Source organism: Pavona decussata, unplaced genomic scaffold (assembly GCF_977016875.1).
Source record: "Pavona decussata unplaced genomic scaffold, jaPavDecu1.1 SCAFFOLD_155, whole genome shotgun sequence".
NCBI lineage: Eukaryota > Metazoa > Cnidaria > Anthozoa > Scleractinia > Agariciidae > Pavona > Pavona decussata.
The window spans coordinates 1484407-1772764 of NW_028145567.1; the positions used below are offsets into that span (position 1 = coordinate 1484407).

General features: G+C 38.8%; 13 protein-coding genes, 1 long non-coding RNA gene and 2 pseudogenes across 18 annotated transcripts in view; 6 read left to right on the top strand and 10 right to left on the bottom strand.

The window, feature by feature from the left end:
• Positions 1-816: 816 nt before the first annotated feature.
• LOC146465781 (uncharacterized) lies at positions 817-1596 on the bottom strand (annotated as a pseudogene).
• A 14559-nt stretch (positions 1597-16155) lies between these two features.
• LOC146465782 (fibroblast growth factor 2-like) lies at positions 16156-42775 on the top strand. 2 transcript variants are annotated; one of them, XM_085128118.1, is made up of 4 exons: positions 16156-16985; positions 36845-37076; positions 38837-38952; positions 39913-42775. In XM_085128118.1, the coding sequence occupies exons 1-4, from the start codon at positions 16941-16943 to the stop codon at positions 40108-40110; spliced, it is 591 nt and encodes a 196-aa protein (XP_084984244.1). In that variant the 5' UTR covers positions 16156-16940; the 3' UTR covers positions 40111-42775. The 2 variants fall into 2 exon arrangements, with proteins under 2 accessions (XP_084984244.1, XP_084984243.1); XM_085128117.1 differs by lacking the exon at positions 16156-16985 and adding an exon at positions 32054-32339.
• A 1496-nt stretch (positions 42776-44271) lies between these two features.
• Positions 44272-53658, bottom strand: LOC146465783 (ciliary microtubule inner protein 2B-like). The gene is made up of 7 exons (XM_085128073.1): positions 53320-53658; positions 52534-52609; positions 51931-52054; positions 48616-48837; positions 47684-47861; positions 46929-47023; positions 44272-45823 (listed from the first exon to the last, which is right to left on the bottom strand). The coding sequence occupies exons 1-7, from the start codon at positions 53367-53369 to the stop codon at positions 45711-45713; spliced, it is 858 nt and encodes a 285-aa protein (XP_084984199.1). The 5' UTR covers positions 53370-53658; the 3' UTR covers positions 44272-45710.
• Positions 53659-56428: 2770 nt separating this feature from the next.
• Positions 56429-63291, top strand: LOC146465784 (4-hydroxy-2-oxoglutarate aldolase, mitochondrial-like). Its single transcript, XM_085128116.1, has 7 exons — positions 56429-56749; positions 58159-58287; positions 58962-59089; positions 60017-60151; positions 61602-61698; positions 62719-62852; positions 62987-63291. Exons 1-7 carry the CDS (start codon positions 56446-56448, stop codon positions 63140-63142), a joined length of 1083 nt encoding a protein of 360 aa, XP_084984242.1. The 5' UTR covers positions 56429-56445; the 3' UTR covers positions 63143-63291.
• A 4613-nt stretch (positions 63292-67904) lies between these two features.
• Positions 67905-69143, bottom strand: LOC146465785 (uncharacterized). Its single transcript, XM_085128071.1, has one exon. It carries the CDS (start codon positions 68721-68723, stop codon positions 68205-68207), a length of 519 nt encoding a protein of 172 aa, XP_084984197.1. The 5' UTR covers positions 68724-69143; the 3' UTR covers positions 67905-68204.
• A 974-nt stretch (positions 69144-70117) lies between these two features.
• LOC146465786 (casein kinase I-like) lies at positions 70118-84415 on the bottom strand. The gene is made up of 10 exons (XM_085128234.1): positions 84259-84415; positions 83433-83570; positions 79273-79379; positions 78278-78404; positions 77221-77319; positions 76419-76558; positions 76115-76193; positions 75769-75843; positions 74521-74785; positions 70118-73154 (listed from the first exon to the last, which is right to left on the bottom strand). Exons 2-10 carry the CDS (start codon positions 83559-83561, stop codon positions 73144-73146), a joined length of 1032 nt encoding a protein of 343 aa, XP_084984360.1. The 5' UTR covers positions 83562-83570; positions 84259-84415; the 3' UTR covers positions 70118-73143.
• A 50-nt stretch (positions 84416-84465) lies between these two features.
• LOC146465787 (nicotinamide/nicotinic acid mononucleotide adenylyltransferase 1-like) lies at positions 84466-95643 on the top strand. The gene is made up of 8 exons (XM_085128251.1): positions 84466-84605; positions 84739-84827; positions 86882-86949; positions 88832-88923; positions 89494-89573; positions 90550-90651; positions 92516-92574; positions 93811-95643. Exons 1-8 carry the CDS (start codon positions 84506-84508, stop codon positions 93908-93910), a joined length of 690 nt encoding a protein of 229 aa, XP_084984377.1. The 5' UTR covers positions 84466-84505; the 3' UTR covers positions 93911-95643.
• Positions 95644-95755: 112 nt separating this feature from the next.
• LOC146465788 (sorting nexin-10B-like) lies at positions 95756-101411 on the bottom strand. Of its 2 annotated transcripts, none has more exons than XM_085128245.1 (5): positions 101230-101411; positions 100080-100160; positions 99867-99976; positions 98622-98723; positions 95756-97142 (listed from the first exon to the last, which is right to left on the bottom strand). In XM_085128245.1, the coding sequence occupies exons 1-5, from the start codon at positions 101335-101337 to the stop codon at positions 96752-96754; spliced, it is 792 nt and encodes a 263-aa protein (XP_084984371.1). In that variant the 5' UTR covers positions 101338-101411; the 3' UTR covers positions 95756-96751. The 2 variants fall into 2 exon arrangements, with proteins under 2 accessions (XP_084984371.1, XP_084984372.1); XM_085128246.1 differs by lacking the exon at positions 101230-101411 and adding an exon at positions 100448-100627.
• Positions 101412-106126: 4715 nt separating this feature from the next.
• Positions 106127-135835, bottom strand: LOC146465789 (nucleolar protein 14-like). 2 transcript variants are annotated; one of them, XM_085128174.1, is made up of 30 exons: positions 135530-135835; positions 134171-134212; positions 133497-133589; positions 132577-132718; positions 131152-131228; positions 130030-130095; positions 128889-128981; positions 128267-128353; positions 127377-127445; positions 126960-127042; positions 126317-126384; positions 125101-125331; positions 124586-124659; positions 123569-123623; positions 123352-123394; positions 122733-122820; positions 122400-122485; positions 121680-121786; positions 117046-117077; positions 115841-115942; positions 114315-114377; positions 113234-113324; positions 112829-112898; positions 112036-112116; positions 111274-111384; positions 111022-111055; positions 110186-110313; positions 108776-108863; positions 107294-107364; positions 106127-106912 (listed from the first exon to the last, which is right to left on the bottom strand). In XM_085128174.1, exons 1-30 carry the CDS (start codon positions 135710-135712, stop codon positions 106807-106809), a joined length of 2664 nt encoding a protein of 887 aa, XP_084984300.1. In that variant the 5' UTR covers positions 135713-135835; the 3' UTR covers positions 106127-106806. The 2 variants fall into 2 exon arrangements, with proteins under 2 accessions (XP_084984300.1, XP_084984299.1); XM_085128173.1 differs by having other exon boundaries at positions 111274-111390.
• A 195-nt stretch (positions 135836-136030) lies between these two features.
• LOC146465790 (serine/threonine-protein kinase 32B-like) lies at positions 136031-143880 on the top strand (annotated as a pseudogene). The gene is made up of 11 exons (XR_014868195.1): positions 136031-136363; positions 136441-136496; positions 136625-136950; positions 137091-137128; positions 137470-137559; positions 139765-139868; positions 140132-140248; positions 141495-141620; positions 141989-142096; positions 142758-142837; positions 143516-143880. The product of XR_014868195.1 is annotated as a serine/threonine-protein kinase 32B-like (transcript).
• A 3612-nt stretch (positions 143881-147492) lies between these two features.
• On the bottom strand, positions 147493-159951 carry LOC146465791 (protein regulator of cytokinesis 1-like). The gene is made up of 16 exons (XM_085128193.1): positions 159821-159951; positions 159014-159323; positions 157570-157638; positions 157198-157362; positions 156909-157082; positions 156374-156523; positions 155517-155587; positions 155325-155401; positions 154878-155014; positions 154585-154680; positions 153877-154023; positions 153600-153673; positions 153110-153149; positions 152514-152669; positions 151714-151902; positions 147493-149471 (listed from the first exon to the last, which is right to left on the bottom strand). Exons 1-16 carry the CDS (start codon positions 159832-159834, stop codon positions 149394-149396), a joined length of 1947 nt encoding a protein of 648 aa, XP_084984319.1. The 5' UTR covers positions 159835-159951; the 3' UTR covers positions 147493-149393.
• LOC146465792 (uncharacterized) lies at positions 149832-151707 on the bottom strand. Its single transcript, XR_014868209.1, has 2 exons — positions 151362-151707; positions 149832-151312 (listed from the first exon to the last, which is right to left on the bottom strand). It is a non-coding gene; the product is annotated as an uncharacterized LOC146465792 (long non-coding RNA).
• Positions 159952-161918: 1967 nt separating the features above from the next.
• Positions 161919-222432, bottom strand: LOC146465793 (uncharacterized). Its single transcript, XM_085128015.1, has 27 exons — positions 222351-222432; positions 211964-215403; positions 210845-210965; positions 209678-209749; positions 207469-207530; positions 192189-192347; positions 191086-191187; positions 186940-187038; positions 179581-184668; positions 178843-178957; positions 173494-173635; positions 172319-172598; positions 171768-171827; positions 170973-171063; positions 170577-170668; positions 170256-170314; positions 169316-169489; positions 168720-168830; positions 167678-167831; positions 166972-167113; positions 166847-166881; positions 166593-166751; positions 165330-165620; positions 164978-165100; positions 163625-163684; positions 163307-163464; positions 161919-163012 (listed from the first exon to the last, which is right to left on the bottom strand). The coding sequence occupies exons 2-27, from the start codon at positions 215342-215344 to the stop codon at positions 162775-162777; spliced, it is 11568 nt and encodes a 3855-aa protein (XP_084984141.1). The 5' UTR covers positions 215345-215403; positions 222351-222432; the 3' UTR covers positions 161919-162774.
• A 6749-nt stretch (positions 222433-229181) lies between these two features.
• Positions 229182-248919, top strand: LOC146465794 (synaptic vesicular amine transporter-like). Its single transcript, XM_085128012.1, has 19 exons — positions 229182-229520; positions 230958-231121; positions 233136-233173; positions 233294-233352; positions 234687-234770; positions 235705-235797; positions 236235-236324; positions 237121-237161; positions 237944-238001; positions 240966-241061; positions 241698-241776; positions 241877-241928; positions 242905-242968; positions 245852-245903; positions 246700-246767; positions 247248-247293; positions 247410-247516; positions 248438-248523; positions 248640-248919. The coding sequence occupies exons 1-18, from the start codon at positions 229352-229354 to the stop codon at positions 248476-248478; spliced, it is 1401 nt and encodes a 466-aa protein (XP_084984138.1). The 5' UTR covers positions 229182-229351; the 3' UTR covers positions 248479-248523; positions 248640-248919.
• Positions 248920-260716: 11797 nt separating this feature from the next.
• LOC146465795 (nanos homolog 1-like) lies at positions 260717-262690 on the bottom strand. Its single transcript, XM_085128072.1, has one exon. The coding sequence runs from the start codon at positions 262458-262460 to the stop codon at positions 261762-261764; it is 699 nt and encodes a 232-aa protein (XP_084984198.1). The 5' UTR covers positions 262461-262690; the 3' UTR covers positions 260717-261761.
• Positions 262691-274679: 11989 nt separating this feature from the next.
• Positions 274680-288358, top strand: part of LOC146465796 (uncharacterized) — a 21098-nt gene continuing 7419 nt past the window's right edge. The window contains exons 1-13 of the mRNA XM_085128038.1: positions 274680-274953; positions 275074-275126; positions 275288-275348; positions 279422-279516; positions 280469-280546; positions 281121-281196; positions 282320-282396; positions 283271-283352; positions 284827-284921; positions 285413-285559; positions 286698-286752; positions 287787-287885; positions 288003-288132. Of these exons, the coding sequence (XP_084984164.1) occupies positions 274845-274953; positions 275074-275126; positions 275288-275348; positions 279422-279516; positions 280469-280546; positions 281121-281196; positions 282320-282396; positions 283271-283352; positions 284827-284921; positions 285413-285559; positions 286698-286752; positions 287787-287885; positions 288003-288132 (1157 nt within the window). The 5' untranslated portion in view covers positions 274680-274844. The remainder of the gene's footprint in view (positions 274954-275073; positions 275127-275287; positions 275349-279421; positions 279517-280468; positions 280547-281120; positions 281197-282319; positions 282397-283270; positions 283353-284826; positions 284922-285412; positions 285560-286697; positions 286753-287786; positions 287886-288002; positions 288133-288358) is intronic.

The following is a 288358-nucleotide window of genomic DNA, read 5'->3' on the forward strand; positions in this document are numbered from 1 at the left end:
TTATTTCAAGACGTGTTTGCCTACTCGTCAAAATGGCGTCGAAAACCGTGATAAAGCCTATTCTTGGTTTTTGGATGCGGGCAAGTTCTCACTGTAGCTCCAGCGATTCGTAAACGAGCACAGTCTCTCGTACTGATGTTTTAGGCCTTTAATGGTTTGATTTGTCTCTCAAAACCGTCGGAACTAAAGATTAAAAGGTTTACAAATTTCTCAAGTGTTACGAGATTACGCTAATGAAAAATAATTGCTACGCTAAACGACCCTAAAAAAGGTATATGCAAATGGCTAAAACAACTAAATGAAAAACGCTAAGTACAGTCACATTGAGTGCGTTAATATGAATGAAAGTTCAAAACGATACAAAGCAACAAACTTAAGTTAAAAGCGTGGCTAAGAACGCTATTCAGTTAAAATTCGAATTGCTGGAACGATTGTTTCTGACTTTTCTTGGTGAACTTTCTTGCACTTTAAACTTAAACTTGACCTGAACTTAACTTCTTGTGATCTTGCTTGCGACTTGTGACAAAAAAACTAAAAACAGTTTGACTTTGCTTGATTTGCTCTGTTGCGTGCGCTGTCGTGATCGCCAAGAGCGCGCGATTCGTAAAATAAATTACCGGCTTTTCTTAAACAAATAACAACTGGATAAAACAAAGCATTGCAAACAAATGTCATGACTCTCGCGGTTTCGTGCGGTATCTACACGAAAAGCACAACATCACTAAGTTTTAATGTATGCCTTCACAAGCTTCAAGTTTAACAGTGTAATATCAAAGGAGCTACATCACTAATACAGAAAAAAACGTATAAGCAAAATCAGTACCCAAAGAAGTAACAAAATATGCCCAGAAGAACGAACAAAAAAGCAAGGATGGCAATAACTTTGAACATTAATTCCTGCCGCATTTTTGCTAGCCTTTCCAACGAATCAGTCAATCCTGAATTTTGCCAGGGAAACTCTTGATCCGGAATTTCACACCCAAGGAAATCGCATAAAGGTTTCCAGCCTTCTTTTACGTTAAACACCAATAGCTTCTTCCTTGGAATCATGGCTTGAACCCGTTCGTTGTGCTCTCGATATTTCTTCTTGAATAAAACGCTCGATTCTGGACTCAAGCTGCCGAATGCAGCACCATCCAAGGCATCTATCAATGTGTAAAATTTACGGCGCAAACCCCCACCTGATGAGCATCTTAGCCATAAATCCGCTGCCGTTGAGATTCTGGTCCAAGTCGAGATGCCTCACAAAACTCTTTAGCCAGACATCCTCGTTGTCTCGAACGGTTAAAATAACCCTTGCATCAGGGAAAGCCTCAGAGATTTCTTGATACCAAAATGCTGGTGGAAGGTCGGTGACTGCATCAACATCGCCGTACATTGAAGCGAAGTCAGGCAACTTGCCTCTTAAGTAAATATCCAGCCATTCATCGCCATGAATCGTACTGTGCTCTGGCCAGTCATACACAGTAAATCCAAGCACTCGCAAAGCTCTGGCCATGGACGTCGTTCCTGTTTTGCTCAGTCCTGCACAGATAATTTTCATGTTCTTTTCCTTTGCAGTCCCAATAAAACAAAAATCTCCCAACAAGGCTACGCACTAACTCCCTCAGAGAGTTTTACTTGAGGGTAATTACAATTGCAGATAAGATGGTCTCCAAGGGGGTTCTCAGTAATCTAATCTGCTATCCGGCGACAAAATGTTTTACCTCTGATCCCTTAATCCCGAGGGCTTTCATCAGCTACTACTGGGAAACACTGACCTAAGTATTTAGCAGCTAATCTAAGCGGTGAAACGAATTGTGATGCTCCTACACACAAAGGAAAATTAATTATTTAGTCATACACAGTAAATCCAAGTTCTCGCAAAGCTCTGGCCATGGACGTGGTTCCAGTTTTGCTCAGTCCTGCACAGATAATTTTCATGTTCTTTTCCTTTGCAGTTCCAACAAAACAAAAATCTCCCAACAAGGCTACGCCACTAACTCACTCAGAGAGTTTTACTTGAGGGTAATTACAATTCCTGATAAGATGGTCTCCAAGGGGGTTCTCAGTAATCTAATCTGCTATCCGGCGACAAAATGTTTTACTTAATTCCTTAATCCCGAAGGCTTTCATCAGCTACTACTGGGAAACACTGACCTAAGTATTTAGCAGCTAATCTAAGCGAAATGAATTGTGATGCTCCTACACACAAAGGAAAATTAATTATTTTCAAAGGATTAATCCAATCCTTTTTCTGGCTACTGTACGACCATCCCGGGGGGGGGGGGGGGTACTCCCCTATATAAGGTATATAGGTATGTGCCGCCCCAAAGGGTATGGTGTTTGAGCCGTTTTGGTCTTAAAACGGGTATAGATTTTGACAATGACGGTCTGAAATCGGGTCGGGTTTTTGGGGCCGGGAACATTTACGAAAGCTTACCAACATATTTTTCTTCTAAGTACGTAACTGGAACGACTAACGGATAGCGCGAAAAAGAAATAGATAAACTATGTCATTCCAGCTTACTTTTACTCCTTGCGTCAACTTCCGTTCGGCACTGATGCATAATTATCAGGTCTGAAAACGGGTATGAATTTTAGAGGTCAGGTCTGAAAACGGGTGTGGAGAATGGCATGTTTAGGTCTGAAATAGGGTCGGGATTTGAAGACCCGGGCGGCACACTCCTACCAAGAATTCCGAGGAGTACCCCCCCCCCCCCCCACCCCCGGGACGACCATCAGTAATTAGCGGCGGAAAACAGTCCTTCAAACAAAGCAGCTCGTACGCCCCGGTAAGAAGTTCAGTTTTAATTCAAACGGTAAGTGTCAGTTGACCGCTGCCGTATAGGTTCTTCTCGGTTTTGTTGCTTGGTTTCTTGCATAAAAGGCAATGGTCATGAAGCATAACAAACTTCTTTGTTATATATTTTTGTTAGCATTTTTGACCTTGACCGTGCACAAACCACAATAGAATTTGAAATGTGTTCGAACTGACCAATAGAAGCGTTCCTGTTAAGATATTAAACTGTAGTGTGGACATTAAAACAAAGGATTGTGCAAGGTCGCGGTTCTTCCAACATAAATTGCAGCACCATTGTTTCATGGCAAGGTTTCATAACCAGTCCCTCAAATAATTAACTATGGTTTCTGGTTGCTTATCTTTCCTTCAGTATATATCCCTAACAATTTTGTCAAAAAGAATTCAATTTACGATTATGGCGGGATAATATATGCCGAATGTTTTTCCAGCCGGTGGTTACCTTTTTCTTTCTTACTACACCATAACATACCATACCATACCATAACTTTTATTTATACACGATGAGTTTCAAAGCGATAGCTTGTGGCATGTGTGGGGTCGTGTTACAACTTAAGGACGGCGCCTATTAATACCGAAGTATTTTTGTGCGGTTTATTACAATGCGGGAAAAGCAGATCTTAGCAAGGCCTATTGGAATCCAAAAAGAATATTGGGGGTAACCACGCATTTTTCAGAGATAATTAAACATTAGTATCTCTAGAAAACGCCAAAATACAAAGCAATGTATGGGATTTTTTCCTAAATTGAAGCGTAATTATCTCTGAAAAATGCATGGTTATCCCCAAATTTCTTTTGAGATACCAAAAGCATTTGCTAAGTTCTGCTTCCTCCGTATAGTTTTAAACCGCGCAAAAATATTCCTGTGTTAGTAGGCACTACCTATTGGAAACCCGAGTATCTCACGATGCGCAGAACGTGTGCACAGTAACAATAGTAGGCACCGTCCTTAAAAACTGCGATTCTAATACTAAAGTAATTTGTTTTCTCTTACTGCTCAAAGGAAATAGAAGACGTCTGTGGGAAGGCTACCTGTGATATGCTGAAATATTTAGCCTCCAAACAAGCCCTTAACGGCCAAACCCAAGCACTGGTCTTGAAGTCTGTAACATAGATCATTTCGGAGTTTGTATCATTGATTTTTTTTTCTGTAGCTTGTTCTCTCCCTCCCACCACGTGACCACTCACCTGAGTGAGCACGATATTCGGGGGACGAGTCGCTCGTGCGCACTTAACGCCCCTAGAATATCGTCCTCGCTCAGTTGTTTGCGTTATTCCCCTTTCCGGATTCTCGGGCAAAAGAGAGATTGCTTGCAGTCAAAAGAAGTGCTAGATAGGCTTCATTGGCGCCCTCTCATTCATTGTTTTTCAGCGGTGTTATCGATCATTCTGAAAAGCGAAATGCAGTATTACCGTTGCTAATTAATGCTTCTTTAACTGGTGCTATTCTGGCTGAAATCGATTTTTCAGATGTGTTTAGTTGATGGCTCAAGCCATCTAGGAGATTTTTGGTTTCAATAAATCAGCTTTAATCAAAACCCAATTCTGTTATAGAAGCGAATACTGAGTTCTCCCGAATCGGGAAGACGCTTTGAAGGTCAGCTGTATAGAGTCCCAAGCATATCTACCGTGGGAATCATTTTTTAAAGTGTGAAATATTTATTCAAATAATCGACACATTCTAGGATTTGTAAAATACGTATGTGGTCTAGCTTAAACTTTAAATGAACCGTAACTTACAAGACCTGCAGTATGACGATCACAACAAACAATATATTAAGTAACGCAACTAAAAATTTCCCAATCGGCTAGAACCACAAAACAAACACTACTCAACTTCATAAACTGTTTGCTAAAAAATGCGTTAAGGCGTTCTAGTGATATAGTACTGTTATGACTAGTAATAGGGAAAAGAATCACCTGGAAAGTGACCAAACGTAAGTATGGAAGCTGTCTCAAGTTTATATCTTTACTTACAGGAGAAAGAAATCACTTCGATTCCTTAAAAAAATTGACCAGCTCGGATCTCATGAAGCTGGTTAAGTACTGCCTGCACCAGTATCCTACAGGGTGAACCCAGTTCAAACATGAATTTTTTTCAGGCTTTCTTTTCACAACCCTTTAAGACAGTCTTAAGTTGCTTACATGGCTAAAAGTGTAGTTAAGTAATGTGCTTAATTTTCTCGAGTTCTAATTTTCGAAAAGAAAAGATTGCGCTAAATTTATTACCATATCATATAACAGAACAATAAGAATTTTCAGTTTAAAATGTTCTGAGTTAACTGGGCCTTGTGGTGAACTGTTCAGAATTAACACCCTGTAATTATAACCCCGTCTGTCCTTGAAAAAATCTTTCCGGTGTAGCACTCTTCCTCTGATTCACCATGATTTTCTATAATAATAAATACCTTTATTTATTACCTTTGGCGATAAGAATTACGGTAATATTACAGTAAAAAAGAAATTCATAACACGACATTTACAATATATACAGTCAAAATATGTCAAGTTAATTAAGTTAAGTTAGCTTCAGCTTGTAATAAAACCTCTTTAGCACAGTCAGATCAAAGTTTCCATTTGTAGGCTCCTTGTAGTTCAAATTGAACTAGACCTTTGTATCTTTCCAGTATTTCCTAGACTGTTCACAGTCCCCTATTTTTCCGTTGGATTTTCGAGACTCGTACGCTTCGATCAAACTTCCGCCATGTTGGTTTAATGGCGAAAGCAACCTGGAGAGAGTGTCGACTAAACTACCGAAGGGAGCGAGAGTGGGGAGGCGACGGAAAAATAGGGATTTTTCTCTATTTTTCTCGCTCCTCCTCCCCCACTCAAAGTACCCTAACAAGGGCCCCCCTTGGTAGTTCAGACACTCTCCCCAGGTTGCGCTCGTCTTTACAAACTGATGGCGGGAGTTTGATCGAAGCGTACGAGTCTCGAAAATCCCACGGAAAAATAGGGAACTGTGAACAGTCTAAGTATTTCCTTATTCTTTGTGACAAATGCCCCCTACTCAGCGTTTATGAAAACAAAACACTAAAAAGATGGTGATCGAAGTTGTCGTGTTAACGAGGTGGTCGTAACGCGGGGTTCCATTGTATTCACTATCATCTTATCACCTCCACGGGTATGTTACGAATTCACAAAATGACCAGCTCCCAGTTGGCTTGATAGCTAAGTTGGTATAGCATCGCACCCAGTATATCGCCCAGGTCATGGGATCGAATACTGTTCAAGTCTGAATTTTTTTCAGGCTTACTTTTCGCAGATTCTTTAACTAGCTGGGTACATATATAACTGCAAAAGTCCCTGACCGAAAAAGGGAAGAGGAAAAATTGTTAAGGAAGCTCATTTGTTGAGGCAGCCCCGAAAATCAAATAATTAGCCGTATAGAAATGTGAGAACTTAATTGTCTGGTCATTTTAACTCCTTATTCCACTCTGGTAAAAATTACTTCAACGCGTTGCGCAACTTACGATCCTGCAAAGAAAGCCCCGTGTGTTTTTGTGGTTTCTACAGCGAGACAATTAAGCATTTTCTTCTTGAATGTCCACTTTATTCTGCCCCTAGAATTAATCTGCTCTCCTCTGCTGCTCGCATATTTGCTGACAGGTGGTTTTCCATGTCTAAAGCACAAAAAGTGTCAGTTTTTCTGTTTGGATCACAGTTACTTTCTCCTAAGCAAAACAATGATCTATTTTTTCATGTCCAGTCTTTTATATCTGAATCAAAGAGATTTTATTGAACGGTACCTAGATGTGTATTTTCCACCTGTTAGCATTGCTTAATGCTGCTTTTTGTTAATTTTGCTGTGCTTTGACTAATTATTATTTAATGTTAATTTTTCAATTCAATGTTATTTCGAAGTGAGCCCTCTCGATGAGTTTTTTTTTTCACTTAGGGCAAACTTCGACAATAAAATATGTTTAAAAAAAAAAAATTACGATCCTCAGTAGAGATCATTCTCTCTTCAGTTCGCTCAATAGCTCATTCGTATCTCTTCGCATCGCTTTTCTCTTCCTACGTCCTTTCCATCCGTGCTTTCAATTCTAGGGCCAGGGAATTGCGGCATCTGCCTCAGTCGTCCAATAATGTGAAATCGTTTAGCAGCTGATATTTTTATGAAGCTTATGTAATTAAATATATATTTTCGACTGTCATTTTAGGATTCAGTTGTTATTTCCTTTCGGTAGTTTTGACAGATATTTTCCAGATCATTTGACATTTTACAGTTCCATGATCTTCATTGAAAAGAAACAAAGAATGAATATAACATTGTTATAATGAAACGTGATTGAATTAGAAATTAAAGAGGAAGTGTCACAGGATTTTTTTACTTCTTTTGTTTAAAATGATGAAATAAGACCTCGCTACAAAACAATTATCGCAATGAAAGAAAAGAAATAAACTCAATTCTTGAAAGAAACAACTCGTGTCCTGGAGTAGCGCATTTTGGAAACAAAAATGCGAGAATTTGAAAAACGTTAGCCTCGAATTTTTCAAGTTTCAATCCATTCTACCTACTCCGTCTTTGGCCAGAGGCATTAATCGACAGCGGTTTTATTACACTGGGGTGAAAATTTATAACAAAACTAGACAACCATTTTTTTTGTTCTGTTGACAGACAAACATTTTTGGGTTTTGAAATGACAGCAAATTCGCGTGATACTTTCCCTTTAACTTTAATCGATTTCATTTTCTCTCTCAACAAAGAAAGATTTTCGCTTTTTTACGAAAAAAGATAAAGGAGAGAGCTTGCCGGGACGATTACCATCTCGTACTTCTTTTAAAATTATGAAACTGGTCCGAGAGTCACCGCTAAAACTTTTTTGATTTCTTGGTAAAAAGGCATGGATCGTTAAATGCACGTATGTTGACTGATTTCAATTTGATTCCTTAGCTAAAATAGCAGTTCATTGATCTGATGAGACATGGGAAGGATCCTGAATAAATTGGTTTGACTTAAACTTTCTCCAAGCGCGCGTGAGAGGTTACATATAGTCTATATACAGTCAACTGTCGCCTTGCGGACACCTCGCTATTATGGACGCCCCGATGATACGGACAGCAACTAAATCCCCGGCAAAAACAAATTAAAGACGTTTGACTGAAATAAATTCCTGCTATTACGGACTCTCGCTATCAAGGACACCGGCTAACTCGCGGTCCCGAGGGTGGCCGCAATAAAGGGATCAAGTTGACTGTATTCAGTTTGCTGTTTGATCTCTTCTATGATTATTGTCTCTGATGAGATCTTAGGGTGGTGGGCTGGATTCGGTAGTGACAGTTCCTGAAAGATTTGACAGGTACCCCCTAAGGTGTCCGTGGATCTGTTCGCGACTTTGATTTCTACTGATGCCAAGTGATTGAAAAAGACTGAGAAGACACCATGAATATGAGCAAAATTTTAAGTATATTAAAATTTATTTGAATCCTTCTTTAATGATTCAGTTAGATTGGCTTTATAGAACATCAAGCCAGAAGAATGAATCGACAAGCTACCTAATTAGAGTCTAATTAAATTCTGAATTTCTCTAATTCTCCGTTTAAACGACAAAAGTTTTTAATAATATAATAAACCTTTGTTCAAATATCCCACGCATGACATATTGTAAAGGGACGACCATGAGGTTAACCCTATGTAATGGTCCCTAACTAAATTTATAAACCAAAAAATCTACAATATAGACGCAATTATCGTTTTGTACTATGTTACAACAAGAGAGGATTCATCCTCCCTTGGTTACAATTAAAATTTCCAACTTCTCCAGAAGCAGCTGCAATAGATCCTGGAAAGAAGAGCAAAAATTCTCAGGTCAATTTTTGTCACAAATTTAGTACAGGAGTTAGTTAAACCGTGTTACATTACAGTAACTCAGGAACCTTCGCCAGTTTCATAGCTTATCAAATTTTCTGTTTCTCCCTTATGGGACTATTTTGAGACTTAAAGCATTAAGTTGCTAGAAGTTAAGTATTTATCTCACAGTATTTAGCTGGTCCAATCAAGCAAGCACGCCGAGATTACCTAAAATGCGTTGACCCTTGTCTATAAATGCATTCACGGAACAGAGCCAACATACCTGCTGACAGAATTTTAGTACGCTCACCAAATTCACGCCACTGAATTACGCCAGGCATCAAACGCTAATATTCCACTAGTTACAGTGTCCCTAGTATCCCATTAATCATAGTGTCTCTATGTTTTTTTATCGGTGTGTTATTTTGTAATGATTTTCTGTTTATTTTTTCTGTTATTTATTATTCAACCAGGACTCCCTTCAAACTAGCTACTCTGAACCAGATGTTCCTGTATAAATAAATAAATAAATAAATAAATAAATAAATAAATGAAATAAATAAAAAATATTTTACCGTCTGATCTAGTCCAGATATTTTCATCTAAAGCCCCTTTTTTCTAAAGTCTCTAAAGATTTATTCTAACCATTTCGCTCTCCTACTCAAAATGCCACTTGGTTGCGGAACCATTCGATTCTGGCACGGCATGCAGATTTTTCGTACTGCTGCTCCGATCGATGACTCTCGTATGTGCGTTCTAGTATCATGTGTTGCGTGCTTTTATCAATGTACCATTTCGATAAGTGGATACAGTTGATTGACATGTTTTATTGGCATATTATATTCAGTTCACGGTATGTTTTCAAACTGTTGAATCGTTGCTGTAAGTGATATTTATGTGTAAACACGATCTGAGTATTTCATAGAGAAGGCATTATGTAAAACTACTTCGTCTCCTGTTACGATACATGCACATTTCTTTAAAATAGTTTTCGTATTTCAAGAATCATTTCGGGCACGTTGAATATGCACTTTTAAAACAACGACAGACAATATCGGTATCGGAAGGGCGTGTGCGAGCAAATAACTTCGCATGTCACTTATCAGATCTGGCACGCGAGGAAGGAGCAAAGTCTGCCATCACTCAGAAGGAACTCTGAGATTGTTTTGTTCGTAGGTCTATGGCGACAAAGAGGGTTTCTAGTTCTACAATTTTTCAACCAAATGAAGAAAACTCTAAACGGGTTTTCAGAATGTCTAATGCAGTGAAAAGCCTCGCTACAAGTGACCTCAGCTCAAAGACACGGATGGACCAGAGGGAGTAGCTGCGACTGCGATTCATCTCATGGTTCCTAAATATCACGTAGTCAGCTGTTTGAACCAAGTAGCGGTGGTGAAGACGATAATCCTGATGAAAACATTGCCGGAAGCGTGAATTCTAACGGATTTTTTAAAAAAAACTGGAGTAGAGTGGAGGTGTCAGCCCAGCTTTTTAGGTGAAGCTACAATTACAATGCAACAAGCGCGGTGCAACGAAGCTCTTGGGTGCTTCTGACGAGAGATCTTCCCATCCCACTTCTCCTGGTAAGTCAAAATAAGCATCGTATAAACCAGCTTGACACAGAATCTGCTTGCACCATGGAAATGTTGAGAGTTTCCCTTTTTTAAATCGTTTTAATGGATTATGTGGTTCAATACTATAGATCATGGGCAGAAATGCGTATCTTACCTCTACCCACATTACTCTGAAACCTTTGTATTGTCCTTGAACTTATATAAAAAATCAATTTTTCTAACGAATCATGTATCCGGCATTAGTTTGCCGAGTAATATTCAATGAATCGCACATTTGTAGTTAAGAGTCGCTTCGGTGAACAGTTTAGAAACCAGTTGAATAAGCACCGTCTAGTTTGCCTACGGTCCAAATTTGTGACCAGGCTACAACTTCGGACGTTTTATTGGGCGCTACCTCAACTAAATTGAAAATAACTAAGTTATTGCTTCGGAAAATGTTTAACGGTTTTCCGTTAGTCAGAAAGGTTCGTGGAGGAATGACTGATGGAAGCCTTGCCTTCTAACAATGGTACAGTCTGGACTGATACCGTTTCATAGGGCTGTATTCAATAACAAGCTCAGCAATAAGACCAACAACTATCTATCTAAAGGAAGCATACAAGAAAATTAGAAAAATTAAGTACAAAAATACTGGATTTTGCGCACTAAGTAGCCTAGAGAAACTGATAAAACGTTTAAAGCAAGTTGCTCAGTGACAGCAACTGAAATTGAAAAATGTAAACAACGCTAATAACCAACTAGGGTGGTTATATTCACAAGGTCAAACTTAGGCTATGGCATAAGTAACATGCTGAAGACACTCATGTTTGTTCGTAAAGCTGTCCATTAAAGGTGGAGACAAGTACAACAAAGAGACAAAGAAGAAGCTTGTACCTTCTCGGTATTGCTTGCAGTAAACTTTTTTTTGTAGACTTTTTAGCTATTCAGAGTGTACAGAATGAAATCGACTTAATTCCGTGATTTTTGTTGTTGTTTTTGTTAGTCTTTTCTTCTTTTTTGTCTTTCCTTTTTCCATTTTTTTTCCAATGGTAAGTTGTCTCAGCAGTAACTATTCCATCAGCCCAAAAACAAACTAATAACTGAGACCGGAGACAAATGTGATATATTTTAAGACCACATGTTATGTGTCTAAAACGGGACGATTACAACTGTTACAGTAATTTTCATGTTGTTCAGTTTTGCCAAGTCTTCGAAGGCTTGCCGAGCCTATCTAGCGAAAACTACAAAACGTTATTGTAGTAGATTTTTCTTGAATCCTGTGTCAGCATAAGCCGATAGTTTAACGATACCAGCCCATACCGCAGTGCATTTTATAGTTTGTTTGTTTTCTCGTTAAAAATGAACCTGGGTTTGAAAATACAGTAAAATTGATCTGTTATTCTTTTGACATAATTATGATTTTATGATTTTCTACGCGCCGGCCAAAAGTCTTACCTCACCGTAAGTTTCTTAGAGTCAGAATTGAACTGCTTCTTCAAAACGGTGTCTTGAACAAAAGAGGAAGAGATGTACATGGAAATTCACAATCGATTAAAACGTACATGGAGATTTCCATGTATCCTGCGCAATCTTTTGCTAAAAGTACACAGAAATTTCCATGTACCTTACACAATCCTTTGCTAAAGGAGCATGGACATTTCCTTACACAAACCTTTGCTAAATGTACATCAGTGGAAATTTTCATGTACTTTCAACAATCCTTTGCTAAAGGTGCATGGAAATTTCCATGTAATGGTAATGTTAAGGCTAAAATGAATTGAATCGAGAACGTATAAGTGAACTTTGAAACACGATATTTGCCACTGAAGTTATGTGATCAGTTATTAGTCAAAAATGTCGTCAATGTTCAATATAAGGCTAACAGGCACTCGAAGTCGTTAAAGTTAATGAGAATGAAAAGAAATTTCCACGAAAAGTTTGTTAACGTGAAAAAAAGGGTGCTCCGAATGTGCCAGAGAAGTTGTCAAAAGGTTTGCGAGCAATTTGTGGACACGCGTCGCTCTATTGTCTCCTTCCCGTTAATCCCTGCGCGCCTGTTTTCCTCAACAGCACGTGGAGGCGAGGCAGGAATCACGTTTAAGATCATTTCCTGATTGAAGGGTAGTTTCTTTCCCAGGGTCGCATCAGCGGTCCAATTTTTTTATAGCTACCTAAACTATATTTCCGCGTTGTCAGAGAAAAACAATTCGAAGTTAAACGCTAAGAAATGCAAGGTAAAGGATAGGCTTCTTAAAGGATAGGCCACGACTACCTGCCATTACCATCAACGGCTGAGTTGTCAGACAAGTTGAAACTTTCCGACAAGTTACTTGGAACAGTCATTAGTAACTCTCTAAAATGGTCCGCTCATGCGCAGTGGTTTCCATTATGAGTAAGGCCTCCAAACGCCTATCCCTTCTATACGAATCCTGAGGAAATCTGGAATTCTTCCAAAAGATCTCGTGCGCGTTCACTTTGCCTTAGTGAGAGCCGTGCTTGAGTAGTGTTGCCGCATATGGCACTCAGCACTCCCTCAATGTGTCTCTGATCGCCTTGAGAGCATTCAACGCCGCCCAATACTTCAGTCGTATGCCGATGCTCTCTCAATTGCTAACTGTCCTTGTCTCGACTCCAGGCGAGATAGCTTAAGCGAGAGGACTTTTGGAAAGATCTGCCGACCATCATCGCGTTTACAGCACCCCCTTCCTCCTAGGAGTGCCAGAAGAATGGATGAAACAACTACGCGAGCGTTGCGGGATTCGAACGAGCTCAGAACAGTTTCTTGCCGGCCATGTTATTTAGAAATTACAACTACTAGATTTAATATTTACAGTATTTATGCCCAGTTGTAAATACACTACTGTAACCTAGTCCCTAATTAACGATATGTACTTTTGAACACTTGCAAATTTAGCGCAATTTACGTTTTTTGGTACAATGGTATTTTTCATTAATAAAACATTATTATGATCCAATTGCTGCAATTGCTGCCTACTTTAAATTGTTAGTTTTATTCCTTTTGTTAGGTTTTGTTACCCATATATCTTGTGTGTTGTGTTGTTTGCGTATAATGCGTGTTTCTAACCTTGCAATGCAAATTATTTCCATGCAAATCTGGCTTTTTAGTTCTATTACTTATTTTAGGAAGCCTGCACCTTCCATTTGTTTAAATACTATTTTATGTCGTTGCATTCTTTTTAAACAATAGTAACTGACAAATTGCTGTCATGAAATTACGAAATGTAAGGAGCGAATTAAGTACTCTTTAGCGCCCTGCTTTAGACTTGCGGCAAGTCGACTTTCTATGGCGCCGAAAGTGTGCGACCGAAGACGGAGTCTCGAGACAAGCGACGAAGTCGTCGCTTCGCGAGAAGTCACGAAAACGGACTTGAGAAGGTATACTCTGCGGCGTCTGCGCTAGGCGTGAAATCACGAGAAAGTCTAGGTATAGCCTGCGGTGTCGAAATTGACAAACGAAGAAGTCTTCAGACGAGCAACGAAGTCGGCGCTTGGCGAGAACTCACGAAAACGGACTTTTAGAGAATCTAGGTATACTCTGCAGCTGCATATTTATCTTTGAAGGTTTAGGGTCTTGTTTGTGTTAACACGCGGTCCATAGCTAAGCCCAAACCAAACTCACTTAGAGCAAAATGAACGAATACAGTTTACTTAGAAAAGGAAAAGTTGCTTTGGGAATTGGTGGTATGTCGTTATTCGGAAACTTCATATAATTCGTGTACTCTGTTGTTCTTAAACCGAAACAAGAGTAGTCACTTAATAAGTGGAAAAAAATATATTTGTCACGTTTTACTCAGCTCTAAAAACAACACTTGTGTTTACTCTTTCAGCTTAAAGTTTCCGCTCATAATAGCTTGACCATTGAATCTTCTAACCCAAACATAAATTGCAATTAACTTTCAATGGTCGATTCATTTACAAAAAAAGTGGTTCCCTTTGTTAGGTCGGTACAGCTTTTTATTCATTGGTCATCTCTGTTCCACAAACGCAGAGTTTTCTTTGTGGTTCAGTGTCTAGGCGGCAGAGTATAAAACTAGCCATCATTAGAGCTTTCATCAACCTCTAATTCCGGAAACGTTTGGGGAAATGCAAAATAAAAAAAGACGGGTCATGCTTGTGTTATCATTTACGAGTTCAAAATGCTGTTCTGGAACTGCTTTGACTAGTGAGCTTCAGAATATTTCTAGTTATAGCGATCTTGCAACCCTTTCTAGTAGAGGTTTTCATAACCGTGCTTTTTAACGTGCTTAGTAATTTACAACTTAATCACCAATAAAAATTGTGAAATCAATCAGTAAATATTTTGTTTTACTTTGTTACCTTTTACTAGGGGTAAACAAATTAAGCCACGCCCACGACTGCAAAGTGAAACGCTTTGCCGACCTTTTAGAAGTGCTTTCCGAACTGTTCGACGAGCGCTTTTACATCCGAAATCACACTGAACGTCACATAAGCAAAGAGAATCGATGTGGTGCACATTTTCCCAAGATTACACCAATGGATGTGCATAAGAATGACGGTAAAAGCGTAAAAGTTTCAGACCGACAATCAAATATCTCGTTGATCAATGTTACGTCTTCATTTATTATATGGCTTGGTAAGAATTATATTTACGGTTATACCACTAGACGTTTCTCTCTATAATGGAGCCAAACAGTCATTAGAAGGGCTGGTATTCTTGTTTCATTAGTTCGTGGAGATCATTAAAACTCCCCTTTTAGATGCAGCGGCATGATAGTGCAATCTTAACTTAAGATCCTAATAATTTTTTTTTATCCGCGAGTAAACAAACAAAGCCCCATTTATGCCAAATTTTCAAAGTCTTCTTTAAAGTGGAAACAGAAAGTAAACAAAGAACTTCCTGATGCTCTTAGAGATATTGTAAACTTCCTGTAAGAAAAACTTAGCCTTTCAGTCCAAAAAATATCCAAGCTCAACTTGAACAAAAAGAACCTTTTAGCTTCAAATTATTTGTACAAAAAATTACAATGCAAACAACGCCGCATGAAAGAAACACTAGTAAGCCTTCATTTGATACTTCAGAAGCCAGGATTTCAACTGTACACATAAAATTAAGAACCACTTTGTACACCAGCTGCAACAAACAATGCCATGATGTATGAGTTCTAATCAACAGCCTTCAGCCGAATAAAACTTGCAGCGAATCAGTCCGTAGTTTGGTTATAAAAGTTTAAGCCTTAAGGATTTCAATTTTACTGATATCGAAAATACTATCGATTATTGTTCTGTTTCTTTACAACGATTATTTCAACAAGTCTGACAAGTCCCTTCGCTTCCAGAGTTTGATCAAGTTTTACTATTCAAATCACAGTTTTTCAATGTCTTCTTCCTTTTCAGTCCGTTGTTGTTTAAAACAGCGTGGTTTGTTTTTGAGACTGCGTGAGTCCAGGACCCCTTTTTTCCTCTGATACAAACTCGCATCGTGAAACACGAAACGTGACGTGTATGCAGTCGTGAAGGGCAACCTAATTAAGTATTCTGCACCGGACATTACATTGAATTTTCTTAATGCGTCAACGTTATCTTTTTTCAAATAATCAGTTGGTGATTACTTAAACTAAATTTGATGCAAATCCGCTTAATTTAAGCGGTTAAAACTCTTAAGTGGCTGTTTCCTGTTAAAACTTTATAAACCTCTTATGGCGCTAGTAAGACCCAAGTCGAGCTCCTCCAAACCCATACTCTGCAGAATTGGTTAAACGACGAGGACGTTTTGCGTGAGAGTTAATCGCAGTTGTAAAAAAAAGTACAAACACCCAAAGGTCTAAAGAAAATTAAAACACAGTTGAGACACAATCTGTCGAAGTTTCTTTCTTGTTTTTATTATGCCTAAGTGGGACAGCCTAATAAAGATCACATATGAAGACTCTTGAAACTTTAGTTAAATGGAACGTTCTTAGTTTCTGTACGCGTAAATATCTTATCTTATCAAGCGCTGATGTAAAGATTTAAAGTTGTAACAAGAGGTGTTGCCAGGTTACATTTCACCACGACAGCGATAAACTTTCATCCCGGCTTATTCACTGTGAATCCATCGCGTGGGGTGCTTATGAAGTGAACATTTCCGTCCGCCACACAAACATTATTTTTATTGACTACAATATTACAAAGTACGCCGACATGCGAAGTAATGTGTCTGACACTGTTATTCACAAAGGAAAACTGAAAAGGTTAGAAAAAGATACGTTATATACTTGGCGGATTATTTTTGTCAAGCAGGAGAAGGTTTCAGCCCTGCGTGAGTCTATAATTCTTACTGTGCTTCCGCCTCTGAGAGGGTTTCTCAAAGGCGAACCTGCTGGACAGAAGGATTATTTAAACACGTGGCGACTTGTCCGCCCGCCTTTGTGAACTTGAGCCTAAACAAGGACAGACACGGTTGGATGAGATCTGAAGAGGCGAGAAATTAGCTTTTTAGCTGCCAAGAGTTTAATTCTGGTCTAATGAATTTCCAATCGACACAAAGGCGTTAAAATAGCGGTGTTCCTTTGTGCCTGCGTAAAGATAACACACACCAACTGATCTGTCTGTGGTGATCCCGGGCGAGTGTCTATGTTATAGTCTAAATATCCTAGTTAAGGAGGTACTTGGACTGTTTCGGGATTAGAAGCCCTAGCCAAGCAGTCAGTGCTGTGTTTGTGATTGTTGAGAGTCGCTGGAATATCGGGTCAGTCGAGTTTGTTGTTGTGGCCTTGCAAGCATTTGTTCCTTTCTTCAAACGATGTAGGAACTGTCGGGGAATGCACTTGACGACATGACGCCAAAAGAGTTTTCAGTGAGTGAAAAGCTTTTGTTGAAGGTAAGTTCAGGTCGAAACGTGTGCGAATTTTATACTAAGAACATTCCGCTGTGAAAGTAATCGTGGAATGCTCTTTCTAAAACCGATACTGCATTAAGGCTCTTTCGCCAAAAAGCCTAATTTTTTCTGTGTAAATGGTCGGTAAGGGGTAGAAGCTCTCTTATCTGTAAGTTAAAAGAAAAAAATGGTCAAGAAATTCAATTATCTGTGCAGAAACCGAAACTTCAGTGCATTTTGTAAACGCAGTGCGCGACGGAATTCACAAAAACTCAGTGTACACATGTTGGCTGACTCGACTAACTACTGACTGACTCTTCGATGTATTACGACAATTAACAGCAGTAGAACTTGCCAGCCGAAATGTCTCTACTACCAGGGGAATTGCAATTACGATGAATTTCTGACCATAAGCGTCAAGCTTCTTGTCTTAAACATAACTTTGTATCGGACTTCTCTACAAAATGGCTGCTTGGTGGCGAAGTGAAGTGCGAAGACAAATGACTGTAGCAATTAGGACCAATTAAGCACACAATGCTATCAAACACTTTCACATTAAATCTTGGACAATTAACTAGCACTTTTAAACGCCTCTTGGTTCCCTATACCGTAAGAGCAGATTCTACTCCGCTCCATTAACTTTTACGTTAATTTGGGAGAAAACATGAGTGGAATACTGCATTATATTAAAGGTAGCGTGGGAAACAGGCCTCCATGGACTTGTGCTCGGCTTATTTGTCGTGTTAGACTTAACAGATGAGAACTTTAACTTGAACTTGCCTTAGTTTTGACGCGAAAGGACGCTTCGAATACACTGCTGAACCAAACGTAGCCAAATCTGTTGGGGAAATAGTTATGTCATTTCGTGTAGCCATCTACGAAACGAAAGAAGACTATACGCAATAGGCTTGCAGAAAGATCCGGGTATAGTGATATACAGATATCAATATGTACAGCTAAAACTACTGACATCCACTCTCTCAGTCTTAGTGGGTTCCGTTCTGATGTTATTTTGACTTCGAGATGCCTTAAGAGTCCACTGAAAGCGTTGAAAAATTAAAGGTGCCAAAAATGGCCAGTATCGATCAACAGTTTGAGAAACCTTTGCGTGCCAGTAGCCTAAATGTGATTTACGTAGGCAAAAGGGTGTTAAAGTAAACGCCTTTGGTTAAATCTTATGACCTCCAAGTTTTTTCGATTCAAATCTAATCCCACAAATGCTAATTTAGTTTTTTAAGGCCGTTGATTAATACCTGCTTCCACGTACAATGGCTGTCAACTATATTGTGTTCTGTGAAAGCGGACATTCAAACCACCACCCGTTTTAAGTGTTCTGCTTCTATAGCAACTGCTTTCAAACCTGTGCTCTTTAATGTACACTCACCCCACTCACCAGCACAATGAATTTATTCAACCACAATCACTTTATAGGAACACATCTCGCCACATCATCGGCTGAACCCAGGCGACTGACCAGCATCGATCGATGCCGAATGCCATTTCGACTAGAAACAACTCTGACCGCAGCACTGGCAGTAACACAAGCCAACTATTCACCTTCTCCGTATTCTCTTTTCGGAATTTTGGTCGTATTTATCCAACAGGTTTTGTCTCTCGTTTAATAGAACATGCCTGCTGTCTATATTTTCTCAAACAGCAAGAAGATCACGATACTTTTAACATTTGGCCGGCCTCGTTTTAATTCAGTATGTTTTCAAGTTTCAAACGGGGCTGTTTACACAGCTGATTGTTGACGCACATTTATTGACGATATTTGCTGCGATAGGGGAACACCTGTCACAGTTTTTCCTATTAACAATAGTCGAGAAACGTTTATATCCTTCATTCACAAGAATGAGCTAACTTCCACTTTATTTTGTAAAATGAAGTTCCAAGTGAACGTAAAACAGTATTACAGCTAAGAAAATTGTTTATATGGTCACGACTAGACTTCATCAACAAACTTAACGATTATAACCCCCTTTTTATATTTTTAACGCAATAAACAGAATCACAGGAATGTATTACTCAATAGTTTTCATTTGACAGGACAGACTGGCGCATTTATACATTCAACTTTAGCTAGACTCTGGGTGTAAGAAGATAAGCATGTGGCAGCACATATGCTGCTTTTACTGAGTCAATCATTTGTTAGTAAGAAAGTTCATCGTCACTCGGTCAGTCAGTCGGTTGGCCCTTAATCAGTCAGTCTGTCAGTCCAATGATTTTTTTCTAGCAATATTACCTGGTGAGAGAGGAAAGAACAAACGGTTATGCCTAAGGTGTTTTTTTGGTTGGTTGGTTGGTTGGTTGGTTGGTTGGTTGGTTGGTTGGTTGGTTGCTTGGCTTTTTGTCTGCTTGCTTGCTTGCTTGGCTGGTTGAGTGGTTGGATAGTTCATAGCTGGATTGGTGGTTGGCTGGCTGAGTGGTTAATTGGGCGGTTGGTTGGTAGGTTGATTGATTGGTAGTTTGGTTGGGTGGTTAGTTGGTTGTTTAGTAGGGTGGTTGGTTGTTTGATAGGTTGGTTGGTTGGTTGATTGCTTATTTAGTATAGGCTGGTTGGTTGTTTGATAGACTGGTTGGTTGGTTGGTTGGTTGGTTGGTTGGTTAGTTGCTTGTTCAGTAGGGTGGTTGGTTGATTGGCTGGTAGTTTGGTTGGGTAGTTAGTTGGTTGTTTAGTAGGGTGGTTGGTTGTTTGATAGGTTGATTGGTTAATTGCTTATTTAGTATAGGCTGGTTGGTTGGTTGGTTGGTTGGTTGGTTGGTTGGTTGGTTGGTTGGTTGGTTGGTTGATTGGGTTGCTGATTGGTTGTTTTGTAGGCTAATTGGTTGGTTGGTTGCTTGCTTGCTTGTTTAGTAGGCTAGTTGCTAGTAGGCTAGTTGGTTGCTAGTTTAGTAGGTTGGTTGTTTGGCTGGTTGGTTGGTTGGCTGGCTGGCTGGTTGGTTGGTTGATTGGTTGGCTGGCTGGCTGGTTGGTTGTTTGGTTGATTGTTTAGTTAAGCTGGTTAATTGGTTGGTTGGTTGGTTGATTGTTTAGCAGGCTGGTTGGTTGTTTGGTAGGCTGGTTGTTTAATAGACTTGTTGGTTGTTTGGTAGGCTGGTTGTTTGGTAGGATGCATGGTTGGTTGGTTGGTTGGTTGGTCTGTCGGTTGGTTGGTTGGTTCGTTCGTTGCTTGGTTAATTGGTTGGTTCCTTGGTTGTCGGGCTGACTGGCTCTTTAATAGGATGATTGCCTCGTCATAAGTGATACCACTATCTTATTTAAAACCTCGACACAGTTTGGAAGCAGCCCTTCAACCGCTGGGTTTTCAACGTAATGAGCTAAGCTCCGCCACCGTTTTTTTTTACAATTTTCTGATTAAGTCGACGAACGAGACTCTATTCAGACATAGTTCAGATTGTCTAGGTATGGTTTTGATTCTGTGTGAATATTCCTGGGCTGAAGGTTATTGACAGACTAGATCCTAGATTCCTCTGGTGGGTCAAGGTTACTTCATTCAACTATTCAGTAGCCAGTCTCCCGTGGTGCTGTTTGTTGTGCTAAGCGAGGTGATGCCAACCTCTGAGTTTGAGGATGAAAATCGTCGAGTGTGATCATTTAAATGAATGGCTGTGGTGTTGTTTATTGTGATATACAAGGTGGTTCTAGCTTTTATGCATGAAGAGTGACACTGAATTCAAGTGAATGTCTGTTAGCAGTAGTATCCTTTGCTACTCTTGATTTTTTCAAGTCAGTATAATTGCTTTCTCTCTGTTTTTAAATTTAAATTCTTGAAAGTAAAATGATATTTTACACGATAAGGACAGGTTGTTTCTTCCCATTTCTTTAAAACACGAATTTCAACCATTTAAAACGAAATTAAACGAAACGAGTGCTATTAATAACAGACAAAACGACAGTGTGTGTTCACATACAATAATTACCGGAGGTTTCTTAAAATTCTCAAGCACTTGACCATAACGCTAAATTTCAGCTGGGCGAGAAAAATGATCAAATATGGTACTTCGATTGCATCAGTCTACAATGGAAATTTATGCAATTCTGTTAAATGTTAATACCTGTCAATACGTGAAGAGACCGGCAATACATCACAGCAAAAGCATAGAGATTTTGATGTATTTTGATCAAAACCGTGCTAAGTATGAAAGATGGTTTGGCATACACGACTGGGATGTTCTAGAATGGAGAGCAAACCATGTTACTGAAAACGCAAAGGCCACTTGACGACCATGTGCTATAAGTATTCCGTCCTTCCGTTTTATCCCTTTAGAAGTTTTACCTGAAAGGAAATCGAGATCTGGTGCTGTGCAAAAGTGTCTAGGACTCTGCGAAGACCATGTACGCGACAGGGCTTCGTCCGCAGTGTCATATGTATGATTTTTTTCCCTGGAAAACGTAGCAAATGGTATTTCTAGCGTTTTTTAGGGCTCACGAACAACACCAAAATACTGAGCTAGGAATGCGGCTAGAGTACAATTTGAAAAGATGGGCTAGAAATCAGAAAAGTGTCTCTAAAAGGTGATAAATGGTGTATGTAAATTTTACATATTGAATTTCTAGATATTTAGAATGTTACTACACAACAAAGAGAACAGAATACTATACTGATACAAATTTATTTAACAAATCACCAACCTTGGTGGATTTTTGTCTTTTTGTCCTTGTACATGTAGAGTTTCTGTCAGATTCTTAGCGAACATCCAGTTCTTTCAAGGTCTGTTACAAGGCCGACGTATTTAGGAGTTGTTACTGTGTAGCTGATTCAGAAAGGATTTCATCTTTCAGGAAGCCGGCACATACACGTGGCGGCTCTGAGATATTCGATTGTATCACCAAATAGGAAACATTTATTAGATAATCATGACCGCGGTTTTAAGTGGACGATATGCGTAATCTGATCGATCTTATCAGGCCTCGACCTTGACTATTATACTGTATTCCGCCGGATGCCACGGAAACCCCATTTTATAATTGTCCACCAAGTGAACCCGTATTTAATTAGAATACAGTGATACTGGAGGGTTCCAGGCGCGTTTAAGCTCTTTATACACACCCACATCATCCGATGATATTTGAGGCAGAAATGTTTGACGCTACTATTCCAAGACTCGGTGGAACTTTAAAAGACATACCCGCTCATGAATTCAGTCGTGAAACTGATTTTTTTTTTTTTTAACCGATGTTTCTGATATTTCTACAAGAAACTAAAAATCATAGTACAGTTAGGGCGCGTTTTTTGGACAAATTTCAGATATAACAAAATCAGAATACCTCGAAAAATTAAAGAGATTCTTCTTCTAAGCATTAATAAGAATCCTCGATTCTTTTACTGTGGCCATTTGAGTTTTTTCCCCTAACCGGGCGAAAAATACAAAACGGATTTTTCAGTGTATTCCTATTTCAGAATAAACAGAATATGTCCCAAAAAAATGCACCCTTAATATTGACCATGAACGTCAGAAATTTGCTGTTAATCAACCTTCTTGTTTGCGTAAGAACGTCATGTGTGTGCTTTCGGGAAGGCGCTACTTAAATACTCCTCGAGCTAGGTGATTTTAAGAAAATACAGACGAGTTTGAACTGATTGCCAAATTTACAGAGCGTCTACATTCTTTCATTTGATATATCCCTGTCTGGACTGAAAGAGACTAGTTCGGTGCTAAATAAAATATCGGGCAATAAATCTCACATTTTTTCTTAGTGCAGTCGGCCGCCTTTGCTTTAATATTTACACTTCTAGCCTTCGTTGGGTGCACTTGCATGGTTAGGTTTACTCACGAATATCCTATTAATAGTCTATTACGTAAATCAGAGTCGTTACGGACACAACTCTCGCATGCGGCTACTCCTAACCCGTGCGTCCGCCTAATAAGCCGAACGATCTGGCGAAAGATCAGATCTTTGTTTGTTAGTTGTGTGCGGTGGTCGTCTCCACGTTCGAAAGCTTTGAGTCATTTTGGTGTGTAGGCGTATTAAAACGGAAAAGACAAGATACGTAATAGATAGATACTGTTGCCCGTAATGAGTGTCCACAAGCTTACAGCTTTGAAAACCATCGTGTTTAAATAAAGGATTATGTAAGTGTCTTTCACATTCATGTGTGGGTGGGTGGGTGGGTGAGATCAAAATATGACTGATAGCGGCTGCCAGTGGTACTTTCATTACTTGCTGACGTCCGATTTCACCCCACAGAAGAACAGTGTAAACCACCATAAGTGATATGTGCGGTATATAAATACATAACCATTCCATTACCAATGATCACTAACGAGGCTATGGCATAACTACTAATCGTATAATCCTAAAAGACCAATTTTTCACTGAGCAGGAAACGACTGGAAGCTGTGGCGAAAACGGCATGTTTAATAACCAGCGGAATAGGGTGAAAACTTCGTTATACCTAAATTAAGACCCGTGAGATACCGCCAAGTATGAAAAAAAAATTCTAGTGTTCCGATTGGCTGCATCCGACAAAACTGTTATCGCTTTGCCGTTAACATTTTGATCCCCAGTATCAGCAAACATATTCTTCTCACAGCACTCCACAAATTCGTAATGATACTATTTGGGAGAATTTGTTTCAAAACTAAGAAGTTTTGTGTCTTATGATCACTTTCTTTCATTATATGAACTAAATGTCTGATCAAATACTGAAGGGAAATTTAGATCAAGGTCGCTATTGCGGTTAGGTTTAATGTGCTTGCAACTTTGAACTTCCTCGAGGATTTAAAACACATAATCAACGCGTAAGTGCGGTCGTGATTTTAGGGAACCGGGAAATTAAATCCCTAGGATGGCATATCTTTCTCGAATCATGTTTTGCGCGCTCACACAAATTTTCGAACACGTCGCTTGCGGGGGAGGTGAAGGCATTACTTGACGTAACAAGGTGTTACAATGTCTAACATGCGTAAATCCTGACCCATCTTGAGGCAAAATAAAAAAAAACTTCGATGTTCCTGTCACGTTATTTTTTTAGTATTACTGTACGTGTCCAAACCGAAACGCTAAAATAATTTTGTAGTAGGAGTAGTTTTTGTTAAAGTTACTCTAGCAGCACACAGAAATTAGTATTAGCAATCTGACTGTAAATGGGCAGAATAAAAATGGATTGCAACCTGACAACCTTGGCCAATTTCATCCCATTTGTGCTGAATATAACAACTGATTCGGGTTTGCTCTTTATTCGAGAAATCACTCAGTGTTTTCTCTGTCTTAGTGTTCTTATCAAGAGCAATTTCATATTCAAGTAAACAAAGTGCCAGTGATTCCAGTGACAATCTCACCTTTTAAAGACAGCTGGTTGTCTCATTTTAAGACAGTTAAGAGACGAACGAAAAGTGGTAGTTTCAGTTGCCCCAACTCACTATAACATCGTCGGTTTTACGGTTTAATCGGTTTACAATTGCTATGTTACGCGCCAGGTCGATGTCGAAGATGACGGCAGATTGTGTTTAAAATCAGATAAACGTCTGGCTTGGACACGTTTGAGGACGGTTCTTGAAACGCTCTGGGTTTTTCGACACTCGGCGCTTTCTGGCTTCATCTTCGTTTATTTTAAAGCCTTAATTTTTTCGGGGTGTCGTGTTTCGCTGAGTTTGGTTGAACCCACGTTCCCTGAGTAATCGCCCTTAATTCGAAAAACCACTAATGTTCAATATTTGTTTTGTTTTTAAAGCGAAAATCTTTCCCGGCTGTTATTTATATTTGAGGACAAGCGGTTTTAAATTTCCACCATTAAGTCAGAACGGAACTCTTTTGTGGTTAGACGCAGATACAAACGTTTTGTTGTTGTCTTTGCAAGTTCTGAGAACATTTTATACATTTTTGAATGCAAGATGAAGGGCTCTAAGCCATAAATAACCTTAGCTCATTCAAATCCAATCAAGTCATCAACTGAATGAATATTAATTCAAATTCATATTTTTAGTGACCGATTATCAAATTCCCCCTTTTTTTTTTTTTCCTTTTTTTTTTTCACGGCACTGCAAGGGAGCATCCGCCCGACCATACAGTGATCATATTAAAGTCATAAACAATCTACCCTCAAGTGCAAGCCGCCTTAGGGTGCGTTCGATTGACCCTATTCCGGGATAGGAATACATACAATGATTACTAGAAATCCCTCAAGAGAGGTTTTAGGAATTGCTGGAATACAAAATGGCTCTTAAACTACCATGTGTCAGCGAACTCATTTGTAGAGATGTCTTCCCAAATTTACTTAACAGCTATTCCGGAATACGGTCAATCGAACGCAACCTTAATTCTTGCCCACCCCATGTGGTTGAAAGAAAACGAGTGGGCTTTCTAGAACTGAATGACCTTAAATTTCTTAATCCGTGAACTTATTTCTCACGCTGTTTGTTTTTATTCTGTTTGTTCTAGCTATTTTTTATTTTATAATTATTTATTTTACCTTTTACTCGTTTAAATTTGCCGAGACATTGAAACAATTTGTTGTGTTCAGGAAGCCAGATGATGAGATGCTTTTCAATGGAATTGTTCTAGATTGGTCATGTACGTGTTTAAAAAGAGGAGATAATTATCCCAAAAGCAAACATGCCAAGGTCACAAACGGAACTTATCAGTTACGTAAGCTTGCATGTGCAGGAAGATTCAGTCAGTCTCTTGTGCTCATTTTATTCCCTGACACACGTTTGGGTTAAGAGTTAACAGCGTAAAATCCGGTCCTTTTATAGATAGAGAGATAGTTTAATGATCAATACATGGCTGCCCGGAGGCTGAATTGCGTATTTCCGCGATAGAGCACATCCGTTTAGTGAGCTGAAACTTTGATCAGTAAATTGAAATCATTGTTTGAAGTATTACGAAAAAATGCAAAATAGAAGAGCATTTGATCCGAACAAATATAAAACTGAGTCCCAAACTTACCTTATCGCAGAAATTGTTGTCAGTCAATATTTAATCTATAGTACAGGTATTCAGTAAGGATGCAGCTTCAAACCCCTCGTGCCTCTCACACATAATATCGCCTCCAGAGAGAAAAAAGACATTAAATAAAATAACAATTTGTAACACGTGGAGGACTAAATCGAACTGCAAAGCCTGGCAACCACTGCATTTAAGTTTCCGAAACCGCCGGCAACTGTGAAATCAAACCGTGACTGTGTTTAATACACAGTCGGTCACAATAGAAACATTCTGTCTAAATGGGGTAAGGAATTTTTTTTTTTTTGCCAGTTATCTTTCTTGAAATGTCGATTCAAGTGGTACACTCCATGATTCTCGTGGAAAACCCGGCATCAGCCATAATTCTGTCTGTAAACCACTTAGTGTAATCATCTGGATAAAAATAGTTTCAAATCATCTTTTTAGTCGGTCCTCGACACATTCCCCCCTGCAGTCATCATACGGATTACCTTTCTTTAATCGTGCTCACGATATTATTCTAAAGCGTGTCCATTTAAATGAAATCCGGCAATTTCTTTTCCTTTGGTACTGTCAATTAAGTGTGCAATGTAAGGTGATTCTAATATTTTAGTTTGCTTGTGAAATATCAAGAGTGTGACCACTCCTCAGTTGAGCACCACATTCGATCCTGTGGCGGTTGTGTATTGTACTGGATGGTCCCCAACTGTTACAGAGCGTTTTAACGCGATGAAGTCCAAAAGTATGATCCGGATTTATGATACTCCGAACGAAGGCAATTGAACCATACTTTCCTGTGTTACCGTTTCTTATACTGGGCAAAGTGGTTCAGTGCATTTTGAGTCTGAAGATGAAAGTAGTTCCACTGGGGTAGCATTTTTACCATTGATTATTAAAGGTGACTCTAGCTTTTATTACAATCATGAACTTCTACGATGTGATAAAGTCACTGCACAGCACTTTGTTTTGCGCTGTTAACCTTTTATAGTTACTTTACCCAAATGAAAATTTCAAAAATTTGTGACATTTGAACTTCGGTGCGTCCTTGGGAGGTTAACACAGTTCATTCTTCGATCCTATCAGCCTTAAAAGAACGTGTTGGCAAGGTAAATATGGGTATCTCGTAAGATTAGCATGGTTTTACTTCACATAATACTCCCAGATTGTTATAAAGCCTATAATTCAGTTGTCACTTCAGTTAGAAGTTAAAACTCTCCTTAAGATAAAAATAAAAAAATAAATTACTTTATTTAAGTGTCAATGTATTTAGCACAGAGCACTAATAGGGGATATAACTAGCTTTTTCTATTACATAAAGGAAGTGAATTCCCTTATGTCATCTATGTGACTATGATATTGTTCAAAACGTCGGTTCTGAAATTTTCAGACTGCATGTGCATGGATGAAATCCTGAACTTGCTAGAGTGACCAGTCAAAGTGAAAAATGGGACTGGGTTAGAAGTTTTAAACCCAGCCTTGCACAACCGAGCTCAAAGCTCTTTTTCAAAGAGCCGACCATTGGAATGAAAATTAGTATTGCTCAGCACCTATGTTTGTGCTGTTAAAGCTTTGCGGCAATCTTACCGAAACTGAAATTTCCAAAAACATTGTCAAATTTAAACTTTGTCGAGTTATTATGAGGTTAAGGTCTTAAATACACCCATTCCTTGATTCTATGAGCCTTAAGAGAACGTGATGACAAGCTAGAGATGGGTATCACGCAAGATATTTCACTAATGACACTTCAAATGATTCCCCTACAAAGTTTTTAAGCCTATAATTCAGTTGTTACTTCATAGTAGGTTTTATTAAGTCTCATTAAGATGTTTATCCAGATGAAGCATTTCTTAAATTATATGAAGGAACCGAATTCCTTCTATATAGACCATGACGCTGAGTAGAGCTTTTGAATCGTTTTTGTCTGAAAAAAAAAAGGTGATTGTGTATTTTTAATTATTTTTATCAGTTTGCTTTCACAACAATGATATGAAATGATTAAAATAGGGTTTCGACTTCACTCTGCACTTCGTGACAGCCCCACACCCGCGGCCGTTTGGAACCGGAAGTCTCTATCGGCTTGCTCCATGCCGAGGTCAAGTGGAATCGTTATATAGGGTCGTGAGCATTGACCATCATTTTTTGCCTCTTGACTTGATTTCCATTTTCAGTTAAAAAACGCTGGTAGATTTTCGGTGGAACACTGTGATAAAATTGTCTTAACTATTTATTCACGTTTGGTGGTTGTCAGACTTGTAAGGACAAATTCTGTCAATTGTGTATTTTCACTAACAGAATGATATCCATTTATCTCCTGGGCCGGGTTGTTCGAAAGCCGATTAACGTTAATCCACGATTAAAAGTTAACCGAGGTTTTCAGCTTGTTCGTTAAAATTGTTTTTAAACTCAAATGTTAAGCTAGTGGTAAAGAAAAGTCAACGTCAAAACTAAGGGACAAAATCTCTTTGAAAAATTTTTAAAGTTGTGTAATTAAACTCGAACCAAAGTTCTTGTTAACCCAGGATTAGCTTAATCGGGCTTTGAACAACTGGGCCCAGGACTCAGTCGTGATCAGCATTTGCGTGACGCTATTAAAATATTTTAAATCGTTCGTGCGCTAAAAAAATGACTTCATTTAAGTGTCGAAGTATTTAGCACTGTAGTGTTAACTGGAGGCACTATAAACCAGTGAAATAAATATAAAAACTCAACATAACATTTGCTAAAAATACCAACTGGTGGGAGGCAAACCAGTTGGCTATTTACAAAGCGTGGCCTTGGATTTGAAAACTGGGCGACCGTGAAACAAATCCAAGTGGTCAGAGCGGGACTTGAACCCGGGCTCTCCGGATTACATTTCCGGCGTCCAGCCGCCTCCACAAATGCTAAGTGGCTGTATTTCGCGCGATGCAGATTGATGATACAAGAGTCACATTGACTTCTCACTGTATTCAGCGATGAAAATAACTTCAAGGGCGTTCAGTTCGCGAGAGAGCTAATACTCTGTGGTATAAATTTATTTATTCTCCTCTTCTAGAGCTGTTTTCATGTTTTTTTTTTTCTATATCGTTTAGTACAGTAGTTAAGCACGTATTAACTGATCGAGGAGAAAACCACAGCAGCCGATATTCAAACATTCCATAACTAACCCACGCAGTAAGAGGTTATCCGATTAACCAGTATTGTCAACCGACAAACAAAAATTTTGTGGTTTCCAAAGGGGTGGTCTTCTATTAACTGACTTAGTTTGTTTGAGGACGTCCGTTGCGGTCCAGTCGTATTACTTAGCTGACACCAAAAAGGGAAGATAAAATAATGCCGTACCGATAAGGTCCTAGAATGTACTCAAAGGCTTGATCATTGGAGAGATTTAGCGCAACTTAGAAACGGAAAAAGGAGACCGGCAAACGTAAGATAATCATGGACAAGTGATCATTTTGCCGTTTGTTGTAAACGTGGTCCTGATTCTCTCTATTTGTGAAATGAATAAGATCGTGACAAAATTCGGATCTAGTCTGGCAACGTTACAAAAGGGGAACAATAAGGAACTGAGAATACTTACTTGCTTACGTATCCCCTCCAAGGCAGATAAGGCCGTCACGCTATTCCGTCAATCCACACAGTCCTACACTACTGAAAGGGGTTCATTTTCAGCTCACAACTAAAGTTAACTCAGTACTTTCAAGGCTTGTATTTGAACCTGTTAAAGAGTTGTAGAGGCATTTTAAGTCAGTGCGTTGCTATTTTTTAAACTAGTAACTTCTATATTTCTACAGGAAAAAAAAATAAATTCCCACGCCTCGGATACTCTTTTTAAGAACAATTCTATTTTAATTCAAGTGCCACTCGCAAGCTAGCTAGCCAGGAGACATTCCTGTCGATTTTACGTGCCCCCGTCATCAGGCAATTTAAAATAAACACTTACTAACACAGGAAACTTCGATTCATCGCTTGGGAGAATCTGCGCAGCTGGAAAATAAGAAGATATTTGTCATTAACACCAACTGGGAAGGAATTTTAACAGTCACGCAAACCTAATTTAGGTAAAAGAGTTCTTATATTAAATTAAATTCGATTCCAAAAACGTGTTGTAGTCTTGTTACAGTCGAGCTGACTTGGCTTGCCAATAGCGACGATGTATAAGGTAGGTAGGATAAGACCAATATTGACTCTGACATAAAAAAAAAACATTACCAATCCTATCACTTGCGCACCTCTCTAGCTCTAGAGTTCAAATCTAATTTCTTGTTAAGTGGAAATTTCTTGAATGTGGATGTAATCCTACAATGTGATCCCCAGAAGGGGTGATTCTCAAAATTTTTCCTTGATGTAATGCAACCCTGATCTTAAAACTCTTACCATTTTCAAACCAAAATGTAATTTCAATACTTTTTTCCTCTTCTGAGCCAAAATGGGTACCCTCTTTTCAGACACGATCCCTACATTGATGCGGTAATGCCCATTTCCAGACATGAAACTTGATTTGATACCCATTTTCAATCCTAAGTGGCTAAAACTGATCACATCTTTTAAAGCTCCGTAGTTTCTAAAGAAACTGTGGTGCTGCTTCGGTAAGGAGTGGAAACGAATGTTTGGTTTTATCGATAGAGTTGGTAATGTAATTTAGCCACCATAAAGAGATTCGAGTGCTGACGTTTCGAGCGTTAGCCCTTGGTCAGAGCGAATCCAAACCAGAGTCCTCGGACCATTCCGAGATGCACAGAATGTATGCCCAGTACAAAAAGGAGGCACCTTTCTTGATAAGGCAAGGCTCCCAAAAGGGTGTGGTGTCTTAGCTGTTTTTACGGTGTTGGTTTAAAGTGAAGATCTCTATCATGATTTAACGGTGAACAATCGTGAAAAAGCAAATAGACAACGAGAAATGAGCCCGGCCAAACAATGATATCCTAGAGGCTATTATACTGACACCCTTGAAATACTACGCAGCGCAGATTAGTCTTAGGTTACCGATAGGTCTAGAAGAAGGTACGGATTTTTGGTCTTGTTACCGTATAAATGAAAACACTCCAGGCTACCTGAGGCTGGCTATCTCCTCCGCCTTCACATGCAGTGAGTGGTCAGTATAGCAGGTGTGTTATGTGCAATGCACTAAATCTCACCTACCTAATGGTAGTGCGCTTTGGGATACTTGAATACGCAAACATGGTTGACAAACAAATACCTTCGTTGCCTGAGTGGAAAAAATCGGTGTTCGAATCCACACAACACCAGAGGAAAACTCTCTGTCCAATGGCTTTTACTGAATGGTCACACCGCAGGATTTCGTGCACAGTTTCAAAGTTTGATACCCCACAGTGCTGAACACAAACCGAAGAGTATAGTTAAGCAAACGACTTAGAACGTTGACCTTTAAAGCCTATGTTTCTCGACGATATAAATTTAAGCTGTGACATTTCCACACGGAAAACTGTACTTAGACTTTTCAGACGAATACCCAAGACATGTCCAATTAAAGTCTTCGTAGAAGATATATATTTCCAACGAAATAATCCGCTACGTACTCTTGGACAAAGAGTTCAGCCTGCAACAGCTTACTGGTGGTTAAATTTTAGTCTTTTTTTAGCCATTATTTTCATATCGATTTTATTCGAATATAAATTTAAGACAGAATCTTCTGGAGTAGCATTATCTTGGCGTCCGACTAAATATTGTTCTTAAAAGCTTTAAGGTTAGAAAACATAAAAGACAATAAACGCGCTTAAAAAGGATAAGATAGGATAACTTTATTTTATCGGATTCAGGATATCTCTAATAACAAACAATCGCAAAATTATTTACAAGTGGTAAAAATATAAAAGCTTTGTTGTAAAAAACTAAAATACATCAAAACAATAAAAGCTAATGGTTACTTTTATCACTTAATACTTGTTGACTGTCGCACGTGCAATGGTAACTCGTTATTTTGTAACTGTTGTTATGGAAAAAAGAATTACATAAACTGTTTATCCATTTGAACAAACAACGATCACTGAACCATTTCATGTACTTCAGTCCAGACTAGACTCCTTGAGAATTTTCAAGGACCCAGAAACCAAAAATATGTTAACAATGAGGTTAAAAAACAAAAAAATCCCATTGCGGCAATCGAGATTAACACCTTCCGAAAGGAAGCGTGCATGAATTAGAGCAAGCTTGGTTTTCATCGACAAGGATAAACTAAAGCCCGTGAAACCTCCGGATTCCGCCCGTGTCGTTACTTCACGGATGAAATATTCAAAGTGAGCGAGGCTCTAATCAAGATAATCCGGTTACGACGTGCTAGGTGTCAGGAAGCCGTGCTGTAAACGATGTATAAAAGGAGTTTCAGGGAGACTGGATCGTTAAGAAAACGGAGACGAACCCATTACGAAGGGGGGAAAGTGCAGCCGAGTCGGTCTAACAACGCAACTATAATTCGCTCTTCGCCGGGTGATCACACGATGGCATTAAGGTGTTTTGGAGTTTTATCGGTAGGTTATGACAATTTGTTCTTATTGCTTTTTGATCAATGGAAGTAATTAAGCTGCAATTCTAATGGAATAAGTCCGATTAACGCCCGGGATTTGTTGGTAACTTTTTGCTTCTCTTTTAGTCTCTGCAATTTAAAATTAAGTAAGTGGTACATCGATAACATATCCCCTGTTTAGCCGTAAACCCTTCTTTCCTTATCAGTTGTCTGCTGGAGTATGCAATCTCCTGGTGGCATTGCAACGACCTGTCCTCGTAAATTACACCAGTGAGTTAGCTAATTCATCGGGGACAATTAGCAAGCAAGCATTGATTTTAGAAATGGACAAAATTAACTGACAAAGATAAATGAACAAAATTTCAGTGAAAATGTTTTCCTTCTAACTTCTTCCAGGTATGATTGCACATATATTCAGACACAATCTTAATGGAAAATTTTGTTATGTAAAATAAAATTGTACTATCTGATCTATTTAAAAATCGTCTTCCCGCGTAAAGGTCATTGCTTTAATTGCTTCTTTTTTTTTTTTTTCGCCCACGCAGTTTTTTTTTCCAGTTTTCATTATCTTTTTTGGCTTTTAATAACATTTAATCAGCGGGCTTATCTATAAAGTTTTCTAAGGGTCGTTATTAACCTTAAGAACTTCTCAGTTTAAGACAGCCGCTTATAAGATTTCTGCCTTTCATAATTTTCGTGCCGTCGGCCGCAAAAGACAAAGTCAAGCATTTCCAGTTTCACTTAGTCTCACTTAAAAAATATTGTGGCTGCAATCATGCATAACAAGGAGACATGACGTACTTGTATAAGTACTTTCCACTGTCTCTTACATAAATTCACCGCAATTTTGTTATCAGAGTTACGTAAAGTCCGGCTAAATACGACAAATTTCTGAAATTATGTAATGAGGTCATATTTAGTTCCTTGTAGGAACGAGAAATGCCATTCAACCTAACACGACGCAGCAAGTAGATCATTCTTTTTCATTTATAAATATGTATGTCTTATCATGTCTTGAACGTAAAATCAGACGTAAACTTAATTTCTTTGTCGAAATCTCAGCTATCGGTTCATCAGCTCAGGTTGGAGCCGGTTGTCTATTGATGGGTGGGCCGCTAAGTTAACAAGATCAATTATCGGCTTATATTGTTCAGTTTTGTGGATATCGATTTGCTCTTATATTGCCTTACTTACAAACGATTTGCTTATAAACAAACATAAAATTATTGATATTTGTCAAATACTCTCAGTTAAGCCGGCCGACATGGGATCTTAAGTATTATGTCTCCCAAAGTAGCCCTAAATCGGTTTAATCACCTTTCGGACACCGCCTTTTAAGTCGTCCAAATTTTGGAGCACTAACAGGATTTTTACTCTAATACAGCGAAAGCGCTTTGCCGTTCAGAATTGACGAGCCAAAAGCCTAAAGCCCAAGATTATTTCAAACCTCCGGACCACACAAATGATCATTTTTATTTTTATACTTCCCTTCAGATTTCAACTAGAACATTTCACAGCTTTTTCTCAGGCCACTCTGGCGAAAACGTAACATCTGTACTCGGTTTCAGGCTAATTAGGTTTAAAATTATCCATATTCAGCCGAATGGGTTAGAATAAAATACACGCTCTTGGACAAAACTTGCACTGAATGAAGGCAGTAAAAACCGTGAACAATGATCCATTTGGATTGTACGTCGGCCGAAAAGATCGATCTAATCAGCTTAGATAATAAATACATGTACTGACTGCATAGTACTAAATCAACTTTGAATTCTTGACTGATTTCATGGTCGTATGGCCTCGTGCCAAACGACCTTGTTAGTAATAATAAATTTTTGATATCGCATAAAAAGGAGAATGTCGCAATATACAAGAATGATGAAAGAGGAGAGGAAGGAAATGACGTAGATGGCAGAAAAATATACAGAAACAAAAATAGAAAAGCACGTCGGCTCCTGAATTTTTTCACGATTGTTCAAGGCACGTTGTCTAAGGGATTCCCGCCTTTTCTATGAGACGTCAGGGTTTTTTTTTTTTTTTTTTTTTTTTTGGATTTAAGTATTGAATCACGTAAGGAGTTAATTACTTCTGTTTCATTGCTGATGGTTGTTGCTAGTGTTAAAATGATTTTAGTGAATCAAAATTGGTAAAAAGGGGCTTAAAACTGATCTAAAAAACTTAAAAAGTTTCCCAAATTTTCGAACCGTATCTCTGGTTCTTCTTCGGGGTTCCGGGGTGATGGTATATCTCCAGCCTGGAAATATACCATCACATTTCTCTCATATACCACACGTTCGACATTCAAATCCCAGCAGCATGCAGGATGTTTGTCCTATGAACCTAGTTTAATGGCCTTAGCTCCCACGAGTCTCCTGTAGCTCAGTGGTAGAGCATCCGAACTAGTAATCGGAAGGTCTTATGTTCGACTCCTGATAGGAACACTCGGATTTCTTTTTTCCGAGTATGCCTGCGTCACTTTCTTGAATAATCATCATTCTCAAAAACAAAGCTTTTTATTCTCCTGGGACTCAACATGGCCACCGTGTGATAAAGGTCTATCACTCCTATTCCGGAATAGCCTCAAAAGGAACGTTCCCTAAATGAATAATGGAACAGGTTCAGTTCGCGAGTTAGTGATGTACTGAGAACGAGTGGCATTCTTGTCGTTTTGGCTTAACGGCTACAACTGAGGGGATCAAAAATGACATTGTTTCGTCGTCAGGGAATAGGATTTGATTTCCCAGCTATAGACCGCACGAACCTACGCACATTCCCAAGGGTCACTCGCCAGATTTTTGTAATCAATGTGCCGATATAGTTATCTGGAGATTGGCAATGTGTGGCAAAGTTTAAAAAGACGAAACTATTCAGAAAAACATAAACCGAGGGGCTAGTGTCTTGTTCAAAAACCGATTAACTTTAATCCCGGTTTAGAATTTTTAAAATTGACTTTTGAAGGCGATGTACACGCCAAGTTTACGTTCCACCCGGGTTTTTGATTAGCCAGTTCAAAGCTGACAGGAAAAAAATGCTTTACAGAAATCTGCGTTGGGAAACCAATAAATTGACGGTAACCGTGGATTACTAAGAGGGTAATTTTGCTCTGAACAGCTTGGCCCAGGAGCGAACTTGTAAAGGTACAGCCTGACACGTTAAAAACACCAACCTTCACTCGTACACTCCCAAAGACCACCCTTGAGTTGTACATGTGTAATTGTGATTCTTTAAAAATTGCCTAACGCGTGGCGGTTCAAATAGCTTACATATCAATACAATAAACTGAATTTATTTGCATGTCAAGAGTTAGAAAGAGAAGACAAGTTTACAAGCTTATTTCAAGCTCTCACGCAAATTTAAGATTTGACCTTAACAGAACAATAATACATTTATTAAAAATACAAGTGTAGAGTTTGGGGCACGCAAATAGCATGAAACTAATCCAGTGGGGAGACCCTAAATGACTAAAATTGAAGAAAACAGCGAACAATTAAAAATTAAGATAAAAAGTATTCCTCATGGACTAATTGCACAAGATCAAACATTAAGTAGAGGTGGTATTGTAACAGTCAATCATTAGACACATGACAGTTTCACGAAATTAAAAAAAAGGTGATCCATTTGAAATCGATATATAAAGAACTCCAATGTGTCCTTAGCCTGTCCACGGTTGCAGCCCTGTTTTGTCGGTTTCTGTCGGTTTGTTGTCTCGCAAAGTCAACTTTTCCACGTAGTATCAGCCTTGCAGTTTGTGTCCCAGATTAAACCTTGAAATCGCACAGCATCCAGAAAGATGTGACACGAATAGTATGCGTTCTCCAAACGTCGAACTCAATTAATGATATAATACTTATAGAACGCCAGTATCCGTACAGTTCAAAGGCGCTATTCAAGAATTTTAAACAATTTTTAATCTGATGAAAAGTTAGGTAAAAAGATTAGTAAATATTAAAAAAGTTCAGTAAAAATAACAACATTTATAAGCAGTATATAAGGCACAATAAAGGAAGTTATAGAAGCGCTTGTTTAAAAAGGAACGTCTTTAGTTTGTTTTTAAAAACAGACACGAAGAGGCTGTTTTATGTTTCTTAGGATAGTTCATTAAAGGGTGGAATGAAAGAAGATTTTTGAGAATGAGCGTAGCAAGTGAGACGGAGCCGGTATGAAACCTGGGGCCCGTTTCTCGAAAGTCCCGGTAACTTACCGGGCCCGATAAGTGTGTTTGGTGATAAATGTTTCTTAGCAGAAGTCAATTTTTGTTAGCTTTGAATACTAAACTTTAAAATCTTATAATAATATGAAAACATTGGCCAAGTACCATGTATGTAATCACTATGTAATCGGCGAAAAAAACATTTAAAAATATACTTATCGGGCCCGGTAAGTTACCGGGACTTTCGAGAAACGGGCCCCAGAATATCATATATGTATGGGGGGCGGGGGGGGGGGGGGGGGGGGCTAGACTGTTATAAGTGACTAATAAATTATTTGCTCTTTTTTTTTCTCTTACAGTTCGCTTGTTTCTGCCTAATTCTTCATTGTTCGTCACCAGCCCTGGTGCAAGGGATGACTATGAAAACAAAATCAAGATATCCAAGAGACAAACCGTTAAAAGTTCTAAACATAGTCTATAACTATCCCACGGTGAGACTCAAGGGGCGTCTGCTTTCTAGGACTGGGTATTTTTTGGAAATTTTAAAGAATGGAACTATTCAAGCAACGCTGAACAATTCATCTAGATACAGTAAGTAAATGGTTTAAAACTGGTTTCTTCTTATTAACCCATTAATTACACCTGCAAGTATATAGATTTTTGTTTTTATTTACAGTTTATTTATTTATTTATTTATTTATTTATTTATTCATTTATTTTGTTCTTCTTGAACCGCAAGGGAAAGGTGAGGTGAATTCCCCCTCCCTTCCCTACTGAAGATGTGTAGTATGACAGTGATGACATGTAAGGACATTGAATCTACGTCGTGTTTCCAAGTGTTTACTCTTCTGGGACGAGTTGCATAAAACTTCACGTCGGGCGTAAATGCTATCGTCAGACGTTAAAATACTGAATGTGACTGGGATGATGGTCTGGCGTTAGCAGTTACGCGTGACGTTAAATTTTATGCAACTCATCCCTGGATCCGTCATCGTTATTCTCTTGAACTTTCGTGACATAGCCGAAATGACTCTTAAGAAATCAAAAACCGAGACAGGAGCGCTGAATTAATAAACAAATATAATTTGATAGTTAATACAGCATAATATGTAAAAGAGAAAATCGCGATTTTTTTAACATGCCTGTTACAACATGGTAGCTATGGAAACATGACGTTGAATCGTTGCATAACGTCAAAACGAGATAAGTACATTAGGTGAACCCGCAAAATTTTCAAAACAACGCACGGCACTGCTTAACTTTAAACTTGCACTAACATGACCAAGTAGAAAACATTTTTCGTAGATCCAGAGAGCAATAGAAACACAGGAAAATTAAATTCAAATCTTCAAGCCACTGTGTAATTTCCTTTTTATTATATAGACCAATCTATCACGCATTATTTTTCACGGACTGTTTGCACAAACAACCGTGAAAAAGCGGTTAATGACGTCATCAATATCTTCACTAGTGAGGACATGGAAAATACGCCACTCGGGTCCCGGATATAGTTTCGTATGAATTTTACGAGTGGTGTATTTTCAAGTAAAATACTCCAGTTCAGTTTTTATTTTTCTTTGCCATGAACTTAAAATTAGCTTTCTACCTTATTGTAGGAAATTAACAATGCACTTTATTAACGCGATTTTACAAAATTCGCGTTAATTTAATGTATCTTAATTAAATGTAAATTTAATGCACGCTATTTTACAGCACTGTTATTTTAAAGCACCTTTATTTCATTGCAAAACCTTATTAGTTCATGACTCCTCTATTGGCTCTTCAGAGTCACTATCTTTTGAATTGATAGGGTCTAGTTAGGCTTCAAAACCAAATTTTCGGCTTTGAAAAAAATTAGAAACATCCGTGCACTTGTCTTGGAAGGTTTTATTGACGGAAGCTAAAACGCAGTTTGGCATTCAGAAATGTTAAGTGCGAGTTTGCAGAATTATGAAAATCGCAGTAAATAAAGCAAGATGCCTATCGAAAAATTCGCGTTAATTTAATGCATGTAAACCTAACTTTTGAAAAATTCGTGTTAATTTAGTGTAACGTGAATTTTCTTTGCGTTGTCAACGTGCATTTTTAATTTTCTATAATAAGGTCATACATTTTTAACAAGCGAAATGAAAACCTCGGTTAACTTTTAATCGGGGATTAGCGTCAATCGGCTTTCGAACAACCCGGCCCAGGTGCATAACCAGGACAATGACATAATTAAAAGTTGGATTTGTTTCCCTTAATCAACAAGCAATCGTTGAGTTGTTTTCACTGTTTATGTTAATGTTGTCTTTGTTATTTTCTCCTTCTATTTAAAATAGTTTTAATTCAATTTTTACTTCTCGTTTTAGCTATTTTGGAACTGCAAACCTACAACAAAACACTAAAGAGGTTTTTCGGACTCCACGGTAAACGTTACCTAGCGTACGAAATTCTCAGCAGAAAGAAAGGAAAATTTGTTGGAGTAGTAAGTATTTTCCGTGATTTAGTCCAGTTACTCTTTAGTTACTAGCTAAACCTTTCCAGAATTTTAGGGTCAGTTATTAAAAGACAGCTTAGACGGTGTTAAACAAAACCACGTTCTAAGCCGTTTTCAATTTCGCCAACAATCATATCTAAACATTGTCTACTGCCGACGGTAACAAGAAGGCTTGCATCTCAGACTAGAAAACTAACTTATCTACTTAAAATAAACCACTTATAAACAGATTTGGAGGCCCACTGATTGCCTTAAGCTGCGGCCTAAACTAGACTCTGGCCCTTAGTGTTTAATTTGTGGAGGTGTCGGTACAGTTGAACCAAATGTAAACAGCTGATTGACCTCATCTGTACCAAGGGTCTGTATCACATTGGCAGATTCTGTAGGAGCATAGGTCTCTTACAGCCTCGTTGCAGGCCTAACCGCGCTAATCGAGTCAAGCTGCCTGTCTGAGGTTTGGGGGTGGCTTCACGGTCAATTTAACAGCTGACGTCACAATCGACCACGCGCCAAGGGAGACTGGGGACGAACCTTGGTCTATCAGTGACCAAATGAATTGTCTGTACTCTATAAGGGATGCACTGGAGTGTTTTGAATATACCACAGTCAAATTTCTCTTTATTAGGACCTCCAAAATATACAGTTAAGAATAGTTTGCACCTGAGAGGAACCAGCATTATTGTATAAATCTTTATTCAGTAATACAGACAGCTCGCAAAGATCGGTGGTTCTTATATAAAGAGTACATTTAGTTCAATGTAACGACATCTATATCAGACAATTTTTTTACTGGATGTTCACTGGTTCCCATAAAGACTAACAATTCATGCAAACTCTAAGTTCAGAGTGAATTGTTTAGAGTGAATTGCTTGCTTGCTGGTTAACATCGCTTGATCTTTTTACGTGAATGTGGCTTCTTTAACTTGATTTTATTTTCTGTTATTTCAGACAGAATTTTCCAATAACTCGTTGTTCGTGGAACACATGGAACATAATCACTATTTAACTTACAGACCGCTGAATTATCCAGCAAGTTTTAACAGCACGGGTTATCTCGCAATCAAAGACAATGGCAAATTTAGAAGAGTAGAACGATCAAAGCCTGGAATGCATGCTTCGCAATTCACCTTTCTCCGACATAACTAAATCATCTTCGGACACTCAGGGACAGATAGTTGGGCCAGGAAGAGGCGAAAACTGGTACGTTTACAAGAAAGAAGGGAGCGAGCCTCTGGGATGCTACTTTTGACCGACAAGTTCCAAAAAATTCTCGATGAAAGCTCTCCTGAACGAGCGGACAAGTAATGGCGGACAGGCGATCAACAGAGTTTTTGTATAAGAAGTCACGAAAGTAGCGCGACGGAGGCTGGACTCTGATTGGCCACAAAAATATTTTTGTAGCCAATCACAGACAAGGAATTCAATGGGTTTTGGAACCGGTCAAAACTTACACGTTTTGACTTCCTCTTAACCCAACTATCTGTCGCTGGGTCTCCGAGAATGCCAATAAATGAGCAGCTGGCCGGCTGGCAGCTTATTCGTAGCACAGAACAATGACAAATTAGCTATTCGTGAACGACCATGATGAGAACAAATACGTGGAGACATCAGAAACATTTTTCACTTGAAAGAAGGCCAATACTGCATGAAGACGCCGTAGATCCTTATCAAAAGGACGTTAAGCAAGCTGACGACGCGAACAACATTCATATCAAGCAAGGTACCAGGTAAACCCCTTGGAGACTGAGTGAGATAGATCTAGAAATGCGTCAGGAACGGACGCGTCTGACTTAAAGAACTATAACATTTCGAGTGTTCACTAGGCTCGTAGCAGGGAAATTGAGATTGGATCACAGGATGACGTGATTCGCTCTCCCTCTGAGGTCAGAACGAAAAGCGTCATAAATTTAAGAGCTGCTTAGCGGTAATAGTACTAAGTTATTAAAAAAGAATCAAAGAAATTATAGACCTTTTTCATAAATTTCGGCCGATAAATTATTCTTTTGTTTTCATGAAAATTAGCCTTACTAGCCTCGTCAGCAAGTGCAAAATTCAAAAGAATTTTTACCCTGAAATGAGGTTAGTAGGCTAATTAAAGAATAATAAAATCGGCCGCCATTTATGAAAAAGGTCTATAGAATGTGGTGAGTAGCCGGAGCACACTTCAGGAAGTAATTCGGTGAACAAACCAACGATTTTAAATTCCGGCCATTATTCCTCCCTGAATTGTGCGACACAAAATCTTATTACAAATCGCTGAAATCTATCAATAACAAAATTCAAGATCACTTAGTCAAAGACTTGATTTGCTCCTGGGATCCACTTTGAAAAAAATGTAACTGTGTTGTCGTAATTGGACACCCACGTTGCCACTCTCCGATCCAGTTGCGTCACAGATTGTGTGCAGAGAACCAATGAGAATTGAGAATTTTGTTATAGATACGATTTCATTGAGATTACCTCACGAGTTCGTGAAGATATGTGAGCTGCGCTCGCTCGTAAAATATCCGGCAATTCCTATAGACTTCATGATTTCTTTCATAATTATACAAATTTATTTTTCTATTATACAAAAACGCTAATTCAGCCGCTTTTAAAAGACATTTGGGAAATTTTCAATCATCTTTCAACGATTTTCAAGGTTTAGGTGTTCATTTTTTTTTTATTTCAAGGTTTATTTTTCAAAAAATATACGTAAGATAAGATATACCTAAGATTTCTTAAGATTAACAAAGGTGAAAGATGTGTTGACAATTTTTCTCCGTGGGAGTCAACAGACAAAATTGATTTTATTATTTAACGTATAATTTATATTTGTGAAAAAAAAAACTTTTCTTCCCAGTCATCATCTTACCCAAGGACTCAACATGGTATTAGTTGTTCCAGCCAAAATTATATTTGCTTTCGTTAGCACGTGATAAGTTTACGCATAATTTATATGTCCATGGAGGTCTTTAACCATGTAAACCCAAGACAAATAGTTGTTTGCAACTCAGTGGAGTTACTTAAACTTTTTTTACGACGATGTGTTCTCCGCGAGCGGAGCTTTCATTAATTCTGTTTTAAAGTGATGGAAGAGGCTATACTGTGACCTAAGGTTGTTAAGCCTGCAGTCTCGGTTCCTCATGCGATCGAGGCTGACGTTCAAGGCAAGTGCACAAGACGAGCAGAGTAAACTTCGTTTAACTTACAAATGTAAAGAAAACAAGAATCACCTCTTCCTTCGCTTTTTATCACAGAAAAACTGAAGGGAGTCTATTCGCGAGACCTCATGAAGTTTATTTAATATTAATCCCATTCACTTTGACGGAAAATGTCATGAGAATACATGCGCAATTTTTTTTCTTTCGAAATTTTAACGGTTGTCGTGAATATTTATGGAACTGTCATCTTCACTCTAAGGCAACTGATCATAGCCAAGTGACTTTCATTTGAATGGTGACATAGCGGAAGTTTGATCCACCTTGTACAGTATTACAAACAGCACCTCAGAAAAGCGCTGCTCAAAAGCTTTGATTTGAATGGTCACACTTTAGGTTTTCTGACACGGTGTCATAAGCGAGAACCATTTGACATGCGTTCATATTTGACAGTTGGAGAGAAAAAAAAAATTTTTCACCAAAAAGAAAAGAAAAACGTATTCATTCATGGCTTTTTCTCTTGGTAGAGAAGTGAAGAAAAAAAGCTAGAAAATTAAGATTACCAATGATTTATCGTTGATTTTTTATCTAATCTGGCACAAAGTGCATTTATTTATTTATTTTTACACGTAGCTGTTGGTTATTTAAATCATGTAAAGACGAAAATGAAAGATGGCATTAATGCTTATAAATAAACAAATAAGAAGCATCTCAGTTTCTTGAAACTCTGACTTCACTTCAAAAGTCTCCTTCGCACCTTTCAACCTTCTCAAGCCATTTCCAGATCAATCAATTCAATGACCGGGAGGCTGTTCTCACATGTCTGCCACGTGCACAAGCAGGACGCCTAGCCAACTTGGCCAACTTACCATACGTACTTTTTCAATCTGTGACACAGACATACCTGGGGAAAAAAATCCGAGTTCTTCCAACAGGATTCGAACTTATGACCTTCCGTCATATGAAACTAGTTTAATGTCCCACGAGTCTCCTGTAGCTCAGCAATCTCGTTCCCAGAGCCCGCGTTACCCTTATGATTGGTAGCTCAGCGGTAGAGCACACATCTCTTTTGCATATTTAATACCATGTATTAATCTTGAAATTCGAAAAAAAAATTCAATGAAGACAAATCCACGTGCAGCATGAAACTTTGTAGGGGTTTAGTGAAATGGGAGGAATTTGGGGCTTAGTTGGATCTACTTATGTCGCTCCGTTGGCTCGAATTTGTGATTATCCCTTGAGAGCAGACAAAGTTAATCCAGAGCAGAACAAGATAACATAAAGCCAAAGATTTGTAACAACTATGGCATAAGAAAGTGGTGGCCTGCAGAGCGTTAATTTCAAACAAACATGAATAGACTCTTTGGTGAAAACCCCGTCGTTGTATGTGTTGGGTTATAATTTCAAGCCTTCGACTTTAAATTAACTCTTTCTCTCCTTAGCATGTCCCCATCCCGCCAACTCCAATTCAACCAACCCAGTTCACCTAACAAAAAGTAAACAGTCCGTAAATTCACGAGAAAAACCCCTCACTGCAATTCAATCTAGTAGATTCCTCAGGCCAACCGCTGATCAAAGACCCTGAGTAGTCTGAGGACAAAGGTTGTTCCTAGAATGGATACTCCAAAACAAGGTTGGACACCGTATGATATTCACACAACAGAAATCTTACTTCACTCACGCCTCGAACCCGGATCATGTGCTTCATATCCCTTATCCATATCCACTAGACCAAAGAGGGCTAGCTGACGAAAATGAAAGTTAGCCATGACAACGAATGACAGCTAAATGGTTTTTAGAGGAGTGTTTTGCCTAAGGCCTAGATAGTGTAGATAAGCGCCAAACCAAAAAACGCATGTTCTCTGCCTAAATGGAGTTCTTTTCTCTCAGTTCTCTGCCTAACAAATGCGCTTCTGTTCTCGTCTATTTCAGGGCTATCATGATTAAGAATACTTCATTGTGTAAACACCATAAGGTGTCCAGCCTTGTTTTGGGAGTAACCAGGTTCCTCAATGAAAACGAATGTCACGTGATCAGAGAAAGAGAGAGAGAGAGAGAGAGAGAGAGAGAGAGAGAGAGAGAGAGAGAGGGAGAGATACTGTTGGTCAAGAAATTTCCTCCCACATTATCAAATGTTCACTTCGTAAGCACCAAAAAGTGATTGATTTTATTGCAAAATGTGTTTATACAAAATGTACCTTATGCGTTTCTTAATTGACATGTGCATTCAGTGCAACACTCTTCGTTAAATTAATTAATTTCACTCTGTGCTAAGGTAAAATAAAAAAAATTGAATTGGTTTTGCATTTACCTTAAGTTACTATTTTTAGCGATAAATTGATTTGCGACTTTTGCGATTTCTTGATAATTTGACAGCTTAAGTATTTGCTAAATTAAGTTTGAGCTTGTTTAATAGCGGTGAAAATTGAATACATAAAAACCAATAAGAAAGAAGAAATATTACCCTAAAGGTACTACTAAAGCTAAATGTGGAAAAATGTTTCAAAGGGCGCTTCTTAAAATAATTTGAAAAAAAAAAAACTCGTTGTTAATTCACAAATCGAGTAAAAAGGGACACAACTATCATTCAGGATCAACCGGTCAAAACAGGTTTGAAACGACTGCGGAAAAACATTGGTTCGGCTACTTCGATCTTTGATCTGTGAGGTGTAGTACATAACTGACGACTTTTTTGCTTGCAAAATAATTCAAACACGACTGCAGCCACTCTGTATTAAGCTATAACAATATTTTAAATAATGAACCGCCCTGTTGTTTACAACTACTTTTATCTTTGGGTTTGATATACTAAGACAAACGCTAGCAGAACAAAAAGACCCACACCAAAAAATGTAAAATATTAAAGAACTGAAATAGAATTAAAAACGGTGCGTTTATGCTACGTAGTGGTTAAAAAATAAAATCTTAATATTAATCTACGTCTTAATTTTTAAATATAAATTGTTCATATATTATAAAAATGGAATGATTATTTTACAAATAGAAAATATGTTTAAAAATGAAAGGTGCGTCCAATTTTTAGCTTCATTAAAACTTAGCTTTTAAAGAAATAATTGATATTTGAAAAAAAAATACTGCTCTTAGTATGCAATCGACAGCCAAAAAGGGATGAAACAAAGAGAAGCAGATTTTTTTTCAACTGAAGTCATTTGTAACTGGATCACAACAATAACGGCAAAAAACTGATTTGGACCATCGCGAATTTTAAAATACCTCATTTTCAAAACGAAGAACAATTATTTTTTTCTTGACGAGTGAAGATACCTTAGTGTTTTTTTTTAAATATATGAAAGAATGGCCGCGTAAGTCCATATTTAAAAGAAAAGCAGTGGTAGCAAATATATTTCAAATCTGCTGAAGAAAGCTTTCAAGGAGAGGGAGAGAGGGGAGAGGGGGCAGGGGAGGGGAGGGGAGGGGAGGGGAGAGAGAAAAGCTGACTTCATCCTGGATCAAGCGACGAATGACGCATGAAATTGGACTAAGCTCGAGCTCTGTTTTCAAGATGGCCGTTCTTTTGAAAAACCACCATCTTGAATGGGAAAAAGCCTGGAAACGAGGTTATAAGTGATGTCTTGATGCGTCTGATCACATGACAGGTGTGGTGATGTAACTTCCATGGGAGTATCCTGGGGTGTCGAAACAGACTGGTAAGGAACGAGTCGTGTCACCGTATGTGTTGCCAAACCTGAAACGACGTTCTGTAAAAAAAATAAAACAAACAGAACTTTATATATTATTCGACTATATTCGACTTGAGTTCATTGAAAAATACAGCTACATGCAGTTTTTATTTTTATTATAAGAATCGTTTTCAAAAGAACATCGAGGTTGAGCTGATAAACCAAAATTTTAAGAACGTATGAGGATGATGCTGTGAGGCTGCGATTTTGTCCGCAAGGTGACTGCTCAGTTTGAGTTAATGTACAGTACAACAGCCTAAAATCGCTAGAATACAAATCGGTAAGATACCAGTGTTGTTTTCTGACAGCAACGTATATCATACCATACCATGTCATACCATACTATACTATACTATACTATACTATACTATACTATACTATACTATACTATACTATACTATACTATACTATACTATACTATACTATTTAACAATTATTCCACGAGCGCGCGTTTGGATATGAGATGATAGATAGCCAACGAGGCGCGTAGCGCCGAGTTGGCTATAATCATCTCATATCCAACAAGCGCAAGTGGAATAATTGTTTTATTAAAAACAACCGAGAAATATTGCTAGATCTTACTGATTTCGCTGTGCAAGAACGACCAGAAGGCAATTTAATGGTCGCCATTTCTCGGCCATGGTATAATTGCTCATATACCATGGTCGCTAAGCCAATCAAATCCCTCGAATTGCATTATACAATGATGCAGTTTTTAATAAACTATACTATACTATACTATACTATACTATACTATACTATACTATACTATACTATACTATACTATACTATACTATACTATACTATACTATACTATACTATACTATACTATACCATATATGTAGGGCACGCTTTTCCTTTTGTTGTTGTTGTTGTTGTTGTATTTGTATTGTTTTGTTTTGGCTTGGTTTTGTTTTGTTTTGTTTTCCATTACTTTGAACACTCTAAGGAAACAGAGTGGCAGTTTGACATTTCGCTCAAATTTTAACACAAATAAAAACCCAGAACGGCCGTTATTTTATTCAGTCACTCAACTGTCCTCCATCCGGACCATGATGAAGTTCTCCTTAATTTTGCAACCTATATGAGTAGGCAAGGGACAATGCAATGCCTAATAACTTACGCGGGATGTATCCTGTGTATTTTGGCTTCATTCCTATTTGCCTGTACAGTGTTCCGTGTTCTGCAATCAATGTTTTAACAGTCGACACAGGCAGCCTGGATAGAAAACAACATGTTGATGAGTTTATTTTTACAATCCCTTTCACTCTCGACTTCGACAGTGGCTAAGCTAAAACAAGTTAAAAAACGGAATTTTACTTAAAACTAAAATATTTAAAAACAAGCTGAGGCAGTGAAAGAATTGCTCTGTAGCTTTCATTTGAATGGTCACACTTGAGCATTTCGTCCACATACTCAAACGTTAGAGCCATCTTCTACAACGCGATAGACAGTACGACAGAAACGGCTGCTCAAAAACTTCCATTTGAATGTTCACACTTTAGATTTTATACACCGAGGCAAAACTGTTACTTTGTATAGCATCATAAACCGCACCAAATTGAGAAAGGTACTTTTGCACAGCTTTCATTAAATGATCGGAAATTTAAGATTCCTTCCTCATACTGCAAAATTAGCGCCACCTTTTACAGCATAACAAACAACGCCACAGGAAAGTACTGCTCATTTGCTTCCATTGGAATGGTCACACTTTAAAGATGTCGTTCAAAGTGTCATTAACCCGTTTAGTTTGTGTGACCACACCATCCACGGAATGAAGCAAACATTAGATTCAAATTTACGACCTGACTTTGAGTTAATCTTTATTCATCAACAACATTTAGTTGACATTCTTTTCAGCTAGGATGATTATCCTACCTGGTAACGTCAATGACCTGAGTAGACAGGCCTTCCTGTTTATTGCGCATCTCAAGCGAGTCGGTAAAGCCATCTCGGGTCCATGTCGCGTATCTAGTGCCCAGGTCATGTTCTCGCCGCCGCGGTACATAACCTGTGTAGCCTGGTAACGGTGGTTCGCAGAATTCACGGTGTTCACCTGTCGAGTAAAAAGTACTTATTTCAGACTTTCCAAAATGTGTTCTTAATTAAATGACATCAGGAGAAAATGACTTGCGTCTTCTCATATTCTTGTTTGGAGACATTCCTCCTTGGACGTTCTTCTACTTCCATTTAGCTTTCTCCTGATTCCATCCACAGCTGCCTCCCTTGTTTCGTCGCATGGTCCGGTACCTTCCGGCCCTTTCTCTACCATTACTTGCACCCTTCCTTCCCCCTTATCAAGCCAGAATGAAGTCGAACCTGTATTAAGCGATACCTTGTTAAGCGGTCACCCTCTGTTAAGCGGTCAGTTGTCAAAGTACCGAAAATTACGTCCCTTAATTACTGTAATTTTGACCTCTAGTAAACGGTCACTTCTATTAAGCTGTCGCGGTCACCCTTTACTAGGTTCCAATGAGTTGCTTCTATTGTCTTGACCTGTTTTAAACAGTCACTCTGTAATAGACAACCACTTAAATAGAGTAACTAATAGCGTGCAAGGCAAATAAATTTCTAACGATCTTAACTGACTGTAGCATATACCATGTTCTCCTTTGTCATACCATTTTATCTCCGCTGCAGTTTCTTTAATTTACCAACTAAGTGATTTTCTCTTCATTTCTCTTTCCCCATCACTCCATTGTGCAATTCACAGTTGTTGTTGTTGTTGTTTTTTGTTTAACAAAGCATACAGATATTTATTACGTTCAGTGGGTCCGGACAAGATAGAACAATAGAACACATCTACTCACTGGGAAAATATCCTTTGGCGTACTTTGGTCTTACATCAGGGTACGAGGTGGGTTCTTTGTAACTCGCTACAGGTATAAGCTTTTTATGACTGTAGACTGTTTTCTTTAAATCATCTTGTTCTGCTCTGTGTGTCTTGTCTTTCTTCATGAAGTTGCTGACTGCTTGTTCTGTGGCTTCTCTGTAGCGTGATCCGTACAAAAACCGCATGGTGGGAACATAACCTACGACGAACGATAGTCAGTTGAGGAACTGGTCATAATAACTTTGTTCGAAGAGGACCCATCTTGTCTCGGTTAGGGAGGTTATCGAAAACACCACCTATCTCGTGAACACTGCCGACAGCGTTTCATTGGCCGTAAAATTTCAGTTGACACAGAAATATTCAGCTAGCATAAGGGTCAGTATTGCTAGATAAACAAGAAAAGTGAAGAAGGACTCTGATTGCCATTTTTACTGCTGGCTAGAGGGGTGGCTTTGCAATAAAGACACCATCTTTTGAGGTTGAGGAGATAGAGTGCAGGCAGAGACTACAGCTCTATTTTTTGGTTTGGTGGGCCCCGTTCAAGTATGGTAGTTTTGATAACTTCTGTGGATGGACAAAAAGCTTTCATTCAAGACTCTAAAGTCCGGAATTGGAAACGGTGATTCTTCGATTTTTGAATTAAATTGTAAACAAAACCGGACCACGTACAGGAAAGAACTACTCGGGTAAATTTTATCTTCACGATCACACTTAAGGAATACATTCACAGAGTCCAAAGGACAACATTGATAAACAAGTGTTATTTCAAAGGTCACACTTTAGCCGGAATATTATCCACAGACTCAAAAATAAGAACTTCATTTGATGAAGTTAGATTGCACAGGAACTAAAAAGAAAGAACGATAATGATCATCACAGCTGCAAATTACTGGTCAGTATCTTTTAGTTTACCTGATCATGACTTCATTAACAGATTTAAACTTTAGAACCACTTTGTGTACGGATAAACAGCAGCTCAGAAATGTCTTAATTAAAGTTTTACTTTGAATGGTCACACTACTAAAGGATTTCATTCAAAGACTGACTGGTGCATATTGTACTAGTAAAAGTTAGAGCAGTTACGTGGATCTGTTGATTATGCTGTTTCTGCTTGGTTGAAGCACTGCCGATTCTCTCGGACGGTCAAATTTTCATTTATTGTTGGCGTGTGAGGCACCAAAACTGTAAAACTTGAATGAATTCTGCGTTCTGCGCTATAAATTTCGAAAAATACTGGCATTAGTGGTTATTGAAGCCTTATGTGCTGCTAGGCGTAAAGAAGATAGATAACAGAAACTGAAAAGTTAAATTAGTGAATATCTCGGGCGGTTAGGTCAGGTTGCCAAGCGACTCCGCTTTCAAAACGTGCGGGCTCTGAAAAGATACCGACATTTTTTTTGCGACCTTTAAATTGATTAAAACTAGTTTTCAAATCCTTTTAACCACATGTGCAAGCCCCATGGATTAGAAATGTTAAACTAATTGTGAGCAAAAGGATCAACTGCGGTTATTAAGGATTAAAACTTAAACTAAAAAGAGTTTATTCAAGACTTATATCAACGTAGGAGGACTTGATTGCATGATTATTGGGTTCTAGACATATTTGTATTTCACGGAAACAAATACTTCAGTCTTAATGAGAAGGACTCAATATATTGACGATCGCATTAACGCGAAGATATTTTTTTTGAAAACGGAAGATGAAAAGGTCTTTAAAAAACATGACTTATTAGATGAACTGCGTAAATGTGCAAAAACACCCAACAGAGGAATAAGGGCGTCACGATATGCCGAAAAAAAATAGTGATCAAACAGGAGAACGTAACGAAGAAAATCCTGGTACAAACTTAAAAAAATACTAGGTTTCGAATGTTCCAATTGTATAATTGACTTTGTCACAACATTATATTCGCTTAGTTTATTTTGCATAAGAAGTAGGTGAAAATTGAACCAGAGAAAAAGAAATTTCGGACATATTAATCATTTGCTCGCTATCTTGCTAATATAGAGTGGTTATGTACCGCTTCCTAGCCAACTAACATTTGCTTTTGTATAAGAATTGACAATAGTTATTCAAGACTTATGTCTACGTAGGAGGACTTGATTGCATGATTATTGGGTTCTAGACATATTTGTATTTCACGGAAACAAATACTTCAGTCTTAATGAGAAGGACTCAATATATTGACGACCGCATTAACGAAGATATTTCTTTGAAAACGGAAAATAGAAAGGTCTAAAAAACATGACTTATTAGATGAACTGTGTAAATGTGCAAAAATACCTAACAGAGGAATAAGGGCGTCACGATATGCCGAAAAAAAAAAACTATCAAACGGGAGAACGCAACTTGAAGAAAAATCAAAATCCTTGTACAAACTTGAAAAAAGCTGGGTTTCGAATGTTCCAATTCTATAATTGACTTTGTCACAACATTATATTCGCTTAGTTTATTTTGCATAAGAAGAAGGTGAAAATTGAACCAGAGAAAAAGAAATTTTGGACAAATTAATCATTTGCTTGCTATCTTGCAAAATAGAGTGGTTATGTAGTTACCTCTTACTAGTTAACTGATATTTGCTTTGTATAAGAATTGACAATAGTTTTCACTCGTTGTTACGTCCATTTCTTTCTGCCTGAACCTCACAAACTTTTATTGTGAATTTCCCATTAAAAAAGAAACAACCTTATGCGGACAATTTTTTTTTTTTTTTTTTTTTTTTTGTAGTCGCATCAATCCTGAAAACTCTTGACTGTGACTTCACGGATCTCATTTCTCGAAGAATTTACCCTGAAAATTTTCAACCCTATTTGAACAACGCCGAAACAGTTATAAGAATTGCGTAATTGAAAACATTTCGGCAAAGTTTGTTTGAAAAGGTAATGTTACAGGGCACAATCGAAACGCAAACCGTTTGCACTGACAAAAAGGTGTGTGCAACACACACAAAAAAGATAAGGTTTCTGGTCGGTTACATTAGCGGCCCCCGCCAAGTTGTTTGATTGAGACGTGAAGACTGGTCAACTCAAGGTCAAACGTGAAAACGACTGCTTCACTTAGAGGTAATTCTCTTTTCTAATCTCAAATAATAACCAAACGTTAACCAATATATAATAAAGAAGGCTTGTCAAATGGCTCTTGAAACTCCAGTTTCCCATCACAATAGGTGAACAATAACGGAACGCGAACGCATGCACTCAACTAAAAAGGAAACCGCTTTGCGATGAAGTCAATGACATTTTAAGTACCTACTTAAATGAACTAATATTGCCCTTTGTATCATGTACTTACCAGTGTAGTATGGCACCATTTCTGCGGTAAGCTTGTTGTCTCCATTTGGTTTCGGTAGATAAGGTTCTCTCTGTTTTGGGTCTGGTAAAGTCGTTGGAACAAGTTTCTCATTTCGCATGTGTCTCTGTAGCGAAATAAACAGAAGATTGGTTTCTAAATAAACGAGGTTTGCTTATTCAGTAAGGACAATTAACGCTTAGGACAATGCGGTAAACGCTGAATGAATTAATTTCACATGTGCTAATGAATGCGCTTGTGATTACTCCTTTTACTTTTAGAAATGATTTCAGCATTTTTAAAGAATGTCGTAACAATTTAATTAAGCCACAGAAACCTGTTGAAGAAAGCCTTAGTCTACCTTTTCTTTTAATTAACTGAAGACATTTTCATTTTCATTTTCTGCGTCCTGTATGAACAAAATATTCCACGACGCCAAAAAAATTCCGCTAATATGAATGCTCTGCGTGTTGGTACTTTACATTTCCTTTAGAAAACACTTATGAGGAAAACATAAACATGTCGGTACAAAAGTTCAAGCTGTTTCTATTGTTTGGTAAAGTTAAGTCAACTTTGTTAAAAGCCAATACTTCGTTATTTGCTTACCGAAGTGAGTTTATCTGTAGCGATTCCATATGTGTGACCACATTCATATTTCAGCTGAGGACAATAGCCTCTGTACCTGTTAGTGAATAGAATAAACAGTGTAAAATTATCATATCCTTTAAAGTTTTTGAAAGATTGTGGTGTGCGTGAACAAAACGTTAGACTCTTTACCAGCAAAGCGTAAGTTGTTACTGAATGTGAATAAATTCGCATCAGCGCGATTTGAAAGCAGTCCTTTATATAAGCAGAGAGTACCAAATTTAAAGGCAAAAATGCCATTAGTCATAACTTTACTGTGTAAAATGTTGACGCCAGTTTCTACTAAGTGACTAAATGCTTATTCTTACCGGATAACGCCCTCTTGGCTTGGAATGAAAATTTTCAACTCGATCTCCTTTGCCAAAATTGCTACGTTTTTAGTATTCACTGTTTTCTCTTTATCGTAAAATAATTCTTACTTTCTGTTAATGTTTAGCTCAAGATCCGACCACATGTGGCCAAAGAAGAAGAGGCCTACAGTATTACAATCAATAATTCATCATTGTTGGAGCCTAACTCTTTTTAGTTGCGCCTACGACTTGCAATTTGCACCGTGAATATCTACTCTTTGTCCGCTGATTGAATAACTTTTGACATCACTGTTTAAAATGTTTAACAGTTCTGTTCGACTTTTTATACTATCACAACTGACTACCATTCAAAAGTGTCATCGATCTGAATGAGCCACTTGTGTTAACCGCTTGTCCCAAACTAAGATAACATAGGCAATTAACGAGTCGCACTAACCCAGGCAAGTTGCTGGCTTTGTGTGGGTTCGTCAGCTCCGTGAAGCCCATTTTCAAACGCGTACACTCTTCGTCTGTCGGCTGTAGTTTCTGCTGAATTGCTGAATACGCCAGACTTTCTTAGCTTTGCTTGGTTGTCAAGGTACACAACTTCCCGTTGAGATGGAGATAATAAACAGCACTTTACCGCTGAATAGCTAATGTACTTACCAAGCACTGTACAAAGAGAGACGCGCTCTGGACCAATAGGATCGATGGACGCGTTGTTGATTAGTAAACTGAAGACAAAGGGTGTCATTTACTGTCAAAAGTTTATTGCTTTTGTGTCACATGTGACAGGTGAAGGGCTTAACTATTAAAGTGGCTCTTTATGTAAATTTGAACACGTACCTTTACAATTACATCAAGACGGGGGTTGTTGGCAAAAGTATCGCCTATTTTCCCCCGTCATTTCAAGCCTAGTCAATGAAAAACTGTTGATTCTTTCTCAAGTTGCTAATTTAATTTGTTTATGTTCTGTGAGGTTTTGGGACTATGAAAAGCCTATGAATGGAATTATAAGGAAAAGATAACGAGAAATGTCACGAAATTGATGCGGTTGTTCAAGACGGGATTCCCAAAACTTTTCTGTTTTATATAAACCTTTGTAGGTTCTACAGAGCAATCGTTTCATTTAAAGCGCTTGAACGTCTTGAAAACGTTAGATTGGAAGCTATTGGAGAAGAACACGAGTGTTATTCTTAACAATTAGAATACAATACGGCTTTTAACGGACCAAAACACCTTAAAGGCCCCTGGTCAGCCTTCGCCATTTTCGATGCCATCGAAATGATTGATATTGCAAGGTGAAGCGAAATCTTATTGCTTAACTGTAAGTTGTGTTCCTGAAAGTATGTTTCATTATCTTTAGTAGTTTCACAGTGATTTCGTTCATTTCGACACGCTCCGAATAAAACACATAAAATATAATAGCCAAACTCTCGCATATAAACAAAAACAAAGGTGTGGCTGACTAGGGCCCTTTAAGGAAAAATGTGATAGTTTAACAACAAACCTGAAGAAATTGCAAGTCAGTTTTTAACACAATTTTGATACCCGCACATGTCGCACGCAAAGAATACAATATAGAACACCGGAGAATCGAATTTAAGATCTAAGGTCGATTACTTGAAATTCCGTTTAGAGGTGCTTCGAGCGAACTCGTCAGTTATAAACTGAGTTTATAACTGGCGAGTACTGGCAATCCAAGTCTTCTAAATCGAGCTTTCTTCAATGAAGTAAACAAATTTGAGCAAAGGCAAAACTGATAGATACAGTAAAGCATTCTGATCCTTTAAAATCGTCGAGTATTCTTCGCAATACTGTTCAGTGTCATTCGCAGATTCTCGCAGAGCCTCCGAAGTGTTTCGCTTAGCTGACTGAGTTTCTGTAGTAGAAATAATTGTCAGCTGAGATCTCTTTTGCTCCGCTCGAACACAACGGAAGCGCAAAGCAGCATACGGGTGAAAGATGTGGGAATATAAGTGACCATAAGTGGTGAGCGAATTTGACTTTCTAAAGTCCGTTTTCGTGATTCCAGTCAGGCTCCGACGCTTCATGTTTCATGTAGAAAGAGTAAGGCTACATGCTCCGTTCTTTTGGGGATAAACAGCAAGGGTATGAACTTGTACGACGCTGACGACATTAGAACTTGGAGAACTGATCTGTCCTAGGTGAACATAGCCTCCCACGCAGTTGTCTTTAGGGGACTCGTATTACCTCCTCCCCTGGGGAGGAGGTAATCCGATTCCCCTAGAAACGACTGCGTGGGAGGCTAAGGTGAACACAGCGAGGTCTCTATTCCCGCCAACGTGCTGCTTCTAGCAATTTGGTCTCCCGCCTTGTCTCCTCTAGTTTTATGCTTACATATTAGTAGTTTTAGTTATTAAGCATTTTTTTATATAAATAATTAACGAGGGATCCGCTGTAATTGGCTACGCTGTAGTGGTCTCCCTGCCTAATTATTATATCTTTGGTATTTTTTTTTTTTTTTTGTTTCTATTGTTTGTTTCCATTCTGTTTGTATTTTAGTTAGGCGAGGCTAATTAAATAAAAAAAAAAAATCCGATCGTTTCGCTACAACGTCGCTTCGCTACACCGTTACTGAGTATATAAACAAGAGATCGGATGAAACATTATCTTAGTTAATTCTGCGTTTCACACTGTTTGCACGAGGAGTTCAAATATGAGAGATCTTTTGAACAAGGCAATCACATTTTCCACTTCTCATCAGAAACGCCCAAAACAATTTGATGACTGTTTGATCGGTTTTTTAAAAGCCTCAAGCTTCAGGATTGGGTATTGTCTTAGAAGAATCACCAGTAGTCTTATGATTTGTTGTAGACGTTTCGCGCGAACCGGCCATAGTTTTTTCACCTCGGTAGAGAAACTACTGTTCGCAGGGTACACGAACCAACAGCAATGGCGTCTTACTGTAATTGCGCGCGCGATTTGCATTTGCCTGTAATTGAACAGTTCACTGTAACCATTTTTGTGCATCCTGGTATAGTGGAAAACCAGTTGTTTCTTGTAGGCTTTAGTCCATGTTTAAATTTCTTTCAAACGGAGAAAAACTGAAAACTTAGAGACCTACGCGAAGGAGAGTGCGAGGGGACGAAAACGAGGGGGGAATGGGGGAGAGAAAAAGAGGGAAAGATTCCCTCTTTTTCTCCCCTGCTCTCTCCCATTCCCCCCTCGTTTTCGTCCCCTCGCACTCTCCTTCGCGCATCTCTCTAGGAGCCTGGAACAGGCTAGAAAATTTTCTTGTTACACTATTCTACGAGCTCAGGCCAATTTTTATTACACTCTTTTTTATAAGAACTTTTTTTATAAGAACGTTGAGGCTGAGATTAACTAAAATTTAAGAATACTAAGAACATTACCCTGGCTGATTGTTTTTAAAATGAACAGTATAAACACGGATAATTCAGTCTATATTGTCCAATTAACCCAAATAATAGGCGTCTTGGTCACACCCGCATAGATTTATTGAAATACTATAAAAAATAACGAAGAACATCTTGATGCCAAAAACCTCCCTTCTGACCTACTCAATATTTGCTGGTCAGCGATCTACCTCATTTGCATAATGGCGGCAGTTCTTGTCCTGAGAACGAATTGCCGAAATTTTTCTTGTTTTACCGCGTTGATTTCAAGAAACTTGTGTTATTCTACCCAAAACGTCAAGAACAACAATAAGTTTCAATTGAGGACCGATTCATTTGGCCGATTTCACAAAATGTCGGCCTTTTCCACTTCAGCAAAGAAGAGTTCGTCGTTGGACGTGAGCGGTATTTTCCCCCCGATTGTGACCCCCTTTGAAGACAACGAAGAAGTAAGCTACGGTAAACTCAAGGAGAACTTCAGCAAGTGGAACGAGATTCCGTTCAAGGGTAAGATTATATTGAGTCCAATAGTTGGATAGTTTCACAAAGTCTAGTCTCAAATTTAATATATTTTCCGTTCACCAGCGGATAATGTCACCCCTCCAGTTGCTTATAATTACCTGCTCAGCTGCAGAAGAAGTGATGGAAAGGGACGAAAAAGCCTCTTATTCTTTCTTTACCATCACTCAATGTTTGTGGAGTTACATTGGTGTAGTGATTAGCTTTAAGTCAATCAAGTGGACTTAGGATTGTAAGATGAAAGAATCAGTGGTTTCAAGCTGACTGTAGGATTGGCCTTTTCAGGGTCATGTTGTTTCCTTTTGTAGAGCAGGATTTTTACTTTACACCGATTTGGCCCTCTTTACCAAGATGTATAAATGGCTGTCATCAAAAAATGATGGGGTTGGGCACCCTGTGATGAACTTGCCTCCCATCTATGGTAGAGGGGGGAGGGGGTCAGTGTAGTAACACTACTACAGTCGAGCATCCCATAAACGGACACCCTTGGGGCCAGAAAAAGTGTCCGTTTAAGAGAGGTGTCCACTTATAGGAGGTTAAAAATGTAGTGTTTGGATGTAGCAGAGAACATGACCAAGTGTCTGCGTACGAAGGGTGTCCACATACGGGAGGTGTCCATTAGCAAAGGTTCAACTGTAGTTGGTCTGTCTGTTTGGGTGTCCTGTGGTACATATTTGACTTTCCTGGCAGTCTGTTCCTTTGTACACTTTACAACCACTACTTTCTAACTTCCTGTTTGTTTCCCCCACTTTCCCCTTTCTGGAAGTTAAAAAGAATGTGGCAGAACACAGAACTGTAGAATCTTATATCCCACCAAACTATCGTAGGGTTGAAAAAGTCACATAAGAGCATATCCCCTAATCAGGCCCCAGGATACAAAAGAAGGCCCAGGCAACAATACCGTAACAATAAAACCAGGCTTGAATGGAGATCTGGAACCGCTGCACCCTACTGCTGTATCTGCCAGTGTGGTTGAATGTTGGGTGGTGACATTAAGTTGTTGGCTTTGTACCACACGTTCTCATATTATCTAATGGTAATAGAAAATATAGAATGCACATCACTGGCCAAAAACAATAAATTAGGGACATTGACAGCCCCTGGTGTTATGGTTTGGCTTGTTAACATCGTAATCAAGGCTTGGGTTGGCAGAGTGGGATCATTTGCACATTAAATGTTGGGAATTCACACTATGTAATACCATTATTTTGCCATTGCCATTCCACACTGCTAAGGAAGAAAATCAGCCATAGCTACATGGTAGATGATTAAAATGGTCCCGGAATTCCATATTTTGCCCATGATTCTTTGTTTTCAATGGGAATGCATAAATAGAACCACTGTGTCCCAGTGATCCAACACTGTGAATCACAGCAGTGATTGTCGTTGTGATGCAGGTTATGTTGTTCAGGGCTCAAATGGGGAATACGCATACATGAGAGCTGAAGAGAAGATTGATCTTGTACGAAAGGTGAGAGAGCTTGCTCCGAAAGAGAAACTCATTCTGGCAGGATCAGGATGTGAAGGTAAGAAGATCACTTATAAGTAATAAACTAACTAAGGTTGGGAAGTATGACCTTTCATCATTTTATGATCTGATGTGTGGTGCAAGCCAAATAATGAAGATTTAATCAAATCTCTGAACATGGAGGTACCTTCTGATGGACAGGCACCCTATCCAAAGGGAAGACAATGTTCCTGATAGCTTCATTATACAGGAACAAGAATTAAGTACCTTTCTTACTAAGCTGCTGGGTGGGTCAATCCTTGGGCTTGAACAAAGACTTTGAATAGTGCATGCTGAGACTTGTATCCTTACTACCTCATTGAAAATAATTTAATTTTTTTTTTATTTTTTTCTGTGCAATTTGATGCCCTTTATAGTTAATCTAAATAAGTTGTTGTCATACACTGTAGGTCAGTTTTTAAACTCTTTTACCCATAATATCAAAGAACAAATTCTCCTATCGTGTCCCCATACTTTTCTTATAAAAGTACTGTGGAGAAGGCACCTTGGGTGATCATATCCCTAATTCTCATGACTTCAGGTGTTGAATAAGCATTGATATTGCAAGGAAAAATTTGATGCTGATCACTGTTAAGGCTTAAAGGGTTTAGTTAGTAGTAACACTACCAGTTGTTCTTTTATATAGATTTGTTTTTATATCATGCACCTGCATTGTATTTCTTTACTTCAAAGCTACAAAGGACACCATTGAAATGACAACTAAAATGGCTGAGGCTGGTGCTGATGCAGCTCTTGTTGTAACGCCATGTTTTTACAAGAATGGAATGACATCGGAAGCTCTTGAGAAACATTTTACCAAGGTGAATGGCGAACGAAATTGTTGGTTCAGTCAACCCATTTTTGTGTGATAATTAATACTAAACTTGCAGTGCTTCATGCAATTCCAATATGGCAACATCTGCAACAGGAGTTTTATTAAGGACAGCACCTACTTTTGTTACTGCACATAAAAACTGCGCATCTTGTGATACTCGGGTTTCCTATGGGTGGTGCCTAGTAATACAGGGATATTTTTGCGCGGTTTAAAACTATTCGGGGAAAGCAGAACTCAACAAGTGGTTTGGTATCCAAAAAGAAAATTGGGAGTAGCCATGCACTTTTCAGAGATAATAAAGCTTCAATTTGGAAAAGAAATGCCATGCATTGCTTCGTATTTTACTGCTTTTTAGAATAATAATTATTGTTGCTTAATTATCTCTAAAAATTGTACGGTTACCCCCAATATTCTTTTTGGATTTACATAGCCCTTGCGAAGATCTGCTTTTCCGGCATATTCATAAACTGCGCAAAAATACTCGGTATCAGTAGGCACCATCCTTAAGGGCCAGACACTGGTCGGAGTAATTGATTGTCTGTGAACAGAAGTTCACCCAGCTGCTGTTAACATCTTGATTGAAATGAACGTGATGTGACCTTTTTCTTTGATTACATCATGTTCGTTTCTTTAATCACTTCAATAATATCCATTTCCTTGTTAATGTACAATAATTGTACATTAAGGTTAATTATTAACCTTGATAAATAAGCTACATCCATTTGTTCAACTTAATTACGCGACTATGACTCTGTAATGGAGCCGAAATATTGTGATTTTTTTTTCTCATTTAATAAACTAAAGCTTGGTTTTAAACCAAGGAGAACCATCCTCTGTCTACAAATTTAAATATCATTTGGGGATGAAAGGGTTAATTATATTTCTGATGATTTGGTTTACATTCTTTTGGCAGGTTGCTGACAGTTCTCCAATTCCTGTAATTTTGTACAGTGTACCAGCAAATACTGGAATTGATCTGCCTGCAGAGTGTGTAATAAAATTATCTTCCCATCCTAACATCATTGGGCTCAAAGACAGTGGTGGTGATGTATGTAAAACACTTTACATTTAAGTTATCAGTAATAAAGTAAGATGGTGATGGGTTGCCCAAACAGTTGCCGTGGTTGCTTGTGCTAAAACACACAATATGAGCCAGGCGCTGCCTAATAGGCGAATCTCTGCTGACGTCATTGTTTACATTTTTCCTCATTAGCATACGACTTAACTCATAGAAGCTGTGGCCGTATATATGAACTAAATGCAAAAGTTGAAAGAGCTGATTAAGTTGAGCAATTTGTGCAATTTTCAGCTCTTTACGAGCAATATTGAAGGAAATACCAGCCATCAAAAACTGCAAAATTGCTGGGTGGCAAAAAAGTTAATGAGCCATGCATTCTCTGTAAAATTTCGAGTTTTTAGTCTAAGAGAATTTCTCTGAAACCATTCGATGTATTGGGCACAAATTTTCAGAGAAAACTGAAAGTGTTATGCCCTTTCAATATTCGGAGGTTTTTTTTATCAGGGTCATCAGATAGTGATAAGCATATGTTAATGAGGCAAAAATTGTAAACAAAGATTCGCCTATAGGAGCTCACCAAGACGGAAATTTTCGGCATATATATGGAATGATTTAGCTTGCCTTAACAGAAGATGGATAACATGTTCTTACATCATAGCCAGTCTTATATTAACGTCTTATTAATGCTGACAGTTTCAATGACTGTCAGCCATCTTTAGCAAAACTTGAAAAACATGAAAAGTGTCAGAAGCCTTAAATAGGCTTCTGAAGGTGTTAATTATTGCTATAAATGCGCAAAGTCACTCTTTAGACGCCCCCTCCCCCCTGGTTTGGGGATGGAGATTACCTTCAGAAGCCTATTTAAGGCTTCTGACACTTTTCATGTTTTTCAAGCTTTGATAAAGATGGCTGACAGTCATCGAAACTGTCAGCATTAATAAGACGTTAATATAAGACTGGCTATGATGTAAGAACATTTAAAAACTGTTTATCTTCTACTAGCCTGATGAATTTCTTCAGAAAAAAGATGGATAACATGCAAATGTAAATCCCAAAAGAAGTAATAAAAATGCATCACTTTGACCAGAAGCCCCTAATTTCAGAAGTACTCCAAATGGAATGATGTGTACCATTTGATTTTCCAACTGGAATGTCCGGGTTTTCCATTTTTACAGTAAATGGTAAGCACCCCTGGTCTCAATTTTTCCTCTGTTTAATAGTAAGATGCTGAAGAACCCCATAGGCTTGATTACCAGCCGCTGTTCAAGAAATGAGCCCACGCTCACCCCCGAAGAGGTCTCTTCTCGGGGAGGAAAGCCGGACCCGGGGAGGGGCGGAAATCGAGCCTTACAACCCTACCCCTCCCGGGAAAGCAGTAAAAGCTGCAGAAACTAGGACATAACGGTTTCACGCTGTTTTGCTTGATGTCAATTTGTTCCTATTTTGTATGAGTATTCGAGCGTGATTCTCTTCCTTTCAGATCACTAAGATTGGCTACATACTTCACAGGACTGCTACAAGTGATTTTCAGGTTTTAGCTGGCTCAGCAAGCTTTCTTTTCGCTTCTTACTGCCTTGGTGAGTTTGAGAACATGAGTACAGCCAGGAAGTGTTGTTAGATTGTAGGGGGGAAAGTCAGCAAAGTGCTTGTATAAGCTGGTGATATCCTAAACCAAAAGAGACGAATAAAAGAGTAAAAGGAAAAAGGAAAAGAAACGAACGATCCACGCGCGCGAAGTGCGTGGCAAGCGCCAGGAAGGGGAAGGGAAGCAGGAAATCGGACGCGCGCGCGAAGTGGGTGGGGAAAGCGCCTTTCTCGCTTCGCGCGCGCGTCTGATTCTCCTCTCCTCTCCCCATTTCTAGCGCTTGCCTTGTAGGCTATGCAAAGAAAAGAACGACGTCAAAATAATTGAATATCGGTTACCGAATGAAAATTAAAAGGATAACTTTGACTTTTCGCTTGGCAATTTGTTGTTGCCTTAGGGTCCGTTCGATTGACCCTATTCCGGAATAGGAATACATACAATGATTACAAGAAATCGGCCATCATAAGAGGTTTTTGGAGTTAGTGGAGTACAAAGTGGCTCTTAAATTATCATGTATCAGCGAAAGTTTGCAGAAATGGAGTCCTAAATTCACTTAAAAAGAGAAATCTAACAGCTATTCCGCTTATTCTTATTCCGGAATACGGTCACTCGAACACAACCTTAGTCAAACCATTGCATTTCGATTGGTCGCATGAACCACAGGATCAGTAAATTTATAAAGAAAATGTCACTTTGGAGACTCTAAACATGATCGTTGTCATATTATTAAGCGGCAGGATTAACTTAACAGGATTAATTTATAAAGAAAGTGACACTTTAAGACTCCAAAAGGTGGTCATTGGTGGCATTAGCGAGGTGCCCAGATATGACAGGGTTTGGTTTTCAGAAAAGAAAATGACAGAGCTTTTGACTGGGCCGCGAAAACTGAAAAGGTCTTATGCGTCTGTTTCTGTAGCTCATAGTGCTGTCATTCTGCTAAATTAGGTACAAAGAGCATGTTGTTGTTGCTCAGTTTTCCAATCACAACTGGATTTGTTTCAACTGTTTTAAGGTGCCGTTGGAGGTGTATGTGCCTTGGCTAACGTTTTGGGAAGAGAAGTTTGTCAACTTCAAGAATTATACAAACAAGGCAAAATGGAAGAGGCCAAATTTTTGCAGCACAAATTAATTTTACCAAATACAGCGGTAAGTGAGTGTGTGTACAAAATCCTTTTTTCTTTCTTTAACTTTTCGTTTCACACCTCGTCCTTTTTTTTTAAGTTCGCTCATCTATAAGGATTAATAATTTAGTAATTATTTAATATTTTTTGTTTTTTTAGGTGACCAAAACATTCGGTGTTCCCGGACTGAAGAAATCCATGGAATTTTTCGGATATTATGGCGGACCAACAAGATCACCGCTTCTGCCGCTGAAAGACCCTCAAATAACTGAACTTAGAGAGATTTTCAAACCGTTTGACGGCTTTCAGGGTTAATTATCACCGATAAATGATTTTGTGTTACGAGCTTATTTTCACGTGGGTGAGCTTATAACAAGGTTTGAAGGGAATTTGACCTGGGAAATTCAGTACTTTTTCGATCTCTCTTGGTGTGGCATTCACCGAATGACGCAAGACGACGAAAAGATTTGTAAACAATCTAAGCTATTTTTCCACCCAAAACGGGCTATGATTGACAACTAGAACTCATCGTAGATGCCCGGCATAGTAAATCGAACGTTCGAAAATCGAACCCAATCGAACTCAATCGAACTCAATCCGTGGATTGAGTTCGATTGAGTTCGGCAATCGAACGAAATCGAACACCAGACTTTCAGTGAGTTCGATTTCCGAACAAATCGAATTCAATCGAACAAATCGAACTCAATCGAACTAAATCCATCTGATTGTGTTCGATTGAGTTCGGTTTCCGAACTCAATCGCACACAATTTAATTGATTGAGTTCGATTGGCTCTGGTAAACCTACACAAAGCAAGCAAAAAGCAAGCCCATCAAAGCAGGTTTTTCTTGTACTTTGTTACAATTTTTCAATAACAGAAACCCCATTTATAAACTGTCCACGGCAGTTAAGAAAACAGAACAGAACAGAACAAAGCTATCATTATTCCCGCGGGTGTATTCCGAAATTGTCGTACCCTTTCCTTTTTTAGCTAACTTACAATTGCTGAATGACAAATCGAAGGGTTGCTTTTATGCAAAAATACAAGCAAATTACTAAAAAAATTCGCCACCCTTGACGTCAAAGCGGCATTCTTGGTAGCCTTTTTGCTACGCATTTGAAGCTTACAATCCACAGCGCATCTGAATCCATTTCTGCGTAATTTCTTCGTTTACGTAAAACACGTGCGCTACACTCCGAACTGAAGTAACTCGAGCTTCCAAGATGGTTAGGGATTTTCAATGTTTTCCTGTTTTACACAAATCACGAATTCGTTCGATTTGGTTCGATTGATTTTTTTTCTTTTCGGTGAGTTCGATTTTGTTCGATTGCCGAACTCAATCGAACTCAATCCACGGATTGAGTTCGATTGAGTTCGATTGAGTTCGATTGAAATTTAGTTCGATTGGGTTCGATTTACTATGCCGGGTAGATGGTGCAGTCGTTTCATCAAGGCCACTGCTTACGAAGCCTTAAAAAAAAAACCTCTGCAAAACGATTGAGCGAACTGAAGTAGAAAGCAATTTTTATCGAAAGTGTCGTGGTTGGGTTCTCTGTTCTCTTATCTCGGGCAAGAAGTCTGCATTGGGTATAATTTTTAGTTAAAAAAAAAGTTACATTGAGTTCTAGTGACATTTTAGAAAGTGCTATGTAACTGAGTGAGAATAGACTACGAGTAACCCCTTATGTTTCAATTTGGCACTCGCTCGCTTTACTACTAAGGGACACTGACTCGTAGTCTGGAGTGATTTATATTTTTGGACGAATTCAGTAGAACTTTTCTTGGCTATGAAGTTGTAAGTTAAATATATAATTTCAATTTTCTGCTCATGATGTGTGGCCGGAGTCGCTGTTCGGGAAAAAACGAGCGCACGAGCGGGAAGGAATGCCGGACACGAGAGAGCGGCGGAAAATATCGAGCGAACGAACGGGAAGGAATGTCGGAGCCGAGGGAGTGGCGGAAAATATCGAGCGAGTAGCGTGTCTGCCGTCCACTTACTTGTACCCGGCTTGTAGTAATATGTAATGTCAAAACTTTAATGAAGACTAACTTAAGTCACTGTGGAAACGTATAAAGGCATCAAAATGCTAAAAATCTTAATAAAATAGTGTGTTGTTTGACATCGCGACTTGTTTGATTTAGTTTGACTTAGCCCCTTCCCTGCCGGTGTAGGACAGAAAAATTCAGAGCTTCTTGCTGAGATAGTTCCAGAGTGAAAATAATCTATTACAGTCAATCATGGATAGAGTGCATTGGTGGTAAATCTTACCACATGTGCAGATAGTTTTGTTCAATAAACAACTATTTCAAGTGTGAGGCGATGGAATTTGACTGTTTAAGAAATCGTGATTTCTGTATTACAGAAAATGGCGCCGATAGCCTGCACACCTGCAAAGACTTGTGGTTGTCGGTGGCCCTTTAAGAAAAAAAATATATAAAAATAGCTAAAAAATATCTTTGGCAAACATCGGGGTCTATGAGAAATGTCACTTACCAAAAAAGCGAAACATTCTGTTCGACGCGAAAAGTCGCATACAGTACAAGTCACAGGTCACCAACATGAAACTTTGTTTCACATTGTCTCTGTTCACCCAGGTGTACAAATGGGTACCAACAACAAACTGCTGGAGGGTAAGCCTGTGATGTACTAGCGTCCAATCCAGGGGGTGGGTGAGGGGGAGAGTAGCAATATTGCTTGTTCCTTCATGCTACAGCAATCGTGTTAAGCTACAGTCACGTGAAATAGAGCGAACTGAACTCGCTAATGAAATTAAGTTGATAGAGGTATTTTTTCAGTCAGTCAGACATGGACAAATTCGTGAAAAGAAAATCTGAGTTCGCTCAACGTGAAACGAATCTATGCAGGGGCACCCAACGACATTTTCTCTCAGATCCTTTGAAGCGCTATTTTAGTCTATCTGGAGTGCCTTTAAAGCTCTATAGGTTTATTTTAGGCAGCGCTATAATATTTTTATCTGTTCGGTCATTCTAGGGGAACTTGAATTTTTTGGAAATTACTAGGGCATTTTTGTCCATTTCCCGAAAACCTTAGGTCTTATTTCCTTTCTGAAATCCTTAGCTGACCTTTTTTCGGCACCCGAAACAATATTTTTATCAATCCGAAAACACTAGGCCTTAATTTTCCCATATCACGAAAGTTCGTGGTGAAAATTCCGTTTAGAAAATTGTAGGGGATTAAGGACCCTCCGAACAGATAATTTACCGAAACGATCCGTTGGGTGCTCCTGTCTATGGTCTTCCGATTACTATTCCGGATCATAGTTAATTGACTGGTTATGAAACCTTGCCATCTTCAAAGTTGATAACAGTGACGCTGCAATTTATGTTAGAAGGGTTGCAACCGTGCACAATCCTTTGTCAGTTTAACATTCACACTACAGCTGAATATCTTATTAAACAGGAACGTTCTATTGGTCGACTGCTCCGACACATTCCAAAATGTACTGTGTTTTGTACACGGTCAAGGCCCAAAAATACTAGCAAAAACATACAACAAAGAAATTTGTCTGGTTTCATAACCATTGCCTTTTGTTGACTATGTTCGGATGCCCTACCACTGAGCTACAGGAGACTCGTGGGCGCTAGAGCATTATTAAACTTAGTTGTCGCTAATAATAGTAACCTTAAGGTACTTCCGTCTATACAAATGTCCACCGCCATTTAAATTAACATTGTCGGATTCAGTTTAGCTTCGAGCTTATGCAAAAAGACCGAAGGGCAGTATGGGTGGCTGTAAATATTTTGTATTTGCGGCTGTAATTTCACGGTTGTCATTGCCATAGGACGGAACAAACTAAACTAAACAATTGCCTCAGTGACTTATTTTCTGTAAGGGTCAGCCAAAGCTGAGTTTGAATTGCTAAATTTATTAATAAATTACGCCGTATCTGATCACCTTGCGGTCTTGTCCGGCTGAAGAGACATCAAGACGAGCTTCGAGTCTCCTAACTGTAGGCAATTTTTGCGCGCAATTCCGTGTTTCGCTCGCTGTACTCTCCATACTTTGGGTGCAAGCAGAAAACGTACAAACTCACGCAAAAGCGAAAACCTTGCGGATAGGCTCTTGTCTTGCCGCGGGGGATGATAATGGCCGCTCACAATGCGCATGCCAATGATCACGTGTACAGTATCGAAGGTCAGGAAAAAGCCGATACCGCACGTGAAACATCGATATTTTTCAAATATACCCTAGCATCAATGGTATCGAATATTTGGCATCAGCTGCGGTCCGCCCTTATAGAACAGCTGGGCTTGCAAAGATGTTTCCCTTCGAGAATTTGGATTTGGGTTTATCTTTATCAGCCCAAAGAGAAAAACAAAAAAGAAAAAAGAAAAAGATACATACATAGCAAAAAAAAATCCACCTTTACGAGCACATTCCGGAGTTTAATTACTTTCGAGGCATCCAGACATCAAAGCCGCCCTCTTGAAATCCGAATGCAAACAACAAGCGTCGAAAAAGTTCTTAGCGTCAAAGCGCTCGAAAGCCTCGGCATTCAAAGTGCTTTGGTCCATCTCCTCGTACGAGGGTCTTTATTGAGTGTAAATGGCAACGCACTGAAATCCTTTAAAGTGCTCATAATCGTCATTATCGCCATACAGGCGATAACAATCTCACTGAATAACTTCAGCGCAGTTTTATTACCAAGGCAATTAAACTTCAGTTTACTTTTGTTGTTTGCAAATGCTTTACATAGTCTGACAAACGCTAAGCGGTAAACTTCTTTTTCTTTACTTTATTTCGTGGAAGTAGAAACTGTTCACAACATATCTCCAAATTTTCTATACTTCAGAAATGCTAAACTTCGCATAAGCAAATTACTCTTCAATTACCGAACGTTAAAAGACCACAAAAGTGGTTTTCAAAACTTAAACAATAACATAACTAATTATGTATGCATTGTTCCCATTGTTGCTTTAAAATCAGTGACAGCTTCTCACGTCTTTTTTCCTCCCCCACATTTTCCTTGTAAAACAATTCATGTGTAATCTCATTCTTTGAGTGGTAGAACTCTAGAATTCGGCTACTTTCATAAAGCATGGTTTCTATCACTGGATCACTGGAGTCCCTGTCTTTCTGAGAAAACAGGCCTGACGCCAATAAAATACGAGCAAGTGCAAGGACAGAGTGCAAAATATTTGCTAGTTAACGTCTCCGCTTATAAAGGTTCTGATCCAGCTCTTTTCAATCCCGCTTCTCGCCGCCAACTACTATGTAATCAAACCGTCCATCTCGCCAAGTCCGAATTTTGCACCCCACCGCACACACCCTCAAACCTACTCTAGACGAACCGTACACTTTCTTCGTTATTGTCTCATTTATACAAGCTATTTTCTTTTATCTCTTCTATAAACCTCAGTGATCTCTTTTTCTTGATTTAACAATCTTTGGAGACGATTTCTTAGCCGTTTGTACAGTCTTGGGCCTCGGGACAATTTCACTTTCACCAGATGCTGGGCCTACAGGCTTCAACACGGACAAATGTTCCATTGATTTCGCTTTTCTGACAGGATACACATTCGGAACATCCAACCTAGAGCTTCTTAGAGGTGTTTGGCACTGATGTCTCAAAGCGCTCTGAATATTCTCTATCGGCGATTTCGAGGCGTCGTAATGACCCGTGTAGCCACGCCGAACCTTTTTCAAGTCATCCAATATCTCGTTACGTTGAAGTCCGATCTGAAATCGTTCCCTCTTCTCATTCTTCGTCAATCCCGTGAACACTTTATAATGCCTCCCATCTTCAACCTTTGCGTTTCCTTTCAAAGCTCTCTTATCAAGATCTGCGGCGAGCAGCGTGTGTTGGCGGTCGATTTCTTCTTGCGTTTGGTGGTCGGGCATTCGAATCCTTTGCCTTGTTGGACCGTGTGCCATTATCCCAAAATCACAAACACTAACAAAAGGAATTTAATCACTTTGTTTTGCTTCCCAGACGAAGGTCAGATCAGTTCTGTCAGAAAACTGACGGGCAGTGGAGGTCTTTGTTGAATCTGCCCCTATGGGCGACTTTTACTGATGCGTCGTCTTAACAGGTATGCAATTTACCTCCAATCGCTCTTTACAAAAGCATTTGTCTGTTTTTCCGTAACCAGCTTGCAGTATTTTTGAAGTAGCTGCGTGATTAGTTCTAATACCCAAGTACTTTGTTTGACAAAGGATTTGATCTGATGGCGTTGTACACTACCTTTGTTAGGATTTCTATGGAAACAGCAAAGGTAGTGTTCAGTGTCGCTGTCACGACTTTCATACGATTATTGAAATTGGGCTTTTCGAGGGTGTTTCCACTATTTTTCGTCTTTCGTTATCCATATCAGTCTACGCCTTTGCTGATATTTACACATTACGTTTTGTACAATAACACTTAATAAATAATAAAAGAAAACACGACAAGGATCGATTGCATGCCTAATCAAGTTAACATTTGAAAACGGACGTCAATATCAGACGTAAATCACATCATGTGTGACACATTACGCAAATGTCAACTTCCCACTAAACCTCTATTTCTAGAATTTGATCGGCAAAATCTTGCTATTTTCTAAGTTCGAATACCTCCGACATCAATATACTATTCAGAAACATTTTGTCACTGGATTCTCATTACTGTAATTATCGCCGCGTTTGCTCCAATTCAAAATGATGGCCAATTAGCGTGATGAGTGACATTTTGTCAGATTCTCTTTTCCATTCAAAGCATCATAGGTACACAGCTCAAACAATCAATTCTCGAGCTAAAGGGATGTGTCAATCACGCGCTTGGGTTCTACGTAACTCATCCCACCCCCTTGCACTCCTAACTTGGAGTTTAATTTCGCTCTCGATTTCTTTTATTTTCCAACTGCGGGCTTGGAAGGACAGATTATATTAGGCAAGGACAAATGTCTGAGCCTGTTTTTTAGCCGAAAGGAAGCTATCGTACTCTACTCCTCAAACAAACACATATTTTTTGCAAGGCCACGTTTTTTCGAATGAAAACTTCAAAGTAATTTTGTTGGCTTTTAGAATTTTTGTAGTTGCCTCAAATTTGCCCGTTTTAATCCAACGAATCGTTTCTTTTGGGTTAAATTATGACAGAATGCGTTAACGCTTTGTACTAATTCTGAAAACTGCCGATACCCAAAAACATTTCTCGCCACCTGACGCTTTTTGGCCAAAGACAGATGAGAGAAAATATTAGAGTCGTGGATCGAATCCTGGCAGGCAATCTTCTTCAAATAGGAGGAATTAAAGTAGTCTATTTGATGGCCAACAACAACACCAACAACGTATTAAAAACGGGAACATTTATTTACTTTACGGTTAGTTTCATTTTGTGTGGTATGTTATATTTACAATGCTTTCATCTGGTCAGCATACTATAAAATGATCACAACACTTCTCGTTACAAGCTGCAAATATCGAGATGGCTTTTGATGGATGCAAGACATAGTGAATGGAAACTCAATAATGTATTCAAGTGCGGTTTTCAATAGAGTGCCGCAAAACCGAAACCAAAGTTATTACTCTGACTAATTTGACCAGGCAAAAACGGTTCAATCAACCAATCAGAACTCGTAGCAAATACGTGTAACCGGCGCCAAGCGCGGGAATATGCGTGCGACCAAGTAAAGGTACAATTGCTTCTGCTTCTCATTGGTTGAGAAAGTGGCACGAGTTTTGTCAGCCAATCATGGAGCGTAGTAATGGCAAACGCAAATTACTTCAGTCGACACTCATTTGAAAACTGCGCTAAACCAATACAGGAGGCGAAGTTCGCTTACGTCATGTTTACATTTCACTCCTTCAGGAGTTTGCTTTTTGTTTGAGACAAGAAGTTAAAAACATACAAAAAAATTGGAACGATGAAAATCCAAAAAATATTGAGCAGCAATTTCATATAGAGCCGCTTAGTATGCTCTACAAGGTAGTTCTACTCTGTAATGCTCCTTCGTTTCAATGTTTTGCAAAATGATATTAATCCTTCTTTTTCAAAGGCCTGGATAAACAGACGTCGTTTCGCAGGAGACCACGCCTGTTTACCCAGGCGACGTTTTCAGTTAACGAAAGAAAATTGAAGTAAGCAAAAATCCCCAGATAAGGAATCTATGATTACACAGACAGACATAAACAAAACCGACCAAGAAATAATGTTTGGACGTACAAAACTATCGATTTTGTATTTTCGCCAAAAAATAAGACTGAAATTTATTTTAACACGCTTTACAAGTTTCATCGCATAGACTTTTTTTCAAGCTAATTCTGAGTTAATTAACTTTGTACAAATGTTTTCTTTAGCATTAAGTTACTAATAGCTATGAACTTCAATCGAGAACTACACCACAGTCTAATTTAACTTTACAATAAATACAACAACAAAAAATTGATATGCTTGGGAAAACAAAGTTTTGTTTGCTTTCCTACAAACTTTTACCCTAAGAGCAGCGGATCCTCGGTCGACCCACGTGCCGGCGAGCGAATCGACAGTTTGCCCTCAGGGTAAACAATTTTAAGCCCCACGATATTTCGGTTACCGAGAGTAAATCATACCCCCTTGTTAATCAAACTTCGGTAAATGTGATTGTAGCTTTGAGTGTGTGGATAAAATCCTTAAATGTGACCAGTCGAATGAAAACGTGTCGAGTTGTACTTTCCTGTGGTGCTGTTCATTATGCTGTGCAAGGTGATTCTAACTTTCGAGTCTGCGGATGAAAACCTTAAGTGTGACGATTCAAACGAAAGCTACTGAGCACTACTCTCCTGTGGTGCTGATAGTTCCCCCGTATTTGGAAAATGAAATTAAAATTTGAATTTGGGTGCATTTGGGAGTGAAAGACTAACGGGAAGTTTTCTTTCAACGTGCCTGATTCAAAACACCGTACTGTATTTGGTTGTTGAGGTTTACATAGGCAGAAACGATACCTAACATTACTAAAATAACTGTTAAAAACGTCCAAGAAATATTGTCAGCTAGATCTTGTTGATTTCGCTTTCCAAGAACAACCAGAAAACAATATAATGGTCGTTATTTCTCGGGCATGGTATAATGGCTGATATACCATGACCGCTAAGCCAATCGAAACTCTGGAAATGAATTATCCAATGATCATGTTTTTAATAAGTATTAATTCACTCATTGTTCTCTAAAGGGGGGGGGGGGGCACTACCCTTCATTTGACGTATTACCCCCCCCCCCCCCCGACTTTGGTGTTTATGACTGTATAATGATGTTTTGTCGTTTTGGGACTTCACGCCTGTAAAAACCTAGTTATTCCTTTAACATCAATGGAGATTTTATCTCTGATGGAAATAAATGAAACAGAATTCAAAAGGATTCAACTGCTAAGTGGCCAAATCAAATCAAGAAATGAAACACTGTATTATTTACAATTCATATTATGCCCATCCATGAAACAACCCAACCATTGCACCGCCTTGAATAAAGAGGCATTCCCCCGTGTTAAAAATAAATCAATACAGCGTACTTATGACATCAGATTTACATGTACACGTAACGTAGGCTTTTAGTTTAAAGTACAGATAGCAATTAAAGTAGAAACTACTTAATTAATTATTGAAAACAGCCTGTCACGCAAAAGTGTGGTCAATTCTAGCGAGTGATAATACTAATTTGCAACCTTTGGTCAATCGCTATTCGAAAATAGCTTAGAGGAAACCAATTCAACAGAACTGATTTTTACTTGCATAGGCACTTTTGCCAATCACAATAATCATTTGAAGGTAGTTTCAAGAACAAAAAAACTGAATTTGAGTTGTTTTCCAAGGAGCTACCCACACACTGTACTTGATTTCAAAATGATGAATCATGCACCCTAACCTGTTGGGCTTGTTTAAGTTTGTGTTCTACCTGATTAACTAGTTTAATAGAACTGGTTTTGCTACTAGACTACTTGATTAACCAGTTTAGTACACTTCTACTTCTGTACTACTACTTGGTTAAACAGTTAGGCACTGGTGTCAAGCTTTGAGAAGAACAAGAAGTAAAAAAACGAAAACAAAAAACAAACAAACAAACAACAAAAAACATGCGATACAAAGACAAAGACCGAGGATAGCTTGTTAAAAATTTCAACAAAAAACGATAGATTAATGAATTATTCTAAACTTGCGCTGTTTTAATTTACTGTATTTTGACAAAGAAGTCATGGTTGTTTTGATTGTCATCCAGGGTTTAAATTCACTCACTCATCACCCAGCTGTCATTGCATTGGTTAGTTTATGCCACGGTCTTCTTGCTTAACACATCGGTTTTTAGTCAACTTTAACTTGGATCTCTCGCTTACAACTTGCTGTGCGTCTATCGTCGTTCTGAAAAAAAAAAAAAAAAAAAGACAAAGTGCTTATCTTTGTAACATCCAGTGAAACCTCTATATTGGGGAATTAGCTGACTATCTGCTTATCCCTTTCACTCCAATTCCATTCACTATGATATTGCTACCTTCCATCCACATAACCATGCAGTCAAAAGCATCATTTTAAAGAGCTTCAAGTTGCTCCAAAATGACCCTGAAACTGGCACAATTTTCACAACCTCCACTAATTTCATTGAAACACGATAAAAACAAAGGTAATTTTCTAGTTAGAAGAGCACTCAAATCCAACAATCAACCTGGTAGTTTTAAATGCGCATGACCACAACGCCAAACTTGCCCTTCCATTCACAAGGTGGACAAAATTTCAAAACCGCATGATCTACTAAAATCATGCACTTTAAGCAAAAAGTTATACATTGGCGAGACTGGAAGGAGACTAGGGGTGCTTACCATTTACACAAACCATCTGGATGGAAATTTTTGGCATAGATACAAAATGATTTACATGCAAGATGTATGAACATCAGTTGTAAATCCCAAAAGAAAGCAATAAAAATGCATCACTTTGACCAGGAGCCCATAATTTCAGAAGTACTCCAAATGGAATGATGCGTACCATCTGATTTTCCAACTGGAATTTCTGGGTTTTCCATGTATATGGTAAGCACCCTAAGTGACCGATTTCACCAACATAATTATTTGAGATGAAAGAAATGACAACGATACATCCAAACCAGTTGCTGAACACTTTGACCTGCCTAACAATTCTAACAAAGACAAGACAGTCTGCGGAATTTCTTTACCTCATAGTATTAACACAAGAAGCCGAAAAAGCTTAGAACAAAAATTCGTCTTCCAAACTGGCATTCTAAATCCCCGCAGAATTAAGAAACGCCTGTCATTCGATTAATTTATTCTTGTTTTCCAGGTTATCATGCTCCCACCAATAGCACAGCTCCACTGTTCACAATATACATGTAAACCACATTCAACCCACAATTCCTTGATTCGCTCCGACAAAGGGCTAATGATCAAAAGGTCAGCCATACCTTTCCGTGGTACCATTTATTGTGAGGTACAAGGTGGTTCCAAGTTTTGAGTCTGTGGATGAAATCCTGAAGTGTGACCTTTCAAATAAAAGCTAATGAGCAGTACTTCCCTGTAGTACTGTTTATTATGCTGTGTGAGCTAGTTCTAATGTCTGGGTCTTAGGATAAAATCGTTTCTTTTGACCATTTAAATGATTCAAGCTACCGAACAGTGCTTTCCTGTGGTGCTGTTTGTTTAGTGCAATTTTGACTTTTCAGTTTTCAAACAATAGACTAAGAGATCTATCAAATAATGCAACTCATGATACTAACGCCCTGCTCTTTGCTTGTGTCTGGCACTGCTTGTCTGTGGTGGTGCTGTTCCTGGTGCCGCCGTTGCTGCTGCACTCATGGACACTGCAGAAGCCTGACTTGCATTCTGCTTCAGCAAAGTCCAGTCAAATGTGTAATCGTATTGGTGGTTTAGTGTTCTGAAGAGAATTCTGTACAGCTGGCGAAGGTACATGTAGTCTGGTGCTTCCTCGAATCTCAACCCTCTGCAGTAGTTTAAGTACATGGCAAACTCTGCAGGACAACCCTGAAAGGAGAACCATAATTAGACAGGAAGTTCTGGTATAAAAGGGACCTGGCCAGGCCATTCTCACCTTCAGTTGTCAATCAACCATCAGAGCGTAAAAGGCTGACAAACAACAAAGGCCTTTTTCTTTGGCTTTTACTAATAAAATTAGCTCCCTTTTCAGAATAACCCTTGTTAAACAAACTAGAACTTGATATCTTATATCGCTGTGGTGATATTAAAAAATTTTCAGGCATATTTTTCAGTGGATGCTTGAGTCAACAACTTGTCACGACTGAGCAACGTCTTAATTTGCATCTCACGCCCGTAAAGGTGTGAAATTAAGGAGGGGTTTGCCCTTTTATAGTGGAACTTCTTGTTTAACCATCATACAACTACCACCTTATACTACATAATGAAAAACATACAGTCTGAACTCAGATTTTATGGGAGAAGGCATGTCAAAGGTTGGCATGCACAAGGGGAATATTTAACTTAGTCTAGTCCAAAGGCTAAGTCCCTCTAGCATAGTGAACTACCCACTGTGATAAAAACGAAAACAAAAAAACAAGCGATCAAACAAGTTCAAAATATATATGTTTTCTTATATTCATTTATTCATCCTCCATAGGTATATTATGAACTCACAATATCTTCAGTTCCCAGTTGGCTTGATAGCTCAGTTGGAGGTGATGGGTTTGAATCCCATTCGAGCTTGAATTTTTTTCAGGCTTTCTTTTTGCATCTGCTTAAGTTGCATAAATAACTACAAAGGTCTTGCTTATATTTAATCTTCACATGCAGTTCAAATTTGTTTTAATATATTCATCATCAAAACAGTAGTCAAGGGGAATCAAAATTTAGGCCCTGTCATTCCTCTCCTCCATTCAAACTGGTTTAAATCAAAAGGGACATGTATTAGGGACCTGACACTTTCTTATGTATTTTGAAGCAGTGGTGTGATTGAGTTCTACAAAATAGGTTAACTAAATCATGCTACTTACTTTGCAAAGCACCTCCACTGGGGTAGACATCTTTTTCTCACTTATTTTTTCATACTTCTGTTTCTTTGTTGCAGCCTGAAATTGAATTTTTTCTTTAAAATGATTCTTGAATGGATAACGGACATACAGAGCCCCTCATCAAAGGAACTTCAAGTTCGGGAACAGTGGGTGGGGGGTTCAGGAAGGAAGGTTTTATACGATCTTGTCTGTGTTTTTGTCAACGGAGATGGAAAATACATTCAAAGTTTGTCTCAACTAGTTTTGTCCAGGGTGTGGCATATATGTAAACATGACAGGGGAGTAGGTCCGTGTGCTATTTTTATGCATTGTAGCTCATATTTCTCACCTTGAGGCCTTGCCAGGGGAGACTGCTTCTTGTGAAGTACATTAAAACATATCCTAATGATTCCATATCATCTCGACGTCTGGTGAGATAAAATTTTAAAAAAAATCAGACATGAATAAAAGTCAGTGTTAGGTATAAGCACACTGGTCAAAAAGACATGTTAGATCATTCAAGATTGGTCCATTGACAGTGGTGTTGAGTGTCACAGTATTTTTTTTCTGACAACTAGATTAGTTTTTGAAAATGTGCCATTAGTTAAATAGACTTTTAAAGGACTGGCATAGCCTGAATTCTATGAACTTACGACTGCTCAATTCCAAGATGTGCATTTATGCTGGCGTATCTGGCGGTGCCAGTAAGATTCTTATCTTCTCTGTATGGTATGTGTTGTTTCGATCTGCTGTCCCGGAACTTCTTTGCCAAGCCAAAGTCGATGATGTAGAGCTAAAAAGGCAAATGATACAAAGAAATTAGACGTTGGCTTGACAGATCAGCATTGACTACCACTGTCCTTGTACCCTCATTCTTAAATAGCATGTCTTTGGCATTAATTTGAATTACTTGGGCATCTGTTTAGAAAATGAGTTTGCTGAGGAATTTCTGTACCACAAATAGCACATACATCACTTGTATGCTGATTACTGATAAGGTTTCTGTTGACAATCACTACGCACTAGTCGAAGACACCAGAGTACCCAACAATTTTTGCCTTGAGATTGCTAAGCAACATCATGATTGATAATAAAAGAGAAAATTTCTGGGTGCACAAACTTGCCAAGAAAGGAACTTGTTTTCTGCGAGAGGTTTGGAGTAGTACCCAGTGTTGTCATTATTCTCTGATTAGTAAGATGGTTACAAGTACATCAATGTTCAAAGACTTCCTAAAAATGGCACTTGTTCCCCTGACTGCTAAGAAGGATGAGGTCTGAAATTACTCAAATTGATTGAAATGTTGGCAGCCATTGTTGTCTATTGTTTGCCGGTTACCTTTTTTTTTTTTATACTTTTCGCCTCCAGCTGTCCTTGCAACTCCACTGACCTTCTGTGAGGGTGGGGGGAGGGGGAGTATGGCTTGGATATTTTCCGATCACACATTAAAAGCATACCTTGTTACAACTCTTACTAATCCCCATGAGAAAGTTGTCAGGTTTGATGTCTCTATGAATGAAATTCTTGTTGTGGAAATATTCAATTCGACCGATCATCTGGAAAAGAGTATCAAACACAGTTACGCTGTAACAATGGGTAAACCTTGCCAAAACACTGACAATATAATCCACTGAGATTTTCCTTTAATGTAACTGCCAAATTAATGATCAACTGACATGGATATCACTAATTTTGTCTGCAAACGTTTGTACATTTCCCAAGCTGATATAACACCTAATATTCTGAAACTTTGCAAGGTTACTAAAGTAAAGGTGCTCTTTCCAGTGCTGGTATCAGTTTTTCATTCAGTTCAATTTTAACTCATTCAAATCTGTTGCCACCATTTTGAGAAGGGTCTATTCCTTGCTTTTCATATATCCATGAACATTTCACAGTAAGTCTCTCTCCTCTATGGAGGCCTCTTTTGTATTTCATCAGAGACTGGGGTGAGGAAAAAAGTACATGTAAGGAGGGCGAGGATGTGCTCTTTGACTGCTCCTAGAGTCCCCTTTTGCCCCTTTCTTCCCATTTCTGATTTCATGCTTTATTTGTTTATGAGGGAGCAACTGAGACAGCAAGTGGCTGAAGAGAAACAAATCTGTGAAATAATTTACACCTGGGCCCGGTTGTTCGAAAGCTGATTAATGCTAATCCCCAATTAAAAATTAACCAAGGTTTTCATCTCACTCATTAAAAATGTTGTTAAAAACTAATTTTAAGCTGGTGGTAAAGAAAAGTCTAAATCAAAATTGAGGAACAAAAATACTTTTGAAAAGTCTTCATTGATTAGTCACTAAATTTGAATCAAAGTGCACGTTAATCCAGGATTAGTTTAATTGGACTTTGAACAACTGGGCCCTGGTCACCAAGAGCCCATTAGATCAGGGTGCTCATGGAAGAAACTACATGTAACATGGGCATGAAGTTTTTGTTTGGGACCACTGGGCCCCAAACCTCTTCCAGTGACAAACTTCCAAGACTTAACATAATGTTTAGTTGAAACATTTGACATACCTGATCAGCTAACATGAGCACCGTTTTCATTGTGAATTTTCTTGAGCAGAAATTGAAAAGATCTTCTAAGCTGGGTCCTAGTAAGTCTATTACTAATACGTTGTAGTCCCTCTCCTGACCAAACCATCTGTTAACAAAACATATATAGTATAGGAGTTTGAGCGGCAGTGTATAAATCTTGAGATACATACGTACAGATTTCAAAAACAGCTGTAATTTCAGCAAGCAGAAAATGTTACCTTACAGACAGTTTGTTTTATAATGAATGTATTTGTACGTTTGTTTTGTAAAGTGCCACAGCATGAATTCTTAGAAAACAGTGGATGCTAATCAAAGCCTACTATTCCATAAAGCAACTACACGTGCAGAGTTCTTATTAAGTTTTAGAGTAGATGTAACTTAGCCAAAATAGCTGGCTTTTTTAGTCGGCTTTCGACACTTAATAAGAAGTCTGCATGTTGGAGCAAGGGAAGACTAATTTATCATCATCATCATTAGGTAACTTAGCCAAATTTGCCGGCTAAAAATAGCTGATTGCTAGCACTTAATGAAGAACCTTGCACATAGAAGTATTACATCGAAAACTGTTACACAATAGGGTTACTCCCAGTAGTAGTTCAGTTTCGGTAATGATCCAGTTTCCTGAGAAGGGACAAGAACCAACAACAAACTCAACCAGGGCAGTGGCAATGCACAACAAAGACTATTGAGGACTTTTCAGGTAATATGACAGCAAACTTGAAACACCAAGCTTTGAATAAACTAACACCTAAACCACAGTGTTTCCACTGCCATGCAGTGAATGAAGACCAAAGAGTTACACTGTTACTGATTACATACTCTCCAGGCGAGGGATCAGAATTCAATGTCTTTCAAGAAACCAAAAATGCATGTAATCAAGGCTGCAGGTGAAGCACAAATTAGTTTCCGGTATTTATTACAACAGACACTTTTCTTAACTTACAGAACATTTGAAAGATGTTTGTACAGCATACCTGAATTTAGGAATTCCAATTCCCCCTTGTAATATTTTGTACAATTTAGATTCATACAGCAGCTGTGGATGCCTGGCTTTCTGGGGTTCAAGTTTAACAGCTACTTCCTGAAAAAAAGCACCAATAAACCATCAATTTTATAAAATAAAAATAATAATAATAATAATAAAATTAAACATCACAGGCATTCTGATAATTACTACAGTCGAACCTCCCTTTGCGACCACCTCTCATTAGCGACTACTTTTCCAAAATACCAAAAGTTTTCAAGTCAAATCACTATAGATGGAACCTCTCGTAGGCAACCACCTCTCGTAAGCAACCACTTTTAGAGGTGATTGTCCAAAATTTTCAATTGTTTTTATCCTTCCGTAGGCGACCACTTGACACACAATCTGCTGTTTCTCTCACGGGCGGAAATTGCAAAATGTGTCGCTGTAACATATTGGCCCAAATCATTACAGGATTCGATAAGCACTGGCAAAAGGGTGTGGTCTCCGCAATTACCATATGTAAATTACCCGAAATTTAGACCCCCTGTGGTCTGATCTCTGGTGAGCGACCACCTCCTGTAAGCGACCACATATCCTTGACATTATGGGTGGTCGCTTACGGGAGGTTCGACTGTATTACTGAAGTATTTTTGTGCGGTTTATGACTATGCATGAAAAGCAGATTTTAGCAAGGGCTATTGGAATCCAACAATTATTCTAACTTTTAATTGTGGATTAACGTTAATTGGCTTTTGAACAACCAGGCCCAGAGTCCAAAACAAGAGGTTTACAGGCCTTGGCAAGAAGCAAAATAAGTTGGCACCGAAAACATTTAACTTCTTGTTGCCATCCATGGCTCAAAAGTATCTCTGCTTGAGTTCCCTGTTGACTGTAAGTTGTCCAAACATTGGCAACCTTGAACTCGCCATAAAGGAGTGACTGTTATCTCACAGTTACTACTTATCCCATCCAATCACGATTCCAGTCCTAGCAGTATGCAGGATGTTTGTCCCATGAACCTAGTTTAATGATCCTCAGTGGCAGAGCATCTGAACTAGTAATCAGAAGGTCTTAGGTTCGATAGGAGCACTCAGATTATTTTTTTGAGTATGCCTGTGTCACTTACTGAATAATACATCTTATTATATGGCTGGCTCCGCGAGCGGGCAAGACGGGTCAAATCCTGCGCTGTGATTGGCTACCCGAGCGGGCAAGATGGAGCTATCTTGCCCGCTCGGGATTACCCGTTGTCCGTCCGCTTGGCATCGAAAGTTTAATCCCAAGCAACAATGCAATCTTTTCTTCGATTTTCTCGTTGTTTTGGGGGTAAACGCTCACCAAAAAAGTTCAGTAACCTCTCAACATTTACCTAAAGGAAAGGAAAGAGAATGGAATCGTCCTGGTGTAGTGAAAATTTTGTTTCAGCTACAATGAATGTGAGCCAGTGAATCGGTGAGTTGCTCTGAGTGTAGAGATTAATTTTGTAAAAGTTATTGTCTCAAGTCGTGTACTAAATTGATTAGTTCTCTAGATTTGCAATGACTGTATTTAAATCATAGCGTAGTGAAAGTTGCGTTAAGCGTCTAGAGCGGTTCAGAAAAGTGTTTTTCTCAAGTTTGCCGGAGAAGCTCATGTTTTTTAATTTAGCCGCGTCTTGCTTGTTGTAAACAACAAAATCTTATCAAAGTTTTGTTCAGTTTTTTGAGTTACCCGCTCTATTTTTCGGCTAATATTTTCATATAATTTCAAAATGTATTGTTTCATTCAAGAACTATTGATTGGAGACCGAAAACTGTGTACTTGAAAAGTGTTTATTATTTACGCCACCACGCGATCGGCTGAAAATGGTGAGTTTGCCGAATTCTATTAAAATCTTCCTGCACTTGCGAAAATCTAAATTTTTCTTACTCAATAATTGTATACTCCCTTTAAGCCATTATAAAGTTAGAGCCTTAAGATAATTTAGGATTCCTTGTTTTCCATGATTACATGCTAATCCAAAAATACACTGAAAATGAATCTTATACCGGCCGGCTATGAAGAATTTCTTTCCGAGCAGAATAGTTTCTTGTTCTGTTTTGTTTTGTTGTTGTAGTTTTAACTTGAAGATAAAGCCATATAATAAATCCTTTATTGACCAAGCTTGCTCGGTCAAGATGGCTGGATACTGGCCTTGTTCTTTTTTTGCGTTTTTATGGACCTCGACTTCGTCTCGGTCCATAAAAACGCAAAAAAAGAACTTGACCAATATCCAGCCATCTTGACCTCACGCTTGATCAATAACGCATATATTTTCATTTATTCACCCAGCTTAAAATATTCCATCACATTTATTCCATTGGCGTATGCCACACATGACATTCCAATCCTAGCAGTATGGAGGATGCTTGTCCCTTGAACCTAGATTAATGGCCTCAGCTCCATGAGTCTCCTGTAGCTTAGTGGTAGAGCATCCAAACTAGTAATCGGAAGGTCTTAGGTTCGACTCCTGATAGGAGCACTCAGATTATTTTTTCGAGTATGCCTGTGTCACTTACTGAATAATACATCATTTTCATTTATTCACCAGCTTAAAATATTCCATCACATTTATTCCATTGTTGTATGCCACACATGACATTCCAATCCTAGCAATATGGAGGATGCTTGCCCCATGAACCTAAATTAATGGCCTTAGCTCCATTAGTCTCCTGTAGCTTAGTGGTAGGGCATCCAAACTAGTAATCGGAAGGTCTTAGGTTCAACTCCTGAAAGGAGCACTCAGATTTTTTTTCCGAGTATGCCTGTGTCACTTACTGAATAATACATCATTCTCATTTATTCACCAGGCTTAAAATATTCCATCACATTATTTATTCCATTGCGCGTATGCCACACATGACATTCCATTCCTAGCAGTATGCAGGATGTTTGTCCCATGAACCTAGTTCAATGGCCTTAGCTCCCACGAGTCTCCTGTAGCTCAGTAGTAGAGCATCTGAACTAGTACTCAGAAGGTCTTAGGTTCGACTCCAGATAGGATAGATAGGAGCACACATTTTCCATGTATACATGTGTCACTTACTGAATAATACATCATTCTCACTTATATCTTGTCAACTGATTTTGGAAGAAAAGTTGCTATCTGAGAACATCTGAGGGTAACTAGGAGTTGACAACCATTTCTACCAAAAGTTCAAGATTACCAATCTCATCATCAACAGAATTGGGATCACATGAATTTTTTAAGCTATGGAGTAGAAATGACATCGTAACACAGATTTTCAAGCTCACTGCTGTTTCAAAGGATACCTATGATCCACAGACAGTGCAATATTGGAAAATTCTTTTCGTCTGGGAGAGGACAAATATTTTATTGTTGTAGCAATAGTAAACAAACTAAGCAAAAATGGCTTTCAAGTCTGTGAGCTGAGAAGACAATTTTAAGCTTCAAGTGATGTCAAATGCAAGAAATCAAAACAATGTATAGCTAATACAATGTTCCTTTTTTCAAAATTATTTAATTATTCCATTTAATACAGGAGCTGTTTCTTGAGACCTTCTATGTTGGAAACATCCAGACTTGTCTTAATATAATAATAAGAATCTATTAGCTTCAACCCTTTGGAATCTGGCTCACAGATTGATAATATACAACATACAATTCAAGCACAAAGGAAATGAGTCTAAGTATACTGAAATAGAATAATATTGTAACTTTTTCTTAGTTATTGAGTTGCTGTTTAAAATTTTACAAAGACCCATCAAGTGAAAACTACATGTATATTAATTCTGTAGTCTCCTTACATTGCTGTACAAAGTAGTTTGAGTGTGGGAAGTCTTTGAGTCTGGCCGTTCAAATAACAACTTGTTGATCAACATAAGTATATTGCATAGCATTGTTTGTAATAATTAACCTGCACAAGGTCATTCTAACCTCTTTGGCCTGTAGATAAAATACATGTACATCAGTGTGATCCTTCAAATGGAAGCCAAAAGTGAGCACTACCTCTCTGAGGTAGTCATTATTCCCAATACATGTAGTTTACAAAATTAAATTTGCCATTGGGTTCAGTTTGAAGTTTGGCATAGTGAAAGGACACCTCAAAACAGCGAGTAAGCTCACATTAATTTTTTAAAGAACTCGCAGGGATATTAAAAACTACTTCAATATCATTCAAGACAAACCTCGCCATTAGTAATATTCATTCCTTGGTAGATATCACCAAAGGATCCACTGCCAATTTTCCGCAGCAATTTGTATTTCCCTCCAACAATAAACTCCGACCTTGCACTGCCGGGTCCGGTTTTCTGCATTTTAGAAACCTGAAAAAGTAGCATAACATTCATAAAAGATAAACGTAAGTGGGAAAAAAAGAAAATTAACAAGTATCATACTGAACGAGAAGTATTTAAAATTCCGTTTCATAAAAATTCAGTTTCCCTTTCTTCGCATCGCTAAGAAAACTGAGCGCAATAACTGCTGTTTACCTTGGGTAGTGTATAGTTTTATAACGCAATTATTTACCCGATGGGTTTTTTTTACATTTTGCGACTCAGCGAGACAAACAATTAAGCTGAAAGCTTAGCTTTTTTAATTTCAAGGGGCACAAAATTGCGAAACAAAGGAATTTTTCTCAATTGCCACGACAATATCCTTTTTAATTCCAAAAGCGTAAAAAACTTATAACTACGATTCTTATTTGCGTTTTTCGATCCCTTGTTTTGACATCTCTTGTTGTGGCTAACAGCCATAAATTATTCAAGTAATCTACATGGTACATACATACATTTATACTCACACATTTATAACCTTCATTCTTCAACAAAAATTCTCAATCCTCACTTAAACATTCAAGACTCTTTTTAAAATATAAAGGGAAGGAATCCCCGACTCGGAAGGAGAGGCCGTCCACGTAAAATTACCACACAACGAAATCTATTGTGCCAATCTTTTCTCCGTAGAAGATTCGTTAAGACAACTATTTGCCCTTCGTAAAATACGAATTCTTACCTTGAGAAGACAAACTAGATGAAATAATTCTCTTTGTCATCGGATTTTTCTGGCAGAAGGCGAACGAGAACTCTACTTCGCTCACAAACTGTCGAAAACTGAGATTACATTCTAATCTCCATATTTCATCGAATGTCCTCCATGTTTTTCCTTCCATGCAACAATAAGTATTATGGGATATGCCGTAGCCAGGGGTAACAGGGAATACAGTAATCGATATTTTGGTATCGATTGACGAACAGACAAGATGGCGGGCTTATGTGGAACTGTGGCTTCTAAAACGAGGGTTGTGTTGTTAAGCTGTGGATCTTTTAATCCTATAACTTTTCTACACCTGAGAATGTTTGGTAAGAATTGTTTGTTTGCATGCATTTTTGTCACGATTTTTTCACCTGTTAGTGTTTCCGGTTAAAATATGTTGGTATTTGCATTTCCTGTCAATGAGCTATGTATTTTGGTTTTGAAATGTTTGTTGATCAGAGTTAGCGAGAGATGCACTTCACAAAACAGGGCTCTATACAGTGGTGAAGGGATTATTTTCGCCAGTAAATGATGGATACAAGAAGAAGGTTTGTGAATTGTAAGCTTTTTAAAGTGTTATAAGCTTAAATATATTACGCGTAGCTATATATTTTATAACTTTGAAAAGCTTAAGGCTTATTGATAATGCCGATAAGGCTAGGATCATTTGATTATTCCTTTTTGCTTATGGTAATTAAACATTTGTTCAAAACATCTTTGTGCAGCTGGTTCCTGTTGCCGGATTTACCTGATAATCAATTTATGTCCCTGTCAGGGTAGTGCTGGGCTGTGAGGTGGGGAGGGGTGGGTTTCTGAAGCAAAGGGCCTTTGTAGTCCCAAAATATTTGGGACAAAAAAATAATAATAATATTAGATTGAATTCCCTAATTTTTTCTGGGGGGGGGGGGGGGGGGTTGGATTCAAGGATGCACCATTCATGAAGTAGAAGGGAGGAGCTTTGAATGGGCAAAATATACCCAAAAATCTGACAAGCTTCTGCAGAAGGAAAAAATTGTGCATACCATAAGAAAGGAAAGATTGAAATGTTTAATTATTAGCAATGAGACAAAATTTATACAAATCATTTTGTTGTATAAAAAATTGTCACACCCCAGCCTCCAACCCCCCTCCCCCCTCGGGATGAGAAATGTATACCCCTTAGTATGGCCCTTCCAATTAAATATGTGTTATTTGTGTACAGCTGGCAGACAAACTCCAGCATAGAAACTTTCCCTACTGTTTTTGTTCTTTATTAATAGTAACAAATACATGTGTGTCAAACACATGTGATATCGTACAAACTTCTCGGGTTCAAAAATCAGTAATGCTATGTTTATTGACTCACAAATAACCTTGAAAATGTCATGTTCCATGTAAGCACTAAATTTCAATGCAGCAAAATTCATGTAACATGTTCACGAGTTTGGTCTATATGGAACAGTTATTAAAATTCACCTTGTCAGCAAGTTACAGTCTTTCTCATAAAACTGAAATTTTCTGAGGACATAAGAGACCTTGATTTTAACACTTGAAATAGAGAGAGAATTGGAAATTTTTAATCATCACAAGTCCAACCTTTCCAATCAACAAAATCACTATCATAGCCTGCAGAGCAGGCGTATTTGGGGATACGATAAAGGACATAAAGATACGAATACTCTATGCCGCCATCTTGGATGATAAAGCTGAAAGAGGGTTGGGGCGAGGCCAAAAAGGATTCCGACACCCGCCCCTCCTCCACTAGTCCGAATTCTCTGCGCATCCAAAATGGCGGCCTTCTAACGCGCGTTCGAATACACTCAAAAGCGCCTGCTCTGCAGGCTATCACTATCAATGACATGTTAAAAAACCTATTTGCTTCCAGTTCAAATCTCAAAATTATGGTTATTATTAGTATCATGCTGGTGGTTTTGATATTAATGATAAATATATGATTATCCTATTAAAAAGCTTCAAAACAAATGTCTGAACATTTTTACAAACTAAGGGAACGATTTTGCATTCTTGACAAAAGTCACCATAATTTATATGATAATTATTTTAATAAATAAAAGTAGCCTCCATTTGGCGAGAAAATATGCTCAGATATTTGTCCGCGGACATTATCTGTTCCGAGAAGCGAGAGCGAAGCTCGAGGAAAACTGTGAGCTTCAAGGAACAGATAATGTCCAAGGACAAATATCTGAGCATATTTTTAAAGCTAAATGGAGGTTATTGTGGTTATTATCCTTCAAATATTTTTCGCAACATGTAGCAACAAGCTTGAGTATTTGAACATTTCGTTTAAGAACAGTTTACGTCAAAAACGTTTAGAGCGTATGTTGTTTTCTGATACTGCTTTATCGACCAGCAGGTTTATCTCTCTTTCTGTCACAAAAGCAAACCATTCCCTGATCTTGACATTAATTTTAATTGTAAACAAGATGCGCCTTGAAGTTTTTGAAATTGGGGAATATCACTTGCGGAATATCATCGGATATTCCCCAGTTTTAGCTGGGGTATATTCGGTCACGTGAGGCGTTTAGACCAATCATGTGCGAGTGAAAATATTTGATGGATTATAATTTAAATTATTATAATATTCTTCTTCTTGTATATCTAGGACTTGGTGAAATCCGAGCACAGAGTACAAATGTGTAAGCTTGCAGTTCAAACGTCAGACTGGATTAGGTAATAATTAAGTCTTAAGTCTTAAGTGAGTTGCTTTTGTCTCTTTAGTTTAAAAAATCACTTTAAAAGTTTTTTCTTTCTATTTCAAGACAATTAACGGGGGTTTAACCATTTCATTAAGGGCTGGACATCAGGCAAATTGGCCAACTGAGAATGTAACTTTGCCTGGCTGCTTTTAACAATCTCAATCAAAATTTTCCAGAGAATGACGTATCCAAGTGGACTAACTTGCTCACTACAGGTGCTTTTATTTCTCGCCTGCCTGTTCAAAGTATTAACAGAACCCCCTAATTAAGCAAGTTTAAAGCAAGCTTCTGCCCATACTGTACATTTCTCAGGATGGAAATGTCATCCACTCAAAATTGCACTTTTAATGCTATTCCTAAGAAGTCCCAAATGAAGTATAATTACACTGCAAATACTATCTAACATACAAGAACATGCCGAAATTGAGTTGTAAGAACATTTTATTCCCCACTTAGTACATTACATACATTTTAAGTGCGAGTGATATTTCAAATGAAACTCTTTTATACAAAACATTAACATTGAACACTCAATAAAGAAGGTTCAAGTGTGGTGATGAGAAATCTCAAAATGGCGAGTTTCGAATTATTCTGAAGTTAGGGAGCTATCTTCTAAGAAAAGTTTGTTTTTTTTTTGCATTTTTGACAGGGCACAAAATTTTCCCAGAAGTTGTTGCATAGGTAGCCCCAGGTGGGTTACTCGGGTGTAAACGTGATGGGGTGGGGGGGAGGGGGTCCGACGTATTTTTTTGGGTTCGAATTTCCGCCAGGCTAATAGTGCTTACGCAATTCAAGCCAAAGCTCCCACAAGATCCAAAAGCATGATTAGGATAATCTGCATGTACCTGGAGTGCTGAATTTCCAGGTGTATAAAAGTCATGTTTTTTTCTGGGTCTAAAATGTCCAGTCTTGTATTTTTTTGGGTGCACAGTATAAGGTCCATGTATTTTTTTGGGTGCAAAATATTAGGCTCCGTCGCCCCCCCCCCCCCCCCCCCGTCACATTTATACCCAAGTAACCCACCTGGGATAGGTAGCCCAAGCTTAAAAGCCACATGCTTTACTTGAACCTTCTTTAATTAGTATTCAGTGTTAACATTTTTTAAAGAGTTTTATTGCAAAATAACTAGCACTTAAACTGTGCTTGATGTGAAAATTAAAATTTCTTTTATTAATAGAACTCACTGCATGTTCTAGAATTTATACTGACAGTAACACTGTGTTTAGGGCTTGTTAGAGACACTACTCATGCAGCAATAAAAGTACTATAAACACCCACTCAGAATTATTCTGAGTGGGTGTTTACATGTACTTTCCCACCCTGAGAAAAGTATGGCAGAAACCTGTTGTAAAATTTGGCTTAATTGTCTTGAAATATAAAGACTGTAAGTCAGAATAATTATTTAATGAAAATTGATTACTTTGAAATAAAGACTGAGATAAAACACTAACTTAAATCTCAGAACACTCAAATCTCAAATTTCAGAACGGCAAATTTGATTTGGGCTACCTATAGAATACGAAATCAAATAATTTTGATGAACTGCTCACTTCCACCTCTGTCATCGTGAACTTTTGTCCCAAAACCACAGTCCGGTTTTCCTCTGTAGAAGCTTTTTCTCAAAATAATTATTATATGTTTAGTTGAATATTTGGCATGGCATTTGGCCAACATGAAAATTTGGTACAAGGCTAGGAAAAATTAAACTTAATATGTCATTGCAGCTGTGGCCTTTTAAATTGTCGGCAGTTGGACCAACATTCAGTTTTACATTCAAGTATAATAATATTCTGACTTTGCTTTGTCTGTCAAAATTGAGCTGATCAGAGCCTTTCTGTTCTGGGTTTAATTTGTAGTGTAGATGACTGGGAAAGCAAACAAGCTAGCTGGCTAGAGACCATCAAGATTCTAACTCATATATCAGAAGCTGCAAACAGTGAATTTTCAGGTATAAATGGCTTATAAAGGACAAAGTGTAAACATGTTCCTACATGTAGTTGTAGGGTTATTTTCATTCCTCTTTCTGGGAACATAAATTGCAAAGGGAGCATCTAGTTTTGATTCCTTAACACAAATCTACTTGGAATTGTTTGAATTATTTGGAAACATAATTTTATTTTTCCAACAAATTAAATAATATGTTTTTTTGTGACTCAATTGAAGCATAAGGATATCTCAGCCTGTTGCCTGAAGTATAGCTATTATGATGGGCAGTTACTATTAAATAAAATCATGGGTCTTTTTGAAGAAATTCAGCCTTTTTAGTTATGTGGTTTATACATAAAAAAACAAGTCTGCGTATATACCAAACATGTGTGTTCCTAGTTCTGAGAAAAAAATTGTTTGTTTTAAATTATTTTGTTTTTTATAAATATTAAAAAAAAAATGTGTACATTTTCTGCATTATGTTCATTTTTGTCTGCTGTAATGGCATATGATAAATTATTAATTAAGATAGATGTGATTTAGTGTATCCATAATCACTGAAAATAATATTAAAGGCCATCTTTCTTCACAGATCCTGTGAAAGTAAAGTTGCTTTGTGGAGCTGATCTCTTAGAATCATTTGCTGTTCCAAACTTGTGGAAAGACAAGGATGTAAGACCTAGTGTAGACACATACTACAAAGTGGCCCAAAGAGAGAGTACTGGGAGAGGGGGGAAGGAGAGGGGGATGTACATGTACTTGTTCAAAGTTTGGATGTCAGCACCGAGTCCTGTAACCCTGAGGCGATTCAAGATAAAAACATGGTGTTTGTTTTTTAGCTCTTTTCGTCTGAAAGTGGGTATAGATTGAACCATTTTGGTCTGAAAGTCTGCAAAACAGGTATGGATTTTAGATGCCTGCTCTGAAAATGGGTATAGAAAATTAACGTCTTATCCAGACTGATGTCTCAGAAATTCGATCAGTAAATACTTTCACCACTTCCCCTATGGTTTTGGAATCCTTTTCTAGGTCAGTAGCAGGGTGGCATTTGGCAATTATCTTTTCATTGACAACTATTCTGTGCAAAGTTTGAATCTTGAGCAAATAATTTTTGGGCCAGTGTTGACACTCAGATATCTGTTGATGATAAACATTAACTGACTGAGAGGCCTTGTTAGAGTAAATTCCAACCGAGCAATACAACATTGAAGAAGCAACACGAAATCAAATGAAATAGTGACAAATGACAAGGCATCTCTATGAAGCTGCAAGTTCAACTGAAAAAAGTTAAATTGTTCTGACAACTAATCAGATTTCTCCCACCCACCCTCCCTGTCTTAGGATACTATCAGGGGTGGCCAAGAGAAATTAATTGTCCTTTATGGTACCTTTTCTTTTTTTTTTTTTTTTTTGTAGCAATAAACTTCTCTTTTGGCCAAAAACAGGCTGCATTGTTGTCTTTCTTTTGTTGTGTAGCTTTTCAAGGGGAATTATCTGAAATCTGTGATGTGGGAAGTTTTGAAATTCAGATGGTGGACATACATACAGATACACTCCCTGATAGGACCCTAAAGACAGAATACTCTGCCATTAGTTGTCTATTGGACCCTCTTGTGGTGATGATTGATGTTATTCTTTCTCTCAACAGATTGAAGATATTGTAGGAAAATATGGTCTTGTTGTGATATCCAGAGTGGGGTCCAATCCAGAATCTTTCATCTATGAGTCAGATGTTCTTACAAAGTACAGAGTAAGTAAACAGTCAGTAAATTACAGCACCAAGTAGAGCTGCCATAATTTAAGCTTTGGAGTAGCTGGCCATACACTGGCAAGTGACGAAGTCTCCCATTCTTGTTAAGTTCTCTTTTAATCATTTTCAAATTCCAAGTCACCTTCTTGTGGTCGCCAGCCTTAAAAACTGGTTTCCAGCTCCTAATGGCAGTCCTGATGAGTGGTGTACAGTTCAGAGCTGCGAAATGAAGCAAGAAATTACTTTTAAATGTTTCATTTGAGAGACAAGCCAGTCTTATTGTGTTGGACCAGCAAGCTGATTAGCATTGGCAGGACTCAGTGGTAGATCCAGAACCCTGTGAAACACAGGGGCCTGTGAGTCTGGGGAGAAGGAAAGGGGGTGGGGGGAAGTACTCCCTATAATGGATTATACAGGAGGCTCTACCGAAAGGAGTACCTTTTCAGGCTGGAGGTATATATTAAAAGGTTAGAGATTTCGCGAGCTGAAGTATAGAAAAAAGTGGGGAAAACTGTCATTTAGGTATTTGAAAGGGCCTTTCAAAACATCTCAAACGGAAGGTACATGTATGCGATAGGGATATCATTTTCTATGGAAGGTATATGTCTGAACAGGTCACCTTTTCTGTCAAAAGTAGGGTTATCAAATGGTCTCATTCAATTTTAAAGTGCTCGCAAAATTTGGCCTCTGCTCGAATTGCTTGCAAAAATTAAACTGGTGCTTGCTCACTCATGCTCGTAAAATTTTTGCAACTACTCGCATGCTCGCATTCTTGTTAACATGTGCTCAATTGCTCCAAATTTCATTAATCCACCTTTGTAGTTATTTTTTATATACTGAGTTCAGCCTGTAACTATTGTTCCGTTTTGGAGGTGTCAGCCAGAATTATTAGGTATTACTTGGCGCAAAACAACATATCTTATTTTAAATAAAAGAGAGATTCCGGCTAGCGGAAAATTTACGAAGTACTTGAAGTGTTCGCTGCTCGCCATCTGTATTTTTCTAAAGACGCTCGCCATATCTGGATAATTTTTCTAATTAAAGTGCTCGCTGCTCGCAAGAAAAATTTGTCAACTGCTCGTGCTCGCAAAAATAAACACACTGCTCGCATGCTCGCAAATGCTCGCAAAGACCATTCGATACCCCTGAAAGTTGTAAATAAAAAGGGCTAGGGTTTGGACCTTGGTGCTGAGTCTCCCTGTATCAACTTTGTTGAGTACCCCCAACCCAATCACCCCCCCCCCCCACCCCCCACTGGGCCTGCTAGTCCAGAGTGAAAATGTTTTTGCTAGAATGGAAAATTCAGCCTTCTGTGCCCCGTAAAGGGAGGTGAATGGTCTTTCAACGGATGTGCATCTCAAAATTTTAGTAAAATTTCATGGGTCTGGGAGACTAATTTTTTTGGCATCCATCTTGGAGTATTGAATGATGTTGTTAATTTGCAAGGTTAAGAAATCTCACACTTGCAGGAAATAATTATTAAGTGCTTGTCTTGTTGGCTGATGGTCATTCACCAGCCCCTTTATTTGCTTGACTCATATTGTGCTCACATTCAAATGGCAAGAACATCTCATCGAATAGAATGCTGTTTTGTATCCACTGTTATATTGGACTGGATCTTTTTAAATTTAAATTAATTCAAATACTTTTAAATATGTTCCTCCACAAGAGCCTCCATGGCAAGCTAGATCCAGTTCATTTCCCAGGATTGAACATAATTGATACAAATATGGTCTAATAATACATGTATTTGCAAGATCTTGCGAGCTGGACTGAAATCTCATGATATGCTGCAAAATTATGTGCATAACTAATTTTTCATTTGTGCATGAATTTACATTGTTTGCAATCTAATGTTTCACAGAATAATATTCACATCGTCACAGAGTGGATTGGAAATGATGTCAGTGCCACTAAAATAAGGTACATTCTTATCAAATAAAAATATGTTACTTTGAAAATATAAATTTTAACAATGTTGTCCATTTGTTTTAACATATATTGGCATAACTTGAATACTTTTCACAAACTCATCTATCAAAGGGGTCTATTAAAACCTTTGTTGTTCTTTGTGTCTTTTGTCGAGCAGGAGCCATTGTTACACGCGGTAGACTAAATGTGAAATTGTGACCGAGTTTCAGTTCCTTCGGAAACTGTTCAGAAAATTCTACTAAGTTTAATTGTTCCTGGTCCCATAATTTCCTTGCTATAGAGGACCAAGCCTAATATATTAAAAATGGCTGCCACTTGCAGAATAGACTTAAGGTGACTCGACCCAGTTTGTTTTTTTGGTGGTATCACCCTACTTTGAAGCTCTCTGGCATCCCCACCTTTACTTTTATCGTAAGTCTAACACATAGAATGTATAACATATACATGTAGATCAATCAATTGTGGCCCTGAAAAAATTTGAAGGAAAAAAAACTACGAATTTTTAAGAAAATGCTTTTTTTTGTGAGAAGGACTCTGAAACGCTAACAAGCGTCAACAAGTAGCTAAAACTATAATTTCTACATGTTTGCATTGCTCGAAATCGCGCGCATTTACAAGGCCCTAAAGCTTTTTGCTGATTTGCAAGGACCCATCTGTAATAAAGATCCCCAAAATGAAGGAATAAATCTCATAGTTTATTAGATATAATCGTTTAAAGTTTGCTTACTATTTTTACCTAAATTATGACCTAAATTTGGAAAGCGCTAAATTTCTCGAATTGGGTCTTTGCGATTTTGTTGAAACTTTGTTCAGGGCAAGGCACTAATGTGCACTATGTGTAGCCGAGAGATTCTCACGAAAAAAAGCCGGCAACAGCAGAATTTCGACTCAGACCTAAAAGAGGCGTGGCACTATAACCACCTGACATTTACTCCGATCGCCGAAATTTTTTTGCTATATTGTAGATTGATCTATATGTTATCCATTCTGTGTGTTAAACTTACGATAAAAGCAAAAGTGAGGATACCAGAGAGCTTCAAAGTAGGGTGGTACCGCCAAAAAATAACTGGGTCGAGTCACCTTAAACTATAACAAAGTAAGGGAATACCCTGTTCTTCAGTGATCAGTGATGATTTTTGGTTTCCTTCAGTACCCTTCGGTACTGTTATTGAGTTTCATAACTGTGCATGTATTAACCTTGAATTTTTTTTAAATTTTCTTTGTCAGGAGAGCTTTAAAAAGAGGAGAAAGTGTGAAGTATTTGATTCCAGATCCAGTAATTGAATACATAAAAGCAAACAACCTCTACCTTCCAACAAAGTTATAATTCTTCAATTCAGTCGGTTGCAGTAGAAAATATTATTTTTTTTTTATTTATATACGCCTAGTAATAATGTGCAGTTCCAGAAAAAATCCATACCCACCCCATGGAAGATCATTGGAAATTCCTAGGAGTATTTATTTAATATAATTGGGAGTGGGTTCTTACTACATCAAATGCGATTAAATTGTGAATTGTGTAATTCAGTTAGTGTAGTGATTCAAATGTTAGGAATAAAAATGGCATATTGAATGAGATAGTTATCGCCTTTTGAAGATGTTAACTTGTATAAATCTATGTTGCTGTGGCAACTCTTACCAGAGGCGTACAAAGGAGTATGTTGTAATGTTTGAATGAAGTTTAGACCTGTTCCCTTTCAAACTGGGCCCATTTTGTTATCATTCCTGCCCATCTCAGGATGGTCCAAGAAATTTGGGTATCTTAAGGACGGTGCCTACTAATACCAAAGTATTTTTGTGTGGTTAGTAGGCACCTGATCCATAGGAAACATGAGTAACTCGAGATGCGCAGTAACAAAAGTAGGCACCGTCCTAAAGTACTTTACCTACTAGTGCCAAGGTATTTTTGCATGGGAAAAGCAGATCTTAGCAAGGGCTGAACTGGGGTGGTGGGGTGACCATGCATTTTTGAGAGAGAATTAAAGCTTTAAATTTTGGGAAAAAATGCCATGCTAAGTTATGTATAGACTGCAAGCAGTCTCTTTCAGTTCTCCTAAGTTCTGTCATGCGCATGCAATTTCTACCGTTGCTTTGCGAGTGTCATCTGAGGAAAAAAGTAGGACTGCTTGCAGTCTAAGTTATTTACGGCTGTTTAGAATTATTTATTATTTCTTGTTATCTCTGAAAATGCCTGGTTACCCCCAATGGATTCGAATAGCCCTCACATAACTCTGCTTTTCCCGCATTGTCGTAGACTTCATAAAATACTGCTGTATTAGGAGGCCCCGTCCATTTAACGTCTTCCATAAATTATCACAGCAGAAGAATTTAGCTCATTGGTTTCAAAAGGTCATACTCAGGTCCAATGATTGGTGGTTTCAATCCATTTTGTGGGTTTCTATTTTTCATGGTCGATTGGTTGTCAATGTAATTTTATGATTGAGAGCAGTTAAACAACAATAGCTGTGTGTAAGTTACCAAGGACTTTGTAACTTGATGAGGAACAAATAATTGGAGTAGCAGAGGAATAAAAGAAGCCTTTTGTATTTTCATTTATACTTTATTTTGAAATCCTCAAAATTCCCAGCAATAAATAAAAATAATTATTTATTTTTAATAACGTTTCTGAAAGTATTTACTAAGTACAAGCACAACATATGAAAGTATAATTTAAACTGATAGATAATGCATCTCTGTACATGTATATAACACCAAAATAAAAAATACTAATAAAATGTAACATGTCTTTGTGAAATAACAATAAATTATCAATAATTCATAATCAAGCAATCATATTATTATCCTAAAAAGCTAGAAGTAAAAAATTGAAAGTTAGGCTTTGTCTAAAATTACCGTCCAACTTTTCTGAGGTATAAACAAGTGTCTTTAGCTACAGATCGAAATCACTGAGCACACCTTCAAAAAATTAACCCATTTTTATTTTCTGTCCTTGCGTCTTTGTAAAATTTATAAACTGATATGGTTGGTTCTCCCTTTGAGAAAGTCACTTTCTCTTGTTATAATTCTTGGAGTATTTTCTGTATGAGAAATTAGGGCACTCCCCATAAAAAATAAAATAATAATAATAATAATAATAATAAACCACTTGGCAAAAAGACAAGAGTATCAAGGCCCCCCATAATAACTGATTCATTCTTTATACATCTCAATAAATTTTATTGTCTAAGTGTATGAGTATATAACAATCTGAATTGTATGAGACACTCCTTCCCAATGATATTCAAAGGGAAGCAGTAAGGCATTAAAAGGAGCATCCAAACCACAATGCTCTATAATATTACCTAACACTACCACTTGCAAAAAAATCTTAGTTTGGAATTAACATATCTCTTCTGCAACAGGAGTTTACCCATACATCTATCCACTCTACCAAATCAATGGTAAATATAAAAATACACAAGCATTTGCAAGAGATACTCTACTCAATGGCATGAAATTCGTCTGTGTGGCAATTTGCAAACAGCCTCAGGATGGTGTGCTTAACTATCACACCAACAAACCCACACCTACTTTTAAAAAACAAAAGAGAAATCAAGTGAAGTTAACTTGTATTTAGGCCCCAACAGGTGAAACTTCCTGTTTTGACCATTCACCATCACAGCCTGGTTTTCACTAATGATGGAGTCAGAGTCAGAGTCAGAGTTGCAAGCAGAGTCGTGAGCTTACGATCAGTGAAAACGAAATAACAGAGTCGTAAGCTCAACAGAATTACAATAGCAAGAATCAGAAGGTTTCCATTTTCTTGCAAGTGCGCTTATGATCCTGTCACTTATGATCTGGTGAAAACTTAGTTGTCATGGTCAGAAGCAGAAGAATAAAGACAGTGATTAATTTACACTAGTTAGAATGCTTGTTCTGAGGCATTAAGATTGGTTACTCTTTCAGTGCTTCTGCTTGTGACTCCAGCATTCTACACTACTGATTACAACTCTGACCAATTGCCAGGTTGAGTGACAAATTTCAGAAATATCCACTCGGAATGGATTAGAAAAACTACCTACACCGCCAGAACGTACTGCTAAGTAGCTTTCACTTCAATGGTCAATGGTCATTTGATGGTTTTATCCACACATCCAAACTGAAATGGGGACCATGATACCCAATACATTGGCTCAAGCCTCGAGTCTAGGACATGGATGGCTAACAACTATCTGTACACAGTGTACATAAAAGAGCTGCTTTCTACAGAGCTCGAAACTGGTCCTAATAAACTTTCTGTACTATTACAACTTCCAGATAAAGATTTTTCAGAACTGCTGTCATCTGCTTCTGCTGCAGCTGATGATGAATCACCGATTGCTGAAGAAATGTCCCAGTTAGAAGATGTCATCAAAGTACATTTTTCACTTGAACACATATGTGGCGTTTTGTCATCTTCGTTTGCATTCCCAAGTTCTTGTGAGCTTATCACCTCTTCAACTGAAGCATTTTCTCCATACTTCCCTTCAAGAAATCCATCAATTTCCTCTACTGGAAGTTGAGTTTGTAAGAATAAGTGGAGTCCAGAAAAAGACAGAAAGTCATTGAATTTTACAATCCTGCAAAAGAGAGGTGATGAAATGATTTAAAGCTTGGCCATTGAAAAAAAAAAATTCACTTTATCACAGCAACATTATCTATAAATCAAAATATTGTTGCTTGCACTTAACACGTCTGTCCAAAAACAGTCATTTATCTTTCTGATTAGAAGGCCATAGACATTCAATATTTATAAAATATAATATGAATGAACGAGCTCTTCAAAGACTCAAAGCCTAGGTGAAAACTATCTTTGAACAGTTATCAATATTATTTTTTTCTTTTGAATATGTGATATTGGCTTCCAAAATAATACAATGAAGGTCCCTCCTGCAATTTAAAAGACTTATTGATAACAGAAGGTCCAGGGTTTATTGTAGAGTGTGATATTAGATTATATTGGCATTTAAAATTTGCAGAGGTGCTTGCATCAAACATGACACGCAAATATGACAAAGGAAGGCTATGTTCCTGTGACAAAGAGATTTGAAAACTGGATACCTTTTTCAAAAATGGTTAATTAATAAAATATTGTTTTGAAAATTGCTTTGCACCAGACATCTGGAAATACAACCCTACAATTTTAATCTGATATCAAAGAAACTTTAAAAAATCCCTGACTATATATATACTGTATATACAGTGTATCTGAAAATTTTAACTTCACACATCCAATTTATCAGTACCAGTACTTTTTATATTCTGTATGCGACGTTGAGCTATTTTGCCGTCCCCTTTCATCACAACAGGCCATCCAAATCTCCAAATGGGACCTACTAGATCTTAAGTTAGAAGCCAATTTCTAGTAAACCCTGAGATTTTCTTTCTCGTGTTGTGTGTTCTACTGTTGTATGCTCATTTACTTGTAGCTTTAGTGTAGTATGTTGTGCGCTACAATGGTCAAGCTAGCTTTTGAACCTGAAAAAAATCTTACGGACAGTGCCTACTAACACCGAAGTATTTTTGTCTGGTTTATGACTATGCAGAAAAAGCAGATCTTAGCAAGGGCTATGGGAATCGAAAAAGAAAATTGGGGGATTTCAGAGACAACTAAGCAATAATATCTCTAAAAAGCGCCAAAATATAAAGCAATGTATGGGATTTTTTCCTAAATTGAAGCTTAATTATCTCTGAAAAATGCATGGTTACCCCCAATTTTCTTATGAGATACCAAAAGCATTTGGTAAGTTCTGCTTTCTCCGTATCGTATTAAGCCGCACAAAAATATTCCTGTATTAGTAGCACCACCCATAGGAAACCCGAGCATCTTGAGATGCGCAGAACGTGTGCGCAGTAACAATAGTAGGCACCGTCCTTAAATGCGATCATTTGGATGAGCTCTGGAGCAGAACATTTTTCTGTGGAACCATCCCTTTGTCCATATTTTGCATATTAGAATTTGCTTATCTTTTCAATTCTGACCTTGGGAACTATGAAGATTGGGAATTTAGGCACCTAAGACCATACTCTTTATTTACTTTGTAAACAGCAAGACTCACTCTATTAGGAAATCTTGTAGTCCTTGTTGTCTTGAATCAACCACTTCTTTGTTAAATCTACTGAAATAACTCTTTGGAGGAAGACGTGGTATAATTCTGTCCCTAACAAGTGAAAAGACAAAAGACATACAGTTGTGGATTTCAAATAGCTAAAAGCATACCTGTTCCAATGGACATAATTAAAATCACAAGTCAGTCAGGAAAGGACATAATACAATCTTAAATGAGTTACACTCTGACTTAAAAAAAATGCTAAAACAAAATGTACATCAAAAATTTATACAAGACGTTTCAACCAAAACATCTTTTTATAAGTTTTTGATAAACATTGTGTTTTTACGTTTTTTCAAGTTAGAGTCCGACACATTTCAGATTCCACAATGGCAACCTTGTGCTGGATAACTGTCATTCTGCCTGATCACAAGAAACACCAACTACACAATGAACCAATCAGCATTCATAGTAATTACGTGTCGAAGGTGTGGAAACATGAGCAAGCAAGTCACAACCGGATTCGGTTTTACTTTACTTCGTATTTTGTTTGTTGGCAAAGTGGAGAGATGCAAATATCTGGAAACTGCAGATGGTCACCTCCATTTCTTCCATATTTGATGGCACCAAACCCGGCTTCTCATCAGTATTCTTTGTGACAGGAATGCGTTTGGGACTAAGTTCATTGTTATATTGGTTGAGGAAAAACGGAATACACGCAACATCACGTGTAGATCTGCCTACTCCAAATTAACGGGCCCTTGATAGCAAACAACATTTTTACAAAAATGGAATAGGTCCCTCACATGTAGTCTGAACAATTCTTTTTCCGCCAGTAAATAAGAAAAACTTCCCAAAAACTTGTCTGAATGAATTTCTCTGGTATTGGAGTGTTTAAATTTGTATAGCATTATTTTCTCTTGCGCTTGTAACCAAATCATCCTACACCGTTTCAGCCTGCTTTCAAATTCTCAGATTTCACTTATCAAGAGTCAAGCCCAAAACAAAATGATTATGTAATAATTCACCTCTCAAGTCTTTACCTGCATAAATTTACTTTTAATACATGTTTTTGAATTCAGCATGAAAAAAAAAACCTTTCCAGTAAGCTTACTTTATTCTCTTGACTGCACATCACTTATTTTTATTTTTATCATTTTTCTAAGAAAAAAATTGGAGATTTAAAATATTTAAGTTTACTGTTAGTAGCAGCAGAGTGTTGAAGGAAGTTACTTGTTCATAAGTTTCTCTTACCTCCCAAATCCATTAATCTCAGTGCTGGACAGCTTTGTTCTAAGCCAGCAGAAGTCTGAATATCTTCTTCTCACAGTGGAGTATTTCCTATAGAAAGCCTTATTACTGGTCTGCAAAAAAAAAAAAAAGAAAAGAAAATTATCTGGTCGATTCAACTACACTTTAACCATACACAAGAGAGGGATGTAAAATTCCGCTTTCACCAGAACCTACCTCAATCGTGACCTCGTAGTCTATAAACTTGCTGCCTCTACAGTTATGAAGTTTAGGTTGGCTGACGTCTACTTTCACAACCTGAAGAACGAAATAATTTGAACCATCACGAGCTGAACGTACTCCCTTAGTAACGTATTAGCTGAAAACAGTCTTGAATGAGATTTCATTTTCAAGATTTGAAGAGAACTTTGGTTAGCGAAAATGAAAAAAATAAAAATATATATATTAATTTTAAAGCAAATGCTCCGAAAACAAAATTCGCGTTCGGGATTTTGTGGAAATCAAAAGAAAGTGTCGCGAAATAGGCGCCAAAATGGTTAGTCGGTTCGATTTCGTTAACACATATTTCACACTAAACTACAAACCTCCGCGTCCTCTGAAGGCGTTATCGTCATTCTGTTGTAAACTACCTCTCTAGTACGAGTTTTATGAGGATTTAAACATAGAAACACTGCGAATTAAGCTACACTGGCCAGGCTAAGCACTGCAAACTCCACGCGATCAAAGGACAAGAAGAAATAAATACCACCGGTTTGTTTTGGCTGACGCAATTGACACAAGTCAGGCACATGACTTGTCATGTGACTCTTACACGTGTGAGCAAAGTTCACCTTCACCCAAGACGTCACGACAAAAGCTGGCATTACTTTTTCTTTTACGAAAGATCGAAATTAGCTCCCAATTAACAGCTTTTTCTTATCCCTGTATTTGGAATTTGCTCAAATAAGGAAAGGAGTCCTTTTGAAGCAAATCCTATCCCTACCCAATTTCGGTCAATTTCCGCTCTGTTATCGGGAAAACCGGTCAGGGATGTCGTGACAAAATGTCACGCAAATCATAAGCTTGCCTCTTCAGAACATTGAATGTGTAATGAGTTATTTTTAAATAATAATAATAAAAAAAAAACCGAATGATTTTGTCTTTGAAATGAAACAAGGAAGAAAGTTTTATAACCCATTGTTGATAATCTCAGACGAAAACGAAAATGTGAAACCCTGAAAAATATTCAATGAAACACTGATCGCAAAGCCAATGGTCATTTTCTTATATTTTATTTCAGGTACATTCATTTGATTAAGAAATTATGATTGAAATCAGTATAAGTAGGTATTAACGAAGAGATCAAAATATCAAAAATGAAACCAACCTTTGTTGATGTTGTTCTCTGGCCTCGCCCTGCGGGAGCAGTCTTTTCCTGTTGATTATTATTTTCCGCTTTGTGATTTCGTCCTGTCTTTCTCTTCTTCGGAGGCATTTCTAATTCAGTCAATGGAGAGAAAGTCGGATCGAGGTCTCAAACATTCGCGCGTTGTGTGCCTAGCTTCAATAAGAAGATGTTACTATTTCAAAAGGAACACACAAAATATACTTTGTGTAAGCAGCGGGGACGTGTACCTATGTGCTACTGGACACCTCCTGTCACGGGACAAAACAAAAAACCCTGCATGCGGCCTTTGGGCTGTAACCGGCTGTAACAGCTGTAACCTTGGGCTGTAACGACCTGTAACGTTTCCCGGGAAAGTTCAACAGACGATATTTTGTTTTCCTGTGTTTGTTTGGTTGTTGTTTTTCTTTAAAGGAGAATAATTAACTTTTCGTCAACTGAAGCGCTAAAGAGACTAGATCTCAAGCCTCTCTCTACGAGACGTTTTTTCCACCGTTGTACTTCAATCCATAAATGCGCATGCCTAGTAATTGGATCGACTGATTTTGACTTTAATTTTAATAGAAATCATGCTGTTCATTCCCATGACACAAGACGCTCTAACGATCTTCGTTTGCCTCTTCCTCGAACTAACTGGGGTAAACAAACTTTTACTTTCAAAGCTGCGAAAGACTGGAACAGCCTTCCGATTGACCGATCTAAATGAAGCCGATGTTTTATCTGTTTTTAAAGCAAAACTGAAAACTTTTTTGAAAGACTTTGACTAATTTTAAACCTTGTTTTTATTTTTTACTCGACAACTTGACTTTTTTACTATTAGGAACATATTTGCCTTTATCTATTTTGTATTTTGTTAGGTTATGTATTTAGGTAGGTTAGGAGGGCTCCATTGAAAACCGCCTTGGCGAGTTCGACCCTCTCATTAAATATTATTGTTATTGTTATTATTATTATTATTATTATTATTATTATTATTATTATTATTATTATTATTATTATTATTATTATTATTAAGCGAGTAAATGCTTATTTAAAAATCAGCATAGCTGGTGTAGCCTGCGTCGCAGACAATCTATACAATCCCTGGTATAGTACTATGTCGAGGTCTTGAGTGACAAGTCCGGCTGCAACGCAGGCTAAGCTGGTGGGGTCGTGTAAAAATCAAATCTCGATTCAATCAGTCTTTTACTAGATTTTGTAGATTAAGTAGATTTTAGATAGATTAATAAATCTAGTAAAAGACTGATTGAAGCGTACTAAAATACATTTGATTAAAAATACACGTACGCTCGCTCCGTATATTTTGTTGTGGTAAAAACTGGGGTCGAATTTTTTTTGGTTAGTGTCAAATATGCAAATATTGATTAAGTGCGCTTAAATTGCCGGGGGGGGGGGGGGTCTCCCTATAATGGACAATACGGGAAGGTTCCAGACCCCACTCCTTGTTCAGGTTGGAGGTACATTAAAGGGTAGGGATTTCACTAGCTGAATACCTTTCAAAATATCTCGAACAGACCCAACGAAAAAAAGAAAGTGTGTTTCCACTGTAGGTGTGTGAAAGGGTTACCATTTCCTATGGAAGGTTTATGAAAGGGTTACATTTTCTGTCAAAATGGGATATAAAAGGGTAAGCAATTGGACCACGGGGCGGGCCTCCCCGTATAAATTTTTCTTGAGTTGTGGTTTAAATTCACCAATACTGAGTAATCTAAGCCGGACGAGAATAAGCTCGTAAAACTCTTGGTTGACCGAGTTATTTATTTTATTTTTTGTAACTTTTACTGTTCTCTTTAAATAGCCCAGTTTTTAACTGACTCGAAGTCGCAAAGCCAAACTAAAGTTATTGCTCTTTCCCCATCACGAAGTTCTGCTGCTGCCAAGAAGATTTTATGGTTTTTTAGCTGTTTTTCGTGTTTCCTTTCTGGCCAATAAGGTTTTTTTTTTGTAGCCAATTCAGCGGATACGATTTAAACAACAAAGAAATCAATCATGTTTTGCATTAGCTAATTTCTAGTATTTGTTTGTTTCTTTTCGTTATTAGTCAAGCGAGGGTCGGCAATTGGGAGCACGTCACGCTTATTATTTTATTTTTTAGCTCATTGGTTTAGAACAAGAGACTATGAGGTAAAAGAGTGAATCCCCCATACATAACATAACATAACATAACATTTTATTCAGGAGGCTACAACACAATACAAAAAAACATCCTGCAAAGGGAAATCGTGAGGTTAACCCTGTACAAAGCAATTTCCCTAACTAAAAACTTGCAAAATATTTTAAAATTTCTAGAACTAGATAAAATTCGATGGCTACTGATTCAATAAATATTCAAATAAATTTTAAGTCTACTCTTAAAAACAGATAATGATTCGGCATGTACAACATATCCTGGTAAGTCATTCCATTTCCTTACAATGCGAATAAAGAAAGAATATTTGTAGCAATTACAAACCGCTCTTCTCAAGTAGTCGTGGTTAGCTCTTGTACGAGTACTTTTGGCAAACTCAAAGAAATCTGGGAATTAAGAGAGGTGATCAATGCCAAAAACTATCTTATAACATTGAACCAGAGATAGAAATTCTCTTCGCTTCTCTAGTGTTTGCCATTTCAGTAAGCTACAACGATGTTCATAACTCATTTCGCCACGTTTCTGCCTTAATTTAAAGCAAGTCGCGAAGCTCTTCTTTGAACCTTTTCCAGCGCCACAATATCTTTAATCAAGTACGGGCTCCAAACAGGAGCTGCATACTCAAGTATAGGCCGGACCAATGACTTGTAGAGCTGCGAAAACACATCCCGGTTATTTGTTCTAATGGACCACTTTATGATACCCAATACTATATTTGCCTTATTTGCCGTTGCAAATACATGCTTGCCCCAGGACAGGTCAGACGAGATGGTTACCCCGAGGTCCTTGGTGTTCTCTACCGACCTAAATTGCCCTCCCAGCGAATAAATAGGTTTGGTTTATCCTTTCTATGTGTAATACACATCACCTCGCATTTATCCGGATTAAAGTTCATCTGCCATTTATTTGCCCATACGCCTAATCGATCTAGGTCACACTGCAGGGCAGGGATATCAACATCCGGTGAACCAATTGTGCGGTAGATTTTAGTATCGTCTGCATAAATCTTGACAGTGGATGTCAAATCTGTCGAGATGTCGTTTATATAGATGATAAACAAAATAGGGCCAAGAATTGTTCCTTGGGGCACCCCGGACTTTACTGACGACCAATCCGAACACTTGCCTCTGATAACCACGCGTTGCATTCTGTTTGTCAAAAAATGTCTAAACCACCGCAGTAAGGGCCCGTCTATGCCGTGCCTATTCAGCTTCAGCAATAAACGTTCGTGTGGCACACGATCAAAAGCTTTAGACAGATCTAGTAAGATCACGTCAGTAGGTTTCGAACAATTTCTAGCTTTAGCCCAGTCGTCATAGCACTCCAGTAACTGCAGAAGAGTGGATTTACCACTGAGGTACGCGAATTGGTTCGGGTTGAAAAGATCTAGATCAGACCAAAAGTCGACTACTCGGTTCCTAACCACCTTCTCGGCGATTTTGCATAGAATACACGTAAGTGAAATCTGATGGTAGTTCTCTCTAAGATTCCTATTCCCTTATTTCCTATGCCCCTCTTCCTTTGAAATTTTTTTCAATCTATTTTTGTTTGCGTTCCTTTTTTAATGTCGACATCTTGTTGGTCAGTTAGAGTGACGTCATTTAATTTTAAACTCAATGGCGGATTATAATTTCCCAAATAGCATGGCGCGAACTGAAAAAAGATTGAAAATAATTATCATGGGGCACAGAGATTCGCTCTCTTACCTCATAGTCTCTTGTTTAGAACAAACTACAGTCAACTCTCGCCTTACGGACTCCTCGCTATTATGGACTCCACGTTCTAAAGGACAGAAGTTGAAGTCCCAGAAAACAAGAAATTACGCCCGCTTTTTCGGACTCTCTCGACTGCGGACACCAAATCATGGTTTCGAAAATTTAAAAGGGGTCGCCAATAGCATGAGTTGGCGGTACTGTAATTCTATACCTTCAGGGAATATTTCCTGCGCGAATTAGACCAAGACCAAGGTGACCAAGATCCAAGGTGTGTTTCTAAGGAATTAAACGACTCGTCATTTGGGACGGCCTTACCGCTCGGCCCTCGGTGCCGAATATGACGGAAAAATCCACCACCTGTCAATTAAGTTGGTCAAGGAACCCTAATAAACGGAAAGGACATCCACTCGAACCTCCGTTAAGTAGACATTCTTGGCCCTCTCGACCAATTTTCGATGTCTGCTTAAAGATGTCCTTTTGCTAGATCATAGAGAACTGAATTTTCTTTTTGGGAAGTGTCCACGTACGGGACATATTCCGTAATAACACGGTAGGTGACCCGTGGAGAATGGTAAGCTACATCTGACAGGTAAGCCGGTATAGCGTGATCGGGAAGACGAGTGGACATAATCCAATGAAAAAGTTAATTTCCTGCTCTGGAAGCATTACTTATAAGGCTTTCTAAGGATTCGGCGCTAAAAATTTTTTCTTGACTAAGATTTTTTTTTTCATATTTCGTGATAACATCGAAATATTTAATAGGCAATAAAATTTTTGCTGAGTCCGTAGAATTTGTTAGTGAAATCGATCCACGATCGATATCATGAACCGTGAACATTTGCTCACACAATGAACGCTCGTCCAAAAGGCGCAACTGTACCAGTGATATTTCTTTTGCGAGCTCCGTATATTTAACGTAAATCAAGCTCGTCCACTCGTCACGCGCATTCAGTAACAATTCGACTTGGGGAAAGTCTACTCTTCAATCGAGCCTGGAGGGGAAGAAGAGAGATCCTAGAGTAGTACGAGCTCTAGACACAGAACAAACTCATTTATTTCCATCCAACTTCAGCTTAAGGCCTCATAATATAAACACCGCATGAGTCATGTCGAGTTTTAATTCGAGTTTCACACAAAAATCGAATCTGCTCTCTGTTCAAACGACGTAAGGCGATTCACCTCTCAAAGTTTATAGCGTTCAATTGGACCGATTTGCTGCCATTTTTGACAGTCTCTCTGTGGCCTGAGACTGAAATGCAACGCATACATCCAGGGATCCATTGTTTATAAAACAAAACCGGGCTGTTATAGTTCTCTCACCATTTGACATGTCCAAGTGTGGACTAGGGGGTAAGTGTAGGTAGAATGATAGAGTTGTAGGTAAAGTAATTGACGAGGAGAGCAATATAATTTTGTCACAGAGATAAGACGGACTGATGGTCGGGAGTACAGAAAAATGACGTTAACCAACTCACCAGCTAGCACTGGCAAACATTGTTATTTGATTTTGACAAAGAATCTGACGGGAGTATGCCGGCGAGAAGATGCCAACAAGACACGTGACAGGCAGGTCACGTGCACGTGTACTCCTCTCTTTTATCAGCTTCCCTTCTTTCATTTCAGAGCGTTGGATTTAGCTGAGTCATAACACCCAAGAAACGAGCACACCTCTTCTTCCAGAGTCAAGTCAAAAAGTTGTAAAGCTCCTGCGCCACTCTACTTGCCCAGCTTTCTTTTCTTCCGATTAATTGCGTTCGTTTCCGCTTGTTGGTTAGATAACATGTGCTCTATTTCCTTCACCTTACGCATGCGCTCTGCGTCCCTAGAAAACAACGAAAGACGATAATTACTACCAGTAACTTTCATTTCGACAACGCGTTTACGACGAGACAATTTCCCAGTCAGAAGAAATCAAAAGAATTGTTTTCATAGCTCCCCAGTTTGGGAAATAAAGTGTTACACTCAAACAAAGTCCTGCACAGAACGGAGGCGGTCCTTAAGCGGCTAGTATCCATTTCCCCAAGGGTGGCCACCAAATAGAGGTTCGATTATACTTGTTTGAAAGGGATTTCAGACTAACTGTAATTGTTGGCCACACCTGGTCAGAAACTGGAGAATGTTTAACGCCTTGCTTTCAACCTACTATTCCCTAATCAGGCCCTCCATTAATTTACGCAATGCAGTTAGTTCTTTTTCTCCTTACCTCTCCAGTTGTTCCTTTAATTTTCGTTTGGCGAGGAACTGGTTGTCTTTTCTGATTTCTCGGACAGCACCCTAAAGAGGCAAGAAAGACAAGGTTTAAAACTTTATGCTTAACAATTAGATTATGAGCTCGAAATTTCTATCGCGTGATAGTTGATGAGGGCGAGGCCCGAATCAAATATCACGCGATAGAAATCGAGAGCAAATAATCTCATTGTTTTAGTATAAATCTACTAGTCGTTCAAAACTTAACAAGACAGGTTCACGTTTTATTGAATGATGATATAAATAGGTCACTCCACGCGCGCACTGTTAGGCTACTCACTATCTACTTAACAATTAGATTACGAGCTCGAGATTTCTATCGCGTGATAGCTGATGAGGGCGCAGCCCGAATCAGCTATCATGCATAGAAATCGAAAGCGAATAATCTGAATTGTTTTAGTATAAATCTACTGGTCGTTCAAAACTAAACAAGTAAATTATCTATATCTCATCGCAGACACTTCGAAAACGCGAGGAGGCGGCCGCCATTTTGTTGAAAACCGCTACTCGCTATCACAGAATAGATAGCGAGTAGCGTAGCCAATCAGAGAACGGCATTCGTGATAGAACAATAGTAGATTTATACTAAAATAGAATAGATAGTGAGTAGCGTAGCCAATAAGAGAACAGCATTCGTGATAAGACGCTAGTAGATTTATACTAATATAAACTAGACTCACACAATGATTGAGTAGCATGAAGCAACAGAAAATGTATAACCCTGTAAGGTAGCCTCCTGGAGGACATTCAGCTACTTGGCTAGGTGCCAATGTCGGTTGAAAATGTGAAGGGTACAAATGAATGTTGTGCCGCCAGCACTAATGACACCAATGATGGATCAGAGAATTAACTCTGCAGTGTATATTAAACTGCTTAAGTGAACCCCTGAATTTCCACTGAGCGTTAGCCCTGGTTAGGAAATGGGAGATCACACGAGGCGAAGAAAAAAAATTAAACGCTAAGTAGTAAATTCATGGGCTCACTTTTAATTAGCACTTTGATATCCAATGAAGAGTTAATTCTCTAATCCATCAGTTGAAAATAAACTACAGAATGAGTTGTCAGCTGAAGTTATCAACAGGCTTCGGTATTTTCCGTGTTTGATTTATTTATAGATTGATAGAAAACCAGGAGGACGTGTGGGAAATCAAGAAACTGTTGTGGAAGAACAAACCGAGCTTTCTTGAGAAGCAATCAAAGCAAGATAGGTCCACCTCGCGCACTAACGGCTGCGTTGAGTTTTGGATTGGCTCGTAGCATTCCCAGAAACTCGTTCACCATCACAGTCCAGCCAAACTAAAATCTTCTACGTGCACAACCGCAACTTATATATGGGAATACCCCCCTCCCCCCTCTCGGGCCTCCACCCTAACAACGTAACAATTTGTCTTGATACCATGTTTTCAAACCGGTTAGACAGAAAGGAAATAAGCCACACCTTGAACTCTTTCTTGAACTTGTATCTCAGTTTTTGTTTCTCGTTGGCCGCTTTACTTCCTGCTCCTCGTCGTGATCGAACCTCGTAACTTCAAAATAAACAAAACAAAAAGGTTTACACGAAGAAAGCAAAAACAAATATTTACCAAAAATATAAGCGGTAGTTAAAAGGGTCACCCATTTACTTGTAAGAGTACAAGTACTGCTACTGTTTCTATGTTTTACACTCTGATAAAGAAAATAACAAGTATGCCGTTCCACTCATGAGATGTTGTTGAGAGAAAATAAACCGCAGATTAAATACAAGCTTCCGTTTTCAAGGTTGTCCGTATTAAAATCCGTTTTCATCCTTTCCTTCAAAAGTTATCACCACTTGTGAAATTCCATTTATTATCCACCACTCCTCTCCCCCCCAATCTCATGAACGAGAAAGACTCTTACAGTCCCAATATTTAACTCTGCGTATTTGTTTGTTAGCTTCTTTTAAAAAATGATTCCTTTTGGTTCTATTCTTTAAGACTGTTATCCTAATCGGCGGTGTTGGATCATAAATGCAACGTCCCCTTCCAACTTACTAAGAACCCTTCCACCGAATATCAAACCATTACTTTAAGGTGGCTTACTACAGTTTTAATGGAGTATAAGGGCACAACTTTTAACTCTTTTAAAAAAGGTTCCAAGCTGTTTTTCCCTTCACTATTTACTGTTTGCTTAAGTCTTTTACGATTCTATGTGAAATTTGAACAATTAAACGTCAACAAATAGCCAAAATGAGCGACCGAGTACCCAATGAGAGACTGGGCACTAGTAGGTTAAGTCACGTTTTTCTCAAATTCTACCCGTATGACCCCACCTGAAAATTTCAGGAATAAGAAATTGGGTCTGATTTAACATTCATGCCAAGTAAAATAAAAATCTGTAAGACAGTTTTTGTGCAAACTAAGAAAATGTGAAATCAAAAATAGCTCAAAATCTGTCTTACAGATTTTTCAAAAATTTTGGCATTCACCCGAACAAATCAACCGTGAAAATTTCATCATAAGTTGTACGGTAAGTTTTCGAGCAATCCTCGATCAAAGACAGGTTTTTACAACCTCGGACGAGAATTGAATTGCGCATGCCCTTTATTTAAGCGCGCGCTCATGTAACGCCATGTATCGCGTGCAAGAAAGGTACAGTAAATTAGAGCTCTTTTACCGAATGTTAGACGACTCAGGAATTTCATTCGCTTATTTCTTCTGGCCTAAAGATTCAACAGAATAAAATCTGACTCGTAAAAGTACCCAGCCGTTGAATAATCTGTTTGTATCCTATCATCAAAGTATGAGTTTCGGCTTTTCAAAGTACGTAGGGTCAATTAAACAACTGAACTATTCCAGCCTATTAACGAAGAGAATTAATCCCAACTCACTGTTCTTCAAATTTTGGCTCGAATGTCTTGATAGCCTCCGGTTTGCGGGCTTGCAACATTAGATGTTTTCGAGCCAAGCTCTTGTTGTAGAGATCATTTATTCTTGACAGAAGGACGCTATGAAGTTCCTATGAAAAAGATAAAAAACGTTAACCCCGTAAGTCGGGATGTCAGCACAGGAATGGCTAAAGGAGTAGCTAGAAATTTAAGAATGAAGAGTTTTTTTCGCCATAGCAAATACCAAACGTTTCTTTGAGTACTTTGTATTCGCTTTTGGTGGAGCTCTATCATTGGTCCAAAAATTCGTACAGTTTGATCTAACCAATCAGAACAAACACACATTTTCCCCAGCCAATGAGGAGCCAAGACAAATTTGGCTTCCTACGTTTTCCCGCGCTTAGCACCGGCTGCATGCTTTTGTCTTTTGTTGTGATTGCTTCATTATTGGTGTTTGTTCTGATATGCCTGTATCGTTGCCCGGCAACGAGAGCGTCGCTAAGGCCTGGGTTTCCCTAGCGACCCAAGTATAAGCACAAGCACAAGAGTCCATACAATGACTAGTACAACGGCGGATAGAAATACAAAAACAACACGAACAAGAATTGTCTCCTCCCTTTCGGCGCTGGAGTGCCGTTCTTGGGGATTTAGCTCCTGTTTAGTTCGAAATAGTGTACAAGAACGTGAATTTTACTTTTTTTAAGTGACGATTTCCTCCACATTCATTGTCGTCGGTGTTGCTTAAGCGGGTCGCTATTTTTTAACATTGCGTCCTTTGAGCACGCTGAAAATCGCTTGTGAAACCACAGCTTTATGCACAGCACAAAACATGACTATACCTTAACAGAAGCAGGATAGAGTTCGACAGGTATTCTGCAAAATAAAAAGACTTTACGTCAGAAAAGTTGTAAAGCGGTAAATTGCTGGAGAAGAACAGAAGAATGTTATTCAACGATTGAATGAATGCTGATTTGGTAAAGCAAATAGGCAAATTGTAACACTAAAAGAAGGGTAAGCTCGAAGAGTCGTCGATGAATACCAATGGAGTTTAAGTTCTAGCTTATATGTCTAACCTGGTGATGGCAATGTACCTTTGTAAATGTTCTTTAACCGGCGTGAAAATCTCAATACCAGCAGGAAGGTCTTGGTAAATATCGACGAACTTGTTCAAGACAGACAGGCAATGACTTAACGAGTTAACCCTACCGAAAAGGAAAAGAAAAGAAAAACAATCAACCAGTTGTTTGTTTGCTAATTACAATTCGGTCAGGTAGTCTCGCTCCTCCCTACTAGTGGGGAGGAGCGTTGCGTGACGACACTAAAAACTGGCTGCGACGGAGACTAACGGTCAGGCCGTCGTATCCCCTTTTCCGCTCACTCATGAGCTAGGCGGGGGTTCTCTCATCTACAGAGAAATAACGGAAGAACTGAATAAACGGCGTTTGGCGAGGGAGAGGGTTCTACAAGGCAAAGAAGAACCACGCAGCAGATTTGCCACTGAAAAACACCAAATATTGACGACGAAAGAAACAAAACAAACAAAAGGAAGTTTTTCATTCAGAAATTGAACGAGGACTAGTTTATCTCAGTCTATAACTGTACTAAGTGCGGGACGACTGAAACAACCGGTGCCAAGCGCGGGAAAACAGGCAACCGGTGCCAAGAGCGGGAAAACAAGCAAACAGTCGCAATCGGTAGCAAGCGTGCAGCACGCATAATTATATACATGAAAAAGCGTGCATTGAGAAAAATCATGATTGGTTTAAGTTTTTTCTTCGATAAGATGGGATAAAACAACAACAACAAAAACAGAAACAAAGGAGAATTTGGCCTATTTTTGCCACACTCTTTACCTTATTTCGTCCGTCGTAAACTCAGCTTCTGTGACTTCTCCAAGGGTCTTTGTAAGCGGTAAAGGTTTGACAACTAAAGAGCTGGAACGGATTGCATGAGTTAGCTTAAAATCTTTTCCTCGACAAATCATTAGGGAGCTTTAGCAACGACGACGGCGACGGCAGTGAAAACGTCACTATTGAAATTATTTAGCGTTTTTTCAAACGCCGTCGCTATTATTCCAACTCGCTTGAAATGTCAAATGTAGGTGAAATTTCCTGGAGCTGAATTCTTGAAGAACCCACCCAAGTTTAGAAAGAGAAAGAAAAATTCGTCGTTGTGTGTTTACGTCGTTTATAAATCGTCCCATTAGGAAATTTCACGTCCTAGCCGTGAAGTGACGGCAAAGAAATGTACCAAAAAGTGTAATGCACGTGTAGAGTCGTTGTTTTGGTTATTAAGCCTATTGTTTTTTTGATGTTCTCGTTGCCGTCTCCGTCGTCGTTGCTAAAGCTCCCTCAGGCTATTGCATCTGACTCGCGTCGAACGCAATTTCAATCTGCGGCGACAGGAGCGAATTTTTACCCAGCATTGTTTTCCAAGAGTGTCGCATCGGCAGCTCAAGGAGGCGAAAATCCCACTTGTAGCCACCCTGGGAAAGGCAAAGGACAGTTTAAAACAAGCTATTCGCGTTAAAATGCAGGCTTCTCGAGTCGCCTATGAAGAGGGTGGCTACACGTCGCTTTACATTGGTGATGTGACATTGTTGCATAAAATAAACTAACCAGACTTTGATTTAGTCATCAAACTCACCTTGCATTGGACTGAAGTTTAAGGAGATCTCGCCACTTACTGGTTTCTTTAAATGGTAACACGAGTTGGGCTGCAAGGACGGAATAAAAATAATTAAATGAAGCGTTCGTTTCTTGAAGACATGCCAGAAAAATCGGCATCGCAGTACCGAGCACACTACGCGATTTTCGCGGATCGCCGTTATCGGCGTATAAAATCGCCTGATGGGTCGCTGGCTTTACAGCAGCCGAAACTAGCAAAAAAAGACAAACGCAAACAGCACCAAAGAAAAATACTGCCCACAAGTTTACTTTTAAACTGGAGCCTATGAAGATGCATGAACTCCTCGTGCGCTGGCAAAGTTTTGGCGGGATCACCGTTGATAACAAGTTTTTCATTGACAATGGGGATCTGCCCGATACTTACGAGTGCGGCCCTCTTTCTCCGAAGCCATGAACAGAATTCCACATAAAAAGTTGACAGCTTCTGGCACCAGTCTCTTGGATAGAGAAATGTACTGCAAAACACGATCTGACGATTAACGCGTTTTCTCCAAGAGAAAGCTTTTACAATGGATCAAGTGCAGTGTGATGATCACCCTTAGAGATTTCGTCCTCACTTTTAGGGTGGCTTGCACCGATTTCCAGCACTAACACTTACATTCCGATGAACCAGTACTACTATGGTAACCTTTCGTGTCAAGAAAACGACCATAACTTGTTCACCAATGATTAGGCAATTGTTTGATACCATTATTATTTCGTCAACTTATAAAGAGTGGTAGTATTGATCCGTCAAAGTATAAGTGTTGGAAACCCGGTGCTTGCAACCTTCACAGTAAGAACCATCTTAGATCGTTATAGACTGATCCAATGTAAAACACTCCATAATGACAGGACAAGAAAACAAGGATTATCAGCTCTAATGGACACCCAGTATTAAGGACGGTGCTTACTTTTGTTACTGCGCATATGTTCTGCGCATCTCTAGATACTCAGATTTCCATGGGTGGTGCCTACTGATACAGGGATATTTTTGCGCGGTTTAAAACTATGCGGAGAAAGCAGAACTTAGTAATTATTCTAGGTATCCAAAAAGAACATTGGGGGTAACCATGCATTCTTCAGTGATAATAAAGCTTCAATTTCGAATAAAACACCATATATTGCTTTGTATTTTACTGCTTTTTAGAATAATTGCTGCTAAATTATCTCTAAAAAATGCGCCGCTACCCCCAATTTTCTTTCTGGATTCCAGTAGCCCAGACTAACATCTTCTTTTCCCGATAGTCATAAACTGTGTAAAAATACTTCGGTATTAGGAGGCATCGTCCTTAAACAGACAACGCCTCCAAAGGAATTAGAACTGAATATGACAATGAACAAATCATGTAAGAACTGCAGGCGAAGGAAAATTTAAATATTTCCGAAACTACAAACTCTTTTTTTTTTTAAGCCACTGTAGAGATCCCCAATTTAGTGTAATCAAAGTAAAGAAACAAACAAACCTCAAGAAACAAATCACAGACAAAAAGGCCCCGTAAAACATCCCTCATACACCGCACTGGACACTGAAAAAAAAAAATTAAAGATGCAAGTTTAAGTCAGCTGCAAGCTCAAATAGACTTTTGTTTTTAAAAAAATAAAGAACTGACCGGTCTGTTAGGCAAATTTTGACAAATAGAAAGCGCCTTTTAATATTCTTTTAAACCACAATAGAAACTTTTATATTTGCCTCCTAGCCCTCCATACTGTTTTTCTTACAGTAACACTGTATAATGAACAACTATTCCACGAGCGCGCGTTGGATATTTAACAATTAGACGGCGAGCTCGAGGTTTCTATCGGCTGATAGTTGGCGAGGGGCGAAGCCCCGAGCCAACTATCAAAGGCGATAGAAACCGAGAGCGAGCCGTCTAATTGTTTTAGCATACCTCTGAGTGATCGATCTATGAAGCAAAAAATCTTTTTATTTCATAAATTTTGATATATTTGTGCAATGATGCATGCTAAATCGCGCGCGCTCTAACAAACTGCCGTCTATCGATCGATAGACGGCACCTGTGTAGCCAATCAGATTGCGCGTTACGCGATAGTCGGTCACTGAGGTATGCTAAGAGAAGATAGATAGCAAATGATATAATATATAATAATCTCATATCCAACAAGCGTGAGTGGAATAATTTTTTTTATTTAAAACCATCAAGAAATATTGCTAGATTTTGCTGATTTCGCTTTGCAAGAACAATTAGAATACAACTTAATAGTCCCTGTTTCTCGGGCATGGTATAGTGGCTCATATACTTTGGCCGCTAAGCCAATCAAAACGCTCGGATTGATTGCATTATACAACGATCTAGTTTTTAATAATGTTCCTTATCGCAACAGTTGAAAGAATTCGCCGGTTTCGTGACAATATATTTTATCTTTGGAGATAATTTCCTTTATTGTTATGACTCGTATGTCCAAGACTAACTTTTTACCTCACAAGCCCAGTGGCTATGAAGATCCACTAGCCGCAGTTTCACTTTGTTTTACGAAAAGGGGAGTAATAATAGACCCTTCTCCAAAATGGCGGAAACAGATTTGAAAGAGTTCAAATTGAACTGAATGAAAAACTGTTACCAGCACTGGAAAGAGCACCTTTATTTTAGTAACCTTGCAAAGTTTCAGCATATTACGTGTTACATCAGCTTAGGAAATGTAAGATGAAATTTGACAAATTTACAGACGTTTGTATGACTGGGGGGTATACGTCATGCCCCCAGTCATACAAATGTCTGTAAATTTTTCATTTTTCAACTTACATTGTCTCAGCTGATATTACACCTGATATGCTGAAACTTTGCAGGGGTACTAAAGTAAAAGTGCTCTTTCTAATACTGGTATACGTTTTTAATTTTAACTTATTTGAATTTTCGGCCGCCATTTTGGAGAAGGGCCTATTATTAAGAAAAATCTCCCCCACCTGTAACCTGAAATTAGACACTTATCACTACTGTACAGCTGTAAGGGTTGAACCAACTTAACTTACCTGTGCCAGAACCTGGGACATTAGGACCATGGCTGGGGTACAAACAGCGTGTTTAAAATCTGACGTGGAAAACAACATTGACACGATCCGGAGCTTCAGCAACTGAAATCAGACAAGGAATCTTGGTTACAAATGCTTGAAAGAGTAATTACTGTTCCGGCCTAGTGACTCTCTCGTAACGGATAACTACTTTTGTAGGTCCCTTCCGTAACTAAGTTTGTCATTCATCATCATCATCATCATCATTAAGGCAAACACCTTCTTAAGAGCCGTTGTCACGCACAGCTACGCTTTCGGGAGAGAGCGTTTTGACTTCTCGCTTAAATCGCCGAAACAAAACCGTGCAGAAATCTTGCCTGCGTAAAAGGCGCTTTAATCAGACAATTATGGCTGTAAACGGAAGATTAAAAATGATTTGAACTAACAGGAAACTCTTAAAACAATGAATCATGTAAAAATCACTTGCACAACATCACTTCCACTTGAGCAAGGTTTGAACAATTGATTTTAAGAAAGTTTGCATAAACGGGCAGAGTTTTTAAAAATGTTTTGTTCTTAAGAACTTGCTGTCGAGGGTCGTGTTAAAACGTTTCCCATGATCAAACGACAAGCTCTAAGATTTCTGTAGCACAGCAATAACGAGATGAGTCGGGTGAATAAACAACCCACCTCCTGCCTACTGTGCAATACACTCACATCCATTTTCTCCTTACAATATCCATATGTTGTCAAGCAAACAGATAGGGAGAATAAGAGAAATAATCTGCCAGAAGATAGCTTTGATGTGGAACCAATCTGTATCTCAAAACTAACACGTAAAAGGGGTAATATGACTGCAGGACACTGTGATTCTTTTGGTGGAATTCTCGAAGGAAAAGCACACAATACTCCTTTTACCATTCTAACAAAGTTTTAAACGCAAGCATATGTGGTTTTGGACTTTCAAATGGCTGACTTAAAGTAATGTGAGGTAAAAAGCGAGCGGAAAAAGTATTATTGAAAATGGGGTAACAAGGACAAGGAGGAAAGAATTATTAACAGTAAGCAAGAACGGCGATAGAAAATAACTTAAAACCATGCAATGAAGCCTTTCGACACTGAAACCTGTTTGATAGAAAATAATTGTTCGTACAAAAAACTGAAAATAAAATTTAATTTTAAAACAAAATTAAAAGCGTGTTATGATCAATGGTGTAAGCACTTACCTCGGATAGACCCAGAAACATCCCTTTTCCACCTGGCAAATGAAATAGGAAGAATGGGAAACTGGAGATAGTACGATGAAATTTAATCACAAGATGAACAATGTAAACGCTTGTAACTTTTTTTCAGAATCCTCTGAAAATATCCTGACACTACATTATGTTAGGAAACCTTAAACATTTCCAATACACTGTGGAGTTCTGGGCTGAGTTGCTCGAAGCATGGTTAGCGCTAACCATTGGTTAAGAGGTATTAAAACCTATAGGTTGTTATGGTATTTAACCCGGGTTAGCGCTAACCATGCTTCGAGCAACTGGGCCCTGAAAGTCAAGAACCAGTCAAGGCAGTTGACACTTGCTTATACGGGGTAACTCCGCTGACCAAAACGACCACTGATACATGGCTGTAACAGCGAGGTTGATCTTAAAGGGGAAGTATCACGCGAATTTGATGCCATTTCATAACCCAAAAATGTTAACATAAAATAATAAAATAATTGTCTAGTTTTGTTATAAATTGTCAATATAGTGCAATAAGACTGTCGATAAGTGCCTCTGGCTAGAGACAGAGTGGGTCGGAATGGATTGAAACTTGAATAATGTTAGGCTAACGTTTTTCAAGATCTCCCATTTTTGTTTTCAAAATGCGCTAGAACAGATCACGAGTTGTTCTAAAATTGTTTTGTAGCTATGTGAAGGTCTTATTTCACCATTTTAACCAAACAGGTCAAAAACTCCATGCGACTTGCCCTTTGAGGTAGAGTCAAAGCCAGAAGGTAGCCATCCCTAAAGGCAACAACCTTGCACAATCACACTTACGGGTGTCACTGGCGATAAATGCATGGGTGTTTCTACTCTTCCGGTAGCCTGCAACCAAACTCTATTTTCGTTTCACTTGGTAAAGCATCAGAGAGGTTTTGAGTCGCGTTTACAGCAAACAGCAAACCGCAAACGTGAGATAAGTTGCGTTTACGCTATCTTGAAAAACTTGGTACATAGATGACAATAGTGCAAAAATAATTCTGCCTTTTAATTCTCACGCAATTTTACTGAGAAGCTGAAAACAGCGAGCGACAAACCTGAATATAGGGTAAACATGGTCACGTGGTACGGTCATTTTTGCCGTTTACCGTTTGCCGTATACGTGAAACGCGAACGGCAAAAATGACCACGTGACCACGACTTTCCCGCCATTTTTCACCATTTTTCACGTTTGCCCGGCGGTTGCCGTTTCTACGTGAAAACAGGCTATTTCGTGTTTAGTAAAAACCAGTGATAAACTGTGTTTGCAAGGACCACCGTGACAAAATAAAAGTACCGGGTCCTGTAGTGAAGGATCTAATCAGCAAAAAAATTGTAAAGCATATAATCTGAAAAAAGAGCAAGGCTGATTTCACGGTCAGGGAAGTATATTTTCCAATATTTCGAAAGGCACGGCCTTTCTTCTTCAGGGTATGTTTGAGACTGACCCTGTGGCAAGATACGTTACAATTTAAACAGTTACAATAGATACCTGAAAAAAGGCTAAAGTTACATAAACAAAAACGTTACAATTTGAAATTTGAAAATACAACTGGTAAATAGGTATAAGCTAACGTTACAACGTGGTAGACAAAAACAAAATACGTAACAATGAGTTAATTACATAACTTAGGAAGATGAAAGACGGGAAAAATGTTCATGTCTCATCTCTCCTATTAAGACCTAAGGGTTCAATAGTTTGACCTCTGTCGATGAGGTATGCCTCTCTAGCTTTGCGTACACTGTCACGATTAGATTTGATGAGTTCGAGGGGAATTAGTAGCATGTCAGAAGCGTTATGGTCGTTAGAAAGAAAATGTTCTGAAACTGTGGTGGGTTTGGAACTGTTTGTTTGTTTGTCGACTGGTCTACGGTGTTCGTTAAAACGGTCTTTAAGTCGTCGTTTTGTTTCTCCTATGTATTGTTTGTGGCAGCGGTTGCAGTGTACCATGTAAATAACGTTTTTAGAGTTACAGTCTATATGATGAGTAATATGCAGCCCCTGTACGTGACAATTTGACAACACGCGAACGCGATGCTCTCAAACGTCTCCGCAGACGCACTGACATTGTCATCAAGTCAGCAGACAAGGGCTCGGGTGTAGTTGTTATGGACCGTAACTGGTACATTGGCGAATGTTCACGACAATTAAACGACCCTAAATTCTACAAAACCTTAGACAAAGACATCACCACTGACATTCAAAAACGCATACGAATTTACGTAGAACGCATGCACCGTGACAAGATTATTGACGATCACACTAAACGTTTTTTAATACTGACTGATCCCAAACCCGGACGATTTTACATACTACCCAAAATACACAAACAAGGTAACCCCGGACGTCCCATTGTTTCCAGTAACTCTCACCCTACAGAACGCATCTCTCAGTTTGTAGACTATCACCTCAAACCTCTGGTACAGACTACACAATCCTTCATAAAAGACACTACACACTTCCTTAACAAACTCCAACAACTCGGACAATTACCCAATAACGCCATTCTTGTCTCTCTGGACGTTTCTTCTCTCTACACCAACATACCTCATAACGAAGGCATCAACGCGTGTCGACACTTCCTCGAAACACGTAACCGCACCCCTTCTACCATAAGTTCCGAAACTTTATGTGACCTCATACGTATGATCCTTACCATGAACAATTTTACGTTCAACGACAAACACTATCTACAGACTCACGGAACTGCTATGGGAACCAGAATGGCTCCTTCTTACGCCAATTTGTTTCTCGCCAAATTTGAGACGGACGCATGACTACGTGCTCCATTTCAACCATACATATGGTGGCGCTTCATAGACGACATCTTCATGATATGGACACACTCTCTCGACGACCTCCAAACCTTCACTACTTATCTCAATAACATTCACCCCACTATTAAATTCACATCCAATTATTCTCTCACATCTATACCCTTTCTGGACGTCAGTGTGTCTCTCTATAACGGCACTATCACTACCGACCTTTACACTAAGCCTACTGACAAACATCAATACTTGTTACAATCTTCATGTCATCCTAGACACACTAAGAGAGCCATTCCATTCAGCTTAGCTCTCAGACTTCGACGTATTTGTTCTTCTGACGAAACTTTTAAACTCCGAACAAACGAACTCAGAACCTATCTCAACAAACGGGGATACAATCTTTCATTCCTCAACCAAGAAATAGGACGTGTTAACGGCATCCCACGTTCCGACGCTATAGCTACGAAAGACACCTCCGACACCAACCAACCTATAAGAGTACCCCTTGTCGTCACATACAATCCAGCCCTTCGTTCTGTATCATCCATTATTCACAAACACTTCAACATCCTATCTTCATCTCCCCGCTGCGCAAACGTTTTCAAAGCCACACCTCTTGTTGCCTTCCGACGGACCAACAACCTGAGTGATTTACTTGTTAGCGCCAAACTACGTAATCCCACACAAAACACCCTACCCCATGGATCTTTTCGATGTGGGGACAACTGTTTAACTTGCAACTACATAACAGACGGACGTACCAGCTACACATTTCATTCTACCGGCGAAACTAGACATATTACTCATCATATAGACTGTAACTCTAAAAACGTTATTTACATGGTACACTGCAACCGCTGCCACAAACAATACATAGGAGAAACAAAACGACGACTTAAAGACCGTTTTAACGAACACCGTAGACCAGTCGACAAACAAACAAACAGTTCCAAACCCACCACAGTTTCAGAACATTTTCTTTCTAACGACCATAACGCTTCTGACATGCTACTAATTCCCCTCGAACTCATCAAATCTAATCGTGACAGTGTACGCAAAGCTAGAGAGGCATACCTCATCGACAGAGGTCAAACTATTGAACCCTTAGGTCTTAATAGGAGAGATGAGACATGAACATTTTTCCCGTCTTTCATCTTCCTAAGTTATGTAATTAACTCATTGTTACGTATTTTGTTTTTGTCTACCACGTTGTAACGTTAGCTTATACCTATTTACCAGTTGTATTTTCAAATTTCAAATTGTAACGTTTTTGTTTATGTAACTTTAGCCTTTTTTCAGGTATCTATTGTAACTGTTTAAATTGTAACGTATCTTGCCACAGGGTCAGTCTCAAACATACCCTGAAGAAGAAAGGCCGTGCCTTTCGAAATATTGGAAAATATACTTCCCTGACCGTGAAATCAGCCTTGCTCTTTTTTGAGATTATATTTCGTGTTTGCCGTCTACGTGAGAACTACGTAAGTATTTCTTCCTTTTTTCTTATATATATGAGTAGTTAATTGTTGAAAACAAGTAACCCAATAATTTTTCCGGCAAGTCATACTAGGGCAAATTAAGTTTCATGTTTAAAAATCCTTCTTAACTCACTCCTTACCGCACTTTTCTTCATGAACTCACCACAGTGAGTCGCAAAACAGCTTCACGGAAACTCGCAAAATTAAAGCTAACGTCAAAAGGTTCACGCTATTTTACGTGAAACGTGAAACGGCAAGGTCACGTTTGCCGTTTCACGTAAACGCGATGCTGAATCTCTCTATTATTCTAGTTCACACGCCAAGAATTCCGGCAAATGTCATGAATCTCTTCAATCAAACAAAATTTACCTTGTCTGTAACGATTCTCTGTGAACCTCTTGTGTATATTCTTCACAATCTGTTGCATGTGTTTTGCTGAATGAACAGGTGAATATTGCGCCACGTCAAACAGGTGTCTGAAACCAAAACACAGCAAACGTTGGTCTGATATCTGTGCAAATGTGGTCAGTCTCCCAATGTTTTGGTCGTCGCGTAACGCTCCTTCCCGCAAACTTTGGAGAAGTAGTGTATGACCACCACAAACAGTGGTTGCATAGGAGACCAGAATATGTTGGTTCAGTCGTATCTTGGAAATTCGTTTAAGAGATTGATCAGGGGCCCGTTTCTCGAAAGTCCCGGTAACTTACCGGGCCCGATAAGTATATTTTAAAATGTTTTGTCGCCGATTACACAGTGAATACAGACATGGTACTCAGCCAATTTTTTCATACAGTTACAAGATTTTAAAATTTAGTTTTCAAAGCTAGCAAAAATTGACTTCTGCTGAGAAACATTTATCACCAAAATCACTTATCGGGCCCGGTAAGTTACCGGGACTTTCGATAAACGGGCTCCAGGATTCGTAAAGTACCCCTTGGTTAATTAGAAAGATTTTCAAGAAGAAAAGATCTTTATTTTGAGCAGTGATGTGTTGGTTTGCATCTTGGAAATTTCTTTAAGACGTGGGTCAGGATTCGTTAAGTACTCCTTGGTTAATCAGAAAGATTTTTAAGAAGAAAAGATCCTTACCTTGACAGCTTGTCAATCATCTTCAGCTCCTCCGAGCCCAGCAATGATAGTTCACTAACGTACTCCAACAGATGAGTGAAAAATGCCTGTATAAAGAGGTTAGGATAATGAAATAATGAATTGACTTTTAACTATGCTTTTAAAGAAACTTCTTATTGCCAAAACAACTAAAAACCATCAATCACAGCTAATGCAATAAACGGATTGAAACTTGAAGTTAAAACAATCACAGTTTTTCTCACAGTCCTACTATCTCTTGTCTCTTGTCTTGCGCATTGCTACATACTGCATAGAGGATACATTGTATATTATACAGGCCATTTTGCAGCTTACCTCCATTTTTGGTTTGTTGTCAGCAGTAATCTTGGGGTTGTGACATGCCTTGATCCTTTCAATGATCGTCAACTGTTCTTTATACGACCTGTAAGTATAAAATATGCCCATCTATTCAGTTTAACGAGGACCGCTGATTATGGACCCTCATCATCACTTATCAAGTAATATGTCAAAAACGAGGGCGAGTGCTTTATCACGGGTTCCAAATACTGAGAAACAGATGAAAGCACGAGGCCGCAGGCCGAGTGCTTTCATCTGTTTCGAGGTATTTGGAACCCGTGATAAAGCACGAAGCCCGAGTTTTTGACATGTCTTCTCAAATGAAACAATAAGAAATTAATCTCATCAAAATGCAAATGTTTGATCTCAGATGAAAAACATGTTTCATCTCAGATGAAAACCTGGTGGTGTTTCATCTGGTGTTTCATTGGGGTATCAAGATTCATCCACCTGACCGAAATGGAGGTCATTTATTGGCTTTTGACTGCATGAATTATTAATGAGTTTGAGAACTTCGAATGAAAATCACTCAGTGAACAGGAGAAACGAAAAACAAACTCTCCCAAGACGGTACAGCATACTTAAACACGAAATAACGCGACGGTTTTTTGCTTACCAGCCCTTTAGCAGTTCTTTAAACTCAGAATATGACTTTGGTGCTGAAAATTAAAGAAATTAGATCAATAATACGAATACTCAGGATTTACACAAAAATTAATCATGTTTTAAACAGGTCAAATCACTGAAACGTGTTTGAGTGTTTACTCACGCTTGCTAAATTATTTGAAAAATTCCTAGAGAACAAAATTTTATAGTAGTCAACATTCATTTACCTTTAAATGTAAATGGAAGCTCTTTTTTCGCCTGTTCGGCCTCAGCTCCGTCTTTCTGCAAATTACAAAGTAAAACACTAAAGGTATTCTTGCGCAAGTAACAGGAAACATGCACGAGCCGCATAGATACTAACAAGATTATTTGAAGCCTTGTAAATATCTTTAATTCTGGTACGATGGCTTTCATAGACTTTTTCACCGTTATTATATCCACCCTTTAGAAATTGGGTAGCCTGCAAGAGCAAACACCGTTTCCAGCCTTTGTTTCACTCACCGCAAAAAGACAGGGTGAAACAAAGACTGGAAAAGGCTTCTGCTCTCGCAGCCTAGAAAATGGATTAAACAGGCTACAGAACACAATACTTGTCATGGGAAATAGGCACAATATGATGACAGAAACAAAAACAAAAAAGCAAAATTTCAGGTATGAACAAAACTGTGAACAATTGACTGTTCGAATTTCACGAATTCAAAGTTTAGCTGCATTTGAAAGCACGTTTTTCCACTTTTTTTTTACAAAACGCGGTCAAAGTCGACATAGACCACTGAGAAGGGCCCTATGAACCAACTCGTAAATAAGAAACGTCCAGAGAAATAGCCTGCACAGCAGAACTCCAAATACAAGGCTCGATTTCCCATGGACCATAACAAACAGGAAGGAACGTCCATCATATCATGCCGACTACAAGAAAGCGTCTTTTTTTATTCCCCCCAAAGTGTTTCCCCTCCTTTTGCGATTCTCCTGTGTCTGCATGTCATGCACTTGCACCGATATGCACAGCAGACATTAGTTACAAGGCTTTCTTAAATACCGTAGTGTTTGGCAAAGCTCTATTGAGCACTAACAGTTGCTGAATAAACGTAGCTTCTGATAGTTTTCCTCACGGCCTGTTTTGGCCCTTTAAATGTACTAATTAAAAGTCATTTTCTCTCTCACAACCTATACAACTGAGTCACGCTTACCAATAGCCATAGACCTGTATAGCTACAGACTGATATTAAGTAATAAAAAGCTACCTGATGTTTTCTTTGTTGCTGTAGTTTAAGGGGTAAGCTGGAGGCAGCATCTTCCTCAATTTCATCATTGCTGACTAAGAAGGAAACATTCATTTAATCTTTCAGAGTGAAGCAAAAATAGTATTGAATGCTTTCACACTAGTGAAGAAAGATTTTTATCATTCATGACTATTTTATTAGACTGCGAGCAGTCCTCCTTTTTTCCTCAGATCACGCGAGCGTTTCTCTCGGGTCGCGGCTTCCTCGTTCGCTCGATCAATCGCGCGCTACGCTCGATCTATCGCGCGCTACGCTCGATCTATCGCGCGCTACGGAAGTTAGGAAAAGAAAGAGACTGCTCGCAGTCTACTATTTTATGAACCTTTTATGAACCTATTCGGCTTAATTAACTAATTAATTAATTAATTAATTTCTCTTTTTTTCAAGAAAACATAAACGTGAACCTCGCGTTTGCCGTAAATGCGATTCTAAATCTCTCTACCATTAAGCATAAGATTATGAAAAAGTGAATTTACCATCAGATTCAAGATCAGAACCATTGTCATCATCTCCACTGTCATCTTCTTCATCATCGTTGTCATCATCATCGTCATCATTATCATTATCAGCACCATCATTGCCTTCCTGCTCGTGTTCTCCCACCTTTCTTTCATCATCATCATCATCATCACCATCATCATCATCTTCTTCTTTAAATTCTTCCTCCATGCCCTCATGATCACTCAGCTGATCGTCGCTTTCTTCATCTAAAAGATACATACCACAGTCATTCCAAGAAACATATGGCATTCATAATTAATTAAACAGAAGACAGACCCTCGCAGGACTTTATTTACACAATTAAGCCGTTGCAACAAGAAAGCCGGTAAAAATTGTAAGCTTGAATGGGATTTAAACCCATGACCTCTGCGATGCCGGTGCAGTGCTCTACCAAATGAGCTATTAAGCCAACTGGGAGCTGGTCATATTGTGAGTTCGTAATATACGCGTGAAGGATAAATAAATGAATATGAATATGAATGTTAAATTGGCAGGGTCCAATTGTTCAAAGGCCGGATAACTTTATCCAGTGGATAAGTCACTATCCGTCAGTTTCAATCTGTGCAAAGATTTCAGTATTTCCTCTTGTACAAGCGAATATGCACACTCTAACTACAGTTAAGTTTGGGAGTGTACGAAAACCTTGGACAACGTTTAACGTGAAGTTTCAATCTGTGCAAAGATTTCAGTATTTCCTCTTGTACAAGCGAATATGCACACTCTAACTACAGTTAAGTTTGGGAGTGTACGAAAACCTTGTACAACGTTTAACGTGAAGTATATTTAAGACCCTGAATAGTGGCTTATCCAGCGGATAAAGTTATCCGGCCTTTGAACAACTGAGGCCAGGTGCATATAAACAGAATTGTTTTACTTTCTTAGATTCGGGAGTACATTGAAAGTGGTCCAACACCTGTACATAAACACCTTTTAGCAAATACAATAACACTGTGCTGCTCCAATACATTCAAAGGCGTTTTCAGGACCCAAGAGCAGATAATCAGCCGTTGAGAAATCGAAACAGCAGTTAAAATTGTTGAGAGCAAAAGTTAACAAAACAGGCTCTATACACTCTTGCCTGGATCAAATTCACTGTGATGGCTTTGTTTCACCCCTTTCCTATTAAAATCTACTTCTTTGCCATGTGTCAGGACAGAGTCTAAGGTAACATTCAACCGAATTTTCTCTCACCCTCCAAGTTTGTCATTGATCCATCTTGATAGCTCAACATAACTCTGTCATCCACGGCTGGAGTGAAGCTGTTCATCATGCAAAATTAAAACGGAAAAAATCAAACAAAGGATAAAAACATAAAAAAAATGTCATGAATAAATACGACAGTCACAACAAGAAGTCCAAATTTACAAACAAATCAGAAGACATTTTTCAAAAATAATATTGAAAACCATCTTTGTTTAAAATGGTTTCCTCTACCAAAGTTGTTCAACAAGGAACAAACCTGACAGCTCAAAATAATTGTTTGTCTCACGATTGTGTAGCATAGGCATTGATCGTGACATTTGAATGGCTCTTACACAGCCCCGTATATGGCAGAGCCAGGTTGTGGAAGACTAAGAGCCTACCCAGTGATCTTCGATTAGCAGTATCTTTCATGGATTGATAGTATTTCAAAGTTTAAATAAATTTGGTTCTGTAGAACTAATTTTCTTTGTGAAATAGGTGAGTCCACAGACTCCTGGACCCACTATCGAATATTCTTAATCTTGAGTGCTCTTTTGAGAATGAAAGAGGTTAGGCCAGATTTCGTTTGATTAAATTGTTTCCTTGAGCATCAGGAACCTGTTAACTGTCTCCACACAGATCAGTCGTGTACCTGTCACCAAGATCATCAGCAGAAACATGTTTAGGCTTCTTGTCCACAGCTGGCAAACCTTTCATTCTTCTTTGCCGTTCAAGCTAACAGAGAGAAAAATCAAAATTTATTTTGTCATATTACCATTGAAACTGCTTCACTAAAGCAACCCTATAGCTGACCTGTTTTCAGCAGATAAGTGGACATAAGCTGGACCAGAAAAAAAAATGTTTGGCCCGCATGTGACCTGTCCATTTCACATGCATACAAGACAACATTCACTGAATATTTGCCAAGAAGATCAGATAATAATCTCAGGTGAAACAAATCAAGCATATATTATGCTTGGTCCACATGCCATAAATTTCCTGCCCAGCCCTCCTATTCTGTTATAAATAATCCATACATCCATCAGAATTAAACTGAGAGATAACTTACCTCTAATTTCCTTAAGCGTTCCTGTTCTTCCTTGGCAAGCTCTTGTTCTGACTTCAACCTGTCAGTGGCCTAAAAAGTACAACACTATCTCAATCAGGGGTTACTCAAGAGGAGAGCAATGCAGGATTACTGCAACGATAGATATACTGCACACTGCTCCATAAGATTTACATTTGGTATTGTGTCACCTGAGTCCCCTTCAGTCTTCATTGAAACCTGCTCACAGGTTATCAAGTTGTCTAATGAGATAAACTTTGATAATGATGATGGTCTGGACAAAGGGGCGACAGAAGTGTCCATTCTACATTACTTTTGCTGGGAAATAGGACCAGAAATCAGCTTATGTGGGTGCTGCCATCAGTCCATGTTGCCAGTTGGTCCCATTACTTGTGAAACAGGATAGAGTAAATGAAAGAAATTGAGATAGACACCAGGGGTTGTCACTGCCAGCAATTTCTTTCGTCCCTAGTGGTTCTTTAATTTATGACCCACAAGAGTGATCAATGAAAGTGTTGTGAGACAGGGCCTATGGTTTTTCATCCTTATCTGAGAAGACTAGAAAGTCTAACCATCAGCAGATGTCATTACAAAGGCAGCAATTTCTCCTCAGTTATTTTAAGACACCCCGAGTGCTGGTCTGGGCCAGGAATCAAACCTGGGCCTACCAATCCAAAATCTGGTACCCAACCAAATTGAGCTAACCATTGGGCAGTCAAAATAATCTTGGGTCTCCTTTGGAGAAAACTGGCCCTAAAAAATGGTGGGCCCAGTGTGACCTTACAAGTCTATCACTAGAAGAAACCGTGCTCAATCATTCACTAACTAAGGAAAAGTGACCTCTGTATAATAACAGGATTTTAGGTTGATTTGTCTGCAGGCTCTTTACTTACTTTCCCTTTCAGTTCAAATGCCAGCTGCCGAACAGCAATGTCATAATCGTCAAATTGGGAAGAAGATACCTCCCTACTGTGTGGCCCCTTAAAAAAGAGAAAATTCAAAATAAGCTTGTTTTAAACAAAGTAACACAATTTTAGAATTAATAAATATAATTCATTAAATAAATTTTTATATAATTTTTAACCCTAAGGTTACCCTATACCTTCAGAGGTGTCTCGCGTTTAAGTGATGTAGCGCGTCCAGTTTAAACTGTAGATACCTAAACCCCCATGCACGTCAGTTTCCGGACCAAAAGCGCTAAAAAAATATGTCTGCGTTTTGCCATATTCAATCGCAATGAAAAGTTATAGAACATTTTCGAAATAGGATGAAGAAAATGTGCAGTGATCATACAAAAATCGCTCTCGGAGAAAAAATATTTCGAAAGAAAAAATTCGCACACACGTTTTTGTTGTTTATATGTTAAACTAGCTACTGTCCAAATTTGAAGGCAAACAAACAACTTCCGTTTGAGTTTTAGCTCTTTGAAGTGGCTCCTCCAAGTAAAAAAATTGAATTGTAATTAATAAATAAATAATAAATAAATTATAAACAACAGAATAATATTGGAATTACCTTTTGTGAGAGCAGATTCTGAATGCTTTTCCAGTCTTTGTCCAGCTTGTCTGTCAATGAGACAGTCTCTTCTTTGGCCATTTGTCGTTCATGCTGGAACAAGAACATTGTTAAATATTTTATAAATATATCTTGGCTGAGAGAAGGGGTTGAGAAACAGGAGAAAAGTGGGCAAGAAATAGGAAAGAAAGTTGAAGGGTTGGCAACCGGGAGAGAAGGGGCAGAAACCAGGAATGAAGAGGGTAAGGAAAAGGGGGTAGGAACCACAAACAAAGAGGGTGGGGAACAAGGGAGAGGGAGGTGGGGACCAGGAAGAGGAAGGTGAGAACTAGGAGAGAAGGAGGCAGGAAGCAGGAAAGAAGAGGAAGGGGAACATTAGGGAGAGGAAGGTGGGGACCAGGGTAGAAGGGGACAGAAACCACAAAAGAGGAGGGTAGGGAACAGGGGAAAGGGTGGTGGGGACCAGAAAAGAGGGAGGTGGGAACTATGAGTGAAGGAGGTAGGAAGCAGGAAAAAAGAGGGTGGGAAACAAGGGAGAGGAAGGTGGGGACCAGGGGAGATGGAGGCAGGAACCACAAAAGAGGAGGGTAGGAAACAGGGAAAAGTGAGGTGGGGACCAGGAAAGAGGAAGGTGGGAACTATGAGAGAAGGGGGTAAGAAGCAGGAAAGAAGAGGGTGGGGAACAGGGGAAAGGGAGGTGGGGAGCAGGAAAGAGGGAGGTGGGAACTATGAGTGAAAGGGGTGAGAAAAAGTAGAGAAGGTGGTGGGAACCGGGAGAGAATGGGTGGGAACCAGGAAAGAAGAGGGTGGGAACCAAGAGGGGAAATACTGGGAACCAGGAGTGAAGAGGGTGGGAACCAGGTGGGAGGGGATTGAGGACCAGGAGGGAGGGGAGTGAGAAACTGGAAAGAAGGTGGAAGGGAATTAGGAGAGAAGGCAGTGGGAAGCAGGAGAGTAGAGGATGGAAACCACAAGAGAAAGGGTGGGAACCAGGAGAGATGGGGGTGGGAACCAAGAGGGAACTCTTCCCCACTGGTTCCTAGGTCATAGGAGAGGCACTTGTTTGAGAGGAGGTACTCGTCCAAGGATTTATGGCACTTGACTTTCATGTGTAATTTTCTAGTTCATATTTGATATTTACCTTCTTGATCTTGGCTTTAGCAACTACCTCCTCCATGATCTCTTTCTTGCTCTTGTGTTTGTCAGTCTAAATTACACAAAGAGCAAAAAATACAAAATATTATGTAAAGTTCTTCAAAGAACACTAAACATTAACTAGTCTGGTCACATTCTGATTTCTTTGAGATTCTAACAATGCTGCTTTAGTAACAACATTATCCAGGAGTTTCATAAAGCATCTTAAGATAAGTGGGAGTTTTCTGCAATATTTTATTGTTCTCTGCCTTCCACAGGATTTCCTCAAGCTCTCTTTATGTTCCCAATCATCAGTAAACTGTCGTCAACCGACTGATCCAATACAGCGCTTGAGGAAATCCTTTGGAAACCAGGAAATAATTGTAGAAAACTCCCGCTTACTGATGCTTTATGTAACCAGGCCCTGGCACTGGGCAAATTGACCATCTGCAAATGCCAGTTCAGTTGGCTGCTTTTGACACCTTAACCAACTTTTGTGATAGAGGACCATAATCAGTATTACTATCCAGACCTACACCTTTCAAAAGCTCTATTTTCAGTGGACCCTGATGACCTGCAGATACACTGTTTTTTGGGGTTAAATACTAAATAGAAGAAAGATCCTCGCAGTTATTTATGCAACTTAAGCAGTTGCGAAAAGAAAGCCTGAAATAAATTCAGGCTTGAACGGAATCCAAACCCATGACCTCTGTGATGCCAGTCAAGTGCTCTACCAACTGAGCTATCAAGCCAACTGGGAGCTTGGTCATGTTGTGAGTTCGTAATATACCTGTGAAGGATGAGTATAATTACCGGTAATATGCATGTATATGAAACATATATTTGAACTGCAGGTGAAAGATTAAATAAAAGAAAGATCCTCGCAGTTATTTTTTTAATACGCAACTTAAGCAGTTGTGAAAAGAAAGCCTGAAATAAATTGTTCTTCTTGGCCTAACTGTTCAAAATCTTGAAATGAAACCCCTGATTATCACAATCATAAATTAATAAATAATTATCTAAAAATTTACGGATGATGAACAATCTGACTGTATAATTTTTGCATTAACCTTTTGAATTTGTTACCACTTTAGGTTAACCAGTTGAAAGTAACAAAAATAACGTATACCATGTCAGCCTGCTTATCATCTGGTCTTTTCTTAGTCAGAAAGCCTCCAAAATGCAATTCTTTCACATCCTCCTCAGCTGCAGAAGAAAGTTATCCAAGGCATTTAAAACAAAACATAATGTTCCCAGTTATGTCCAGAAATGCAGGCAATGGCGAATTTGGCAATCCACTTACAGCCTGTAAATGTGTATTTTCATCATTGCCTGCATTTCTGGACATATCTCAATGTTCCTGTTAACAATAAATTATTGACAGAAATAACCAAATAGTGACATTTTTAACAAATTATATAACAATTAATTAATCTTTTGACTGAATGTACATGTAATGTTCAACTTTACCAGTCTGATAAATTATAAATATTATTAACTTTATGCAACAGACCCCTGGTGATGTTATTAATAATAACCTAAGTCAAAATGAGAAAGTGATAAATTGCTATAAAATAATAATAAAAATAATCAATGTGAAAGGTGAATATAAATAGTTATAAATTCAACTTGGATTGAGGCGGGGTGGGAGCTACATGTACATGTAGTTGGGAAGGGGGTGGGTCCACATCTCCTTTATGTACATCGCTTGCATTTACTTGAAAAGTAAAAAGCTATTTCTTGTTTATTTAGGATTTTGCTCAAAAATTAAATACGCAACTAAACTTTTTTAGTACATGACAACTGTGCTCTTGGCCAAAATTATTGCTTATTTGGAACGATCTCGATTTTAAGGCAATAGACCTTTGTCACGTGGGGCCATGTTGAGCCTTAGAGGAATAAAAAGTTTTGTTTTTGCATGGCAGGCTGTGCCCAGACACGAATTCAGTGCGAGGCTTCCCATGCAAAATCAAAGCTTTTTATTCTCCTGAGACTCAACATGGCTGCTGAGTGACAAAGGTAGATATAAACAAGCTTGTGCCTCTCTTGTCCAAAACCCTTAATTTGTACAGAATGTACAGAGTCCCAATGTTATTTACCAGGTCAGGCTAGAATACTAAGGCCTGTTCCAAACGTCACGCTACTGCCGTGTCGAACTAAATTCAAGAATTTAATTTGACTTAAACACAGCAGTTAAGCACTAGCGCGACATTTGAAACCATTTAGTTCAGCAGGCTGAATTAAGTTTGGCTATTTAGCACAGCAGTAGCACAGCAGGCCCTGTTGTGCCGCACGGTAGCAGCGCGACTTGGTTTCAAACAGCGTGCTCTTGCCGTGCCGAACTAAATTCATAAATTATTGTTAATTAATATATTTTGGGTTAATTTGCTCGTTCTACGCATTTCTATATTTTAGAATTTGGTGCGACTGAATTAAATTCGACATTTGAAACCACTGTCGTGTACTGCCCTGCCACTACTGGATCAAATTGATTTAAGTTTGGCACGGCAGTAGCATGATGTTTGGAACAGGTCTATGAACATTTCCATCTTACCACCATCTTCATTGTTGTTATCATTATCGTCGTCATCGCTGAGCTGAACATCATCAAACTTGTCAATTTCACCAAGTGATTGTCCAAGATGAGTTAATTCCTCATCTTCCAACCTGTATTTTCCGAGTCGTTCATGATGATGCTGATGATGAAAATGAATTTTGACAATAATTATTGTTTATTAAATACATTTAAGTCCAAGCTCTGAACATGAGACTAGAAAAACTTTCTTCAACTTAATTCATTGTCTTAAAATATAAGCAGATACCAACAAGAAAGGATTCAATTTACAGCTTTCATTGGTCTCTGCTGCTCACTTTACTTTGTTATCTGTGTATTGTACAATGTACTTGATTCCTAATGTTTTATTTGTTTTCCATGCAGCTATATTATAACACAGTTTAATCTTATAGCAAAGTACACAATATGTCATGTACTGTCACGTATTGCATTACATAAGTTTGATCTAAAACTAATAATTTTCCCATTTAAGTATCTGTAAGTATGTTGACAGAAATACGATCACTCAATTCGGCGGATTCAGTAGGGCTTCAAAGTTAGTTGGAGATACTGTGTTAGGAGATTAATAGGAGATATTTCGTGGAGATTCTGGAGTTTTTCAGACCCCTTTTTGTCGTCTTTTCATGTGAATGTATGGTTTGTCAACAGAGTAGTCCATTTGACAACTAAAGGTAACTTGGTCAATGTAAAGAGATTCGAGTGCTGGCCAATTTACAGTTTAGTGATCAACTCTGTTGATAAACCAAACATTTCTTTCTACTCCCTGATGCAGCATCAAAGTATCTTAAGTTTAGAAACTACCCCCCTAGCTAATTTATGAAGGTATGGTCTTTAACACCAAGCCTTTGCTTCACATATTTCAACATACAAAACTGAGTTACTGTAGTATGCTTTTTCACCTTTTTCTCCATGGTAAATCTCTTCATCATCTTCTCTTCAAGAGACATCTTCTCATCATATTCACCAAAGCGTCGATCAATGAACAAGTTTGCCTTAGTAGTAAAAAAATGAAGGAAGAAACATGACAATAATGATTATACAAATATGTCATGGAGATAGAGCAAATTAGTTAAACTAAAAAATAATCACCCAGCTGTCAAGGTTTATTTGTCAATAAAGTATGGTGTTTATATGAAGTTTGTATTTTAATAATTATTAAACAATTAATTATTATTATAACTTCTCTTTACACAAGAGAATAGTCAAGTAAAAAGAACTAGCCTAGACCTTAATTCAAGCACTGAGTGCAGCAAACCATCTTATGTCACTATGTTAAAACGAGGCCAAAATATAGAGACAGTGAAATTCAACAAAAGACAGTTTTGTACTTAGCCTTTCAATAATTGTTCTGAACAAGTGGCACATTGCTGTTGAGGTGTGTGATGCTTAGTTGTGTGCAGCATCTGTTTTTTTTTTTTTTTAATTTTTAGTTAACTCTTGTGTGTGGCGTTTACAAGTAAATGTATTTGGGAGTAGCACTTACTTACTAGACTTAAGGGAGAGTGCTCTCCTCTGTAATTATGCTCATCATTGCAGCTGGAATAAAATTATGTAATATGTAGCATCACCCTACCTTATTTTTCTGTTTGTACTCTACCAAGAGTGTTTTTTCTCTCTACAAAACAAACAAAAAATTATTAAATCTTGACTGACAACAATATTTTTATTTGAATGGCTGTTTTCAGGTTAAGGCAGAGTATCCATCTAAATGGATATGTCAACCTTGTCTCCAGGATCTTTCATCTCCCCACCCTATGAAGGACCCTGGGAACAAGCTGGTTGATAACTTGTTTGACAAATTATCTGTCCTAGAGCGAAAACAGAACTTCAAAGAAGACAGATTATCCGTCTCAGACATATAATTCGGCCTCAGAATCCATTTCAAGAGACAGGATAAACAGATCCTGGATGTTCAAAGAGCAAATATCTTTATCCAGCTGATAAATCACTATCAAAGGGATAAATTTCACTTGCAACCAATACATTCTATCTGCTGGATAGCAACTTATCTGCTGGATAAAGTTATCCACTCCTTGAACAAGGGGGTCAGATAGATAAAATCAAATGGATTATCCATCTAAAATAATTGTAACTGTTCTGTTTTCAAAAGATGAATTATCTGTCTGGGACAGATAATAGGTCTCAAATGGATAATCTGTGTCTAGTATGAAAATGGCCAAATTGTCTTATAATTACCACTCCTCTGTACAACCTCTTTACATTAAAAAGTCCAGTTGATAAAAAAAAATGATGGCAGATTTTAAACTCAGTAATGAAAATGAGAAAGATATAGAATTTATCATGTTAGAAGCATGGGAAAAAGACAAAATCAACAATTTCTGAACATGTGAAAAGCACAGGACACTCCATCGATTGGACAAGTTTAAAGATCTTTGGCCAAAAGGACTACTTTTGACATGCAAAATCTGCAATGTGCAGTAACCAGCAGCAGCCTGACCTGGATTGTCACCTCTGTCCAATCTATGGAGTGATCTTGCAGCCTCATCACCACAAAGAGGCTCCATGTGGGTGACTGCATCATTGCAAAAGGAACTTGCATTGGTTCTGTTGTTGAACTTTATCTTCAGTATATTGGCAATTGAAGAATGTTTTTCTATTATTATGAAGTGAAGTCCTAAATTAAAATTATAACAAAGGAACCTTCATGATCATGCTGATATTTCTTTTACCTTTTCTAAGACAGGGGACCAGGGATGGTATGTATACATCTCCTCCCCTCAGCGTTGATCAAATAGGTTTTGGTGTTGCGACTCAGTGTTATCAACATTAGGAGACGCCACAGCAAATTTCTCTGGTCCAAAAAATGTGACTAGGATTATATTGAACTTATTATATATTGCGGGTACTTTGACAATTTAGAATTTTGTTTCCAGTTACACTTGCTTTGAAGAAACAGACTGTATTAACCCACCTTTTTAATTGCTTTGGACCGTGATATTCCTGGTAATCCTCTGTCGTGTTTAAGTTTTCTTCCAAGGATATCATGCTTTCTCTTGTTAGTGTGAATTTCAAAAGGATTGTTTTTAACTTGTTTAGGCCCGGCTTTGGACGACTTTCTAGCCAACTTGACAGAAGCTCTCTTTGACTTTACCATGGTGCTTTCCAACGGATCATAATCAGAAATAACTTGCACAAAACAAAATCAAAAGCTAAAGGAACAGGACAACACTGCACGTGGAAACAAGGCCGCCATGTTGTTACAGTTTGTGTGAATTATATAACGTAAGGTAATCGCTGACCAGTACTTATTCAGTCTTCGGGAAGTCCAACGGGATCTTGCGGGATTTTGTTATCAATACAAAGTGCAAATCATACGGAATATCACTAAATTATGGAAGTTATTACAACAATTCGGGTAAAATGTTAAAAAATTAAAAGCTTCGGATTAATCCTTCGTTTGCCGGCGAAACACCGGTGAAGGTTGGCGAGGAAAATGAAATTTTAATCCACCAATGAACGACTATGTTTACGTTACGTCACGCATGGTTTCTCAGCTAAGTTTTTTGCAGCGGCGAGAAAAACGCGATGTCAAACAACAGATGGAAGTCTGCAATGAGAAACCCAGGAAATTACAGGGAATAATTGTGATAAAGTGAAAGCTTTTTATTTGTTGAAGCTGCCCGCCTTCGGCATTTTGGCTGGAGGGGGTGGATTCAAGAATAATCTTGTGTCAAGATAGGCTGTTCACAAAGCATGGGTGCCATACAGTCGAATCGCAAACCTTCTTACGATGCGAACGGGGAAGGTAAGGTTAATTGAAATAAGATTTCGTCATCGTTGGAATTAAGAGATAATTTCGGAGACTTTCTTTTTTCTTTGCAGTTAATTTCGATCATTTCCAGATACTCCGGGCTATTGGAAAAGGAGCTTTCGGCAAGGTAAACCCATTTAAGCTTATGCATTTTGATTTTGTGAAGTCCATACCCAGTTCATTTTGGTGACCTCATCGCACTTGTTTTGAAGCCTCATCGTTTTGATTCGCATTTGCTTCATTCCTTTTATTTAGGTCTGCATCGTTCAGAAAAAGGACACTAAGGCTATGTATGCGATGAAATACATGAATAAATATGCTTGTATCAAGAAAGACGCTGTGCGCAATGTCTTACGCGAGTTGGAAATTCTCAAATTCCTCGAGCACCCGTTTCTTGTCAATTTGTGGTTTGCTTTTCAAGATGAAGAAGACATGTTTATGGTGGTAGATCTTCTTCTTGGCGGTGACATTCGTTATCACTTGCAGCAAGTAACGAAATTTGACGAACCGCGAGTGAAATTATATCTGTGCGAGCTCGGGTCAGCGCTTGGCTACTTGCGCGGCAAGAGAGTGATACACAGGTGAGAACAAACCACTATAGAGAGTGCGCGCAATTTTAGAATTCATACATCACACTCTGTTTGTTTGCTTTTTAGTTTTAACCTTTTGCAGCGATCGTACAGCACGGCAATTAAGCTTATCTTGTTCTCCTCTTTTCCAGGGATTTGAAACCGGACAATTTGTTGCTCGACGAAAAAGGTTTGTCATTCACGTTAGCATGCAAGCTTACGCGGGGTGTTTTTATAAGAAATCTTGTGTTTTTGTTTCGTAATATTGCATAGTTTAACAAGTTACCGAAAAGCTTATCACGATAACCGAGTGTATACTTAGTCTGTTTAAAAAGTTCAGTGGCCCTTAACGGTGCAACTTTTCAGTTGTAAATCAAAGATATGAATTGAAGCTTTTGCCTTGCCACCAGGCATATGGTGCTCGAAAAGATAGCTGCAGATTGTCATGGCGAATAAGTGCAATTTACTTCAAACGTGTTGCTGGGACAACGAATTTTCATTTAAACTTGCTTTTTGTTTACTTTTCGTTAGGTCATGTCCATTTGACGGATTTTAATATTGCCACAATTTTGGAGGATGGAAAATTAGCGACTTCCATGTCTGGGACAAAGCCTTATATGGGTAAATATCTGTTTGTGACAAATAATTGTTATTATTAGTAACAAGGGTTTTTCAGTGGGAGTAAAAAATACCGGAGATTTCATGACTTGTTTCCTGGAAGCTCATTTTCATGGGATTTTTTTTCGCTGATTGCATTGAATTTTAAATGAACAATTTAATACAATTACCAGGTGGACATGTACAGTAATATCATTCAGTTTGTGCCTTCACTATCAATTTGTTCATTTCAGTGGTAGCCCGTGAATAACACAATATTTTATTTTTATTTAAATTGTAACATTATTTATTTTTACTCTCACTATATACTACTGAATTTAAAGGTGTTCATTTAAATAAATATGCACTGGCAACCAATTTTCTGTCTCAAGTGTCAGTAATTATTGATTGAAGTCACAGGACATAACTGCCGTCTGGCTGTTGCATTTTGACTGTATTGGGTTCTTGTTAATTTAATGTCTATTGTTACAAATTCATAGACTGTGTATAAAACGTTCCAGCTGTCATATTTGTCTCCTTTATATACATTGCCAGCTAAAAGTACTTTTAAATTGCATATTTATAATCATTTTCACTTGACAGTTGTAATAGCAATGGCTTGAAGAGAAATAATTGTCGTTATAAATAGAATTTATTTATTTTATCATTCTGTGTTAAATTTCATCTCATCCAAATTTCAAAAAAATATATATTTTTTTAAATAATTATTAAGTGTAAGGCATGCATCGCAACAATAATTTTACAATAACTTTACGATGGCTAGTCTACAATATTATAATGATTATTTGAAGGGAGAGTACAATTTTTTATAAAAATTTTCCACTGGACATTTACTTTCTTAACAGATTCATTTAGAATGGGTTCCTTTCGGAACATTTACAGCTGTAAATATATTGTTTAACTTGTGCGATAAGCAACTCTAGTCTGCGTATTATGAGTTTCAATAGCACGTCAGTCAAATGAGTTGTATTTTGAAAGGTTATCTGTTTAATAGAAAGTTTAACTGAGTAGTTACTAAGTACCATGATAATGATTGAACCAGGACAGAACCTGTAGATAAAATTAAAGGGGAAGAGCAAAAGGTGCATTTGTCGTCGGAGTCTATATGGAAATGATTCAGTTCTGTTTTGGGGACAATGATTCTATGTAAGGAGCAGAAGCAAAACTGTCGCAGCTTACTATCTCTAGTTAATCTGTATATAATGTTACAAAGCGCTTCCTTCCAAGTGACAAAATCTCCAGGAAACTTTTTCTGTCAATTCCCTATGCCACTTGGGTCCACTGAATAATTTTCATAGAACACTTTACAGTAGTTCTTGCAGTGCATTTCAGCTACATTGATGGAGGTTTCATTAGCAGTGGTGGCAGTCGTTGATATAAAATCATGCGAGGGAACTACATTTTTGAGCACTCTTTTCTCTGGTGGAATGGCTGTAATAAAAAAAATTTGGTCCTAAATTTTGAAAACTTTTAGCACTTCGATAAGAGAACATTTTAGCACTTAAGTTTGTCACAAAATGTTTCATTTTTGACAGATATTTTATGCTGGCTCTTTTCAATGGATAATGGGTAGCATGTAGCGAGTGATAGGTGATGCGTAGCAGGTGAACGGGAAGTTGAATAACAGAAGGCAGGTGGATAACTCCTCTTCCCCAGGGCTCCCGTAATTAAGCCCCTCTATTTATTATTTTATTCGGTTTAGCAGAGCACTACCTCCACCAATTACCCATGGAAAAGTACTGTCACACATTTTGCACATGAGCAACAGTTTATTACAAGCACCTGTTTCGTTGTAAAGCCGAGCTTTGATAATCCAACAAACACAGTTTCTGTTATAATGCCATTAATTCCTCACTTTTGTTCTAGGTGGTGGCCATGCATACATCTGGATATTTTCTAGAACACAATTTGCTTCATATTTCCTGTTGTGGACAATGAAATTTACAGTGGGATGCGCCTTACCGTGGCCACCCAACAAACTCTTTTTTACAAGTTAGCCCTAAAATACTAAACAACATATTTTCAATAATTCGTTGTTGCCTCTCTTGCCTGTTGGACTTTGCAAGGAGGCGTGACTGTTAATGAAGTTCCCGTATCCTGATTGGCTAACTTGTAAAAAAAAGTTTGTTGGGTGGCCACGGTAAGGCGCGTCGCACTGTAATAATCCAAAATTCAAGCAAATTTAATTCTATCTCCCTTTATTTTCAGCTCCTGAAATTTTTGCCACAGCTTGTGAGGAGGTGCAAGGATATTCCTTTGGTGTCGACTGGTGGAGTTTAGGTGTTTGTATTTATGAAATACTCAGGTCAAAGGTAAGTTGATTGATGCCCTGATTTACCGTCATAGCTCTATTAAGACCCTCTCCATTTGAAAGTCAGATTTTGCTATAAATCCCCTCTCTAATTCCTGAGCTAAGATCAAGTTTCTTTTCTTGTATGGTCGTAATAATTTATTATTAGTAGGCACCATCCTTAAGAATCAGACATTCTTGGACTAATCCGAGATGCACAGACATATGCACAGGTTTTGTGCAAATGATCTATCAGTCACCTTGTTCTTCATCTTATTCTTGCAGAGACCATATGAAATTCATGCTAGTACAAGTCTGTCAGATATTCGGCAAATTTTTGCCTCGGAATCAATTCACTACCCCACATCTTGGTCAAGAGAGATGATACATGTACTTCACAGAGTAAGTACAAGTTTGCTTTTATTTCACATAGTTTTAACGACCAAATGTTAATACAATGTACCCAAAAGGAATGAAACCCGTCTAGGAAAATGGAATACTCTTGATGGAGTGACCTGAGAAACAGTGCTTTCGAAAAACAAAATAAAGTTTAAATTTCCTGAAGAATACTATTCTTAGTAATGTACACTGTACCATTCATCAATTATTCTGGCTTGTTTTAGGTTTATTCGTGAGAAGGCTGAAAGCATGAGGGAAAAGAGGAGAAAAATAAAAGAAATTACATTGCAATGACAGATTGTGCAAACTAGGAAACCTGTCAAATTTTTTGCCTGCTTGACACATGAAGAGATCCATTCCTTAATCCGATGGAAATGAAACCAATATTGCAATAACCAACTTAAAAAAAAATTCTTAGTCTTGTTAATAGGAAATTTGATTGACCTGACTTCTCTGTCAAGATGTCTTTGAACTGTAATAATTTTGCAACTCTTGCCAAGCCCCAAATTTATACCCTAAGAACAGCAGATAAGCAGTCCTTCTTACCTTGAATTTTATTTGCAGATGTGAGTTTGCAACTTGTCTGTAAGAACATCCGAAACAGTTCTAATCTGTTAATTTTGCGTATGAAATAGTTTAGCCTAGTCCAGTTCCTCCCAGTACAAATAACATGCATGGTTACTATTGGTCTTTATTGTTTTATTTCTTTTTGTTTACATAAATCACCAACATAATTATTGCATGGGTCCTGTACCTTGTACTATTCCCAGTCTATATAACCTGACTCTTGGATCACCAGTAAAATGTACCTTTGATATTATTTTGCTGGTCAGATTTATGTATGTTTTGTCCAGTTTGAATGGCCAATCTTTCAGTTTACATTTAGTAAAGCAAGAATGTAATCAGGCCTTCTCAAGATGCTGCCTTAGTTTGACTTTTGCACTAACTTTTCCCTAAATTTTGAACTTTGAGCTTTGGGTGACATGAAATTTGGGAGTCCTGCTCTAGCCACTACCTGGAGTTGTTTCTCAGTACTTAGCCCCAAGTTAAACTCCTTGACCGCACTTGTAAAATATAACCAGCTGGTTTACCTCCTCTCAGCTGTGATTTTTAACCAATGTTATGTTCAATTTAAATAATTTTTTTGTTTGTGAAGTTTACTTTAAATCTTTAATGCTCAGCTCCACCAGCACATTGTGCTATAAGCACTATCAAGGGTCAATGAAGGTTGTTTTTACTATAATTGCAGCTTCTTCAACAAGATCCCAAGAAAAGACTAGACAGTTTAGAAGCCTTAAAACAAGAAAGTCTGATGGCAGATGTTGACTGGGAGGCTGTGGACGCTGTTAGTGTACAGCCTGAATTTGTTCCTCCAGTAGGTTGATTACTGGATAGTACATGTAAATTTATTTATAAACTTGACTGATTGGATCATGGCACATTTAGTTCATACTTGGTACCGGGGGTAGGGGGGAGGGGGGTACTCTGAGTTAGCTCCCATGAGTCTCCTGTAGCTCAGTGGTAGAGTATCCGAACTAGTAATCGGAAGGTCTTAGGTTCGACTCCTGAGAGGAGCACTCAGATTTCTTTTTCCGAGGATGCCTATGTCACTTTCTAGAATAATACATCATTCTCATTCATTCACCAGGCTGGAAATATACCATCACATTTATTTCATAATGTAATATCATTATTGTTAGTAATAAATATTTATTTTCAGTCTTCAATTAATTTGTTATTTAGAAAGACCACTTGAACTGTGACCCAACATATGAGCTGGAGGAGATGATTATTGAGGCAAAACCACTTCACAAGAAGAAGAAGAGACTTAAAAAATTGTCAAGTAAAATTGTAAGTAATATGCAGTCCTGGAAAAACCACACTTATATAAGCTATATTGGTATGTGTCAAAGCGCAGTGCCTACCTACGCTTGGTGACCGAGCCTTTCAGTCAGCTGTTCCGAAACTATGGAACAGTCTTTCGGCGGAGATCAGAAACATTCAGATCCTCGCATCTTTTAAACAAGCTCTCGAAACATACTTTTTTAAGATAGCTTTTAATTGATTTACTTATACATTTTTATGATAGCTTTTAATTGATTTATTAATTTGATCTTATTGCTGTTATGCGCATATGATAATTATATATAACTTATATTGCGCATATACAATTATTGTATATGCGCAATATAAGTTTTATATTTATTGTTATTATTATTTTGGTCTGACATCTGCAGACAGATGGATTTTCAGGGGGGTGGACTGAAAGTGAGCATTGAAAATTTACATTTATTTATATTTTTAGGTCGTAATTAAATAGTGTTAGGAGCACCTCCCCCTGGATAAAATGAACGTCTGATAGAGGGTGCTGTTTTGTTTTAAATGATTGATTTCTTCAATCATGATAATACACAGAATGATATTACTATTTAAAAACAATTTATTAATATCAGTCTAGATATTATTTTTAAATTATTTTTGCATTTACTGGTTCATCCTGTTAATTTTTTAGGAAAGTGATGAAGAAATGGATCCATTACAAGTTTCTTTAGCAGGAATTAAGAAAGATTTCAAAGTATATAACAGAGAAAAGTAAGTGTAATGTTGAATGATGTCTACCTAAAATGAAGTATCTGAATTTTATGTTAAGGAAACATGATACCTCTGCTGAATGTGTTAATATTAATACGTAGAAAAATCACACAATTTTCTATGGATAATTCCAAGTAAATTACTGATTTCATTTGTCATTCTAAAGGTTGCAAATGGGCTAGTGGTCTTTGCGTTTGTAATCTGGAGATCCTTTTTTTTTATGTGTCAAGTCTACTTCTTTGTTCACTTGGATTTGTTTCATGGTAGCCCAAGGCTATGCTATCTTTAAAAATAGCTGTCTTGTGACTGGTCTGCCACCTTCCAGTCGTGATTTTGATACAACTTAACTGTGTTTAATTAATTTGTGATGTGACTTGGCTTGACTATGTGCTGCAATATAAACTGCTGCCTTTGCCAGTAAATCTGGACAGGAATAATATGTAAAAAGGTAACAATTTATTGTACCTGAAACAAGATTCAAAATCCATACAAGAGTCTTAAATTGCAATTCAGCCCAGGGAGTCTCTTGCTCAACCTTGAAATAGCCTGACGTGTAAGAATTCTCTCAGGCCATCGCCTACTTTGACTAGCTCTGACACCTACTTCTAATCAATACACTGTAGATATAAATATAATATAATTTAAACCCCTGAATTATTATATTTTTTTTTTTGTCAGGTTGCCCTCAAAGAGAAGAATGACCATGACTGCCACTCCTAGCCTGGGTGAAAAAACAGAGAGTAAAATTGCCGGCAATGGCATACACTGATGTAACAGAGTCATGATATTGTCATTTGATGTCAGTCATTTGTTTATTCCTTTGGTCTCCCTTTTGCAGTGTATGTTTTGGTACACTTCCTAAACATATCACTGCCAATATCGATCTCATTCTTGGAGACCCGGGGCAGAAAGCGGGGGCAAGGAAAAAGTCAAATAATCTGGGTCAGGAAGAACTTCAAATTTTCTTAGTTGAATTTTGTTTCTTTTCCTGTCTGTTTTGACTTTTTCCTTGCTCCCACATCTACCCTTGGAGCTCTGTGGACGCTAATTAACAATTAGATTATGAGCTCGAGATTTCGATCGCGTGATAGTTGATGAGGGCGAAGCCCGAATCAACTATCACGCATAGAAATCGAGAGCGAATAATCTAATTGTTTTAGTATAAATCTACTAGTCGTTCAAAACTAAACAAGTAAATAATCTATTTCCTCATCGCAGACACTTCGAAGAAGCGGGCGCCATTTTGTTGAAAATCGCTACTCGCTATCTATCACAGAATAGATAGCGAGTAGCGTAGCCAATCAGAGAACGGCATTTGTGATAGAACACTAGTAGATTTATACTAATACTAATTAGTTAGTTGTTTGAAGGCTTTTATGCAAGACCATCATATGATACTTTTTTGCCTTGAAAAAGAAATTTCTTCAGATAAGCTCTGTTTTGGCGCAGAGACTGGTTATCATGTAAGAGAATTCACATATTTTGTTTCAAACAAAATGCTTAACAAACAAAAAATTAGCTTTTTTTAGTTTTAATTATAATAATAATATTACTTTTCTTTGAAATGCAAGTGACCCACACAAAAGAGGAACTCACACTTCACTGATTTCTTTTGTGTAAGAAACTGAATCAACTCAAGCACAACATTTGTGGTCACAGACGAAAGAAATCAGTCAAGCATTGGTTTGTCTTATATGTGTAGATCACTTGTAATGCTTGCATACATGTAAGGGAACTGGTCATAACAAGTTTGTTTGAAAAGGACCCACCTTGTCTGAGGTAGGGGGATTATTGATGACAGAGACAGCCATCTATTTAATTTGTTGTTTGGTGGGTCCTCTTTGAGTAGGGCAGTCTTGACAACTTCCATAACTATTAAGCTTATTTCTTGTTTATTTACCAAATGTTTTGCTCAAGAGCAAAATATGAAACTAAGTTTCTTAGTATACACAATAACCAGTTTTTGTTCTTAAACAGAGCTTATCTGGAGCAATTTTAATTTGAAGGCAAAAAAAGTCAGTTATGATGGGTTTTACCCTGCAACTATTTTAGACACAGCTGACAATGGTGTAGTCATAAAAAAATTTTCTTAAGAAAATTATCAAGAAGTATTTTATTGCGCCTTTTAATGATGTACAGACTCTGAACTTCAACCCCAACTAACAATTTGCATGCTTTGCTGCTGTCAATCAGAATTACGGCAACAAATGGCTGACCGCAAAAATTCAGAAACTGACAAAGTGGATCAAGATCCACCAATCACAATGCACGAACATGACCTTATGACCCCATTGAGCCAAACACTTTTGTTTTCTTAGAGGTCAGCTGCCGGCAGTGATTGACAGCAGTTGAAAGGTGTTTACAACGGTTGAAGCTTGAACTCCTGAGTCTGCATGTTATCGAAGTAATGGTGCGTTGATTGAAATTTCAAAGTTACTCCTCATAAAGATCATGCTTGTAATCATCTAGAGTGAAGTAGGTTTTTTTTTTTAACAATTGCTATCATCGATGATATTTAGTTGTACAGTCCATTGGTGATAGTCCAATCATTTTGTAAAAAGTGTTCCAGACAATGTGAAAGTCTGTCATGCCTGATTGAACTGATTATTTAACATGTTCAGAGTGTAGAAAATCGTTTAATTTTAACTGTAAGGGGTGCAAAGGACAGCTCTTTTCAAATGTCAGTTCTCCTTCAATTTATTAGTACTGTTAGTCAGTTGAGGTAATCTTACTTCATACATACATAATTATCAGGACAAAAAGAATTTTATTTCTGAATAGTAAGGACATTATTATTTATAAAATATAAGAGGTTTTGACAGGTCATACTCACACATTCAAATATTAAACATGCTGCGATTGAGTATACATATAATTCTATTTGTGAATGATAATTGTTTTTTCTTGTTACACTGAAAATTAAGGGAAAACTGCCTTATATTTATCTGAAATTATACCTAGGCCAGTAGTATTTCCTTTTTTTCCCCTCAGATTTGCCTCATTTTTTGAACGATGCAGGTATAATTTACTCAGCTGAAAGCTTTGTAGGATGTGGTATTGTGAATTAGCTGAGAACTATCAGTGGAAGATTTACATTGTAGAGGAGGGCTCCTGTAGGGTTAAGGCGCACAGATATTTTGTTTCACGAAGAAGCAAGTCACTGAAATTAAAAGGTTGGTATCTGCTTGACATTGTATCATATCTGCAGTGAGAATATATTTCCCCCATTTTAGACTTTACTGTCGAGAAATGCATTGCAAAAGGCATGTGTACGTGTATCTTCAATGATGGAGTTGAGTCTTCAGTTTTATCATCTTCAAAATTACTGAGTGTCACATAATTATCTTTTAACTTGTTCCCCCATGAAACTGCGAGACTTAGCCTGTAATACTAGTTCCAAACGTGTGGAACTGAGGCAAAATTAGAAGGATTTGTATGGAGTCATCGGGGCATAACAGAGCTAATATCTCTCCCCCAAATTGCAATAAGATGCTGATTTTTGGCGAGAAGGAATTATTTATTGTACTCTTTAAGAATACACCTCAGCAAAACCCTCAATTTCATAAATTTAGTTTTTGTGACATCATCACTTTAGGAATCTATGCTAGCTAAGGTTCCTTATTCTTTGAATATGTTGCATGAGAAAGGGAGAGGACCCTGGAAATAGTTAGGTTAAGGTTGCTGGTTTGCTAGGTAGTGATTACCATAGAAACTGGTTGTTGTTATGGAATTCTTCCCATACACGTGTATGTATCAAAACAATGACATACTTGAGAAGCTAGTCAAAAGATTGATAAACAAGATATGAGGATTAATATTATAAATATATAAATTACAAAATAAAAAAAATGACAGTGTACTAAATTAAAAGGAAATAATTTGGTGTGTATGATATGATTTTATTTAATGAGTGACATTGTATGAGAGAAAATAAAATACAGCAATATTTTAGAATTCTAGTGGACTTGTTCTGCCCATTAATTAAGTAAAATTTTATGTCGTGTTATTACTGACTGGACTACTGTGGGTTTGGTCCGTGAACATCCAGAAAAAGAATGATCAACTGGGAGCATTTTTAACATAAAGACTGCATGAACAAGTGAGTTTAGTAACGATTCGGTTCTTTCACAAATTTGTAACAGCAAAACATTATCTCTGTCAGGAAACATGCGCTACAAAAACAAAAGTTGAGTACAAACCTTAAAGTTTGTTTTCAGGCCATTGCGATAAACAAACAAAATACAAATTCAGTGAAAATATGAACAAGTACCATTTCGTGAATGACCAATTTATAGTCAAAACTGCACATGGAACAGCCCCTCCTTGCAACTTGTCTTGCAATGAAAACTTGTGTTACAGTAAGCCTTTTTGCAATGAGATGCATGTGTTGCAGTGTATAGCATTTTCTGTAACTTGCAATGCTGTTGTCAACATTACAAATTGTCTTGTGTAACACCACCTTTGGAGGTGAATTAAGTAAAATTCAGACTGCACAAGGTTTTATTGTGACAATTAAATTCAGTGACTTACATACATCTTAAGCTAACTAATGTCCAAAGACTGTTTGGCAAAAGTGTGAAAAATTGTCTTGTGTAACACCACCATTAGAGGTCCATTAAGTAAAATTCAGACTGCACAAGGAATCAACCAGATAGTTTTCTAAAGTAATGGTCTTTTATTGTGACAATTAAATTCAGTGACTTATGTACATCTTAAGCTAACCAATGTCCAAAGACTGTTTGGCAAAAGTGTGAAAAACAAACTGAGTGCAATTGTTTAACAAAACAGAATTGCTGTCTCTACTATAAAGGGGCTGGCTCTGTGGAAACGTTACTACCTAACAAAATTGCAATAATTATGACCATCCCTTACAGGAATCCATCAGTCTACTAAAAGAAGAAAGTGCAGAAGAGTACACTAAGTGTATTATTTGAAAGATTTCACAGTACGTTGAGCCCTGCATCTGCATCAAGACACGTATTATTGAAGAAGCCAGATTGAGAGTGCTTTCCATTTCCCAGAACTGACCGGCCAGTCTGCAAATCAAATGCGTCATTATGAAGGGATGATGCTGCAAAATCTTGAAAAATAATCACTCCGAAAATGGCACATGCTATATTGAAGAAATATGAGGGACTAGCTAAAGGATAGAACTAATTTCTTCAAATTGGTACAGTGCGTTTGCAAACTGACTGGGTCTGGCGGGCCAGTTTTGACAAATGGAATGTGCCCAAAGACTGTCCAATGTGACTTGACAGATGTAATGTCACGGTTTCATTTCCAGTTAATCTAATTCCTCCTCTTTTACCTGCTCATTCTTGCCACACAATACCAGCAAGCAAAAAATGCTCAGGAAAAATGAAGCATTCATGAATGTGATCATGGACATCTTTATACCACTTCTTCAATTATGCCAGAGTGGACTGTGCATAGCTGGCTGCTCTCTGAATTTATTTAGGAGAGCAGAGAGCTGTGCACAAGCTATGTGCTAATTATAGCTGAACTACTTCTAACTGTCAAACAATTAAGCAAGAGTTAAAAAGACCAACTGTCAGGATCTCTATGTCCAATTACATTGGAAGTACCATCAACCTCTCGTATATTATTTACTAAAGATCTGAAAATCAGAGAATTCTGCTTAAATCTCTAGACAACAAACTATTTACACTATAAAATTATGCATCATAAAAATAAATAAAACCAAAACCTTTCAGTTAGTGAAAAAATGCACTTACTGCGTAGGAATTTATATGTTCCACTCTGGTAAATCTCTTTGCTTGTCTTGACAATAAACAGGTATTATGATTCTACATTGTTTCTAGCATTCCACTTTTCTTTCTATGTTTTCATTCCCAGAGCAAAACTGTGACTACTGATGTGGTAACGTTCTAACTTTCAAGTTTGTGAATGAATTTCTAAAGGGTGACCATTCAAATGAAAACTCTTTATCAGTGCTTTCATACTGTGCTGTTACTTATTTTCATTATTTTCAAACAAGAATTTAGTCCTGTTTCCATCTATGCCGACTCCTCGGAGTGAAAGGGATGGAAAACTAGTATTTCTCTTGCTCTTCAAGGTCAATGTGTGTTCAGTCTGCATTCTCCAAGAAGCCACTGACAGATAAATGAGACTTAGAGACTGTTACAGCTTTCCTTACTCTCACCTCAATAAAATTATCTGATTATTATTTATTAGGTAATACACTCCATACTTGCAGCATTTGTAATTAGCAAGAAAGTGATCTGTTATCCATTAATATTATTGTCAATGACTGCTTTAAAAGGCTATCAAACAAAAACATATCATTTACTGAAGAGTAGGAAATGGGATGAAACTTCAAGACAATGAAAAGCAAGAGAAAGTATTTTTACATTCTCAAGCACCAATGACCAAAATTTTCAAGCAAGCAAAGACTGTCAATAAAAGTTTTCTTGAACCACTAGTTGTATTTCGTATTTACATTTTTGGTTGCCAAATGTTTTGCAAAACAAATGAAGGCTAAAATAACCTTCATGTGTAAAATGTGTGACGGTGCAATGTTTGACTTTCCTTTGCTCTAGACAAATGAGGTGATTGAATGAGTTCTGTTGAGCACGCTGCTGCGATGGTTATTTTCCTCTTTCTCCAGGCCATTCTAAGGGAGAACAAAAAAGTCTGATCAGATAACTGCTCAATTCAAGGAAGACATCAAAATCAAATGTGCATGGGCCTCTCACTTGGTGCAATTTCTGTGCATCTTGTAGCAATACAACTTGTTTCAGTGAGAATAATGAATATAGCCAACTCTGACCAGTCGCACTCCCATCCACAGGAGCATTCATAGAGAGCCTCACATCTCACATGAAGCGTCTGGTGGAGAGGAGTGCCCAGTAAGGTTGATTTGAATGACATGACTTTGAAGGGCGACATTAAAAGCTGGAATGGCGGAAAATCACCCCAAAATTTCTAAAACACAGAACAGGTTAGGGTTATAGTTTATTTGGGGTGATTTTCCGCTGTTCCGTGTTTTAGGATTTGGGGTGATTCCCTTCAAAGTTTTATCATTCAAATCAACCTTACTGGGCACTCCTGTCCACCAGACCCTTTATGTGAGATGTCAGGCTCTCTATGAATGCTCGTGTGGATGGGAGTGTGACTGGTACACTGCTTTTGCCTGATTGTCATAAGGTACAAAAAAATGTTCCATGATCTTACAACTTTTAACATGCGGTGTGTACAACAATCACAAGCAAGTTTCAGGTGTGATCTACACAAAGCAATTCCCTAATTTGTAGGCACAAATGCTGCCGCATAGAACAAAGTTGCACCATCTAAAGTGGCATTCAAATTAGTGGCAGCTGTATTAGTAGGCTGTGTAGGTATGCGACAAGTTGTGTGATGACAGCACAGCACACAATGTATGTATATATATTTATTTTATTATTGCAGAATTGAAGAAAGCCAAAATAGTAGCCACACCAAATATACAGTACAGTAAGTAGTGGTCTGTCTTTGAAGTGCAAAGATAATAATTATAGACTTAATGCACTGGCATAACTTACACTGATTCAGAACTCATTACTAAAATAAGGACTTAGTTTCTAGAAGTACTGTAAATTGTATCAGCAGGAAATTAACACACCAGAATTGCTCGCTTTGATGGAGAACTATAGAATGATGTAATGGTGTCTAATTATGTATTGGTAACTTATGCAGCAGACAACAAAACAACAACAAAAATACTCAATCAATGCAGCAGACACAAAACTGCATCTAACGCTTACTTCAAAGTTAAGTTGATTTTTAAAACAAGAGGTTGATGGTCTTCTTTTTAAATCTTCAAAAAGTTTTTTGGACTTGGCAACAACTCCTCGCTAACATTTAAACAGGCCTATGCAAATTATTTTATAATTTTGGCTTCCAACTTACAGTACACCATTCCATTAACTCTTATTTAAACCATTCTCTTACTGACGATACTATATTATAATTATTAGTAAATCTTTTTTTTTTACTTGTATTCACAGCATCTTCTATAAAATTACCCAATATGCACTAAACAATTTTTTTTTAATTTAAAGTGAATATTTACTTATTATTATAACAATAATATCATTATGCTATAAAATCTAATCACATTGATTGCTAACCTATCACGTATTACTAGACAGTAAATAACTAGTAAAATACTTGACTCTCTCTTCTGTCAGTAATATTATTTTAGCAAAGGTTTGTGAAAAAAAAACAAACAAACAAGATTACTAGTTTTGATTTTAAGTAAACACAGAAGACCAGCTCATATTAAGTATTTATTAATTTTCATTACAGTATTGTTACTTAAAATAGGTGACTACTTTAAAGTAACCATGAGATTGAAAGTCTGCATACAGATTTCAACATAATTATTTATAACTGATTTAAATTTACATGTACTGTACATGGTAAACAACGGGAAGGAGCGAGAGTTCTGGGGATGTGACTGGTTTGAAATTCATACTGTCTCATACTCAGACCTGAAGGTCACTAATAGCGGGCTACCAGCTACAAATAATTTAATCAATACAACCCTGGAGATGTGCTTAGCCTTGGCTAAGATCAAATCTTTCGTACATTCAAATAATTTAACTCTTTGTGCTTGTTATTAAAACAAAGTACTGGTAACATTGTTTTTTGCGATATTGTCACACTTAAGATGCAAATGATGGTATCTGACTTAATACTATTGAAACCATCTCCTCCTTTAACATGAAAGAAATTCTCTTCTAAAAATAATACTTACAGCTCAAACAAAGCTGGAAAGACATGATCTGTACTTTTTCAGGATACTAAACTCGATACACATCTGAACGTTATTTTAATTACTTATTTTTAACTATTTAAGGTTTAATTTCACTTACAGCAAAGTCATTATACGAGGTGCAAGCAACCAGAGATTCATCTTTTTTGCTGGTTGATTTGAAGCCATGTACCACTTGAATTGATGTATTGCCAGAGTTATCTAGTAACAATTTGCTGGTGCTGCCATTCTTCTCACCCAGAACCTTTCTCTTTACTGCTAGCCTGGCTGACTGCCTCCTGGCTTCTGTCTGTTTTCAAAAAATAAAGAAATTTAAATACAACAATGTCATGAGAAGGCTTTAAAGATTATAGCAACAGCGAATGCACAGACATGTACATCAGTGGGAGTTTAGCCTGACATTAACCCTTTAAACCCTAACAATGATCAGCATCAAATTCTCCTTGTAATATCAATGCATATTCAACTTCTCAGGTCATGAGAATTAAGGATATGATCACCCAGGATGAATTTTCTTGATATTTTGATAAGTTCTCCCCAGTACGTTTATGAGAAAAGTGTGGGGCAAGATAGGAGAATTTGTTCTTTGATATTAGGGGTTAAAGGGTTTGAAAGCAGAGAAAGCACTGGACAGGCATATTTACATGTATTATTCCATGAGCATGCATTGGATGTGAGATGATAGATAGCCAACAAGGGGTGAGTAGCGCCGAGTTGGCTATAATCATGAAGGTACAAAATACTATAAATGCTGTACGTTTGAAATTACTGAAGACGTTAGTTTTAATTAGCTTTAATTTCAAAAAATCTTGATGACTGCAATTCAAAGTGTTAACTAAAAGTAAATATAAATACATGTAAGCAGTGAAAACAGGTTACTGTTCAGTTAGTAGTTTCTACCTTTTTCTTTATTGTCTTCACGACTTTTCTTATGTTGGACTTAGTGGAAACTGGTGGGCGTCCAGCTGATTTCCCGGTAGCAGGTCTGGGTGATGGGCAAATGCTAGAATGCAGTGGAAACCTGGATGGTGTTGATGTTGTTGAACCATCTTGCATCTATAATGGCGTAAATAGTTAAAGAATTCATGAATTAAAAACAGTACAGACTGCACAATTGCAGCCAACTGTCGATTGACTTAGTGTTTCAGACAAGAGAGAGGTGCCTGCTTGTTAAATTCATCATATATGTTGACTCTGATCCTGCCTTTGAAAGCTGTCTCAAAACCTGGTTATAGCAACTGGATTTGATTTCATAATTCCTGTCTTTGATGTTTAGGGACGTACATGAAGAGTGCGTGGAGGGTGGGGTGGGGTGAAGGTGTGGAAACAGTAGCAAGTAAGTAATAGAGGATCTGGTTTTCAGCCCATTTTGGTTCAGAAAGGAATCATGAAAGGAAAAAAGGAATCACAGAGGTCAAGAAGAAATTTCACAAAGTGATTATTCTTTAGAGGGAAGCATTAAGCCCAGTTGTGCAAAACTGACTTGATGCTTATACCTTCATCCGTTTTGGTGTCCTTAATGGGGTTGCTCCTGGTCTATTAATGGAAAAAAAATGAGACGATATTAATATTATTAAATAAATATTTATTCTTGCAACTATATTGATCCCACTAGTTGACAGACATGCAGAGTGTTATACTGTACATCAAGATGACCATTATGTCTATTAAGAGTGTAGGACAACCTGTTCCAGCTAAGAGAGGTATCTTGGGGCGAAACTCTGACAAAGCTGGCTTCCTGGTATTATATACTACCAGTAAGTAAACAAAGATTTAAGAGACTTACACCTAGTACTGACATTGATCCTTCCCTTGGAAGATTAACTGGAACACTGGTAGAAAGCCAGTGCCTTCAGACTTCTGAGCTATGAGGTCCTTGGAATTCTAATTTTCCAAGTGATCCTTGCTAGGTACTGCTCTTCAGAGTGCAGGCCTAGAGTAAATCTAAATTACTGCAAACCAGGGGATTGATGAGTAAACACTCACCTTTTCTTTGGTGTGGTAGCTGGTTTGCTTCCATATACCATTTCTTTCTCCATGATCTCCTGCTGTCTTTTGTGCTGAGAAAACAACAACACAATCTAAAATCAAACCTGCATTCAAGGGAACATATTTCATATCTTTTTTAGTAACACTTTGAAGATCCAAAGGACAATTTTCTTAATCAGCGCTTGCACTCAGCTTTCACCTTTCTAGCATGTGCTTGTCAACAGGATGAACACACACACACACACACTTGAAAACACTTTTTTTTATTTCTTACCCTTTCTAGTTTCTCTTGTTCTTTCTGTGCATTGAATGCTGCCCACTGATTGGTTATAATATCCATGTAATGACAGCCATTGATAAGGAATCGTCGCTCATGTTCTTCCTCCCACTTGCCTACCTCCACCTTAAGTTTTTGCTCGATCTAAAATATTTAATACTGTGCATTAATTAATCATAAACTAAACATTCAATTTCCTTTTTTGTTACTGATTGAAATATGATGTGTGTATTTAACAAAAATTTAATATCGTTAGCAGATTGGGAATCCCAGCTACAAAGCATTGACACCATGCACTACTTTTATCATTCAATTCTTTAGTGACAGCTTCTAGTACCAAGTTGGGTTACAGAGGGATGGGCCACTTTATTTCTTATGCTCAAGGAAGGGTCAGCTCATTTATTATAAACTAGTTGTGGACATACTGCTATTTTCACACTTGCCCACGTGTTGGGCGAATCTGTAAATAAATAATTATTTTATAAATATTGAATAAAGCACACAACAACTGGATGCCAAAAATAAAAAAGAAAGACTAGTAAAGAGAACAATGCTGGAATTGAAAGAGTGGTCGCACTTCGGGTTTTAACAAAAAAACAATAAGGGAACAAGGTTGACCACAAAACTGGTCCCAAAATTTTCTAATAATGGTGAAACATGTAGTGCACAACATTTATTTAACACATTATTTTTTCATTCATGTACCTTTGGTAACTCTCTGTTTATCCCTTTCCTGATTTTTTCCTCTTTGAGAAGAGCACCACCTCGGTTTGCAAGTCTGTTAGCATCATTCTTTTTAGTCTGAAAGTAAAGATAAATTTGAGATTTGTGGGTTGAACAAATACCATGATGGAGACAGATGGAGAAATGAATCCATTTTAATCATTCTGCATTTTAACACAATTCAAAAATTAAATCTATTTCAAAATAAATGTTGTATTGATTTCATAAGTAACTACTAACAGTGTCACTGTGAATGCAGACAATGTTTACATTACCTCAAATTCTTCCATTGTCTTGAACAATGCTTCTCTCTTCTCAACAAGTTTGAAGATATTCTTGTTTTCTTCATAATAGTTTTTCATGACTTCGACTTGATGCTCATGGATTCCCAGGAGCTCCTCCGTGTAGTTTTCTAGCAAACAAAAAAGGTAGATTCCCATGGTCTGTCATAAAATTGGCTCAATTGACTTGTCATGTTGTATCTAATTCGGGGTTTGTACCTTTTTTCATAATTATAAGCAAATTTCCAGGACTTTTCCAGGCCTCAGAAAGTTTTTTTCCAGGACCCATAATTTGCACATTTAAGTATCTTTAAGTTGTTGGATCTTCCCATCTGGCTGCTCCTTAAGCCTTCAAGATTTTCCAGAACCTCCTGCCATTTTCAAGGACTTTCCAGGATTTCCAGGACCCATACAAACCCTGTGTACTCACTTCACACTTACCATCAAACGCTGGTGTAAACTCCTCTCGCTGTGCTGGACCAAAGAAGCACTTATCCCACAGTTCAGATAGTTCCTTTCTAAATTGAACAAGGAAAACAAGAATTAATATGTGCTTCTGTCAGACATTTTCAAATTTAAAGTTATTCTTTTCTTGACCGATGAGGATTACTTTATAAGATTTTAATTTCATACCTGAGACCATCAATGAATTTTTGAATGTGCTGAAGTTTCAAAGCTTGCAGTCTGTCCACTTCATTTTTTAGCTGAAATGGAAAATTTCAAAACAAACAAAAGGAGTTAATATAGTTACAGTACATTATCAAAGACTATCATGAAGCATTTACCTTCAACTTGAAAAAGAAGTTCGAGAAAATGATTTATTTCTTAAAAAAACAACAATAGCCATTTACGAGAATCGAGTCTCAAGATACAAAGGCCTGTCTACTTTCATTTGAGCAGTACTGCATCTCTTTTAAGGACGGTGCCTACTAATACCGAAGTATTTTTGTGCAGTTTATGACTATGCGGGAAAAGCTGATGTTAGCAAGGGCTATTGGAATCCAAAAAGAAAATTGGGGGTAACCATGCATTTTTCAGAGATAACTAAGCAATAATATCTCTAAAAAACGCCAAAATATAATAAAAGCAATGTATGGGATTTTTTCCTAACTTGAAGCTTAATTATCACTGAAAAATGCATGGTTACCCCCAATTTCCTTTTGAGATACCAAAACCATTTGCCAAGTTCTGCTTTCTCCGTATAGTTTTAAACCACGCAAAAATATTCCTGTATTAGTAGGCACCACCCATAGGAAACCCGAGTATCTCGAGATGCGCAGAACGTATGCGCAGTAACAATAGTAGGCACCGTCCTTAAAGTTTTATTATACTCTCAGTGGAAAGGCAATGTTATATTCACTGTGTCTAATACATGTTAGGTTTTGATGTGTTACTTGATTTGAAAGAAAACAAAAAAGAAAGTCAGAAAGTCCAGAGATTTCTTTCTGTGTACTACCCCTATTAAAAGGTGAATGTTTTCGCTAACTTACCTTGCTAATAACAGAAGGTTTGCAGCCCACATTTTTGTTGACAAAAGCTTGTCTTTCTGACTCATCAACTTCAAGTTTGTTCCACAGCGATTTCATTTTCTCTCTCAAGTCAGTTGCCTCTGTGAAATTTTGTTTCTGTTGATTCTCCAGCTTAAAAAAATATATATGTCATAAGTCACAACTCTAAATACATACCCTGTTTGTGTTATAGCTTTGGTCAAACAAGATTCAAGGAAAGAATTATTCAAGGATGTTTAAATTAGGACAAGGCAACTGTTAATAAAATGGCCTGTTTAATAAGCACTCAAGTTATATATTATAATTAAGGTACAATGTTTAGGAATGTGAGGAGTTGGTCTTCCCAATTCCCTCATGTGAGCTCCTAGCACATCCCTGATATTACATAAATTTATGTCCTGTACAACTCAAGCACTTGCTAGTCACAAGTTAGAGCTTTCCAAGATGTTTTAATCATGTGTCCCTTGAACTGTACATTTTACTTCTGATCAGCTCCAAAACAGAACGAACAGCTTACCTCTTGATTAAGATCTTTCAAAGCCTCTATATTCTGGGAGGAAAGCTTGAATGTTGTTTCAGCATCGTCTTTAGCCAGTTCTTGCCCTATTGTTGTTGATGGTGCAGTCTCTAAATCTTTCCATAGCACCTCAATTGATTGTTTTAGTTCTTTAAAAGTATTCAGTCTTTTTGCCTACAACATACAATGGTGTTTTAAGATAGCCTGTTACATAAACTAAAAGACACTATTCATTAAAGTGAATGCACACAAAATAGTTAAGTGATGAAGTTGAAATTGAATTGCTTACCTGCTCTTTTTGTAAGTACTGCACGTTTGCCTCCAATTCTTTGAGCTGTTCCTTGGTTGGTACATTGACTTCTCCCAGGTTATGAGTAGGAAGAGATAATCGCTCACAAAAATTTGATTCGCTTTCTCTCAAACTCTTCAAGGTTTTCAGTCGTTCATGTTTTTCCTGTGTTGTAAGATAGAATAAATTATTGCACTTAAATTCATAGGTTTGAAAGCCTGTCCAATATTTATTTCTCTAGAAAAACCTGTATTACGTTTTGTTTAATCTGTCATCTTTATTTTACATAACAAACTTACTACTGAAAGTATATAGCATATTAAATAGCAAGTTATCATCCCAGTAGTCAGTAGCTGTCAGTTGGAAACATACCAGTTTCAGGCTGTCCACTTTTGTTCGAAGTTCATTTTCCAGCATAAGGATGCTCATTGGTTTCTCTGGCTAAGAAGACAACATGATTTTATTAAATCAAAACCATCATTTACACAGTCATATAAATTTAATACCCTTACAGGTCGGATCATAATTTTGGCATTGCAAATTAAAGGTCTGTTGAGTCATGCATGGGCTACATTCTATACCTGCCAACTTTTTCTGAGTCAAACACGTGAGATCTTTGTCTCGTCATGACCGGGATTTCCCAAAATGTCCGAGTCACTTCCGAAGATTGCCGACGATGTTCCGAAGACTTCCAAACGTTGCTGAAAATAAACGACGATTTTCCGACGACCTTTGAACACTTACGATTCAGATGGATTGTAGACATTTGAAAGCTTTTGCGATTGTTATAAAGAGCAAAGAAATAATACATAACAAATTTGAAATGAAACAAAGTTTTTTTAGAACAACTTGTCCGGATTTGTGAGTCAGGCATGAGAAATTGTCCTTGATGCGTGAGATCGATGTCTCTAGTCCCCAGGCGTGAGACTCACGCATAATGCGTGAGAGTTGGCAGGTATAAGATTCTAATGACATAGGGTTATCATTTTAAAGAAACCGGCCGCACATGAACGTGGCTGGTCATATTCAAAATTAAGTGCCTCATTCTTGTTGTACTCTAACCCCTCTTAGTCATTTTAAAACTCTGAGTAGCCGGCAATTATCTTCACTGTTAATAACCAGTTACTAATGAGACTGGACCTCCTTTCTCAATAACAAGCAAAATGTTTTTGCCTGCTTATGTTGACAGTCAATGGGCATATAGCTCCCACCTTCACTTGACATCAGAATACATTAATTATGAAATATTTTGATTTCTAAATTCATGTTAAAGATGGAAAACATTTCTGACATGAAATTGAATCCGGTGAAAGTCGAGTTTCCCAGATCTCTCAGATGTCAAAACAGCAAATGTTCTGTCAGAAGTTTCTCATCTTCTAATACAAATTCAGCTATTCTTAGAGCTGGTAAACAACAGATCCCATTTTGTGGGGAAAAATATAGGACAAAATTTCTGCATAGCCTCATATATTAATTAATCATGTACAATGTGTACATGTTGTAGGTTAAAATGAATCCAGGTTAAAATGATTTCAACCTAGGTTGATTTGTATTTTCCTTTGTTAAGGTTGGGTAATTTACATCTGAAACAAAGGAAAATAGAAATCAACCTAGGTTGAAATCATTTTAACCTGGGATTCATTTTAACCTACAACATACACACTCACCATTTTTGGAAGAGTGTTAGTCAGACAGTGGTACATGTATGTATAATGAATGTGCACAACTCTGCAGAAATCTTTCTAAAATTAATAGAGTGACATCAGGAGATGTCACCAGCTTTCTTGGGTATTCAGGCAAGTTCATGAATATTTACCTTGTCGACTGGAAGCCCTAGTTCTTGGCTCAACGTTTCAATCTCTTTAGTACAAGTTTCCACATTTGCTTGGAGAGTAGATTTCAACTCTTCTTCTTCGTTCACCATTTCTTGAAGTAAATTTCGTAGATGATACAATACAGATTTAGTCCTTTCTTCTTTTTGATCTTCCTGCAAACCAATTTCAGTCCAGATATTCTGCAGGGTTTCCATTGCGTTCTGTAAACATGGAATGACTTCCGACTTGATCATTTGAACGCTTTCTTCCACTGTTGATGTGGAAAGATGCCTGCTCTGGTTCCTTGATGAACTGGCAAAAGAAGAACTTGTATTACCCTAAGCAGGCACCAAGAATGTTTCATCAAATAATTTGTGTTAAGCTTATACAACTTACAGATCTCTGCCAAGATTATATGTAGAGAAAGATGGCTTGCGGATCGCATGATGTAGCGTACTGATCAAGAAGCTAGTCTGAAAAATCGACGGTGGAAGCTTTCCAATATTTAAACTGAACCAAGAGTATACGAGATAACTTACATATACAAACGATCTTTAGAGAAATCAAACAGAGAAAAAGCTAGAGTATTGCTGTCGTCTAAATAAAGTGTTTTCCTATAACAGAATGGAAAATGTCCGAAGGCTTCAAACGCGATTCACATTCATTTGATTATTCTTGTGAAATCCGATTCGTTTGTACATGCAGTTTAGTCCGCCATCACGAAGTCATGATACTCTGCTACCGTTTTCGTGATTTTCTCCCTCACACTTCATAAATCCTGACTAAATGACGTTGTAAATATCTCTTACCTTTCAGTTTCCATTTTAGTTTGAAGGATCGCCCAAATATTTTACAATTTCAAATCGAAAAAATACTTTACGAAAACAACTGCATACTACTCCTATTTTGAAACGCCCGCCAACGGTCGCCTCAATGTCACGTGTCGTATTTAGACCCTTTTGATTGGTTTCGCTGATAGCCGAATGAGCTTTGTGTGGTGTAAGATTTCACGAAGCGTCCTTTGAATGTGTGTTCCTAATTTATGCAAAAAGCAGTGTCTGGAATGAGTGACTATGAAAACATGGAATGCACAAGTGTTTAATTTCTTCATAATATTCGAATTTCTGATGTTATAGTGTATTAACCCATTCAGGACCGAGGTTGGAATCGTTTTCTCGTTGTAGTTGATGATTTACTGAGTTTTAAAATAAGACAATATCTGCCATTTTTTTCTTTTCTCTTCAAATTCTTGAAACCCCAATTTATCGACATTGGCAGCAAGTCATGGGCTTGGGGTCTACGTTGTTTTCCACGTATAACTGGCAACGAGAAGGGAGCATTTGCTGCCCTAAAACAGGACCGCGTGTGGGCCTTTACTAAAGCGGGAAGTCTCATGGGGTTTTTGACCTGTTTGGTCAAAAATGGTGAAATAAGACCTTCACATAGCTACAAGACAAGTTGTTTAGAACAACGAGAGGAAAGAGATCAACTCGATTCTTGAAAGGAACAACTTCGGCGTGATCTGTTCTAGCGCATTTTGGAAAAAAAAAATGCGACAGGAAAAAAAAAACGTTAGCCTAACATTTTTCAAGTTTCAATCCATTCCGACTTACTCTGTCTCTAGCCAGAGGCACTAATCGCGGACAGTTTCATTGCACTAGGGTGATGATTTAAAACAAAACTAGACAATTATTTTATGTTTCTGTTGACAGACAAACATTTTTGGTTTTTGAAATGACATCAAATTCGCGTAATACTTCCCCTTTAAATTCCAGTATTGTTTTCCCATTATTTATCACCATCTATCGTCCTTTGGAACCGCTTAAGCATCATGGAATGCTTTTTATTTTGCACTGAAAATGAAGTTTCGAATGTAAACAAAGCAAAGAGATTTTTGAAAAGTTACGAGTACCTTCCATCGGGAACCAAGAAGGTATGGTGCTTTTGACAAGTTACGTGACAAAAAGTGAAAGAGAGGCACATATGGCGGATTTGAAGCCTTTACTGCTCTCAAAAAGATGGAAGATGGGAACCGATTTATTCATTACGAAAAGATTAACGACATGATTCATATTGGTAATTGAACTGAGTGGAGTGCAAATTGGTCTGAAATCATACGCGTGATTTCAAAATCACTTACGTCACCCATTTTGAAATCCCCCAATATTGCCCAAAAAAGTGTCTAAATAAAAGATTTCAGCCTCCCCCACCCAGAATATGTCATATTTAAAAGATCAATTTGATTGGTCAATTTAAATAATCCCGCTTTCTCATTGGCTGGTTAAAAAGATGCGATTTAGAGTCCAAAATGGTGCAATTTGGAAATAAATCGCACCATTTTGGACCAATCAGATTCCAAGGATCACCAGTGTTTTCAAAATGGATGTAATTAATGAGGTAAAGGACGTGTCAAAATTCATTTTAACTTGATTTACTGCTAAAGACTGCGTTGATTTCGCGTTTGACTGGATGTGATACTCTTGCGCATGCTTGGCGGCCATAAGTGTTGGCGTTTGTCACCGTGTTTGGTTGGTAATCATGAATTAGTGTCCAACTTATAACTAGACTCAACACCAGGCTGGCACTATGCAAACGGGCATATGTATGTACTGATGAGTTTTATCCAGTGGCTGTGTGGCAAGCCTGCAGAACAGGTGTTATTTTGTTTTATTGCGTTTTTCAGGCGAGCGGAGGCAAGCGCGAGTCCCGCGCGACGGAGGCTCGCCCTTCGCGCTCGCCTCGCGTTTTCCTTCGCTCACCTAAAAAACGCAAAAAATAACGCCTGTCAGGTTCTGCAGGCTACTGTGTGGCTGAGTCTGGCAAAAACAAACATGTTAAATTATCAGAGGGACTGATACATCCCAAACTGGTCAGACAAGGTGCGAATTCAAAGAACAACACTTTCAAAATGACAACTCTTTATTAAAAATTTCCATGATTTCCTCGTAATTTACATTTTTATAATTAACTGTTGGGAAATCCAACAGTTTAAAGGGAAGTAAATAAATAATTAGATTAATCTGAAATAATAAAATATAGTTCGAGATATTTCCGAGGTCGTACATATCACCGACAAATCTCAAATAAATATCATACAAAATTTACAATAACGAAGACGGCGAAAATGGCATTTCCGCGTTACTTTGAAATATTTAATTGATTATTCAAAATCCTAACTAGCGTAAACATTGCACTGCCTTTTCGTCCTCAGGCAAACCTAGGCATAAACAAAACGTCGAGACTTATTTTAAATAATGAATTATCGAGAATTAACTTACGAGCTACCGCAACTATAGCCTCCAAACAAGGCTTTGAAACGGTAAACTTTTGTTACATTTTTTTGTCTTATTACTTTCAATGGAATAACATAAAATTAACGAATATAAGCCCTGGATTTTATTGATTCAGAGGACTTTTTACGTGCTTGTTTTTAGGAGTGCAACGCCTTGTATAACGTCTTAAAGAGATTAAATGTGAACTGGCATCCAACTCCTTTTGCATAAGAATATTAGATTCGAGACTCTGGAGTTAGGAAAAATTTTTACTCCATGGGACTGGCTATTGGGCAAACTATTACCTGGGAAATTTAAATGCCCCCTTCCCGGCTTTTACGACTGGAAATCGTTTCCGAACAAGAGAGAATTGTTAATCGTTTCTGATGGATAAATAGATTACCTTATCAGCTTATTGCAAGTTTGCGGCCGATTAGAACCAGCGGCGAGAGACCAATCCCTGCGCGCTTTGTGTATTGAGCCAAATGTGATTAATTATGACCACCAAAGGTGGCTTTCATCTTCTTGAAGGCGTCGTGAAACTTTCTTGAGCCATGCGAAGATGATAAGTGAAAGTTGCTGGCGTTTTCAGAGGCCAGAGCGTGTAGATTTTCGTTTTTGCATTCGTGAATGCGCTGTTTGAGTCTCTCCTTCAATTCTTCGTCTGTCTGGAAAGCGTAGCGCATCTGTTTAAACATTCGCAGCTGATCCACCAACCGAGCGACAGATCTGTAAACAAAGGAAATTAATTGAGTATTACTGTTTGTTGTTGTTATTGTTGTTTTTTTTTTTTTTTTTTTTTGGAGGGGGGGGGGGGGGGCGGAGGAGAGGGGGTTAGTGACTTGCGAAATTGATTGGTCACGGCCCGGGGTCACGGGCACTTAAATGAACTTAAGTTGTAGTCGGAAGAGAAAGATTCAAACGCTGTAAAAGCAATTTTACTGAACTTGATTTGTTGCCTCTACACGGCTGCAATAAAGGCACAATCATCTTAATTCACAGTTACCAAGTTAATTTACTTACCTCATCTTGGTCCACTTGTACATGTCGCTAGGCAACGTAAACCCACCCAGCTCTTGCTGCTGTACGTGAATTACAAACAGGAGAAAGCAAGGAATTGTGGGTTTGTCACGTGACGATTCACTCTTCATCAACCACGAGCTGTCTGTCTTGAGTAAAACCTAACGAAACATAATGGAAGGATTTTATTGTGGTTTTGAAAGTACAGCAAATCATAACATTAAGAAAACTACGTCAGCAGTGGCTTCTGCAGTATGAAGAAACAAGCCGGCCTTGGAAAGGAAACAAGCCAATCGTCATAAAAGTTCGAGCGGGCCTTACCTTGACAGCTTTAAGTTCTTCCAATACTTCAGCCATTTTCGTTGGAACTTGTTTCCAAACCTACGAAAGGATCAAATGCAAAAACGCTCAAAGGTAGGTATGTCAATGTTTGTAGTGGGACGCGATAAATAATCTTTCTACTGTCGAATGAAGTTAAGCGTATCATGCCTCAGCCCAATGGGTCGTATTTTAGTCAATGCAAGACACAAACTTGCTTTGACACACCCACCACGTTTTGCTGTTACTAGAGAGCTTAAGCAACGACGACGGCGACAGCGATGGTAACGAAAATGTCAATTGAAAATACAACTTCATTTTATTTATGCAACTACTTCGCGATTATTTCAACTCATTCGACTTGTATAAAACCGGCGGACTACACAGGAACCAAATTGGTAGGCGTGGCATTCGAGTTAAGAAAGAGAATGAAAATTCAATGTCAGGTGATCACGTTCTTCACAAAACCTTGAATTTGGTCATTTCACGTTGTTAGGGAGCTTTAGCAGCAACGACGGCAACGGCAACGAAAACGTCGCCTGAAAATATAACTTTATTTCATTTGCTTCGCGATTATTTCATCTCGCTCAACTTCTAGAGAAACGGCGAACTATCCAGGAACCAAATTGGTAGGAGTAGCGTTCAAATTAAGAAAGTAAAATGAAAAATTCACCGTCGTGTGCTCACGTTCCCCTAAAAACCTAGAATTTAGTCATTTCACGTAGTTGTTTTGCAGAGGATGGCAAAGAAATGTACCAAAACTTAAAATGCACGTGCAGAGCGATTGTTTTTGCTCATTAAATCTATTGTTTTGCGACGTTGTCGTTGCCGTCGCCGTCGTCGTTGCTTAAGCCTGGTTTTCACAAGCGACGCAAGCACAAGCACAAGCGAAAGAGCTTTATGTCAAGTGAAAACGAACGCGACGCAAGCTCAAGCACAAGTACAAGAAAAGGAAAAATTTTGATCCTTGTGCTTGGGCTTATGCTTGCGTCGAGGCCCTTTTCACGGTGAAATAAGTATTCTTATGCTTGCATCGCTAGTGAAAACCAGTCCTTAAGCTCCCTACTGTGACTTGCGCGCCTTTGTAGGTGGTTACTCAGGATGGGTTGCAGCCACTTAAGTCAAGTTCAAATTTACACACAAGTTGAAGCCAGTGTTATCAGCGTTTGACCATCCAAAACAAGTAGAGGCAGGTTGATCTCAAGCTTTCTTTGAGCTACATGCTTGAAGCGCATTTGCCACCCCGGGGCACTTCTATGTAACATAAACAGGTTTACATTTGCAGAAATATTGTAGTACTTGTGTATACTTTTGGTCAGGGCATAAGGAAACAAGCAGAAGGAGTGTTCAACTTACCGGTAAATGTTTGACGACAAACATTTCCAGAGCATCAATAATTTGAATACAGGTGCTGTAGTTACGAATCTCGCAGCAGTAACGAGCAGCATTTACGAACTTTGTGATAAGGGCAAGTTGAGCCTGGAACAATAATCAAGAAAACGAACTTGTTAATGCAAGTTATTTTTTACTTCTTATCTACGGTGGCGGTTAATTCCCTGCCAGTCTTTTAATTTTGGCCAGCGAGTATCCCTGTTGTTAAATTGGGACCCTGTGGTTTCCTTTGATGAATTTCCTTGCGGTATTGTAACCCAATGGAGAGGTTTCAACTCAACAAGTGAATTAAAGAAGACAAAAAGCAGTTGTTCACCTTTATTGAAGACGCACTGCAGATCTCAACAGCCACCCACAGAGACACGTCTTGTGTATGCTCCAAGAGGTCTTCTAAAGCGCCATCAGTGCTAGGCTCACTGAAGTACAAATTGTTCTCCCAAGGGTGGGGTCCTTGATCAGACGCCGGAAACTCGGACGGGCGGCGACTTCCGGTACTAAAGCCAAAAATGCTGTCCCGTTCTCTGGTGGGTGACTGGCTCCTTCCAACGCCGATGCCATGTGCGCGGGAGTTCAAGAAATGCGTTGGGTGGACGTGAAAGAACAAATCCTGCGTGCGAAAATAAAGAAAATTAAAATTCCCGCATAGAGTAAGAGTGATCGGTTAAAACCGAAAACAAAACGTTTGCCTCCTGGGCGTGTACATACAAATTCAATTTTGATTATCATCTTGTAGTTTAAGTGACATTTGGGCGGCTAGACCTTCGTCATAGTGGCGGAAAACGGAGATGAATTTTCTTCGCTTCACTTTCTAGATGTGACTGGACAACTAACATTTTGAAAGTAGCTTACGGTTATCTCGAAGAAAATTACCTTAACAAGTGTATCCAACTACCCAACTATGAAAAGTTAGCACTAAAGCTCTACGCGACGGAAGAAAGGGATTCATGTTGCTGCGAAGATGAAAAGTGAAACAAAAGATTCTCTAACCATGCGCCTTATAGTGATGCGGGATCTCGGTCATTTAAGGACGGTGCCTACTGTTATTACTGCGCATACGTTCTGTGCATCTTTTGATACTCGGGTTTCCTATGGGTAGTGCCTACTAATACAGGGATATTTTTGCGCGGTTTTAAACTATTTGGGGAAAGCAGAGAGAGCTTAGCAAGTGCTTTTGGTATCCAAAAAGAAAATTGGGGGTAGCCGTGGACTGTTCAGAGATAATAAAGGTTCAATTTGGAAAAAAAAAAAAAACGCCATACATATCTTACTTTTTTTTTAGAATAATTGTTGCTAAATTATCTCTTAAAAATGCGTGGTTACCCCCCATTTTCTTTTTGGATTTCCAGAGCCCTAACGGTAATCAGCACCACATTTCTCCTTGTAATATCAATGCTTATTCAGTAACTGAGGTCATGAGAATTAAGGATAGATCACCCGAGGTGAATTTTCTTGTTATATTAATAACTTCTCCCCAGTACTTTTAATACAAAAGTATGGGGACAAGATAGGAGAATTTGTTCTTTGATATTAGGGGTTCAAGGGATAGCACACGCCGTAGAGATGAGGTGAAGCCGATTACCTGCTGAATTAGTGTAAGTTGTTCTGCTAGGACTCTTGACGAATGATCCAGAACTGACAGAGCCTTAAGGTACAGAGTTGCCTTGTATGTAGTTCCCTTTTCGGGTGCTGTCCTCCTAAAACATTGCACTGGAGATTTGGCCTTACGACTGCTTAATGGCTGCAAGAAACCAAACACAATTTAAGTCGTTAAAAGAACATCCATAGACCTCGAGGGACCGCTTTATTGAAACTTTTTCTCTAATTTATACAAACCTTCTTCAGCGAGTCCTTCTTTCCTTCAATAGGACCTGAGGAGAAATATAAGCAATGAAACCTCAGTTTAGACTGTTAATTCGTCCGTAGGAATCGCTCAACAACATGCTCAAAGGTTTTCATACCTTGCGGGTCCTCTAACTGAAGAACAGCCACGAAATCTGTATTTTCTTCTGACAATGAATTGTTGTTCAGGTCTTGCTTCTGTTTCTCTGCTATGAGCTCCATCAGATAATGACCTCGTTCGCTTCTGTCCACGAGAATTAACTGTGGAATAAAAATAATTTTGTTTACCGTCCTTAGCACAAACAATTCCGCAACATACTGGCAGGCTACTTCATCTAGGGGATATGGTTAGGCTGCCAACCCAACGGCGACTTACACCATTTGCAATGTCTTAAATGGTTGGTGGAGAGGACAAAAGAACCGGAACAACAGAACAATGCTCCCAGCTCTAAAAAACAATGCAGCTGCAGGTTATGAGGTCCAGTGAAAATAGGGCTTTAGAGGGGCGCAGGTCTACTGCAAACGAAAGCTGGAATTTAAAGATATCCCCTTTCTGCATGCACAATAAGGACACGATTATGGGGAAAAGGCAGAGGGACTCCATGACAAGCATATACGTCAGCCACGTCCCCAGTCTTCCTTGCGCGTGCGCGAATGTGACGCCACCTGTTGAGCTGGTCAGGAAGACGCTCGACCCCAAGCCCTTTCGTTAGCTCGATAAGCGCGTCAAACCAATATTTACCCGTTGTGTAATGCCAAAAAATGACCTCTATCTGCTGTCAGTGAGGTTGACAGTAAGACAGGAAAGATAGGCTAAAATCTTACCTCGTCTTTAACGAAAGCCAGAAGCTCCTTAATAAGGTTTGGATTTGTTTTGAAGTCAAACTGATAGTATCCGTCAATCCACTCTGACAACAAGTCCAATGCACGGTAACGAATTTGCAGCTGATGGTTATACACTTGTCCTGATGAGTCCGTTCTGATGAGATAAACGCAAGTGCTGTTACAAAATGCGAGACTTTTTCAGCAGCAAACACCTTGGCTCATATCAATTAGATCTACGGAACTTCCCCGCGTGCAGGCAGGCTGGATTGACCGTTAGCGTCGGCGCCGAACTTTCCGGAAATCAAAAAATCTACCACCAGGCAAAAAACCTAATCGCATAGACTTGGGACCGATTATTTGAAGGAAGGTGGTTTAACAGCACTTATACACAGTTCAGTATAAACAGCTAACTCAGGTTTGTATTGATCGACACCAAAACATTCTAGTTAAAGCACTTCAACTCTACTTCGACAAGGGTTCTTCAAACAAACTTAAAATAATCGGCCCTTCAAGTGTAGAGATGGGTTTTACGCACCGATTCAGATTTGTCAACGTCTTATACTACACCACGAGTTTTGGTGATTTGTGATTATGAAGCGGACAGATGAATAACGAGATTTACTTCCACTCTGATTCCGATTTGGGGAGCAGGGATGTCACGGTGGCGTGAGCACTCGCCTTCGACCAATGTGGCCCGGGTTCGATTTCTGGACTCGGTGTCATATGTGGGTTGAGTTTGTTGTTGATTCTCCTCCTTGCTCCGAGAGGTTTTTCTCCGGGTACTCCGGTTTTCCCCTCTCCTTAAAAACCAACATTCCTAAATTCCAATTCAATCTAGGAAGTGTCCCCAATTAGTGCCCTGCACTAAATTCACTGACACTTAAATAAAGAGATTTATCATTTTATCATCGGAATTGCGTTTTTTCCCTCTTGCTATACGAGAACTCTCCTAGTTCGGCAATTCAAAGCCTTTCTCTATCTACGAGGCCTAACTGTTCTCTCAGTGAAGTGTAACCATATACAATCTGATCACAGTCCTTACCTAAGAGAAGCCGAACACTTTTCCCTGATGAAGTTAAACAGCTCCTGAGGGGTCGCAATATAACGATACGTGTATAGGAAGTAACGGACATACGACTGACTCATGGCATGTCTGGAGAGAGAATAAAAGACTCATGGCTGGAACATTTGTACTGTTGCTGAGAAGCTTAAAGGTCCAAATCAAATGAAAGGTCATTTGTTCAAACAACGAGCAATACTGGATTGAAAAATACTGCGCAGAAAGTTTAATATAACTGGTCACACTCAAGGATTGCATCCACAGACTCAGTACTACAGGAAAGTACTCAGCTCAGTAGATGTCATGTGAATGATCACACTTTTCCATTCAGTGGTTTAAAAGTTAAAAAGGCTCACTTAAACAAGAATCAAATGTTTTCGAAAAAAAACCCACACGTTTTAAAATAACATCTACATCAGATCAGTTAAAACCCAACATCATTGCAATTTATCCGAAAATTACCAAAAATTCCGAACTACCTCCCCAATTTTCTGTCATTTGAACATTTCCGATGATTTTCTGAAATTTTCAGAAAATCGTCGCAGTCGTCCGAAGATTCACGAGGGAACATTATTCACCTGTCGAAGAGGTAGGAGAACAATCCAAGCTTCGTCCCTGATAGCAACGAGGGACCAATGAAAGACTCGTCCACGATATCCGTGTTTTCGTTGATCCTCTGATTCCATATCGGAGAAAAATTCAGGAAGCTATTGTTTAACTCTGGTTCTAGTGTCACACATGTCTTGCTGTAGCTGCAAAGAGAAAGGAAATACACTTGATAAGAGCGACGTGCAATTGAGTATGGAAAGTAAATCGTCTTTGCTTTGGATTGGCTTTGTTACTCGCTGTGATTGGTTAGCAAAAATAGCGCCAGTTTCTCGACCAATGAGAGGCAAAGCCAAAAACCAATCGTGCCTTACTCGCACGCGTTTACCCGCGCTTTTTTTATTTTTTTATTTTTTTGCTTGGAATTCTAATGTGTTCACTGCGAGACTGTCGAGAACAATGGCTTACTTTTACGACATTCATGTGAAAACAACTCTAATGAACGCCAGTTGAAGTCCTCTCTAGTTACAAGAAGGATGAATTGTACAGGGATACCCAAGGTTAGTTATGTTGGAATGTCAGTTCGGAAAGACACTACCCGCCTCAGAAATTCTAAACAAATTGGGAAGAAAAACAAGCGTTTTCTTTAGCGAAAGGTCATCTTAAAGCTTTGCAACGCTAAAAACTAATCCCTTTTGAATTCGGCGGGACAAAGACGACGTTAAAAGTGCGTAAAATTCCCAGCTAGCATTTTCGGAAAGCCAACGGAAACAACCTGACTGTAACTCTTAAACTTTATAACACGCTTTCTAAGTGGTTGGTGCTAACTGGTTGAAAGTCTCTCTTTTTTCTAATTTCATAGCAAAGCGTATTGAAATTGGGCACAAGAGAAGGGCACAAGAGAAGGTGCAAATGTGGATGAGAGCCGATCAGTTTGCAGGTGTATCTGACGAGAAAATCTCTACATTTTACCTTTCAAGGAATGAGTAAAGCAGTGTGGTATCCAATCCAAAACGTTCAGCGTAGACATTCTGAAACAGAACGTTATGCAAAAAAAAACTTTCGTAAGTAAACGAGCAAGAGTAAGCTTTGAAGAAAATTACTTTATCATAGATGAATTTTTTTCTGACAGTGACACAGGAATACTCGGAAGAAGGAAATCCGAGTTCTCCTATCAGGAGTCGAACCTAAGACCTTCCGAGTACTATTTCGGATGCTCTACCACTGAGCTACAGGAGACTCGTGGGAGCTAAAGGCTGTCTAAAAAAATTGCAGAAATTCGTAGTAACTCACCCGAAGTTGCCGTTGGACGTTTTTTAAGTAGATAATCTTTTTATCGCTTTCCTCAATTTCGTTGACTAATTTATACGCCAGATCTTTCACATCTGCAAGAGAAACAGATACGCGCGGGTAAGAAATCCATATCAATGCTGAGACATTACCTTCTTCCCTCATCCATACCAGCTTATGAAACGTAAATGTATTTGATAAAGCGTAAATAGTTACAACTAGAAACTCGTAAGGTTTCCTTTATAATTTAGTTTTCTTCGTTCTGACAAATCTCGATCCAGTCCTCTGAAGAAGCAGCAATCCCATTGAATCCCATAGAGAGCCGACTGAGGCCGCGGTTTTTGCAAGAGACATTACCAGGCAACATGACGCATGCTCAAAGGCAGAGAAAATACTCACCTCTCTTATTTTCGACATCCGCCATCTTGTTGTAGGAGTTCATACTCTTCTTTTTAGCTCTCCGCTCCAACATCAGTTGCTGAGAGATTTCCTGAAAAGTAAATGAATAATGAAATAAATAAACATAGACATCTTACTGATTCAGAAACCATGGAACGACAAAGATTTCACTGAGTTTGTTTCAGTTAAGGGTTAGTTTTTAACTGTTTGTAATGAAAAATCAGAGAAATAAACGAAATAAAATCGAAGTAAAGGCAATTTAAAATTTAGCCCAAAGAAAATGAACTGATTGGCTTAGATCTAAGTGTTGTTCTTCAAATCTACAGAATAATTGTCAAATAATCGAATTAGCTGAAAGGACACAAAACAACTCAACATCAGTGGTTCGTACTTTCATACCATTTATGTTTTCTACGTTCGTCTACGCACATTTCCGGCTCATTTCTATAGTATCTATTGGAGGCGATGGGATCTCTAGAAGTGAGATTCTCTGTTATATATCTTGGAAGGCGTGCCAAGCGCGGGAAAATTCGTGAGCGCCAATTACGACTTTTTCTTGATTTTTTCCTAATTGAACAACAAAACAAAATCTTTGCTTTGATACGCTAGAATAAACTCCGTGCCAAGCGCGGGGAAATTCGTGCGCGCCAAATTACGACTGTCTCTTGATTTTTTACTAATTGAACAAGAAAACAAAATCTTTGCTTTGATACGCTGGAATAAACTGCGCAAGCATTCGTGCACTAATTTTCAGGCCGAATTACAATACGGAAAAGTAACTATAAATAGTCATACCATAATTTTGGTTCCCAGTTTGTCGGACAGATCCTCCACACTCGATGCCAGTTTGATTCCCTAGGTAGGGGAAACAGAAAAAAAAATGAATTCACAAACAAACTTAAATGAAAAGTAAATCAATTGATTTAATTTAAAGGAGAAAGTAACATTAAAAATGATTTCTTTTTAATTCCTACTGGAGGGAGGCAGACCAGACCTCGTTGTTCAAAGAGCGGTAACTTTATACAACGGATAACTCGCTATTTGAATTTGAAAATGGGGCTACCGTGAAACAAATCCGAGTGGTCAGAGCGGGACTCGAGCCTGAGGCCTGCGGATTACAAGTCCGTCGAGTTAACCACTCGACCACGCCGCCTCCCCTCCAACTAATACTTTTTATTTGCTGGACAGCGATTTATCCGCTGGATAACGTTATCCACTCTTTGAACAACTGGGACCAGAAATATTTTCAAACTCTTGGTCATGTAATTAAACATTGAATCAGCTGAAACAACGGCAAACGATACGGACATTTTTAAAAAGATCTAGACTGCGTATAGATTCCTTACCATTACTCTGTGATAGTCCTCAAAAATTGGTGTTAATAGCTCCTGTATATCCGCTTGCATTTCAGGGGCTATAACTTTGATGGGCAGAAACTCGGTAGCTTCTCCCAGCGGTGACACGAGAATGTCCCTCGCCCCAGTCCCGCTCCTCTCACTGCTGCTTCTGGAGACTGAGTTAAAATACAAAGGCTCCAAACTGAGGTAGGATTCCTCACGTGACAAGTTGATGGACTCTGGTGGACTCATGTCACTGACTGTGCTCTCAGAGAACTGCAAGGTTGGTCTGTTGAGTAAATGGGAAAAGAAAACAAAAATCAAAACTATTACTATACTCACTCTTGCTTGGGGGGTTCTACTAGCCTCCCTCGCAGAAACTATTTTGGCTCGTCACGCAAGATGGCGTGACCAGCCAAAAGAGCCTCTGGGAGGGAGGCAAGGGTCCTACGGGTTTACCTCAAACATTTTGTTGAGCCCGGCTCCGTAATAGAAAGCTTGTGCAGAGTCCCCAGTTATCAGGAGGGTGGTCGTGCCCACAGGCTACCTAACATTTGGTCGGTATGAACTTTATACACTTGAGGGGAGAGTGACAAAGTTGCACGATTTCTTGTTTAAAGAAACTGCATGATACGATGCATGCAGCAGGGCTCGAATCCCCCACTAATGACTGGTAAGACATGAACTCACATGGCTTCGATAGTAATTCCAGCTTTTCTTAATTTTGAAATTTAATTTCAATTTATCCTACAAATTTCCGTTATTTTGAATCTCGTTTTCATCAAACTATGCTATCGAAAACTGTCTTCTTGTTATTCAAAATGGCGGTACGAAGAAAACAGCCGCCATCTTGAAAGCGCAGATGGTCCTGGGTCGAGGTTGTGGTTGTTGTCATTAGCAGCCATAACTGATTGTGGCTTCTTTTAATTTGCTCTCGAAAATGATTTAACTGTACCTTGGGCAATGTTTGTCTGAAACCTTTATGAGGTGGCGGAGGGAAAGTCAGTGACCGTTGCTAGACTGCAAAACAGGGTTTTTTTTTCTCTTCAAACGATCGAGTAGATACGGGAACACTCGTGACTCGCGAGTACTCGGACCGACTCCACAAGAAAAAAGATGAACTGCCCTGCAATCTTCAACAAGGTCTACTGTCGACACTTTCGATGCGCGCGATTCCCGCCTACCTTCTGGTCTGTTGTCCGCCTAAGACGGCTTCGTACATGTCGTGAAGCAGGTCCTCGTCCCAGTAAAGGTCACTATACTGATCCGTGATTGCCTCTTTGAAATTATCCTCGCTCATACCAGCCAGAGACAACACATATTCCGCTACAAAATACAATGAAATGAGTTAGAACAAATAAGAATTCTAGTTACTTGGGGGCTTCATATTGCCAGGAACCTTCACGATAACGTACATTCGTGATTGTTCAAGGGTAAGGTTTCGTGACGCCAACTTTTCATAATTTTAGTCGATTGGTTTTTAAGACATCTCTTACCTGATAAGCGTACGTACATAAAGAGACACATTTTTTAAAGTATACACTAAATTAAGACAAAAATATCAACCTGGTATGGTTAGATTTTATCATTACTAACCCAAGGCATCACCATCAATGTTTGTCCTTCTTCGATAGCCAGACATTGCGCCAAACAACAGCAAGATATGAAAGCTGTCCTTTTGTTTTTTCAGGATGATTCAAAACGCCAGCCTGAAGTACGCAACGATCTATGGCTCGGCTTTTGCGGTAAATTTCACTCGCAGAACTCAGGAAAAACGGTCTTTAAATTTTGAGAAGTAGTTTACAAACGTTCGACATTTCGTATCCAATGAATAAATCAGAAAAGCAGCTCTTATATTGCCAGAAACATGTGTTTTGATCGTAATTCATTTCAACCAAACCAAAAACATGGCAGTAATCAGTTTACGTCAAACTTAATAATGTCCATTGTGCTGGTAAAAGCCTCTTTCATTGAATTAATCTCTTGGGATAAAGCTTCCAGCAAAATAACATGCGCCTTTCCAACGCTCTTACGGTTCTTCTTGGTCGTAAAACCCTAAAACCGGTTCATTTTAAAGCATTAAAATGACGGTGACTTTAAATTTAAGAGATAAAGTAAATATTTTATGGCCATTGTCCTTCGAGAAAATACATTATGAAACTTTCTCGACAGAAACTGCAGCAGGGCATATATTTAACACAAAATGGATTGTTTTCATTGTACCTTTAAAGACGTTTTCAAATTTTAAACATGAGCCTTGCTGATGTTTAGGGATATACTCTTCCTGAAAGCAAAACACCTTTCTGCGACCAAAAGGACTAAAAGTAGTGTGGTAACTTCTCTGTCTCGCAATTTCTGGGCGAACTTTTGTTTTAGAAAGACTCTACGTGCGAGGATGCAAATTAACCGTCCTTTCATTGAAAGACTGCAAGGCCAACTGGTGATAATTGGCTGTTTTATTGTAAACGCTCGAAGAGGAGGGTCTAATTAAAAAACACATTATGTACGAAGGAGAGCACGTTCCGGCTTTATAAGCGCCCAAAGTGTGAACAGACAGATACGATTGGCCCGCTCTGAGAAGCTTGATTAGCGTACGTGCGTAGCCCAAGTAATGGAATTACAAAATTAGACACCAAAAACAATTGTTGGTAAAAAGTGGATTACATCAATAATAATTCATCTTCATTAGGCGATTGAAAGGTTTATGCACAATCAATATAGCACAAAAACTATTCAATGTGGTCTTGAAAACAAATACTGAGAAATATTCAAACAACGACAAACAAACACAAGGAGCTTGGCTTCCTGTGTCTCAATGATAATTTTTATTTCGCTATCAACGAGGTTTCTTAGCCAAGTGGCTATGCTCCGTTTTTTCGCTTTTCATTCTTAGAAAAGTTCCAACAATGCCAAGAGCAAGGTATCAGGTGAATTCGCCCAGAAATGAGCAAAGCTTATTTAGTTTTACGCGATTTTGTTTTTAACAACACATGCATGGCGAAACTCGACTCGACATCTTCAGGCTGGCTACAAATGCCATTTCCATCCTCGCGCTTTCTATGACAAATACGGTTGTTTTTATAGTTTAAGTGCGCTAGCAAAATAACTTTTAACAAAACCTCTGAAACCTGAACCATTATTTGTAGGATTGCGTTAATACGGTCAGGCTTCAAAGTGATATGAAACGTGGCTTACGAAGTCGCTTAATCAGTAAGTGTGAACCAAACAAAAGTAACAGTCGACAACGCAGACATGAACAATCGCTCTTTTTGATCGCCAAATGTATTCGGTTTCTTCGTTCTCACCTAGTATCGTTCTTGTGTGAAATCAGATTAATATTAAAAAGTCCCAAAGAGAAGCAGCTGCTTTGTGAGGTCCAGCCCAAACGATAACGTAAACGACAAGAGTAAACTAGAGTCAGTTTAAGCTTTCCGAGAATACACGAGCTACAATCAAGGAAGGCAAACGTGGGTGACTGCCCTGGAAACGGGGAGGGTTGGGGGGGGGGGATTATTATGATAAAGGTTCTAGAAACGAGACTGCCATGACACGTGACAATCTAGGGCATACATACGTGATAATTTTTGGGGTACATTCTTTGAGGGAATTTTGGCTCAGGAATAACAAACAGACAGAATGCCTTTCCCCAAAAAGAACGCATTTCCTTCTACTCCCATTTACCTGGAAAGCCTTCCCAAAACGCAATTCTTCTGAGTAAACTGTTTGTATTCCGAGACAATAAATTCTTTCCTTATCCTCTCATTTGAAGATTGGAAAACGACATTTAACTTTCAGGAGCTAAGAAATTAAAAGCGTTTCAAGCTTTCGATTCCTTCGCGGAATCGTTGAAAATGATCCCGAGATGGAATCGAAAGATCTTGAAATCTAATTTTGCTTCCAATGTTTGTATTCTGTTCATGCGGCTATCATGGATAAAACTGATGAATGGGATGTTATTCTGTTCATACCACAAACAGATCAGGTCCTAAAAGAACATAAATACCGTCTATTCTGTGTATTCCTGTGTGTTACGAAAGACACTCAAATTGAGTGTTATACGATTCTTGGGGCCATACGTATGGACTAAATTGATGTTGAATATTGGAGAGTCACCAAGTCTACAAAGTTTAAAAAAAATCTGCGGAAGCTTGATTAAAGTTCTATCCTGAACAATAACGATAACTGTTGTAACCTTTGTTCCACTTGAATTTTATTGATTTAATAATTGTAAATTTAAAACTGCATAGATTTATACTTGCATTTTAGGATGTATGAATTTGTCTATGGTTGCGAATTTTAACGTAGTTTTAGCATGATTGTACATAGTTTCATCTATTTGAGTTTGTTTTGATTTGTGTCCCCAGTAAGTCCACAGTACTAAATACTTTGACACCTCAATCAAGCTATTATTATTCCTATTCCGGAATAGTGTCAAAAATACGCGCCCTTAAGGAGGCTCGAGGCAGTTTTTTGGGACTAAGGGTGGAAGTTTTGAAATTACAATCTCACATACAAGATAAACTTCGATCTCCTTCATACTACATCATCATTTCAACATATGATCAAAGTTAATTTTCTCATCGGTTTCCAAGCAACAACTATTACCATAGCAACGGAAGCGCATAGCCTCTCATTTTAAACATTGTCGATTATCTCGAAATCTAGTCAGACACTTTATGACGAAACTTTAGGGATTTAAACTACTCAATTTAGACAACTTGTAGGCGAAATTAGAACGAAATCTGTAAGAGCGTTTTCGAGTAAATAATGAATCAATTTTTGCGGGGTGATTTTGTTTATTCCAGCATTTTTCACCAATATCTCTGGCAAAATAAAACTCGACACTTTGTCTTTTCTGTCAAAGGGTCTTTCCTGATAGCAAAACATTCTAAATGTATATTGAGCTTCATGGGTGTCTCCGATTTGAAGACATTTATGTTCAAAAACAGTTAAAATAAAGCGCAGATGAAGGAAAAAGTTCCTACTTTGCATAAATCGAGATATCTTTAAAATGCCCCCACATATTTTTCTGTTATATTACAAGTGATTAAAGTAATAATTCTTTTCGATATCTACGCATGTTTTAGGCTCAGGAACCGAAATTAGTGTTAGATAAGAAGGCTGAATCTTGGTCAAGTTTCAGACGTTATTCGCTTTCTCCGAAGAAGAATTTTATTTTGTTTGTCCCGGTCTATTTCACTGCTATTCACGTGCTTTGAATATTTATCATAACGTGAAGTCGAGCAAAAGGTAAAATTTACAATGGAAGACTTGAGAAGCGGGAGCATATATTTATGTAAATAACACCTTTTGCACGACTTCACGTAATCATAAATATTCACAGCACGTGAATACCAGTGGAATAGACCGGGACAAACAAAATAAAACTCTGGTTCGGAGAAAGCGAATAATGACTGAAACTTGACCAAGATCCAACGTTCTTACCTGACACTGGTTTTCGTTCTTGAGCCTAAAACTTGTGTGAATATCGAAAATAATTCTTACTCTAACCGCTTGTAATTTAACAGAGAAATCTGCCGGGGTATTTTAAAGATATCTCGATTTATGCAAAGTAGGAACTTTTTCATTCATCTGCACTTTATTTTAACTGTTTTCAAACATAAATATCTTAAAATCGGAGACACCCATGAAGCTCAATATACATTTAGAATGTTTTGCTATCAGGAAAGACCCTTTGACAGAAAAGACAAAGTGTCGAGTTTTATTTTGCCAGAGATATTGGTGAAAAATGCTGGAATAAACAAAATCACCCCGCAAAAATTGATTCATTATTTACTTGAAAACGCTCTTACAGATTTCGTTCTAATTTCGCCTACAAGTTGTCTAGATTGAGTAGTTTAAATCCCTAAAGTTTCGTCATAAAGTGTCTGACTAGATTTCGAGATAATCGACAATGTTTAAAATGAGAGGCTATGCGCTTCCGTTGCTATGGTAATAGCTGTTGCTTGGAAACCGATGAGAAAATTAACTTTGATCATATGTTGAAATGATGATGTAGTATGAAGGAGATCGAAGTTTATCTTGTATGTGAGATTGTAATTTCAAAACTTCCACCCTTAGTCCCAAAAAACTGCCTCGAGCCTCCTTAACTGATACGTACTAAAAGTTGAGGATTATACACAATAAAGTTAAGACATCAATACCACGAACAAGCAAAGCAAATGAACATTTCCCACCCATTCATTATGGCTCACCCTGGCATTCTCTGCGAGACCGAAATGCGGGCAATGAACATATTGATGTTCCTGGAATTTATAGCTCACTCACGTGATCTGTTCTCTCGCGCGGTGATCGTTCGTTACGCGTCGTGATTGTAGCACGCGCATACTGTGAACCGTTAGATAAGCGTTTGCTTATTTGTCATTTTTTAAACCGACGAAGGCCGAAGATTTTTGGCCGAAACGCCTTGATAAAGTTTTTATAAACGTTTGGTTTTTAAGTCAGTGTCATACACATTTTAGATTACATTATGTCCATTCCTGACTGCAATTTCAGTATATTTCATTTCTCACCCATATTGACGTCTTCTACTCCATCATCCAGGTAACCGTCAAAGGCAAACTCGTCGTGTATCAAATCGATAATCTTAGACAGCGCGTCCTTCTCCTTTGGTTCAGAAGAGTGCTCCTGTTGACGACACATCAAAGAAACGTCTTTATCCTAACTTGCTCTTTTAACATCCGAAGAAATAAAGTATTATTGCACTAAAAACAACTTTGAATTCTTAAACTTTAGTTTTATATTAACTCTTTCACTCTGAGAGTTAATTTCTTTGAGTCACGTAACGTTTGAATAAATATTTATTTCTCGTATGAATATCGCACTAACGCGTTCTTCAAACAGTACTACGTGGAAATTGGATAATAATTCAATGAAACACTGAAAACCAAGCTACTGAAGAGTACTTTTCTCATACTGTTTGTTTCTCGATAGCTTACAAAAAGGTGTTTTCTTTTGGAAATTTTCCGCTATTAGGAGAGAAAGGAAAAAATCAGAAATCTTAAATTATTTTGAGTAAAAACGGGCGGAAAGGGGTAAGAACTCACCCCCCCCCCCCCCCCCCCAACAAAGGAGGAGTTTGTTGTTGTTTCTCGTCCTTTACTCCGAGAGTTTTTCTTAAGTTCATTCCTCTACCAAATTCCTTATTAACAAATCTTAGTTGAAAGACTATCTAAAGAACACAGGTTCGTCAATTGACAACACACTAACAGTAGTAAAAGAGTATCGATAACAACAACTGGCTAGCTTACCTGATGTGGAGAACTCTCAATCTTTGAAGCGTTCCTTGGAGTTATCGGCGCCTCCTTTAGGGCAGCAGGAACGGACTGAGCACTAACATTGGATGTAATGTCATCTCGTTTTCTTGTAGTAGATTTGTCTCCTTGTTCTTTTTTCGTGGATGCTCTATCAGCATTTAGCACCCTTTGCTCTTGATTTGAGCTATCTGTCCTTTTATTGTGATTTTTAGGATGCGTTTTTTCTTTCTCTTCAACTGCTTTCGTCTCTTCGGGCAAAAAGAACATTTTTCCTTGGCTTGCACCCTTTCCTTTCCCATTATCCCTCTCTGTAGAGGATGGAGATCCATCGAAAGACGCTTTTGGAGATGAACCTTGTTTAGCCGCGGCAGAGTTCAACACCTTCTTCACCAGCTGACCGAGAAGTTCTTTCGAGTCGACCTTGGAGGAGGATGGAGGGCTCTTGCTGGAACGCCTTCCCAGTAAATCGGGCGGTGGCGTAGAAGAGACTAATCTCTCTTTTGAAGTTGACCTCACGATTTCACCAGTTGCCGCCGTTTTCAGAGCAGTGATTACATCTTTTGGTTTTTCGGGAAGGCTGTTAAATCTTTCGTTTGCATCCATAGATATTTTATCCTGCATTTTTGACACTTCGCCTTTGCGATTCTTGAACTTATCAGTGTCACTTCGAACCGTTTTGTCTGGAGAATCGGTAGACTTCGTAGGTGAGCTCTTTAGCGGATTTGAGGCTGCGTTTTCTTGACCACTTGAAGACACATTTCCCAAGTTTCTTGGTTCTTTTGGTGCATCACTCGATCCTTTGTCTGGCCAGCTAAAAGTAGTTTGTTGGTCTTTCGGCTCGTAGAAAATGTTCGAACCAATGGGGAACTTTGGAGACGTCGGTGAAGGTAAATGCGATAGCGAAAGGGTATTCGGCGAAATAGGAGGCGACGACACTCGACTGGTTTTGTTTCCTTTACCACTGCCTTTTCGGGTCTCGTCAGGATCAGACATGTTTAATCCACTATCCGATGAAGAACTACTCGGAAATCTTTTCGTGGTGGTTTTCACCGATGTTTCCTCGCTTTTAGGTGAAGTTTCTCCAGAATAGGGGACATAAAAGACGTCTGAATCTGCAGGATTGTCCAGAGAACTCGGTTGTTCTAAGAACTGAGCCCTACTGGGTAACGCAAAAGATGAGAATGATTTTGAAAAGCTTCCCGGAGGCGACGCCATTGGACTGCTACCAACACCGGAGGACGCTGCACTGCTTTCTCCGCTGCTCTGAGTTCTCTGCTTTGGTTTCCCATGATGTTGAGCTCCTTTTGGTGCAAAGTTCATATGGTCGCTTTTTGGATTACTCTGGCTGATTGATCCATGAGGGTTGCCAGGATAGGTGCTGGATGCTCCGAAGAACTCCAAAGTGTCATTTGGCTGCTTGGGATAGAGCGGGGAAGCGGGATTGCTTGCTGCTTTGGGGGGAGGCTTAATGGTAGTAGAACTTGCTTTTCCAGGCGTGCTTGATCTTCGAGTGTAAGGATATCTGACGGCGCTGGATTCTGAATTTCTAGATGCACCAGGAGTGGCACTTTGGGTTTTAGTGGCTGAACGATGGGGATTCGAAGAGTGAGGGTTCCTTTCTTTATAATGCTCTTTTGAAGCCTGTCTCTGTTTTGATGGGTGGGGATTACTAGTGCTGCTAGGATTAGCATTAGTCTCCAAACTTTTACCCTTAGTTTCGTCTTCTTTTGAGTGTGGATTATTTGAAGATTTTGGTTTGGAGTGAGGGTTACCTTTTCCACCAGGCCCTTTGCTCGAGGAATTCGGTAAAAGATCTTCTGCTATTTGACGCGGCGATAAGCTGGTTTGTGAAGAACTCTTACGGACTTGTTTTTGGCTCGATGATACGTTAGTCTGTGATGAACTTTTCTTCATCGGACCATTCATAGCACTGCGGTTTGATAAAAGATTGATAGGTTGCGAGGTAGGTAGTGAATTTCGTTTGGATGTCGAAGGTCTTGTTCGCGATGTATTGTCTTCACGTGGAAGAGGATTCGATATGAGTTTTTTAAGTGTCGTTGGTGATGGTGAATTTTTAGATGTGGAAGCGGAAGCTCTATCTGTAAGAGATGGACCGTCCCCAGATGGATGTCTTGATCTCAGAACTGGATCAGTTTTTGAACTACTCTTTAAAATTTTCGAGTCACTGCTAGTCCCTTTAGCAGCTGACGAATCTTGCTTAGCTGGCGTCCTTGTCACACGACGCGGATTGTCTTTCGTTTCATTTATGGACGTTACACTTTGATTTCTATCTGAACCTGAATTAGAAAGATATGCTTCGTCCTCAATATCACCAGTGCTACGAAGAATTTTTCTCTCGAATCGCCTCACGTAGTTAACATTCGGATCTCTCCTACTTGTGACGGTATTAGAGCTAACGCCTATGCTCTCACGAGACGGCGCTTTTCTAAGACAGTTTGTGTCACGTTCCGGTTCCATTTCTCCACATTTGAAAGTCACACTCGTAAAGTAATTCGACGGTTTAAAATCCTTCAGAGACCCAGGGCTAAGTGGGCCCGCAGGAGAAAGAACGCTTCCATCCCTCCCTGCGTATGATAAATCGAGTCCGCACACGGAGTTCAGTGGGCTGGAGACTGTGGGTGTTGTGGATTCCAAAATTGCCAAATCCACTGGTATCTCGAACTCATGTGTGTCGGACGTCGGAGACCAAAGAAAGTCTTTGGAACTTTTCGTGTCGTAATATTGCATCGAATTGTCTCTTTCTGGAATGATACAGATATTTCTTGGTCTTGATTTCGGAGAACCCTTTTCACGCACTGGTTCTGAATCAAGCGATGACTTTCTTTCAAGTTTCGTTGAAAAACCATCTTTGGTCTGCCACGGTTTTGAGACGTTATGTAATTTATCGTTTGGCTTAATTATACTTTCGTTTGTTAAATCACCGCTGGAACTGCTGGAACGTCCCCTGGATGGGGCAAAACAGGAGGTCGTACCCAACGCTGTTCTTGCCTTTGTACTGTCTTTATCATCTAACATTTCTTTTTTTGCAGAATAATCATCCATCAGCGAAAGTCCAGATATCGATCGTTCTTGAACACTCCTTGTAACAACATCTGTGCTACTATCTTGCATAATATCCTTTTGCGATGACCACTTCCTTATGGTCTCTAAAAGTCTCGTCCTAGAATCCTGACATCTGTCAGTACTGCCTTGGCTCGCTTTGTGAAGGTTCCCAAGTGATGACGACAATCGACACCGCAAATCTCCAAAAAGTGTTTCACTCCCGTTTCCATTTGATCCAGGGTCAGAGCCGCTGCGTTGCACCTCCTGAGGATCCACGGAATTGTTGATCAGTGAAAGTTCATCATCGTCCGATGACATGCTTGTCCTTGACCTGTTCCTTCCACGTGACGAGAGGGGATTTTCATACGATGACATGGAATTGCTTGTCGGTTCATGATCTGAAGCCCTGTCACGAGTTACTGATGGCCGAAATGGACCAGTTTTGGAAGACGGCTGAGCGGCTGAAGCAGCAGTTATATTCGGCTTAAATTGCCCTTTAACCATGCGATCTTCGGGTACCAAAGACGAGGAGCCAAACTTTGAAATCATGGAAGACACTGAGGTGGAACGAACTCTTGGAGAGTTGTCCGAGGATTCTTTTGACATTTGCTCGAATTTTGACACGAGAATAGAAACAGGACTATTAGATCGTGATCCAGACGGACTGGATGGTCTGCTGCTACTGCCCCTGGGCGTCTGCACAGGACTGTCTGATCTCGATCTTGACGGGGATGAACTAGATCTTCGCCGTGCATCTGGTGAGCTAGAAGGGCTGGATGGTCGCCAGCTTGGGAAAGAGCCGGTGGATACTCGTTTTTGCGGTTTATTCGCTGGTATGTCTACTCCCTCCTTGTTCCAGTATACGGGAGGGGTTTGCGATCTAGGAGGAGTTGTTGATTTGGGAGATGATCGCCTGCCCAAGGAAGGAGAGGGCGTCCTGGCACGAACTGGTTTGACCTCGTCGGTGCGCTCGTTAAATTCATCTGGGATTGATGTCCTTCGTCGAACAACATTAGAACTTGTTTCTGATTCAACTGGAGTCACTCTGCTCTTAGTAACAGGTGTTTGCCAAATGGGACGCGGCAGCTTGGATGCCTTGTTATTCTGCAGAGCAGTTGTGCGCCTCGATCTTCGCTCGGTATCGTTTTCTAAGGTTGGCCCGCGACTTTCAGTTTTTTTGTCAAACCTTGGAATAGCACTGGTTGTTTTCTTGGATCGAGGGTCCACGTCAGACATTTCACTAACATCGCTACTATCTGTAGACCCCACTGACCGATTGGAAGCCATTGAGGGATCAGCAGGGACATACTGTACGGGAGACATTGCTGGTTGAGGATATGGCATCATACCTCCATGGGACATGTACCAGAACGGAGGCATCGGCACAGGTGTTACACTGGGAATAGGAACAGCGACAGGCACAAAATTAGGGACGACGGGCGTTTGGCTATCACTTATATCGGAGTGAACGCTAGGTGACGCAGAACGACCAGCCGGCGTTATAGGGCTGAACATCATGTGTGCTTCGGTTTGGGCGAACTGTGGATAAGCATACAAGGAAGGTGAAGGTGGTTTGACGGGATGATCTTCCACTACCTTATTTCCTTGCTTAGTTGGTTCTTGGGTTTTTTGCTCGTTATTCTCTGTCACCGAAGAGGTTTTGTTTAGCTTACCAGATGCTAAAAGAGACAAAAGCTGTTCTTTTTGGTCCTCGGTCAAGGAATAGCCCCGTTTACGATCCAGAGTTGGATTGTTGTTGTTCGTGTCTGTACTAGGAGAAGAGTCGTTTGTTGAAACAGATGATGCAGTTCGCTTTTCCTTTTCCTGTTTGTTGCTAGACAGGTCTTTCAACTTTTGCGAATCCGCAGCAACCGTGTCCTTTTCTGCCTCAGCCTCTTCCGATTCAAGGCCTTTAATGTTTGTGGAAATTCTCTCAGCAGGATTGCCATCGGATTTATTGCGCTGTTCTTGGTTCTTTTGAGTTTTTACAAAGGGATTCCGCTCTTGAGGCTTAGCCGTCTGAAAGAATATAACATGGACACAGTCAATTTCATTTGCATGCAAATGAAAAACAAACGCAAGGCATTTGGCTTGTTTAAGTGGTTATAATGCTGGAAACAAATAATTGAATGATCTTCTTTTATTATAACAATCTGTTATTCTACCATTGGCCCATCTGTCTAAGACACAAACATAAATCAAACACTCGCTCGCCAGTTTGGCTTAAGGATCTATTTTCTTCTGTCCTGGCAGTCACAAATGAACGAAGCAAGACGATAAGGAAAAGCAACTAACCAACCCGGCAAATATTTATTAACACACGTTCCTTTATTAAGCCGATGGCTTTCAATTGAGGTACTTACAGTTGCCAATGAACTTTCGTCTTCAATAATAATTCTATACTTATGATTTTTTTGGTAGCGAGCAGCATATGAGAAGCCGAGAAATTCCGAATTTGCAGTGGCGTTTTTCCAAAAACAAAGTATTTCTTGTCTCATATAATATACCTCAGAAGCAGCTACAGATGTTAGTAAAAGTTGAGGGCAATTTATCTTGGTAACGAAATTCTGAATATCGCTAGTAATCGCAGCTCCAGCATTCGAACTCAGAACAAAACATATACAGTGGAATTTCCATCCCTTTCTTCCTACCGCTCGAGAGAAACGGAACGTTGCTAGAAAATGCGGGCGTTCCAGATAAACAACATCCACCTGGTAAAGGTTTCGGCTCTGCTTTATAAACATCGACTTAAAGATGAGATTTTACTGAGTTTCGTACAGATCTCAGTAGAACAATCCTACCTTGCGTATTCGAGACATGTAAGCGATAAATTAAGACTCCATGATAATTCGAACAGATTATACAACTTTTAAGACTTAAATCCTCTTTCTATTTGAAATGAAAAAAACTTCATTCTTAAAAAAATGAATATACCCCCAACAGTTGTCGAAATTGTTTAGCCACGTTGCTTCATTTGAATAAAAACCGAACGCTCAGTTTGACAAAACTAAATTCAAAGAGGTTTGTAAAATTAAACAAACAACAATAAACGATCTATTGACAATTGCAGAAAGGAGCTCCTTGACAAAACTATCAGTGTTATGTAAACAGGATCCTTAATGTCACTTTGTTTGGACAGCGTTGAGATCGATCTCCCATTGATACAAGACGACATTAGATTTTTCAGCTGTTCATTTTCTTTAAATCATTGAGCACAGAAAAGAAAGAAATCAATAATGAAACTATATTTATGAACTGTTTGGAGCGATAGCGTTATAGCCAACATCCAAAACAGACAAAAAAGGAAACTAGATTACTAGTATGTCATATAGCTGGTCTTGTATGTGACCTTTCTAAAATGACGCCGGTCGCAAATTTAAATTGGGTGCATTTAAACTGCAGAACCGTTAAAGGACCACCATGCCATGGGTTTATTTATGACATAGTTTAGAAAGGCCATTACTGAGTTACTTTGAACCTCATTATGAAAGCGAGGCTCGTGCAAAGCTCTTCATATGAAAACTAAGTTTTGCTTGCATGTAAATGGAAACTAATCTTTACAACAAAAACAATGCACACAGCCTCCCTTTCATAATGAGGTTTAAAGCAAACTCAGAAATGACCTATTCCGAATATAATCCCTGGGCATCTATTCGTCGGAAGCACTTTTTGTGGGGTATATTTTCGTGGAGGAGGTGGGGGAGGGTGGCAGGGGGAAGGGGTGGAGTGGAGAGGAGGAGCTTATTATTGGAGAGAATTTTGTATTTTAAACTTGGCTAGACTTGACTATAAAAACAGCTTGAACCTCTAAGCTAACAGCCAAGTTACAGCTAAGCCTAACAGCCCTGAGGCTAAAATTCGAGAGATCTACAGACCTTAGCTTATTCTCGGTAGCATATTTTCGGTTTCTGAGAATCCGGGGGTTGGGGGGGGGGGGGGGGGGGCTATTTTTTGGATGAGCTGACATTCGGAATTTTATGGTATGTTATTGCAGTTTTCTGCTTGAACGAACCAAGTTGTCGTTTTTCGATACCTAAGCCTATTAGATTTCTTACATAGGCATCACAAGATTGAAAAACGAAATCCTTCAAGATGGTTTGAAATTTCAGGCCGCCAAACTCTCCAAATTTGCTGTAAGGTGACTGAATATCATTTCATCGCGCTCGTGATAATGGTCACGCATGACTGGGCTCTGTTTTAGCAAGGCAAATGAAGAATCCTTCAGGACTCTGCGTAAAATATAATAACTTGTATGTTAAAATTGAAATAGAGTTACTATCTGAGACTCACTTGTTTGAGAAAGCCTTTAAATGAAGCCGCTACAGAGATTGACCCCATCAGCGTGTCATGGTGTTTCTTTTCCTCCTCTATCGTTTTCCTCTTGGTCGCCTAATGGAAAAACAAACGAGAATTATGCAAAGTAGAATGTGAACGAATGCGCCAACACACAACAAACTCAAGCTAATAAACTTCACAACAACAGTTACAGACGAGATGGTAAATTCCTGGCGAGAAACTGAACTCACCTCCCCTACCCAATAACTCTTAAAGGTATTTCTTCCTTGTTGGCAAACTAGCATTTGACGTGTGAACGATTACCAGAACTACGTTGTTTACTTTAAACACTAGAGGCAAGGTTGCAGAAATAATTGTTCTTAAATTGGGAATTACACAATGACATGAAGTTTGTGCGGAGTTGTCGTCCGCAGTGGAAGACCACGAGATTATCGGTCAACGTCGTCGAGTTTGCTGACTAAACCTTGCGTGTGAAGTGCCTGAACCTTGCGAATTTTAAGCTACTGCTTCGAAACTCAAAATATACTCCTAAATTCTTGTTCTATTTGCTTTTCGCCCAAGCTTTCCCAAAATCTTGAAAAACAAGCACATCTACTTAACAGGGCTGCCTGATAGCTTTGATTTAAATTGTCATACTTACGGGATCACATTGTAGTACGTAGGAAGTGTTAAGAGGAAAGCGGGGATTTAGAAACAACTTACCAACCACAGCTGGCGATGCATGCTGTTTTTAAGTACATTGTGATAACAGCTATTAGACAACAAAGAAGTAGGAGCAGCCAACTTTGATTGTGTCATGGTTACCAGACTTCACAACTAGAGTGATACGCGCTTTTACGGCCCGGTATGAAGTGAACTACTTTGTACTTATTTTTGGTCGCGTGATTTAAAGCAGGAATCAAACCCAAGTCAGGAAACTTGATTACCATATTAAGTGTTAATTAACACTTGCAGAATGCAAACATTTACATTTTACGCCCTTTTATAATGAAATTAAACGTTCGCTTCCTAAACATTCAACAATAGTGGCTGTCAGAGGAGGAGAGCCTATTGACTTTCAACAAAGGATAGTGAAAGACTCGCAGTTTTCGCTCGAGTGTCTGCAACATTTATACGCTCTATATTATAGGCCATGTGTGTTTTAAAGGAACGGGAAACTTTGACAAAGTACATGAAGGACGGTGAAACAAAAATATGTTGAAAGCCGTCGAAAAGTAAACAAAGGTGTGCCACAACTTGAGGGGGTAATAAAATGAAGGAAATTGAGTTTTAATCCCTTCTGAAACAGCCTGCTGTCGCAAGGACAAAGAAAAGGAAAGAATGATGGCATATATTAAGACAGTTAATAATTTGTTACGTGAGTCAGTCAAAAACCAGTGACACTTCAGTACGCTCGCGATGTTTTGTGATGAAACATCTGATGGCGATAAGTATTTCTCAAAAAACTGAACTGTTGGGGGAAATTTGTTGGAAGCACAAACAAGACAGGTAACTGTCAGAGGTTTCCTGATTTTTGCGCAAAATAGCAAGGTGACCTTGTTGCCGGCACGATATCTGCACGTGCTCTGAGAAGCAATGTTTGAGTCCTTCAGGCAAACAATTGATCTCAAGTGATTGACTTCATGAGCATTTGTCTTTCAAACACGTACAAAAAACATTTCCCTTTACTGTAACATGTAAAGCTGACTCAGATATTACGAATTTCCGATGTGAGGAACAAAATTCGTACACTTAGTCTAATCTTTGGCACGTATAATAAAATAAACAGTGGCTATTACGAAACATATTCCTTGTTACGAGCATGTTTGTTTTATCGCGGTTTGAACATATTTGCATCTAAAATATCACGGCCTGAAATAGATTACCTTACTTTCTTATTATGCCGGCTTATAGTCTGGCCAAACGCAGAATAAGTCAGCGCACATTTGAAAATGCCACCTTTTGGACGAGCTCGTCTTGGGTGCATGACTAAACGCACTCTATATTTTGTTGTTGTTGTGTATGTGGTATTTTTTGTGTGTGTGTGTGTTGCTTCATCTTGCGGTTGTGGCATGCAGCGAACCGAAACGACGACTTTGGTGCGCAACACCATGTCCATTCTTAGTGAACGTTTTACAAATGGCAACCTCAATTTCTAAGGCAACAGTATTGGGCAGAAAGTTTATGCCGTGCACCATGGGTGCGCTGGCAACTTTGAGCGCAAATTTTTCCGCTGCCAGTACGTCGCAAGTTTTGAAGCTTATTAAAAACAACAACAACAAAAAAACCTGCAACACGCTGAAAGCGTTTAAACACACGACATCTACTCATTGCGCAATTAAGCCGTTGTTGCGAGTTACAAACTACATTATTTTTCGCTGAAAATCGTTGTTACGAATCAAAGCGTGCGCACGTGCGAAAAGTCTGTAGCACGCAAATGGAGAATGAGATTGTGAAGAGTCCCTTTCATTACTTCGCGCTTTCGGCGATTTTCGCCTTCCTCCGTGAATTTCATCGGGAAACTGAACAACTGTTTGGTACTCTAAAATAAACCGTGGAAACTATGCGCGGGAATTTGAGCGTGACCAAAGTGATCGCAAATAGTCGCACGTAAACCGGCGAAAGTGCACGCAAGCAAATCGACGTATTTTTCCTGCGGCGTTTCAGCTTAAGTCTTCGTTCAGGCCGGGCTTTTAAACGCGCATATATCCTGGTAAAACACACCGGAAGGTCTGCAAGTCGCAAACGTAAGTACACAAGCGCAGAATCGAATTCGAAATGGTGTTTTTCCTTGCTAGGAGATGTTACTGAAAAAGTGAGTGACCAATGACTTATGATGTCTTTTGTGAGATCACGTGCCAATTAAGCTCACCTATGAAGACTATGGCCAACGGCAAAATTGGAACTAACTGAACTTTTCAAAGCTATAGCTTCCTTTCGTGACTTCCACGCCGACGCCATCTCTTTAAAGTTAAACAAAGTAAATGTGCCCGAGGGTCGGCACGACTGGAACAGGGTTCAGTGCTGCTGTAAAGAACAATACTAAAGACAAACTCTTGAAGGCTTTCGACAAGTTCTTTTCTGTGCTACGCGTTGATGTGTTGTACAAGGTGGTCCTTACCTTGAGTATGGATGAAATTCCAAAGTATGACCATTCAAATGAAAACTACCAAGCACAGAGGGTTGCCACTTAAAACGATAATAAACATTTACTGACTTTTCCCTGACTTTCACTGACCACAGATACAGCCAATAAAGGAAGCGATGAAGCCACATAAATCAATTCCTTCGTAAATGTCTTTTGCAACAACATTACCTTTGCTAACGAGGAAACCCTTTCCCAAACCTGGTGGCTTGCCACAAACAGAATTCCCTGACCTTAAAATTTTGTCTTCACTGACTTCTCTCTCTCCGTGGCAACCGCGGTGAAGCAGGATATTTTCAGTGGTGTTGTTTGAGTGTGTCGAGGGGGTTTACCGGGAATTAAAATTTGATGCACTGGGAATGGCATTGATTTAGTCATTAAATTTGGGCACGTGGGAATGGTATCTGGAATACGCTTTGCCATGGGATTTTAGCAACATTTGGGCTGAGAAATGACTTCGTAACCCCCTCGTCAGGACCCCAATGTTTATCTCCTGTTTCTAGCTTTTGAGCTTGTTTACCAAATTCTTACGTGTGCCAAATCAAACAAATGATACCGAACAATGTTTCACTTTGTTTTTGAAAAATTTTACAAAAACGTTTTTTCGAGAATTTTTTCTTGAGCATTGTCGGCGATGAAAGTGCGGAGCGACAAGAGATACCAGTAACTAACGCTGAAGCAAAAACAGAGAGAGCAAATACTTAAATATAGCATTGTGTCTTACCCTAAGGAGCGTATCTCGGCTATTGTAATTGTGTTAAGAATTGCAGCTATTAAATACTTTATAGGAAAAGTTTTCTTGTCGCAGCTAAATTGCCAGGGAAGATATAAAAAGCTTCATTATTAGGCTGCGACCAGTCGTACCTTTTTGTTCAGATCACGAGCGCAAGGTGACGGTAAAATTAAAAAAGCGAAGGAGGAGGTCGCAGCCACGCTAGATACATCGCGCGCTACAGAATTTAGGAGATAAAGAGACTTGCCCGCAGTCTACTTCATTATATAACTGATCAACTTACATCTTCATTTTCCATGGCCGCGGAAGCCTGGTACTCCCATAGTAGAGCCTGACATCTTTCTCGCGACGTCATGTCTCCTTCGATCTGTAGTGATTCGCATGTCTTGGAAATGGAATAACACAATTACCTCATTAGCTTTACAAAGGGGTAAAGAAACGCGACCATGAACAGACATGGTCTGCTACAGCCTTAAAAGTAATCTCCTACTAGATATCTCTAGTGATTGTACTCAGTGAAACCAAACTTATTACCGGAACGCCAAAAATAGTCATTGGATCTCGTGTACGTAGTCTGTTCCAAGTGATCAGAAAGTGGAGAGCGGCAGCAGATTGAAATTGCGACGCGAACGAATGATAAAAGCGAGGAGACTGGGGAGAGAAGGCGAGAGAACCCCTCTCTCCAGTCTCTTCTCGTTTTTTCCGTCCCTCTCCTTTTTTTTCCCCACGCATCGCAATTTACTTCCCCCCGCTTCCACTCCTTGAACGCACGGAAAAGATTATCACGTACGCTACCAAATAATTGCAGACCCTAGGACATATCCAGTCCATTCTTCGTTTTAAGCCAATGGAACGGGCAAACTTTGAACAACGTTAAGCCTTCTTGAATCATTGCTTGCACCGTGATAAACTTCTTGCTGTTTTGTTGTGTCGCCCCAGGCACCATTCCACCAACCTTCAACGTGTTTAACTGCCTATCACTGACAGTCAACGATTGTTGAACAGCAATTGATCAACAAATGTTTGAGCTGTGTGTCCTAAGGCTAAAATAAATAACTGAAGAGAAAATTGCTGATGAAACCTGTGTCAAAGTGGTAAAATTGATAAGGGATAATTTATTTTCGGAGAGGGCTTGCTTTCGGGGTGCATTTTGTTTTCAATTTAGTTTGTGCTTGCTTAGTAAAAACAAATTCAAATACTAAGCTAAACCTAAAACAGCAAAGCCTAATGTTCCATGGGCTTATATCTAAGATTGCTTATTATTTGGAAGGAGTCTTCGGGATTTGTTTGGTAACGTTTGTGAGTAAAAGTGTTGCATAGTGACCCCGGCATACAACGGCTGCGCAGAAGACTATCACCAAAGATGCGCAGGTGTGGATCACTTACTTGTAGTACGTCATATAAGCCTGGCCTAGCGTCCGGTACATCGTCTGTCATAGATACTAGCAGCTCTTGGAATCTGGGACTTAATGACGGCTTCTGCGCCTCTGTCAGCCGCCAGTCAGCCGCTGACCACAGGGTTGCAGCCAGGCTGAACACGCATGTCTGTGAAGAGAGAAAATGTTAACACTCAAGGCAGAGTATTGAGAAAAAAGAGGTTTGAAGAAAAATTATTTTTGTGGCACCATTTGAATCGCTGTGAAGAAATAATTTTATCATTGAAGTCTGCCTAGGAGGAATTTAGGGTGATTTTCAAAAATTTCGGGCAACGTAAACAAATTGGACCCCAAAACGATAACATTGGACAGGCAAAAGGAATGTATCTCCACTTGAGCCCATGTGAAGAAAGAAAGAAGAAGAAAGAAAATTCGTTTATTCACATCATATAAAAGCACATCGCAGTCTTTCGACTGAGTCGAGTCAGAGTACTATGAAGTGAAATTAACGGCTCCGTTACAAAGAGCAAAATAGATAAAAATGCGGGAATTTCAAGTCTGGTGTTAACATTGCAGAAAGGTAGAGATCTAAATAACACGGCTATTCTCAGTCCCAAATCGTAAAGCCCAGTTAAAGCTATCAACAAATTACAATTATTGTCAAAAGATAAACATTTACAAGCCACGTGCACTGGAGCACAAGGTTAGAATAAAGCTGCGCTCATGAATTTTACATTTACACATTGAAGGGCGATTGCGGTTACGAAGAGAGTACGAAAAATGAGACGATTGAGGCGCATCTGCTAGAAAATCTTTGTGAAAGTCTTGGCGCAAACGTTCGCTAAATAGCTTTTACCTGAACGATCACGTGTACTTAACGATTTCATTTAGACTCGAATGTTCTAAAATTGTGAGTCTTTGATGATGTGTGACCACTCCAACGAAAGCTTTCTGTATTCCCATATTTTGCAACATTGGAATTTGGATTACAATTTAAGTTTAAGACGATTCTTGTCGATGTTGAGTAGTTTTCAGCAGACAAACAGAAACGACTGACCACAAACAAGGAAAAGAAAAGACCAGTATTGCCACGAACTTAAGAGACAATAGCGAGGATATTGATATTTTTTAGGTTCACATGCAATACCGATCACGGACGAACAATATCTTAAAAGTTTAGTCTGAGAGTTTATTGATTAGTTCAGTTTAATATTTTAAATTAGATGAAAGTAAATTAAATACTTGTTGATTACGTTGATTGCAATAAAGCAATTAGCCGCAAATCGCTCGTAGAAACACGAAAAACACACTATTCTAATAACCTTTAAAATTCCCAAATGATATAAGACGCTTTTTCTGTAGGCCACAAAACGGAGGGTAAGTACCGTAATAAACCGCAATTGAATAAGGCACTTGACTGACGCTTTGGGGAGTGATTCGACATTCCGTGAGAAAAGAAAGCGAGGCGGCCGGAAAAAACAAAACGAGCTGATAAGCTGAACAATCGAGTAATAAAAGGAGTTATTTTTAGGTAACTCCGTCGACTAGCTGAGTAAAATTTAAAAAAAAAATTCCTGAACAGTTTATACTCTATTCAATAGAAATTGGACGAAGAAAATTTAAAGAAGCTTTTACAACGCTACACTCTAGTAGGCCGTACTGAGAATTTTTTTGATTTCGCTGCGAAATGTTGCAAACTTTATTAGATTCAGCGTTTAAGGCTTTGTGAAGTCATGGTTGCGTAAGCTTCAGATTGAATCAACATTATTTGAATGGTTGATATATCTGAAAAGTTTACTGGAAGTTTTTCTATCATTGCTTTTCATTTAAAGTTACATTTTCGATAAGTAACACTCGTATGAGAGTATACATTCGTGAACTATGCTATGAAGCGCCACGCGCACAACGCTGAACGGTAAACTATGGTACACTGATGCCAATTGTTTAAGGTAAATGTAATAACAAATTATGGTTTGCCCATTACTTCTTAAGCTAACGTTATGTTTACAACATATGGACACGACAACGGCTGCTCAAACTCAAAAAAACAATTTTTGACAAGTCGTTTGTAAACGTTGTGTGGCACACATCGTTTACAAACGACTTGGTTTATATACGCTGCAATTGAAGGCAAAAATATCCGTTAAGAAAAAAAATGTGAGGTTTGCCTCGCTCACTTACCAAATATACTTGTGAAGAGTAGTTTGTTTCGCAGCAACGCGCCAAAGGGGTTTAAAAGTTGAGAGCAAAAACCATAAATCTTGTGCAATTTGACGGCGGTCGCTTGACAGCCACTTAACAGACAAACAAACCGCACTCAATGAAAAATGTAAATTCCGTCGTTTCTTTGCGCAAGTAAACAACCGAGACGGAGGTTCGAAGACGCTGAGCGCGAGAAATTCAAGTTTTACAGATTGTAGACCTTACATACAGATCTTTTCCAGTTCGTTTTAGACAAGATCAGATACTCGAGCTGTGTTTGAATAGTTTTGAATGCAAAACAGTGACACTGCATACCCGCCGAACCTTTTATACGCACAAATGCTTTGCTATTGTTATGCGCTATGAGCCGTTTTGGTCGGACAAAAGGGAAAAGTGACTCAATGCGCGGCCGGGTGGAACAAAAGGACAGAGCTGTTACAGACACGACAAGAAGAAAAATAGAAAACGAAAGATGCCTTTTGAGAATTGTCAGGGGATAAAAACAGCACCATCGTATTAAGAACAGCTACGGGCTTTCAGTTAGATTTCTTTAGGACTTTAGGATTCAATCGTCAATCTTGAAAGGAAACCTAATTTTTCATAAATCTCGCGGTTACGTTTTGGTTTCTTCGCCGTTTCATTTTCTTGGCTTTGTTTGTAAATTGTGTTCCAAATGGCAAGATCAAATGAAATAAAAATAAATCGACGGACGCAAAAGTAAGAAGCACATTGTTTAGCAGAATAAACAGCACCGCAAAAACAGTACTCCTTCGTAACTTTCATTTAGTCACACTTTATGGTTTCATCCACAGACTCGAAAGGGAAAAACGCTTTGTACATCATAATAAACAGCAGCACAGAAAGGCACAGTAAATTTCAATTCAAGGGTCAGTCTCTATGATTAATCCTCAGGCTAAAAAAGTGTAGAACTAACTGATTATCTTACTGATTCACTTCTTTGACTCAGGATTGAAAAAGTTGAAATGAAAAGTAACTGTGAAACACTCCAGGAGATAAAAGGAAGTGTTTCAACAAAGCGTTAGCCACCTTCTTTCGAATAATTTGAGATGGCGAGAAAGAAAGTTTTTAAGCTGAAAAGAAATTTCAAGAATTAATTTCGTGAGAATGATGTATTATTCAGTGAGTGAAACGGGCGTACTAGGTAAAAGGAAATCCGTGTGCTCCTATCAAGAGTTCGCCTACGAACGCAGACGTATTTCCGGCTGTCGCTTCTCTCCGTCGGAGAGAAGCGACAGACGGAAATACGTCTGCGTTCGCAGGCTTATCAAGAGTTGAACCTAAGACCTTCTACCATTGAGCTACAGGAAAAACGTGGGAACCTAGAGTTAGAGAGCATCCGAACTCGGTAACTATTGGGAGAACTGAGATTTTTTTTCCCGACTGAAAAAATACAACTATTATTTATGCACCACACATTTCTTTCATAGAATTAATTTCATGTTTCATAGTTCCTTTGTTAATGTTTTAAGACAAGTTCCTTTATTCTCAATGTATCGGACACCTGTCTTTCTTTTGACATAATAAGGAAAAATCAATGCTTATCACAACCTTCAATGGTAACAAAGAAAAACGCCACGAAGTGCTTGTAGTTTGATTTGCATTGCAGTCGGTTAAGTTGAGTTCACATAAGTTCTTGACTGAGTTAGGTTAACTCAAGTTAACTTCAGAGTAAGACACGACTGCTCGTTAAGAACGCGGAATTTTTAAGTATAAGTTCAGTCAACTCTCTCGTAAGCGACCACCCTTGGTGCACGACAAAGTGGTCGCTTACGGGAGGTGGCCATGGTCGCTTACGGGAAAGATAAATAAAATAAGCCTAATGCTGGACTGATAAATTAATTACCTAAAAATATTACTCCAGCAGCTAACATTAGGCAAAAAGAAACTAATTTATTTGATTTTTTCACATCTTTTCGTTCTTCTGACGAAACTTTGTGTAACATTTTGGAACAGATCACTGTAACAATTCCCATTTACCTACAGATCTAATTATAGTAATCTTCTCTGTCTGTAAACTGTCAGTTTTTCGCGGTAGCGTCATTAAAAATTGAACTTTTGTTGCTTCTGAGTAATTATTTACTCAGATCATACGCGAATATGTTGGGTGGTGGCTTACTGGAAACAGAAAACAAAAGAATATGTCAAATTTCTGGCCTAAAAAGTGGTCGCGGTCCCTTAGAAATTTGAGTGGTGGTCGCTTACGAGAGAGCTCTTAAAACAGTATTTAACTAAGAAACAAAACGGTTGTGTACGAAGTGGTCGCTTACGAGAGGTGGTCGCTTACGAGAAGTGGTCGCTTTGAGAGAGTTGATTGTATTAATGAAGGTTGTGGGCTCGTTACAAAACTGTACGCGTGTGCATGTGAAACAAACAAAAAATATATTAAATAAGTCGACAGAGACTAACTATTTTTAAAAGAAAATATACGAAAAAAATCACCTACCGGTAAGTGGTAGTTGCAAGAAATGCATTTGAAGTTTACATCATAATATGACCGTAGCTTACTTTAGTTACTAATGTAAATATTATCACAACTCATCACAACTAACGTCCCTAATACACTGTGGGGGGGAGGGGTGGGCTATTCAATAGACGGCAACCGATAAAAAGAATGAAGCGGTTGGTTCATTGAGGGCCCACTACCTCCAAGGTTGCAATTACACTGCTAAACATCCTACAATTATTGTAGCTTGACGTTAACTTAAGATAACCTTTAATTATTGAAGCAAGCGTCCCTGTTGTATAGATTCGAGATTAAGACGGCTGAGGGTCACTTTGAGTAGAGTTCTAAACACATAATAATAAGCAAGTTCTATCGTATCAGACAAGGTATACCTGAAATCAGACTAGGTATGGTGTGAGAACTACATCAATCAAAATGTGGTTCATTTGTCAGCCTGTGCAACACTAGTACTGAGAACAGGTATTTAAGAAGTGACACCCGTTGGTCGCTAAATGTACCTCAGACATCAGAATGGAGCTCTCCTTAGTAAGCTTCTAAGAGATTTCCCCGTTGATCAAAATCTGATAAGACCGCTTTGCACAATGAGTTGGCCTTTTGAATGGAGGATTGTTTATCATTTAGAAAATGCTGCGGAACTTTGTCCCGTTTTTTCAGAATCTGCATCACAATTGTCAAATCGAAATTATTATATAAATCTTGACATTTGATAGAGCCAATGAATTCCATGCATCCGTGCATCCATGACGTCACTTAATCACAATTATCCGGCTTTCTCGCATCCATTCATCGACTCCTGGAGGTCGCTCACTACAAATGTGTTGTCTAACATTCTCGCTTTAGAAAACTTAAAAAAAAACTTACAGCACCACAGGATCGTGACGATCAACAGCTTTCGTGTGAATGGTCACACCTTAGGATTTCATCCGCAGACTCAAAAGCTAGGATCCCATTGCATGACTTAAAATTGTGACTCTTGGCAAAAAAAAATGGCCAAATAAGCTATTCCGTGACGTCAGAAGACAATAAGGATCCATTATCAAACTGCGTAGTCTGTACCGCGTGCATTGTCAGTAAATACAGTTTTAATTATAGTTAAGAACCTTTTCTTAAGAAACAATAAGATCAGTCTTCGTTTTGCAATCAGTGTAATTTATGCATTTCTGTCTCGCACACAGAATTGATCTCAACTGGCCTGTGATGCATGAAATATAGATATTAAAAGATATGATGGAAACTGATTTAGCCGAAACAGCTAAAGGTAAACCTCGCCAATACCACGGACAGTTTTTTGAAACTGGAAGAGACAAAAATTCATAGAAACTTTATGCATAACTGAATATGGTTAATACTGAGGATTAAGTTTATTATCCAACCAGGAGTTAATTTAATAAAACTTTTACTTTTGTAGTTTAAAAGCCGGGTCGTTGGTTTGACATGCGCAACTAAATGAAACTCAATGGAGAATTCAATAATCGTCGTTAAGACTTCTAAGAGTGAATGTTTATTAGATTCGTTTTCTGCAGGACAGTATACTAACAAGGACCAAGAGCCACATACTGTTGTAAGTACAAATGTTTTGTTAAATTAGCAAAGCTTAGCAACGTGTTTTCAGGTATTTTCCTGTTACAAGTTGACTTTACACAGACTCACACAGGAAGTTTGTCAAGTGAGGTTCTTTTTCTTCCATTCTGCAATCTTTACACATTTGGGTTATAAACTGCCAAATAACTAAAAGATGCGCATTTGACAACAACACAATTTTGTCATCTTCAGGCGAAAAGAACCATTTCGAGCCTCAGAAATGGGACAATTTTAAATGGTGGAAAAAACGTGTGTATTCAAACAAAATAAAGGAGATACTTACACCAAAGAGAAGGAAAGGATACTAACAAAGCGTTCACAAACTTGAATTTTCTTTGGTGTTGAGTTTTCATTGGTTGTAATAGTTTGTTTCACTATTTAACAGCCGAAATACCATTGTGTCTACGAGCGCACTATATCGTTGAGGAAAATTCGATTTTCTTAAAGGAAGTCGTTTTCTTTACCAGCTCTTGAAAAACGTTATGTTTCATGTGTTTGCAAACATCATGACGTGCACTATCTTAATGAGAACAATTGGTTTATTTCCCTCGGAGGAAGGAAGACGTTTTACGACACTTGTTTGCCAAAAGCCCTCAATTCCGTTTTCTTCACAACCTGTGTAGAATTGACTTTTTCATCGTGATGAACGCAATCATGTTATTTCCGCCCGAAGAATGAAGACATTTTGCAGTTTTTTTTTAAATTAAGTAGCACCCTAAAATTCAGTTTTTTCCATCACCTGACTGAAAACGTTATGCCTTTGTTAACAAAGTGACGCGCAATATGTGAAAGACGAAAATTCGCTGATTTGCGCATGACTATAAAGGAAGACATTTTTCGCTTGTTTGCAATACAGGAACATTTCGCCATGACGAACTCTCAAGGTTAACGGAAGTATGTACCCGGAGATAATGGGAATCGTGTCAACGTTCGTGTCATGTTCCTCTACCACAAACACATATTGCATCTAGTGTTTATCGCTATTTCCAGTCTTCCCTGTAGGTCTTTTTATGTAGTATTCGCCTTCTTAGTTACTTGTTTTACGCGTCATTCGTGTCGACCAAGTTTGAGACGAATAGAGGATTACTGTCAGTGTTTCTAAAGAAACTGTTGTGCTGTGTCGGTGGGAGAGTGGACATGAATGTTTCGTTTTATCAACAGAGTTGATAAGTTAATTTTGACCACCGTAAAGAGATTCGAGTGCTGGCCTTTTCGAGCATTAGCCCTTGTTTGCTCTGACGAAGGGCTAACGTTCGAAACGTCAGCACTCGAATCCCTTTACGGTGGTCAAATTACTTTTTCAACTCTGCTGAGACCAAACATACTGGGCCAGTTATTTAAACAGAGTCTAACTTAGGCCGCGGCTTATGACAATCAATGGGCCTCCAAATCTGTTTATAAGTGGTTATTTTGGGTAGATAAATAGTTTTCTGGTTGCAAGCCTTCTTGTTACCGTACGCAGCAGAGAGTCAGCAGACAATGTTTAAATATGGCTGTTGGCAAACTTGAAAATGGCTTAGAACATGGTTTTGTTAAACCCTGTCTAAACAGTCTTTTAATAACTGACCCACTGAGTTTTAGATAGACAGTTGCAAATGAATGAAGACTGGGCAAAACGTCAAAAGATATGATACTTTTTTAATCACAGTTTTGATCAAATTTAACAGAGTTTTCCAGTATTTGTCGATATTTCCTGGTGTCAACAGAAACCACAAAGTGCCCGCTGAACTATTTTTCGTATCACTGAGCGTCATACTATTGTTTCAAGCTTGCATTTTCAGTCACGTTGTGCACAACTCAGTTAGAATCGAGTCCGCGCACTGCTCAACTGCTAGGCTAATCACTGACCCAGCAAACTAAACTATGAATATACTGCTTGTTTTTGTGTGGTTATTTGGCTGACGAACTTCGATTTTTGCCAGCTCTTTCGGGGCTTGAATGAAATTCGACATCGCTGAAATGCGACTTACTAAATAGCTGCAACTATGGCTCCACGCGAGCAAGCTTTCCTGCATTGTTTCATTGAAAAGTTCTTTGAAATTTTTTTGTGGCCAAACATTATTTAGGCTAAGTTAAATTCGAGCCAGCAGCTGGTCAGCGGTTCATCTGCATGAGGGGGCGCCCTCAGGAAATTTCAGGGGAAACTGCTTTGCCTGCCATTGCTAGCTTGCTTGCATTTCGCTCGTTATTTCTTTGAGTTTTTTGGCACCTAATCCCATGGCTGATCTATCGCGACGAGTTTAAGAATTGGTTTTGTGTGTTAAGTTTGAACAAGTTCGAAATGGACTTATTCAAAATCTGGAAGGACAGTTTTTGCAGGAGAAGACTCCAGATGCACCGAGTAGTTTTCAAAACAATTGAAATCACCATATCTCCTGAAATATAATTACCAATTGTTTTTAGGCAGTAGAAATCCTTTCAATTAAGGATGAGTATCAACACCTTCGAATCCTGTCGGGACCACAGTCTAATAATGTCTTTTTATTATATATGCTAACGTTTTTGTGTTTTATGTTCATAGTTCGTGTTTTTATTCTCACTATATCAGCTCAACATTTTGGCTCCTAAACATGGCCCTTCCAGATTTCTTTCGGATAAGCTGAGATTCTCACTTCAATTTATCTTCTATAAGGATCAATCTTAAAATATGCCCACTCATTGTGCGAGGTTTGGAAGAGCAACTATAAAGAAAAGAAATTTTAAATTTTGACTGAGGTCAAAAAAAAATTAATTTACCTATCACAGGAAACTCGCAGCTCAGAAAACAAAACGTCGATATGGTCGGCAGAATGGGCCTACAAATGTCTGTTTAACTCTTGCTTTAGCTCCAATGGAGTTGCTATTCTTTTTAATAATGATTTCATCTTTCAACTTCAAAGATGGTCTTCAGACCTCATGGGAAGATTTATTATTTGCGGTATTAAAGTGAATAAGAAATTTATTACTCTGGCCACAGTATATGCACCAAATAAAAGTGAAGTCACTCAGACGAAAGCAAAGCAACAATCAGTTTTTACTTAAAACATAAAGTGATAGCTAGCGACGAAAACTAAAAGTTTATGGTCATACGACTTAAAATTCCTCAATCGACGAGTTTCCTAAGATGGATCGACAAAACTGAGTGTTATGGATTTATAACCATGAAACATTCCCAAGTTATTGACAGGTTTTGATATATCAGCATTTAAACACACGATCCACTTTAAAAGACTGGAACAATACAAAAGTTTACAAACAGAATAAACGCATTTTGTGAGTAATACTGAAGCAATATCGGCGACATCAAATTTCAAAGAAATGCGGTATAACACGTCGCACACAATCGCAAATGGTCAGGATAAATAAGAACATCTTGGAAATAGAATCACTTCTGATCAACTCCCAGTTCCTATTTATTACGCAGTAACACGGGATGGGTACAAACTGAGGGAGATGCCTATGTCAAAGATACCTGCACTGCTATTACTAAAAAAATGAATGAATAAATACATTTCTAGATAGCATATGTTATCAGCGAAAAAAAGGAAAACAAGCGATATTTACCTTTAAGTCAGTCCAGAACGGAAAATCTTCCTCGGTAATAGGTAAACAGTATACACTGAATTTTTTAAGGAAATGGTTTAGCTGAGCTAAGTGACTCGTCTATCCTTGCAATGTGCGATGAGTACTTTCGAAACTAATAAGTTCTTGAATGTGTATTCAAACAAAATAAAGGAAATACTTACACCGAAGAGACGGAAAGGATACTTACAAAGCGTTCACAAACTTGAATTTTCTTTGATCTGGAATTTTCATCGCTTACACTAGTTTGTTCTACTACTTAACAGCTGAAATACCATCGTGTCTACGAGCGCACTATATCGTTGAGGAAAATTCGATTTCCTTAAAGGAAGTCGTTTTCTTTACCAGCTCTTCAAAAACTTTTTGCTTCATATGTTTGCAAACATCATGACGTGCACTATCTTAATTATGACAACAATTGGTTTATTTCCGTCGGAGGAAGGAAGACGTTTTACGACACCTGTTTGCCAAAAGCCCTCAATTCCGTTTTCTTCACAGCCTGTGTAGAATTTACTTTTGCTTTTGTTAACATCGTGATGAACGCAATCAGGTTATTTCCGCCCGAAGAATGAAGACATTTTGCATTTTTCTTAAAATAGAGTAGCACCCTGAAATTCAGTTTTTCTGACGTTTGTTAACAAAGTGACGCGCAATATGTGAAAGACGGAAATTCGCTGATTTGCGCATGACTAAGGAAGACATTTTTCGCAAGTTGCAATACAGGAACATTTCGCCATGACAAACTCTGAAGGTTAACGGAAGTATGTACCCGAAGATAATGGCAATCATGTCAACGTTCGTGTCATTTTCCTCTACCACAAACACATACTGCATCTAGTGTTTATCGCTATTTCCAGTCTGTTCTGTAGGTCTTTGTATGCCTGTAATATTCGCCTTCTTAATTACTTGTTTTACGCGTCATTCGTGTTGACCAAGTTTGAGATGAATAAAGGGTTACTGTCAGTGTTTCTAGACAAACTGTTGTGCTGCGTCGGTGGGAAGTGGAAACGAATGTTTGGTTTTATCGACAGAATTGATAAGGGTAATTTAGCCACCAAAAAGAGATTCGAGTGCTGGCCTTTTCGAGTGTTAACCCTTGTTTGCTCTGATGAAGGGCTAACGCTCAAAGGTCAGCACTCGAATCCCTTTACGGTGGTCAAACTACGTTTTCAACTCTGTTGATGAGGCCAAACACACTGAGTTGGAGATAGACAGTTGACAAATGAATGAACATTGATCCAAAACGTCAAAAGAAATGTTCAGTTCAAAATCTGAGGTAGTCAGGGCTCAGTTGATATGTATGTGTTCAATGAACTCAATATCTCAATGGAGGAATTCGATTTCCGCTTACAAACATTCTGAACTTTGTTCTAACAGACTGAACCCCCCGTAGTGTCACTGCCAGGGTGTTAGCGATCGCACCGCCTGATATTGCATCAGTTGACGAGTCGCTCTTGAAAAAAGTTGAAAAATACTGCTAAGAGAAATGTTTGTTTACATAACATGGTTAAACAATGCAAGTCAAGACTTGCACGAGTACGCTTAGCCTGATACTGCAAATGGATGAACGAATGACAGTAGCTATATTGAGTCGTCTAGATAAGTGCTTAACTGAATCACGAAAAGTTTGAACCTGCATTGATTTGAAATTGAATAAATTTTAAATTACTGCTAGTAGGATTTCAATTCAAGAGATAATTATCCTTTATTGATTACTCCCAATGGGATTTTTTACTTGCTGTTTACTAGAGAACGCAAAACTGGACATACACCGGCTCCTGTAGATGAATAGCTTAGATTCACATTCTTTGCTCAAATCGGTACAAACAAAGTGCTATCATTTTGGGGACATCACACAAATCTGGCAACAATTCATTTGCTACATATTCGACCGAGGTAAACTGATAAATTATCTGGCTGCCTTCCGGCTCAACAATATGATAATTTTTCAATCACTGTTTTGATCAAAGTTAACAAAGTTTTCCAGTATTTGTCGATATTTCATGGTGTCAACAGCAGACACAGAGTTCCTGCAATTTTCCCTATCACTGAACATCATACTGTTGTTTCAATCTTGCATTATCAGTCACGTTGGGCACAACTCAAGTTAGAATCGAATCCGCGCACTGCTCAACTCCTACGCTTATCACCCAGCAAACTAAAATGGGTATTCCCAGCCTTTCTTTCGGCATTGTCGCGTACGCTTCTACGCTTTTTTTGGACAACCTTTGTCGAGACAGCTGTATACTGCTTGTTTTTGTTTGGTTATCGGGCTGACGAACTTTCGACATCGCTGAAATGCGACTTACTAAATAGCTGCAACTATGGCTCCACACGAGCAAACTTTCCTCCACTGTTTCCTTGAAAAGTTCTTTGAAAATTTTTTGTGGCCAAACATCATTTAGTCTAAGTTAAATTCGAGCCTGGGGCTGGTCAGCGGTTTATCTGCAAAGTTTGATGAGGGGGCGCCTTCAGGAAATTTCAGGGGAAACTGCTTTGCCTGCCATTGCTAGCTTGCTTGCATTTCGCTCGTTATTTCTTTGAGTTTTTCGGCACCTAATCCCATGGCTGATCTATCGCGACGAGTTTAAGAATTGGTTTTGTGTGTTAAGTTTGAACAAGTTCGAAATGGACTTATTCAAAATCTGGAAGGACAGTTTTTGCAGGAGAAGACTCCAGATGCGCTGAGTAGTTTTCGAAACAATTGAAATCACCATATCTCCCCAAATATAATTACCAATTGTTTTTAGGCAGTAGAAATCCTTTCAATTAAGGATGAGTATCAACACCTTCGAATCCTGTTGGGACCACAGTCCAATAATGTCTTTTTAATATGTATGCTAACGTGCTTGTGCTTTACGTCCATATTCGTGTTTTTATTCTCACTATATCAGCTCAACATTTTGGCTCCCTGAAACATGAACCTTCCAGATTTCTTTCGTGATAAGCTGAGATTCCCACTTCAATTTATCATCCATAGAGATCGATCTTAAAATATGCTCACTCAATGTGCGAGTTTTAGAAGAGCAACTATAAAGAAACGAAATTTTAAATTTTGGCTGAGGTCAAAATAAAAATTAATTAGGAAACTCACAGCTCAGAAAACACAACGTCGATACGGTCGGCATAATGGGCTTACAAATGTCAGTTTAACTCTTGCTCTTGCTATAATAGAGAAGTTGCTATTCTTTTTAATAATAATTTCGTCTTTCAACTTCAAAGATCGTCTTCAGACCTCATGGGAAGATTCATTATTTGCAGTATTAAAATGAATAAGAAATTTATTACTTTGGCCACAGTATATGCACCAAATAAAAGTGAAGTCACTCAGACGAAAGCAAAGCAACAATCAGTTTTTACTTAAAACATCAAGTGATAGCTAGCGACGAAAACTGCAAGTTTATGGTCACACGACTTAAAATTCCTCAATCGACGAGTTTCCTAAGATGGCTCGACAAAACTGAGTGTTATGGATTTATAACTATGAATACATTCCCAAGTTATTGACAGGTTTTGATATATAACCATTTAAACACACGATCCACTTTAAAAGACCGGAACAATACAAAAGTTTACAAACAGAATAAACGCATTTTGTGAGTAATACTGAAGCAATATCGGCGACATCAAGTTTCAAAGAAATGCGGTATAACACGTCCCACTCAATCGCAAGTGGTCAGGATAAATAAGACCATCTTGCGAATAGAATCACTTCTGATCAACTCCCAGTTCCTATTTATTACGCAGTAACACGGGATGGGTACAAACTGAGGGAGACACCTGTGCCAAAGATACCTGCCTCGCTATTACTAAAAAATGAATAAATAAATATATTTCTAAATAACATACGTTATCAGCGTAAAAAGGAAAGCAAGCGATAGTTACCTTTAATTCAGTCCAGAACCGAAAATCTTCCTCGGTAATAGATAAACAGTTTACACTGAATTTTTTAGGGAAATGGTTTGGCTGAGCTAAGTGACTCGTCTATCCTTGCAATGTGCAACTGAATGAGTACTTTCGAAACTAATAAGTTCTCTCAATGTTGGCCTGCGTAAACAGACATTTATTTAGCCAAGCGCGAAGCGCGAACGCTTGTGGTTAAATAAACGTCTTTTATGCACACTAGCTCAATGTAAAAAGAAAAACAAGCGATATTTCGAAGACCAGGTAACACAAAAATAGACAGCAGCTGCATACATTTTCAGTTTGAAGGCACAAACTCTTACACATGAAACATATATACCGATACCTTCGTAAGCAAGAATCGGGTCTAATTATCGAAGGAATGTCACGCTAAATTAACATTCCAATCAAATGCTTAACGTTTCATGAAACCAGAGGGCTAAATCCACGAATATCCAACAGATGCGACCGTGTTTAAGGTTTGTCCCGATGTTAATTCTTACAATCCCTGCTTGAATTTACAATTCCTGACGCGAACGCACTTCAACGAGTTTGATCACATTTGTTTTTTCGGAAGCACTCATCGTGGAATTTACGAATTATGTTTAATATTGCTCAGTTCGGAAATGGAACAAACATTAACATTTTAAAAGGCTTTTAGCTTCAGTAGCTAGCACCGCCTTTCTAATAGTTGGCAGAAACCGGATAAGACGTTTAAGTGCTTTTGATACCTTATTATGAATTGCAGTCATTAGAATGCCTCAATTTACTTAGGTAAATGGGCAATATTTTAATTAAATTGGCCTTGATCCTTAACCTTCAGACTTTCATTTTGTGATTTACACAAGATTAACATCACGACTTCCAGAATCTTTCATTCTGATCAAGTAACTGAATAGTTTGCGCACAGACGTCTTCTAGTTCGCGTCTCCGCGCAGGCTAGCTGAGTAATTAAACTTTGAGTTACCTTATCTCAGTTCAAATCATCAAGGTTGACTACCCAGGCGAAAGCTACTAACAGCTACTTTCTTACGGCGCTGTTTATTACGCTGTAGAGGGTGGTGCTGACGTTTGAGTATCCTAACATGCGACCATATTAATCCAAGCTGTTCAACGGTACGTTCTTGTGTTACTCAGTTTATTACGCTGTGCAGTGAGGTTGTTACGTTTGAGTCTGTGGATGAAATCGTTCCTTGTCGTGTGCCCGTTCAAATGAAAGATACTGAGAAGTACTTTTCCTGTGGTCCTGTGTGTTATGCTTTACAAGGTGGTTCCATCTTTTCAGTCCTTAAGCCTGTGGTAGTTGAATACCTAAAAACCGACCACTCAAACTGAAAGCTACTGAGCCGTACGTTCCTGTGCTAACCCACGTCTTCCTTTTTCGTTTCCTTTATGATATGAATTTACAATTTTCAGTCCATTTTGTAACTTAGCCTCTCGTGTATTGCCCTTAGGGAAGAAAACATCTGCTTAGGGTATCAGACCATGAGGGAATAAATCATTTTTAATGCTTGTAAACTAGACAGTGGTTTCATTTACAGGCCATTTGTTATCTTACCTTTTCGGATGCAAATTTGTTTGAGTACTCTGGAGCCAAGTATAAATCATCAATAGAGATTCCTGAGGGAAAAACAACGACAGATTTCAGTTAGTGATATTGACTTCAAAAGCAAATATTTTATCTCTATGATAAAGAAACGTTAACAAGATTAAAGATACAAGAGTTCTGTAACTTCTTCAGTAAGTGATACTCAAAACACGAGCTTCTTTCCAAAAAAGACAGACAAAGCAAAAACGAAACACAAAGGTAGAATGGTGAATAGTTAAATTGGACTGTGGTGTGACCGAGAGGTAATAAAGAAGTGTTGTGTACGATACTTCAAATAGTGTTAGGTGCCACTCTGAGTTGGGCGTCATCAGAAATCCTTTAGGCCTGCGCAAAGCTCACAGCAGGAGAGTGCGCAAGGACAATACACTGGGTTCTGGGGAACACAATAGCATTATTTTAACAAGCTAATTACGTAACTACTGTTAAGGTAACAGTATTGGAGCGAAGGTCATTTAGAATGAGACAATCAACTGAACAGTCGATCGCACAAGGAACGCGCTGATGTCGATATAGTAAACAAGTTTTGTACATGATTTAAAAGATGGCTAATGCAAAGCTAAACTGTCTTTGTACAGTGCCATCACAGCCTTTGTTCAAAAGAACGACTATTTATAGCAAACTAATCCTTCTTTTCGTTCACAAAGGACCATTTCGTGGTTTATGCACGTTTAAAATAACCAAAATTGCGTCGAATAGGATGGAAGAAAATACGGACATATATCTCGAAGAAGAAGCCTGATTAGAAGGGTCTAACGAATTTCGGGTTCGCGGTTTAAACCTGCACGAACAAGACAAAGATGTACACAGTTAGAATACAAACTTTGATACTAATTAATATACAAAACAAGAGAATCGTTCTCTATCAAAATGTTCACCTACGTATAACCAAACAGAAAATGCAATTTCAAGGATAAGGTGTTAATAGCAAATAAGTGGCTTCTGTTAGTCTAAGAGAGTAATCCGCTTAACTCACTTTGCATCCAATACGTGGAGGATGAGTTTACGATTACATTAACGCACAGAAGAACCCCATGTTCCTCTCGAACATACACTCCTGTGAATGGTGCGATCTCTCATAAACAACTCGTAAACCTCGCTGATTTGAACCTTAAAAATCCGGGCAAAACGCAGAGGAACGCTTAAAATGGGCCCTTGGCTATTGTTTTGTTCAAATAGAAGTAAGCAAGACGTCTCATGGGAGGCGCAGTCAACCCTGTTGAACCCAAACGGACCAAAATTGGCGTATTCATGTGTAAATCGATTCTATTTAAAGCCGGAACACAATGAAACAATCGTTCTTCGCTACTCCATCTCGATGCGGATGCACGTTAATGAGCTTAGCAACGAGAATCAGCAGGGGTTTAAACAAAATAAAGAGTTCCTTTGTGTCATTAATTTCTCATCGACGACAGCTTGAGAAAATTATTTGTTTTGCTTGAACAAAAAAGTCCAGGAAGTTGTAAAACATTAATTGTCTTGATGATTATTCAAAATTACTTATTAAGGTAATTGCGTGGTCTAGGGCCTTGTCGACAACAAGTAAGCCATTGTTATCAGCTCTCGGTTCGACCTTAACATCTTAAGCGAGTCCACAATAAATTCACTTCGGTAAAGCTGAATAATAAACCACAAAGAAAAAACTTAAAAGTTGCATAGGCTGATAAGCAGTACCCGAGGAAAACACCACTAAAGCTTTCATTTGAATGTTGAAACTGAGGGATTTCAGCCACAAACTCAAAAGTTAGAACGGCGCCTGCATTTAACCTTCGTAGTTTTGTAGTCTTTTTCATGGGAGGCGTTAGGTAGTATTCGCTCAGAAAAAGAAGAGGTTACATAGTTGTCGCTGGCCAGGCTGCACAACGTGCAAATTTGGCCTGGTGGCTCAGCCAGTAGAAACAGACAATTCAGGAAGGAGAAAACTGTTGTTATTTTTCACCATTTAATATCAAGGATACGATAACTAAACTAAAACGTAATTAAAAACTGAACTGTTTGTAAGACAAACAAAATCGGCAAAATTATACTTTTGTAAGTGCCAAATGCTATTGCCAGTTTCAAACAAATCATAGCTTTTTAGCTAGTGTTTAGAGCTATGACATCCAAAGAGTCCAGTGAAAGAAGAGTTGACCAAGCTTATATCAACGTTGCAAATTCAAACCTTTGCTGAGGTGCTTAAACTTGATTGTTCCGCTTGGATTGATGATGACGGACTCCAAGGACACGTATGAAGCTGTAGAAATAAAGTCACACTGAAATGTAAACCAACTGAGCAACAAACAATCAACATGTTGCTAGAAAGTTAAACAAATAAACACTTTACTACCCTCTCCAAGGGAGGGGCTTTTCGGGGATATTGAAACAAACAAAATATCAGAAACAAATGTTGTTAACAGAACATAACAAATAAAGAAATAATCGCAATTGGGAGGAGGCGCTACAGTTGGCTATTTTGAATACAAGGGTGGCCCAAGATTTCAATCTGGGGCTACAGGAAAATAACTCCCAAAAGGTGGTCAGAGTGGTACTTGAACCCCGGAACGCTGGATTTGAAGTCCGGCCCCCTAACCACAGGGACACACTGCCTCCTCTCTCATCCTCATCATCAGCATCCTCCTTTTCTATTCTTCCTCCTCTTCCTCATCCTCATCCTTATCCTCATCCTCCTCTTTCTCTCCCTCTTCCTCTTCCTCCCCCTCTTCTTCCTCCTCCTTCTCTTCCTCTTTCTCCTCCTCTTCCTCTTCCTCTTCCTCCTGCTCCTCATTCTTCTCCCCGCCGAGATGGTTTTAAAAAAGGGGTATACAATGCTATAATTTGACCCGAAAACAGGTATCATTCGTTTCCGAGCTATTTCACGATTAGGAACAGTCTACCATCGCTTCAGGAGTACCTAATACCTAAATTGGTTAGAATCCATCGAAGAACATAGTGGTCACGGAGTAACCAACAAACAGTCCCTTCTAAATCAATTTTAGCTGCTGTCAAATGTTAACCTGTTACGCAATTTCAGAAGAAGCATGTGTTAAGTCCCTTCCCGCCAACATCTTTGTCAAAATGTCCCTTCCAGGAAGCGTACATCCCATATGTAATGCAACTATTTGATAAAAAAGAAGTGGCGAAGACCCAAATTTACAGCTTGTGCAATACGTCTGATGAAAAATTTCGTGAGGAAGCAACAGTAATATAAATCACACTTACCTGGAAATACTAGGTGTGAAACTATGTTGGTCACTTTCAAGGGACATACGCGACTAACGTCATACATTAGGAGGAAAACGTGAATCATGAATCTCTTATTAATACGTATTTGTAAAATGAAAACACTTACGTAAACTTCCCAGCGCATCTAAAGTCCGCAAAGTCTTGGAACACTCTTTACAAATGGCGATCAATTCAGTTTCAGTCAAACAGGAAGACAGACCATTTAATAACTGCTGAATTGTCAGCGCCTATCAGAGAGCACAAGAGAACCAAGATCAGATTGAAAATTCTCTTTAGTGTAACCTTGAAAGAATATGGTTTGTCAGTACTGCTAACATGATTAGGTCGGCAATTCTTATCACCTGGTTCCTTTAATTTATCTCGGTATGGTCACCAAAATTAGCTTATGGTTACTACGAGGAAAGTGGAAATTAACTCTTCGAGCCAGATGAAAAGCTACAGATTCAAAATTGCAAGATTGTCTTAAAGATAAGGACTAATATTTAAAGGAAACCGCCCAGAAAGTGAATTCAGTCAAGTGTACTTGATATTGAACTAAAACGGTTCTCGGTATCAACTATACTTCACAGAAATAGGACTTAGATTCAGTACTCTTAAAATCGCACCATTTTTCTCAGTCACAGTTCTGTAAATTAAACTATATACATATGTTGTGGTTTGTTCTTTAATAAATTACTTGTTCCACGACACTTACTGCTTAACTGCTTTTCAATGACAATGAAAATAACACTAGTAAGACAATCCACATTTTGTGAGATAATCCTAAAAAAGGAAGCCTGAGATTCAGATACTTGAACTAAAATTACCTTAAAGGTTAAAATCAACACGAGGTACAATTACACCTTCGTGCTTCGTGTTCCTACCGTTTGAACGGTTTCAACGATTGACCAACATTCGTTCAACAAAAGTTCAACGGATGTTGGGCAAACATTGGAGTAAATGTTGAACTAATGTTGAACGGAGTGTTCAAACGGCTTCGGTGCCATTCAACCTTTTCGAGAGCAAAGGAAATGTTGAATCGATGTTGAATGAAAGTTTAAACCAATTTTTAAAAATTTGATTCAACACGCTTTCAACAAGCTTTCAACATTTTTTACACTTTCAACAATGTTGAACGATCTGTTCAAACGCCCCCAACATTTGGTTCAACAACCGTGTTGAACGCATGTTGAAGCAAATGTTGAAACCGTTTAAAGGGGCCTTAAAATAACTTTTTTTAACATACCTCTTGTCGCACCGGTCCACGAAGCACAGTGTTTTCAAAAAGCGTCCTGATCTTCTCAAACTTGGCGACAGTCGCTGGTATACCACTCTCTTCAAGACAGTGCTCCTTGTAAACCTTGGACCGTCTTTTCGTCACCCGTGGCACGATGCTTTGCTTCCTTCTGATACCCATTTTTCTGTTCATCAGTTTAGATACCACGGTTGTTCTCGTCCGCTGAGCTGGAGGTTCTGGCCTCAGGTCAAGAGGTGCGTTGCCACTGGTCCGAATTTTACCGGTTTCGACCTCTACCTCGGCCAAGTTTTCTCTGGTGTTGTCGTCGCAATTGTTAATGCTGCTGCTATTGTTACTTTTTTCATTGTTAGTGGTGATGACCTCCCTGTTGAAGTTGATATCCCCCTCATGACCATAAACACTGCTCACTGTTCTCAGGGTGCCCACATTATTTCCTCCAACATTGTCCTTTTCACTGCTGATCATCATACGATTGTTTTCTTCACTGTCTACTTTCTGCTTACCATGCAGTTCTTCCACGCGTTTGCCAGATAATTTGTCTAGAAATTCTTCCATTGGTATGCTTTCCACAGTTGTCCAGCATTTTGACGATGCCAATGCACTATCAGTTTTTGGACTATCGTTAATCATTTCTACAGACGAAGGAGAATAAATTTGATTTTTCTGATTGGTGTCATTTCCTTCAATCTTCGCCTTCAGAGAAGCGTATCTCTCGCTTAGTGCCGCAAAGCGCTCGTCAGTAGGAAGAGAATTATCCAAAGGCGGCCGTTTCACAGGGTTTCCAAGGTCACGCACCATACTTCCATTTTCTCCATAAACAGTGACGCGGGAGCTCATGCTTATTGTTGAGGTTTTCCTCGACGGCTTTCTCTCCTCCTCTTGTTTCATCATGGAATACTCTTTGGCCTCCTCCTGGCCCAGTGGCAGGAAACGCGAATTCATGAACGACACACCACTTGGCGCTTGGCACTCCATCCCGTTTCCCTTTATTTCGGTTACTCCAGCATTATTGTTTGAAATCACGAAGGTGACAGGCGAGCGTTTGATTATATTAACACTGGTTTTCCGCCGTGGAGAATCATCGCTTCTCGGAGGGAGTGAGACACTTTCTTTTCGTAGCGGTGGCGTTAATGAAGTCATATCTGTCCGCACTGTAGAGGCATCCATTCTCTCGCTTTCAGCAAGCCTTCTTGGTGTGGGAGAAATCGCCTTGTGATCGACGTCCGCTGGGAATTTTTCTTTGGGTTTGCTGTGGTTAATTGTATTTGGAGTTTTGACTTCGCCCTCTTTGCAAGGACTGGAAACGATGTTAAGTCCATTGGGATTGTGTGCAATGTCCTCGTTGCAACACGTCTTTATTTTTAGCGGTTGGAGGATGTTGTTATTGTTATCTTTGCTGTTATAGTTACTGCTGCTTTCGGTGTTTTTGTCGGAACTCGGCGAGGCAACATTAGTGGTGTTTGCTACCGATGTCTTTACGACAATCGATTTACTATCAGTTGCAGGTTTATTTCCAGTATCCCATTCGTCATCTTGTAACGAGTCTCTCAAGGACAGCTCTAACGCTCCCGTAAGTGGCTTGGTAGAAGCTATGGAATTTCTTCTCTGTCGCTGTACGATCGGACTGTGGTTCATAACGTGTTTCTGAACGATTGCCAGCAGCCCTTTCGGGCCAGAAATACCGGATGATTTCTCGGTATCTTTGGGCTTTGGCTCTCCCAAGGAAACCGGTGGCTTCGTCTTTGACAGATCTTCGTCAGCAGCACATTTGGTTGTAGAGTAAAACGGCAATGGACTTTTGCTATGTTGGTTTATAGACAACGAGTTCAAAACGTTGCCAATAGAGCCTCTTCTGGTGAGACCAGGACTCTTAATTATTTTGCCAAGAAGGCCGTCTTTAACATTATCTGGGGTGCCACTGTCCTCTGTTTTAACAACAGATAACGGAGACGTTTTTGTGTCGACAACTGCCGTTGGTGAGCCACCACCGTTTGGAGAAAGACTACGAAGGACATCTCCTAGAGAACTCCTCCTCTTGCAAAGTGTGGGAGACTTCATTATTTTATCGAGAACATTTCCATTCTCCTTTTGAGCATCGCAGTTTTGACCTTTTTCTTGGAGTTCCCTGTTTCCGTTTGACGAAGAAATTGGCTTCAATACGGATGATGACCTGTCACCAATCTTCGTTAATGTGGGCGAATTCGTTATTTTATTGAGAACGCTTCCATTTTCCGTTGTAACACTGTTGTTCTCTTTCTCTTTCCTTCCTCCATTTTCTTGAAGTTTTGTATTTTCATCGCGAGACGTTTTCACGGGTAACGGAGAAAATGGCCTCCACGGATCTTTTCTCTGACCATGCGTCTGCGGTGAAAGATGAGTCGGCTTGAGCGTTGTCCCTTGATATTTTGTGACCTTTTCAGGTCCTTCGACTTTTTTCTTCACCTGCCCTTCCTTTTGACAAGACGGACCCTTTCTAATATCCTGCCGAACTGGATCGGCAGTCGTATTAAATTGAGGCGTAAGCGTTTTCAGGACGTCACCCAAAGACCCCCTTCTTGTTAGACGAGGAGACAAAAGTATCTTCCCGAGCATGTCTTGTTTGGTATCAGGATTAGTAGGGGATGATTGCTCAGATCTTTGATCACTTCCTTCGTATTCAGCGTTGCTGTCTGGTGACGCGTCAAAACTATTCGGATTGAAGACCACGCTCGCGCAGCTGCTGGATCGGCTGGTCTCGACAATGGGCGTCATGCAAGTTATTCGCTCTAGCACATCAGGATCTATGACACTCCCCCGTCGCGATGAAGAACTTGCCATGGGTGCGTCGACCCTCCGCAACATCTCGGACAGAGCTATCTCTTCGTCACTCGTTTCTTTAGAACTCTCTTGGGGGGACGAGGACCCAGTGGTCGATGGAGAGAAGTCATCGACATCAATAACGTTCCCTGCATCATCCGTGTACGATAGAACGTAAGTGGACACAGCTTCTATCACATTCTCTTCATCCACACTAGAGGATCGTCCGTAGCTACGTGAATTTTCGTCTCTTCTGTCGTCAACAGCTTTAAGGACACCTGAGTCATTTGTATTATTGGGTGACTTGGGTATCGTCTCTCTGGCAGACGTTGTTAGATCTTTGAAGCATCGAGGAGAAATTTTATACAAAGGTTCGCTCGTGGACCTTGGCCTCTCTTCCTGGTCGACGTTTCCCGTTGAACGTCGTCTGTCTTTTTCACACTCTTCCTCCTCAGGTCTTTCCGGAATATCATGTAGAGTGTTCAAAAGACGAACATCTGCAATGCTGTGCCGCCTTCTCTTAGGACGGGTTTGTAAGCTGGCGTTGTTCAGAAGAATTCTTCTTAAATCCATCTTTTTGTGACAGCAAGTGCGTCGATGAGATTAGCGGTCTTCGTCTGGGTCGAGGTTGTCTGAAAAATGGAAGTACAAAGAGCGCGTCAGAACTTTGTCACGGCATGACACACCAGCAAACTTTGGGAAGTCAGCGCATCCCTGTAGACTAGCTCCCATGCATGGGAGGTACCGTACCTGTGAAGGCCGTTCTCAGTTTATCGCATTGGCACTGACAAAAAATTTAATTGAAATTAGTGTCTGTCCCGGGCAGCCTTTCAATGCACCAAGACTGAAAGAGGCCTTACAATGTGAAAGATGTGTCCCAGTAAAATGCCCCATATGAGTCCAAGAGCAAAGCTGTTACATAGTCAAAAACTACGGTAAGAATAAGGTTATTAATTTTACCATGGGCTCGAAAGTGACCATTTTTCGTCCGCTTATTGAGTAAAAACAACACCAACTGGATTACGTAATTTTTAAAGCAATCATTTATCAGTAAAATTTCGTTTGACGAGTCATATGTGTTTATTTCGCATGCAGACCGGTTTCCATGTAAACAGAAGCAAGTGTTAGTGATGAAATCGACCTGAAGTCGTGCCAGCGTGAGTTCGTACCTATCTCGTGTAGTCAGGGCCTTTAAAACGTCCCATTTATAACGAAGCACCATTATCCTGCAGGACGGGGTCATTAGCCATTGGTACTTAATAGGATTAAACGTGAAACCCCATCATCAGTCCTTAATCTTCATCTTAATCTTTTCACTCCAAAATTCAAGGTTTGAGTCATGTAATGTAGCTTTGTGAAACTGTGGCCAAAATCCTACAGTGTGATAATTCAAATTAAAGCTTCGAAACACTATTTCTTGTAGTGCTGTTTGCTAACTTTTGAGACTACGAATGAAATCCTACATGTCCTACTCTCATTTTGGTGATGTTTATTACATTCTGTACACGACAAATTGAAATGTTGAGGGTTTTTTGGTACCATCCATATAAACGTTTTTCAGGGGCGTTTTCCAGCACTGTTATAAGATTCTCGGATATTTAGGAAGGTTAAGCTTCATGGTTTGCGGTCATCCTTTGGGCAAAAAATGAAAAGATGTAACTTATTCGCCATCTTTGGTTGCTCTGAGGTTCGGTTGTTCGAGGTATTGCCTCTGCCGTAGTGTTGTTACCTTGGAAAGAAACTTTGCTCTTGGGTGTCGTCCTTTAACCAGGTGTATCAATGGGTACCAGCGATATACTGCTAGGGGTAACCCTGTGATGGACTAGGATCTCATCCATAAGAGAGAAGCAATAACTAGTTCCGGCTCAGTGGGTCACCTGTGGCTCGTGTGTGACTCTACCTACCAACTCCCTTTGTCGCCCATCTTAACAATGTTTTTGCTTTGGGATGAATTAAGTTGGGATACTGCTGACTCTATTACACACTCATGATATCTTGTCAGTGTTCTGAAAATTGATCCGGCAAAATATTGCTTGTTTACTCACTACCAAAATCACTTAACCAATAAAACTTTGTCTATAGGAACAAATGAACTGTATAAAGCTATATGATTCAGAATAATGCAATTGACGTCACAAAATATTTCCGCCGTTTCTATTTGAATTAAAATAGAACGATGATTACTTCATGAACACGCGTTACTCTATACCCAGACGAGACACATCATTAAACTAGATTGTCAAAAAGGTCTTCCAAACTGAAGTTGAATTGGAAGAGCAACCTATCCAAATAAAAAAAGTCTTAACGATCATTACAATTTTTTCCTGGTGTTCTATAACAACAAAGCGAGAAGCGACCTTTTCAAATGAGCATTCCTTTACACTGTAATGAGCTAACAGTACCCACGGGAATTTGGACAAATGTTTGCCTTTAGCAAACATGCAACGATATTCCCGAAACTAGCAGTTCAAAGTAAAATTAAAAAAAAACTCTGTATACCCTAATCTTTTACATGGCATTTTTTTTGGCAAATCTTTGAATCTGAACCACAAAATGTAGCGACTAAAGCGGGTTACTTTGTTTGAAGCAAAGAACACACTTTGTGTACCGCCATGTAAGGGTCTTTGTTCAAGATGGCAGGAAAACAAAGTCCAGAGTATAAGACACATCATCAAGGTGTTTGCTCACACACAAACAAACTTATTAATCTTTCATGATCACGTTCAAGAGTCTCCGGCTTCCAAACAGAACTTACAAATTATGCAGTTACAAAACCTTGGAAAAATAAATACATGAATCAACTACAACAAGTCCACGCAATTGCAACAGGAAAGCCTTCTGACGAAAAGCTTTCAAACGAATTGTCATAGTTAAAAGGGTTTTGACCCACACATTGGAGCGAAAGGTATAACGCTGCCAAATCGCGAAATAATCTGAGGTATATTCGAAGAAAAACGACCTAACCCGAACGTGACCATACTATACACACTTTATTACATAATCATATCTAAAGTACGAATAGTTACACGAACAGAGCTGTTACGGTGTGCAGTAAAATAACAGATTGGGTAAGGGTTTTTTTTTTTAAGAATGGAACGAATTCAATTGAAATTGGAATAGTCGGTGGCCTTTTTCGCCAAACGCATAGGGATAACTGCACCTTACTCGGTGTCAAAGTATTTTACCACCTTTTGGTAGTTGTTGATGGGGACCGTATTATTTCCCTGTGTTTACGAATGAAGGTACAAATATTTCGATGTGCCGCATTCTAAGACGCAGGAATCGTTTACAAAATAATCTCGTCGACTTAACTGACGAGAGGAACAAGTGCCGCGGAAGGTATCCTGATAAGCTGAAAAGAACCTCTCCGACTGATTTGGGAAAACAGACCATGCACCCTGTTGACACTTTGCATTTAAAGGATAATAATGCACTTTAAAAGGGAATTCACAAAGAGTTCTCGTGTTTACAGAGACGTTTCTGAATTGAATGCGCCGTCAATGAACGAATGAATTATATCTCACAGCTATAAATGCGATGAAACTAACTCTTCAATCATTTTTGCCGGGAGAGTGAACATTGACAGCCATGCACGTGAAATGAATAGTTAAACTTATAACTAATCCATTAATTATGGTTAGCTGTAAGCGCTGAGTTTGTGGATGAAACCTAAAGTGCTATGTTGAAATGAAAGTGAGTGAACTGTACTTTCATGCCTTGGTGTGTATTTTCGGAATTTTTCAGGTTTACTTCTGTATTGAGGTTGAACCGGTCTGAGAATGAATGGTTAAGTTGACGTGCAGTGCAGTTTTAAAATAACCATTAGTTCCATTGTTTTAGCCTAAGGACAACAAAACACGGAGTCTACAGAAAATCCTGGCATAGAATCCAGGTACTTCTACAATACATTCAATTATCAACTACCCTTTCAGATAAGCGCAGGGTCATGTCGAATGGAGGACTGTTGTGTAGCTTAGCATGTGAAATAAGTTTGTTATCAAAACCGAACGCGCAGAGATTGTGCATAAATATATGCTTAAGTCTGTAGTTGATCATTACTTCAAACAAAACAAAGCGAAACAAAACGTGTTAATTGAGCACAAAAAAACTTGTGTTATCGGTTAAGAGAACGCTAAGAAATCAAGATACAGAACGGCTAACTGGCAAATCTGGTTAAACGTGAGCGGAGAGACTGAGAGAGAGTGAGGTTTAGCCTTAACGATATAAAAGCGTGCGATAAACTACAGCACAAACTAGCTCTTTTCTGTACAAAAATTTCAATTATGTTATCTACATACATTCATCTTTCACACATCTACTGATCCCGCGGAACTCAACTTAACGTTCTTCCTTAAGTGTATTCTACTTCTTATTTACAATGCCAGAGTACAAAGTAGACTCTTCCTAACACCGATTTCTTCGTTAGGAAGAGTTGTCAAATGGCCGACAGTACTAAAGGAGAGAACCACTTGATAGATGTCACCGATTTGAATGAGGTCTGCCGGACCGGTTAAAACTCAACGTTTGACATTTTTAGCGAAAAAAGGCCAAAATAAAATTAACTTGGTAAATTAACTGAGATTTGCCGTCGACAATTTGATGTTGGAACGAATCGAAAAAGTGCAAAATTTCATTGGCGTTCGAAAAGTTTTACAGGAAGCGACCAATTACATCTGAATACTTTGAGAATATTAACTAAAATTTTACATTCACAGGCAGTCAACAAAAGGCAACAAAGCCTTTTTCGACAAAACAGCTTCATATGATATAAGCGTCAAGCTGTTTTTTACTCAAAGGGTAAAGCGAACTTGTATAGGCACTAAATTAATTATGCTTCGACTAAAATACTGTAATAAACGCTAGTATCAATTCTGCTCTGTCATTAAGCTCTCAATGCGAGGATTACCAGTGTTTTTACAGGTACTAATAAAGCATGTATGGTCGGCATATACTTGTAATGCATCTCTATTAGAAAACCATTGAAACCACGCAGGTTCAATTAAACAAAAAAATGGTTTAACCCATAAAAAAAGGCCACATAAACAGATCGGTACCACTATGGTTAACAACTCGCTGATAAAGCACTTACCAAAAAGCTCCGGTTGTTTCATTCCGTTAAACTATCACATTTCTTCCTGAAACACACATAACGGCTGTAAACACGACCGAAGATACCATACGAAGCGAGTTTAAGTATTCTTCCGTGATATTTTTGCCGGCTCCACGATATCTACTGTTCGAAAATACAAGCCGTTATTACCACAGTACGCAATATGCCTTTAGTTACGCTAATTACCTGGACTGGAGAAAGGACCTTTGGGAATTGAATCACGGTTACGCCAGCTTTAAACACGGCGTGAGGGGGCAGCGAAAGCTACAAAACGGAAATTCAGTCTAAAACCTACGTGATAAATATTCATAATGTCATTAATTTGTACAGGCTACTTTAATGTCACAAACGGATACGATTGAGTCTTATGTTTACGGTGGTGTACGGTTGAAGCCAAGCGCACTGCATGTGATTTAATTCGCATAAATTTACGGCATAATACATAGAGATAAAAGGAACAAGTTTCTTGGCTTGTTAATGTTCATAGCTGATAACAAAAAGGCACTTGTTGTATTGAATAGTGGTAGTATTCAATCAAGTTAATGGTGTCTTTTGTTAGCGTAGTGTAAGCATTTAAAAGAAACCTCGGAGGTTTACCCTGCTTAAAGCCAAGATTCTACAAGATTCATTCAATTGGGGCAAGAGAAGGCAAAAGCGAGAGAATGCATCCCAATACACGCCCTACTTCAATGATGATCGTGTGAAGTTATTTTAGTAGCAATGGCTTTATTCGACGTGGACTGTTGAGAATTAATAATTAATGTGCACGTGTTTAGAACGGTCACGTTTCACTCAAACTAAATACCACCCGCCTGAAGAAGTTCCAAAAAGTTAAATTCAAGACGAACTGTCAGTAAATAAGGGCATGAAAAGAACGTTGACTCTCTATTTATCCTCTTATTAGTATTCCGATTTACAGATAAATAAGAATACGGCCGGAAATTTCAATATACTGGACTCCGGCAATCAATAACCCTCGAAGGAAAGTTCGAGATACATTAAACACCCGCATAAAAGAACAAGTGGATTAAGAACCTCCAGGATAAATTCGTCATTTAAGACACCTGTCATATAAGAACCATACAATAAATATATGAAGACTTATTCAGGCGGACCTTAAAAAAAGTAGGTTCTCAAATGTGGGTGTTTACTGTATCCTTCGCAGCGCTTATCTCAATCAGGTTGTGTTCGCCGAGAGCTCCGCGCTCCTCCCGAGAACTTTTCTCCGCTTTTCATGATTTCTTACATATTTAACAACTTTTAATTAATTAATTAATTAATTAATGTTAATTATTTGTTACAGATATTTTTTGATGACCCTTCCTCTGTAAGCATGAGGGAGCTTATTTATTTAATTATTTATTTATTTATTTATGTATTGGCTTGTTTGTTTGTTTTATTTATTTATTTATTTATTTATTCATTTGTTTGTTTGTTTGTTTTTCATTTATTTAATTACTTACTTATTTACTTATAGATAACATATATTGGAATGAAACCAAATCCCAAAAAATTATTCATTTTTGTATAAAATTACTCTACTTTGTCTAATTGTCTGAAACTTTGAACAAGGGTGCTTACGATTTACATTGAAAACCCGGAAATTCCAGTTGGAAAATCCGGGAAAATGATTATTCTATTTGAAGTACTTCTAAAATTATGGGCTTCTGGTCAAAGTGATGCATTTTTGTTACGCCTTTTGGGATTTATAGCTGATGTCCACTGATACATGATGCATGTTATCCATCTTCTGTCAGGACAAGCTAAATCATTTCGTACTTATGCCGAAAATTTCCATCCGGGTGGTTTGCGTAAATGGTAAGCACCCCAAGTTTCTTTTGTTGCGGAGGCCAGGGTCGAGATTAGCATTAATCCTGGGTTAAACTTAGTCTCCTTCGCAGCCGCTCGGGCCGAAGTCACTTAACGCTTCCCGGGGAGCGTTGCGGGACCCCGGCCCGAGCGGCTGCGAAGGAGACTAGGGTTAACTGTAAACAAAACCTACCAGTTGTCATGGCAGTTAACCTCAATTAGCGCTTATCGTTCTTCGAACAACTCGACCACGGATGAATGCGGGATGCAATTTGAAAAATATTGGTCAAGTTGTTCAATTTCTTCCCTATTAGTAAATCCCTTGATATCATCCTATCTTGTAAACGGGAAAAAGTGCTTAGTTTAATTACAGCATAGTTTTGACATATAGAGCAGTTCTCAAATTGAGTTTCTGGCCAATCACAACTTCACAACAGACGCAAAACAGCGCAATGAACCAATCAGGATTCGAAACAAATTCATGTATTTGTCGAAAAGCGCGGGAAAACGCGTTGCTTTTGCTTCACATTAGTTGAGAAAGTGGCGCGAATTGGCTAACCAATCACAGAGCGCAGTTTAGCAAAAGCTAATTACTTTCTACTCTCAACTGAAAACCGCTCTATTAAAAAATTAACAAATATCTAAATATAAAATTCTTACCGTAACTCCATTGCATGGTTTACAGCTCGATACATCCCTGTCCTTGCACAAACGTCAACCATGAAACTTTCCATTCTCCTTTTTACAATAACTGTCCAAATTTCCGTGCGCTGATTGGTTCGCAGCTATTGTCTATAAGAGTACAGACGATAAAATGACGTCAGATGTAACGCGCGCGCTTTCTCAACGAAAAAAAATAGCCAATTCCGCTCGTACTTTTTTCATGTCATTGTAAAAAACAAATCGACGGCAGTTTTCTATGGTCTATACTCTTATAGACCATAAAATGACGCCATAAAATGTCCAAAACATGGCAGTGAAACCACTCGCCTGCGGCTCGTGGTTCCACTTGAGTTTTGAACATTTTTGACGTCATTTTATGGTCTATAAGAGTATAGACCATAGAAAACTGCCGTCGATTTGTTAATTAGAGTGAATTTTTAAAAATTCTCTTCCTTCTTTTTTTTAAAGAATAAACTCTCTCTCTTAAGTGGCTGTGTCTTTCATTCATCTCCACTGTCTTCTTACGGGTAAGTTTCTACTGGTCTTTGAGCGGTATTCTCTTACAACATAGCTCTTCTTGGCTTGTACCAAATGCAGCCGTGGTTCCGGGTTGGTCAATTGTTCGCTCAAAATGTTCTAAGCATCAGGAGGAATTGGCTTTGAATTTATTTTCAGTAGTCCGGTATGCATGATAGAGTACTTAGCTGAATAAGTGTTCTTAATGATGTGATCTGGCGCTCCATACCGCAATAGGTCTTGTAAAGGTCTTTAGCCACACTTAGAGCGCTCTTGTCAGGTAGAGGAATGGCTTCCACATACTTGCTGAGGTAGTCCGTCTGCGTGAGCAAGTACCGGTTTCCATTAGTAGACGTCTTACCTCCATCAATTAAGTCAACATCAATAAGGTCCCACAAGTTTTGAGACACCATTACTGGGTGAAGCACATTGTAGCTTTTGCATTCGCTGGTATTTCGTTGGCATCGGTCACAGGTTTTGATCTAATAAAAAGAAAAGCATGGTTGGGGTTTAGTTCACTGTTCTTTGCTTTGGTGGGGTTGCTTGCATAATAAATGACAGGGAGTTGCTAATGCCAAGAACCGCTCCAGGTTTACCTTTTCTTAACCCACCACCCTCGTCCCCACAAAAATTAATGAATGGTATTTATAGGGAGGTGTTCAATCGAGTGTCGAAAGTAATTTTGTGTTTCTTCGATTTTGCTTTACTGTGCGCCGTGATTGGATACAACTGAACTCGCGCCACTTTCTCAACCAATGAGAAGCAAACCAAAGCAATCGTGGCTTCCTCGCACAGGTTTTCCCGCGCTTTTCGCTGGCTACATGTATTTGCCACGGATCTTGATTGGTTAATTGTCCTGTTTTCGTCAGTTGTGTTTGTACCGTATTTACTCGAATAAGCGCCCCGGCGCTTATTTAATTTTTCGTGTCTCCTGTGCGGCGTTTATTTGAGGGCGGCGCTTATTAAAAGGCTCATACCACAAAGCCAAAACATTTTGATTGTACAAGCAAACGCAGACAATCTCCTTACTGCAACAGTTACAGGGAAGAGAAAGAGGGAGGTTGGGCTTGTCGTACCGGCGAAGTTTACAGCCTTCACGCAAGAACTGAAGAATGCGAACATTTTGAAGAGGGAACTGAATGAAAGAGCATCAAGATATACTCACTTCGTACTGAAAAATATCACTATTGATGAAAATAAATTCCCATTGCTGGCTTAGAACCGCATTGCAGCGATTACAGTGTATTTTTATCATCGTATAGAAATACTCAAATAAGCGCCGCACATTCGAGGGCGGCGCTTATTATTCCGCTCCGAGGGCGGCGCTTATTCGAGTAAATACGGTACTTTCGTTTTTCTTTTACCACACTTAATTGAAAACCACTCTAATGACAATGTCAGTGATAATGAATCTTACTACACGACAGAAAAAGAACAGTCATCACCTTAAGCCCGAGGCACCCATTACTTCGCATTTCGTTTCATCAGTGGTGTGTTAAAGCGAGGTTATGTTCTAAACCTACAAGTCGTAATGCCTTCCGTGGCACCTTCCTGTCATTTTATAAACGGGTGATTCCACCCTTGGAGCTAAAAAAGGAGAAGGAAAGAAAGTCCACGGCCCTCATTCCGGACAATGTCCTGCGATAAGGTGGATGTTTACTCTCGCGCAAATTTACGTGCGTAAAGACGGAGGTGTAATTGATGGATAAGGATGTTCGTTTTTAAAGAAACTGTGGTGCTGCGTCGGCGAGGGAGTGGAAACGAAAGTTTGATTTTATCAACGGAGTTGATAAGGTAAATTGGCCACCGTAAAGAGATTCGAGTGCTGACGTTTCAAGCATCAGCTGCTCGTCTGAGTAAATCATTAACCATATTAACCACAAACAACAGCTCAGCGAATTAATTTAAATTCGTGCCCGGCTGGGGTACTGAGAGTCGGATTGATGCAAGGGCGGATCCAGGGGAGGTGAAATGGGTGAATTTTCACCCCCCCCCCCCCCCTTTTTTTTGAGCCCCCTTCCTTTTTTTTTCCTTATCCGTCAAATATTGAAATAATATTTGATTTCTCTAATTGAGGTGGAGAATGTGCATTAGCGATGACTGGTTCTACCAATCAATTTATTCATTTTGAGCCTGTTGAAATGGGGTTGATCATGACAGACCTACACGACTCCCGCTGTGTGCCCATTGTGTTGATAAAAGCCTTTATAATTTTGCTTTAATAAGCATTTCTTTAAGAGATTTCCCTTTTCTATAATAGATAAAGGGAGGTTCCTTGTATATCTCTCTTAGTAGCGGCTGGTTTTGTATTAAATGCCATTCAGTGTCCATTAGAATATTTTTCAAACATGGCAGTGATGGTTGAAATTGTGTCACGAAGGGTAGAATTTTCTTGTGCACTTTCTGTTTTTGTGTAAGAGCGTTCTTCCTTTCTGCGAAGTTAACTTCGGAGAGGATTTTGTCCACCAGGTTACTAGGATAAGCTCTCGATACCAGGCGTGTTTTAAAGTTTTTAATGTTTTCGTCAAACACTACTTTAGAAGCGTTTGTATATCTCTCTTAGTAGCGGCTGGTTTTGTATTAAATGCCATTCAGTGTCCATTAGAATATTTTTCAAACATGGCAGTGATGGTTGAAATTGTGTCACGAAGGGTAGAATTTTCTTGTGCACTTTCTGTTTTTGTGTAAGAGCGTTCTTCCTTTCTGCGAAGTTAACTTCGGAGAGGATTTTGTCCACCAGGTTACTAGGATAAGCTCTCGATACCAGGCGTGTTTTAAAGTTTTTAATGTTTTCGTCAAACACTACTTTAGAAGCGTTTGTCCTCAGAAGTGCCTGCTGGGTGGCAGCTGTTGTAGTTTGTGTACTGAAATCTTTTAGTAGGTTTGTAATGTGTGCGCACGTCGAGAATCGATTCTTTCTCGAATCTCTGTCCCTTATAGACTGTTGTATCCAAGAATGTTGTTTCTTATTGTGAGACTTCAGCGGTAAACTTTATGGTAGGGTGGTACGAATTTGCTTGCTCAATGAATTTTCTATTTCTTCTTTGTTTGTATCCCACAAGTAAAATACATCGTCAATGAATCTTCTCCACATTAGTGGTTTGTGAACGCTCTGCCTTAAGATCTCCTTTTCTATAGATGCCATAAAGATGTTGGCAAAAGCTACTGCCATATTAGTGCCCATGGCAGTTCCGTGTGTTTGGAAGGAGTTCTCCTTCAGTATAAGGCTGAGCATTTCTCTGAGGAAATTTGTAGCTATAGGAGGGTTATTGGCATGAAAGTTCTCGTATGCGTTGCATACTATAGTGATTCTTTCAGTCCTCCTGTGGGATATTCGTGTAAAGGCTAGTGACATCCATTGAGACTAGAAAAAAGGTTTCTAGGCACCCTAGTGCTTTCAATAAACCTTATGAAATGTGTCCTATCTTTTAGAAACGAGTCCTGTATTTGTGCTATTGGCTGAAGTAGTTTGTCTACGAATGATGATAGGCGTTCTGTTGGGCCATCACACCCAGATATGATAGGTCTTGACTTCCGACTAACGTCGGTTTGTGAATTTTTGTGAGGGTATAAAACACTGGGCTTCGAGACGGATTTGGTGTTAGGTTAAACCATTTAACCGTCATTTCGTCTATGCACCCTGCTTGATGAAGGGCATTAATGAGGTGTTTAACTCTCTGGGATGTGTCTCTAACCATTGGTTCGTCTAGTGGCTGACAGTTATTTCTATCATCCAATTGTTTCTGTCCGTCATTGATTTTGTTTTCTCCGTTCATAACGACGGTTGTTCTGCCTTTATCTGCTTTTTTGAGAATAATTTCTTTGTTGTTAACGTTAATAAGCTCCTTGAGAGCTCTTCGCTGCACAGACCTCAAACACCTCAACCAGGCTTTGGCTCTATAAAAAATTACATTATTACAAAAATTCACCCCCCATTTCAAAATCCTGGATCCGCGCCTGTGATGATCGATGACACAACCTGTATACCGTATTTATTCGATTAACCGTCTACCTTCGAATAACCCCCCACCCTGAAAGCCCAAAAAGTTATAAGCTCCCATCCTTGAATAAGCGCCCACCCACCCCTTCCCAACAAAAAACATTTCTGTACTTGCCCAGCGTGAAGTAAAAGGAGCGTCAGTTGTGTTCCAAGATTGGTTTTAGACACGGTAGTCAATTAACTTTTATGTTGTTTGTTAGATTTTGCACTTTGTTAAATTGTCTTGTTGTAGCGAAATAAACTTGTTATCCCTTGTCTTGTTATTCTCTAAAAATGTCCTCGCCTGCTGAAAATGTTGGGAAAATAATAAGCACCCACCCTCGCCGATAAGTGCCCACCTCGAGTAAGCGCCCAAAATTAAATAAGCGCCCAGGGCGGTTAATCGAATAAATACGGTAATACTGTTGACAATAAATCCTCGTGATGTGACATTCGCTTCCTCTTGTATGATAAAAGTTTTGAGATGTGCAAACCTGAATGTTACACAAACCAGTGAATTAGGTTTTGTATTTCTTGGGTGCTTTGGGCTTCTTTTCGTCATGATCGTCAAAACATTGGCCCATAGGTTCTGTGATGTAAAAACATGCATTTCTTTGGAAGGGAGGGGGGAGGGAATACACCGGCATATCACTACCGGCCATATTTGAGGGGATACACATATCACTTATCACTAGTGATATGTGTAGGGACTTAAAGAAACCACGACGGCAACGCCAACGAAAACGTCGCGTGAAAATACAAGTTCGCGTTACTTACACCACTTCGCGATTATTCCAATTTGTTCAACTTGTACAATGTGGGCGAACTATCCAGTAACAGAGCAGGTGGGAACGGCTTATGAATTCAGAAAGAGAATGAAAAATTTACGTTCATATGTTTACGTTCTCCACAAACCCTTTAATTTGGTTGTTTCACGTTGTTGTTTGCCCGAGGACGACGAAGAAATGTACAAAACTTTAAAACGCACGTACAGGGCCTTCGCTTTTTTCATTAAATCTTATTGTTTTGTGAAGTTCTCGTTGCCGTCGCCGTAGAAGCTTCTTTAACTCCCTTGTATCACTGCGACAACGGCATTCTCAGGGACTGGCAGTGGGGAATCCAGAACTTGCATAGATGGAAGAGGGAGGGGGTAGGGGAAAACTGAGCACGCTACAGAATTTGATAACTCTCCGGGGTCCCCACCCCATATCTAGCACAGGAACAGAAGGACTGGACCCATATTTCGTACGAAAATTGCAGGTTTGGTTTATTTCCGATACCAACCAGAATATTTTTGTTTTTCGTTTATCTGGTAGACCTGTCTAATGAATAGTTCATTCAATAGACTTGGAATTCACAATAGGGTCAAATATCTCAACCCTGTCACCTAGACAAAAATTAACAATCATCCATTTCAATTTGTCACGCAATCTTTCTACCTCAAAAAGTCCACAGGTCAGCTAGTGTTATAAATTTACTCAGCACTAGCCCGAGTATCAGGCATTTCGAAGGCCTGATACTCAGGTTAACTCAGCACAAACTAAACAAAGTTTATCTCGAGATAAAAAGCAGACTTAACAGTCTTAACTAAACAAGCTTCACCTAATTTCCTACCGGAGAACTCATTTTTTTTAACCTTCGGTCCATGCTCAGCTTATCGGCCTTAGTGTTCAATTCATATGAGTTCGAATATAACCTTGTTTGGCAAAAAAAATAAAAAACGTTTTCAAAGCTTACCTTGATGATTTCACCGACGTTGCTTCAACGTATTTTATCCAGTGGCCCGAGCTACTCTGAAAGAAAGCACGCGACCTCGCAGGACTATGGCGAGCTTTTGTTGTAGAAAGGTTGATGATCCTTCATCTGTGTTCTGTTGATCCATTCTGCGATCTATTAGTTGAGTTTTATCCTCTGATCGCGGTTTGCACGTTTGTAACGACTGGATCCTTTACATAGTTCGTTGTACTGAGCGTCAAACCGATGAATGATTTTCATCGACAACGCGAGCATTGATCGTTGAAATGTACATCGTTTGTTTCTGTCAACACGAGTAATAATTTTCCCGCCAAATCTCGCGCTGCGAGCCTGCGTCGCTCCCATTCCCAACAAAACTGAAAACGGGTAAAAAAATTCCAAAATGAATAACAAGTTATTTGATGGTACCCCTTTTACATTGATTATCTAAAATACAACAATAGCCAAAAAAAAAAAAACTTGAAAGAAACCCCGGCACTGGAGAAAAATTTTATTCACCACGCTAAGCTCATGCCCAGTCTACAGGTCTGCGGATGGATACATTAAGTGTACGCACTTCATGTATGGTAAAACTAAGAGAGTAGGAAAATTACACCACCTTGTGCAACTGTCCGGATTGGAAAAGAGGACTCTAGCCTATGCAATGAATTCTCTCAGTTTATACAGCCAGTCAGCTGTTGAAGTACCAAAGTACTTTCCACATTACACATTTTTTTGATTACATATAAAGTCATTTTTGCAAGGCAATATGACGGAAAGCGAAGAGGAGCAGCAACCGGCAAACGCCATAAGCCCCAGCATCCCTGCCAGCATGGACGATTCATCTGTTTATGCACAAAGACAGATTTCAAAGCGATTTATTCTGTTGATAACATGTTTATGCGCTCTATGTGACTGCCTTCTACTCTCCGTTATCGGTAAGAAAACTTATTTTGCTAGATGCACCTTATCAAGGGGGGACCTTTCATACAAAAGCAACAGGCGTGTCTCAATTCACGAACGACGCCTCAAAACAATAGGTTTAATGAGCAAAAGCAATCAATCTGCATGTGCGTTTTAAATTTTGGTACATTTCTTTACCATCCTCTGCAAAACAGCAACGTGAAATGACCAAATTCAAGGTTTCATGTAGAGCGTGATCAAACGCGGTGAATAGTTTCATTCTCTTTCCTTGCACACCGCTCCTACAATTTGGTTCCTGGGTTGTTCGCCGTTTCTGTGAAAGTTGAACGAGTGGAGATAATCGCGAAGTAGCACAAATTAAACAAATTTATATTTTCAAGTGAAGTTTTCGTTGGGGTTGCCGTCGTCGCTGCTTAAGTTCCCTAATTTCACCCCTTAGAGGTGCCATCACAGGGGTTTCAATAAGTTTTCTTTCTTTCTTTTTTTTTTTCAACCAGCGAGGTACCTGTGTGAACTTTTGACCCTTTCCAGAACAGGGTCTGGGGGGCATGTTCCCCAGAAAATTTTGAAATCTAGAAGCTCAGAAATTTCATTATCAGCATAATCTGTTCTCAATTTTCAGTGATGGTGATCAATTTGTTAACAACAGCACCTGGGGTTACATGGCTGCCTATTTGGCTAGCAGCTGCTGCCTGGCTAACAAAGTATTTACACCCCTGGGTACCAAATCAGTTGACTGGCAAAAACACTTCCTGTGATATTTTGTCTCAATACCCAATAACGCCATTACTCAAACAGTGCACCCTAAAGCGGGCGACACAGTTGGCGATTTTATATGCCGATTAGCAAAAATTGTCAGGTGTGGCCGGTGGCACGATATGCGATTTTCATGGCGATAAAATCGCCGATCTCTGGCATGTCAGATAATTATTGGCAATTAAATTTGCCGGCATTCGCCAAGTGTGCCCGTTCCCGTGATTTTATATGGCCATTACTGCCAATCGCCGGTAAAGTCAACCCATCAGGTTGGGTAATTTTATCACATGAATTTTCAAAATTGCCACATCGCGGCAATCGGCGAAAAAAATCACCAAGTGTGTCCGCATCTATCGGTGGCAAAAATCGGTTGCGATTTTCAATGACAATCAAATTCGCCGCGATCGGCGTATAAAATTGCCAGGTGTGACACCGCCTTAAGTGGTTCCAATCTACAATACCCCCTCCCCCCAACTACTTTAATGGCTTAGCTCCCACACATCTCCAGTAGCTCCAGTAGTCTTTGAGCATTCAAACTAGTATTTATTGGAGTACATTTAGGTTCAATTCCTGTTTGAAGAACTCAGATTTTCTTTTTCTGAGTTTGCCTGTATCACTGACTGCAAAAACAATACATCTACTTGATCACTGTTTTACAGTAATATTAAAATTATTCTATTTGATTTTAATTATAGTACCCATCATACCAGTGTATTTGAATATTGACAAACCAACTAGTGGATCACAGCTTTCGGACAATTCAACAAAGAACAACACATCCATAAATAGCTCCTCAACAGTGGATTCATCTATGGACTTTAAGATTGGAGCATTGTTTGCCTCAAAGGCTTTTGTTCAGGTGATTTAATTTTCATACAATATTTAAAAACCGTTTGAGGCAGAAGGAATTTGAGAAAGCTTATTACACGTCATCGGATGGACGCATGGCCATGCGTATGTTGAGAAATTTACCATGATGACGCCAATAGGAATTAGATTAGGATGCACGCACGCTATGTTATAAAAATAATTATTTTATGCAAGGGAAATGGGTTTCAGGTAAGGGTGAGGGGTTAAGATACTTAGATACTGTTATACCTCCCAACTCAAATAAGTTTTCTGATAGAAGGAGAATGTGTCACGTGCCATGGGTACTCACTAACTCCCCAGGGAAACAACAACTTGAACTTTCGACTTGCCTTGATCAGGTTGTGCACCTTGAAATGGCAGCAAATTTGCGTGCCAGCCCTCATCAAGAAAATAATTTTTTTGTAGTCATGGCACTATTTTTGAGTTGGGAGGTATAACAAAACACTTAATGACTGGCCCCATGGGAAGTAGTGAGTTTTGTTTCCCCTCAACCCAACATTGAGAGTCTTGGGGAAACAAAACTCACTGTTTCCCTTGGGACCAGTCATTAAGTGCTTAGTATTTAGATTCAATATTATTGACACCTGGAGCATTAACCATATTTTTCCAAAATTGTATTTATATAAAACCCTGGGCTTATGAGAAAATATATTGTTTTCTGATCCTCTCATTTGAAGTTTAGAAAACAAAATTAGCTTTCAGGATCCAAAAGTAAATTTAAGCAAACAAGCTTATGACTCCTTTCCGGAATCTTTGTCAAATAGTGAGATGTTTTTAGTTTTTGTCAGGTGACTTGAGATGTCGCATCTTGACAAAGATTCCATGAAAGAGTCAAAAGTTTGTATGCTTAAATTAATTTTTGGATCCTGAAAGCTTTTTTTTTGTTGTTGTTTCCCTGGGCTTATTGTTCGTAGACTGTTCACAGTCCCCCTATTTTCCCATGGGATTCTCGAGACTGGTACGCCTCGACGGAGCTGCAACCATCTTAGTTTGTAAAAGCAAGCGCGATCTAGGGAGAGTGTCTAGACTACCGAGGGGAGCGGGAGTGGGGAGGTGATGGGAAAACCAAAATTTCACCATCTTTTGCAACTGAGCCCATCCAAGTTGAAAAAGAGGACCCTATGCACTGAATTCTCTCAGTTTCTACAGGCAGTCAGCTGTTAAAGTACCAAAGTACTTTCCACATTACACATATTTTTTCGCTTCCTCTCCCCCCACTCAACTAACCCCTAATAACACCCCGACCACTAGTCCATGGGCTTTTATTTTAAGGACGGTGCCTACTAATACCGAAGTATTTTTGTGCGGTTTATGACTACGCGGGAAAAGTAGATCTTAGCAAGGCCTATTGAAATCCAAAAAGAAAATAAGCGGTGACCACGCATTTTTCAGAGATAATTAAGCAATGATATCTCTAAAAAGCGCCAAAATATAAAGCAATGCACGAGATTTTTTCCTAAGTTGAAGTTTAATTATCTCTGAAAAATGCATGGTTACCCCCAATTTTCTTTTGAGATTCCAAAACCATTTGCTAAGTTCTGCTTTCTCCGTATAGTTTTAAACCGCGCCAGAATATCCCGGGATACCACCACCTATAGGAAACCCAAGTATCTCGCGATGCGCAGAACGTATGCGCAGTAACAATAGTAGGCACCGTCCTTAAAGGGTTTATCACATCTAAGGATTTTTTGTATCTCATATTTGGGGGCCAACAACTCGTCGTGGTTGCTTACGAGAGGTGCCAACTGAAGTGATTTGACTGAGAAAATTTTGGCCATAAATCAAAGGCTTTTAAATGCAAACGAAGCGCAAAGCAGCAGATAAATCATTGGATCAATGTTTCCTGAAGGAATTCAAGGCCAATCTGCACATGCGAAAACTGTGAATCTGAGCTAAAACAGCAAAAAGCGATCTGAGAAGTCATTTGGGTCTGACAGTTAGTATGCTGTCAGCCCTTCAATTGGTGAATGGTTTTCTAAAGGATCTTTTTTTTAATCTTGCAGATTGTGGTGAATCCATTTGCAGGTTATTTAACAGAAAGGTAAACAAAAGCTCATAATCTGACTCTCTCATGCCCTTCTAAAAACAAATGATTATGTTTAGTTTTTTCCTTCTGTTAATATTATTTTATTCCTTAGTTGTATGACTGTTGTTTTTGCAGAGTTGGCTACAGCATTCCATTGTACAGTGGTTTCTGTGTCTTGTTTGTCTCAACTCTTGGTAATTATTAGTAAGATATTTTTTTTATCTTGAGTTTAACCCTTTAAGCTCTAACAGTGATCAGCATCAAATTTCTCCTTGTAAATTTTATCAATGCTTATTCAACCCCTGAGGTCATGAGAATTTAAAGATATGATCACCCATTGTGAATTTTCTTGATATTTTAATAACTTCCCCAGAGTACATCTATAAGAAAAGTATGGGGACAAGATAGGAAAATTATTTTGTTCTTTGATGTTAGAGGTTAAAGGATTCAGGGTGGAAGTAATAGTCAATCATCAGAAAATAAATTATTCCATGAATGTTTCATGAAATTTCTGAAATGCACAGATTAAGAAGGTTATACTGCATATGACATTAATTATTTAAAAACCTACTCACTAAGCTGATAATGTATCTAAGTTATCTAATAGAATTTTCTATTGTTTTCAGGACTCAAATTTGCAACTTCTACATTCATGTTATTCACCATCCGGAGGTCCGTATAATTTGGGAAAAACTGTACCCAAGGTCTCGAGTATGGCCATTTACTTAAGACAGAGGGGACATTTTTTCCCAGTACAGACCGACCTAGGCCAGTGAATAATGTGGTTTTTTTTCCCACAAGAAACAAGGCCCAGATCTTGCAACAAATCAGGCCTGGTTTCGCGGGCAGCAAGGGAGAAAAATTCGGCCCCCTACCGGAACCAATCAGAAAGTATGATTTACAGGAGTTCACCCTCTCACACACTTAAAAAAAAATGAAACTATTTGTTCAAAATGTTTGTTTTTTAAGTGTTTTATTGGCCAACTAAACATTCAGTAATAAGGTTTTGTGGGATGAAGAACCAAATAAATCTGTCATCATGGAACCAAAATATAATTAGTGCATAGGACACCCTAAGCTGTAGGCTGCAAAGAGTCCCAATCAAATCTCAGAAACTGTTTGAAGCATTCCTCTATGAAGTACACCTCTACTTATTTTTCTAGTACGTACTGCATTTTATGTAATTTGAATAATGAAATGTGAAAATGAAACTTGATGTGAATGTTTCAACTTCATTAACCTGTCTGTTGCATCTAGTAGTACGTGGTTTGTCATGGGCTCATTATTCCAGTAAGTCCATGATCAGGTTTTTTCTTTGGATCATGTTTATGACATGAATAACTACGTCTTTCTTAAATCATGTCATAATCATGATCATTATATTTTAATAACTCCATTCGTAAACAGATGGCTTCACTGGTCAGTTCCGTTGTGGTAAATCAGAATGTTACTTGACTGATGGTATTGATGCACTCGTTTTGTACAAAAATCTAATTTGTTTAATTTGTTCAATTATTTTTTCTTTCAGCATATGCCTTTGCGGATAGTTATGGACTTCTGTTCTCAGCTCGGGCAATTCAGGGACTGGGCTCATCTTTTATTCTTATTTCCAGTAAGCATGTAGACTTAGCGAACTATATAGATATCTCCTTAATTTTCTTGCAATTTTGTGTTCAAAAGAACTGACCCATTTAATCATCTGACATTTATCTGGGAATTTGGGAACCTTAAGACAAACTGTCAAACAGGAAACTGTGGTATGATTGACCCAAGATGGTTTCAAGAACTTTTGAATTACACTGACAGAATCAGAGGTAACCAATTTGGTTGAAAGTAATTAACTTTTGTTGCCTGAAACATTTTTTGGAGTAGGATGTTCAAAATCAAGACAAAATAGTGGGCTAGATTGTTGAGTTCAAATATGTTATTGCAATAAAATTTCAAGCCCCCCCCCCCCTCCCCCCTCCCACTTCCGCTGACTCTTTTGGTCTCAGACCCCCTGCTACTCTGGAAATTCCAATAAGTTCACTTTATACATTCATTTAAACACTTTGGGCCAGTTATTAATAAATAAGTTATAACACAGTTTAGATGGTGTTTAAAACAAAACCATGTACTAGGCCATTTTCAATTTTGCCAACAGTCATGTCTAAACATTGTCTGCTGCTGGCGATAACAAGAAGGCCTGCATCGTAGACTAGAAAACTGTTTACACTGTATCTACTTAAAGTAAACTCCTTCTAAACAGATTTGGAGGCCCACTGATTGTCTTAAGCTGCAGCCTAAGTTAGACTCTGTTTAAATAATTGGCCCTTTGGCTTTTGAGGTGGGTGGCTTCAACAGTTTTCTGGTGCCTGATTAACTCTTTTTTGCCTTGTCAGAAAACTGTCAGCATGGTGGTGATGGTGGTAATCCTTCCCTCTGTATTTGTAGTAAACAGCATCCTTCCCCCACTCACGCATCCCAATTTTTAGTCCCATTCCGCGTCGCAGAACATCTAAATTTTTCGGATCCCCTTGTAAGTATTTTCCATTTACTATTGACAGGTTTAGCCATGCTAGCAGCTGCTTATCCTGATGATGATGACCGTGGTACAGCTATAGGAATAGCTATGGGAACTACAGCTCTTGGAGTCCTAGGTAATACTTAGAATCTTTTAGCTTATTCTTATAGGTCAGCTACTTTGAACCACCATCAAATTTGAGATATCTGCCAAAAATGTGCTTTCAGTGGTGCATTTTTTTAATTCATCCCTTTTTGCTATAAAATTTAAAGTTGCACTGCTCAGCCCCAAAATTATGTTATCTTTTGTGAGATAGGAAAACCACTATTCGCTGGAGAATAGTGGACTATGTTAGCTTGACAGGTGGGAGCTGTTGTCTTGGATGTATGAAACACTCTTTGAAACGAACATCTCTGGGCACTTCAGTTCCCAATAATTGGGAACTGAAGTGCCCAGAGATGTCTTGATCAGTTGCAATAAAAAGATATTTTTTATTGTTACTGATCAAGAGGAATTTTAACAGCAGTCAGAGAGGAGAATACACATTTTGATCTTGTTCTTGGTTCTTTTTAGCTGGACCCCCGTTTGGAGGATTGTTTTACAGTCTTGCTGGAAAAGGACTCCCATTCTTCATACTGGCTGGCCTTATCTTCATCACCTTTGGTTTGCTTGTTTTTTTCACTGTTTTTGTTGTAAACAAGAGATTTTTTTTGTTTCAATTCTTCTTGTTCTTCTGGTATCATAGGAAAATTTTGTTATCAATTTTCCTGCTCTGTGTTTGAGGCATTTATTTCACCTCCAGTGGGATACAAGGAGGTTGCTAAAAGTCGAAAATGTACTTACCAGAAAAACCGGAAATTTTGAAGGGGAGGGGGGTTCACAATTATGGAATTCTGAGGGCATGGGGGGATGACGCATTTTGGAATTTCCGAAGGCAAGGGGGGGGGGGGGTTAAAACATGGAGGCCGTCCGTTGTTGGGTATGGATATTTTCTGGAATTGCCCAATACTGCATTGATATCACAGCCCTATCCCACTACTGTCCTAGTCTCCCTTCTTGCACAGTATTGAATATACCAAATGGAAGTGGAAAATTTGATACAAACAAATTTGTTAGATTTTCAGACAAGAACAACATGAAGATTTGATCAAGCAAATAAAACATTTCTATCATACACACTTTAATCATTCTGCATTAGAGTTAAATTCCTCTACTACACTTGTTGTAAACAGGTGTTTCATTTATCACAAAAGATTTTAATAAGTTCTTGGTCAAACACCGTAGACTGAGTTTGTCGTAAATGACCTTCTCTAACAAATAACCTTAGGTTTATAATGGCCACCATTGCTGGTCTCCTAGTCCACCTGTCTTGTTTGGAAGAGCTCTGTTGAAGTTGCATAACATTTTTTTTTTAAAATTTGTTATTTTTTTTTTATTTTATTTTATCATTGTTTAATAGTGTTGGTGATAGTTGCAAAGAAACCAATCATGCCAAGAAATGTAAGTGTTAATACTTCACCTAAGAAGAGAATCTAGAGTAGCTGGTTTGTTAAGATCTTATTAAGCCAACTGTTTATGTGTAGTTAAGGACGGTTCCTCCTTTTGCTACTGTATATATGTTCTACACATCTCGGGGTGGTCCAAGAAACTCAGGTTTCTTAATGGTGGTGACAGCTAAAACAAACTTAAGATATTTTGCATGCATTTAACTACGCTGGAATTAAACCCAATGTTGGCAAGGGATATTGGAATCCAAAAAGAAAAATGGGGTAACCATGCATTCTTCAGAGATAATTAACCTTCAATTTGTGAAAAATTACATACACAGTTTTGTATTTTTAAAATGCTTTAATTTTAGAATAATAAATTGTTGTCTTTTTGGATTCCAATAGCCCTTGCTTAGATCTACTTTTCCCACATGGTCAGAAATTGGACAAAAATATCTCAGTCTGTATTAGGAGGAACCATGCTTAAAGAGGAATTTACTGTAAGTCAGTGGGTTATCTGAACTGTCTAGCAATCAGCTGGAGTGGTTGTTGGTATATGCGCAGGCTACACTCTTTGCCTTATTCCAGGGTTCTACAGTGTGGAAAGCATTTTGTAGTCCTCTCAGCTTGGGTGGTCCAGTTCATTTTGGTCTGGACATTTCCCTGACATTTCATTTATTACTAGGCTACAGTCTTGGTAACCTGTTTGATCTATGATTTTAACTGTTAATCATTATTTTAACAGTACATAATTTCTATAATAATGACATTAAAATATTGTTTGACACCTTTCAGACTGTAAAGCCAACACTGAAGGACTTGCTGTCAGACCCTTACATTCTCATTGCTAGTGGTAAGCTTGTTCTGAAGACAGTCTCCCAAGTTACATGTTCTCCAGTTGTTTAATTTCTTGGTTTGTTGGGATAGCCCTCATCTCATTCCCCCTCCCTCCCCTCTCCGCTCTTCCTCTCAAACTGGCCCCCTCTACTAGAAGTGGTTAATGGTCATTCAAAAATAAAAATTTTTCAAAACTTCATTCCAAGTTCAACTCTTGTTTTTGAGTGATTACATCCCAGAGTGGCAACCTTTTCACACAGCCATCTTGGAGTCTTGTTGTCTTTTCACAACGCCATCTCAGTGTCTCCACTGTTCTTTAAGCGAAGTCTTGATACTAAATAGTCATTTCTCTGGTTTGCATTTCTTAAAACTGTTAAGTCTCAGTCTCACAAGGAAAAATGCTAGTTATTTGCATTCCGTTGATCTTTTCTATTGTTTTCCAGATGCTATTTTTCTTCTAGATACAGTCTGTAACAAGAACGTAGGGCTTTTTTTTTTTTTTTTTTTTTTTTTTTTTATTCATAGCAACGACACATACAAACAATACTACGTTACATGACTATTTGAGTTACACTACTATTACTACATTACATTACATTGCTTGACCTACTTACAGAAATTGTACTTACATTGCTTGTATTCTTTTTAACTAATTACGAAATAAATACACGTGCTACGTCATCCTGCATACGATGCTAACACAACACACGCACACATACACACACACGCACCCCACCCACACATACAAGAGATAATAAAAGATTCCCCTTACTCAACTTTCATACTTAAAGTGCTTCACGCATCGTAGTTGCTGAGAGTGGTCCACTTAGCTCTATATTTTTCGTAATTGGAATTTCTAATGGCTATTTGTCTTTCACATTTGATCTTGCTGTCTAGTAAGGCAAGAAAGACCTTTAAATTTGGAGTCTCAGACTGGTTTCTTGCAAGAAAAACATGATATTTAGCAATAAGAAGATAATGGTTTAACGCGTAGAAGGTGGTCGTTTCAGGTTTGTAACCGTACAGGATTTCAATTTTTAGGGATTGCCGCAAGAACACCAGCATAATCGAGAAAAGTAGAGCGAACGCTATATTTGCATTTGAAGTTTTCGAACGAAAGGAACTGGCCATGGATGTTTAGGAGGTCGCTTATTTTCAAAATGCCTTTATTAGCCCATGATCTATAATAAAACGATTTTCCGTTTATCTTTATAAACCGATTGTTCCAAATGATTTCTTGTTTGTATTCATTTGCGTTACGTGGATCTTTGGAATTGAGCTCTTGCCATACAGCTAAAACGTCTTTATAAAAAACAGAGAGATTTTTGAGGTCGAGTAATTTAAGATCGTAGTTACATTGAAATAAGAGAGTTCCACCGACCTTACCTAAAAGCGAATCAAGGAGGGCACACCAATGGCGGTCATTTGCTAGACAGTAACGATTAACCCACGAAGTCTTGAGCGATTTAACAACGTCAGCAAAATTGAGCATATTAAGACCGCCGTGGCTTATTGGGCCGGTCAGAGTTTTTCTTTTGACTTTATCTGGCTTAAATCTCCAAATAAAAGAGAAGATATTGTTGTTGACTTCTTTTATAAATTCTTTGGGAACATTTAATACGGAACAACTATAAACAAGTTTGGCGAGAGCTAAGTTTTTGACGATGGCAATTCTGCCTAAGATCGTTAAATGTCTACTTGACCAAGTATTTAGAACTTTTTTGAGTTTGGCAAGCCTCTCGTCGAAATTGATTTTATTCCCAACCTGAACATGATAAGGAAAAGCGATTCCAAGCGCAATGACGTAATGCTTCGGCCATGAAATGCCAAAAGGTTCTTCTTTGCCTAATCGGCTTTTCAAAAGACCAAGCCAAAGACCCTCGGTTTTAGACTTATTGATTTTCAAGCCGGAAAGGTCACCGAACTGATCGAGAAGAGTTAGTAGGGACACCGCGGATGAATCGTCGCGAATGAAAGCGGTGGTGTCGTCAGCGTACATACTGAGTTTAGTGATCTTATTTCCGTTTTCAAGTCCTTTGATTGATTCATCGATTCTTATTTGGTGGGCGAGTGGCTCCACAGCTAGAACAAAGAGTAAACCTGAAAGAGGACAACCCTGTCTAACACCCCTTTGGAGAGAAAAAAATTCCGACGAGTAGCCATTATTTACAACACAGCTAGAAATGTTGGTGTAAAACGTTTTGATCCAGTTGAGGAAACTTGGACCGAAATTCATAGTGTTAAGCACTTTAAAGAGAAAGTCCCATTCTAAAGAATCAAAGGCCTTTTCAAAGTCAAGGAAAAGTATCATTCCGTCACAAGAACGTAGGGCTGGATGCTCTATGTCTCTTCCCTATATCCACAACTGTACTTCTCCAATTGCAGTGTCATTCACAGTGATTGGCTTATCAGTGTTAATGTCTTAAAGGGGCGGTGTCACTGATTTTTAGTGTGCCTTTGAATAGCGAACAAACATATTTGTATGGATGGAAATGTAAAAATAAAGGTTCAATATCGTTAACAATTAGGCTATAAGTATTGATAAGCTAGTATTTGTTATCTTTTGCTGCGGGTGGTGTGGATGGAAATGGATTAAAAATTGGCAAATTTTTTCAAGTTCTTCTTGTGTATTTTGGTGAAATTGCTAAAATTGAAGATTTAAGTTTGTTCTTCATTCGAGAAATCAATTAATATTTTTCGCCCTTTGTCTACGAACAATTTCATGTTAGAGAAAAGGTTCTATGTTAAATTTTTGAGTAGCTTTGATGAAAATACAGCGAAATATCTGCGACAGTGCCGCTTTAACAAACACCATGTTTCTTTTCCCAGTCTCTTGACCTCGATTTTCAGGTCTTGGTACTTTTTGGTCAATCTTTTCCAATTCCTTCTGTTTTATTAATCCCGTGGTATCATCATCATCATCATCATCATTGTTATTGTTGTGTTAAAGATAACATTCCTTCCAACCACTGTTCTATAGGTGCCATCTGTTTTTGTAACATGGCATTTGCTCTGCTAGAGCCAACATTACCCATCTGGCTGCTAGACACTATGGACGCCAAGAAATGGCAGATAGGTATAAAATCCCACCAATTATTCTTCCCCATGATGAAATGAAATGAAAATGTACTGTTGCATAAAAGGGACAGTATCACGCTATTTTTAGTAACACATTGAAAATCGAAAAGACGCTATTCATTTGATAGCAGCCAAGATATAATGACCAAGATTTCATTAAAAGACTATCAGAATGCAAAGAAAGTATCCACGGATATTTTCGCTTTCAGATGACCAAAATAAAAATGGGTTCAAATTTGAAAACATCGGGCTGACGTTTTCAATTTTCGCTGTCGTAACGCACTAAAAATCGGTTGTACTATATTTTGGGTTCAACCTTTCATCTCAGTAGAATCACTATTCATATTTCTTTAAATTAAGGATTTAGAAATTAATTCACAGTGTTCCAAGTTTAAATTTAGTGAATTTTTGCCCCAAATCGTGATATCTCCCATGATACTGCCCCTTTTGTAGTTTTGGATCCTTCTTTAAAATGTCTGAATAATTGAGGGATGGTTGAATTGATTGATAGATGAGTGAGTGATTGATTGATTGATTGATTGATTGATTGATTGATTGATTGATTGATTGATGGATTGATTGATTGATTAAGTGACCAATTGGTTGATTGATTGATTGATTGATTGATTGGCAGGTGTCATTTTCCTGCCATGCACTGGAGCATACCTTGTAGCCGTTCCTCTTTTAGGAACAATTGGAAACAAGATAGGAAGGTCTGTAGCCACTGACAATGGACGTTTTTGAAACCGTTTTAAATTCTTTCTGACTGTTTTTCAAAACTTTTCCAATTCTGTCCTCATTGTCTTTCTCCAGGTGGCTTGCATCTTTAATTGGTCTTGTGTTGGTTGCAATTAGTCTATGCGTGGTAAGTATCTCTTTAAATGTTCCTTTTTGTTCTTGTTTTTCTGACTTTGTCCGTGTGTGTGTTCGAGTTCTGTTTGTTTATTCACTACCAAAGCAGTATATCACTCCTTTCATTTTGTTTTACGCAAAAGGTCTGTCAGGCTACAGCCATCCTTAAACACTTTCCATAGCATGAAGCAGCAAGTAGCGTTACTCCCTGCCTTAGATTAGGTGCCTGACATTCCATCACAGAATCACTTGTGTATCTGTTAATGTACCCTCCCTCCTTCCCTAAAGATGGTCCCATTTTCTTGTCGGTAAAGAAAGACAATGCGAAGAGAAGTTCAGGGTTGCCATGGTCGGGCCAAAGTGATGATTTTTTTCAAGGTCAGCTTAAACAACAAAAAGCTATCTGAAATGCGCTATAGGTTGGTTATGCCTCCAGCCCTTCAATTATTTCTGCTCTTTGAACAACAAGGCATCCCAGGGGGGTCACTCAGGTATAAAAGTGACGGGGGGGGTCCAACGGAGCCTAATAATTTGTGCCCAAAAAAATACATGGACCTTATATTGTGCACCCAAGAAAATACAAGACTGGAAATTTTAGACCCAAAAAACTACATGACTTTTATACCCTAAAAATGCTACCTTAAGAACAGAATACATACTGCCTTTCTGCCTTTCGGATCTTGCGGGAACTTTGGCTTGAATTGCATAATAACTATTAGCCTGGCAGAAATTCGAACCCCAAAAAATACGCGCAGATTTCTCAGACCCTCAGACAGGAGTTGAAAATTTTAGACCCAAAAAAATACGTCGGACCCCCCCCCCCCCCCCCCTCTCCTCTGTCACGTTTATACCCGAGTATCCCCCCTGGGCAAAGCATAGGTCCTGTTTGTAAGGAAGAGAAACCCTCCAAATAGGTTTACCTAATCCTTGCCAGAAAACACTTTCAGTTGTTTCTTGAACATAATTTTTTGCACTTTGCTGTTCCACAGGTTCCTGTTGCTAAAACTCTCCCGGTCCTTATAGCCCCACTGTTTGCTCTTGGATTTTCCGTAGGTGGGTCAAACTGAAATATGATTTGTTGCACTATAGAGCGGTTTCCAACTGAGTGTCGTAAAACCAAAACCAAGGTAATTACTCTGGCCAATCGCAACAGATGTAAACAACACAACGAGCCAATCAGAATTCGAAGCAAATACATGTAACTGGTGCCAAGCGCGGGAAGACGCGTGCGGCCAAGACACGCTTGGTTTTGGTTTTGCTTCTCATTGGTTGAGAAAGTGGCGCGAGTTTTGTTAACCAATCACAGAACTTAGTAATGCAAAACCAAAGCAAACGCGAAAGTACTTTCGACAGTCAATTGAAAAGCGCTCCATCCTTTCTTTAAAGCGTTTTTAGGCCCAGTTTAGACTTCGCTTCCCTCACTCAGTCGCTTTGAAATCAGGTAAAAAGTCAAGAAACCGCACAGGCAACAAGTGATACACTTTGCTTTGAGAAGTAAAAGGCCAAAAGCCGAACAGAGAAGAGATTTGATTATTAGAGAGATTTATAATAATTATTAAGCTTACGTTTACAGCAAACGGCAGGAAAGGCCACACGACCAAGTTTATCCTACATTTATCATTGCTCGCTGCTTTCAGTTTCTCAGTAAAATTGAGTAGTTTTGCGTTAGCATGAAAGGCCAGAATCGTTTTACATCATTCTCGTCTATGCATTCATTTTTTCAAGAAAACGCGGTAAACGCGAATCTCACTTTTGCCGTTTGCCGTAAACTAGATTCTAAATTCCTGGGAGAGAGAGGGAGAAGCAGGGAAGGGTACTCCCAGTTATAATTTTTTTTTTTTTTTTTTTTAATACGGGGAGGCTCCCGCCCAAAGGGGTGCATTTTACACTCTCAAAATATGCGTGTCTACGCCCAAGTTGTGCTTCCCTCACGTGACGCAGTCGCGTTGAAATCAGTCCAAAACCCATACAGACAGCAAGTGATACACTTTGCTTTGTGAAGTGAATGGAGAGAAACTTTCTGTAACTTTCAGGGGGAGGGGGGCGATGGTACTCCATATAATTGCCTGTTTGAAAGGGGTGCCTTTTACACCCTCTAATATTCGAAAGGATAGCAAAATATAAAATTTGAGTGTTTTAAGGGGCGCAGAATTAGACTGTGAACCGAAAAGGTAGTAATTTAGAAAGGTTAGCAAAAACAGAGCAGTAACTAGTTCCTGTTGAAATTACTCCTAGAATAAGCCTTGATTTCATATTCTAACCACATTCCTATCTAGGACTGAAGTCTAATCCCAACACTAAACGAAAGCGACACAACTTAGCGACCCATGACTAACATGTAAAATACGGGGTCTCAAGTGCTTTTACTCTCTGGAGGTATAAATGGAAGTCGAAAACAATATAACGATAAGTACTTATTACAAATATGTACAACCAAAACCAAAACACGCCCAAGCAAAACTAAAACTGATATATATATATAGCACTGATACTTGCGATTGTCGTGCTTGGCTAAGCGTGGAAAATAACTTTGCGGCTCAGAAATGATCACCCTTGAAGCAACATTTCCCTCTTAATTAAGGCAATCGCAGCTTTCCTAATGGATTTTGTCGGCTCTCAAGCACCTACTGTGATATTTGCACGTGTTCAGTAGAGCATAATCAGATTACATATCGTGTAGTGGTGGTTAATGGGGGTTAAAAGCCCGCCCAAAACTGGTATGTCTTCTTGTGCACTGTAGCGTGATGTGGTCATTATTGTCACCAGCAATCAATCAAATTTGTAGTGAAATCGTTCAGGTACAAAAGGAAAAAAGAAACGCGCTGTTGTCGCTTAGCCTTCTTCGTTTGAAGTTTGAAATCAAGAAAAAATATGTAACTGGAAGGAGACATTTCTCTAATTTTCTTCTAGCCAGTGGTAAGTGCGTTTAGAAAGAGTTGCTTTTTGGGGGCGTGCAAGTTAGGCTCTTGTCTTCTTTGGCGTGTCCAAAAAGCGGGGAACGTTTCCCAAGAACAGCAAAACTTACGGAAATACTTTCTACGCGGGTAATTCTTCTCCCGTTTATGAGACATAAAATTAGAGAGATTTAGCTTCGCGTTTACGGCAAACGCCAAACGGGAAACGTCAAGCCGCTGTTTGTTCTAAAATTCATAAACTTGTGTTTCTCGTACTCACTTCTCTCTTTTTAGCGTTTGCTCGATAGCTGTCGTGGGTGGAGATAAGCTTAAACCATAAAAGCTTCATTGCCGTTTGCCCTAAACGCGATGCTAAATCTCTCTTTTGGCAAATTGAAACGCCAGTAAACTGATTAAACTGCTATTACCAACAAAATTATGTCTGATGTAGGTATTTTTCAGTCAGTGACTTCTCCCAACGCGAGTCGAACCTATGACCTTCCGATCAGTAGTGCAGATATTCTACTGACTAAGCTATAAGAGACCTCGTGGGAGTTAGACCATAAAACTAGGTTCATGTGAAACACAGTAGAGCTGGACCTTTCTATCTTCACTGGACCCTGATAACCTGCAGCTGCATTGTTTTTTTAGGGTTGGGTGCGTTGTTGTGTTATTCGTTCTTTTCAACCAACCATGTAGGACGCTGCAAACGGTGCAGGTCGCCCGCGAACTGCATACTGCTAGGATTTGAATGAGTCAGTGACACAGGCGTACTTTTTCCGAGTATTCCTCAGTCACTGAATGAAAAAATACCTCTATCATTTATCTACCAAGCCTAAAACATAACAAATTATGTGTGGTTTCAAACCATCACAATCGAGAACGCGAAGCTAGACCTCATCTTACGCGTGATATAGTGCCTTCAGACTTTGGCATCGCTTGTGTTTCCTATATAATCAGGGAAGTATGTGGCCCGTTCTCAGGTCCATGCTTATCGATAATTAACTGTGATAATCCGGTTCTCTTTGTGCTTGTTACCTAGGAATGGTAGATGCCTCCATGGCACCGGCCTTGGCCTATTTAGTGGACATCAGGTGAGGAATACCTTCCTCCTTGGAGTTTTTTCTAAGTGATCCTGTCCAGACTTGGAGCCTGGGGCGCTTTCCATTTTCGGTTTGTATCTCTGGAAATTTTCATTGTCGAATTGAAACGCTCTCTTCCATACAGGCAAATGGTCTCGTTTTCATTTAGAAACTTAATTGCGATCTCATTGCTAGATCAAAAAGTTTATGTGATGACGTACAAAGCCAACAAAAAAAAAACCAGAAGACCTGCACCTTTCAAAAGCACAATAATCGAAATGGCTTTTTTTTGCAAATGGAACGTGAATTCCGCCCGAATACAACCGGTTGAAAAGGAGAAAGCGGTGAGGCGTACCTCCCAAGTTGGTCCGTTTGTTCCGAAAAAATCCCGGTTTATCCGCGCGTCCCATTGGTATTTCAACAAATTGAACGGGAAATTTTTCCTAAATAGAAAGCTCGCGTTTGCTGCCGGAGACCACAGTATCCATGGCAGGCACAGATCAAATGAAATTTTGTTGGGCACTCGTTTCTCATACCAATAGGATTAAAGAAACTGTATATGTTTTGGTCATTTTCATCATTTTGAATACCATTAGAGGCTGATGAATAAAATTTGGGCATCTAGCAAATCGTGTGCAGACTTGCCTCAGGGTAGCCTGATTCTCAGACGGTCCAGGTCGCTCGCAGAGAGTGTGTAGCTGCTAGCGACCACAGAATCAGTGCTCAGGGGCAGTGCCTGGGTACCACCCTTGGAGGTCGATTTATCGCATGGGGTACAAAATAACTGTCCTTTTCTTCTCTTGTTTAGACACGCCTCCGTGTACGGCAGTGTGTTTGCAATTGAGGACTTCGCTGCTTCAGTTGGTTTCGCTTTTGGTAAGTGTCCTTATGAGACCTTATAAGTAGTTTGCTTTCCAGAAACTTTCCGCAACCCAGAGCGTTAGCTGAACGAGCTTGAATATATGATACATTGGCGTTTAAAGTTTGTGCACTTGGTAAAAAAAATGGATTTTTGAGCTATATTGTCGGAACCAAATGAGCACATGAAACCGGGTTTGCGTCATCATCACGTTTTTGACTTCTTTCATCTTTTGTCAACTATCATTTGGTGCGAAAAAAAATGCGATAGAGGTATTTTGTTTACTCAGCGACACAAGCGTATTTGGAAAAAGAAAATCCCAGTTCTTCCAACAGGACCATACCCTGTTGGGAGAACTCGGATTTTCTGTTTTCCGAGTACGCTTGAGGTACTGACTAAAACAATTACAACTATCATATCATTTTCTGGCTTCCTTTGGGTTTAAAGACATCTCTGTGTCATGACAAAAAGAGCAACGTCCTTTTCTTTTCTTTCAGGGCCACTTGTTGGAGGATTAATAATGGCTGAAGGGAGTTTTCCATGGTAAAAAATGGACGAGATTTCCTTCTTACACTTAACATGACAATGGCACAGCCAACTGTCTCTTCTCATCGTTATAGATGATTTTTATCAGTGATGGGTTTGTTTTTCTTTTTCAGGGTGTTGCGAGGGCTAGCGATTCTCAATCTACTATTTGCTCCACTGCTTTTGTTTCTGAGAAATCCTCCACCCAAACATCAAATTTTACAGAATGAGGATACTGAAGGTACACGAAATTTCATGTCACGTTTTTATTTTTCAATGGCACGGCCAACTATCTCTTCTCACACTGTTCGAAAAGAGTAGGGGACGTAGTCCCCGGTTTGGTGGTCTATCTCTATCTATGATTTCATCTGTCGTTCACATTCGTGCGTGGGTTGGGTGGGTGCGTGGGTTGGGTGGGTGGGTGGGTGAGATCAAAATAAGAACTGACAGCGGCTGCCAGCGGTACTTTTACATGCTGACGTCCGATCTTACCCCACAAAAGAATTGTAAACCGCCATGAGACTATGATATATGTACGGTATATAGGTGTATCAGACCATTTCCGCAGTTTTTTTCTAGAGCAGCTTTCCCCTGTGAAAAAATCCACTAAAACCAAAAAGAAAAAAAATTCAGATCCAGTCACGGTCACAAATACTGAAGCAAACGAAACAAATTGTTCAGTAATCTGTAGAAAGCTCGGGACAAACTCGTGGGAGGTACCGAGCGATTTCTCTTCTGATTGGTCTAGAAGACAGCAACTCTGCTGTGATTGGTCGTTTACATAAGTTACTCATTTGAACCAATCAAACAGCTATAAAACGGCCTGTGCCGGCTTAGAACTGTCGCGTTGAGTTCATCTTTCTCCGCACTCCCCTCGCTTTACGCGCGCGTCCTCCGCCCGCCGCTATTCTGGCGCCTTTCACGCAAACTTCATCTTTTCACTTTATAAATCCGAGAGTGATTTTATTTTACGTTTAGGTTTGTTTTCTTTGTAGTCCCGCCCAACTCTTTTGGGGAAATAAGAGAGAGGGGGATTTTGAATTTTTTTGCGATTTTGTTTGGAAAGCTTAGGAGTTATGTTCAGAATATTGATTTATTTAACGTGGGCTGTCAGACAAGTGTTGATACGAGAAACGCCCTCATGTTAGAAGATGTCTGTTAGTTTCAGTTGTTGATGACGAGAGAGAAACAACAGGAGTATGAAGGCAATAGAGTCGGGAATAGACAAGAAACAGATGACTTGAGCATGTAAGTTTTTTTTTCCTAATTTGTCGGTAAAAGAAGCCAAATGCGGCACACAGATTTGTAGTTTTCATCTTGAATGATTTACTTATTTTGTTCATTTATCTGTGCATTTATTTCAGAGTGTGATGAACTAGGCAAGGAGAATGACGAGGCCCCTTTGACATTATTAGCTATTATTCCATTGTCTCCAGTCGTAAAAAAAGTTCTTCCAAAAATAGTTACTTGCATTCGTGGGGTGGGGGAGGGAGCCCCTGTAATGGACTATCGGAGAGACCTTTTCACGTAGTTCTGTTATTGCGCAAATACTTGTAATATAAGCGCATGTCCCAATGCAAATTCTTATTGTACCTGAAGAAGGTTGGTTTGGCCAGCCGAAATATAGTACACTCTAAAACGTAATTCTACGTTATATCGGTCTCTGCTTCTCTTATCATTACTTTTTCCAGCCGCTGGAGGTATATTCATAACGAGCCATAGGTTCTTAGCAACGAAAATAAAACTTCGGCACCCCTTGGAGATACCAGGCAATTTGCCTGGTTTCTCCACGGGACGTCAAATAACTCGGAGCATTCCAATGTAATAGAATCCATTCTGGCATTTCTTCTGTCTCGCTTGCGGCGTTAATTTTAACGCGAAAGTGTTATAATCCTTGCGCCTAAAAGTTCTTTTTTGCAAGCTTTTAATTAAATTTCTTTCGAGATATGACGTGTCTGCAAACGGATCCCGCATGACATGTTTTACTACAGTCTGTTTCGGGGCACGCAACAGTTCAGTAGTGGAATCTTTTCGCAGAAATTCAGATTAATACGTAATGAAAAACGGAATCGTGACTTTAATCGCCCGCCACACAGGAATAGAAGGAGGCAAATATGTCGTTAACACTGGGAACCCTGACTAACTTGGAGATCCTTGGAGATACGGAAAATGTTTCAGCAAAGGAATGTAAATCGATCCGATTAGTTGGCTTATTCGTATGCACACTGCAAATTGTCGGCCTGAGCTTTCTTTTTTTTTTTTTACTGATATAGCGCGGGCTTAAGATCTGCTCGATTTATAAATTCTGCTGCTCTTTGACAGATTTCATATTTAGCAAGGTTTATACAAGCAGTTCCATTGCGATCAAGTTTTATCAATCGGGTCGATTTCGTCCACTTATTCACTTTCTTGATGTGATAAATCGTTATGTGTAAATCAACTCATGCTAAATCGGCCAAACAAAATTCGGCCCAATAAATCGGCACGCGTGCGTTAACCTTGGGCTCACACAAGTACTAGAAAAGGCTACCAAACAAAATAAGCTAAAATATACTAGTAAAAATAGAGCTGTAACAAGGATAAGACATATTGGATTAAGAAACGTTCTCTGGTTAAAAAGATTAAAAACATGAGCTTTCGGCTATCAAATAAATTGACTAGACGTTATACCCTCTAAGTTTTCTAATATCCCTTTCCTTAGCAGAAGTTTGGTTTTTTGTGGTAATCGTAAAAAATGTTGAGCCTCTTTCACGTCTTGTTTATCGTATTAATGTACGTGGTGGACCCAGACATTGAATTCGCGCCTGTTTGTATTCGAATTTTTATGCTTAAATAACAATGAAGCCACAACAGACCCTTTGAGCCATACGCATGCCGTTTCACAATCTTTGCATTTTTCTGAATTCTTAAGGTGTTCTTTGACATTTGTGAAGTGATGTCCACAAATGAACGCCAATGAGATGCATTAAATGTCTGACATCACAAGATGTCCCCTACCGTAAATTCTTACTAAAACGCAAATAATTCTGTCAAACATTTAACAATTATTCCAAGAGCGCACGCTGGATATGAGATGATAGATAGCCAACGCCGAGTTGGCTATTATTTAAAAATCATCTCATATCCAACAAGCGCAAATGGAATAATTGTTTTATTTAAAAAAATCAAGAAATATTGCTAGATCTTACTGATTTCACTGTGCAAGAATAACAAGCAGACAATTTAATGGTCGCCATTTCTCGTATATATCATGGCCGCTAAGCCAATCAAATCACTCGAATTGCATCTATACAATGATTCAGTTTTTAATACGATATAATATGAAAACTGACAAGAAGGTCTGTCTAATGTGAAGTACCCAAATTCGGGGTGAGGTGCATCTCTGGACATTTGTGGTACTCAGGGACAAGAAAAAGAAATACGTAAGAAGTCTAAGAAAAGTACGTCGTTTATTTAATAGCTACAGAAGGGGGAGGGGGTGGGGACGTAAAATAAGACCACCAGTTAACGCGTTTAGAGACCAGATAATCCCACACCCATCGCTTGTGGGTTGGGATTTATTGTTTATGCATCAGTCAATTCCAGCTGTGCCCATCCCCCCCCCCCCCCCCTGGGCAATAGCGGGGCATTTTCCCACACAGTCCATCCCGGTGGGTCGGGCATTAGCCTTCCACCCAATTACCCCGGGGCATTTGACCATCTCACTTTTTTTCACCCTACAGCATTGTCGCTTCCTTAATGACAAATTCATTGACAAATACACTAAGTTTCTTTACATTTACATTGTCTGTGTTATATATCCCAGAGTGCTCAAGCATACAGTCATGCTAGGACATCAACCTGGATGGACCAGAAAGATATATAACAACCGCCTAGGTTTATAATGTTCGCCTAAAAAATTTACATTGTCTGTGTTATATATCCCAGAGTGCTCAAGCATACAGTCATGCTAGGACATCAACCTGGATGGACCAGAAAGATATATAATATCCGCCTAGGTTTATAATGTTCGCCTAAAAAATTTACATTGTCTGTGTTATATATCCCAGAGTGCTCAAGCATACAGTCATGCTAGGACATCAACCTGGATGGACCAGAAAGATATATAACAACCGCCTAGGTTTATAATGTTCGCCTAAAAAATTTACATTGTCTGTGTTATACATCCCAGAGTGCTCAAGCATACAGTCATGCTAGGACATCAACCTTGATGGACCAGAAAGATATATAATATCCGCCTAGGTTTATAATGTTCGCCTAAAAAATTTACATTGTCTGTGTTATATATCCCAGAGTGCTCAAGCATACAGTCATGCTAGGACATCAACCTGGATGGACCAGAAAGATATATAACAACCGCCTAGGTTTATAATGTTCGCCTAAAAAATTTACATTGTCTGTGTTATATATCCCAGAGTGCTCAAGCATACAGTCATGCTAGGACATCAACCTTGATGGACCAGAAAGATATATAATATCCGCCTAGGTTTATAATGTTCGCCTAAAAAATTTACATTGTCTGTGTTATATATCCCAGAGTGCTCAAGCATACAGTCATGCTAGGACATCAACCTGGATGGACCAGAAAGATATATAATATCCGCCTAGGTTTATAATGTTCGCCTAAAAAATTTACATTGTCTGTGATATCTATCCCAGAGTGCTCAAGCATACAGTCATGCTAGGACATCAACCTGGATGGACCAGAAAGATATATAACAACCGCCTAGGTTTATAATGTTCGCCTAAAAAATTTGCATTGCCTGTGTTATATATCCCAGAGTGCTCAAGCATACAGTCATGCTAGGACATCAACCTGGATGGACCAGAAAGATATATAACAACCGCCTAGGTTTATAAATTATGTTCGCCTAAAAAATTTGCATTGTCTGTGTTATATATCCCAGAGTGCTCAAGCATACAGTCATGCTAGGACATCAACCTGGATGGACCAGAAAGATATATAACAACCGCCTAGGTTTATAATGTTCGCCTAAAAAATTTGCATTGTCTGTGTTATATATCCCAGAGTGCTCAAGGATACAGTCATGCTAGGACATCAACCTGGATGAACCAGAAAGATATATAACAACCGCCTAGGTTTATAATGTTCGCCTAAAAAATTTACATTGTCTGTGTTATATATCCCAGAGTGCTCAAGGATACAGTCATGCTAGGACATCAACCTGGATGAACCAGAAAGATATATAACAACCGCCTAGGTTTATAATGTTCGCCTAAAAAATTTGCATTGTCTGTGTTATATATCCCAGAGTGCTCAAGCATACAGTCATGCTAGGACATCAACCTGGATGGACCAGAAAGATATATAACAACCGCCTAGGTTTATAATGTTCGCCTAAAAAATTTGCATTGTCTGTGTTATATATCCCAGAGTGCTCAAGGATACAGTCATGCTAGGACATCAACCTGGATGAACCAGAAAGATATATAACAACCGCCTAGGTTTATAATGTTCGCCTAAAAAATTTACATTGTCTGTGTTATATATCCCAGAGTGCTCAAGCATACAGTCATGCTAGGACATCAACCTGGATGGACCAGAAAGATATATAACAACCGCCTAGGTTTATAATGTTCGCCTAAATAATTTGCATTGTCTGTGTTATATATCCCAGAGTGCTCAAGCATACAGTCATGCTAGGACATCAACCTGGATGGACCAGAAAGACATATAACAACCGCCTAGGTTTATAATGTTCGCCTAAAAAATTTACATTGTCTGTGTTATATATCCCAGAGTGCTCAAGCATACAGTCATGCTAGGACATCAACCTGAATGAACCAGAAATGTATATAACATCCGCCTAGGTTTATAATGTTCGCCTAAAAATATTTTATTCTATATATCCCAAAGCGCTCAAGCATACAGTGATGCTTAAAGGACTTCAACCTGGCTGAACCAGAAAGGTTATAATAATTTTGACATCCGTCTAAGTTTATAATGTGCGCCTAAAAAATCAAATCATTTATGTTATATATCTCACATGAAGCACCTGAGCATAGAACAATGTTAGGACTTCACCTTAGATAACCCAGAAGTGGTAATAAAAGTAATATTTGTGTTAGTTTTATTGTTTACAACTGAACAAATTATTTCTACTGTTTACAATGATGCTTCACCCTGGATGGACCAGAAAGGATTTAACATCCGCCTTTCAGGGATACTATTATATTGTTTTTGTTGTATATCCCAGAAGCACTCCTGGATACAGGACCTCAACCCGGGTCAGCCAATAAGGTGTTTCAATACAGTGTTTCTTTAGAATGGCGTCTTAAATAATCCACATGTCTTACCAGAAAGAAATCACTCTACAAAAAATATCAAGATTAAACTAAAATGTCCGCCTGGTTTTACATGCATCTCAAAGTTAAGCTTAATGAGCCGCAATTCAAAGGATATATTGCGCCTGACCTTTTCTAAATTCAGTAAAACCATGCCCTACAATTTGAGAAAAATAATATTTAGGACTGGATTTTAGTGCTTCGTCTTAGTTCATAACATCTTTTCGACGGACGTTTGAAGTTAATACCGGAACAATTTTTCCGTAAAGAGCAGGTAATTCGTACATCGATATCTTTGAAGCAAAACCGTGATTTGATCTTGATTTCGCAGCAGACCTTGCTTAGTGATCTTTGCTGGTCTTGACCGAAATAAATCGACTGATCAATGCAATAATCGTTATGTTGATTACTTTGGAGCTGGGGCGACGGACGACTAACACAACGCTGAATAAAGATGCATATGACAGCTTTTTCTTTGTATAACCTTCGATCTAAAAGCCCGCCATTTTTATCCGCGAACATTTGCCGCTTGCGGATTACCTGGCCTTACCTCATGAAATATGCTAGGTGAAACTGACGTCTTACATAATCGCACGATCGAAGAACAACAAACTCTCTAAGGGCTCACTTGAACACAATTCAATTCCAAGACAGTCGAAAGTTGCCATATAGCTTGTCCATGAGAAAGGGGAAGAGCGAGCTACTTTTCCCAATATGCCACTGCGCTCTTGGTAAGATTTATTTCAACATAAAACAATAATTCCATCCTGCTATGACTTCGTAACCGCAAGCTCCAACCGTGAAACCGCAAATGACCGCAAATCGAATACGATGACGGCTACTAAGCAGATTTGTGACGTCACTCCTTAGCAACCAGAATTGGCGAATTTTTTCACATCCGGTTAACTCTGGCTCGTGATGAACGTTAGAGATTTCACGAGCTAAAGTACAGAAAAGATTAGGGGAAATTGTGATTTAGATATTTAAAGCCCGGGGGGTACTCCCCTATATAAGGTATATAGGTATGTGCCGCCCCAAAGGATATGGTTTTTGAGCCGTTTCGGTCTGAAAACGGGTATAGATTTTGACAATTACGGTCTGAAATCGGGTCGGGTTTTTGGGGCGGGGAACATTTACGAAAGCTTACAGACATATTTTTCTTCTCAGTACGTAACTGGAACGACTAACTGATAGCGAGAAAAAGAAATAGATAAACTATGTCATTCCAGCTTACTTTTACTCCTTGCGTCAACTTCCGTTCGGCACTGATGCATAATTATCAGGTCTGAAAACGGTTATGAATTTTAGAGGTCAGGTCTGATAACGGGTGTGGAAAATGGCATGTTTAGGTCTGAAATAGGGTCGGTATTTGAAGACCCGGGCGGCACACCCCCACCAAGAATTCCGAGGAGTACCCCCCCCCCCCCCCGGGATTTAAAGGGCCTTTCAAAAATCCCCAGCAAAAAGAGATGCAGTGTTTTTACTGTATGTAAGTATCAAAGGAGTACCATTTTCTATGGAACTTAAATGAAAGGGTTACTTTTCCGGTCAAAAATGTGATATAAAAGGGTAAGGGTTTGGACCTTCGGGGCAGTGCCTCCTCCGCGTATAAAACTTTCTTAAGTACCCCTTACCCTCCCCCCTCCCCCCTCGGCTTACATTATAAAAGTTGTTAGGATGCAATATAAATGTAGCATCCAAAAGCTCCGTTCTCTCTGACCCCATTGGCATATTCGGTTAGTTACAAATTTCTCTCAGTGAAGCTGAGTCAGCGTTGTGTGTTTACTCGTCGTTTCTAAACCCTTGGTGCTATCCTTTGGCCGCCGCGCCTCGGCTTCAAAGAAAACGCTTGGTTACCTAGTAGGAATTGAAAATACTCGGACGAAGACTTTCGTAAAAGGACTGTTTGTTAACGAAATTTGTTGGCCTTAGTCTATGGGCCACGCCGTCATTTTTGATCGATATAGACCGCTATGAACTGGGCAAAACGCATGCACCGTTTTTCTGGCATACGTATTTGTCTGAATTGAACTTTCCAACAAAACTGCTTCTCTTTTAAATGCGTCATACTGAAGAGAAGTAGACTTTTTGTGTTGATGGTTTTCGATAGTTGGTTTGAGGGTTGCTATCTGGCCCTATTACGTTATAATAGAGCTGAAATCTTCACGTGAAGTCCCGTCACGAGGTATGCATCGAAGCAAAGCTTCTGCAAACCACGCCCTCGAACCAACATTGAGACACAAATGTTCTCTTATCAGGCAATAAATCTATGGAATGATATTCCTCATAACCAGAGAGACCTTAGTTCACTTTCTTTTGCCAAAAATTTAAAACAATATTTAATGCCAGAACAACACTTCTAAGTAACTTGGATAGAAACGCTATCATTAATTACAACATCATTATTCACTAAGTCAGATGTCTCTTCCTTGCTGCTCTTTATTATAATTATGATTATGATTATGATTATTATTATTATTATGATTATTATTATTATTATTATTATTATTATTATTATTATTATTATTATTATTATAATTATTATTTTCGTAAGTTAAGTTGTTTTTTAATGACCGATATTATGCGCATATATTTTTTATAAGAGTTGTTTTTCCTTGTGGACCTTATTTTTACTTCCAAATATTTTTTTGTCAGAATGCGATCATATGATTTTTTTTTATTACAAATAAGAATATTATTGTAACTTGATAACATTTGTTTTTTCTTTAAAAAACTTGTGCTTGAAAATTATTATTATTATTATTAATATTATTATTATTATTATTATTATTATTATTTATTAACTCTAAAGAGCTATTAGGTGCTAACTCGAAAAACTTGCGGTTCCTTTAGCCTCTTACTCTCGCTATTTATTTTTTCTAATCGACTTGTAACGCATATTATAATTCTTCTATGATTAATCAAAATGTGAGTCCATAAAGATTGCTACTCCTTAGTACTTTGTCTTTTATTTTTGTTTAGCTTGGTATAACGTTCCCGCCAAAAACGCCAAACAAAATTTTCAAAGCGTGCATTGTCTATTGCTCATGCGCAGACGTTTGTTTTCTCTTCCCTTTACAAATTTCATGTCACGTACAAATGTTTTTGGTGAGCAGTTGTGGCAGACAAAACTTCATTGGATCTTCTTCCTCAAATCAAACAACTGAAACCCTCACCTCCTTCAAGGGAGTTTTTAATGTTTGGCTCTCAGCTGCTGCCAAAAAATAAATTCCAGCTAAACGCGTAGCGCGAAAACAATCCCTTGGGGGATCGCAGGTTAAACTCCTCAGCACAGCTGTCTGAAGCTACAGTTTGCATGTCAACGGTGTCGGGGAGGGAACGTTCAATGATCCCGCCAACATCTGTTGCGGATGTCCGGGAAACAGTTGCCAGTTCTTTGCAAAAATAACTAAAAATAAAAAAGCAAAAGAACAATGTTTTTGTCTGTTTTTCGCTGGTTTACTTTGCAATGAAATCGAAAAGAAAAACAATGACATTCAGTTTTCCCTGGGCATGACAACAGCCTAAAAAGAAACGTCTATTCATTGGAAAAAAGATTCCTTTGATCTTTTCTTTGCTAATAATAGCCTTAAGAATTTATTTTTGATTTACATCAGTATGACGCATGAAAATTTAATGTAGTTTGCGCAACCAGCCTCAATAGTTTGCTAGCTCGAGTAAACAAATTCATTTAGTTTGGATTTTTTCTGAATCCAACGAAAGAAAATCTGATAAATTATTTGCAGAAAGCCCAAAACAAACTCCACGAGATATATGAAGGGAATAATTTTTGTTGTTGGCTTTGCGACGCGGCGATTGGTAGTTTGCGTAAGAATGCGTCATTGACCTATTAACACTCTCAAAATATGACTATCTTTGACAGCTTGTCTTTGTTCATAAACGGGCGAGATGGACAGGTGATAATCAAAATCATTTACGCGGGAGTGATGTTTTAGCTCTGTTTGTTTAGAATCGCAAACAGACGAACAGTGAATGTGCATAAAAACGCTCTACTAACACAAAGTTAATTAATTTGTTTGAAAGTAAAAAGTGCAATACAATGCAACCTTTTTTTCCCATCAATTCTTGAAAATGGTATCATGAACTTGTTTGCTTTCTTTGTGAAATCGAAAACAGGACAGGCATATCAAAGAAAGAATATTAAAATTTGTGTGACACAGTGTTGTCAGTCCTGGCTTCAGTTCAAACTTGTTAACACCTAAGTACTAATCCACCCTGATTCCACGGTTCCCAAGTTTTCCTTCCGATTTTTGGCCTGACCGAATTTGGTTTTTTATCTCCTTCCCGTCAGATTGTTTTTCAATAGTACAACTTTTTTTTTCCACCAAAGCTTACCAAAATGTTAAAATTAAGCAAGCATTGCAATTCCACGATCCCAATCAATCGATCGTTGATCAATATGACAGTCACGCTATATTAATTAAAACACCGTACCTATTTGGCCGTGGGATGTTTGTGACAACCAAGTTATTTTGAAAATATGTGCATCAAATATGTCAGATGAAAAGCGAAAGAAGGTAGATGACGCTCATATGACTTTGAAGTCTTCATGAAATCTCCTGAGATATCGGGAAATTTATGTTGAGGCAACGAAAGAAAAGACAACATTTTTGTGAAAAATTATTCTGCAAAATTCAAAATATACGGGACACAAAACTACTTTATCTCGAAATAAAGTATCTGTTTGGCTGTTTTCTCTCTCGTTGACTGAGAATTCAGCGTAAAGCAATATACCGGCTATTTTTGAAAACCCAGTTCCAAAGTTTTGATTAGTTTAGCAACCATGGTATACGAGCCATTATATGGGAAGTTTAGAGCACTCTTCAGGGGGGAAAAAATATCACTAAATCAGCAAGATTTAGCGATTTTACGTGGTTGTTTTTACTAACGCAATTACTCCACTCACGTTTGTTGGATACGAGATGATTATAGCCAACTCGTGTGCGCCTCGCGGCTGGCTATTAACTATCATCTTGTATCCTCACACCTGTCGCCAAAATAAAGTAAGTGATATTGTCCGGAACATGTGGCTTTTGATATTGAAAGCGAAAAACACCCAATGTGTTGAATGCATAACATTTTTTTTGCGTGATTTTTTTGGAAATATTTACAAAATTGTCGCTTTTTTTTTTTTAGACTTGAAATTATAAACCATCGTAGTGAAACATATTAAAAATGCCGAAAAGCAACCATTCGAAGAGAGGGTGGTAATATTCATTCTTCAAAATACGGAAGCATAATCAGCAATTGAATTTTTCCGAGGGAGTGTCCTGGAATTTTTTGATCCTTTAAATATACCAAATGCAGTTGCAGGTGGTCGTGTACATTCCGCGGCCCTCTGATCTGATCAAATCATTTATGATTGTTGAGGGGGATTCCCGTAATAAAGCTAATTTGTATTAACTTTTCACGCCATGTGGCGCCATGTTTTCTATTCTTTTCGGGTCAGTTATCCCATTGAGTGGATTTCTGAACTCCATTCTGTGAAACGCCAGGTGTAAAAACCCAATTGAAAACAACCGGAACTTGCCAAAGATGGCACACGGAGTGACAGCGGTACACTTCCGAAGATTCCCTCAAGTTGTTTGAAATCGCCGTAGAAACATTTAATTTTTTAATTTTATTTTTCAATTCGTTTTATTTTTTTAATTTTTTTTTTCCTTTGTTTTACCTTATAGTAAATCATGCAGGGTAAGGTTGGTTTTCGTGTGATCAGTGAAGAGTAAGCCTGTCTCGCTGACTTCCGGTTTTCGAGAACAATGCAAGAACCCTATCAATTAACGCGTCTACCATTGTATATATTTCCAGTTGTGGTTTGACAGGTAAGTTGTCAAATTTGGCGGGAGATTATCGAGTTTTGCCACTCTGTCGGTGAAACTGTAACGCAAACCTTTCTATCTCTTGACACACATTCTTGAGCTTGAAATTCAGCGAATTTTTAGGCAACCAATTCAACTTGTTATGTGTTTCATTTGAAAAATAATACAATGCGTAGGATCAATGTTACCTCGGTTGAGCAAGATATCAAATATTGAAAGGACACGGAAAATTGGTTGACCACCACGCCACTCGAGACACATACTCCACAGAAAATGCGAGCGACATTCATGATTTTCCGCGTAATGTTAAAAATGGCTGGCAGCACGTTTTTTTTTTCTTTTCGATATAAAACACAAAAGCCCATAAACAGAAGCGTAATTTGAAATGAATTTGCATTACAATGGCGGCGAGTTTGTGGCTTTGAAATGTAAGCGTGTACCGATTGTTTCAGTCAGTAATTGAATTTCTGTTTGCCAGCTTGATTACAGGTAATTTCCTTTTTTTCAAAAGCTTTGACAGTCGGCTGACTTTCTGAATTCATTTGAGCAGTGATTTGCATACGCCATGCGTTGTGTGTTCTATAAAAAGATCAAGCTCTCTGATTATGTCCGCTTTTCTTAGGCGCGAAGCTGAGCCTTTACAAATGTTCAAACGCAACAGTACTGCAAATCAACGGGTTTCTTAAATCAATTTCAGAAATCACGCTTACTTCTTTTGTCATGAAGCGCTGATTTATCGCGCGGAGCGCCTTCTTGCAAAATGAATGTGCCAGCTGTCCTTCGTAGTGACGTAAACAAAGACAACAAAGCCGAGATTTTGGGTTGGCATCAAAAAGTTTCGCTCGCTTCTAAAAGAAATCAATTCACTTGGGAACGAAACCTGTGAATTAAAAGAACCCCTGGGAATGTTTTTGAACGTGACTCAATGGGGCAGACAATTCTCCTCTCCAGAAATAACGACCGTTCGCCATTTTCTTCGAGCTCGCCGCGAGCACATGGTTTGTTTACATTGATCTACAAAAAATTTTGCTCCCATAGTATCATGATCTTTTTTTCATTTACCACTCCGTTTCTTGTGAAGAGAAGCTACGTTTCGAAGAAAAGACGAAACATTTCGATTTCTATCGATTCGTTAAGCTCATCTGATGAATGAACGTAAATACAATCCGACAATTTGCGACGGTTCGGTGAAGCTGAAAGCGCGCGAAAGGACACAATGAGCTTAGTGACTGTGGAATTCGTTTCCTTCAGGTCAAATTTACACAGACAACGCACAAAACCACAGACACTGAAAGTAGAAATTGCAAAACGAGTTTTTAATGTTACTCTTCCTTTCAATAAACCATACAAAATTTCTCCTCTGATATTAGAATTAAGCTTAAATGTATAAATACAATCGTATGCAAACTTCTTTGACGTTAGAATAGAGCAATGTCGGTTTTAATATTACAAAAACTTTTTCATAAACCTTGATTTTTTCATTACATCATTTTCAGCCAGTATTTGGAACACAGCTGGTTAAAAATTAGAATAAAATTCATTCAAAAATCCACCTCTACAACCAGGCAGTATATTAAACCTACTTTCAAAGTAGTGAAATTTTTCTACATCGTAAATATCGACAAATTATTTGAAAAAACCTCCCTTAGAGACGAATTGGGAATTATAAAACACATTATTAATCATAATCTCTCCGTTTCTGGACCAAATTCTTAATCAACACTTTCATATTAAAATACTTTACACTTAGAGGGTGAAAATTCAATATTGTATTCTGCTACAATTCGAAAATTTTACATAGATACATGTTTATTCGATAAGTTAACCTCTAACTAAGAAAACTCCGACCTCTTCAGGAGGAAAATATTGTAATTTCCGCAACATTTACACAACAGCCTCTGTGGGGAACTAAATACTAAATTTAACAATAATCTTCCTGAAATTTCCGTTCTAAATACAGATCGCCGCTCGAATTAACCTAACAAAACATCTGAACATAGAAGGCCATTACACTCAAAATTTGAACATGGCTAGAATGCGAAATGAAATATAACTAACGGTAAAAACACGCCTTGAATGAAAGGGACCTTCATAAAACTTATAGCAGCAATCTGCACCGTCATTTGTGGGTTTTGCTATATAAACGCAATAATAATTTAACTCGCTGCGATCTTTGCGCTGGCTGCACGCTGTCTTGGAAATAGTAAGCGATCTTGTTGTAAACAAATAACATAACAACCCGAATATAAATTTAAAATCGCCATATAAACTCTAAAATTTACCCTTTAAAAATCTTTACATAATGATTTCACTCTGGAGTCTTGGATCTGCAAGTAAAGTTCATCGGCTCCTTTTCGGGAGGACACGATTATTCCTGGGAACCTTGGGCAACTGACCGCCATTACCTTGCGCTTGCTGGTTTTGTGGACAATACTTGATAGTGTGAGACTCATCACCGCTCGCCTTGCAAATTGGGCATGTATAAGCTCTCAAAATTGGACAAGTTGTCTTCCCATCTGGGCCTTTTAACAGATGAGATAGGTAGACCTCTTCGCTTTCGCCGTTGTTTCTGCAGAACACGCACACAGCGCCGCGGTTCGAGACCGGAGCGGGAGCTCTTGCAGACGGTTTAATCCGCCGACTTGGAGGCACAACGGCTTCTTTCCTCTTGGAAGCTGCACTTTGCAATAGAGATGTTGAGTTGAAAGGCTGAAAAGGCCCATCACCAAAGTGATCCGTAAAAGAATCACAGCTACCAGATGATGAATTTTCGGAATCGATGCTGTCAAATCGGTCACGTCTTGGCGGCAATTTGCTGACTCCAAAATTTTCACTCGTTAAATAGTCGAAATCACTGTTCGCTTGTCTCACTCTTTGCACCAGGTTACTCAAACCAAAGTAGTCATTGAACATGTGAAATTCGCTCCTTTGCAGATCGTCCGTCTCTGAAGGACAGGTTAACGACTTTATCTCTTCATCATCCGAGTCCAAGAAGTTACTGGGAATGAGAGTTTTCAGCATCACTTCGCTCAGCGACATTTCTCGTTTCACTGAAGCTTTCGCGATCCCACGTTGAAAGGTCAGGATTCGTTTTTCACTTAAGACGTGAATTGCGGTGTAGAATTTACGTTCTGGTTCCGCCAGAGGGCAGATTAGTGGCTGTTTGTCAATGCAACCCCAAAACTCGCATGGGAATCTGCGGGATGTAGTTTTTTTTGAAGCAGGGAAAGGAGGCGTGACTTTGCTAATCAGTTGTCAAAAACCACCATACTGCGCTTGCGCTCTGTGACGTCAAACGAACTGATAATGAGATACACACCGGGATAATGAAAGGTATAAATTTTCGCGCCTTTCAAAAAGACCTCCATTGTCTTTCCGCCTGACAACAAAAAGCACTGGTTTCAAAACTAAATGAAAAGGTATCCATCAGACGCAATCATTTGAGCATTTTTAGGTTCTTTCTCGCTCGCAATAGGCAAAATTCAAAACCTTTTGGGATCCCCTCCCAAGGAGTTGGGATTCTGTGCGCACCGATGCGTGTCCGATTGATTTTGACAGGTTCCTCTTTTCATCAACAGCCTTGGATTACAGTGTCATTCAAGAGACTTTAGGGCGCCGAGACACTCCAATTACATATTATTTTCGCTCCAATCACAAGGTAGTGTTCAAATACTGATTGTCATGGAAATGCAGTGTACACAATTAAGCAATCTAGTCACGCTGACATTTCACTAATTTCTCTTTCTTAAAGTAATCTTTACCTATTGTATCTTTAGCTCGGGTGCAGCGAAGTGCGAAAATAAACACCTCAAAAGTCTGCTATTCAATTCGTTATTAATTTTGCATTAGACCTTGAAATCTTTGGACCCTCCGCTGAGCTTTGACTCTGAATTTGTTAATTAAAGTTGTTGTTTAGGAATTGTCAAAATGCGAAAAAGTTACGAAGGAGAGAATCATTGCGGTTATTCAATCATAAAACAACAGCGAATCGGATCTCGGGTTTTTCAGGAGTGCGTGATGATAAACATCTATAGGGATCACAACGTGAATAGATCAGTTTAGAGACCTCTCCCGATGACAGATTCAATGCAAAGTGATAAATGCCTGTCACTTGATCGACACGCTGTAACTAGAGGGCTCAAATAACTGCGACAACCGGAAGTCACAGAACGGTCCCAAGAATCTATTTTTTTCTTTTTTTAATTTCACTAATAATTAATTTGTAGAAATAAAAAAAATTGTTGATCAAAAACAACGCCATAGGGACGCAAGGAAAATCCATTCACCCATAACTGTCGCTAAAATATATTTCTGCAGCAAATTAATTGGACCGTACAGACAACAAAAGCTTCTTACTTGAAAACAGTGTGGTTCAGAGTGAATACAATGAAAAGAGAGAATTTTTAGCCTAGCGTAAACAGTCACAGGAGACGGCTAAAACCAAGCTAAATAATATTCACTTAACTGAGTCTTGCTTATAGCCCCCTCTTCCTTTTTGAGGTAACTTTTCAAAACAATCGCCCCCACAACCGCCAAACTTAATAATCGCCCGATTTCCTTGAATGATCGCTCCCTTGTAAAAGTGATGATAGTCGCCCCAAGCGATTTTTTCTCGGTAAAAAAATCAAAGGGTTACCAGACGGGTAAGTGTTACGAGTGACAAAAGTAGAAGAAAGTAAACAAAGGTTATCGTGGAATGATAGAGTCATCGGTTTTCAGTCAAAGGAAGGATTTGTGACACAAAAAAGAAAATGAATGAATGAATGAATGAATGAATGAATGAATGAATGAATGAATGAATGAATGAATGAATGAATGAATGAATGAATGAATGAATGAATGAATGAATGAATGAATGAATGAATGAATGAATGAATGAATGAATGAATGAATGAATGGATGGATGAATGAATGAATGACCGACTGACTGACTGACTGACTGACTGACTGACTGACTGACTGACTGACTGACTGACTGACTGACTGACTGACTGACTGACTGAAAGGGTGGTAGGTGATCAAGTCAGAACTACAGGGAGCAAAGTTATATAGAGAGGCCCGCCAAGACTAGTGCTACCTCGGCCTGCGGGCCAGTCCAATTGTAATAGTTAAAAATTAAGAAAATAAAGATTGTTTTTGTTGCATTTATAACATATCACTAAGGAGTCTGTCGTTTTGGGCAATCTGCCGTTTTACTACTCAAGGTTTAGACGGAATACGGGCATTACTGAGAACTGAACCAATTTGACCTGATTTCGATTCAGTCGAAAGGACTAATAGTATTTAGATTTTAGGCAGACTTTCAATTCAAGGCTCTAGTACCCAAAAGGAGATCACTGTTAACGCGTCAAAGAGAAGTCCAAATAAGATCAAATGTAAAGTCTTAAAAGGTTAGGCGACAAAGTGTTACATCTCATTTATGGGTATTGGATTTTGAGGTAAAAAAAAAAACAACAACATTGTGAGCACCGTGAACTGGTTCTGCCGCCGACGCCCTCCCTTGCATGATGTCTTGAAGTTCAAAGTCAAAAATGACAGTTTTAGCTTTCTTTGAAAGAGAAATTTGTGCCCTCGTGTGACCTCCGCCCTCTTGGAACAAGAAGTACCTATCGGTGTGACTAATAACATTTTGAAAGCGGAAAACTGATCTTCTGTATGGAAAATTAAGATATCGTGGGCCCTTTTCGTGCTATTAAAAAAGGCCCTCTGGAAGTCTCCAGGCGTGTTGGGCGACCCCGTGATCGGTAGTGATGCAATAAGAATAAGCTGCGCAATTTCGGCCGCTTCTACTGTGGATTCGATCACCTGTGATGTGGCGGTTATCACGTCTGCCTTGAATGCTGGACACCAGCTGAGGGTTCGAGTCCTTGCCGGCGAACCATATTTTTACATAGTACGTTACATCTTTCTCAGTTGCTGTCTGTCTCCTGAGAAGATACACTAAATCCTGTGTATTTACAGACTTCATAGTTAGACAGAGGGTTTTGAATGACTTTAAGGGTCAATTATTAAAAGAAAGTTTAGAGGGTGTTTAACAAAGCCACGTTCTAAGCCGTTTTCAATTTTGCCACCAATCATATCTAGCCTTGGCTGTTGCTGACGGTAGCAAGAAGGCTTGCATCCCAGACTAGAAAACTATTTATCTACTTAAAATAAACCACTTATAAACAGATTTGGAGGCCCATTGATTGTGGTAAGCCACGGCCCAAGTTAGACTTTGTTTAAATTACTGGCGCGCAAGGTTTATCTTTGCAGTTGAAAGTATTAATGTGCCTTTAATCCCGGTCCAAAGGGCAAAAGGTGTTTGGAGATGGCACAGGGTGGGCTCGAGGAACTTCTATACTTTCATTCAGACATTTTTTGTAATATTTTAATTAATTCAGTCTACGCTTATCCTGCTCCATTGGCGTCCCTTAGACCTGGTGATTAACAAACATGAACTGGCTCCATAGCGTTTTTCTAAAGCAGTGAACGTGGAACATTTCAACACACAACACAAATCCTTTTGAGGAATATTAATGCTTGCAATGTTTTCATCACTTTAAAGAATTCGAAACATTTCTCCCAAAAATGTCTCTAACCTTTGCCTTAAGCGGCTTTTCAGATAGACGAGAGTGACAAAATCAGCTAAATTGTTAAAAGCCGAAAGGCTATCGTCGGCAAAAAACAATGACTTTGATCTTTCCCTCGGGAGATACAAGGTCAACACATTCCCTCCCTTTCGTTCCCACCCAGATGGAAAACAATGACCTTGAAAGCCCTTTCCAAGGAAGAAACATACACCAGCTGGATATCAAAAAGCCTACAATGCTGGCGTATTTTGGAGGGTCCCCAATAGGGTTTTTCAATACCGCCATCCCGGACAAAATTTTCCCTCAATCCCGTAATCCCGACTGCTGTTTTAGCCCAATCCCGATCCCGGCCAGGTCATAATTTTTTTCAAGCCCCTTACGTCCACGTAAAAAGGCATTTTCAGTTGGATGTAAATTCCCACTGCAAATCTGAGCACTGGTTTTTGGTCACCGAGAAATTAGCTGTAAGATTATTTCTTCTATTTCTTTCCACCATAACGACGACATTGTTCATTTAAGACGTTTTCAAAGTTTCCCGCGAATCACGTCAGTCAATAAGTCAGTTTGCAACTTCTCTCAATTGAATGGTAAGGGCTGCTTTTCTAATCTCGTTGATCCTTGGAAAACTTTTCAGTCAGGGATAATGGCCATCAATGTCTGAAGAGCATTGCTATTCACGTACCACAACGTGGGACTGCAACAGATATTTGAAAAGATGAAAGGCCAAACACGACTCCCGATGGTTGCTTAAAGTACCTCAGACTTCTGAATTAAGTGCTTAATTTTCTGAGTACGTTTTAGAGATTTTCCTTTTTGATCAAAATGTGGTGAGATCTCTCTGTCGATCTTTTGATTTTGATCATAAAGGAAACTACTCAAATTTACAGAATGGAGATTTTCTTAATATTCGGAGCCGTTTGAATTAGTTCCTTTATGCCGTTGTGCACGCTAGCTCTGTGGCATTTGTTTAGGCTTATCAGCTCAAGTTAACTGCAAGGTCTCAGGGAGCACTGACGAAATTTTATCTGTTAAGACATAGAGTACATAGAACCCGTAATGAATTTCTTTTCTCTTCCAGCACGGTGACAACCAGATTTTCATTAAACATTTTCCACACCGGAATTCCCGGATCTCGTTTAGTAACATTTCCCGCATCCCACTTTGTAAAATCGTCAAATCCCGCGTCCCGTCACTAATTCTAATCTCGAATAACGTCGCTCTTTTCCGCTAAAATCCCGAATCCCGACCTTCAAAAAAGCCAAATCCCGGATCCCGAAAAACCTATTAGGGACCCTCATTTTGGGGGACCGAGCGAGCGCTATAACCGCCATCTTGGATTTTAAAAGCAGAAGAAAATTGAAAGAGTAGAAAGTGCGACCAGGGGGTAGTTATTACGCTAAAAGAAGGAGGAGGAGGGAGAGGAGAAGAACCCTAGCCTCTCTCTGTCTCTCTCCTACCCCTCCCCGCCCCCTTTTCCCAGCTCCCAAAGATTTCGCAAATCCAACATGGCGGCTACGGTGAACCGAGATTCTGGCACAATGGCACTCCCCCCCCCCCCCCCCCGAAAAAAAAGAAAATGCCCGCATTGTAGGTTAGGTATCACACATTCACCAAATTGTGTATGTTGTGGGCAATCTGAATCTGTCAGTACTGCTACAATTTCAATCAGTTGTAACCTTGATTTGAAAATTTGGGTGATTTCAGCCTTACAATAACCACGCACTTTCTAGGAAAATTTTCAGTGAACTTGTAAGACTCTAGCAACTCAGAATTAGCTAAAGCAACGACAGGAAGTTGAACAACTGGCAATTAACTATTCGAGAACTACCTAAAACAGAAAACGATAACGACCAGTTAGGTTTTAACTGCACGTTTCGGTTACTGTGTTGGTTTTATTCAACTTGAGTATTCAGGTATGTTGAAGTTTAGTACTGTCCCAGAACTCCCTCTAATCCCGTCCTGCTTAGGGCCTGAACCCTGGCGGCCAACGCCTTATCCAGGGCGAAGTAAGAGCCAGTTCAAGGACAGGTTTAACATACATGTAGAATTAGTCAGCACAATCCAGAATACACTTTCTGTAGTCTTTCCCTTGGCAAAGCATTATGAGCTCTTATGAGCCCTGCCAAGAGACTATGGCCTTCAAGAGAGTGTATTATTTTGTTTTTTGAACTCAGGAACAACTTGGGTTGAATGCAAACAAAAGATTATTACTGATGTGCCCCGCTGATCGAGGGACTTGGCACCAGCTATGGAAAGGTATTATACACGCAACGCGTGACCCTAAAGCAATATAACTGACAAGGTGGAAGGTCAAGAGTAAAAAGTTTCATTACAGCGTAACAGGTTATCGCAGGCCATATCACAAGGCAACAGAAGCTATCACAAGACAATATCGTGGCCGATCACATGCTTCATTCGGAAAAGTATCGAAAATAAGAATTATAAAGCATCACAAGTTATCACAAGACACGAAAGGGTGTTAGACGACACCGCACGATCACATAAACATCCAAGTGAATCCTGTACCACAATGTGATGCATTTAGAAGGACTTAATTTGGACCAAAAGATGTCTAATACAATACAATTTATTTTGCTCAATACACAGATACGTGTAGAAACATAAACAATAACTTTAACTAGCTAGAGTAATAATTAAGATTAAATACAACCTGTGTTATCAAACGCTAGAGCGGGCTAGAGGCTAAATAAATCGGCCCGTGAGTTTTCGAGTTAGCCCCAAGCCATATTGAATTGTGTATCCAAGTTTATAATAGGGAGAAGGTTGCACTAGTGATGGTAACAAGACGCACTGTATTAGAGGGTTGCATATGTGAAGAAACTGAACAGGCTTGTATAGCACAAGACAGGGCAACAAATCGGTACGAAATCTTGATGGACCAGGACTTAACTTCTGATATGAAGAACAGTGAACTTTCCATGATTGGGAGGGCAGTTAGATATTAGCATGCAAGGATAATTCTTGATGTCCTTAAAACTTTAACAACGTAATAGGTCGGAAGATCTGAACGGAAGAAAATTGCATCTCCCCCTCCCCTCCCCCCCCCCCCCCCCCCGCCAAGTTTTGGCTGTTTCTGGCCGAATTTTTTTTAATCCAAGCATTACTTGATGGCAATGAGTCACTGAAAACCTTTTTCACTGGCGGTCGCTGAGCGCTAAGAGATGGGACTATGGGAGGGGTTGGATGCTGACAAGAGAACATGGCGTCATCTCTTAGTGGTAGTAATATTTAATTGGTTGACATAGCCACTAGTCGAAATTCTGTGTTTTATCTTGTTGTTCTCTAACAAAGTCCTAAAATTTATGAGGGAGCCGAGAGAACGAGGAGCGAAGCTGCGAAGGGAATGGGGAAGACACATTTTAAATTTTCTCGCGGTCTCCACGCTCATTACATGGCGGCCCCGTCGCCAAACCTTTAAGCCCTGCAGCTGGCCAAACTATCGAACAAAGTTGGATGGAAAGTTCCAACTTTGCTCAATCAAACATTGTTCGACCGGTTGACCGCCCATGTTGGATGGTGTTCGTTCAACATTTTTTGCTCGATCAAGTGTTGGATATAGTTTGCTTCAGTGATCAAACATTACGCCCAACAATTCTGCTCGACGAAACAATGTTGCAGTGTTTTGCCGCTCTTTCGACAAAGTTGTATCCTGAAGCGAGTCACGTTCGCTTTGCTAGCCAATCACGAATCGCTATCCTATTTTTCAAGCCTAGGCTTCTTGCGTTATTTGCAACAAAGATGGCGGACGAAGAGGATCTTGTGGTTGTTGAACTGATCCGGGCTGATTCTTATCTCATCTCCTTAAAGCGGGAGTATCATGCAATTATAACTGCGGTATGGAGCATATCCTTTTCTGCACGTTCTGTTAACCATTGCCTGGTTTTGCCTCGCTTGACGTGGTCATTTGCGTCCTCGAACACTGCAAGCGCTTTTCGTTCCTGTGTTAGCGGCACTTTTTCAAATTCAGTGCCAACTTAATTGTAGCTTGCCGTTTCGTCTAGCAATATTGAATAGTGTTTTGCCACTATCTCAATATTCACATCCAACATTTGGGATCTAATTTTGTTCGATAGTTTGGCCAGGGCATAGTCGTGCGTGGACAATACCACCAGCTAAACAGGTTACTGAAACTGTCGTGATCGGCGCATGTGCGAGGTTTCCCTTTTTACACTAAATCAGAAATTACTAAACACATGTATTTACAAATAAAAGAAATAAATAAATATAAGGCAAGACTCCTTTTTTCCATTTAAACAGAGTTACAGGTAGACATTAGGCATACCGCCGAACAACAAAAGTCAACTGTTTTCATTTCGTTGCTTGCCGATCAAGCCGGTAAACAAACATCACGTATCACGGCTATGACCAGACTTAGCGTTAGTATCCGGTCGACTTGGTGTTCCTTTAACAAAAAGGCATCTGAGTGACTGAGACTGTAGCTTTGTATTTAGTCTATCATAGTTTGCTGACTGAAACTAGAAGTTCTCCAATGCCCCCACCCCTCTCTTCCCCGGGAAGGGTGGGGCTCAGCCCCCTAATGGAAAAGGGGTAAATAGTTGTCTGGGTCTTCTGTCGTACTTAGCAGCGTATAAATTTCACCATCGGTTTGGAACTTATCCAATATAACACATATACTTATAGATAATTCACTTAAAAGTACTTTATTTTGCATCAGCACTGATGGAAGAATAAAGTGCAAACGCTTCGTCACCCAACGACACTGACATCACTGTTACTTCCACCAAACTGACTGGAGAACCAATCAGACTAATGACCAACCATCACTGAATTAGAGCGGTTTTCAATAGTGTCGAAATTTATTGCGTTTTTGCTTTAGTTTTGCATTACTACGCTCTGTGATTGGTTGACAAAACGCACGCCACTTCCTCAACCAGTAAGATGTAAAACCAAAACCAATCGTGCCTCGCCAGGAGCCCATGGCCTCGCTTGGCGTCAGTTACATGTATTTGCTTTGAATTATGATTGGTTCGTTGCGCCGTTTGCACCTGTTGTGATTGGCCAGAGTAATTACTCTGGTTTTGGTTTTACGACACTCGATTGAAAACCGCTCTAAGAAACATCTAAAGCAATTAGGGCTCGAGTGTCGACTTAGTCTGTTCGCAAAAATTCATGACCACGAATTTGGCAAATTGATTGGGGACGAGTTTTTGTTGGAGTTCCCACTTGCATGGTTCCATTCTCGTCGCCAGAGCCGCCTGGTCCTCTTAGCCGCTGGAGGGACAGGAGGCTTTGGGGACGAGAATGGCATGGTTCATCTTTGATAAATTTAACCAAGGAAGCTAGGAATACGTTCGAATGACGTTAATAAGAAGATAGCCTGCGCGACAGACGCGCGCGACGCGCGAGGATAGCCCGATTCCCCTTCTCCCTTCCCCTTTCTAGCGCCTGTCGCGCAGGTTAATTAGAAGAATGAAACATATATCTCGTCCAGATCTCGTCTTAGCTACACCTCGAATGTGTAGCAAGGACGAGATTTGCTTTTCAATTTTTGTAAAAAGTTAGGACGAGATATCCTATTCTAACACTTGATTCGTTTAACGGACTTTGAACATGTTGAACTGAAGAACATTACCATGCCGTGGTTTGGAGTTGTACTCATCTCTTCCTATCGTGGTATACTGAGTACCAAAAGTTTTTGAAATGTTTGTTCAAGTTGTTGCGCAACTTGATATCTGAACTGCAATTTCGTTTGATTAGACACATTTGTATTGCGGTTGTGTTCAAGTTGTGCTGCCTTTTGCGTTTGCGTTCCGCGTGTAAAGCAAAAGATTGCCTTTGCTGTACGATGTCCACGATAAAAGGCGCCGTCCTCGCTTGCACGTTACTTCAAAGCCGCAGTGTAAATTTAACACTTTTGATAACTTTTTATAGCGTCTATTTGTGACCCTTTATAAAATATTCTCTGCATAAAAAGCCGCCTTTGAACCAGGTTCCTTTGATACGGTTTCTTTGGCTGTCAAGGCCGCCTATTAAGCCGCTTTTGTGTGAACCGACCGCTTTTCACTCTTTAGAGGGTATCCCTATTACATGTAAAATGCCTCAAAACACTGAGGGTTACTCCAGACTGTCTTGCTACTCTGTCAAACTGGGTTTCAAGGTGCCTTATTTGACTCTGTAGCGGTAGTTGTGGTATAATCCGAGTTTGCAAAGGTGCAATTCGGTGCTTGTGTTTCTCGTTGTTTGTTTGAACTATGGTGCTGCGCTTTGGCTTTTCTGTGTTGATGCTAAATATAGCACTTGCGCTTGTCTTGTGTTTCTCAGTCAGTTGGCAAGCTTAGTACTTGTGTTTTATTTCAAGGCTAGACTGCTTGCAGACCTTTTAGAGCAATTTCAGAATACCCAGCCCACATTGCGTTGTAACAGCACAAATCAACAGCTCTCGCGGTCCCGCATTCGTCGATTATTGGAGACCTTCAGATCTGAGTAACAGTACGACTTTCAAATTAAACCAGGGACGCCACCAGAACTCTTTTTTGAATAATAAATCACACATCCCCTCGTTCCAGGCCAATAACCCTTACTTATTTAGGGCAATTTCCATAAAAAAAGTGCTCAATTGTGCTTCACAAAATTCTTAACTCTCGCCGGCTCCTTCCCGTTGTTTCACTGAGCCAGCAAATAAGGAGAACCAGGAGGCTAGAAATAAGATTGGTGTGACAAGTGGTTCTCTCAACCAAGCAGACTAGCCATCTGCTTGAAATAACAAATATAATGAGTCCGTATACATCACGTGTACGGAAACATATACTGACGTACATAAAGACAAACTGTGAGGGACACCGGCATATAAGGACTGTGTAATGATCGACTAGTCAGTATACGCTTGACTCCTTACACTTACGTACGTAGACAGAATCCTGCTACAAGTGTATAAGATCCGTATATTTTCTTGGCATACCTACATAGATAGCCAACGAGGCGCGTAGCGTCGTTGGCTATCTTGGTTTGTCTGTGTCCCGGGGGAGAGGGGGCTGGGGGGGCAGTCAAGAAAGTTTTATACGGGGAGGCACTACCCCAAGGTCCAAACCATTACCCTTTCATATACCATTTTTGATAGGAAAAGTAACCCTTTCATTTAAGTTCCATAGAAAATGGTACTCTTTTCACATACCTACAGTAGACTGCACTCTATCTATTTAGTGTTCGAGATATTTCGAAAGGCCCCTTTAAATACCTAAATGACAATTTTCCCTACTCTTTTCCAGTAAGTATAAGTACAGTATAAGTATAACTTCATTTTATGTCGAATTGCGAGAGAATGGTTGCCCAGCCTCCCGAGCAAGGGGCTCATATTAAAAGCGCTCGACTAAAGAAAAATAAAAACATATATACGTAATACATTAAATATACATGTATACATAAACACTAGGTTAAAAGTATTTTTAAAATGAATCGAGGATTAAGTAAGCTATGCCTAAATATCTACCTATACTAAGTCCTAAGAAGAAAAGTTACATATATACAAATATATGTCGGTAAAAAAATATATACAAAAACAGATGAGATTCTGCGCAACTCATGCACTGGCATCCTGAAAGCTTAGCATTATTCAGATGTGAATGAAATTGTGGCAGTGTTGTCGAGGATTTGGTGAGAAATGGTGACTGCTCGCAATTGATTTTATATGTGAGCAAGCATATACAAAAAGGAATTCATGTGCAAGACAAGACTGTTGAATGGTGCGCTCCACATTTCACCCAATACTGACGTAAATTAGTTCCATTAGTCTAGGTATAAACAACTGGGAAATATAATTTGGGCCATCCAGTCTTCATACTTCAGCTCATGAAATCCCTACCCTTTTATATACCTCCAACCTGAAAAGGTACCCCTTTCGGGCGTAGCCTGCCTGTATAGTCCATCATAGGGAGTATCCCCTCGGGGTCCGGCTCTGTTACTTTTGTACTGATATCAGTCAGTTAACTCTTCTGTTAGCCGCGCGCTTTTTCTTTATTTTTTTGCGCGCCTTTTTTCGCGCTGCGCCCCAACTAACTGAACGCCTGGAAGAGGCTACTCTTCTGTTGAAGCATATTCACGATGCTTGCGGTTCGGTATCCTAATTTTCTTGCACTTGTGTCACAAAAGGAGAAGAGAGGTCCCTTAAACTACAAGGTCACTTGAATTTGGTTTCAGTTTCTGTGTAAGAATTTTTTTGTTGATTTGAGGCCACTACCGTACATAGACTACGTAACTTTTGAATCGGTAGGGGACGACGCACAAATTAACTGTTCTGAATACGTTTCGTTGCCGGATCTCTTGAAGTAGAAATGCGCGTGTCAGACGTCACCTTCACGTGTAAGTAAACCAAGATGATCGATTGCAGGGCTGACACTACGGCAAATGGCAATTTATTTGGGTCAATATTTCAATTACTAAAACTAGTCTTCTTCAGGGCCAGAGTTACAATGAGAAAAAAATTACGGCCGGCTCTATATCGGGTGCAATTTGTATGGTAATCGTGGACAGCTGTTTAGGTCTTTTTGACTCACTTCTGAGTCAGTTCAATCCTAGTGTGATCAGGGGGGCCCCACCACTAAGAACGAACTAAACTCTTGAAAGCAACAGATTATGCGGTCATGCGCGTCCGACTAATATGCGAAGTTTTACTTTCGAAACAAAAAGGTCCGTAAACATCCTCTCTATCTCAAAAAATCTCAAGGAAAACGGGAAATTAATTGTTCAAGATAGCGGGGGTTTATTTTTTCCAAAAATGGTTCACGTACCGGAAGTTTTGTTACTCGTCACGTGATCTATAGAGGGGTTAAAATTGTGTGACAGGAAAAATCCATCGACGCGACGGTATTAAAAAATGGCGGATGCTTCAAATGCTGAGCTAGAGTCCGACTTACTGGAAACCCGGAAGAGGTTGGAGGTGCTAGACAAAAATTACAGAAACCTTAAAGGGTTATCTCAAAGAGGTGAGCGATTTATTACGATGAGAACAATCTGTTTGACAAAGCTCTCATCGCGGAAGATTTGTTCAGCTGTGAAATTTTTGAGAGGTTGACTGACATCGATTGTTGGTTTGCCTATTTTAGCGGTTACTGAATTCGAAGAACTGCAGAAAAAATACCAGGACTACTACGAAAAGGCAAGTATATTATTTGTTAATTTATCTTTGTTTCTTTTTGAGTAGCATCCAGCTGATTCTTGATAGAAATAACGAATAAATAAAGCTACCTACTAATTAAAAAACAAATATATAAGCTTCAGCTTAAAGGCGAATGATTTTCCCTTTCCATTTTATCTCAGTATAAAGAACAGGAGATAAAATACCTAAAGGCCAAAGGGGACTTGGAAAAGCTCAAAGAAGGTAAGCAGAGAAGTTTTTGTAACATGACTTTGTTAAATCTAGGAGAAAAGTGCGATCAATTTCAAGGGAAGATCGATCGGCAAGATACGAATTTCGAATTTGCTATTCAGTGCTTTCATTTCCCGGTTGATATTAGCTCCAAAGCTGAAAGCAAATAATCTTTGAAATTGTAAGGGATATTGCATAAAAGCTTTTTATTGTTTTGTTATTGAGCTTTTTAAGAATTTAAAAGCTTACACTTTTATGCTAGCTTTTAAAGCTTACCTACTGGACGTAGGAGCATGCTTTCAGGAATGCGCGCAAGCGAAGTTACAAAATAATAACAATGTTGGATGATTCCTTTTAAATTGCGGTTTTTGTTTGTCTTTGGAGTTGAATATTATGCTCGATGGAACAAATTTGCGCGTAGACGCTGCTGTGATTTGTTTTTATAGTTTGATTGACGCGTTTGTTGTATTGAAAGATTTAACTTTACAAGGGCCTGAAAGGTTTCATAAGAAACATCTCTCTTTCGAAAGTTAATTAATTAGTCTTATTGGCAACAAAGGAAATAAATGCCAGTTATCACAAGCTTATGTTTCATTTGAAAGGAATGGATTATATAAAATACATGACAACATCTTTTCACACTGTAAATTGAAAAATATTCTATTGAAAGAATCCCGACTTTGCTTACAGTGGCGAGTTGGTAATTGTGTTTTGATTTATATTGGATGTGTGCCTCTCGAACTGACGCACTGTGAATTAAGACTCAATATAAGTCTTATTACACAGCCATAAAAGGAGATTTGGATAAATTTTATCATCCCTAAATTTTCTTACTAGGAGATATCGAAAAATTGAAAGGAAGGAAGTAAAATATTTATTTATTTTTAGTTACATCGTGTGGACTAGTTTTCAAATTCAATTAAAAATAAAATTTCTCAGCTCCACGCTACTAGAAGTATAATTTAGTTAGAACAAAAGTCTTGAAAATTATCAGCAGGTGGTGTGGTTAAATTAAAACAAATATTTATCTTTTGTAGTGATTTATTGAAAATATAAAGGATCTTTTATTTATTAGAGCATTTGGATGGGAGTGGGGATAAGTCTTCAAAATATCACCTAACACCCCCCTCCTTGGCAGAAAAAACAATTCATAATCCAGCCCTTGCCCTCATCTAATGTTTTGTCAATCACCTCCCCCTCCCCCATCTTCCAAATCCATACAGATATCTTGCCACACATACTCTCTTATAGCCAGACAAAGAAGTTTACCAGTGTAACCCATGTATAATTTCTTGTACATGATAAAATTATTTGATACAATTGAAGGGTTTTATGCAAAACCATCATAAGTGATGCTTTAGGCCATTTTTTTTTAAAATGTCGTTGTTAGCTTGGTTTCTTGGTACACAAATGAAAAACAGACATCACTGTAACTTTATTTTTCTGTCCACCTCGTGGTCCATGACGCATCATGTGACTTGGCACAAAAAACTTCTTATGGGGGGTGGGGTAAGTCCCTGGTCCCCACATCATCCTAATGAGCTGAATTTTTGCATTTTAATGCCTTTGATTTGATAGAAAAATATTGCCCTGTATTTTTTTTTGCAAATTTCTGCTTCATTTGAAGAAAAATACGTCGTATATTTCTTTTATTCAAAGCAGAAACAAAAGAAACTGATTAAGTTCTTTGTCAATTATTGACTACAGCACTTGAGCAGCACTGTGTAAAGTCTTAAAAGTTGTAACACATGTTTATTCTCTGATGCATTTTATGTAGCCAACCCTATTTAGGGAGTTTTGAAAAATTAGAACTAATTTATGGCTGTCATCTATTAGAGGCATTTCCTAGGAACAGAAAGTATGCATGGTCATGGAAAATCATGGAATTTGAAAATGGTGCAGTTCCAGAAAAAATCCATACCCACCCCATGGAAGGACACTGGAAATGGGGGTCTTGAAATCCAAAATTTTTAGAAGCAAAGTATGAAGCTTAACTGGAATTTCCTGGGGGGAGGGGGTGCAATACAGAAAACCTTCTGTGGGAGGAGTATGGATATTTTCTGGAACTGCGCAATTCGTTTTCCATGCCTGGAAAAGTCATGGAAATTAGAAATTTTTGTTTGGTTCATGGAAAAGTGAGGGAAATTCCAACTTTTTGTAGGAAACTTCATGTTAAACATCAAAATGTTCAGCCAGTGGGACATTACACTCTTTGTTTTAAAGTCATGCAGGAATGGGATTAAAAGTTGTGTCCAGAAAAGTCATAGAATTCTCTTTCCCAGTTTCTGTGTGAATCCCATAAAGGACTTTTATAAGTTTTTTTGAGATTTGTGTATAGGAAAATGGGAAATAGTACAGCAAGGTTGGGCTATCCTTTTGTGGTCCACTGTGCAGCAGTTTGTGTTTTAAAAGTGTTCAATCAACCATTGCGAGGACCTGAGGGACTTCACATGACCTTCTTATGTTATCTTCTATGCATTTTCAAACTGGAATTCTTTACAATTTATAAATTGATTTGAGTGAGGTCAGGAGAGTTCTTCTTAGTTGGCCATCTGTGGTCAAACTTATTTCAACAAATCCAAGGAAAGTATTTGTAAGTTTGCCCTTAGAAAACCACAAGGTTCATTTATCCCCCTGACTCGACTTTTTACACACATCTCATCCCTAATATGTAATATTGTAACTTATTATTATTTGCACCTCTCGAACTTTTTACCTCCAAAATTCTAAACTAGATACATAGATACATAAACATTCTTTTTTGCAATTTGGGGTAAGACTGTGGAATGAGATACCGCGTCGTATAAGAGATTTACCTAAGAAAGAATTCAAAGGAGAAATTTGCCGGCTTCTCCTCAGTATTTTGGTAAATGAAAATGATCATATTGAAATACCTATCCTAGTACAGAAAATAGGTCTCGCTAATTAGTTGCAACTTGTTAATTTTTTTTGTTGTTAATTTTTCAACTTTTTTTCTTTTTTTGTGTGTGTTACTCATGATTTCACTACCTCCCCTAAATTCTATTTGTTCTGTCTGTGATTGTTATAACTGTAATAATGTTAATTTTATCATTAAACAGTTGTAAGTCTGGCCTGCCTAGATTAGCTCTGACTACCGTACCTGCGGGCCAGTCTCTCTTTTTTGCTAAATTAATTTTTAAATTTTTGAATAAACTTGAAAACTTGAAACTTGTAGCTATTGTGTATTAAGTGTAAAGTAATTAATATATTTTTTGCAAGTCTAATACATCCTCTTGTTGTTGTTTGTTGTCTTAGTCCCCAGCAGGTTTCTTTTTAACAGGTCACAGGTCACAACTACAGGTCACTGTGATGATTGCATATAAACAAGCTTAACAGGGTCTCCTAGCCCTAAACTCCATACTAAAAAGCTGATTCAGGCCTAGGGCATGCAGACCCTCTTGGTTATACACCAGTACACCAGTGACCTGTACTTGTGACCCGTGAAATGTGACCTGTAAAAACGACCTGTCCCTCAACATTTGCTTATTTTCTTTTCACTCACTGCTGTATTTTATTTCTTTTCTAGTAAAACCATGTTCATCTACATTCAACTCTCAGTGCTCAAGATTTGTTATCACATTTTAACCATTTGAAATACCTTTGATTCAACATTACTGTTGTAGACGTTGGTGTTCACAAGCACTAAACCTGTTGAGACCTCAAAATTATACCACCAGCTTATTCACTTGCCCCCTAGGTTTATATGCCAGAGCTCAATGCCAGTTTTGAGATAATGATTGATTGTCATTTTGATATACTTTTTTCATTTTCATTTTTTTTGTTCCCCAATAATTACTCTGGATTAGTATAATTGTGATAACAAGGACAACAATTCAAACCACAAAAGCTAATATATATAATACAGTAGCTGTTAGAATCATCTGTTGTCTAGATTATTGTAAGGATGTATAAGAATAATATATATATATAATAATGACCGTGACTTAGACCAGGTCACATGTGATAATTAGTGTTATGCAACCAGCTTCTTGTCTCCTTCTAAAAGACAAAAAAATTATTTTATAATTATAGTAACTCTACTCTTTGTCCTTCTCTGTTCACAGTTTCAAATCTTGCACTATCTGAATATGAACATCTACATGAAAAGCTTGAAGTGGAACATTGCTGTAGGACAAAAGCAGAGGAGTTTGCCACCAATGTAAGCAAACATTTTAGTATTGTAAGAACAAATATTCCAGCAGGTATTGTTTTTCAAAAGCAGTGTTTCTGTTAACTCCAATATTTATCAAGCGTTTTTTGATTTTCTTCATTTTAATTTACATGGTACAATATGCATGACTGAAGCAAAAACATTTCTGGTTTTCCAGTGGAGCAGAGGTGGTACAGAATTGTGGCCAGACAAGAGCCTTCAGTCATCTTCCACTTCAACTTTATTGCTTCCATCACTTTGACATTATACGGCCAATACTAGTGGTATTTATAATTTACAAGTAGAGAAAAATCAAAAACAAAATGAGGAGTCTGTATAAAAGCAGAAATGCTTGAAGTAATAGACCCCTTTCAACAGTCATTTCATAACCTAAGGCAGGGCTTTCAACTCTCCCGGATAATCTGGGAGTCTCCAGATTTTGAACCGTATCTTCCGGTCCCCAGATCTAGGTCTGTTATCTCCAGATTTTGAGCCATTTATTGTGGTCTCCAGATTTATGCCTGTAATCTCCCAGATAAATCATAATTGACAAAGTTTGCTATTTGTCATAGAAAAGGAAAATCTGAAATGTGTAGCGTTGTTTCTGGTACTGTTTAATGTACGTCCCCCCTCCACTGAACCTGTGAATTTGGTCTTGATGCAATGCCTGTGTAAGGTGCTTTGTTATTGCTGGCCGGGGAAGTCATATTCTCCATATTTGAAGATGTGTGAGGTTGACGGCCCTGCTATTAGGTCACCTGTGTGGATGGTCCAGATTTCAGGAGTGTTTAATAATTATTGGTATTAATCTGAAACAGATCCTACCCTAACTTGTTATGTAAGTTTTGAGAATTTTTAGATGAAGGTTACTTGTGCATGAAGTAGGTTCTGTGCAATTATTTGATGTAATATGCACCAAGTAGCATACTTCCGAAAAGGTGGAATCATTTTTTTATCACAGATGGTTCAACAAAACAAGCAGCTTAAACGGCAAAGTCAGCTAATCATGTCACAAGTGGGAGCTGGACAGATCAACCTTGTGAGTTTCGATCCAATTTCATTAATTAAATAATTGTTATTTAATTGATTATGATTCTGTTTGATCAGTGCACATTCCACTTGCATCACTTGCATTTCAGCTGGTCACTTCCAGTCTGTGGGGAATTGTGCTTTGTCATAAAAAAAGTATTATTATTAGATGCTACTGTATATTAAAATAATGTTCATTACATCTCTTAGTTTGTCTCTTTCTTGAAGTTTAATATACAAGAGATACAATAAGTTAATTTCAGACCAGGAGGCAACCATATACCCAATTTCACTCAAAAAACCTAAAATACTCTTTTGGCTACCCTTTAGGACAGTAAGACAAATCAAATTTTTACAGTGGTCATACTTTCTCTTTTCAAGATTAGAGGATATGTCTGAGAAGGTAGTTCATTTGGGAAGTCCATGTAGGTAGTCTGTCAAGGCAAGTCACCCAGGTTAGGCCCATGAGTCAACTGTACATGGACCAACCCATCTTTTGTTGTAACTTACGTTGACACAGATGTATGCGCTTGGTTTTGTTAAAAAAGTACTTATTTATAATAACTTTGTTTGCAATTAACAAGGATGAAGTCTCTTCCCTTGATGGGTCAGATGACAGCAGTTTAAGTGACAATGCAGTTCTTCATGAAGAGATCAAAGGTGAGTAGATGAGTGTAAAACAAGGCTTGAAGATTAAAACTTGGGCAATTTTCAATTAATTTTAGTGCCCAAGTTCTAGCTCTTAAGCTCAAATATTGGCCATGCCAAAATTGAGCACAGCGTTTGGTAAATAGACCATATTTGAACAATAATGGAGCCTCTTGTGGAGGAATATCAGTATTTAAAAGTATTTTCATGCGAAATGATTCCAGCTAGTTCATATTAAATTCCAAGAATAAGTATATGGTCTGTTGGTTTGGCACTGAATTTGGCAATGTTCTGTGCTCCAAATGCAAAGAGCCCAACGTTTCATTGCAGTGGTCAGGCACTTTGCCCAGACACTTGAAAAAAATGTGTGGATTCCAACTTGCATTCAAGCTGCTTTCAGTTGTACTTGTCTGTCCAGAGCACCTTCTCCCTTAACCAGTGATGGTTAAATTATTGTTAGTAATATTTGTTTATAGTAAACTGTTCCTAGCATTCTATAGATGGATGGTTTGCTTATTGAGTAGAGAAATCCAGGGGGCGGGCAGGGGAGGGGGGATCTGAAAGTGCCATTTCCCGTACATGTATAGTGATACCCTGTTTCCACCCCTTCCTTAGCAGATCCTACCTAAAAAAGGAATCAGCCAATGGACAGATGCTTTGTTTTACAAAAGACTCGTGAGAGCTGGGCCATAAAACTAGGTTCATATGACAAGTATCTCAGTGTTAGAACATCCGAACTAGTAATTGGAAAATCATGGATTAGACTCCTGTTGGGATCGAGAACTTGGATTTTCTTTTAAATTTATGAGTATGCCTGTGTCTTTGACTGAAAAGTCATCTATCAGTAAATTATTTACCAGGCTAAAAAAACACAACATCGCATTTCTTCGACAATCATATACTTTTTTATATTGATCTGTTCAATGGATCAGCATTGCATAATGGTCAAAGTTTGCATGCTCTTCACTTGACTTAGATAGTTGCTCCACGAGTATTTCCACTACCAACAACTGTCAGCCCATTAAAAACTTAGAGATTGCAGTCTTGTTGTTTGATAGTGTCTGTCGCATTTGCTGTAGTGGGCTCAATATGATGGCTTATTTTGTTGTACAACCTTCATTTTCTATTTTCTCAGAACTGGAAGGACAAGTGGAGTCCCTTAAGAAGGAGTTGAGAACTACCAAAGAAGAATTGGCTTCAACACAAAATCAGGTTAGTATTTGATTAATGATCTGACAGCTAAAACTTCTTTAGTTGCCATTGGCCTTCCTGCCAACCTCCATCTTGGCCACTCCCGGGGGGGGGGGGGGGGAGGGTACTGCTTGGACTCTGAAACCCTTACCCTAAACCAGACCAAGTTCAGCGGCATTTTGCAACCCTATATATTACTAGACTAAAGAACAAAAATCTCTACCCTATCCGAGACTTGCTATTTTCCAGAAACTTGGTCATTATCACAGTCCAGCCAAAACAAAATCTTCTATGTGTACAACAACCGGGAAGCCTCTACTAGTCTAGACTAAATTCTTCAAGCAATTGATCAGTTTCCTGGAAAAATGATACTCTATTCTGGAACAAAAGTCTCATTTCTATACCCTATCCCAGATGAAACTGGTTGAAAACCATATCCTTCACAGCTGCACTTACCCATATTCAGCTGTTTCGACAAAGGTTGTCCCAAAAAGGCGTAAAAGAGTACGCGACAATGCCGAAAGGTAGTCTGGGAAATACCCAATAAATTTCAATAAAAGCTCTGAATACTTATTGCCCGCCATCTCAAATCTTCACTGTACGGTCGAGGCATTATGGATTCGGAGCTGTTATTGAAATTTATTGGGTATTTCCCAGACTACCTTTCGGCATTGTCGCGTACGCTTTTACGCTTTTTATTTTGGACAACCTTTGTCGAAACAGCTGTATATATATGTATACATACCCTAGGTCTCTACACCTCCCTTCACTGTGGGGAATACTGCGGTCACAATCAACTCCTGTCTTGCAAACAGCTTTCTATTTGCAACACGAGTTGGATTCCTAGTAAGTAGTGTGTAGTTATCATTGACACCTGTAAAATTTTTTTTGTTAGATAAACAAAGAAAGGAATTCGCACGAATCTACAAAGAAGAGACTGTTGAAGAATGAAAAACAGTTTAAACAGCTAAACAGAGGTGAGAGTCTTTAGCGGATTGTTATGCATCTATCGCCTGTACAATTCCACTCCCAGCAGTCTTCATCAACATAAGCTGCCACTAAGCAACCTTTTCTCCAGTACACTCTTTTTTTTTTATAAGAACCTTTTTTATAAGAACGTCGAGGCTGAGATTAACCAAAATTTCAAGAACGTATTAAGAACATTCCTCAGGCTGAGAGTCGATTAAGAACGTTTTTTGTGTTTTGCTAATCTGTACATAAAGTCAAGGTAACAAATGTAAATTAACCAAAATACTTAGGGACATGCTTTGTATAACATTAACAATGGTGACACACATCTCGGTTTGTCATAATCACTTTGATAGGTTTTATGGTCACGTCCGCTTTGATTTACTGAAATACATGTGGTGTATGCCATGTTAAGAACATCTTAACATGTTAAGAACATCTTAAGAACGTTTTCACCCTCAAATCACAAAAAAATATAAGAACGTTCAGCCTCAGCTCCAAAATTAGACGTTCTTATAAAAAAAAACAGTGTATAAGACATAAAAATCACCCACAGTTACTATATATGATAGCACGTTTTTGCGCCTCGATTCTCCTGACCGTTGAGGAACGTTTTGTCCTATGAATCACTTACTGCATAGATTGAATTCTGGGCCCAGTTGTTCAAAGCCCGATTAAGCTAATCCTGGGATAACGTGAATTTTGGTTCTAGTTTAATTACTGGTCAGTAAAGACTCTTCAAAAAGATTTTTATTCCTCAGTTTGGACTTTTTTTAAACCGTTAGCTTAAAATTAGCTTTTAAAATCATTTTTAATGAGCGAGATGAAAACCTCGGTTAATGTTTAACCGGGAATTAGCGTTAATCGGCTTTCGAACAACCGGCCCCAGATAGCCCAGCCAGTAATGTAGTTAGTATGCCCTTTTCATAGCCAAGGTGAGAGTAGTCGTCAATATAGGTGACATAAACTGTCTTTTTAAGTTAACTAGTCAATGTCAAATGTTGTTGCAAGTCTTCACAACAGATATTAATTTGCAGTTTCATTGGCCAGTCAAGTCAAGAATGAAATAACAAAAGACATGAAAATCATCAACTTATGAAATACAAATTACTTCTCTTCACTACTCCCCCGCCCCGACCACACTGCAAAAAAAAGAATAGAATAGAATAGAAGAATAGTCCTGCTAATTACAGTGGATCATTCCCACAGTCTGTGGGGATGCCATCGCACAGAGTGGGTGTGATCACACAACTTGCACAAGGGTGGGGCTATTCAAAGGGCACACTATCCTCTCAATCACTATATTAAAGAACGAGACCATTCATACTTTCTAGCTGCCTTTAGCTAGCACATTCCTTCACTTCAAATCAACTGTCCACCCCGCCCTAGCTTCGCGAGGTTTTGCGAGTCACGTATTTCTAGTTTAAATACCAAGTTTAGCTTGTTCAGTGTGAGACATGGATTGCACCCTTGACATTTCAGTCTCTGTGCTGGCCTTGGAAGAGTTTAACACCCTTCAACAGAAGTACGAACTTGAAACACAGTGCCGCTTTGAAGCTGAAAAATATGCTGCAGAGGTACCGAAACTTGAAAATGTTTGTAGAATCCTTTGACTTTCAAGACTGTACAAGTTAGAAATTGGACAACATTCCTGAATTTCGTACAGTGCATGCATGCAAAACGAAGTATCACGGGAAAGTACTGCAGAAGATCTTCCATTCGAACGGTCACACTCTAGGATTTTTTTTTTGCCACAGTCGAAAGGCTTCGGCAAACAAGGGTGTATTGCGGAAACATTGTTTGCCCCAAACGTTTGTTGGCTGTGCAAACAGGGAATCATTTGAGAATGATGTATTAATCAGTAAATGACACAGGCATGCGCGGAAAATAAAATCCGAGTGCTCCTATCAGGAGTCGAACCTAAGAACTTCCGATTACTAATTGGGAGGCTCTACCACTGAGCTACAGGAGACTCGCGGGAGCTTAGGCCATTACACTAGGTTCATGGAACAAACATCCTGCATACTGCCAGGATTTGAATTAACTTATCCATTTTTAACTACAACAGGTTTTAAGGGAAAAAGACGTTTTGGATCAGCAAAGGAAGTACATCTCGGATGCGACAAGCAAAGATGAACAACTTCAGAGAGCACTTGAGGAAATCAGCTCTTTAAACAAGAAGCTCGCAGAACAAAAAACGGAATCAGAAGAAAAGGTGGGAGACTAAAATGCGCGGGGTTGTAACAGAAACGTCACTTGAAATATAATTCCATGTTGTATGAGCAACTTCGTGATTATCCTAACTGGTTGCAATGTGGTCGAACTATCCGCGATCAAAAATTTTAAGAACGCAATAAAACATTCACCGTCATGCGCTCACGTTCTCAACAAAAACTTGAATTCAGTCGTTTTCACGTTAGTTGCAAGAGACAGCAATAAAAATACCAGTGTGGATAACGCACATACAGAACGATTGTTTTTACTCATAAGGCCTATGGTTTTGTGGCGAGACTCGTTACCGTCGCTGTCGTCGTTGCTTGAGTTTCCTTGTCCATAAAATGATAAATTTAACTTTCGGGTAAGATTCGATCTCCAAAATTTTCATTAGACCCCCTCTTAAATTGCAGAGGCACAAAGGAAACTTAGCTGGACTCTGAAAACAGTGCCGGCCCATCTTTTCGGCTTTAACCCTCTAAGCCCTAACGGTGATCAGCATCAAATTTCTCCTTTTAAAATCAATGCTTATTCAACCCCTGAGGTCATGAGAACTGATTAAGCATATCACCCAAGGTGAATTGTCTCGGTATCTGATTTTAATAACTTCTCCTCAGTAATTTTACTAGAAAAGTATGGGGATACAATAGAAGAATTTGTTCTCTGATATTAGGGGTTAAGGCGGGGGTACACCTGAAAGCCGTTTTCACGCCGCTTAAAATCGGTTTAATGGAAATGTCTCGTTCGCGTTTCAAGCAATACAAAAACCCTATGCTCTTTACACAAATCAATGTTTTGGGGTGTTTTGTAAATTTTTGGGTGATTTTTAGGTATATTTGGGAGAGATAGTTTTTCTCAAAAGAGTAGTAAAATTAAGAGAAATAAGAAATATTGAAGGTTTAGTGAAGTTTTAAAATTAGAATTTGTGGTTGATAATTAATAGACGGATACCAAGTTAGTCCACTAGAAACCCGGGGTGCTCTTGCGTGGGTATCAACTGTCTGTTAGTGTTCCAAAAATCATTTTCTTTCTTCTATCCATTCTTAAAACCTCTTCAAATTTCACTCAAATTCAAGTGTACCCCCGCCTTAAAGGGTTAACTATACTTGTGAATATTGTTTCTTTGTGACTTGTTGCAGATAAAAGATCTTTTAGAAGAAATGAAAGCATCAAAGGATGAAGGTTACATCAAAGGTAAGTAAAGAAGTCGGTTCAGGGAACAGGTGTCCTTTTAGACAAGTCTACATAATAAGATGCATTGTGCCAGAAACTGAAATTTCCAACTGTCATTGGCCCACACAGCCGAAGATTCCCATGTTAGTTCTTCGCCACCAGAATGCGTCATACTACCTTGCAGCTGGTTCCGTGCTGGAAATCTTGAGCTCAGAAAACTTTCGTAGGCAAGGGGTGTTTAGCATGCACACGATAATCTGGAAATTTAGTTTGGAGGTTGAATCAATCGTAACTTTTCCAGGGAAAAACAAAAATTAAGGAGTACCTCTAGTGATACTCCTCTTTATGAAGTTTCACGGAGCACTTGAAGTCCAGTTTCAATTGTATACTTGCGTGGATTCGTTTTCTCATTGATCAAATTTGCGCGACTTTTTGGGAAAGTAACTGATCAGCACCGTACCACAAATTCTAATTGTTGGAAATTAAACAACACTCGACCTAACTGGTTTCTCGTGCTGAGACAACCACCTTAGATTCCACCCTGCACCACCCAGCGGAGTCCATTTTTCTTTCCGCGTGACACATTGACAATGCACCCTAACTGTGACAGGTTAGTGGGCCACCTATGCCAGGATTATTATCAGCAGTTTTGAATTCTGGCTTATAACTCAACGAAGTGGTTACCAGTCATTTCATCCCCCCCCCCCCCCCCCTCACAAAGTTTGACTTCGTCTGCTGTCAAACTGTTGCCTTTTTTTTTTTTTTTTTACAAATGAGCAGTGGAAACGCTTTTCAAAAAAAAGACTTGGAAGCCTTGGGTAACTTCTAATGCCGATTAAGCGTTGAGCGGGCTTCAAACAACCCGTCCCTTGTCGATAAAAAATTGCAATTTTGTTTTTATCCCAACTGTGATTTGGGGAATCTTGCTGTTTCCCTTACAAGACAAATTGTCATCTTGTAAGGTACTGGTGCACTTGTAAATTCTATACGTTTTGTTTTTGAAATTCTTTCAAGGGAGACTGCAAATGCAGTGTTCTTTTTCTCTGTTTTAATAGTGACAGAAGAAAAACTTCACGTTGCTCAAGAACATATAGAATCCTTAGAACAGCAGCTGGCGGACTCTGAAAAGAAAGTCTCCGATGCCAACCAGAAAGGTATTTATTTTTAAATAACTTCCGCTTTTCTGTTTTTAAAGCCCTCTATACCTGGAGCTTTATAGACTGTGGTAACGTTATGTGTTCAACTCAAATGTATTATTTGTGGTATTTTAGTTTCAGAATTAGAGAAAAGTTTGGAAGATGCAAAGACAGAGGCTGCTGCTCCACCCCCACCCCCACCAGCAGCAGCTCCACCGCCCCCTCCCCCTCCGCCGCCTCCGCCTCCGCCAACTCACCTTATCAAGTAAGTTGATGTGTAGTTGGAATTTGACCGTATTCCCGCGCTTTTTGTTAGGGACGTGACTTAGATATTAGGGAACTTAAGCAACAACAACGGTGAAGGAAACGTTAAGTTAACGTCACTTGAAAATATTACTTCATTTATTTATGCTACTTGGCGATTATTTCTACTCATTCACTGAACTTGTACAGAAACGGCGAACTACCCAGGCACCAAATTAAGCAGGCAT

Bases quoted from the DNA above. Each gene is read 5' to 3' on its own strand.
- LOC146465791 (XM_085128193.1), bottom strand. The intron at 157,363-157,569 runs GTATGTTTCCAA...CTTACAACACAG, and splicing joins AAGTGGACAGCCTGAAACTG to GAAAAACATGAACGACTGAA. The intron at 157,083-157,197 runs GTAAGCAATTCA...TGTATGTTGTAG, and splicing joins AGTACTTACAAAAAGAGCAG to GCAAAAAGACTGAATACTTT.
- LOC146465783 (XM_085128073.1), bottom strand. From the start codon at position 53,369: ATGGGCTTCACGGAGCTGACGAACCCACACAAAGCCAGCAACTTGCCT. The intron at 52,055-52,533 runs GTAAGCAAATAA...ATTTCGCTACAG, and splicing joins CTACAGATAAACTCACTTCG to AGACACATGCGAAATGAGAA. The intron at 47,862-48,615 runs GTGAGTAGATGT...TTTACTCGACAG, and splicing joins CGCCAAAGGATATTTTCCCA to GTGAACACCGTGAATTCTGC.
- LOC146465785 (XM_085128071.1), bottom strand. From the start codon at position 68,723: ATGGCACACGGTCCAACAAGGCAAAGGATTCGAATGCCCGACCACCAA.
- LOC146465789 (XM_085128173.1), bottom strand. From the start codon at position 135,712: ATGGTAAAGTCAAAGAGAGCTTCTGTCAAGTTGGCTAGAAAGTCGTCC. The intron at 127,043-127,376 runs GTAAGTTATCTC...TCTCTCTGTTAG, and splicing joins AACGCTTAAGGAAATTAGAG to CTTGAACGGCAAAGAAGAAT. The intron at 123,395-123,568 runs GTAAATGAATGT...TTTAATTTTCAG, and splicing joins GCTTCCATTTACATTTAAAG to CACCAAAGTCATATTCTGAG.
- LOC146465788 (XM_085128245.1), bottom strand. From the start codon at position 101,337: ATGCCTCCGAAGAAGAGAAAGACAGGACGAAATCACAAAGCGGAAAAT. The intron at 100,161-101,229 runs GTTGGTTTCATT...TTCGTTCTTCAG, and splicing joins AGAGAACAACATCAACAAAG to GTTGTGAAAGTAGACGTCAG. The intron at 98,724-99,866 runs GTAAGAGAAACT...TTCACTTGTTAG, and splicing joins GAGATTAATGGATTTGGGAG to GGACAGAATTATACCACGTC.
- LOC146465782 (XM_085128117.1), top strand. From the start codon at position 32,178: ATGTATAAAAGGAGTTTCAGGGAGACTGGATCGTTAAGAAAACGGAGA. The intron at 37,077-38,836 runs GTAAGTAAATGG...TTCTCGTTTTAG, and splicing joins GAACAATTCATCTAGATACA to CTATTTTGGAACTGCAAACC. The intron at 38,953-39,912 runs GTAAGTATTTTC...CTGTTATTTCAG, and splicing joins AAGGAAAATTTGTTGGAGTA to ACAGAATTTTCCAATAACTC.
- LOC146465795 (XM_085128072.1), bottom strand. From the start codon at position 262,460: ATGTCGCTGAGCGAAGTGATGCTGAAAACTCTCATTCCCAGTAACTTC.
- LOC146465794 (XM_085128012.1), top strand. From the start codon at position 229,352: ATGACGGAAAGCGAAGAGGAGCAGCAACCGGCAAACGCCATAAGCCCC. The intron at 233,174-233,293 runs GTAAACAAAAGC...TTGTTTTTGCAG, and splicing joins GCAGGTTATTTAACAGAAAG to AGTTGGCTACAGCATTCCAT. The intron at 235,798-236,234 runs GTAATACTTAGA...GGTTCTTTTTAG, and splicing joins TACAGCTCTTGGAGTCCTAG to CTGGACCCCCGTTTGGAGGA.
- LOC146465786 (XM_085128234.1), bottom strand. From the start codon at position 83,561: ATGCAGAAAACCGGACCCGGCAGTGCAAGGTCGGAGTTTATTGTTGGA. The intron at 75,844-76,114 runs GTGAGAAATATG...ATTCAATTTCAG, and splicing joins TCCCCTGGCAAGGCCTCAAG to GCTGCAACAAAGAAACAGAA. The intron at 74,786-75,768 runs GTAAGTAGCATG...TTCTCCTTTCAG, and splicing joins CAGTGGAGGTGCTTTGCAAA to GGTTGTCCTGCAGAGTTTGC.
- LOC146465784 (XM_085128116.1), top strand. From the start codon at position 56,446: ATGGCGGCAGTTCTTGTCCTGAGAACGAATTGCCGAAATTTTTCTTGT. The intron at 58,288-58,961 runs GTAAGAAGATCA...TTTACTTCAAAG, and splicing joins GGCAGGATCAGGATGTGAAG to CTACAAAGGACACCATTGAA. The intron at 62,853-62,986 runs GTAAGTGAGTGT...TTGTTTTTTTAG, and splicing joins TAATTTTACCAAATACAGCG to GTGACCAAAACATTCGGTGT.
- LOC146465793 (XM_085128015.1), bottom strand. From the start codon at position 215,344: ATGGATTTAAGAAGAATTCTTCTGAACAACGCCAGCTTACAAACCCGT. The intron at 191,188-192,188 runs GTAAGTGATCCA...TCCATTTCCAAG, and splicing joins GCTTATATGACGTACTACAA to ACATGCGAATCACTACAGAT. The intron at 167,832-168,719 runs GTAAGGACTGTG...TTATCTCATCAG, and splicing joins AAGTGTTCGGCTTCTCTTAG to AACGGACTCATCAGGACAAG.
- LOC146465787 (XM_085128251.1), top strand. From the start codon at position 84,506: ATGGCGGGCTTATGTGGAACTGTGGCTTCTAAAACGAGGGTTGTGTTG. The intron at 84,606-84,738 runs GTAAGAATTGTT...TTTGTTGATCAG, and splicing joins TCTACACCTGAGAATGTTTG to AGTTAGCGAGAGATGCACTT. The intron at 89,574-90,549 runs GTAAGACCTAGT...TTCTCTCAACAG, and splicing joins ACTTGTGGAAAGACAAGGAT to ATTGAAGATATTGTAGGAAA.